This window comes from Zosterops lateralis (genome assembly GCF_965231275.1).
Source record: "Zosterops lateralis genome assembly, chromosome: 3".
NCBI lineage: Eukaryota > Metazoa > Chordata > Aves > Passeriformes > Zosteropidae > Zosterops > Zosterops lateralis.
Genome location: NC_139764.1, coordinates 15,961,618 through 16,187,849, shown reverse-complemented (window position 1 = coordinate 16,187,849; position 226,232 = coordinate 15,961,618). Strand labels below are relative to the sequence as shown.

The 226,232-nt window shown below is 40.5% G+C and overlaps 2 protein-coding genes across 3 annotated transcripts; both read right to left on the bottom strand.

Annotated features, from left to right (window-relative positions):
* Positions 1-870: 870 nt before the first annotated feature.
* Positions 871-146,831, bottom strand: HHAT (hedgehog acyltransferase). 2 transcript variants are annotated; one of them, XM_083856828.1, is made up of 11 exons: positions 146,706-146,831; positions 145,282-145,349; positions 143,977-144,090; positions 143,173-143,367; positions 141,687-141,899; positions 138,892-139,063; positions 128,926-129,076; positions 113,650-113,685; positions 74,088-74,289; positions 59,280-59,424; positions 871-3,126 (listed from the first exon to the last, which is right to left on the bottom strand). In XM_083856828.1, the coding sequence occupies exons 1-11, from the start codon at positions 146,797-146,799 to the stop codon at positions 3,029-3,031; spliced, it is 1,488 nt and encodes a 495-aa protein (XP_083712954.1). In that variant the 5' UTR covers positions 146,800-146,831; the 3' UTR covers positions 871-3,028. The 2 variants fall into 2 exon arrangements, with proteins under 2 accessions (XP_083712954.1, XP_083712955.1); XM_083856829.1 differs by lacking the exon at positions 146,706-146,831 and having other exon boundaries at positions 143,977-144,124; positions 145,282-145,338.
* A 49,259-nt stretch (positions 146,832-196,090) lies between these two features.
* SERTAD4 (SERTA domain containing 4) lies at positions 196,091-202,343 on the bottom strand (the record flags this gene model as incomplete). The annotated part of the gene is made up of 2 exons (XM_083856198.1): positions 196,091-198,996; positions 201,948-202,343. The coding sequence occupies 2 exons, from the start codon at positions 202,341-202,343 to the stop codon at positions 198,241-198,243; spliced, it is 1,152 nt and encodes a 383-aa protein (XP_083712324.1). The 3' UTR covers positions 196,091-198,240.
* Between the last annotated feature and the right edge of the window lie 23,889 nt (positions 202,344-226,232).

Below are 226,232 nucleotides of genomic sequence, written 5' to 3'. Positions count from 1 at the left end.
TGTAGCTCTCCAGCTCGCTTTCAGAGCCACCACCTTTGGGGTTTTTTTGTTCATTGCACTTTTGTGACTTTTTGGGTCTCACAGCAGTAGTAGTCAGTGTCTGCTGTTCCCTTCACCCTGGCTAGAAGTCCTCCCCTTTGGTGCAAAACGGCCAGCGTCTTACTTTGGCCATGTCTGTTCTTGTCACCTGTTTCCCACTAGTGAAGTGTTTTTCTCAGTGTTTGGAAGTCTTTTTCTCACACACCCCTCACCTATTTTTTTTCCTTTGGCAAATGGCTTGGCTACTCCAGTCTCTTCCAGGTCTGTGCAAACTCCCCCTCACCCAGAACTGTCACAGAAGCCTTTCTTGGAGGGTGGCACTTTGGGCTACCACACAATTACATCAGGTGTCACAGGAAGAGTCACTTCTCAGGCCATGCTGAGGAATGTGTCTCCAAGCTGATGGAGTAACTGAAGAGCAAGTTTGGAGTGCTTCAGGCATAGAGCTGTGTGTTGTCTGACTGAACATGCCCCATGCTGACAGCTGCTGCATAAGCAGGACTGAGAAGGAACTTTGTGAGTGGAAAGCATCATTTTATGTGCATGCTGCTCTTCTCAGAAACTTCACGTGCTGAAGTCTTTCCTTAACCCAGCTACCAAAGGCTGATTTACTTTTTACACTCACACCATTAGGGAAGGCCTGTTCCATGCAGTGCACAACAGGGATAAAAGTAACCAGTCTGCATTGCACCCATCCTGCAGGCTTCCAGTGCATAGTAGTGTTTCTCCACAACAGTGGAGCACTCATTTTTCTTTCATAAGGCCATAGTTTTCCAAGACACAGCTCTCAAGCCAACAGTCCATTTCAGCTTTATTTATAGAAACAGAAAAAGATACAAAATTATCAAGGATATATAAAGCACTGAAAAAAAAATAGAAAACAATTTTAGTTCAGAAATAAGCATGCTCTATATGACCTTCAGGGTCATTTCCATATTGGAGCCAGAAGTTCTGCATGCATACAAATTGGAATCCAATCATTCAGTAGCACTGCAGTTCACGTAATAATGGTAATCAATAAAACTGAAGAACAGATTCATGACTTTTTGCTCTAATGCTAATCCCACTTAATTACAAAGTTTGAGCAAAGTCTGAGAAAGTTCATGCCCTTAGCTCAGTGCTGCCACAATATGGAGGCCAATCTCAGATCCTTTTAGTAAATTCAGAGGCTTAGAGCTATATACTCTGTGGCTGAGACAATCCCTGCAATCATCACCAGTCAGTCAGGAGAGCCATGTCTTTGGCCAGGCAGCATTCAAGGTTAAGTTATTTTCAACAGGCCATGGTGCGACCTAGAAATGGCTTCCAGGAGAAATCATGGCATTCTCATGGCACGGGAGCTGGGGGAATCTTAACATAAAAGGCTGGAGCTTCTGCTTTGAAACAGCAAAAGATGGGCTTTTCTCTGGATGGATGGAGAGCTGAAGCCTCTGCCCTTATTTCTTCAGGAATAAATGGAGGGTAACAAGAAGGCTGCCATAGTTGTGAGCAGGAGAGACATCAGAAATGCAGGCAATAGGCAAGAAGCCTGTCTCAGGAACTGAATTTCTTATTGAAGGGATAAGTTATATCAGACTTGGCTGAAGCTCCAGGAATGATGGACAGTAGGATACTAATTCCCAACAGGCTGAAATGTCTGCCAGGGGCATGGAACAAGTTCTGACATGCTTTGGGTGGAGGAAGCTGCTTTTGGAAGAAGCCTACTCCAGAACTTGTGGCCTTTTGACCATGCCTAGGGGGAATGTCTAACTTAGAAAGGCTAAAGGCCTTCTGGCTGCTCTTCAGTATCAGTTTAAAAGAGAACAATGTAGGAGACACCCATAGTATCAGGCAGGGGAAGGGTGTCCCCTTAGAAAACAGCATGTGCCAAAGCATTCCTGCAACCTGGACACCTGCAAGTATGGCCTTCCCAGCTCTGGACAGCACAATATTTGGGTGAAGATGCTGCTGTAACAGGTCTGGCTGTGGCCAAAGGACATGGAGCTCCAGCTAATTTAGTGCCACTGTATTGGACCATTCTGTTTTTTCCTAAAGGTCTTAAAAAGTTCCTCCCAGGATGTCTGCAATATATTGCAGGAGCTGATTGCTTGGACACCAGAGAATGAAGCAGACTGAACAGATTTACCATTCACCCAGACTGGGGATATCTCCTTTTGTAACAGAACAATACAAGAGGCAGACTGAACAGTCTGAAGCTGGTATTAGCCCCAAAATAAAGGTAGTATTTTATGCTTTAGCTCTAAGACAAGGCAGAGAGCACTTAAAGCCCAAGGAGCTTTAAGAGCATATTTGATTAAAAAGGAAAGCTGTTCCTTAAGAAAAGACCTTCCTACCTACTCTCTCTTTTTAAAGAAACAGAACAATTTCTAAAGTTACCAAAAAGGTGTTATTTTAAAGGCAAAAATTTAAATGAAAACATTAAAAAGAAAAAGCAGGCTTTGCTACAGTAGGTGGAAAAGTAACTTAAGGCAGAACTACTCCAGTCAGTGAGAATACAAAATGTTCTAGCTTATATTGGAAAGCAATCAAGAAGAACTGATGAACATCATGCCCTTCATGGAGTAGCGTAAGTGCAGGGCACAACCCTACATGCCCCTGGACACCATCTGTGAGAGATTGGGCTTTTTGAATTCTCCAAGGTAGATTTTTTTTTTTCTTCAATATCTTAAAATAGGCAGCAAAACATGGAAAAAAAAACCCTGTCAACATATATAAAATAACTGTTTTGAGATGCACACTTCTAATGTACACAGAGTCAGAAAGATGCTGTTTTACAAAAATAACATAATTCAAAACCCTCCATAATTTCTCCCCAGTCACAGCCCATCAGTGTTTCTGCAGTTCAATTCCTGCATTTGCAATCCAGAATCAATTCAAGGAGCTTTTGGTTTTAATACAGGGACTGAAGACTTGGTCTGGCCCACCCTTGTGCAGATAGAATATCCAGTGTAGAAAAACCATCAACCTGCCTTAAGAATAATTGTTTGCATCATTCCTGATGTGCAGCATACTTCTGTTCCCATTCAATTCCAACATGAGAATAGCAGTACAGGAACCCGAGAACAGTCAGTGTCGCCCATGGCCAGCCTATAAATAGAAAAGACAGACAATCCTAGTCAGAATAATTAATGACTGCTTCAAGTAATAATACTCTTGGGATGACCAGCTTATGCTCCTAATTAATTTTATTAGCAATTCAGTCTCATAAGTAAGTAGAGTCAACCCACAAAATTTGAAAAGTAAAATTGTCTAAGCTCCAGGGTTCCCTGACCCCCTGGCAGTCCTTGTCTTTATCATTTTCAGGGAATTGGACCAGATTTATTCCTGTTGAATTACAAAGGTCTGTTTCTATCCTCTCCTTTGTAGTGGGTTTGTCTATCAAGCAGACTCCCCCAATGAAACCCAATGCTTTAAGCTGGCTATAGTGCTTCCTAGGCACAAAATATGCATAGCCACAATGAAGATTATTAAAAATCTGAACAAGTCCAGTTACCTGTTCTGCAAAAGGAGTCTGGGGTAATCTCTGACTAAGGTTGTTTTGGGTATTCTGCAGGTGGGTGTAATGCCTGATGTACCCCTCTACAGCCCACTAACAGCTAATGTGTGTCAGTGAAGGACAGACAGACCTCTCTGCCTAATTTGCCTGATGCTTAGGTTATTTTTTAAACTATAAAGACTCTTCCAATATATAAAACCTTTGCTGGGGAAATGATGTTAGAGCATTTTTTCAAATTCCTTTTAGCAAAAGCCACCACCTTTTCACTCAAACTTATCACAGCAAACAGCAGTAAGCAGGAGGTCACAAGCCAAAATATCTATTGCTTTCCAGTAGAGTTGTAAATCATTTGAGAAGTCTGTAATCAAGTACATAATTTTCCATTCCTTGATACCTTTCCTGACACCTCTGTTTCTTTTGTCCATTCTCCTCCTTTCTCTAGAATTTATGAGATTTAGATCTTACAGGTTGAAATCCTCAATGCTAGGCCCTGATGTTTTTAGTGTGTGGTGTCTGGGAAAGGGGGATAGAGAGGAAGATGCTTGAAGGTTTTTTTAATGTCTTTTTTGGTTGCCATTGTTGACATAAAAACTTTGGTCTTGTGCATTAATGGTTTCCTGCGTGATGTCCTTGAACTACTAACATCTGCTTCTGGAAGAAAAGCTTCCCCTCTTGAGAAAAACTCCTGTCCAAAGGAAGCTGCTGGCAGACATGAGATTCCCCTTTGGCCTGGAAGAAGGGATGGAGAGAGGCCGCAAGCTCTGCACAACATGATACTCTGGGAAGAGCTCTTTCTGAAGGTACATTTACAAGGAGCTTTGCAGTCTGGTTTTGTCCAGGCTCCCACCTAATTCCAGTCAGGGGACAGTTTAATTGTGCTCACATCCAGCTGAGCCTTAGCTCAATACCCTGCCCTCAGCAGAACTCACAGCCCCAGACTCAGTCCTGCACTTCTGGGGATGGATGTGCTGGGACTGTTCTTCTGTGCTCCAAGAGCTGGGCAGTGTCACTTTACTTTGGAACAGGTTCAGAAAAAGTTGCATCCCCCTGCTATGAATAGCTGTGTTTGTTTCATGAACCTCTAATTATTCTGGTCTTACTTTGTGGTGAAATACAGTCCTGTAACCTGACTGATTTTCATAGAGACATTTACAAATATTAGTCCCTTGTCTTCACAACACCCTGAAGCAAAATTATACTTTTGTTTAATAATTTGTTTCACAAAACAAATTTGCTGAGGTATCTCCAAAGGGATTTTTAACCATAAAAGTCTTGTTTTTACTTCAGTGAAATTAGCCTACTGCAGATTGGGTTTCACCTTCAATAGCAAGCTAAAGCCCAGCTGTGCTTTGTCTCTGCTAAAATTGCATGTGAAAGTATGTCAATAGATGTAATAAAAACATACCTCTTCTGGCAGCAATATTGTGGTGGCTGCTTTATACAGACAGAGCCAGAAAATTAAAAGGGGACTGAGTCTAGAATTGTTCTTCTTTTTTAGGGGTACTTTGGAAATTTGCTAGTTACACATTTTGCATTTTTAAATACTGTAAAGCTCTGGCACACAGAAAATGTGCCAACAGTAGCTGACTTGCTCACTCTCCCCAACCACCATATTAGAGATCTTGTCAGAATACATAGCTATGCACTGGAAATCTTCTCTACATGTCTCAGATTTCTGATGATATTCCTCCATAGTGCTCAGAACCTGGATTCAGAGGGGTTTTAGCCACTGTAATCAGGCTTGTGGTAATCCTCCTGGAAGGCAGGGAGTCAGTCCTGTACAGTGTCAGGGGTGGCATTCAGCACATCATCTCCTCCTGATCTAATGAAGGTGAGAAGGAAGGGAGAAGACAAAGTGACCCCAATACGGGCAAAGGAAAAGGGGATTTTTAAAAATTTAATCTTGCTACCAGTCTTCTAGGAGATGATGCACAAATCCCAAAGCATTTCTTGTTGCGCAAGTAGGAGGCAGCTCTAAGCAGGGGAGCCATACTCTTGCCCTTTCTTGCTGTACTGGACTCACGTGCAATGCTGCTGAGTGTGGGGAAATGCGTGTGAGTGAAGCAAAGGCATCATGTTCTGCCTCTTGGCAATCCCAGATTAGCTCCAGCCCACTCAAGGCAGATTTGCACAGGTGCATCCACACTTGAGAAGCAGCCCAAGGACAGCCTGAAGCAAGCAGGGGACCTTTAAACTGCTTTTACTCATCTTTTCCATTTTAGGACTGGATATACAATAAAGTTGCTGAAGAATCTGAAGAACTTGGTCTCCAGAAGGTGATGATGTAGGGAAGAACACATGGAGCTAATTCAGCAAGTGTGCAATTTCAAATTCTGCCCAGCATGTGTTTTCCTTGTAGGTGACCTCCATAATCAAACAGCAGCAGGAGCAGCTCTCTTGCAAGGTGAGGTCACAGAAGCCTTTTCTGGCTTCCAGTTTCTCCTTGTAAACCCAAGCAATCAAACAGTATCAATGGCCTTCAATCCATAGTTCCAAGGAAATTGCCTCCTTTTACCCTGGGCCAGCACCTTAAGACATATTCATACCTCAGGCCTTTTGCTGCCTCTCATTCTGCTCCTACTCTCAGACACCATTCAGGGGGCCCCTCTTTTTGGTAACTTCTCAGCTTTGCCTTATCCCCCTAAATCACTGCACCCTCACCTGTGCTGTACCAGTCTCCAAACTCTGCTTGGAAACATGCATGCCTGCATCCTAGAACAGTATCCTACTATAAAGTCATACATAGAATGTACTCTTCAAAACATTATTGGTTTCAGATCAAGCTGTTAGGAAATGACTGAGTTAAGTCTGTCTATTCAAAACCAGGTAACATACCACCTTTAATCTTACAGTTTCTTGACTGGTTTCAGTAATTTGATTTGGGGCTTGAAGGCCAAGTTCCATGGGACTACACAAATTGTCATAATTTTTTTCATGGAAAGATGAATTTGTGTTCATTAACATATACTGTTTGTAGATACAAGGACCAACTCATATGCTGTTTGAAAATCAAGCAGTATTTGTGAGCGTTACCTGCACAAATTTCTTTCAAGACAGCTGGATATCACTTTTAACACAGGAACACTGGGTGAGAATCACAACCAAATTCTCTGCTTATGGTGAGATATGCTGCTCCACAAAACATCAAACACAATCTCCTTTGTGAGGAGGAGTGCAAATTCTGTGAAGAGGTAGCAGCAGCACTTAATCCATTTATCAGACAACCTCCTTCCAGAGAAGTCTTCAATCCCAGCCACACCTGAGGCACTGCTCTGTCCAGCACAGCTCATGGACTTTCCTGGAGCCTTGATGGTTAAAACCACATTTTGGTATGCTGTGTACTCACCTTTCAGCCTAATGAGCAGAACACTTGTTTTCTTTACATGATTGAGACAGAATTGATACAAACTTGTTGGAACAGGAGCTTTTGGAGTTACTCTTGCCTTTCAACCTCCTATCTCTCATTCCAAGAGATAGGAAGTTGAAAATGCAAATGACTAGAAAAGGTCATGTTTCTAGCATGCTCTGGATTTTGATAGGCATGGGATAAAACCAAGCTTTCAGCTGAAAAGTAACAGCCTGGGTCACAGCTCTCAAAAGACTAGTTATATCTTTATTACCTCAGTTTAAATCATTTGAACCAACACTTACTCATGGGTCCAGAAGGAAGCTCTTTCAAATTTCCTCATCACCCACAGTAATGAAAAAGAATCACACTGGCAATGTTTTGGGCATACCCAGATTTCACATCATCATCAAAACACTAGGAAACAGTCCTTTGTTCCTTCCAGCCCGTGAGATATAAGAGAAAGGGGCCATAGTTATGTTTTGCATTTTCCAAAACTGCCTTAGTGGCTCTTGGACCTAAATGTTATTTTTAGATGTGCCTTGGCTGCACAGCCCTCAGAAGTCTTCAAGTGCAGAGTAGTTATTAAATCAATTGAAGTCAGAGGAACTAATCTCCCTGAAAAGCTTGGCTGCAGGAGCATACATTTACTCTGAGTTTGATTTGGAAGTACCTAAGTTGCTGTGAGGCTTAGCACTCAGGAAAATTTATTCTTAAACAAAAGTTCAAATGTGACAAAGACACTGAAGCAACTCCTGTGTAAAGTGGAATTAAAGAGACACAATGGTGGGAAGGAGGGGGAACAGGCACCAGTCTGTCAAGCATAATAAAAAGCCTATGCAAGCCAGCATTTGAGGCCAAGACATCTCTTACCTACAATTACTAACAGAGGATCAATAAAAATACCACTTTTTCAGAAAAAAATAACACATTCCAAATTACACATCTGTTGAAAGAAACCTATTATCTAGCCCAACATTTGAAGCATCTCCAAATGTTGGGCTAGATAAACTGCATTTTTTTAATTTCATGTCTTTTTGTCACTTCCAGGTGGACCTGTCTGACCATTACAGCAGGGGATGTGACACAGCATGTGTTACAAACATGGTGCAGTTTGATACCCAATTAGTCTTCAGATATTTGGAGAAGAGAACTTTGCATGTTTTCAGCTGTGTTGTAGCAAAGCCCTAACCTGATTCAGAGCAGGTTTTTTTGCTGCTACTTTCAGCCTCCACATTGCAGATGTGTCAAAGGACAGGCAATAAATTTTGCCCAGCAAACACACAGCCCTCCAAGCCCCTGTTGGGCATCTCCATGAAGAGCAGCACACAGTCACAGAGTCTGTAAATTCAAGATGTCACCTTGCCCTGTTATGAGCCCCCAGCTAACAGCTCCCACATATTTCCCCTCCAGCCGTTGTGCAGCTTGGGAGTAGAGCAGCTCAACCAATGGAAACAGCTTGGGAGATTAGGTAAGGCTGACCTGACCTATTCCTATAGATTTCCAGGCACTGAAGACACTTTAGCTGGTGGGTATGGAAAAGGCCCAAATATTAATAAAAAATACTACTGTACAATAGGTAGTTCTCAAAGGAAACCCAAGGAAATGCTGTAAGGATAACTCAGATCTGTCCCATGCAGCATCTGGAAACATGACTGAGAAGGACAAAATTCTAAGCTTCCAGGTCTAGACCTGAACCTCAGCCAGATACACTGGCAGTAACCACAAAAACTGCCTCTTCAGTAAACATGAAGCAGTTTCCAGCAAAAGGCACTAACAAATATGTAACATAGTAATCTACTTTTATGTAAATTGTAAATCATACCATCTGAAGAACGCTTAAATCTGTGGCTGAGTACTTATCACTGCTGTGAAAAACTGAAAATGGAGACATAACAGTACAAGACCATCAGCTGCAACACAGGATGACCATAAATCATTCAGATCAGCATTACTGAAAGCAAAAAGCCAAAATCTCTTATGGTTTTCATAATACAAATAGGTTGGATTTAGAAGACAGAGGTCATAAAAGTTGTGGCTTTCCTGTGTTCTTACTGTGCATGGAAACAGGGTTTACCATAGCTAAAATAATTTTACTTTTATGCTTGATGACACTGAAGAAAGTCGTGTGCTGACAAAGACTTTCTTAAGCAACAAGATATTGACTTAATCTGTCAGGGCTAAGGTTGCTGACCATGCTTTCCTGGTAATTAGGTAAGCTGCAAATAAACAAATTCACATGTAAAGCTCTAAAGATTAGGCTATCCTTTAGGTTTTACAAAGCACCTCCCAACACAATTCAGTGATGATGCCAAAACTGTTTTCATTGCACTAAGTATGTATATTAAAAAACCAACCAAACAAACAAAAAACCCCACAACCACAGTGCTGTGTTATTTGCTGGTAAATGCTCTGTGGATGCAAGTATCCATACAGGATATACCTGCCTGCATGGATTCTCTGTTTTGTATTTAGAGCTAGAATCTCATTTAATGCTAACTAACCATCACCACTACCAGCTCTCCAGATGCTGCACTATGTAGACTAGAAGGATTATTTCCCCAGTATGTATCACCTGATATGAGCAGGATAACTTTATATTTCTTAGCATGTTTTTGTGGTACTATTCTGCCTTAAGCATTTTTACTTCTAACCCTTGTATAAAGCACAAAAACATTCAGAGGAGTTATGTCTTCGGCTTTATGTTTTAAAATAAATTTTTACCCTCTACTAGTTTTCCCAGCAGAGCTAGCCAGTGGAAAAAAAGCCTGATATTTTAGGCAGTAATTGTGGTCTCATGCATATCAAGTTGACTCTGGAGTAATTCAACTAAAATCAAAAGAATCATATTCATGCTACTGCTGAATTTGAATTAACAGTAAGGAAGACTGATGAAAATGGCCTGTTGGAATCTTCCTGCCAAAATTGCTAATGGGAAAGGAAAAACATCCAACCAACCAGCTTTAGTTTTCAGCTTATGAAGGGGTGAATCTGTAAATCATAAGTAACTTTCCCTCTCTTCCCATGTCTTAAATTGAGAGCTACACACAGCTAATATGAAATCAAAGACCACAAAATATGAAATCTTAATGCTCATTTCTTTTTAGATCAGAGACAAAAGCTTCTAAAAGCATTATTGTAAAGAAAGACCCATCTTCACCCAGAAGTAAGGCAAGAGACCTGCCTCTACAAAGTGTTCTGCAAAGAAAATGCTTTACAGTATATCTGGCTTAGGACAGCACTGTGTTTATCATTAAAGGTCTACTCAGGTATTCCCAATAGAACTTCCTTAAATATGGTGTGAACAAGTACATAAAGATGAGATTCACAAAGATTTCATGGCATTTTTCAGTTGTAATTATCTGCTGAGTGTTATATATACCAATGCAAACATCAGAGCCAAGAGTCTCCTTTGGTTATAGCTTTAAGATGAAACAGGAGAAGGAAGAGTTAACTCCCCAGAAAAACATGAACATCCCAAAGGCAGAGCTGGTAACATTGCTGTTGCCTGGCAGGATCCTGAGGTGGGCATCTGTCTCTCACTGAGCAGAGAGATGCCCGTGTTATATATAGAAAGACATGCTGAGCAGAAAGGTGAATTAGCTTCCCCTCTACTAGAGCTTCAAATTTCAGGAAGATTTCTGTACCAGTCTAACTGGGGTTCTTGGATTTAGGTTTGTGTGTCAGGCTTTTCACATACAATGAAGCTCCTTCTCTTGCCTTTTAGTGCTAGGGAGCTCTTGAGAAATCAAGGCTATATACTCAAAAAAGAGGATTTAAACCAGGGATTCAGACACGTATTATCAATCACCAGCAAGCAAACATTTGGGTAAAAAGCTGAAGCACTATAATTTATTTCCTCAATGTGATTTCTGGCTAAGGTACCCTGAAATGGTCATGAATATAAGATGCTTAAATGACTGTAAAATAATTGATTTTTAAATATGAAGAATGATTTAAAGATTAATTATTCACAATCCCCTTCCTACCTGCAACCCATTTTTTAATCTGCCATTTTTCTTTTTCATTCTCAAAACCACTCCTATTCCAAGACCACTGCAGTTATTCCATGGTGCTGTCTTGTGTCTTCACAGCATTAAGAATTAGAAAAAAAGCAGACAGTGTGACAAATGTAACAAGTATTTACAACCAGCTACGCTAGCAACAAACAAACTATAACTCCTTATCGCAGAGCTCTCGTAGCTGAAATGCTCCATGGATAAAAATTATATTAACTACTAGAGCTTAATGCAGTAAGAGAAGGGCTGAGAGCACAGTGTTAATTTACATGAACACTGCATTTTGATAATTGCTATATCAGTGTAAAACTAGCACTACAAGTGAGGTCATTGAGCTGAGCTCTCATTTAACAGAAGTACAAATATCTTGAGGGATGGAAGTGCACAGATAAGGTAACCAGGCAATCTTGCAGTCATTTACTGAGCCATAGCAATCAATGCAGGACTAAGGCATTTTGAACTGCTGGTCTCAGACTGTATGAAGTTGCTCCCCTTCTGCTTGTGTCTTGTTTTCACAGTGTCACCAAAGGGCAAAGAAAAGGGCTGATGCAGATCTAGGGAGGCAGCCCTAGAAACACGGTGGTGCCTGAACATGGCCATGAGCCAACAGAGAACCTTGACAACAATCGATCTCTATCCCACTGGTGGCATATCCCATGAAATGGAATTGTTGCACACAAGTTATCTGGAACAAAATCACGTTTTGACAGAACAATTTCACTTCTCACCTGCACAAGCTAACCTGATCCTGCTGCAGCCCATAGAATCAGAGCAACTAAACAGAAGAATTATCACTAAAATAGTTCAATTAGAGATAGTTTGTGGATAAGAGTAAATTCCCTTTAATTTTGGGGGAGAAACAAATCTGTGTTAGTCCATCATCAAGACCACTTGAAACAAAGGAAAAAACTAATTTAAAATTCCTTGGATGATATCAATATTTAATTGACTTCAAGGACAAAATTAGACAATTTATTTGTATACTCTCAGAAAACATATTCCGGATTTCAAGGGTACATCTTGTGGCTGGTAACATTGCTGTTGCCTGGCAGGATCCATCAGTTTATTCCATGTAGTCTCAGGCTGCATCAAGGGAAATATAAGCTGGATATTAGGAAGAAGTTTTTCACTGAAAGAGTGATTAAATAGTGGAATAGTCTGCCGGGGAGGTGATGGAGTCACCATCCCTGGATGTGTTTAAAAAAAGCCTACATGTGGTACTTGATGCCATGATCTAGTTGAGGTGTTAGAGCTGGGTTGGACTCGATAATCTTGAAGGTCTCTTCCAACCTACACGTTCTGTGATTCTGTGATCTACTGAATTTGGGAATACCCTCTTCTCTGCTTTCTTTGTGAACTGGGCTGTATAAATTCACTCTCCTGCCCTCCTCCTGGGGGCTTTAGCTAGCTCAGTTATTAGGAGGATTTGGAGAGAATTATACCAAGGACGAGGTGTGATATCTCAGAAGAGGCCCTTTCCCCGGGACCTTTGTCCCAGGCGTTTATTCTTCGAATTTCCAGGGGGGAAAGAGCTAGAACAAAGGAAGGGGAGACAATTTATAGCCTCCCAGTCAGAGAAGAGATAGCTGGACCACAGCCAATGGGGTCAAAGAAGGAAGTAAGGGTCACTCTAAGTGGTAAGGGACTCCAGGGGATCAGGAGGGAGAGACCATTTCCCTAGAGAATTACAACACTGGGCAACACAGAGCCCAGAGAGTACCTGAAAACACACGCCTTCCTATGTGAGCTGTCTAAGCATAGAGGTCATCTAAAGCAAAAGCTGGTAAACCATTCATCACCTGTGTCAGAAAACACAGATTAGAAATACCCAGGCAGCTATATCAACATGCAAAATCTGCCACCACTTCCAAGGACAGGGATCTCATTTCCTAAGCCCTGCTCTACTTTTCTGGAACCTGGTATCAGGCTAGCAAGCAGCCTCCCAAGGGGAGGAAGTCTGATCAGCACAAACCTGAATGAGTAACCTACCAGTGTGGCCATGAAGATCAAAACCATTCTGATAACCCAAGCAGACACTGAGGGATACAACCCTTCTTTGCCTTGCAGCTGGCTTAGAGGAACGTAGATGGAAAGTTTTAAATCTTGTAACAGCCTAGCTGTCTCTTTGCTTCCCTGTTTTAAGCAAGCTTCCTGAACAGCTGCTAAAGAAGATCACTCACAATGTTCCTTTCAGGTAAGATGGCTGCACTGGCATAGGAAAGCATATAGGAAAGAAACAAGTCTGCAACTACCAAAAGATCTCATAAAACCCCATCTTTTTTAATTGTTAAATCTTTACCAGCATACTCCCATTTTCTAGAAGGAAAAAAACCCTCAGAACCTTTCCATTATATAAAACTATAACAAAGTTATAGAATTACTGTGTCTTGCTGGAAAGTTTTTGCCTATGTTTAAATTGCCTTATTTAATAGAGTGCAGTTTAGAGCAGTGAGATATAATCTTTCCATATGTTTCTCTGGCCCACTAAAACAAGCAAGGAGCATGATCTGATGCATGGCTGTTACACCCTCTGTCTCACCTGGGCTCTGCTATGCAGTGTAATAAAAGCAGTGCTGCAAATCTTTAACGTGACTGTTAGTAACACCAATATACAGATCTTGCTCAAAACCAGCGTATACCTACACCTCTCTGGAGGGATCCATTTGTATATATAAACTCTGTATTTTTCAACTAGTTTCCTCTTCTTCTTCTGTCCCTGGCCAAGACATGTTGGAGAGAGCAGGATCCTGCCAGCCTCACTGGCTCCCAGCTTCCCCCTCCTGGTGGAGCAGCCTTGATGGCAGAGACTGGGCTTCACTCCCAAGCACCCTGGGATTTCTCCTAGTGCTAATTTCACATCTCCTGGGAGAGAAATATAATGAGAACTGGCTACGAAGCAGTCATTTCCATTTGTAAATGGGATAGCACAAAGGAAGAAATGAGAACAAATTTCCATATGTACAGTCTCTGCTAAACAATCATCTCTGCAAATCTCTCCCCAGCGTGTGTGGTGCGCGCTGCCTTTATGGAATCAGCCGCACAATCAGAATAATTAATTAATCCAGGCATCGTCCCATCAGCTCAGAGGATCCACTAGAACAGAACTGGATCTGATCTGATTTCAGACCACAGTTCATGTGCAATGGTGTGGCTACATGGATTAGTCATTTTACAGCTAAATTGGGCTAATTACCGAATGCTGCATCTCAAGCAGGCCCAGACCGTGATCAAATATCTTTGCTTACAATCACTACATGTCAAAACAACACTTCCCCACATCCTCATTTTAAAACTAAAATACCAAGATGCCCATTCAAGAGAGCACAGTGGCTACAGAGGCTGGCTGGGCAGGGGCAAAGTCAGTGTTGAGGAAGGACAGAGTGCAAAGTGCACATAATTTACCCTAACTAGATGGAAAAGAACCAAAATACTGCCCTTTTTTTTTTGCCAGGGTGGGGGCAGGAGGACAGGGTATATGACTCACCCTGCTGAAATAGGCTGTTTTTCTTCTGAAGGCAGTATCACTCCTGATCTTGACAAGGAGAATAATGCCAATTTCTTTGGCAATAATTAGCATACATAACAGAGAGGACAGAGGGTTCATTTTCTTCCCTTCTCCTTTATTTTCAGTTGGCTCTTCTACTGATTCTACATGAATTATTACTAAAAATCAATGCTTCATGCTGAAGTAAATATTCTGGATGAAATGGAAAAGCTTCTCAAATTTTATGCATGGTCACTGAATGCAGCTGATTTTTGCACAGGAATTGGACATTTAAAAAGAAAAGTATCAGTTTGTTTTACTGGTTCTTTTCCCTATTTGCAGATCTTAAATGCACAATCTGGTTGTCCAGCCACCATATATCACCTTACTTATTCCTTTCAAAAGATCTTTTGAACAGATACTGGCACATCCAGGATGGATTTTGAAAGGTGTGGGTTTTGGATCAAATTTTCCAACACAAGTTTTAGCACTCTTCATATCTGTTCACATTGCATTCATCATATGGGTCAAAACTTCTCTTGATAAGTCGTTTCTCCCCTTTGAAGAATTACTTTAATTGAGATTTGCCTAAATGTTCACTTTTCTGCAGAACTGCAAGATAACTATGGATAAAAGACCTTCGTCTGTCCTTCAGTGAGTACTGGCCTCAAGTGAAGAGCTCAGCTGCAGTCAAAGTTTGTCCTAACAAAGAAGCCTGATTAAATAAGCAAAATTTACCATTTGGCAGAGTCCTTCAACAGTTCATAAAAGTTGAAGACAATACTAAATGTTTTGATCAGAAACTGTACTTCAGTCTTTGACTTGTATCCTTGATGACCTTTCAATCACATTTGAATACATTTCAATTACCAAGGCAGAAAAATTACCCTGGCAGATGGATCAAGGTCATTACCAATTTACTAACATCTCTGCTTTCCCTTTTGCTGAAGTCCCTGTACCTTCTATGGCTTATATAATAAATATAATAATAAACTAATCTTTTATTCTGCAAAGAGTGATGTAGCTTAAATTGCTTTACATCCTAACCTAAACTACAACAGATGCTCTAATTGTTGGGTAGAATACTTGAGAAGCTGTGGCATCATTTGTGTCTCCATTTTGATCTGCTACTGGGCCTTAAAACACAATAAAAGGAAGTACAAAGAAGGACAAGAGCAGAAGGGTGACTCAAATGCACTGGCATCACTCTAGACAAAAATTATGAAAAACTAAAGTTTTTAAGTGATCATGTCCATCTCCAGTAAAGAGGAAGAGATGTCACAGGTGGACTGAGAACCCAAGTAGGGAAACACCAACCGAAAAGATGGAAAGCAAGAATCAAACTCACAGATTTCAAAAAAAATTAACTCTTCATTAAAAAAGAAGACATAAGAGGCTTCCTCAGCTCATCAGTACTGATCTAACAGTCCACTTAGAATACAGGCAAAGAATGGGCACTATATGCTGCCTTTGATGACAAATTATCTTAATCAAGTACATTACGAGAGACTAAAACATTCAAGTGCTCTTGCAAAAAAACCCTTTTTTTAGAAAAGTAGACTGTAAGAAAGATTCAATAACAATATATTTTTTCAAATCTGAATTGGCTATTTTTAGTCATAAAAGTAAAGCAACTTCGTATGTCAACACAAGCACTTGAGTGTGCCTCAGCAGGGAAAACAGCCAGCTCAGCTTGCCTCGTGCCTTTGGTGCATACATGCATCCCATACATGCAGAATGGATACCAAAGGTCATGTGGCAAAAGAGACCCTCAGAAATGATCAATGTGTAATATCAAGTTAGGACTAACTAGGGTGGCCTTTACCATAAAAACAGGTCCAGCCTTTTGAGCCTTCTTTCAGAGCTAATGATGTCAGTTTTGTTTCAGTCTGAAGACTTAAGAGTCTACAGCAAAGAGTTGTAGGCTTGGCACAGGTTGACCAGCAGCCTAATTATAGCTGTCATCTCATTAATGCAGAAAAATTTTATTGCTTTCCTCTTGGAGATATAAGTGGACTTAATCTTGTATCTCAATCAGGCTTAACAGAACATTAAATACAAGTGCTGTCAGTAGCCAACTTCTTTGATGAAGGCAGCAGTACATAAAGCTGAATTGAATTCATAATTAAATTACTCCTGCAGAACTCGCATGATGGTAGAAAAAAATCTGTAAAAAGTCTTAAGTAAATGTTAACGTTTTCAACAAAATAACCACTGTCTTTGATTAATAGAGCTCTGATCAGACTATACATTAATTTGGAATAATCTGTGAACTGTCATGGAAGTAATTTCTGTCATCTCAAACCCAGTACAAATTTCTAAAAGTACTACATGTAATACAAGGTCTTGATGTAATTAACTTCAGTGATTAAAACTCATAAATGCGTGTCCTTGGCCAAGCACAGCACTGCCATGGTCTCAGTTTCAAGAGAGCTGATGGGTCAGCACTTACTCTTGTAACACAAGTACAGGAAGTTTACTGCAGGCAGACCTGTGCAGTTGGTTACACCACTGTGCCTGCACTACGATAAAATCATACATACTTCATGTAACATCACACAAATTGGGAAGATACAGAAAGTACAAAGTGCAAGCATGACAAAAAATCCTAAAACACTCCCTATTTTTTCAGAATCATGCTGAAGACTTAGCATTCTAAGATGTGGCATCTGAGTCCATGGTAGGTCTTTCTTACCTTTTTACTTTGTTAGTAGCCATGCTCATTGTAGCACCTGCACATTGTGTTGTAGCCACAATGCATATTGCCTTTGATGGGGTAGTAGTTATACTAGATTAGATTCCCAAAGGGAAGCACGCTTCTCCTGGGAAGCTTCAGCTGGAGGCTCCCTCTGGAGCTGCCTCCAGTGCTGGGCTCAGCTCTTTGCCTCCTTTGGAAGCTGCTCCATGGCTAGATTAGAGTCACTACATAAACACTTCAGCATTTTCTGTAAACTCACAGCTTGCACACTCTCCTGTGGCAAAATGGAAGAGTGAGGTCCTCTTCCTGCTCCACAGACTACATTTGGTTTCTATCCAGTAAATGCTTGAAGTAAATCAGACTTTCCATTATGGCCCACAACTCGCAGAAACTACATCCTTACAGATGCTTCCAGATTGTCTTTAGCATTCCCCAGGAGGCATCAAGAGCCCAGACCATGGGAAGAACATCTCACGATTTCACATTACCTGAGCACTGGGCAGTAAAAGTCAGGGCAGATTTTTAGAGGAAGAAAAAAACCACACAAATAAAAACAAAAGCATCATAAAGGACCCCTAACCTATGCACAACAGACACACTAAGACAGACAATCCTGGAGGGAATAAAAGGGCGATGGAACCAAAAGAGCTCTTTCATCTCACAAGATACATTTTGACATTTCTTCTAGACTGTCACAGCAAGTAAATGCTGACTCTATCTCCTAGCTGCTTCTGTCTCCATCTCACAACCTTTCGTCAGCAATACTGTTACTTAAAAAAGAAGTTTGAGACAAATCTTGTGTGTTTGACTGCATTGCAGGTGCCAGCTTCAGCGAGAGACAGCAGAAATGCTTATCCCAATGAAAAGGTGACACCTTCGCATTAGTGAGTGATCGGAACTTTTTTAACAAGGACTTGACCTTTCTAAACCTGGCATAGGTCAAACAAATTGAGACATGACTAGTACGTGGCAATCCCTTTTATATACAATATGGTGGATTTTTCATGTACTGTTGCCCCAGAAGACTACTGGCAGCTCAAGAAGCACAAAACCCGATGCACTGAAAGGATCGTCTAACACTACTGTGTTTCTGCTTCCTGAGCACCTCCTGCCCATCATTCTGTGCTTACTGAGCTCCATTCACAAACCCCAAAGAATTTAGTGTCAGAGTAGGGCTGTGGAAAAGTATATCATAAGGAGGAATGAATGTGAATTACTACTGACTGACATCAGGTGTGAGAGCCTGATCTACACCTAGATCTATCACCCCTACTGATTTGCTACTTCTCCCTATCCCTTTGTTTCCCTTTGCTATTTCTAAAAGCAAATGGAATCACAAAATTCTTCAAATGTTTAGGTCAAAAATACATTACTGAACAGCAAGAGGATACACACGTCTATTGCCATATTTTGCTGCTCAGAAACCTGGAAATCTATTGTAACCTTAAAGTGACCAAAGCAGATTCAAATGAAGTTAGGAGAAGAAACCATGCTTACTTGTTGTCTCCTAAGGAGTAAAAATTTTTGATAAACCAGGTTTATAAGGATAGGTGTTCTGGGACACTTTTGAGCAAATTTTGAGTCTAATGTTGCTAAGTGCAACCGTAGTTTTATGGAAATAAAGATACGTGCTATTTATTTTTTTTTCCCCAGAAAGAGCATCATGATGTAAAATTTGCATTATCAGGTTAATGCAAATTTAATGTTTAATGCATCATTAAACAGGTTAGCTCACACAGTGATGTGCACAGAGCTTCATGATAGTGTCACCATCAGGGTCATTGGAAAGAAACCATTAACTGTGGTTGTTATGACTGGGACAGCATTTATGTTCAGCATAAAGCAGAAAGATGGCATCAAATGCCCTAGCAAAGGTCTATGTCCCTTATGACTAAGCTGCACAGAGATAACAGTACAAAAAGCTTCAATCCCTGTTTCACATAGTTGTGCTGGTAAAATTTACAAGTGTATTCATGGCATTATATGCTGTTTCAACCCAAGGTAAAGTTTTACTGAAATGGTACAAGGCATGGATTTATGTGAGGTGTCCTGGTGGTACAGCCTGTGGGCATTGCTGTACTTGCAAAGATGCCCTCTGCACAGGTCTGGCCCCAACCATACAAAGGGAGAACACAGAACCAAGCATCAGCTAGGTTCTGGCAGAAATCCCTTCATGGTTTTATGTGACTCTCTTTGAAAAGTGGTCCTTCAAAGGAATCTCAGACCAACTCCAGACATTTGGATAACCTCTCCTAAATGCATGGACCAGAGCTTAATTACTTACATGATTAAATAGAATGGCTCTCCCTCTAACCAGGGCCTCTGTCCCTTACATTAATAATGTCCTCCAGGAAGGACTGCCATGCTGCTATCAAGTGAAAAAATAACTTTGGGCTCCTTTAGATTGTTTTCTTTGTTTGCTTTGTTTTGCAGCATGACCTAGAATAAAAGGTTGGCATTGAACTGTTTATGGGATAAAAGACAACTGCCACCACACAAGTTGATTCAGTTCAATAGCTGAAAACAGCAACTTCCCGCAGAGAGTTGATGTGACAAAACTTGGACTCATTTTTGGACTCAGGCGACAGATCTTGAGGCCAGACAGAGCAGCAAGTGTATTGAAAGCAGGCTGTGTAAAATTCAGCATGCAGATTACCCAATTTTGCTTTCTGTGAGACAGCCTCACAGCCTGGAGAAAGTTTCTTAAAAACAACACCTTGATGGTGCTTTTTAAGGCTATGAAAGTGTCTGTGAAAGAAACAAGGCTGACTGCAACAAATGGAAAGTTTAACATATCTGGGATAAGCTCCTACTAAAATTTTCATATGACATAATAAGGCTCAGATTTAAATCCTTTGGTCTTTGTAGAAAATGAGTTTACCTGACAAAAGAAGATTCAGACATTTAAATCTGGTACTGACAAAATAGAGGGGATTTTGCTATCAATTTTAAAGGAAATATATCTGGGTTGCCAGAGTAGGATGCTCTTTGTCGTACAGTGACAACCACACCCAGCAACTCAGCTGGGAGCTGAGCAGTCAATAATTGGAGGGACTTGGCTTGAAAGTAGGGGAAATATTGATGCCTACCTCATCTTGAAAATATTGATGCCTACCTCATCTTGAAAATTTGCTTGCAACTGTTATTTTGGGACTTCACATTCATGAATAGATGACAGGACCTTCTCTCACAATCCTCTCCTGCCCACCTTGCAAATTATCTCCCACACCATTCCACCTGACAAAAGGAGTGGTGTGGGACATAATTAATAATAAAAATTCAATATTTTAGTAAATAGTGACACTTGAGTATTAAAATTATGTATTTCTCTAGTAAAACAGTTGGAATAGAGGACAGGAAAATAAACAACTTTTTGTCTACTTCAGTGAAAAAAAGAAGACACAATTTTGCATAGATCAAAATACTTCTGTCAAATTAATTTGTTTAACAAATAACTACCAGACTTCTGGAAAGTGTTAGATCTCCTAACTTTCATGAAAAGCATTTAGAAAACAAAAGGTGACACTTGTGTCTGCTCTGAATCTGCAAATTTCACTTGAACCAATTTTCTGTAATTTCTCCATCTACTCGACTTTCTCACTGCAGCATTTGTTTACCTTTCAGCTACAAATTTCCCTATCTTCAGAATAATTCTGTGAATGGAAACCATCTCTCCCTTTCACTACCCCCTTGGTCTTCTCCAAAACCTGCCCAGCTCTGCTGCATGCTCTTTTGCCATTAATTCTCACTCTAATGAACAAAGTGTACCACCAAGCACAGGATGTGAGCAGACCAGTAATATGTGCCTCCCAGGCAAAGATTTCTTCTTCCCCAAAACAAGAGAGAGAACAGGACAAAGTCAGAGTCACCTTTACAGTTCAGTTCAGCTCTTGGGGAAGTGCAGTGGTGTCTGCTCCAGGCTGCATCTCTGCCTAGATGACCTGCAAGTACTAACAAGCAAGACAGAAGGATGCAAGGAAGTCACAGCATACATCAGCAGTAAAGCTTTGTCCTGCATCCTGACACAGTTTCAGATCAGACTCTATAAATAACTTAAATAACATTTCCATATCAAAAGAACACAACTGTCCTTGTTAAATTCAGCATGAATTTCTGGGTAAGAAAAGAGTGGTCAATTCCCACATGACAAAAAGCCAAATGCTGACAGAGGCAATTGTTCACCTCTGGCACACAAATCTGAAGTGCTCCCCATACTTCTCTTCCCCTTTTCCTCATCTCCAACTAAATGTCAAATCTTGCCTCTAGCCTTTCAAAGAAACCTGCCAACCTGGCCATATGTACTCCAGCCCCACACCTGGAGATACCTGAAGTGTTTTGTCTGAGTGGTTTCTTCTAGGAATTGGCCTGAGGGAAAGGAGAAATAAAAACTTTAAAAAACCCCCAAAAGCAAACAAACAATTAATGGTCTTGTAGTAAGAAATGTGAGGTGCTCCTAACCACACTAATATATCAATTCAATTTTTAAAGGATTATTATAAAACAGAAATGTTAATGTTATTTTTCAGTTTTCTAATATCACTGTTGGAAAAATCTGAGAGTATGCAGTTTTATTTCAGCACGAGTAAGTGCTTAGCGTTCAAATGTATAGAAATATTTAGGTTAAACATATTCTTTCAAAGTTATTCTGCCTCTCAGTTCTTGGTCACTACCTGTTTTTAACTGATAGGTGGGAAAACTGCTCATAGTTCTCCTTGAGCTCATCCTACTGAAGTAGATTTGAAAGACACCAGATTTCTAAAAGCTCTGGTAACTTTTCTTCATATCGCAAAAGGGAAGGCTGTCCCAGGATGTCTAAGCAGGACCCATTGCATCAGTGAGATGTGTTCAGAGTTTCACTCCTTGACTTTCCTTGCCATTTAGGCATCAACTCACCTGTATGCAGAGTTTTGCTTTAGTATGTTTCACGTGCTTGAAGTACTTCTGATTTGGAAAAAAAGTACCTGAAATAATTATCCAATAACCAAAATCTGCAACCACTTTGGAATTTTCTTTATTGCATGAATCAGTCACTGATTAGCAAATAGCAGTGGAGAAGACTGGAAAGCCTTGAAAATCCAACCTCACACAGTATTGTGAACCCAGCTTTCCCTTCATTCTGTATGCAAGACACACAGTCCAGCTAAAAACAAGAGAGCGCCTCAGATCTACTTCTCCAATGTGCTCTTAGAATTGCCATTAAAACCTAATTTTTACCCTCTGATCTTTCCAATGTTCTTCCCACTTTAAAAGATCTCTAGAGGTGGCAGGAGCAATCACAATCAGACTCTTTTAAATGAGCAGCTCCAGGCTTTTGAGGTTTTGCTGAACACAGAAATACATTGACACAACAGCCCTGGAAATGCAGAACTAAAAGATGGCTCATAGCAAAGGAAAAGTGTCTTTTCAGGAATTATCACAAAATTGTATCACAAAGCAACTTCTACCCAGGATTGTTTCCCATGAATTTACATGACAGTAATACGGCAACAGTCAAAATGGAATCTGTATTTTCTTTTTCTGAGAAAAAGAGGCACTTTCTGTTAGTTTTTTGAATTCAGGTATGCATTCCTGGGAGACAGAGTCCTCAGGCTGGCATGTGACATGCCAGAGCAGGGCAAGGAAGAGGAGTCCTTCCAGTTTCACATTAGGAAGATATTTTCCCCCATGTGATTTTACATGGTAAGTCCAGATCGTTCATCAGCCACCCACTGACCTTTCCAAAATCCTCTTTAATACTTAATTCTGCATTTTATAATTTTAAGCCAAGTCCATGCAGCAGGAGACCATGTGTGAAGACGATAAAACAGAAAGCTTAACAAAAACCAGCCTCCCCATATCCACAGCTCTTAACCCAAAAGATTCAAGACAATAAATGCCCAGCACTTAAATACAGCTCCAACATCAAAGCACTTTCCAGACTCCACATACACTGCAATAAAAGACTTGGGGAATATAAAATGCTCCTCTGTCAGGATGACCTGTCAGTAATTCTAGTGTAAGTACTCCCAGTCAGGAGACTTCCCTGAAGGCCAGCTCCTTATCTCAACAATATCCCTGTAAAAATCTTTCAGACTCTGTACCTAATTCAGCAATTGTTGTGTGTGAAACTAAGCATCACAAAGAGCACAAAGAGCATCCACAATGAACATGTATAATATGTGCATCCACTGGCAGAAAGCAGCCAGAGAATCTTACTGAAATTTTGCTTCCATGGTAGATATGAAGGATCATAGAAAGGAGAAAGAGGAGGTGCAGGCACAAGGGGTAATAGAGAGGAAGACTTATACAGAGCAGTGGAAGGAGACTCAGAGGAGGAAAAGTTCAAACTTAGGACCAGAGAGACCAATGGAGCAAAACCAGTGGACACCAGCACTTGCTGATGTAAATGTTGCAGCACAAGGAAGGGTTGGACTCGAGAGCTGGGGCACAGGTGGCCAGAGGAAAGATACAATCCATCATTCAAAGAACTCTCTGTTTTAACAGTTGCATCCGTGACTGCACAGAGACAAAGGAATTAATTCTGAATTAATTTTTACCATGTAAAATACATTTTAATGCATTTTGCTTTTAAAAAAATCTGTTTAAAATTTAATAAGAACCACTAATGAATTTATTGAATACCTGATTTTTTGGGTAAATTGTTGAAGTAATTTATGTAAGAAATACTGCATTAGCAAATCATGCTGTAAAGCTTAATAAGTTAAAAGGTGATGATTTTATATGAACGTAGGAATGGAATAAGAGCTGTAGCTGTGGATGTCAATTCAAGTTCTATAATAATGCAGTAAATAATGTGATAGAAGTATCTAAGTGAATTCATGCCCTGTGCAAAGTGTTTTTCTATCAAAAATCCAAGTATTTTTAATTTTGATAATGGAAATGAAGTTTTGTCCTAACCAATTTTCAGTTTCTATCTTCTCACAAAATATGCAGGAAGATGTTTTTTAAAAGTAGCTATAAGTTAGAAACACAATGTGAATCTAAAATAGGTGTTCTTCATCTTCCTCTTACCACTTGCAAAGTATCTACAATGTAGGTACTACAATGTAGCAGAGCACATCTCATACAAGGAAAAGCTGGGAGAATTGAGGGTGTTCAGCCTGGAGAAGAGAAGGCTTTGGGGTGACTTAAGTGTGGCCTTCCAGTAGCTGAAGGGAGCCTACAAGAAAGGAGACTATTTACAAGGGCAGATAGAGAGTGACAGGATAAGGGGAAATGGCTTTAAACTGAAAGAGGGCAGGTGCAGATTAGATAGTAGATAGAAATTCTTCCCTCTGAGGGTGGTGAGGCACTGGCACAGGTTGTCCAGAGAAGCTGGGGACGCCCCCATCCCTGGAGCTGTTCAAGGCCAGGCTGGATGGAGCTCTGAGCAGCCTGGTCTAGTAGGAGGAGTCCCTGCCCATGGTGCAGAGGTTGAAACTACATGGTTTTTTAAGGTCTCTTCCAACCCAAACCATTCAATGAGTCTTTGAAAGGAAAACTGGCAGAGTTGTAAGAGCTCAGCACTAAAGGACTCAGTATGGGCCAGACTTTCTGAAGGTCTTAGATATCCAAAGGTACTGTCAAGTTCTCCTGTGCTATTGGAAATCCCCTTAAGTCATCTTACAACAACAACAATAATCATCATCATCTTCTGCTTTTTTTTGTGTGTGTGTGATTGCTCAATTTTACTTACAGAAACAGCTGAAGCTCTTTCACAAAATCATTTCAGAGAAGTTCTTCTTCAGTGATGATGTGTAAATAGAACAAAATACAACCTGTTTATCCTATCCATCTTCTAGGAGGTGATACATGATATGCACTTATGCAGAGAAACATCCTGTTTAGCTTGTTTAAACCTCATGATTATATTTTTATTAAACAGCCCAAGAATTGAAACATAATGCTCAGACATCCATAACTTCTAAGAACACAGCTTCAACATATTTTTAATCAAACCTAGTTAAGACTATTTGCTTCAATAAAGAATAGATCTCTGCAATCAATGCTTACTGCATATGTTTCTTTGACCAAACTCATATATTTTAATGCAGTCTCTGCATGAAAACTGCCTTTTAAGAAAAGCTCTAAAAATCTGAAGCTCAGCATTTAATTTCCAAAATTGTGATTTACCATGTCAGACAAAGTCTGAAGCAAATCTAGAGAATTCTGTTTATAATAAATGAAACCAATCAATAAATAATACTCCAACCAGTCAATTCTGTGACTGGAATGTCAAGCTTCATAGAACACTGGTAGTTAAATTGCCTCACTGAAGAGAAATTACATGGATTTGAAAGGATTATAAAGGATGAAATATCCCAGCTGTTCTCATTCTCTTAAGGCACTTTTATTAAAATATTTGCTGGAGGCAGCTTTGTCCTGATGCTTAATTTTCACAGACACTTTAGAGCCACATATAAGGTAGAGCTTTTATAGAATGGAAATTGTTAAGTATGGCAGCAAATACAGAAAATCAGAATTAGATTTTTTTTTTCAGACATCAAATCAAAGGGTTACTTGTCTTGATGCTGATTTCTTAAAAACCTATTGTGTAAATAGAATAAAAGATTTTCTGTCTTGTTTGAGGAGCAAGGTACTGTACTGATCACTAGTTACTATGCACTTGCAATGTTAAGGATTTTATTAATTTAGTTCATCTGTTTAAACTGTGACTTTCATTAACACTATTAGAAATGTATTACTGAGAAAACAGTGGGAGCAAAAGTGAGAGAGGTGCATTCTCTAGACAAAAAAGTATTGTGAATTTCAATCAGATAAAGGAGCAGAAAAAAAAAAAAAAAAAGAAGCAGCTGGATCAGAACTTTTCTTCCTTTTTTTCTCATGAGCTTGTGTGAAAGCTTATTATCAACTTCCAGCTATTTTTTTTTAGGGAATAAGCCAGGGATGCTCTCCAGTTCTTAAAGGAAAAGTCTACCTAATACTAATCAGTATTACAGGAATGAGATCTCATCACAAACAGCAGCTGAAAGAATAAGACAGAGCTGCTTTCTCATTAGTGGACTCCAAATCAGATGCTGCATCTAATCTGCCATAATACCAGATTCACTCAAGTGTGTGCACGTGTACACACACACCTGCAATCAGAGATTTGCTTCTAAACCTGAACAGCTAAACACTCTCTGTTGTAAGAGAACACTTGACCATGTTTACGGATTTTAAAAGATGCCCAGCAAACCTGAGAAGTGAAATAGTCTTGCCCTCTTACTCTTTCTATTTTGAAGGAAGAACTGTAACAAATGCTCTGTGTCTTCATTACTAGATTAAGGGAAAAAATGTTTTCAAGCCTCAACAGCAGTGTGAAGTGGTAAGGTGAGAGACAGAATAAAAGAGATCTTTTTATTTTATTAACCACATGCATTTCATATTCAAGGGGATTTTAATAGATGCCAATCCAAGAGAAATAACATCAATTACTTTAATTACTTTTCCTTTAAAACTATGTGTGAAAATGACAAACAGGAATTATGAAACTGATTTCCACATACTTGCCTCTTAGTCCTCAATGAGTATGGATTCTTCTCTCTCTCTCCATTTTCTTTTTCCTTTCAGTTTTATATTTTCATAAAATCTGCAGCATGGAACATATTGCCCTGAAAAGGACTATAATTCTTCTATGTCACTGACAGGAATACTGTATTCTAGTAAAACCAACAGATTATACAGTTAACTGACAGCTCATTCTCCAACTATGGCTCTTGTTCACCTGCTGGCTAGTTAATGAATTACTGTATCTATACATTTTCTAGAGAATTCCTGCTTTTAACTAAGACATTTCTTAACATCAAAAAATCCAAGATCAAAGCAAGAAGACAGTGCTGAAGGAATTTTTCCCCTCATGGCTTTTCCTCTCTCCATCTTTATACTTTCAGTCTTTTCTGTGATAATTATACAAAACTTTTTCATATATAAATATACCAAGTTTTGATTATAAGTCAGGGAAATGGTTCTCATTATTAAAAAAATACGCCATGTGGGTTTTTTAAAAAAATATCCTACTTTTGAATATCCTGCCTGCATGCTTGTAGGATAAACAAGCTAAAGAAGCTGTTCAACAACCTTTATCAAGATGTTCTAACAAGAAAGGCAGCAGTCAGCATAGTGCTGTTGCCCTCACACACCAGAAGTGCTTCTGCTACATCCAAAGAAAAAAAAAAAAAATAGTGACAGTTTTCAGAGTGCTGCTCTCTGGTAAATGAAAACTGCACTTTGATGCCAGTTAGCACCACGATGCTGTTGAGTGTGATGACTCATCAATGGGGCCTGGAGGGCAGCTGAGGGCTGTAGCAGAACCATCAGACTGATTTTGTCCCCTGCATTCACTACTGAGTGATCACAGCTCCTCTGCTTTTAAAAGCCTGGCCAGCTTTGCAGCATCCCCAAGTTTTTTCTGACTGCCTGACTCCTCCATGAACATCCTGCTCTCCAGCAGGCTGGAGAGGCTGGTGCTGTGTGACCTGAGGCAGGCTGCAGCCAGCCACGCTGCCAAATGCAGTGATGGACAGACACTGCTCCTGGTCTTTCCTTGCACAGACACCAGATGCCAGAATGGACTCACTGACCAGGTCACTGCTTGGTTTTCGGCATTTTGAAGCTATTATTAAACTGACACAGCATTTGGAGATGGGGACAACAGCTGCCTCTGAGAAGCATTACCACTTCCTGTTTTAATTAAATATTTGTATGCAGACAGCAACAGAAGAACACATCTGTCTGCCAGAAAATTAGCAAAGTGAGGATAACAAGATGTAAGAATCAGAGAGAGTGTAGTGAGCTTCAGCCCTGCTGAAATCCTTCCTCCTCAGATAACTGTTTAATGCCTTAAGCAGGTAAGAATTCATCCAGCTATTTTAGTCAGAGCTGGAGGCACCGACTGGAAACACTCACCAGCCACATACATCATTTCCAAACGTGAGATAGTAAGAAACCCCAATTATAAAGACATATTTATATTACACCATATACCTATAACTGACCCATGTCTAATCTTATGTCTTCTACAGAGCTACTCAAAATTGGTTCATTTTGGTATAGACTGAATATAATCAGGAGTAAACCACTGAATTGGTTGCCAATGGTTAGAAAGGCAAAGATTGCTGAAGAACTGCAATTGGAGGAGAACTGCAGGTCACCTGCTGGTTTTGCAGTCTACTGTCTCCATCCAGGACTTCTAATTCTTTGCAATCCTGACTGAACTTCTCTCCCTTTGAAGAATCTGATGCTGAATGAACCTACAGGACAAAGCTTTCAAACTTAACATGTGCAAATATATTGCAGTACGAGAACACTGAAATGTCCTGGAATTCTACACAAGGTATTTAGTTACTAGCAATGAGCTGAGAACTCTCCTCACCCAAATACCCTCTCACATTGACGATGCAACTCTAGACAGGGAGAGCCAAATTTATACAAACCTTCTGTGTGTGGTCTCTCATTAAAATAAAATCCCAACAAAATAAAACCTTTTACCATTTCCTACATCAGGATAAAAGAGTAATCCCTGCCCACAAATGTTTGTTTTGAAATGCAAGCTAAGATTTTATTTTTCAATTTAAAAAAATCAAATCTAAATTAATTATAAATCCAAGGCAAACACACGTCCTTGGACCCTATCTGACAGGTCAGGAAAACTAACTGCTTTTTGACTGGTTTTAACCCATATTGTGACACAAAATTTTTCTGAGACTCTGTACCTCCCCGAGACAAGAAAAGTGACCCTGTCCTTCTCTGGTTTCCAAGAAAGAATTTGCTGGATTAGGACAAGTCCAACAGAGAACATTGGCCAATAATTTCCATTTGAAATGAAAGAGTGCCCACTGCCTCTCAGGAGGAAGGGAATTCCAGACTGTTTCCTCCAAACTGCTACAAACTTTGCTGTTTGCATCCAGGCTAAAGCATCTGCCATTGCTCTGAAGGTGCCTCCAAGAAGCCAAGCAGCTGGTGCTTGCCAAAGCAGAGAGAATGAAGTGTTGCAACTGTCCTATCTGATTGATCATGCAGCTCTTTCACTCCTGTTCCTACCAACTCCTCCTACACTGCAGCCCCAGTAAAGAAGCTTTTGCAGAGCTCAGTTCCATCAAGTAGATAAATAAATGTGACAAGCTTTTAGAAGCAACCTGTTAGCACTGTCCTTGCATTAGCAGACTGCCATGAAGAAATGTCCTCAAGCTTTTAAAGATGAACTAAAAAGTGCCTCTTCGAAGAACTGAACAGTTCAAATGCAAAAATTTCATTTCTGCTTAGTGATGCTCACAACACTGCACATTAAGTAAGCATGAACTAAGAAAGGCCTTCAATAGGCAGCTGTGCCCTTTCTACTCCATGCCCCAGCAGAAGCTTGGTAGTGAGTATTGCTCATAAAGGACTTAAAATTCTTAAAGTTCTTTTACACGTCTCTAGAAGCAAAAAGAAATTTTACAATAGGCATAGAGTGTTGTTTGTAGCTTTACCAGGTCTTTTGTATTTACACACCTTTAGGACTGTACTTTCAGTGAGGACAACACTTAGAATTTGCTCCCACAAGCTGCAGTGCAGTGACAAAAGCAGAGGAAAAAGGCAATGCCCCGACTCCCAGCTCTACTTCAGTTGCAGAACGCGAGGCAGCCCCATTGCACAGACTGTCAGCAATCACCTCTGTGCACCCTGAAGCGAGCTCTGATGAGCAGGTGGGTTCATCAACACCTTAGAGAATCACTGAAGCAGTCCATTGTTAAAGCAGGGGCCCAGTGCTGCCATCCACAAGCAGGAGGCGCGTGCGCCATCAATGCGCTCATCACCCCGAGCTTTTCTCGTTCCTGTCTTGGAGACGCACTTTGATCACCTTAACAGAAGAGCTGACCTTAAGAGAAAACAAGAACAGTAACTGCTAAGACAGCCACAGGCAGAGAAAAGCTTCCTGTGCAGCACTGTTACTCATAGCCAGCTGCTTATGATGAGCATCCGCACTCTCATCAGCTTGTAAGTCAGCAGCACCTGCTCCCCATCATCTTCCTGGAGGACACGTACACAGCAGCACCATGCTCAGCAGCCCTCCCCAGCACCCAGCTGTTTGTGGCAGGACCTCGCCCACAGGATATGCATTGCATGTCAGCCTCCTGTCCTGCTGAACACAAGCCTGCCTTGTACTGCTGCCTACACTCTGCATTTGGCATATGCAGCCTCCCTGGAGCGTCACGTCCAGACAGAAACAGATTTGAGCAGAATTAGTAAAGGAAACTTTGAGGATATTTTAGAAGCTTCTGGTTTTTAAGGATTTACAGGCAATATTTCAATCTCTGTGTAGTCCTGAATTCTTGTTTACCTTTAAGTGAATGTCAATGGAGATGCATCCACAGAAGCCACATATGACTGCTAGTTAACCTATATTTCTCTTTGTGATTTTAAGACCACACTAAACTACTGTACCTGGTGTTTAGCTGAAGAAAATGAGAATACCTTAAGAACCCCAGGTAGGATTTTCACACAGTAATAATTCATATGAGTATTACAGCTCTTAGGGAGTGCAGTACTCCATACATCACTGGCTGCAATTCCTACAGATGTGAAAAACCTTAATAGATAAGACATTGACTGTACTTTCTACCTCCAGTGGTTAACCATCCATCCAGCAAAGTTACAATAAACCTAATGTCCTGTTGCTTATTAATTATCAGCTCAACAAGCCATTTAAGCAGGGAAGAAATGCACAACAAGCTGTTTCCTGCCATCCTGCATATTTGCTGTAACAAATGGCACATTGAACAAACCAGTCAGGATTTCTGAATGAGCATTGTTTTAAATACACCCCTGCATCTCTAGGCATATTTATTCTGGCACTTTCACCATAGGAAGCAGGACTGTCTAAGGAGGTCATTTTAGGTGATTGAAAGAAACCCTCCCACACCTGTACAGCCATCCCTAAATTAACTGGGTTGAGCCCCCAGCAGCAAAGAAAAGTAACTTTGCCTTTTAATGGGAACTGACTCCAGTGGATGTTGCTGTATTTCATAGTGGAAATATTGATCTTGCAATTTTTTTTAACCAATTTAGTATTTGCCTATCTACTTTGGAGACCATTGTTTTAGGTGACACCACTGAAAACCATAAAGATTTCTCTCATTCCCATTACCCAACCATGTAATTTTAAGCACAGTAGCACAAACCAGGTATCTACCCATCCAACCTGTCAACAGAATCAGGCACTTGTGTATCTTGACCTAGACTACACCTGTTCAACTTTAAATTGCTCTCAAATACCTACTGCCCTCTTAGTTTTATTTCAAAGTTGCCCTACAGAATTCGAGTACCTCAAAGAAAAAAAACAGAACATGCGCTCCATGTCTTCTTTCTAGCTCTGCAGCAGTCAGACCAAGAAGCAGTTATCCTCCAATAACTCATTGTTTCTTCCTCTTGGAAATTAAAGATAAGTATTTTCCATTTCACTATATATTGGACATATTCTGCACCAGCTAGAAGTTTTGTGCCCTTGATGTAGAACTGATGGGGCTTTGAGCAACCTGGTCTAGTGAAAAGTGTCCTTGCCCATGGCAGAGAAGTTGGAACTAGATGGTTGTTATGTCCCTACCAACCCAAACCATTCTACGATTCTATGAAATGTAAGATATAAACATCACACTACAGTAAATCCCATATATGGTGTGGTCCCTACAGATTGCTCTTCCTGGAAGACTTCCAAATTTATCATCACTCCCATTCACTTTTGACAGCTCTAGTCTGATTTTTGGAGTCTCTCTCTAAAGGAAAGAATGGCAATGATCACAAAACACTGATAATGTGAACCATGAGCAGATGTGAAGAGCAAACTTCACCATCATTCTCATTTGTATGATGGCACATTGGAATTTTGATTTGTCTGTAGATCAGCACTGAAATTTCCTTTTCTATCCAAAAAGGCTGAATGTGTGCTATCAGGCATGCAACAGATCCCTCACTGCTCCAGAAGGGGCTTCCTAACATCTCATTTCTAAGGATTAGAGGATTTATATTCTGCAGCACAGAGAATTCCTTGTATACCAGTAGGAATTGGAGAAAATTAAAACCAGGCCTATTCTTTTCCTCTTCTTCATTAAGTGCAGTGGGAATTAAATACTGGGAACCACATGCTGAAGACAACACAACAGAGGTTTCTCTACTTTCACAGATGTTGTCTTTGCTTGGTGAGCTCTCTACTGAGCATGAGATCAAGCTAAGTAGATCAGAATAGACTTTTAATTAAACTCAACAGCTTTTCCTGATTCATGTAGGACTTCACTCCAAGAATAGACATCTGGCACAAGATTTGGATGCTGGGATGTCATGTTTACTTGTTTCTTTCCTTTGAATTCACATAGATACACACATATGGATGTGGCACGACAATTTTGTTACAACCCCATTTATTTATTTAGTGCAGTTACTTCCTATCATTCTTTATTGCTGCTTAAAGTACTTGATCTCAAGGAGAACCTTATTAGAACCCAAAAATATAACATATGGTCACACGTATACAGGCTGCACTGCATACAGGCTTCTTTGACAAAAGAGCAAAGCCATCACAAGATATAAGAAGCACAGGTTCAGAAGGCGAGTTTTGTTAAGCATGTTTGAGAATCTGTCTGGGGATTTTTTCTATACAGCCTTTCCAGAGTATTTTCTTCAGAACAATTGTGGCTTGTGCCATAACCATAAAAGGCATTTTCTTAGATATAACTGAAGCCAAGGGGTGAATACAGGTTAGTTTCCATTTTACATGTGGCAATAAGAGTTCCTGATGTTCTGTATGAGAACATTTTCTACCAGTTTTCTATACAGTTCCCTACAGTTAAGGGACCACAAGACAGGAGCTAGGGGAACAAAGCCCTTCCTTCCCACAGTAAGAGGAGATTAAGTTTGCTCTCACTAGAAGAACCTGAATATACATAATTCTATGGAACCTGACGAGATGTATCCCAGAGTTCTAGGGAAATGGCTGCAGTTGCCAAACCACTCTCCATGGTATCTGAGAAGTCATGGCAATCAGGTAAAGTCCTTGGTGACTGGAAAAAAGGAAACACCATATCTAGATTTAAAATGGGTAGAAAGGAGGAATGCAGGAACTAGTGACCTGCCAGCCTGACTTCTATGCCGGGGAAGATCCTGGAACAGATCCTCTCAGAAGCTCTGCTAAAGCACAAGGAGGACAGGGAGTGATTTGAGACAGCCAGCACAGCTTTACTAAGGGCAAATCCTGCCTGACCAGCCTAGTGCCTTCTGTGGTGGAGTGACCATGGCAGTGGTCAAGGGAAGAGTTATAAATGTCATTTATCTGGACATCGTGAAATGACCAGATAAAAAAAAAAAAAACCAAAACATTTTTGGAAAAACAAAATTTGCAGGCCATAATTGTCCTATAAAAAAGGCCCAGAACCAAATCCAAAACAAAGAAACCCCACTTCTCTCAAAATAGCACTAAGAATTAAAAAAATCAAACATGTACTTAGGAAAGTGAGAACTTAACACTGGCACATAGAAAGGAATACATTTCCCCTATGGCCTCTGTAAGTCCATTTAAGTGCTCCCAATATGATTACTTCTACCTTCAACTTTCTATTTTCCTTCTTGAGTTAAAAATCAGCTCAAACACAGAGACAAAAAGAAACTATAATGCTCAACTTCTGGCTGAAGTTACAGAAATCAAAATCTTGGACAAAGTAGATTTTTAAAAAGCCCCAAGTACTGGAGTTGCATAAAAGACTCAGCTTTTCACTGAAACTAGAGTTTGAATTCAGCCATCATATTTGTTGAAAGCTACCTGAAACACAACTGGAGTAAAGCCAATGGCCAAGAAATAAAAATTATGATAGAAAATGCGAATGAAACAAAGCTCTAAAATTATTTTCAAGACATTAACACACCTTGTCCAATAAGACTTCTGGTATTTTGATACTTATATTTGGCAAGGCTGAGGAGGAGATCTAAGTGAAACTAGTTTGCAGTTCACTGTAACATGAGATGTCTCAATCTGTGACCAAATTAGTTCTTTTGTGACATTTTCTCCTTTAACATTTATTATTATAATTTAACATTTAGTGCTCACTCACATAAGGGAGGGAAGATAGACAGGGACTGCCTCAGACATTTGAAATAATTCCTGAAATTTTAGCTTTTATTTTGAATCATAACTCTGAAAATACAAGGGAGCTACTTTGGAAAGTTAAAACAACAGAAAAAACGAGACGTTGTTCTTCAGGAAAACCAGACTAGTAGGAAAAACACTTAACAACAACAACAACAGAGGAAGAGGAATTATGTAATTCTGTTTTACATCACATCAGGTTTCCAAGTGAATTTATAATTAACTAAAGTTTATTCAAATTTGACTAGTACTGGATTTAATAAACTATAATGTTCCTTACTGCCCTTTAATAAAACTGCATGGCAACAAGAAGTAATAGAGTTAATGATGGACATCATGAAAATAGTACTAGACCAGCTGATAAGCTCCCCTGTACATCATGACACAGCTATTTTTTTCCCAAAGCCTGATTTTGCTCAAATAGAGAGATGCGCTGAATATTATTGGAAAGCCATTGTCAGATACTATAAAAAAAGATATGAAGTCTGGCTCACCAGTACAATTCACACACAAAAATCAGATGCTGGGGGAGCAAGGGTTTCAGCAGGGTCAGCTGCTACACCTGAGCTGGCAGAGAAGGGTTAGGCCAGCACTCACTGCTTCCTAAGCTCCAGTTCTGCTAAGTGGCATGGCCACCTGCCCACCACTGCCTGCCAAATGTGTGTCACTGCTAATTATAACTAGTTCAAACACGGCAGAGTACAGAAGCAGGGAGCCCATCATTACACAGAAATACTACAAAGCACGGCCTTATTTTACCTATATGAAAGACAGATTTTTGTCACTCAACGGCAGTGTGAGCAGAATCTCACTAATTTCCATGTACAAAATCCAGTGACTCTCAGTAACAAAACTCCTGTGGCTCCTGCTCTTTCTCTCAGAAGAGATTTATTAGTTTGGTGCTACAGTGGGGTCCTATTTTCCTTCTTTTTATCATCTGTATAAATTGGATTCAATATCCTGAATATAGTGTGGCCTTGTTCTTTTTAACCCAATAACTTGCTGAATTCTGTAATAAATGAGTAACTCTTTGAACTCTCCTGATCTGTAGTTTCTGCAGTCTGAGACTCATTTGAGGATGAAGATTCCTTGTCTAGGAAGACACTCAGTGTGCTGCATACACATTGTCAATACATTTTTTAGTTGCTTTTATACAAAGAAGGAACAATTTCTACAAGGCTCATCTCCTCTGTCAGGCACAGAACTATGGAACAACCGTTATGACCTTGAACTTGTGTCTCATGGGCAAGACAATCAAGACAGGGACAAAGGGCTTCTCAAAGAAATGTTTCCAGGGTGATGTCAATCACTGCAGTCCTGCAGTACAGTGAGCTTCCATTCTACTGATTCTAAGCATAGAAACACAGCATTCTCACCAGTTACTTACAACAATACAGACATAACAGTATTGAGACACTCAGCACCACTGCTTTCCCTCAGGTCCCTCCTTTATAGGACACAAGGGTCACCTGCTTCCCGTTGCCCTGCCTCCCTACCACCATTTCTCTCCTTGTCCTCAGCACCTGACTGGGTATGAACATTAGGAGTTGTCACTGCTGGTCATGAGAGACCTGCATTTAGCTCCTCCCTGTCTCACAACTTCTCACACTGCTTCAGCAAAGTCTTGCACAAGCCCAAGATGCAAACCCAAGATGCTCTGGGTGTACCTGTGTGTATTGGAGTTGCGTGGCCATGTTTTGGTAGCAGTGGGCTGCAGGGGTCTTCTGAAAGAAGTTTCCTCTGTGTCTACTGGAGTCAATGCCAGCCAGCTGCAAGACAGTGGCTGCACCTCTGGGACCACACAGTTAAGAAGGGGGAAAAAATCTGCACAATTGCAGCTGACAAAGAAGAGTGAGAATAAGGGAGAACAACAGCCCTGCAGACCCCAAGGTCAGTACAGAAGGAGGGGCAGGAGGTGCTCCAAACACTGGAGCAGTTTTCCCTTCAGGTCATGGTGAAGGCCCTTGCAGCCCAAGGAAATCCATGGGGGAACAGAGATCCACCTCTAGCGCATGGCAGATCCCATACCAGAGCAAGTGGATGCCCAAAGGAGGCAGTGACCCCATGGGAAAACCATGCTGGAACAGGGTCTATAGCATGATGGAGAGAGGAGCCCATGCTGGAGCACGTTTGCAGGTGACTTGTGACACCAAGGGGACACCATGGGGAATCCACAGGATCCACTGACTGGAGCAGCCCATTCCTGAAGGACTGCACCCCTTGTGGTGAGAGCTTCAATTTGGAGCAGTTTATGAGGAACTGTAGCCCATGGGAAGGACTGACATCAGAGAAGTTCACAGAGGATTGTCTCCCATGGGAGAGAACCCATGCTGGAGCAGAAGAAGGATGTGAGGAGTCCTCCTCGTGAGGAGGAAGGAGTGCAGAGACAACATGAGGAGCTGACCAGAACAGACAGATGGGGAGAAGGTATTTTTAAGCTTTATATTTCATTACCCTACTCTGATTTGTTTGGTAATAAGTTAAATTAATTTTTCCCCTAGTCGAGTGGCTTTTGCCCATGACAATAATTGCTGAGTGACCTCTCCCACTCCTTATCTTGACCCATGAGCCTTTTGTTACATTTTCTTCCCTGTCACCTGAGGAGGGGAAGCAACAGAGTGGCTTTGGTGGACACCAAGGTCGATCTGCCATAGCGTACAGCTTATTTCCTTCTCTATGACCTTTTCTGGGCAATAAGCCCCAGAAACCCATACCAATGCTGATCAATACCTATCAATGAAATGGGCCATTTCATTAGCAACAGAATTCTGCAGGCAGCCTCTCTCACTGAGTTGGCTGGATGCCACCATGAGCAGCTCTTAAATTCGTCCCCTGTAACTTGATGCATCATTGGCAGACAGCAGAGGAAAAATACAGGTAGATTGTGTTCAGTCCATCATTGATTTTACTGTAAAAAAGAAAGGCAACTTGGGAAATAAAACATTTCTTCAATTTCTCTTTTTAATATGTGAAATTCAAGTCAAAAGCTAGAAGGTTTTCTAACATACAAAGCCATATAACCGACAAAGAGGATGACAAGCACTGTTGACAATAGGATTCCAGCAGCTTTCAATATCACTGTATTGGCTCTGGACCTGACACTGACTCAGCCCACACCATGGCTGTAACACCAGCCAGAAAACCAGGAGCTGAACACATTCTGCCTCTCTGCTTCCATATTTCTAAGCACCAGGTTCAGGAGTCAAAGCCATAACTCACTTAAGGTCTACTGCTGATCTGTCATGTAGATAACTGCCCCAAGCCAAAAAGTATCAGATAATGAAAAATTGAGGGGGGCAGGGGAAGCAGTGATTTACAGAACTAAGTTAACATGCAAAAATGAAGCCAGGCAATGAAACTTTCAAGAGGCTGCCTTTGACCAGAATCAATCAGTGGCAGACAGAAGACTGAAAAATATCTTTTCATATCACACTAATTTGAGGTGACAAGAAAGAAAAATCTACTTTGGAATGGACCCCTGGAACAGGTCACCCTTAACAGGTACAAGAGAAAGCTTACAGAGGCATAAGCACAGCATTTTGCTGAGTGGCAAGGGCATGCTCAGGAAAGCCCAACAACACAAACTTCACAGTTTGCCCCAAAGACCCCTAAATCTGCACAGACCCCCAGGACCTGCACCTAGTTATGAGCCTGTTCCTGTTTCAGTGCCACCCTGAAGGTGGGAGGCCTGAGGTCTTTGTGATCATTACTGTTGGCAAAGAGCTACTTCAATGAACTGCTGGGGATTTTTCTGCAGAAGCAAAATCATGTCCTTCCATGCTTGAAAACAGAACAAAGAAGAGAATACACAATTGTACTACAATAACTAAAGGTAGGAATGAAAGTGGGATTGTGCATGACTAATGATGAGGATGGCAGAGAAGGTATCAGAAAATAGGTAAGGAAAAAAGAGATAAGGAAGGGAAGAGAGGAAAGACCTGCAGGGTAGGCAGGCAAGGACATAGCTGGGGACAGGGTGTAAAAAAATGGTATGTGCAAAGGAAAAAGGAAAATGAGAATGAAAAAAGCAAAGGAGACAAAGATGAAATTAAAAGTTTTAAAAGCAGATATTTGGGCCAGAATAAAGAAGAAAATTGAACTGTGTGTCAACATCCATAGGCTGCACGCACCTTAGAGGTACAAGTAAGAGTTTCAGCCTAGATGCCTTTACATATAATTTCTACTGTTTTGTTGCATTTGTTAAGACAAAGCTAATCCTCTCTGTATTGTTTCCATTTGAAATTAGAAGCAACTTCTAAAAATGTTGAACAATGCACTAGAAGAGAGATAAGCCTTTTATCTGCCATACTCAGCTGCAAGCCTTACCACACAACCACATTTCATTGTTCATTGTTCCAGCAGTTCAAGTAAATCTAAAAGCTAAACTCAAATCTCAGAAACCAAAAATCTATCACAGCACCAGAGACCATGAAAATATGAGTATAAGAAGCAAGTTGGAGCTTTTCCAATCTGCTCCAGACTGTTACACAGAGTAGTTCTGCAACAACAATTTTTCACCTGTGATTCATTTTAAACAATAGGTCTGAGCCTGTGTAAGTGTTACTTATCTAGTTCATGCTGGATGTTCCTGACAAAACACATAAGGGAGAGGGGGTTTTTTTTAAGTCCCTTTAAAAATGAAAAGATATGCTTTGGAAATGAATCCTCTGCCTGCCTCTGCTTACAGCATCACAGAGCAACACAATCTGCCTGCAGTGGATTTCTCTCTGCTGAAACTAAAACCTTACAGTGCTGACCAACAAATGCAGTCTGAAGTAACCTCCTCATGAAGCACACCATGCAAGTACTTGTGAAGGTAGTCTAGGACTGTAGACTACAATTTAGGTTAGAATGGCCTCTTGTATTCTCCTGGTGCCATCACCACCAGTTTAGGTCACTCAGGGCTTTGTCAGCAGACCTCCACAACCTCTCTGGCCAATCTGTTCTGAAACTTTTTTCCATGAAATTTAATTGCATATTCCCTTTTTCCAACTTGTGACTTCTGCCTTTTATTCTGTAATTATGCAACCCTAAGATGATTCTGTTCCTGTCTTATCCATACCCTCCCTTAGATATCTGAGATATTCAGCCTTCCCTCCTCAAGCCTGAAATTTTGAATGTGCACCTAAGATAGAGTACTTGCCTTCAGAGTGTTACACCACTTAACATTTTCAATTTTCTTGTCAAAAGCATTTTGTAATCAGCAGACCCTCGGCATCAACTGCTGCTTGTACAGCCTTGCTCGTGCTGCACAAAGCTGCTTGAGGATGCATCCCCAGCCCTGCCCTGCCATCTGTGTGCACGGAGAGCAAGGACAGCATGCCCAGGAGCACTGCAGAACACTTACACAGGTATGGGCTTGGCTCAGAGAGAAGCTTAATTACATTAGCCCAAATAAGTCATTCAGCAAAACCGTTCCAGCAGACAGCCAAGGAATACGCCCTTGAATACAAACTCATCCCTTCAGTACTGGTCCTGAATAGGAATTAAGGAGAATTAAAAATACTTCAGATCTTACAAACACCAGTCTGAAATGGCAGTTGTCTAGATGGCTGGTGGGATTTTGTCACTGCCACAATTTCATGGTCATCCTCAACGTCAACATTCATACAAAGCTAATGTGATACAGTTCTGACTCATCATTACTTTTTTATATATTTGAAATCTCAGTAGCTTCCAGCAGCAACTAATTGCTTATTAATTCCACCACAGAAGATGCTGTAAGGGATTTACAGTAATTAATAGAAGCTAATCTTCTTTCTGCCCTGAATTATCACTCCTACACATGAACTAATGAAGCAGTGACTGACCCCCAAGCTCCAGAACTCTGAATAAAAAGATGAATTCTGTGCTACCTTTTCCATGGTCCTCAGGAAAGACACTGGCTTTGTGCATGACAGTAATACAAAACAGTGCTCTTCTTTTTTTTTAAAGAAGGCAAGAGAGGACAGTTGCATCCATCAATTCTTCATCCATCACCTTTCTGTCACCTTTCAATTTATTTCTGCCACTGGGAGGAAAGGTGTGTAAATGCAACTCACAGTCATGAACCCTGGTGACTATTTATAACTGCAATACACTCTGCTGCTAATCTTTCACAAAACCTCTCCCAGATTTATTTACTTTTGCAATAAAGCTGAGATTTACAGAATTGGCTGCATTTGCTGGACATTCTTTACTCTGTACTGATAATGAGCAGACAGCTGTACAGGGGAGAAACCCCTTGTCAGTCAGCAAGTCTGAATCAGCTCAACTTTAGTTTTAGATAGGCAGACAACATACATCCCACCATCCACGAGATCCCACATTTCTTAGGTGCACTTATGATTAGCAGGACAGAGAGCAGTGGAAATACAGCCCTGCTTTGTCTGCTGGATCCAGCCTGTTATCTAAACACCCATATCCTTGCTAACACACCAAATGCTTCTCCACTGACACTCTGGAGTATCAAAAGAACTACATGACACATTTGCTAGGATGCCAAATGAGTTGAGTCCCCTCCCAAGTGACAAGCCATTTTTTCTTAAATGATGAAAAAGTAGCTGCAGAGCAGTTAGGCTCATTTTAATGGAGAGCAGCTGTAAATGCTGGCATGTATAATTACTAAAGGAATGCCACAAATATTTAGATAACAAAAACTACAAACAACCTCTGTGATGACAAAGGTAAGAGTGATAAGCAGCCATGATTTAAAACAAACTAATTATGTCCAATAAATCTATTCTCTTTCTGGATAAAGAACATAGGAAATTTACTAAATCTGGCCATGAGCAAAACATACTGGGATGGAGTGCAGCTGCAGAAATGTCAAACTATCCTCACAAGGTTATACTTGACATTCTGGGGGAAATGCAAACAACAAAACTTGGAAGAAGAATTCCTAAATGTCCTTAAAGAACTACAGTAAGTTGTTGCAGGTCAAAACTATACCAAATAGCAGGATGGTGGGAAGAGCAACAGGAAAGCTAATCGTGCCTCTTAAACTTTGTCATTAACTGAAGGAAATAAATGACAGGCACTCCAAAATTCAGAGGCTAATACAGCGTTCTGGAGCAATCTAACACGGTAATAATCACATTGTTACGCAAAACTGCATGGCTGATTCTTCTGTGCTGCTTCTTTTAAGTTATGGAATGAAACCTTGTCCTTCAATGCAAGTTCTATTTCAGCTTCAGTTCAGTTTCATCTATGCATTTTTATTTGAGTTGCCAGGGAAAAAACACCCAGATTTTTACAGGTTTTTAACACTGTTTAATCTAGGGGGAAAAAAACCTAAATCCAAACCAACCTACTGTATTAGCATGGGCATAGATTTGTGTAGCTACAGGACTTCTTCAGTATTTCACCAAAAGTCAGAATGTTGTTTCGCAAGAAAAATGCACTTGCCCTATAAGTGGCAAAGATGACTATTTCTAATGAAATATATTTTTAAATATACGGGTTTTAGTAGAACTCACTCAAGAGACCCCAGAAATTGTAACTTGCCCACCCCCCACTCATATTTAACATTGTTAAGCTATTTTTTCACTTGCTGAAGCATCTGGGCTATCTGTGACATAACAGTTCTGTGTCTCCTTTGGTGTTACAGAGTAAAAACTCTCTGTTGGGCTAAAAAGCTCTATGCCATGTCTCCAGCAAGCTACTTTCTCTTCCGTTTTCAAGGGAAAAATGCCATGCTTTTAGGACTAGATTAAAAGAAACCACAGCTCAGCTGCCAGACAAGCAGTGCACATTTATGATCTGGAGGCCAAAATGGAGAGGCTTTCTGCTCAGTAACACTGCCCAGGAATATGCTATTCTGTACTAACTCTGGCACTTTAAATTGAAGACTCCTTAATTTGGAATTTTGCCACTACTTTGCTACACAGATGAGCTGTAATAATCACTGGAATTAGAAGCATTGCAACAGAATGATTATTTTAAGAAACAGAAATTGGTAGCATGACAAATTAGGAGATAAATCCAGAAAACTAATCACTGTCATAAAGGAAAAAGATGAAATCCTGGAATATGTCCATAAACATTTCAGATAAGTTATCAGGAAACAGCAAGATGCCCAGTGAACTCACCTTTGGCCACTGCTCCCTGTGAGACACAGAGGGCATTACTAAGGCAGGAGGTTACAGCTACCAGAATTGAAAACCAACAAACACAAAACCAACAAAATTTAAAAAGCAACTCCAGCATACCAAATTCAAACAAAGTTATGTGTAGAAAGGTTTTCCCAGGGCATCTCATAAAACACTTTCAGCTTTTTAACACACTTTTCCTCTGTTTGAAAACTTGAGCACTAAGAAATTTTTTAGACAATATTCAAGAGAAACTTCTACCTGACTCAAGCACACAGGTAATTTCAGACATTTTATCAACCCTGAAAACCTGCTGTGTATAAATCAGTGTGTGGTGGCTACCTCATGAATTTCCCCTCATTTTATGGGGGAAAAATGGCAGAGCCATTTCAGTTAAAGGTTTTGTGTGTTTATAAACATATGCATCTATTTGGATCATGGTTATATCAGTGCTAATATTCAACGCCTATTAATGTTCCTTTTCCCAAACAAAACTGTAGATTAATATTGGTCTAATGAAAAGGTATGTTTGCAGTTCCTTTCAATTAAGCAAAAGCAGTAATGACCATGTGAGCACTCCTGCTCCAGCTCAGTAAAACTGATGCCAACAATGGCAACAAAACCTGTTCCTAAACTATTCAGTGTAAACCAATATATTCAATCAGCCACTCTTGACCAAAGCTCTGGAACTGTCACAAGAGCTTCTTCAAAACCAAGCACTGGACTACTCTCATAAAGTAAATCTGCTTTATCTTCTTCACCTGAAATTAGCCTATGGTAAAATGATATCAGGCAAGCATTTCCTAATCCTCCATTAGTCAACAGGAAGACAGTTGTATTCAAACCAATTCTGCATGGGTAGATATTTCAATTTTTTAAATGGTAACTTTGAATTCACCCCATTGCAACTAGGGCCATATCATATCACAGGGTTTTTAATGAAATATAAATAGTAAATTCTGCAGCACCACTGAACATGTGGGTATACTAGTTTGAAGATTTCATATCGGTGCTGTTCACTTCAATAGAACAATCTGGAAATTTGGTGAGGAATGAGATTTATAACTTCAAGTGCTGTAACATTATCAGCTTCTTCAAGCAGCCATCAAAGGACTCATGAAGTCTTGTTATTTCTCACACAGTGGGGAAACTTACTAACTTCCCAACAGAAACAGGGTGAATGATGACAGTAATGCAAATCACTAATGCCATCTTCAACAGATACTGCACCAATCCAGTGCTCAACAGAGTTAAAAATCTGAGTATGCTATTTGTGCTTCACACAAAAATCCTCCCTGTAATATCTATAGATATTTGGTACCACCTCTGTGAATGTAATTCATTGTACTGAAATCTCCTTTTGTGCTTCTTAAATCCCATTACTGATTAACTTTCTCCTGAATGCATTATCTAAAAAATAATGCCAGTAGTGCCAAATAAGTAATTTTGTTAATCATTGGTATGCTACTCAGTCTCTTCAGGCAGTTTGCTCCTTTATGTCCTCAAACTATTCTGATTCTTCTGTATCAAAGACATTTTAGGGTGATATTAGGACTGGGAGGGGATGACCCACAAAAAGTCATGATATCCTAAATGGATCTGCAACAGATACCGCAGAGCAATATTACCATCAGTCTGCCAGTCAACCAAGAGTGATGGACCACCCATCACACATCCTCTAGCCCAGAGTGAATCCTGATGTCTTTCAACAACCAAAAATAAAATCCAAAACTGTCAAAAGGGGCGATCCACCAAAGAATTTGCAAAAATAAAAGTAGTCACAAAGTAGCCAAGCCTTTAATTCTTCCGTGGGAATGACTTAGAAAAAGGATTTCAAAGGATTAGAACATGACCAAAAGAACAAATTAAGGACAATGTGCCTCTTTCATGCCTTGCAAAGTAGAGTGCCTGCTAAACACAAAGCTTCACTAATGCCTTGTGGTATTTCAGTAAAATGTAGGTGTTGATGAAGTCAAACTCATGTATGTTTTTCTTGAGTCAGCTCTGCTAATAATAACGATAATAAAGTCTCAACCCACTAGTTGGTTGGTTGGTTGGTTTATTTGTTCAGGGAATTAGGGAAGGAATATACGGGAAGGAACACTGTCAAGGACAATATATGTTTGTAAAAATTTAAGATGACTGAATATGGTTTAGATTTTATTCCAGATGGCACTGTTTGTAGGCAAGGACTTTTTGATTTCTTCTAAGGGTTTTGTATTTTTTTTAAGGTAAATGAAAGAGAAATGCATCTAAAAGGTTTTATACCTTCTGATGTTCCTCTTCAAAATGGTGGACTAGCAGAGAAAAAGTAATCCTGCATATGATAAATGAGTATTTTTTGGTTTAGAAATGAAGTAAAAAAACAAATGGTCAGAGGTAGCATAGCCAGAGTAAATGGACTTTACATCTTTCCTAGGCCTTAGCTGGACTTCATTAAATTATGGTAAATCTATTGCATTCTGCAGTCTTCAGCCTGCTGACAGCTGTTGCAATTTGTTCCAAATTTCAGAAGAAACTGAAAAAGCTTTACAGCTGTTCTAACCTCTATCACCAAGGAAAAAATTGTCTTCATTACTGGAGAGTCCAAAGAGCTGTTTCTCTCCTGTCCATCCAACTTCTTTTAAAAGAAACAACCTGGACAAAAAAACCCTGTTTCCAGCTGTAATGGGCATGTGAGCTTTGATTGCTAAGTTCCTTTAACAAAAAAACCCCAAGAAAAAAGCTGGTAATTCCAGTTGTGTGACCTGCCCTCCAGTGCCAAGATCAGGCACCTTGCTGGAGTTATCCTCAGCAGTTGTGTCAGTGACAGCCACACAAGCTAATTCAGCCACAGGCAGATGTGAATCTGAACTTCGCTTTTACAAGTTAAAAATGTTTGGTCTGCATTACATTTTTAAGTAGGCATAACTTATTCATTCAACACAATGTGCTTTTGATTCCTATTGGTATATTGCCCTGCACAATATGCCATCCATGCTCCTTGTGCTACTTCGCAATGGGACTTTCTGCTCCACAAACCAGCCCAGTAAGAAGAACTAAAAAACAGCTTTTCTCCAAGCAAAGATTGAGAGCCTATGCAAAAGCCACGGAGGAAATCTACAAAGATGAACAGGTTCAATGCAGGTCTCTCTTCAAGGTTTATTTTGCATAAATTTGCATTGTGGAAAAATTGGCTGGATCTGCCTTGTTTCCATTTCTCTTTTTTCAGTCCTCCCTCATAGTCATTGCCTTCTTTTAATCTCCATTGGAGCTGAAGAAGGAGAATACAGCTCCATTCCTTCAGAAAAGCAGTCAAAAGAATATTAATTAGTGTTTGTCTTTTGTTGTTCTCACACTTTAGTTGTAGTTAAGCCAAAATAGCTGAGACCTTTGTCAATAGCAGAAGAGTGCAGAGACCCAACACATATTTGTAAGATAAAGAAATAATTACTTCTTTTTCAGTTCCACAAGGGAAATTAAATCCTGCTGTTTCAGGGAGGTGTAACATTATACATCACCAAGTACTGCCCAGCATTTATGTCCTGCCCTGTGCATGAGGACATTCACTACAGCCACTGTCAGCAACACAATCACTGATCTCACTTTCAATGACTCTCACTGTAATGAAAGCTTTTGCTGTCCTGAACTCTCCAGACCTGGACCATTCTCTACGCATTTCTGCCTGGAGCATCTAGTTCTGGAAGCTACCATGATACCTGTTACCACAAGAATACTGATCTTCAAGTGTAACAATATACTAAAACTTGGTCTGACACAATGGTGAAAGAGTATTTGCACTTTTAAAAAGACCACCGAGTGTCTTTAGTGACAGCTTGCTTGTAAAATTTGAATGAGTCCCATCTAACTTAACAAATACTGCTTTCTCTGTTTCTCTGAATGCTCGTCCAAGAAAAATGAACACAGACTCTCTATGTTTAGCATGAAACTCCTCCTCTTGACTGGAAAGATTAGCTACTATCACTGTATCACATGGCTGGTCTGCTGCAAAATATTAATTACACAGCTCAAATTATACCCATTAAGTCTTCATGGAAGGAGGAATTAACAAATAGGACCCAGGACTCCTGATTTCTCCATCTACTTGTGTGACAAATTTAATATGCAACACTGGCCAAATCACATTGTGAAGATTGTGTTAAACTGGTCACAATAGTGTTTAAACACCTCAGTGAACACTATGAGGGCTTTAGGCATGTGGACACCGAAAAGGTACTAAAAACAGCAGTCTTCTCTCATGGAATTTTGAGTCAAATATTGTTGAGAGGCTTTCTGGAGAATACTGATGGCTTTCCATTTAGTGATGGTTTTACCCTGAGGGTCTTGGTGATCCTTGTTTTGGCTCTATGTGCTGACTTCCTATATTAGTCATGCAAATCTCCTGTTACTTCTGATGAAATGGTAACACTCTGGGTACGAAAATGATGGAAGAGAGAATCTCATTCTGCAAGGATATATTTAGTAAAGGTTGGAATACAATAAGCTAGAGTGACACTGCTTTTGCTACTCTAACTAATATACAAATCCCCATGCAAATTCTCCTCCTGGCACATCCAGAGAGCTCTGTTGGACATTTTCCATAGCTTTTATGAAAGCTGCTGTGGTCTCGAGTGATCAAACTATTGACAAGAGCACGAGTTCAGTCTCCAAGCTTATTCCACTGCTAGAGAAGTCTGCAGACCCACCATGATACTGCTGAGTTTGTGTTAACAACAGCAACTTTCTCCAATCCCTTCTCCCCAGTTGTATATCAGAGGTACAGAAAAAACTATCAGTTGGTACAAACCATCAGGTGCTTCTGACCTGGAAAAATACGAACTGAAGCTAAGGTGAAAGTCTGTACACACTATTAGCAATTCTCTAGAGTTTTCAGCATTACATTTTTGACATTGGTACAGGCTAGGTAGTGTTTAAAACATTTAAACATGCCATTTGACCAGAAATGTGCAAATTGTCACCTGTCTCAATGCTGGGTGAAAAATAAGATACTCACAAGTTGGACTTCAGCTGTGACGAATAGTACCCCATCTTAAAGATTATGTTGTTGCAGATAAATGATTTAATTCCATTTTTGCTGCAGAAAAAATGTAACTGAAGCAGTTTCTATACACCACAGTGAAGGGATATATATATGTACATATATATATATATATGCATGTAACATTCTAAGCTGTGTGCAACAGACCTACTAGAAAAAGGATCACTGTTTTAACCATTTTAAAACAAAGGCAATAGCAACTGGGACATAAAGATTCTCTGCAAACTACTTGTTAAATAGAAAATGCCTTCACTATAAATATAGACATGGGGACTGGCAGAGCATTATAGTCAGAAGATTCAAGTTTAGAACATTTTCAATTATTTGCAAACTATTCTTCACTGCAGGATACATACTAATCTGCAGGTAATGGAACAGTGTACCTACAGTTTTCTTTCAGTGTTAAGGACTACTAAAGAAGATGTTTTTCCTTCTGAACAATGCAACTACTTCAGTAACACTTAACTATTTTTGAAGAGAAAAAAAACCTCTTCAACAACAACACTCCACACAAGTACAAGGATTTGCGATTTTGTTCTATCGAGATGCAAGATAAATCTTTATGCAGACATAAAAGTCCCGCCACTGGCAGAATTTATGGATACTTTAGTATAATACAGAAGTCACTCTTCTCCAAGGATTGTTTTAAAGCCTAAGTCAGAATTTGCAGATGGATTATTATATTTGATAGAGGGCTTAGCTGTGGGTCTAATAAAAACCACATGAAAGAGGGCAGAAGGAATAAAAATCAATAGTCCAATGTTCTTACATGGGTAGGAGGATGGATACTAACAACATAAAAAACTTACCATGTTATTTACCAGTTTTTGATGCAAGCTGCAAAAATAAGGAAGTAGCTTTAAAAGAAAAATCAATTATGAATCAGTTATTAACAACAGAGCATATTTTCTGCTTAAGATGCCTACAGGCGTGCTGCTCTGTAGCTTCAAGTGACTCACACCGTTTATTGCTCACCCGCAGAATGGACAGGAATACACAGGTTTGGCAGCTTGACAGAGATTTGTGGAAAATCTCTGTCTGGTATCTCAACAACTGTCAGAAATAAAACCTATCTTGTTAAAGCATGGACAGCCAAGACATTTGTAGCAGGCTTTCAAGCTAACCTACCAACAGTGAAAATTCAACACCAACAAAGGCAGCCACAAGCCAACAGGTCACTACTGGGCTTCAGTGCATGCTCGCCTTAGATCGGGAAATTTAGAGGTAATAAGTGAGAAATGAGAAAGGTAAAATGGAAGACAGTGTATTAAATAAAAACTACTCTAGTATTTGAAATCCATTACTTTTTTGGAAGAAACACTCTTGAGCAATTTCTCTGCCCTGAAAATTATAATTATTTCACTACAGAATGAACTGCAAGCATCAGAAGTAATTTGTAACAATAACTGGGAATGCTTATGATGATCTCTGACTTTACAACTGGCTTTAAGGCATTAATATTTCTTGCATTTGTTTAGCCTAATATCTCAGGTACATTCTGTTACTCAAAGATGGCTGTAAATGCACTAACAGAAAATTGTAATATTTCTAGCATTATTAAGTGAATTCTGGGAACTGTCCCATTTAGTACTCCGATTCTATCTGATCCCACAGAGCTTAGGCAGACCCAAATCATGCACTTCATGTATTCAAATGGTCATCAAAAGCCGCCTCCATGATAACACTGGAGAGCATGATGTCCCAGGGGTGCTGTTTCTGCAGGAGACAGAACCAAGGTTTTAGGAGACAACAGGTATTTCTCCATTTTCTCAGGGGAAGACAGTGCCCAAACAAATAAAAAACATAGTAGAGCCACATGCTTCCCTGCTTATCCATCCTTTACAGGTACCACACTAAACATCAAGATTATCAGCGACTGATGTAGCAGTGAGGAAAAAAATGCAGCTGTTTAGAGAGGAGATGCACTTCTGCCTCATAGTGCTTCCTTAGGGACAGCAGAGCTGTTTGTTCCACCATATGGTGCTCTTTCTCACAGGGTTTGATAATGTCCACATAAAGTTTGCTACATTCCAAGTTGAGCATGAACTTAAATCTCAGCTCTTTGTTGGCTGGTGCAAAGTGCCTTAAGAAAACACGTCCTAGCATACGATTTAGTAGTAAATGGAATGACATGAGGTACAAGGCATTTTACAGAACTGTCAGCACTTACAAGGGTGTAAGTCTATAAATTTTATTAAACACATGTACAAGACTTTGCTCTCTACCTCTTAAAAAAACCCAAACAAACACTAAACAAACCCTCTCCCAAAACCCAACAGTCAAGACAAGGCCAAAACAACTTTTTTTTCTGGGTTCTTGTACTCTTAGCTACTCTTTTCTTTAGAGCAGCAGCTATTTAAAGATGGTCAAAATAAGTTCATTCAGAGATTAAAAAGAAAAGATGCTAAAGTAGTCTGAGACAACATTTTTTGCTTGTGAACCTAGAATGAAATTATAGGCAAAACAGCACTACTATAAAAATGCAGCAGAACTGTGCTATAGCATAGTAAAAATCCTCTCAGGCTTCCTCAGTGAGAAAAATAAGCCCTTAACTGCTTTTCATGCCTGTGCACAAGGAACACTAGCTTTTAAAAAGGATCAGCTTCCTCTGTGGCCTATGCATCTTTACAAGAAGATTGTTATCATTTCTGACTTCACTGGTAGAGGTGCAAGAACCAGAAAGAACACTGCTAGAATTCTCAATCTCAAGCTGATATGCAAGGCTGGCATTTGGGGCAAAAAAAGGTGTCTTTTTTTGCTATAAATTGAGAAAAATTTATCTAGCAGGCTCCAAGTGGCAGTAATTGTGGAATACCACAATGCTGTTTTAACATTACTTTTCAGGAAATAAACAACTTAGAAAGTTGTCATGAAAGTCTCAATGATTGCAAAGCTAAATACAGCTGGTGTTACAGTTCCTGCTGCGAGAAGGTTGCTTTCTGTGCACCAGAACTCTTCTCCCAAAAAATATTTGAAAAAAAAAGTGCGAGTCAGGGCTAGTTCAAATCTGAAGACAAATGAGAGAGGCTGACAGACAAAAGAAACAGGATTCAATTACAAGAAAGAAGTAGCACCTACAAGAACTCCTGGAAATTTCTGAATACAGGAAAAGAAAGATTACATCATTCCTTCAGAAAACTTTTCTTGATTGTTGCACATGTCAGTGAAATAACGTCTCTTACTAATCAGATACACACATGCCATCACAACCATGAGCTCATTTATATATAAATTTCCCAACAAGCACAGTGACCAATAAAACAACACTTCAAGTATTCTATACCCAGCTATGTTACTTTGGGCCACTGCAAAGCTTTTGCTGCTTATGGCAAAAATACAGAGGAATGAGAAGGCAAAGGTGAATTACCCACTGATGAGCAGCCATGAGATCATGGCAATTTTGTGTCAAGTTTTTTGACACAAAAATTACTTTTGTTCTTTTTATGGCCATGCTATGTTTAAGGCATAAAGGTCCACACATTCAAACTGCTTCAGCCTCTGAAAGACTATGGTAAAACACCACATGCTGACCTGCCACATCAGCAGAACAAAGTGTGTTTGGTGGCATCACTCATTCCAGCTGCCACACTAAGCATGTTGCTACCAGCAAGATTACATCTCTAAGATGGACTTGGCCAACCTACTACAACAACTGCTCATCATACTGTACTTCACTAGCAACCTCACAACAATTTAAACAAGGTTCTATGAACCTTGCCAAAGTAACTGAAAATCTGGGGGCATTTTGCCTGTGATCAGCAAAGCTCACGAAGTAGCAAACTTACATTTTTATGAAAGAGCTGCAAATTGACAAGAAGGCAGCATAGCATACGAACAACTCCCCATTTTCAGTGTGCAGAGTAGTTTATTTAGTTCTGTAAGTCAGATGCAGCACAACAGACAACAGTAAACTCTATGCGCAGTCACAGTGTAGACTACCCTGCATTTTTTTTTTCACTTGTACAAGTACTATGTTAAATAAAGGCTTCAATACGTTATGTGAAATAGAGGTTCTTTGTGACTGATTCTGACCTTGGAATCATATTGATCCCAGCAGATATGTCTGCACATGTTCTGGAACTTTCTAGACAGAAAGAAGATCTTTCTGCATTGATTTGGTTGCAGGATCAGGTCCTAAGATTCTAAAGACAAAGACAAATGGCAAACTATTGAGATTAAACAGCAAGAGTTGAATTTAAACATAGCAATGCTCCAACTATTTTCACATAGAAAAGAGGCTCAAACCAACATGATTCAACAGAACATGGCAGAACACACTTTACTGTTTCAACTCTGAAGAAAATGCCCCCCAAAAATACGTGAATATTTGCTTCTATACACCTGTCATCCTCTTGGAGGTGCAGGGAAAAAAAAACCCCAAATACTGCCTCCTTATTGCTGCAGAATAAAATTAATTTTTCTTGGTATTTTGCCAGTTCACATCCCAATGAACTGTACCCATTAAGCAAGGTCACATAAATGATTGTGAAAACAAGTTTCTTTTGTGCATGAAGAAAAATGAATCACTTATAAAAATGTGACATCTTCAGTAATATTTCTGCCACTGTGCAGTATTTCTCTAAATTATGCAATTCATCAATATAATGTTCATAAATGTATTTTTGGAAAAAATGACCCTAAGTAAGTTTCTGCACAACAGCAGCAAGTGGGATTTCTCAGTGAAAGTAAAAATCTGGAGGAACAAGAATGTTGGAAAACCATATGCCAGCTACTCTACAACAGTAATTTCCAAACCAAAATAAGGGGCATCTGAAACTCTAAGCTGCCATCATGGAAGCAGCCCTCCTTTTTCTTTCAGCTGCAAAGAAATTTGAGCAAAGACCTTGCAAGAGATACACAGAATAGACAGCAAAGTATCACACACTCACAGGGATGCCACAGCTGGCAGGTTTTGTGGATTCCATTGAGTTCCTTTGCTGCAGGATTTCATTCCCCCTGCACCTTTAACCCCTTTATAGATAGATAATTACATGTATCATTGCAACTCATTTATGTGCAATATGGCTCCCAAGACTTTGTTGTATATTATCTGGCAAGACCTCAGAGCTAAAATGTCCAACTAACCCCTGCTGAATAATGAGAACTACTTCACTCCACCTCTTCCCTCAGCCCTTAAAACGTGCTAAAGCTATGACCTAATCTAACTAGCAGTACTCAGTTTCTGAAGGATGAGGTTGTATGAACTGATTATCCTGATCATTAGCCTTCTAGCTACACTCCTTATTGCAGCAAATGAGGCAGAGAATCAACAACTTATCTGATAGGAAGACATGGTCTTGCATGAGCCAGACTAGAACATACAACTACCAATACAGGAATCTCTCATCTTTTTTTGTTATTGACATCTCACACAGCAGTGGAGCTGCACAGTAAGTAATTCATAGTTTTTAAATTATTTAGTTGTTGAACTTAGGCATCTCTACTAGTAATACATAAATGAGTTTTCATAAAGCAACAACCTAATTTCACTGTCTTCACAACCAAGGGCAAAACTTCTAAATCAACAATAGTTCAGGACAATGCCTTGAAAGATGCTGATACCACTGCAATTCTCAACTCATGCACTAAATGATTTGCATAAAATGAAAAAAATGTAGATTGTTAGAATAATCTTCAGTCCTATGATACAGTGTAATTATACAATTGGCATCATTTTATTTTAATATCAAAAGATAATGGTCTACTGTTTCTGCCAAAGTAAGCCAAAAAATCCACATTTAGGCATGTTGCATCAAATGTGTTACACCAAACTCTTTGTTTCACTCATACCTCTGAATCTTGTATGTCATGATTGTGGAAATTCCTATTTGCAAATCAGTGCCTAAGATGCCCTGTGAAACACAACATGAGACTGCTGTGCTGCACAGCTGGGAAGAAGTCCAAAGGCTTCCTGCCTTTATAAGGTAGGTAAGGTGCTAATGAGAATCTTTTCTTTTCCCTATAAATTAACCAATTATCTGAATTCTGATTAGCATAGAACCTGATTTTGCTTCAAAGCAAGCCAAAAGAGAAAACTGGAGGCAAAATAAAGGCATCACCATCTTCAATTAGTGAACAAATATTAGACATGGAGAAATAAATTTTAGTTTTGCTTTAAACATCTCTAATGGCTGATGAACTGCCTAATGAAAATAAGGCTTGGAATAGATCTGGAGGCCATTTAGAGATTACTCCTACATCATGACGAAGTCAGTATTTTCTACATTGCTTGACAGATTTTTGTCTATCTGGAGACTGTCCTTCGAAGTCAGCAATCCAACAGTTTACCCAGGTAATGTCATAGAATCACAGAATATCCAGAGCTGGAACTGGAAAGGACCCACAAGGACCATTGAAGTGCAACTCTTTGCTACATTTTACAGGGCTTTGTCCCTTCTCCTGACCCCACTGGTGATCAGAATATCTTGGTAAAATTTAATTTGCAGAAACTTATGTATTCATATCTCCCCTCAATACTCTTCTCTCAAAACATAACAATATCATTTATTCAGGATCATGGCTATAGACTTTCAATTGCATTGTTGTACTTCCTTCTCCTTAATTGTCAGTTAGTAAACTGTTTTTTTAAACTGCAGTAACCAAAAGTTATATGCACATATTTTAACTTTAGCCTTCAGAGCATCACGTAGGAGAAGAGGTTAACTTACGCATTTTGCACTGCTGTCAATGCATCTTTGCACAAGGCCTATTTTTGCTGTAGGTGGTACGACGCTGTTGATGCACAGAGTTCAGAATCCGGTAGAGCAGTCAGACATCCTTCATTGCAGGACTTCTGCCCAGCCAGCCGTCCTGTACCCCTGCAGTAAATCATTCCTAACTGAGGGTGAAATTCACTCTTTGCTAGATGTCTACTAAAGGACACCTTCTCAAAGGCTGGGTGTACAATCTAATCTAAACTAGGCTGTACAAAATGCACCTGAATGCAGTGAAGAGTGACAGTGCATCTCATCCCCATGATAAGACAGATGCACATGGGCTGAACTGCCCTCCAGAGAGACACTCCTCACAATTTGGCAAGGTAAATTGGATAGCTAAAGTACTGGTTTACAGTTGAGTTAAATCATGGCTGTCCAACTTTCAGACAGCTGTTCAAAGTAAAATACACCTGAAATGCACCGTGTGCTTTCCTCACTGATCTGGACTCGTTCGTTGCAAACTAAAAAAAATCAGGAAGAATTTTAGACTTTTATCACTCACTACACTTATGTCCCCTCCCAACCTAATACCTTTGTCCTTGCTTGATAAAATATTTCAGTCTCTTCACCAAAAGCACTGCACAGTGTTGGTTGCAGGAGTGAGCCCTTCCAAAGAGAACCCTTCTTGTTGGACCATTACATTTTGAAGGGGAGAATTAATTAATTACAGAGAATAGAGGATTAAAAATGGCTTGTTACATAGAAGATTCTTTCTTATTAGACATTTGTGACATTGTCCCTCATGAGAAAATTCTTACTAAAGAAAGATCAAAGTAAATGCTTGCTATAGGAACATTTTTCTCTGCAAATAACAGGGCCAAATTGCATTTTAGAAACAAGCACCAAGGCTGGTCTGAACAGAAAGAGCAGAGAGACTTTTGAGAGCAAAATTAAGAACAAATACTCATAAGACACACAGACCTCTGCTCTCATAATTTTGATAAAGTGATTTTAATAATGCACAAAATTATTTTTAAAGCCAGGTAAATTCAATCTATTTTTCACAAGAGGAAAGAAAATAAATACTAAAAAATACATGCTCAGATATCAACTCCCCTTGTTGGTGGTATGGGAACTGTGGAAAGCACTGCCAAAGCACTTCAAAACAGTTCAAGTATCAGTCAAATAAGAATCCCAGGAAACTTCATCTAAATCCCGTTCCTAAAATGCAATTCAAAAAGCTTTGATAACAAAGGTATCCCACTTGTATGGTTCTCCTTGAACTGACTGTGCTGGCCCTGACATTTAAGTGTCTTCATATCCATATCTTTTCTTCCCCACTGTCTGAAAACTGTAGAGATTTTTGACAATACTCAGTCTTTGCAAAAGAATAGAGTAGATCCTCTTCAGTAACCAAAGAGCAAATCTAGAATTGCATTTCATACATCTTAAGCTTCAGTAAAACTTTCTTTAAGAGCTTGTTGGTTTAAATTTGCATCACTGTCACACACATGCTAGCAGGAGGCTGCTCTTCAAACACTGTTTTTCAGTATTATAAAATAGAACTATGAATTTCTGACTATGAAGTGCTGTAGGTTGGACATTTAGGGCCTTACAATACTTGCCAGACCTGGAAATGCCACACACAACATCGTAGGTTGCACCTAAACCTGCAGATCTGATTTCTGTTCTGAGATGCATTTTATTGCTGGAGCTTAGCATATATGTTCTTGACTCATTTTTTTTTCAGTGATCTACAAATGCTAATTACATTTACAAACTGTGAAGCACATATCTGTTCTCCTATTTTTTTCCTACCTGTAGATGTACAGATCTTTGTAGACATAATTCTGTGGGATTTGAACAGAGGAAAGGAATTGACTACTCTTTGCAGTTGATAGTGCCCAGGTGGTTGTCAGTTTTGTTTCTGCATCTCTCTGTTCCTGACCTCAGAGGAATTTCATGCCACATTAGTGCTGCAGAACCTTTTGCCACCTCAGTCAATCAATTCCAAGTCCTGCTGGCTGGTTCCTGAGAATGTGGAGATGTCCTCCCAATGCAAATGTCTACTCTCTGGCTTTAGAGAGGTACAAAACCCTGCTTAGGTTTCCTAAACCAAGGCAAATTTCAGAGAGATCTAAAAGCTTTTAAATAGAGAATATTATTTCTAATATTTTAACCTGAAATTCACAGAATTTCTTCTTGACTCAAAGCTAAAAATTATTAACTTAAAGCAACTAGATACATACTGAGCAGATGTCAGCAACATACTGGACATTGTAAAATTGTTTTTTCTACCAAGTGAAAGGACACAGATTTGGGTATTATATACAAAAGAGCTCTGGGGGTCCTTTGCCAGGTTTCTAGGCTATTCTCCACAAGACAATGACAGAATGTCAGCATCTGTTTTTATCAAAGCTCTCCAGAATCATAATGCACAAAAGAAAATCTTCATTCTTGGGAACTTTATATTCCTTGCATCAGACTAGAAATGAAGTACAAAGATAAAACCCCAAACAAATGCCCTCCTGCTTCACAGAACACCCAGCCACTATCAGCACCACCCTTAGTTCTAACAAGTCAAGCATAACCCCAATGAATTTTTTATAAAGGTGAAGACAAAAGCTTCAAGAGATCAAGCCAAATAGCTCTATCCTTTCCTCTGTTCTTGGGCTGACAAAGGAATAATCAAAGAACATGTATTTGTAGTATTTAGTTTGGTCTGTAAATATTGACAAATTGGATTCATCAGAACAGTGCAGACTACAAACAAATTTATTTAACTTTAGCTTTTAGCATTGCACACTCCAAATTTTTGTTATCTTCCTTACAGAACAGCACTCAAATTAAGTTGAAACCAAAGACCAAGCTTTGTATAGTCCTTCTGGATTTGACTGGCCTTCAGTCATAGAATCATTGAACAGCTTGGGTTGGAAGGGACCATAAAGAACATCTAGTTCCTCCCCCTGCCATGGGCAGGGACTCCTCCCACTAGACCAGGTTCCTCAGAGCCTGACTTTGGATGCTTCCATGGATGGGGCATCCACAGCTTCTCTGGATGAGCTGTTCCAGTGTCTCCTCACCCTTACAGGGAAGAATTTCTTCCTAGTATCTAATCTAAACTTGCCCTCTTTCAGTTTGAAGCTGTTCCCCTTCGTCCTGTCACTACAGGCTCTTGTAAAAAGTCCCTTTCCATCTTTCTTGTAGGCTCCCTTCAGGTACTGGAAGGCCACAGTTAGGTCACCCCAAAGCCTTCTCTTCTCCAGGCTGAACAATCCCAACTCTCTCAGCCTTTCCTCATAGGAGAGGTGCTCCACCCTTCTGCTCATTTTTGTGGACCTCTTTCAACAAGTCTATGTCCTTCCTGTGCTGAGAACCCCAGAGCTGGACACAGCACTGCAGGAGGGGTCTCACCAGAGGGGAGCAGAGAGGCAGAATCCCCTTCCTTGGCCTGCAGCCCAGGCTGCTTTTGATGTAGCCCAGGACATGTTCGGCTTTTGGGGCTGCCAGTGCACGTGGCTGGGTCATGTCCACCAGCACACCCAAGTCTCTCACTGCAGAGCTGCTCTTGGTCTGTTCATCCCCTAACCTGGACTTTTACTGAGTTCACCACATTTGTTCCACAGTAATAAAACCACAATGGATCAGGTGTGTGGATGCAATAAAATTTTAGTGGATGTTTTAGTTAGTACACGGGAGTTGTCAGAACAATGATGCAGTTAAACAATACACTCATGGTCATTTGAGTGATCAAATAATAGAGGCATATAAAGCTTGCAAAGCTAAACACAGATTTGTACTAGTGGAATGTGATCTACACTAAGCAAAAGCTTTCATGTTCTAAAAATAAAGTTAATTTGATTAAAACATCATGGAAGCAAAGATGCATATGACAAAATTAATTTCCTATTCCTGTCTTAGATGACTGGTACCTAATCCTTAAGTAACTCTATGTATTCAAGTGCTGGAGGAACAGATTAAAAAACTAACCCCCTCACGCCAACAAAGAAAAAAAAATCAATAATTGATTCTGGTTTAATTAAATATTATTATACTTGATAAACCATTGCCCTTCATCAGTTGCAAACCCCAGCACAACTGCTAACCCTTCTAACAAGGAAGGCATTCTTTCTTGATATTTATTCTCATATATATATAGATTGCATTATGGAAATAATTCATATGGAGCTATAAGCTTGAGATAGAAAACTTCGCTTTCTTTTAATAAATAAAAAGAGATACCTAAATTTATTTTCAACCTCTTCTAGCTTATTTTCTACTATTAGCCAACTAACTGGAAAGAAACAATTTAAGAGAAAACAAAGCCTTTCAAAAAAACAGAAAACAAGTATTTTATGCTTTAAAGAGCAAAAACTAGTACACCCTCTTTCCTGCCCAGCAAAAAGCTTCACTATATTTCATGATAAAAAATGTTCCTTTCTTCAAGCTCTTTGAATGTGTTTTTTTCCCTTTAGTTCAGAAGATACATTGTTCCACTCATGTACATAACTTAGTCTTTAAGATTTTCACTATTTTGGAATGCTTAAGTAGGATCTTGGAACTCCAGAGCTGATTTCTAAGCCATTGAAAGGAACGAGAGGAGAAAACACTGCAATAGACAGTGGTGGTCTTTTTAAGACAGCACTTCTATGCACAGAAGCCTGTAAGTACTTCCCTCAAGAGGAAGAAATATTCCTCTACAAGATCTTCATTTGACTGGCAGCAGTAAGAACCTAAAAAGAAAACTGGTCCTACTTACACTGACCTCTGGCAAAATAATTAAAGCTCGACTTGTCTCTCCTGAGTCAGCTCAGAGCACAACATCCCATACTGTTTATTCAGCAGCACCACAGGCTGATACTGCCACCCAAGTTCCCCTCTCCCCACACTTGTCCTCAATAGTCAGTGGGTCCCCAACCTGAAAAACCCACCAAACATTAATTGCTCGATTATGCTGTATTATGCAGATCTTACCCACTAACTGTCCACAGAATCTGTGGGGTTGGCTTCAGTGCATCTATTCTTACTGATGTGTGTGAAATGCAGAGTGGGGAAAAAACTCAGCTTGGTAACTTGTCACACATTTATTACTTGCTCTTCAGTGATTTCACTTGACAGAGAAGCCTGACAGCCCTCCTTCTAGATCTGAATGGGAGAAAGGCAATGTTTCTTTGTAGTCATGCAGCCTGCAGACTTATTTAAATTTTCTCAGATTTTTGGTCATTTTGACCAGAAAAAAATTAACTCCCAGTTAATGCATTGAGAGAAAAACCTGGCTCAGCCCACCCAAGGTAGCATTTGGAACATTTTGTTATCTAGAAAGCATATAAAAATATACTTGCCTTCCATAAAGATCCTGTTCCAGTAGATTTTTCCAACTTGATTTCCTCCAAGAAATATTAGATTTGATAAAATCAGCATTGAAGTGCTAACAGATGCCAGGACAGCATGAAGTCGACGACGAAATCTTGGCGAGAAGAAACGTTCCTGAGGGGCAAAACAAAAGGTGCAGATGAAGTTAACAATCCCTGAAAATTTTTAAGCAGCATTAGGAAAAGACATTGCCATTACAATAAACAACTTTCATATTGAAGTTCAAATCCTTACGGAACAGATCCCAAAGATTTTTAAATATCTAAAAGAACCTCTCACCAATGCCATTCAAGTTGGAGTAAGGGTTCTCATTAAAAGCAGTCCTGAATCATAGTTATGGCTGGAAGGGACCCCTGGAGGTTACTTAGAAAGATCGAACTAAGATCAGTTAGAGAAGGCTACTCAGGGCCGTATCTGTTTGGGTTTTGAATACCCCCAGTGATGAAGGCTGTCCAACCTTGCTGGGCATTCCCACACAATAAAAAAGATTTTTTTTTTTTTGTTTTTAAATGTATTTTTAATGTTTAAATTGGATTTCAGTCTGTGCCCTCTGCTTTTTGTCCTGTCTCTGACTACCACTTAGAAAAGCCTGCAGTTGGGTATTCATATACATGGAAAAGATTCCCCTGAGCCTTCTGTCCTCCAGGCTGAACAGTCCCAGCTCTCTCAGCTTCTCCTCCTACAGCAGAGGTTTCAGCCCCTTTACTATCAGTCCCTTGGCTGGACTCACTCCAGCATGTCCACATCCCTGTAGTGGGGAGCCCAGAATGGGACACAGTTCTATATATTCAGTGGATTAATTCTTATTTCATAAAATATGCTCCTTGATTCATTTTTGCTGGCAGGTGTGAACAGTAGCAACATGCTTCTAGGGTGCCACCCTAGAAGTTCCATTAGGATCCAACAGAGAGCAAAGCACTTCAGTACACAGCAAAGAGCATCAAACAACTTCAGAAGTCATTAATACCCTGATTAATAAGACGTCACTGAAAGATTCTATAATCAGATTAGATCTGGTTAGAGCAATGACTCTTAACAAATAGATACCTCTAAAAAAAGCTCATATGTTCGTGCAATCTCAAATTCTCTTTTCAGTGCAAATGTTACTGCTCATGTTCAAGAATTGTAATTACCTATATTTTGGTACTGTTGCTCTAATGATAGAAATAAAGTAGGTGTCTCTCCACCATATATTAGTTTATATTTTTCTGAATCTGTATTTTGCATTATCCCTGAGGTATGAGTGCAGGTGGGGACTGCAAGAAGATGGTAAAAGAAGGATGAGGAAGTTTTAGCTTTCTCCATTATTCAGTTGCTAGAGGAAAATTTAAAGAACATTACAGCACTTCACCAAGAAATATTGTCTCATTACTACACAAGGAAAAATATCCTGTACATTGTGGCCCCAGGCTGAAAGCCTCTGTACATAGTGCTTGAATTTACAAAAGATTGAATGCTCTGAGTGAAGTGATGAGCATTTTCCAGGGCACAGAAAACAAGGGAAGTATCAGGGACTGCTCAGCCTTCACGTCATAAATGGTGGTATTGCAGAAAACAAAGTCTTATGACTGCAGCATAAGAAGAAAAGAAAAAAAAAAAAGAAAAAAAAAAAAAAAAAAAAAAAAAAAAAAAAAAAAAAAAAAAGAGTAATTAATCTTTAATAGCTCCAGGCAGACCAGAATTCATGCTCAGATACCTGAGACAACATAAGCACATGCTCAAAGCACACCTAAACATACATTTCCAGACAATTAAATTGGTCCTTCTGTAAGCATCAAAACAAATGTTTCAACTGCTAGATTATAAAGAGACAAATCTTCAAATAAATGACCCTTACAGGCATAGAAATACAATTTCAACATATTACTGCAAAGTAATCTCTGGGAAATTGAACGTTAGCCTTGGTCAGAACTATATCTAGTATATGAGTCAGTCTGAGTCAGCACAAAAATGAGGACAGACAAGGTTTGAGGACAAGTGCTCTGTATCAGTCAGTATGTACAATAGAGGAATAGCCAATCTTCCACACAATTCTATGAAAAATAGTCATGCATGAAGAGACAGATTTTCCTCTGAAAATTCTGGATGAAAACTAGGGCAATATAGGAAAGAGGTAAGAGAATATAACAATTATATAGTCATAGACACAGACAGTTGAGTTAGTGAAAGGACTTTTTCCCTTTCTAGTTTTTCACATCTCCAAAGCTATCCAAGGACTTCCAATACATATTCCTTCTGTTCCCATAAAAAGGGGACAGCTTAAGTTTGTCTCTTCCTGAAAGGCATAGTTTCAATGCATGGTCCCACACATGAAAAATGTATGCCTTTTCAGAATGTCTAAGTGTAGACACACAGAGAAAATATTTGGAACCTTGCTATGAAATCCATGTTAACAGCGAAGTTTAAATAAAGACAAGTTATGATCATGCTAGCTTGAATTAACTGGCAGCTCAGAGTGTGTTTTCTCTCATCAGGTCTACCTTTCACTCTCCCTTTGTCTATCAAACTTACTTGTCAACTCTGAGGAAAAACAGTTTTAATTAAGAAAGAGAAAAAAAATCCTCTGCTAAAGCAGTAGAAAGAGTTGGAGATGGATAACTCATCAGACAGCTGGTGCTTAACTGCATTTTCCATCAAGGTACTGATCAGACTTGGTAAGTTTCTAAAGTCTGCCTGTTTTACAACCCAAAGTAGCACAACTAAAACAACATAAATAGCTAAAAAAAGCTCTGCTACCTCTTTTTTTTTTTTTTTTTTTAACGAATACAGTTACTAAAAAAATAAATTAAACTGTCACATATAGTACATCACCTTTTACAGAGGTGCTGCATGTTAAAACAGGCAAGTTAAATGTAGTATAGACAATAAAAGCCCTTAGCCATTTATAAGGTATAAAGGAGCAGTTTATGACAGACACAGTTTAGACACTCACTGAATCTTCACTGGGTTTTGCTGTAGCTAATTTCCATTAGCTTTGCTAGGCATTGATCCAAAAAGCAGTACACATTTTCCTGACAGTCTTTGATGTCAATGCAGATTTTACTCAGCTGCTACGAAAGTAAAGAAGAAAACTTTCTTTAAATATCTCAAGCCATCTAGAATAAGTCAACTGGGAACGTACCCGAGCAGGTAGTGTGCCCAAATTAACTAGAAGCATTATTTAGCAATGAAAAAGAAATTAGGTTGGTCTAGATAACCCATAACAAGAATTTTATTTTTTAACAACAATATCTACAAGCTTGCAAATTTTGTGAATGCACAGCAAGTTGTTTACATCAAAACAAAATTTTGAAAACCCTCTACACCCACAACTCTTTGTTAAGCCATTTAATGCTTTTAACAATATGCTCCTTATAGCAATATAAACAACTGCTATGGATTTGTGGTGTTTCTCTGGATTTCACTGCTGTCTTTTTCTCTCTCCTCTTTCTTGTTGAAAATACAGCCAGAAGATAAAGTGGCAATCTTGTGTTAAAATGACAATAAAATCATGGCTGCCTGGCTGAAACCCTGACTTGCATGTCTCCTCACCGCCCTGTCTTATCATCTCACATCAATACTTTACCATACTTTACTTTTAGTAATCACCAGCATCCCCACCTCCCCCATATATTGTGAAATAAATGGACTGTAGCACTTAAACTACACAAAAAAATAGACATACTGGATGATACTCAGCCCAAATGCATGCAGCATGACATAGAAGGTGACTTGTAAAACACTGGCTCAGGCAACCTTTCCTGGAACTGAATGGAGTTTGGGTTATTATTCCAAACCCATTCCTGCTGTACACGAAGATTAGCCTCAGACATTTTTGCCTGATGCTGGGAAAAACTTCCCTCTGCACATTGTTTGGTCTAGCAAAATTGGCCACCATCAGAGCTCTCCTAGTTTTGTAGCCTTTGCAGTCATCTTACAAAAATAAATGATACTATCTTGTACTGGGGTACCTTGACAAGCAAATCTTATATGTTTCCGAGTGGAGGAGGAAGACAGGCGTGAACAATTCACAGTCCAAACATTTCCATTCCTAAATCTATTTCCACTTACAGATGCATTTCACATTTAGCCTCTAAGAGAAAACCGAGGCAGAAATGGGAAGCTTGTATAATGGTTTTCTCTTGAAAAAGCTGATGAAGGACAACACACACCAGAATAGATCATTTAGGGGAGAATTAAGAGTCAACGTACAGGACATGGTGGAATTTTGAGTCAGAGAGAAAATATTTTTTTATTTGCTATGCAAGTTAATTACACCATTATGAGCACAAAATACACAAACATGGCAGGAGAAGTGGCTTCAGGCAGCAGAGCAGAATTTAAAGAAACTTCTCTCCAGTGTCAGTTAGAGCTACCAACAGTAAATTTGCATTTTTACAGGACTGTTCACAATGATATCACTGAATGGCATGGAAAGATTAAATTGAGAGTCCAGGTAAATGTATTTATTTCTGTGAGCTAGCCAACAACAGAGAAAATTCTGTGGGGAAGACTGACAGGAATAAGTAATCCAACCTACCAGATGGAAGCTGGTAGTGACAGGACAAGTCACATGTAGTGACAGGACAAGAGAGAGTGCCTTCAAACAGAAAGAGTGTAGCTTTTTATTAGGTATTAGGAAAATTCTTTACTATAGGGGTGGTGAGGCATTGGTTGCCTAGAGAAGTTGTGGATGCCCCATCCCTGTAAGTGTTTGAGGCCAGGCTGGATGGATCTCTGACCAATCTGATCTACTAGTGTCCCTACCCATGGCAGGGGGTTGGAACTAGGTGATATTTAAGGTCCCTTCCAACTCAAACTATCAATTCTATGATTCTATGAATTTGAGGAGACACTTAAGACTGAGTTCTGTACAGCAGTCAAAACAAGGCAGTCCTATAAACAATATCACACTGAAGATTTTTACAGAAATAGATCCCTCAGTATTTTATCAGGGAACCAATCCTACATTTTCCTGCATCAACAAACCCTTAAACTTTTCTATCGAAAGTGGTGGCATCATGGTGATTTGTCATATCACAAGAGCTCGTTATTAGGAGGGCCACAGAATCCAACTGCAGTGGCTTGTCCTCAGAGCAGGTCCCAAGCTCACACTGGGTTAGGGAAGACTAAGGAACAGGGGCACATGTTTTCTACCATGCTGCAAACCCAGCTTGATGACAGAGTGACAAGTAGCAGGAAGTCTCCCCTGACAGACATTAGCTGGTAACTTCTCAGCAAACACTCATAAGACGGAAAACATCTACGTGTGCTGCATTTGCAAAGCATCTCATTTATAGAGCTGTTCTGGGACAGATTAAAGAAAACTTCCCCATAAAGTCAGTGACGTTATTGAGCTTGCTTATACTAAAAATACTTTAACAAGTCCCATGTAAAGGAATTAAATTTCCTGCAATTTAAGCAAGAGTCTATCTTCATGGAGTAAAACAGAGATTCACAACACTTATATCTTTATGAACTACCCACCCAGAGAACTGATGATCCAAGCACATGGCAAAACAAAAGGGTATGACAAAATTGGAGAAGCAGCTGAATTATTTCTTATGTGAACATATGCACTGTGGAAGAAGACTGTCAGATACTATGACCAGAGTGACATGAAACATACTTGATACTACAAACTGCAAAACTAGAGATCACATTATTCTATTTTCATCTGCCTTTGTTTTTTAAGGATCAAGATAATCTAGAACAAGTTTTAGAAGAGATTTCTTTTTTTAAAAGCATACAATATTTTATTACTATCTGTTCTAGAGACTTCATTCTCTCCCACTCAAACCTATCAGCCAAATAAGATATAGAAACTGCAGTATTTTTTGTGTTGAAGAAACAGAGGAAATTAACTACCATGAAAATAGCACCTAGTCCTGAATTATCTTTCATTGCCTCTCCTAGTGTATGAGAGGAGTATAAGAGTGCTTCCTACAATTCCATCCTTTCAATTTCCTCAAGGTTTTTATTAGACAAACAATGCTTAAAATCTGATTCAACGTTGACTCATCTTTACGTCACAAAAACTAAATTAAACGTTTTTTGCAATAGTCTGTTATTTAAGGTTTCCAAGGACTTTTGGGGGGAGGGGATGGATGGGTACAATGTTTTTGAGTAAAGCTGCCCAGTACAGGAGGGGTACAGGTGGTGTTGTTATGCATATCAGCAAAAAGCTTAGAAAAAGCCTCAAAGCTCCTTTTATTAGTGCAATTTTCTGAGCTTCCGTTTTCACCCTCCATTATGTCCCATCTAAAGGATAAGTCCCTCTCAAAACTTCCATACTTTTCTACAGAAGGGATACCACTCACTCAATCTTAAAGGTGCCAGCCCTCCTCAAGCACTTTCTTTTAGGAAATGTGCTCAGGCAAATGACAAGCCAAGTCTCCACTGCCCCTGAACCCCAGGAACCATTTCCGCAAGAGTGAACACCCCAATACATATCCCAAATCTGGGTCATCCGCAATGCAGCCATTTGCCAAAAATAATGGGACATCAAAAAAACAGGAGCATGGGTGAAAAGCTGAAAGAGAGCGAGGAGCAGATGGGACAGTGGGAAGGGAGGCGACACATCCTGACTAACAGTTACCGGCTATTTTATCTATCTGCAGCTCGGCACACTGAAAATGGAGGGCAGGGTGTGACTGAGCAGCTGGGGGAGCAGATGGGACGGAGGAAAGGCTGAAAATTGTGACAAAGCTCTGCCAAACAGAATGTCAATTTATTTAATTTTTAAAGTGAGCAGTAGAAATAAAGATGAGTTTGGTCCAAGCAATGGAGCATCTTATGTTTGCTAATACATGTTGTCAGTGGGCAATGGGTCACAGTGACAAAAGTGTGTTTGGGAGACTGCAGAAACAAAGGGAGGGACTACACGTGCTCAGTAATGATAGCAGATCATGCTTCAAGATCAACAGGGGCCAGGGAAGGGCAGCTCATGAGAAGCTGACATCTCAATATGGTACACATCCCCGCACTCTGAAGTTGAGGGACAGATGTTCAACAGAGTACGAGTAGAGACTATAGCATAGAACAAAAGAGCAACAAAAATAAAGAGTTTTGGTTGAACACATGTAGAAAATATTAATTAATGAAATAAAAGAAACTGTGGAATCCCCAGGGCTGCAACGTACCAAGACAAGAACAGGCCTGCAAGAAGAAAGTGAACAAGATGTGCTACCAGATCTTATCCATCAATAACTTCAACACTAAATAAACTTCCACACAACAAATTTACTTCCTCATCAACACACACTGTACCCCTCAGTAATGATGGCAATCATTCCTGTTTGTTCTGTTCTTCACCTAACTCTAACCCAGAAACATCCCCTTTACTTGTTTGCTTCATTTTTCTGGCATTTCATTTTGCTTGCAATTTTCCCCTCCTTTCTATCCAACCTGAACTGTGGTTTGAGGTCATATTCCATTTCTTTTCAAGGTATATACTTTCCTTCTAAAGCAAAGGCAAAAATTAGCTCCTGGAAGGTCTACACACGAAAGCAGGAACTGACAGCATTTTTCCAAGAGACAGGATGATCCAAACAACCTGTAATTCCCTACATAACTATAAAAAGAGGACCACACAATTAAAATCAAGCAGCTGTCAGTTAAGATCTATTTTCACAAATAGAACTTGATTCTGAATTTAGGAATAAATGCTATATATAGTATTTGAGAAGATAGTCATCTTCCCTATTGATGTCTTACTAAACATTCACTCAACAAAACGCTGTCTTGCACTAACACCATTTCATTTTTAGATTTTCCAAAAGATCTACATTTATAGCATCTCTCAGCAAACAGCCAACTCCCCCTTCTGTTTGAAGAAAGCCTCCTACCAGCTCATATGTATCCACTACACTTACAGATGCATGTGTGAAAGTTTGACATACACACAAGTAAATTTCTGTACTTCTACATTTAACTCTTCACTCTCAAAGAACTTGCCCATTTATTCTTCATTAAGTGGCAGCTTGTGAAAAGTGCAAAATGAACAGCACTGAAATGCACCATCCTCTTTTCTGTTTTAAAGCAAGGAATTTAGACAAGTAATGGCAGTGTGCATACTCCTGTAAATGTGTCTCAGCTCTCACTGATGAAGAGATTTGTGCATTCTTCTGTGTCCAGATCCTTGACATCCCTGGTTTTGTCCTTTTGAGTTCTCATTCTGCCCATGATGATTCTCTCAGTTCCCGCATCCACATTTTAACATTTTTACCTTTTAAATTGTAATTCAGATGGGAACGGATCTAGCTTCACCAATCATTAGTACTGAATTTTGATCTCACCCCTTATGACTATTAGCAAATAAATAATACATAGTAATGATCCTTATGGGGACATCTGATAAACATCCAGCAAATAAAGACCATGCTTTCCCTGCAGCAAGGTTCTGTAGCTCAAGGCAGAGCAGGAAGACCAGTCACTCCTCATGACTTTAACTCATATTTCTGTAATTGCTGATATCTATTGCCTGGACTAATTTTTGAGGCAAACCACAGAGGGAGACTGCATTCATGTAACAGTAACAAAGAAGCAGATAACCGCATCATTCTGCCTTGTTTTCACACTGTAGCGTGATTTACTTGCTTTTCAAACAGCATTACTGACTGAGCACCAAAAAACTGCCCAATGTCTCTTAAGTGGAAGAGGAAATAAATAATGCTGGTAGGTGGGAGAAATGCTGGGGGGTTTTTTAATGACAACCAAGCAGCTATGCCAGGGGCTTCCCAGCTGACATTGTCTGGAGGAGAGCAGTAATCATATCAGAAAAATCACAATGGTTTCTCCACTTCTGGCATCAAAAATAATATTTCTTGCAAGGATTACACAAAAAAAAAAAAAAAAAAAAAAAAAAAAAAAAAAAAGGTGTCAAAAGGTAGAAAACAATAGAATGTTATCTCTGAGATATTTCTGAAGTCATTTCTGTCATTCACCTCACAAAAGTCTATCACAGTGTGTATGCTTGTCCCTCTATTACATTTTCAGTCTTTGTTACTGAGTTTGAGATGAGAAGTTCCCTGAGGAAAGAAAACCAGCACCACAATGCAAATGTGTGACCACGTGAGCACTTTTTAGCAGGGCACTCAAAACGTTATGAGATCCACTTCCATTAGGACAAATGAAACCTTACCACAGGAGGGCGGAGAAGAGAGAAGGAAATAAAATCAAGCAAAAGCAGAAACATGGCAAGAATTACTTGACTCAGAACTATCGCTAGCAAAGCTAGAAGTCACTGGACTGACTGTCTAGGATCCATCAGGCAACCTATATTTACCTTTGATGGTCATTCAGCATCTCAGTACAGAACAGCACCTTGACTCAGCTTGCTGCTTCTAAGAACCAAAGTACCAAAGTCACAAATCTGCCCTGACTAATTTTCACATCTAGAAGAACAAGTTTCCACTGATTTTGAGTCAGAGTATGTCTACTTTGGATGGTAAAGATTTCTGGTTAGAGCAATGCTATGGCTGAACTCAAGGTCAGGGTAGGGAGTGTGTGGCAAGCCCCTTCCCCTAGTCTGATTTTGACATTATGGTTGGTTTCTAGCCTCAAAAACCAATTCTGCATTAGAGAGTAAGAGTCTGGTTAAGGGAATTTGTTCATTCTTAGAAAGTGAAGCAACAAACTCAACACAGTTGTACAGCAAGTACATAAAAATGTTATGAAGAAAGTGCTATTGGCAATGCTTGTCACTTAACCAAATCACCATACTGCAATAAAAATACGTAAGAATTATACAAAACTATTGGAGAAAAGAAAAGGACAGAGTGGCTTGACAATAGTAAACAAGTGCTATAAATACTTTTTTCACCAAATGAAGTAAGAGGAAGATCAAAGCCCAGTGCGTGCTGAAGAACAGCTGTTAGGGTCTTTATTTATTGCAGAGATCTTATTAAAGATTTAATCTTGCAAGGTGGTCAACAAACATGCCTCCCTTGAATGACTTCGTAATGTTTAGTCAGATCTTGTCTCGACTGAAGAAGGAAACTTTACTTGTCTCATGGTAGTTTAAAGTGAGTTATACTCGCAAAAAGAAATTCTGACACTTAAAGGGAATAATTACTCATTTTTCAATGTATATGGGACATATACATTGAATATATATTGTATATGTATATGGTTGTGAAACACACAGGCACTTCCATCTTGGTTAGGCCAAATATGTGCCCTAGCATAGCCTGAGTAATTAATGCAGCAGAACCCAGTTGGCTTTTTGTCTCATTGCTCTTAAATACGAAGGTTCAGTCTGCTACCCCACACTGTTTATGCACATTTACAAGCAGGAGGTTTCATGTAATCAAGCTCCTCCTCTTCCACTTCCTTTCCTTGGCTTTTGTCTCTTACACTGTATTTGCTTAGGGCGCCTTTCAGATTCCTCTCCATGAGTCAAAGCATCTAGGAATAAAATAACCCAAGGGAGAGCCTTCTGCTGGGTTAAAGAGCTAGATCAGCTGAGCAAAGATTACAGTAGGAAGGTGTGAGGAGGAGGAAGTGGTGAGACTGCAAGGAAGGGAAGAAAGAGAAATTAAACTTTTCCCCCTTCAACAGCCACAAGCTTTCAGTTCAGCTTAATTCCTCATAGAACCAGAGCCCAGAGGTCAAGCTAACCAGTCAGAACCTTTCCATGCTTCACACCAGCTGTCTGCAGGATCACTGTACAATGCATAACTTATTATGAATAACTGTAGAAACTTTAATGCATCTAGCAGAACAAATAGGGCAAACACAATTAAGCAGAGGGAAAAAAAAACCAGACAAAACCACCTCAACCCACCCAAACTATGAAAATCATCTAAAATTCCACTCTCTGGAAAGCTGAGGATACCAGTTGCCATTGACCTCATCTTTGGTGCACAAAATAATGTGCACCTCTTTTAACTACACAGACAAATGTATGTAGTTCATTCCTGTGAGGAAAAGAATAATGTAACACACTAATGAAGTCTAATCTAAACCACTAAAAAAAACCATGGACATAATATAAAATACTTCCCTTTTTGCAAAGGGGGGCTGGGTAGGAAATGACAGCATATTGAAATGGACTTAATTAGTGCATTGCAGGCATAAATGAAAATGTAGTAATCAAAATATTCTACGCTTTAAAAAACCAAAACACTTACAAGCATGGTAAAAATTTAAAATATGCCATACATAAAACTAGTTGGTTTCCCAAAATGACTTGTTTATGGCATGTTTAGTTTCTTACCAAATAAATCTAAAAAAAAAGATCTTAAACTAGAAATTCATCACAGTATGATTTTGAGAAGAGAGATCTTTATATCTCAATTAAAAATATCTTACTAGACTGAATGGCATGTTTTCACTTAACTAAAGAACTAAAAAGATAAATGTTGCTATTTCAATTTAGATTTAAACATTAATTTTATCAATCTGCCAGCTTCACTCCCTCTGCTACATCTTCCTTTTGGATGATTTCCAAATATTTCTTTTTCAAAAATCCATTGATTTAAAGGTGTTGCCAGCTATTTTAAGGTTTAACTAATTCTAAATCTATTTTTATACCAAGATCTAACTTTTTTTACAGATCTCTTTTTCTATATATCATTTTTATATATTTTTATATATTTTCCTTAAGGAAAGAGAAGGAAAAACTTAAAATCACTGGGAGAATGTTAGCCATTAACATTTAATTTCATAAATCAGACACATTATTTATTAAAAGTCAATACAAATTCTGCCACTGGTTTGAAATTAGCTACTACTCAAGCCTGTTCATCAGTAAGAAATTAATATAGAAACAGAGAAGCAAAGCACTACTTTGCTCAGTGCAGATCTAAATATCACCTGAAAAAGTAAGGAAAAAAAAAGAACTGACATAAATACAATGAGACTTCTCCCATTTAATATAAACTTCCTAGACCTGCCCTATCTTAGGAAGCCTAGCATTTGTTGTTGTTTTATACATAACATTTTGCTGAAAAGACAAAATTAATTAATTCAGCTCTAATTTACTGAGAACTAACAAGTAATCAACAGTTGGAAAAAAGATGCAAAGATAACTTCTTCTCACACAACTTACTGAAACACTGAGGTTCAGAAGAGTGTAAGCTGGAAAGGATGTAAGCAAGAGCATCAGCTCTTCTAGAGCTGAAGGCAGGAAGCTAGCCATTGGTTTGAAAGTAGTTCAAATTAAAAGCTCCAGAACCAATTTTTTTGGGTCAGTGAATTTACTGTTTTCAGTGCACATTTGTTTATATGTTGATTTTGCTTCCCGCAAATAATGACTGTGCTGTTTTGTTCATTCTAGCTCAATATGCCTGAGATAATATTTAAAACCTGTCAGACTGCTACAAAAGTGTTATTTCCCCATATTGCGCTGGTTTCAAGCGTAGGGACTGAAACTACCATAAAATCTGCATAAATATAGGCCATATATACATATATATATTTAGTCAGCACACGGATTCAGGGAAAGATGAGACCTGAATATGCTCTATTCTGATTTTCAATCTTCCCTTTGCAAGAGAATTGAGACAATATAGCATGAGGGGAAAAAAAAGGAGGCAGTTTTGATACCATTCTTGTTTCTCTTAGTGATCAGTCTTAAAAACAGAGTAGAATTAAAATTCAACTTATACCTCTAGATTTATTCTTTCTTTACTAATTAAACACCTCCTGTTCAACTGAATTTTGGATCTCAACTTCAAGAATAATACATGAGGAGGTTTGTGGGTTAAAAAAAGCATAAACCTGTGTTCTGTATTTTTAAATAAACTCATCTGCTATTCTAAAGACAAAAATAGACTTTCCTTTTCAAAAATAGCCCTCAAGAGCCAACACAGCAACTGAGTGAAGCGCAAAAATGCAAAGGATTTCAGCTCGTCAACGGATGAAATCTAAGTGAAACACCCATCCCCCAAAAGAGGGTCCTCAACACCACAGAGATTAGACTTGCAGCACATCCCTCACCGAGACAGGATTACAGGAATGTTTCCAAAAACCAGATTAAAAGGGGGAAGAGGAAATTCATACAGGGCACTGGGAAATTTTCAGTTTCTTTAAAATGTGGTGCATCTCAGAGAATGTCATACCACTCCACCCGTTGATAAGGAAAATGCAAAGTCCAACCACTCATCTGTCTCCCAGTATCAGTGTTCAAGAAGAAAATGGGAGGTAGTTAAAAGAGTAAGGAAAGAGCAATAACGAGTGGTTTGTGGCTCATGTTTCTGTAGAGAAACCTCCAAGACACAAGGCAAATCATGACTCAGCCATAACTGCAGTGAGATCTGCCTCATGCACTAATGTAGATGCCAAAACTATGCATATTAAAAATTCTGGCTTCAGAATTATTTCAGGAAAAGATATGAAAGAGTTTTCTAAAGGTCTACAACTGGATTTCCAAATAGAAAGGAGAAACAAAGGAGACATGGAAGACACTGGTCTTTAAAACCATTCGATGAAAACAAGGTGGAGGAAAGGGGTAAAATGCATTTGGTTAGGGATTTAATTTATACAAAAAAACAACCCTACTGCTAGCAGCAGTTAACTATAATTAGAACTACATGTTAGAAACTAACCCAACATATATAACCCCACATTTATAATGTCATTATCATTATAATTTCTATGATATTTAAGAACTTAATTCCCTACGAGTTTTATTAAAATTTCTAATGCAGTGACATCAGATAGAAAAAGCAAGCCCCTACACTTTTATTTTCTCCTATAGCTGGATGCTAAAAACAGTATGTTGTCTTCCAGTCCAGAGACAAACATATGCAGCTGGTCAGATGGTGAAGCTCAGTTTCACCCTAGAGGGAAGATTAATGGATCTGATAAATTCATTCTCTAGGAAGGTAAAAATCTTCTTCCAGACTATCACTGAAATTGCAGTGATGGACAATAGGGTGACATAAGGTAGCACTGGCTACTAAATTATTGAGCTGTATCAGCTGCCACACACAGGATGCCACAACAGTGAAAACTGAAATGGGTGGAATGGACAACAAGCACCATTCCTTGAGCATCAGGACTTCATCAGGCTGCAGAGTGAGTCCCTACCAAAACAACAGTATATCTGTTGATGGAGTATGGAGTATGATGTCTGTGCAATTATCACTAGTAAGAAAGCAAGACATATGAACGAATTACTTACTCTTACAAACAGTTATTAGAAGATTTGGGATTTAGTAGAGGGCAAACCTGCAGATTAAAATGGCCATCAAATTTAAAATAGTGAGGCTTGCACCTAACTGCACATCAAAGTCAATTTTGTCCTTTGGAAATTACAGCATGAAGGTCAAAACTATAAGTAAAATGAAAATATCAGAGGATTTCAAGGCAAAATAATGTTTTCTTTACTTGGCTCTTTAGTGGCATAAGATTTCCCACTGTAAGCTTGTTCCCAGATGCAAGCAGCTGCTACACACACATTTGTCCAGGAAACACATGGTTAGAAATATACACTCCTAATTTTAGTGAAGATGAATATTTTAAGACCATCCTGAGTGAAATCAGAATACAAATGTTAAAACTGGCTTCTGTTCATCCATATACAACGTGACAAGCATTTGCTTACTCTAGGACTGCAGAGGAAGCTTTTAAGACCATGCATATTTCACCATCTGCTTTGCTGCTACTTCGCAAAATTCTAGTGATATGAACTAGTTACTACCTCAGATACTGGAGGGTGGGCAAGAGAGTGCTAACTCTATCTGTTATCCTTGACTTTTAATCTTGGTTAGAAAAAACTACCAACCAGAAACTTCAGATGAGCATGGAGCCAGGAAGCAAGAATATGAAATGGAGAGAGTGATTCAACTTACAATTAAATCTTGAATAAGTGAAATTGAAAGTATCCTCTTCGTGCCACTTTCCACAATTACTCCAAGCCAATTAAGTGCGCCCCAGTACCACAAATAACTCTGTCCTCCATGCCAGTAGCTCACAAAGGCAAAAGTGAGGGCTGTAGATAATAGTGTTCCAAGCAAACTGGACTGAGATCCTCCCATTGGAACATAAATGTACCTGTAGGTGAAAAGACAAATAAGCAATGCCGTTAGAGATTCTGCAGAAATCTCAGAAAAACATCCACCACAGAACAAATGTGTCAATTTGTAGCACGAAAAAGAATGTGAAAAACTACCTTACATGCTCTATTTACAGAGCTTGCCCTATTTTCTGCAAAGCTGTAGACCACTTCATGGAATATGTGCAAGTACCATTTGGCAAAAAGGACAATTTTGTGGTCAGGCAAATACATAGCACAAACTATATCCCCAAAACTGCAAATAGCAAATATTCAGATTTTTTAAACTGGAATAGTTCTAAGCCAACTACAGAAATTACCAGTAACCTTCATGTGACTTTAAATTATAAGATTCTTAAAAAAAAAAAAAAAATTAAAACATTATATAAAGTCATGTACAGTCACACACCATAGACTGTTTCCCACAAGTCAGAAATGTAGATGCATGCAAACATACTTTATTACTAAAAGGTCGTAATTTCTTTCCTTTTAAATATTTCATTAAAAATTATGTGAACTGTAAATATCTCCTATCTGGTTCTCTATACTCTCAGGATCATGTCAGTCTGATGCCCTCTGGAGCACTCATACCAAAAAAAAAGCCTGGAAACCCATATGAAGCACTCTGCATGCAATTATATTCTGCATTTAAAGTGAACCCAGGAGTCATCACCTTAGTCATTAATTGATGCTTATAAGTGTCCAGAAAGCAGTGCTCCTTCAGGAAAAAAAATACCAGAAGCAATGGGATTCTGAAAGCTGACACTATTTCGTGGGTCATTTCACTTCCAGCCTGAAGAGCTACATTCACTCCCATCATTTTCTGATTAAGGCATGACCACTGGCCAGACATTGTCTGAGAGAGTTACATATTTCTGTCAACACTTTGAAGAAACCCATCAGGCAGAGGAGTCACCACCCAGCTCATGGGTACCAGCAAGGAGATGTGGTATCTGAGAACCACCAGTGACAGCTCTCGTCAGCTGTCATTCCTCTGGCATGACACTCTGTACTCATATTTGAGACTATTCCTACTTGCTAAGATAATTCAAGGATTTTTTTTCCACTGAAATTTTTATCTCTGGTTATCAGTTTTCATATTCAGAGATAAATCTTACCTTAAAAATTTCAAAGGGAAATTAACCTACTGCTTTATTCCTAATCTTAGGAAGTAAGAAAATAAATGGAGTAAAATACAGTAATGAACATAATTAAAGGGTAAACAAAAAATTCATTAAAAAAACAAGTGTCAAATGCTCCAAATTCTTTCTTAGCATAACATCAATACACATTTTTACTTCAATCTGCTACAGGGAACATCTGATTACATGTTTTTCAGTATAGGTGTGCTTTTTAACTTAGCATGTGAAAATAAATAGAAATTAAGATCGATAATTTCTATTCATGTTGTGCTTTTCTTCTTTCTCCCTTTCCTATGTTTGAACAGTGTGGCAATAACACACACTTGCAATTGCAATCAATTAATCTAATGGCAGAGAGGTTTATCTTAGCAGTCTGCAAGCAGTGATTTTCCTGCAGGGCTGTGGCACAGAGGGTGAAGAGAGCCGAGCCACAGACTCTGCTGCTTCAGTAAATTCCTTCTATACAAAGAGACTAAGCAGCTCAGTACTCTTACAACACCTTTCCTCTCCCTTTCTAAAGGCTGACTGTGTTTTTTTAAGCAGGGCCTATTCCATTACCAGCTCTCCTCACAGGCATGGCAGAGCCTTGTTTCACAGAGCTGCACCCAGAGGAGCCCACAGCACAATACTGCCAGACTCAGCAAAGCTCTCTGTTGTACATTTAGGGATTTAATTGCCACTTGATTCATGCCTGTCAATTCACAGAATCATCTGGGACCCACAATGACCATGAAGTCCAACTCTTGAGTGAATGGTCCATATGGGATCAAACCCACAACCCTGGCCCTTTTAGCACCATGCTCCAACCAACTGAGCTCATCTCTGAAACACAGCATTTCAAAGTAACCCAGACACTATCAAAATGACACATCTCTGTGACAGAGATCTGACTTCAATCCCCAAATAAACATTTCTGCTGACCCCATAGGGCCCTGAGTTAAATCCATGGCACCAAAGGTAGCTTTTACTGCAGAGGTATCTTCAGGTTTCTGTACAGTTCTGTACAGGCACTAACACTGTTGTGTAGGCTCCAGCCATCTTGTCAGCACAGGCAGCCTTCACTGGCAATGGCATTGCCAGGAAGAGCTCAGCAGCATCAACCCATTTGTTTCCAATTGCAGCTCAGTTTAGGTTGGCCTGAAGGGCTTTCAGCTTACTGTGCAGAGAAAAACAGGCTATTATCTGATTTTTAGTGTCTAACAACAGCAACTAGATAATTGAGCAGCAACAACTCATAATTCTGATTAATGTTAAAAGTTAGTTTTAGCTCCTAGTGAGGCTGATGGCAAATGTGCAACTGAAAATCCACTATGTGAAGACCTTTTTGAAGAAGGACAGAAGCCAAAAGGAATAACAAAATCTTTACTATCACTTTGACTTTCCCCTGCAGTACTGTGGAGAATCTGCCTCCTTGCCCAGAGGAGAAATTGAAAGCAGAAAGCAATGCCTCTCTCCTCCCCTGCTAGTGCCATAAGAAAATGGACAGGCAGCTGGCTGCCATTCCTTGTCACAAGGGCAGTAACCGCTCTCAGATCATATGGTCTTGCCTTCCCCTAGCAGGGCATTCCCAGTAGCAATTTTAAAATGGTTACAAAAGACTGATAAATGTTGAGTCATTTCTCTTGAACAGTGTGAAGAGCAATTCTGTAAGTTCCTGTATTTTTCACACAGAAAAAATTCGTGAAAACCTCATTACTTCATTACAGAACACATCGGGGAAAAAAGTATTTCCCACCTTACCATCCATGCACATCATATCTGTGTGATGTAGGTGTGCATACACTGCTGCACTTGGCAGACCTGCATACAAGCAATAGGCCACTCAGTGTGCAGTCAGGGGCAGAGCCTGGCTCTAGAGCAGGCACTTTGTGCTCTCTGATTACCAAAATACCCTGATAACCAAAACTGTCTTGCAAAAGAACCATGCCAGAACTCTGGTTGCTGCAAAGATGCATTTTGCTTATTTTAGAGCAACCTGGTAGTTTAGAATCTAATTTCTCTATATTTCCCCCATGTGTTTACACAGAAGAGTACTCATTTAATTACCAAAAGCTACACAAATACTTCAGTGTGAGGGAGAATAACACCATGAAAAGCATTATTAAGCCAGACGACAGAAGAAATGTATTAGTTCTGTATTATCATATAAAACACAACACACACTTTGTAACTAGCAATTAGTTGTGGTTTAACCTTGTCCAGCAGCTACACCCCACACAGCCCCTCATTCACCCTTCCCCATGGATTGGGGAAGAAAAGGAACCTCTTACAGTGTATTCTGTATTCAAAGTTGTGCTGCCCTCCAGTTTGCTAAGAAAATCTGTGAAGAGGGAAGGAAGGAGGCAGGGAAAGAGTTTAAGGAGTAATGGCTACAACAAATTGAAGTATTTTATATCTGCATGCTTCCTACCTTTTCTTCTTCTTACCGATACTTCTATCTACCAGCAATATATCCCTGCAGTCCCTTTGTACTGTAAACCCTGTACTGTACTCAGGGTTTACACAAATGGAGAGGCTGTTGTAGAACATGCTGACCTGCTGCACCATAAGTAGAATAGCATTATATAAATATCTCATTTTAAGCTTCCATGCAGCTTTTAAGATTATTCCCATTTCTAATCACAGAAAATCCACACAGAAGTTCAAAATCCCTGGTCTGGGGACTATCAGCACATAAAAGTAACCATGGGTACTCATGGCAGCCTAACACAACTCAAAGGAATACCCTTGTAGTAAAGTTTCTTAACAGCTCTTAAACAGATGTCACATTTATTCTACATGTGTAAAGAAGGCAGAAATGCTGAAAAACGTGGCACCAATATACAAAAAATTTATGTTAACTCACATACAAAAAAAGCAAAACTCAGCAGTTACTTGGTAGTCAATGAGCCAAAGGTAGACCAATAAAGGAAAGCAGCAAAGTATTTTGCAAAGAGAAAAGGATGTCAAGGTAAGTAGATTTGAGGGTAGTAACTGGTCATGTCCCTCCAGGCTGTGTTAGAGGGATGGCCAGCAATGCTCCCCCTTAAGATCCATAGAAAGGACAGACAAGAAGATTAGACCTGTGGAAAATGCTTAGTATCAAAAAATGCAGGCTATGTGAGTATTTAAAAATAAAACATTAACTTAAGGGGCCAAAAGTCAATCAGTGCCAAAACTTCAAAGGAGAAATCTGAAGGTGAAAGAGCAAAGATTTCTAGGCAGACTACCAGAGAGAAGCATGTGAACGCCTTAGGCCAGGCTTTGCCAACCATTCCTGGGCTGGGGCTGGCTAGACCTTCCTTAAGGACAACAAGGAAAGGTACTTCTTGCTGTCAGAAGAAAAAGTTATGTACGTAACATGGAGAGAAATCCATGCCATGAAAATCTCAAAACATCTGGGGTGTGTTCGAAGCGCATAAATACAAATACTGAGAGAATGTTATTGAGTAAACATTATTTGCATGCACACCCCCACATCTGACACAACTCAATATCCATTCCTAGTCTTCCCCTCCCAAGGCAAAGATGTCAGTCTTAACCATATTTCTGTGTTTTCTATTTATGTTTTGATTTCAAACTAAAACTTATATGTGATCAAACATGCTACTTTCACAAAAAAAAACATACTGTGTATGTGTCTTCCCCAGGTGCATTACTTTTAGTCCAGGTATAGCAGTTTAAATGACCTTATCCACAGCCAGCAAGCTGTCTCATTTACACAACTTATCTTAATTTTAACTCACAAAGTGAACATTAGAGAATTGGATAAAATATGCAAATGGTACCATTTAAATCCCCACAGTAATGCAAACACAACCATAATAGCTGAAGTATTCAGAAGTGACATTTACTTACAGAGAATACCTTTTAAATCCAATAACCATTTTGTTAGTTTTCTTGAAGTGGTAATCTCCAGAATAATCATAAGAGATCTGACAACCATTCCCTTGAAAAACACACAGTTTCTTTTCTTTTAATGACTCTACATGACAAAGTTTTTATTCTGGTAACTTCAGAAAACCTCTGTGAGGAGCATTTATAATCAGTGAAGAATCATTCAGGAGGCCTATTATTCTTGAGACCTCCACATACTGTTTTTACTTGCACATGCAGGTAATTTAAAACATATTTAAATCTTGAAGTAAGTGCAAGTAAAGCACCTGTTTAACTGCTGCTCTGTCCAGGACCTTTCTTCAACATGTGCCTGGATTTCTTCCTGAAGTAAGGTCGTACAGCAAGATGCATGCTATCCATGATTTTTTTCCCCCTCTCCTAGGCATTGATCTTGGAATGAGGTGAAATATCAAAAAAAGGGAAAAGTTAATTTGCTTGTAATGGCAAAGTAAATACAATTAATATATGATGATTTTGTGTTTTATTTCAGGGAACATTTGATGCTCAACATTCCAATGTCTCTGTAAGCTTCAAAGCATTCAAGGGTTAACTGTGTGACTATCATACTGTCTTGAATTGGGCGATTACATTGGGCAATTACAGAGACAACACAGCAAAATTATAAAAAGCAATAATGCAGTCTTTCATCTTGCATCCTGACAACAGAAATTGCTTGAGGTGCTGTACAGTGAGGGTGCTCATTTGTGGACAAGTGTGAAATATCTTGTCCAGGTAGCATTATGCTGGTCCTGGGCTCCTTAATTTTATTTTTTTTTTAATACTCTTCATGGCCTTAAACCACTGATTTTTTTTTCTGCTGCATAATAAAAAGATGTCAGGTGCAGCTCTGCAAATTCTTACTTCTGGGTGAGTTCTCATGACTCCTGTTTTGTCACTTCAAGCTGTCACTGACTTGAATGGAGCTATGCGAAATGCATAAACCAAGCACACCTGTAAGTCTTTGCAAAACTGAGTCCTACAGGAATAAATCTGTTTTAAATCACAGAAACATCTCCCATAAACATGACTTTGAAGGCTGAGCCACTCATATTCACACCTGAAACAAGTAAATAACCAGAGATATTTGGAATACCATTTTGCAAAGTTTACGTTAGGAGACTAAGCCTTGTTCTGTGAAACTCCATTTCTCACAGTCTAACAATTTTGCTGGCTGTTGGCAAAGCTTTTTAAGCACTATAAGACTCTCTCACCCCACAAGCTTAACCTGATGTTTAGAGACCTTGACAAATGCAGACTCTTTAAAATATTTAAGCTGATGTTGGCTGCAGGCAAGTCTTGTTGCATTACTACAAAAATGTTTAATGAGAAATTAAGTCCATTTGGTTTACAAAGCATTAATGAGAATATTCATATGCAAGAACACTCAGCTTTACAAATATGACCTGAATCCTCATTCACTTCACAATTGTTAGCATGTTTCCCAGCAAAGACTGAGTGTGAAGTTTCCTACTAAAAAAAATGAGAAGCGTTTAAAGTACCTTTCTTCCCTTGCATTCAACACAAAAAATGATGAGTTGAGTCCATATGTCAAAGGGCAGATAACTGCAGAATACTGAATAAATCATTTTCACTCTTCCAAGGAAGCTCATGTTTTCAAAGAGATTCATTTATTTCAAATGAAATTTTAAACTAAATCATAATATTTCCTTCTAATGGAAAAAGTTTCATTACTGATGGACTGCTGTGTTTAGTTTTCTTCCAGCTGTATCTAATGGAAATAAAGAAACCATGCCTACCACCACCTGTTTGCAGTCAAATGCAAAACTACCAGTCAGCTGCCTTTGATCAGAATGGAAATTGCAGAGCTTCCAGATGACCAAAGAGCCAAAATACTGGTTACAGCACTAAGTTCAAACCAGCACCCCAAACATTTTGCTGACAGTACAAGCCTAGATGTTATCACCAAAACAACCTAGAGTTAAGTGCCTACAGCTCAGCTACTGGGTGGGAGAGGGCTCTGTCCCTAGCTGACAGATGGAGCTGGAAAGGAGGCACTCCTGCCTCCCCCCGTAAGGAGCCTGCAGAGTTCCCTGAGGCTCTTCTGAACTTAACTCCCCTCAGGGGCCCAATTCACTCCTGATATTCACAATACACCTACCATGTGATGATGATATCTAGGCTCAGCAGCACAACAAGCAGCCTATATACTCCTTTGAAAACACAGCTAGAAGAGGGATATATTAATAGCACTGTCACTCTCTGCTTATAAAATGGTAGAGGTCAGGCTCTTTGCCAGGGAGACCAACATATTTTGCCTCTCAGAGGAGTGCTCCAGCTGTCTGTTACCAGGCTGCCACCAGGAAGAAAAGAAAATGAGATTCAAAGAGTGAATATGTAGGAAAAAACAAGTCTGTGGCTAGGGCATTACTCAAAGAGATGCAGGTATTTCAGTTCAGCTTTCTGCACCAGGAATTGGTCATTGTGCCCTAAACAATTATTAGACATAAAATGCATAAGCAACACCATGAACAAAAGAAAATTTTTTCCACCCACTTATTTTCTTTACTTCTCCCAGCTCTTACACTGGATGTGACAGACAACACAAAGAAAATTTCAGTTCCCTTGAAGTTGCAAAGTAGAGCTTAAAGACTAACTAGGAAATTAGAATAAAATGAAGGTACCATTATCCTTAAATCCACCTCTCTAGTTAATCCTGCTACGTTTCTGTCAGTCACTGAAGTAGAGAGTACTCTAGGCAAGATTATTGCCTACAAAAGATTGAAGTTTGTTCCATATGACCAGATTTAAAGGATATCCCAATATAGGATCCAGACTGAGAACTGTACTGGGACGGAAGTAGCTTTGTTTGCAACAGGAAACACAGGTCAGAATACATGGTAGCTACCTTGAGGTAATTGAATCTAAGGCTCTAAAGTAAGATGTTTCAGCACAGAAGGCTGGTTACTTTAAGGTATTCCAAGAGAACATCTGGATGGATTCTAAGTATGCTTTTGGTGTAGTGCATGCTCACAGGACAATTTGGAAGGAGAGGGGTTTGTTATCAGCACAAGGTACATCAATCAAACAAGGGACACAAACCTTACACTTATTGGAAGCAGTACAAAAAAACAGCTGAAGTTGCAACTAGGCACTGTAGAACACACCAGACAAATAAAATGTGAAAATGGGCCAAAGTGTGGAAATGGCTTGGCTGACAGGGAGGCTAAAGAGGCTGCAGAAAAGGCATCCACATTTTGGTTCTGCAACAAGAGATTAGTCTACCAGATATTAAGCCAGAATATAGTGCAAAAGATTGTCAGTTAATTGAAGCATTAGAATCTTGATTTTGCCCCAGTGGATGGGCAATCACCCCTCCTGGACAAGTAATAGTTCCCAAGACAATTATGAGAGAAACAGTAGACAGAGAGCACCAGTTTACACACTGAAGTGCAGAAAAGTCTTTGAAACACTTTAGAAAGATAGTGACTAGCTCCAAGATGACTGAAATTGTATATTCAAAGACTCAAGGCTGTACAGAACTGCATAGCCTTAGATTATCTGCTTGCTAGCCAGGGAGGAATGGGTGCTATTTAGGACAGGAATGTTACACTTACATCAGTAATGAGTTTGAAGCCCAACACACAGGACTCATCCCAATAGAAGTAGAAGACTAGCAGAAAGAGGAACATTCGTCTTGGCAGGATTGGCTTACTTCATGGCTACCAAATTGGAGACTGCTACAAAATGCACTCCTGGCAGTCACTGTAATCATTGTAGTAAGTGTACTTGCATGTATTGTGATTCAATGTTATAGACGCTGTAACACTTGGTGCTAGAAAATGAAATATTGAGACTTGTCTGAAAGAGACACAGTCTCAAGAAAAGGGGGGACTTGACAGACAACACAGAGAATAGAAACTTTCAGTTCCCTTGAAGCTGCAAAATGGAGCTTGAAGACTAGCTAGAAAATTAGAATAAAGAATGTAAAAGTAGACACACAGGATGTTAAATGTAGTTGGAAGCAGTGGATAAAGAGAATATGAGGAACCTAAGTGGGTTTTGTGGCAAAGTTATATAACAAGAAACAACAGTGCATCCCCTAAGTCCAAGACAAGGTCATTCACAAAACTGGGGGCTCTCAGTAAATATAACCACTTTAGACCCCTTTAGATGACCCTCTAGGACCATAAAAGGACTTCCAGCAAGAGGCAGAGGCATGTAAATTAGTTCTAGGAAAAGGGATGTTTATGTATTAGCTAGGAAGTACATAGTAATGAATGTGTATGATTACATGGATTTAATACTGTTGTAAAGTTTCACAACACACATTCGATCAGAGGAAAAATCCTCCTAAAGTGTCCAGCACTGTAATAAAGAATGCCTGTTTTCTAATACTTCAAATTGTGTTAGAAAGTTTATAATCTGGACTATGTCTATATCAGAGGGCCCAGCTCAAAATTCAGAACCCTGCATAACTCAGCTGGGGGGCTGTACAGTCATAATTTCCCCAAACAAATTCTTTGCAACGAATCTCTTCCCTTGCCATCTCCCCTCTATTCATAAGAGTACATTCACAACAGCACATTTTACAGTAGTTTCCAACTACAGCTGAAACAACAGAGACCTGTTCTTCCTCTGCATGTGACTGCACATATCAAACTGTTTGTGAACAGTTAATGAACAATTGTTAAGTATGTGTCATTTGTTGCTTTGACCATGCCGGGAATGGTATTTTCTCCTGTCTCGTAGAAAGCTGATTTAAATTCCATAGGTGTAAGCACAAGCTATTTAGCCATTCTGCTAATCTTAGTATGCCAGGTACGTCAGAAAAAATGTGGATTCATCCGCATGTGTGAATTCAGACGTTTAAAATACACTCATCACCATGCACTTAACAGCCACCTTTTCCAGCGTGCCTCTGTCAAGGGAGTGCACAAAATGCAGTCACTACAACAAAACCTATTTATTTTCCTTATTAAACCATTTTTGCTTGGAGACAAGGTGATAAAGTTGAATAGCCCTCTAAAATTTGCTAGGTAACAGAAAGACTGTTTAATCTTTGCAGACTCCTTTGTAGAGAGTTTGATGATTCTTTTGCATTTTTATATCCCTTTGTACACAGGCATGTCAAAGGGCATTGTTAGTATCCACAGACCTCACAGCAGTTTCACCAAACCATGAAATACCTTTGCTTCACTGGGCTGTATATTCTATAGACAAACAGAAATCAAGAAGTCAGAAGACTTTCACTTGGGTGCATCAAAAATACAAAGTTGTGTGTGACCAGAATAATGTTCAAAGCCCCAAAGTCAGTGAAGACTCAGTAAGCGTTACAATTTTCAAATTATAAACCAATCTCAACAAAATGCACTAAAATGGATCTCTGAAATAAAGGCATGTAATTATTGAAAAGTGGAAATGCAGAGGAGACATTGCATAAATATGGCAGGAAACTTAACGAGTATCAAAGTATCTGCTTAAGGAAAGCATAGTATTACATATTCCTCCAAACTGCATGTGCACTAAGTTTGAAGAGTTAGATTTTTGACATTATTCCAAACTGAGTAATTCACTCACCTCTCCTGAGCTCACATTTCTTAGAAAATGCATTTTGCAGTTCTGGGAAATGACTACTTATAAAGTACAGCCAAAGCACTGAGACATCTAGGCAAAGCTGGGATCACTTAAGATTATACAGCACCTTCCACAATAAAGAATCTCTCTACACTCTCCAGCTTGTGTCAAAAACCCTTCAAACACCAGCAGAGTTAAATCACCTCTGATGCAGAGCCCAAATCAACTTTGCCTAATTGCTATACAAATGAGAATGAACATAAATTTAATTAAGCAAAGTGAACCAAAATATCTATTTCTGTTGAAGTAGCATCTTTAAATAATAATGATATCCTTTTTTTCTCATTTGTAAAGAAAGAATAGACATACCCTGCTAACAACCCCCAGGAACAGGGTTCACTCAAAATTAAAACTTAAGTGGAAAGGCAGTTCCTGTGAAGTCAGTAGCAACAGGGGCTAAACAAACCAATAAGTTTTAAACATACAGCAAGAAATTATTACCATGCCAAGGTAGAACTTGAGAAAGAAATGCTGTAGTTACAGCCAGAAATTTAAATATAGGTAAGGATGGGGAAAAAACAGTTTAAAAATAAATAAATAAAAGGGACAAAAACCAGGTGCATACTCAAAGAAGAGGGAATGGCAGAAGTGCCAAGGAAAAATCATCAGTTAAGGTGTCATGGAAAGTTAAGTAGAAAATATACCATAAATCATCTTATCCTGCTACAATGCTGAGTTATCTCTCCAGTTGTCTAAAGGTAGTCTTTTTGTTAGAAAGACAGGACAAATAATGATTGATAAAATAATGATTTTGCATTGATCCTCATGAAAAGCCCCAAGAGGGTGAATCAACAAAACTAGTTCTAACTGTGAAGTACAAATGTAGGCCAGAAAAGAAAACAGGTTAAAGATCATTATGGATGTCAGTAGCATTCTACTCAGTGTGCCTTAATGAAATTCACTGAAAGGTATTCAAGGAAGCATCTGGTTTATACATTGGGTCACCAGGGCTTGTTTTTCATGTTTTCCACTTCTTGAGATTTCAACAGACTGTAAAAAACAAACAAACTCCTTTTCTTCCTTCAAAAATGGGGGTAACCAACAAAAGTAAAAAAATTTCATCCAGCTTGGGAACTACTTAGCAAATTCCTAGTGGTACTTGGGAACATACTATGAAATAGTAGCTTGTGCTCACCTTATCCTTAGGACTGAGAGCAAACTAGCTAAGAAGTAGCATTCAAAGAGGTAAGGGAGCTTCAAAGAGTTAAATAGAATCATCAATGCCAAACTGGCTTATTTTCCCAGAAAAACCTCAAGAAAAAAACAAATCTGTCAGTTAAAGTCTAACCAGCAACCTAAAGAATGTCACAGTAAGATAGCTAATTTTAAACTGAATTATTCACCAAATGTTGAACAAAGCATTTAAACTGCTTCAGTATTCAATAACTGCTACCTCTCAGCAACAGGATGCAAGTACCTCCCTGTGGTGAAAGCTCCACACGTGGGAGAGAATCAGACAGTACAAAATCCCCCCCATCCTACTGCACTTTTGCCATGAGGTAGTGAAGATGACAAAAAAAAAAAAAAAAAAAAAAAAAAAAAAAAAAAAAAAACAAGAGCACAGGCACAAACAAACAGACAACATCCCACCACACTAAAAGCAAACATGAGGCTCTGCACCCCAAACCATGGGTGATGCTGGATGGTGGTGGAACATTTGTCCTTGACACCGGCCTCAACTGGAAGGCAGTAGGCATCCACTGCTTTCAGCAGTTGATTTTCCACTGTCTTGCACAGAGTGGTCCTTCACTGGAAAATAGCTTTTCCCGGTCACAAGCCATCACCCACAAGGGTATCACTCAACTTGGAGAGCTGCAAGCTGAGTGCTATCCAACACTTTCTACCTTCACACTGCAGCAGGTCTCTGCCTCCAAGAGCACCTTCCCTTTCCACAAACAGGTTACTTCAGAAGGAATATGTGGGGGTACAGCATCCATCAGCTCCTGGCTGAGACCAAAAGCTAAGAAGCAATGGAAAGGTACCTGAATTTCAGGTGTACCCTCACCAGTGATTTGAATCTTTGCCCTGAAGCAGACTAGAAATGCTCAGCCAGTTTGAGGAGCAGTCTCCCATTCTCCCCTACCTCTTACCTAAACTTCACAATCCTTGGTTATGAGCTCAGACAGCGGCAGAGCAGATCCATATGCATAGGATTCATGAATACAAAAAAGCCAAATGTAATTATGTGGGGTCAAGCACGGTGACAAAATCATGGAACATTTTCTGTTTACAATGCAAATGTTTTGTTTGACAGCACTACTGCAGAGATTGATAATGATGATCCATCACTACAGTACTGTTTATTAATGTTCAGTGAGAATTAATGTGAAGTTGAGTGGGCATAAAATGATACTTTCTCATCATTACTTGCTTGCACATTTGACCAAGCTGCCTTCACTTGTTTCTCACCTTTTTCTACAAACTAAATATCCTCTAGTCCCACAACAGCAGTCCTCTCCATCCTCTTCTTGTGACCATCTGGCAATTCAATGATTATCTCAGTCTCCATTCTATCCTGTACAGTGAGAACTAAGATGAGTTTATTTGCTCCTAAAAGAAAAAGCCAGATTATATTTTCTTTTATTGTCAACAAGATTTTTTTCATCAGTTTCAGATGGATAAGGATCTGGATTAGGTACTTGTTTTCATTTCCAAGTACCTTTTGCTATACCCCTAAAATTAGCCAAATGAAATATTTTCAAAACGTGAGGACTGAAGAATCAGAAAGATTTCTTGACCTTTCACAGTTACAGAGATTATGCTACAATTAACTGCTATTTCAAGAGAAAAAAAAGCATTGAATAGTTGTATGTCTTTACTTCCTTTTCTATATGTATTCACACAAATGCTCTGCCTGGATCCTTGCATCTTTTGTGAGGTTTGTGGATGCAGGGGTAGGGTCCATCAAGAAGAGCACACATTTAGCAAAGCAGCAGGATAAAACTATATTAATTTACCACTAACTTAGCCTGGAGATTGAATCTAGCAGAGTGAACTTGCTTAACAGATATTTCTTTCCATTTGAATGCTAGTTCAATTTCCAGAGCACATGCATTAAAGGATTTCCATTTTATAGTTAAAACCAATGTTTCCTACATTAAAAACTCTTCACTATAAAAACCAAATACCACATACAAGATACAATTATTTTCTCATCTCATATACTGGGCAGAATAACTGCACATAATTATGACCTGGCTGAAGAGTTTTCATCTTCTAAGCCTTCCTGCATGTTTTCTCTTACTATGCTTCCACAATCTATTGCTATTTTTACTTGCATATTTATTGAGAAGTAATTATCTCCATAGGATAGAGAAACCATCAAGAAAATACAGTGCAAACTAAACCACAGTCCTTAACATTAAGGCTGCCAGTTAAATCCTCTTCTGAGCCCAGGCATGGTACTAACTTTGCAGCTAAGCTGTGAGGTATCAGTGTTAAGCTCCAATTTTCCTTAAGAACAAACATTCAGGTACTGTTCTCTGCATCTCAGACTCTCCTCTGCACCTTTATGGGACAAGCTGAGTTTATGACACAGCCTCCTGAGGTAATCCCTCTTGGACAGCTGTTGTTCTTTCTTGCACATCACCTCTCCTCCAAGCTGGAATGCACAAGCTGCTGGGGCTGCTCCTGAGATCTCAATAGGCAATGGCTTTTCTGCTCCTGACTGGCATGATGGGAAAGACTGGAAATCAAAGGATCTGAACACGGACTCACATAAGCAAGCTCCAAAATCCCTTTAAAGCTATAGGGGAGAGCATAAAGCCAGTAGCAGTTGGTGTTACAACCTCTAAAGCATCCAGTGCTGGCAGAAGTTGAGGATTTCCAGCAGGGCTGCTGCCATTCAGAACTAGAGGCGATTTTTAGCTCCTAGTGTAACAACCATAAAGAATGAACAAAAGTGAATGCAGGCAACATTTAAATTATAAATTGAGTTTTACATATAATTCTAGTTGTGTAATATGCATTTTCTCATAATGATAATGCCTGTGTTCAACAGGATCTTGCACAGGGCAGATATACAGCTTTGCTAGTTGTATCTGAGAAAGAAAACCTGTTCATAATAGCCATACAGCATTTTTTTAACCTTGCTAATAGAGTTCAATATTAAATCTGAGTACATTCTATGATGGTAGCCTAGCTGTGCTTCCTGAGACTCTTGTTTTGCTGAGTAGGTAAAGTTTAAATCAATAGCAAGGGCATTCTTCTCCATCTTCTACCCTCAGCTGCCTTTGCTATGCTTTTTCACTTTCTAAAGGAAAACAGCAATATGAAAAAGCACCACACATTTTAACTCAGAATTCTTGAAAGGTAAAATGATCAAGAAAACATATTTATTATCAACCTTTGGTGTTGTGAACCAAACATGTGGAAAATTAACATCCCAGCATTATTTCAGGATCACTTCTAGTCTAGTCATTGAGATTCAGTAATTAGGAAAGCATTCTCTTTCCACATTCCTTATAGCAAGAAATAAAGCAGCAAAGAACCTTTTGTTGAATACAAGTGTTTAATCTTCTCTGTACATAATCCAAGGATCAACAACACCACACAGCCATGTCACACTCTAGGTAGTATCCAAAATCAGGCAGCAGCCTGTACAGAGTGCTTGATATGTGAGACAAGCCTGCCCTGTCCATGTTTCAAAATTTTCTAGTTGATAATGCTATTTAGGTTTAACATTTTGCCAGTTCAGACAAAATCATTACAGTACAAACCCTGTTCTGCCATTACTGGCTCTGAAAGCCATTATGTGAAGGAACAAGACAAGTGATGTGAGTACAAACCAATGGGGTACTTAAAATCTACTAATCCCATGTTAGGCACAGACCTGTCTTGCTTAATCGGATAGCATGTATATGCTTAACAACAGACACATGTACTTCCATAATATGTAGAACCCAAACCTTTTCAAGTGATCCAAGGCACTTTCCACTCATATATTCACCCTCTTTTTAAACAAGTAATAACTGACAGCACTTTTTTCTGTTTCTCACAGGCTCCTGGACCGCACATACAGTACCTTTTTCCAACATACTCACAGCTGCAAGTTTGTCTCTTATTTGCCATGCCTGGAGGACTCTCTAAGAAACTGAACCCCTTTAGGAATACCACTCGCCAAATCTAAAGCACACAGACTGATCCAGCACTTAGTGCAAAGTATTCAACTATCCCATCCCTGACTCTGGAAAAGGTCACAAACTAGGACAGCATCGTGACTTGCACTGTGCAGTTCTACCATCCTCAAGACAATATGCAATGCCCCTGACCCAACATTCAGCGTATCTCACACTTCAGAAGTAAACCAGTAAGCCCAGGGCAGGGTTTTACGAGGCTACCTTGGTTTCATTTCTGAGGAAGTCTTAGTATCATTTTGCCAGGTCACGCTGTACTGGGCTCTAAGGAGCACAGCATGGCCTGTATCATTCCACTAACTCCATGTGAATTTCTCCATGTACATGTGAGAGAGAAAAGGAAAGAAAATGTCCCGGGGTTGATTTTATGATGCTGGTATCCCCATCATCTGTCTTTTTGCACAGAAATGGGTCTTGTAACTTTAAGCTAGGCCCAGAGAGACAGAGAGAGAGAGAAGGGGGAGAGCACTGGTATATTTTTGCGCTGTATTCAAAACATAGGGATAAGAGTTCAGCTTTTTCTGAGCTCAGGGCAGTGCTCTCTGAGTTCTCCACTGCAGAGAGAGAAGTGAGGAGTTTTTCTTGGTTTTTTGATGGTTTTCCTCATTAGCTACAGCAAGAAAGGTTTTTCCAGGGCTGTTTTTTTTTCTGGAATTGTTCAGCTTCTCTCTGGTCCAGAACACCAGGACAGTCACCGAGGGGCTCCTCCCCACAAGCTGCTCGGCAGCCTGAACACCGGGTCTGAGCCCCCGAGGAAGTGAAAGAGTCTGAGCAAGCTGAGCCACACCCCACAAAAGGACTCTCCTTCTCTGAACCACAGAAGGACTTTCTGAATTTGCCATCTCTTCAGAATAATGAGACGTTTCATTGTTTAATAGTATTCACTTTTTCATGCTTGTAAATGCTTGTTAAACAGTTTTTTCCACTTTTCTCTAAGGAGATTATCTCCTGAACCAGTTGGGGGAGAGGGTGCTGAATTCTGCCCTTTAGGGAAACATCCCTTTGGGAAGTTCCCTTCCAAATTTGTCCCAAACCAGGACAGAAGAGAATGTTTTACTGACAGCACTTGACTAGTTCACAGGTAGGCATGAAGTACTGCCTCTCATTTGTGTTTGCTGCTGGCAAGGGATGATCACATATGCAAAAAATCCAAGCTGTCAGACATTCTCTACTGATCTCTATTATAATAAGAAAATAATTGCTTGACTTGTCCACCTTCAAATCCTAGGCTTTCTGCAGTTATGATTCTGAAATTAATAACAGAAATACCATGGCTAAACAAACTCCCCAAACCACTTCATATAGACCCGAAGTTTTAACATCAGCTTCATCTAATAGCTAAGTGATTGAACTCACACTTCAAAGCAAACACAGATAAGGATCCTTCCAACTGTGCTGGCACCATTTGCAACATTTGCAAGCACCCCACTTCTGCTCATCTGAAGGTTTCCGAAATGGAGAGAAGATTGTGAAAAGAATTCAATGTGGAGATGAACTGCAGAAGGAGAAAAACCCAGCATACTCTTTTGTTTCTTTTCAGCACCATTTTCTTCTTATACAACTAAAATACGAGACTCAATTTATGAAAATTAAAGCAGAGTGAAGAAGGAATGAGAGACAGAAATTAAGTGTATCCTAGAAATATGACATTTGACCGATAATGATGGAAATGGATTTACTATCCATATGGTAATTATGTTTTTAAATTATATCATAATTATTCACATGCAACTGACCTTGCCATGTCTAACTCCAAAGAACTGCATGTACAGTAGAAAGAACAGATTTTAGACTGTTTGCAAGCTGAAAGTTGATTATGCTGAAACATTGCATACTGAAGAATAATGTGTTCTGACCCAGTGAGAATGGGCTGACTGGAAACAAGGCAAGACACTAATTAAAATCTGTGCAGCACCTGGAAATTAGAAAGTGATTTAAGTCCAAAGTGCCACTATTATCAATGTATGAACATATATCTCTTTGAGGGTGATAGAACATATAGGAAGAACACAACTAGTAGTTTTTTATTCTCTAGACCCTTCAGCTCATCTATGAATTCTCCACTGTCTCATGCTAAAGGTTTTTTCTAACAAATTTCTAGACTTTTCTAAAGAGATATTATTTTCTTCTGCATATTTGGGAACATTACTTTCAAGGCAGATAAATTACCATGTTGCAATCAGTCTTAAAATGCATAGGAAAATACCTTTTAAATATGCAATCTGATCTAATGGGGTTCAGTAAAGCTTCCTGTACACTGATGCATTAAATAGATACATGGAAAGCCATATTAAGTCAGATACCAAATTAAACAAGATTTGTCATAACTGTCGTGGTTAAAATGCAGATTCTGTTCTGTCACACAAGAAACTTATACTGAATGTCATCTTAACATAGTTTCTTCTCTGCAAACCATGTGTGATTATAGGATACTATATCTATTCAAAACAATACTCAAAAGGCCTCTGTTTGTTCCAAAGTCAATTTCAAGCACTGGTAAGTGTTCTCTATTTTATTTGAAACAGTCTGTGCTTGTTCAAACATTGTTGCTGTTCTACAAAACCTCTTATCCTAGACTGATCACTACAGTATCTGAATGCAATCTGGTTGTGTCTTTAAAAATCAAAGTATCTATGAACAAACAAACAAACAAACAAACAAACCCACAAAAAACCAAAACCGAATCCACCATACTCTGTGGCTTGCTCACTCATCAGGAAGAGAAAAACGTGTGTGCAATACAGCACAGCAGTATGGCACAAAGGGAGACTGCATACATTTTCCAAAATGGTGATATCATTGCCCTTAATTTGGGTAGATGCTCACTATCAAGATGTGACTTTATTACAAAATGAATTAAACTCCTGGAAAGATCCATCTTCAACCTGCATGTAGAAAGATTCATTATCTTTGAGGGTTAGGGTTGCTGACTCTGGTTGGCCTCCTACATCTTCACAATGAAATCTTTTGTGTGTCTCAGCCCCACAGGGCCCAGAATTTGAACTTGATTAGTACTGAGTGGGGTAGAAATATACAGAATGTTAGTGGCCCATGGTAGTGAAAAGAATTCAGTATTCAATACCAACTGGACCGTTCCATGAACATCATCACACAGTGGCACTCTATCCAGGAACAGAGGTTCTCAGCAACAGAAGTTTAAAAAGGACAAAGCATTCTGTGAATGTCACAAGGTTTCAAGGACATACTACATTGTGCTGATGAAGACAGCTTAAGCTAGAGACTATCAAGATTGTCTGCATGGTATAAAAAGCAATCAGTGAAAAAATTCAAAACACTAAACAAAAATAAGAAATGTTGCCCCAGAATTTAGTTCCAAATCCTGTCCTGTCCTCCCCTGACATTTGAGTCATATAAGCCAGTACTTGCTTGCACCACGGGAGGAAATTGCCTATTATATTTCCCATTATACTTTTGTAACTATGTATGAAAATAGGGATGCCATCTATAGATATGAAACATTGCATAATGACAGCCTACAAACATAATATGTCACCAGAGGAGAAAACAAAGATGACAAGGAGGTTGTAAACAACCTAAATCAATCCATTGCAAGGATAATAAGAACCATCCTCAAAGTCACCCTTCCAGGGGTAAAGCCAATTGTTCATAATTTGTTACTGCATCTAAACACCCTGGGAGGCAGAGAAACATGCATCACCTTTGGCTGCCAAAATGAGCAGAGCTTGCCCCCACTATCCCACTCAAACAAGCCACAGCACTGAGTAACAGTGGACAACTTGCATGAACCACAGAGTTTTACATTTTCAGTACTTCCATGTGTGTTTGATGTGTCCCCATAGCTCAATACCGATATTTTTAGAGAAACCTTGAACTGCCCATCAAAGCACAGGAACACTTCCTATAGGATGCCATGGAATGCAGGGCAGGATGCAGGGATGTAAGAAGTGCTTTCAGGTCAATCACAATGCCATGTATGCTGTCCATCCACCATCCATGTATGTTCCAGCCACCTACATGGAGATTAACAAGGGGAACTTTTGGGATGTGAGAAAGCAGAGAAAGCAGGGGAAAATGGCAGGTAGGGCTGACTGATATGGAGCAGATACTGTAATTAGTTGGAATTAATGGTCATCCTTGCTATTGCTGTATTTTATCATCACCATCAAGAACTAGTCCAAGACAATGGCTAGAGAAAGACATCACAGCACTAAGCAGGTGAACTGAATGGGCAAACTCAAAAGTCAGGAGTGGCAGGAATTATAAAAGTTAGGAAAAAACCTATCTGACTTAGAATGAGGAAAAAGAAAGGCAGATCTAACTAACTGCTTTTCACAGGTTTCAGTAATTTTCCTAAGAAGTTTTCATTTTTTAGACAAAGAGCCTCAAAATGTGCGAAAAATCTAAGGCAAAATTTGATATTGACAGCAAAGAGGTATAAGATGGTAATGTTGGCTGCCTGAAATTGTCTATCACATATTAAGGAAACATGGTGCAATGCTCTTTTTTTCCCCCCACAATCAAATCTTACTACATTTAATTTTTTACAATACTATTCATGAGATGTACACTGCAAATCACATTAGAAAAGTTTGGTATCATACTACAAAAGGTACAAAGAAGTACTGGAGGACTTCCCATGCAGTTTAACACAGAGAGCTCTAAAGGAGCTGAAAGACTATGAAAGTTTCAACCTCAGTTATGTATAGAGTCCATAGTAAAAGCAATGAGTGTGAATACTGAATTAAACTAACTTGAGCTGATGTAATAATTGCTTAAAAGCTCCCTTCTTTAGGATATGTTGGGAGGTTTTAAATGACCAATGTAACTGTAACTAATAGATTGAGATCCGCATACTAAAAATAATGAAGTAACATAAGACCAGCCGGAGAAAAAATCCTAAATTAACTTATGAATCCTACACAATTCTTTTGAAGCATCCACAGTAGCTGGGGATGCAGGGATAGGGAGATTGTCTTCTTTGTCCAGAACATAGTCCCACAGGCCAGTGCACAGGCCTCACCATACAGGAACTCTGTCTCAAAACAAGGATTTAGCAAGCAGATACACAGGATGGCCTAAAGAGCCATCATAATATGTAGGATGAATTGAGCCCCAGCAATTTAGATGTACAGCATTTTTTTTACAACCAGACTACTGAAAAGTGGACACCACAGCTCAGTGCTCCTGAAAAAAAAAAAAACCTATCCCATTGCACCTATTTGAGAGGCGCTTACAGCCAAAAACCTGGTTTAAGTTCAGACACAAAGCCATAGCCTTCAATGTGTTGTGTTAAGAAAAAAATAACATCTATAGGCAACATATTATAGAGTATTTTTACCTTCACACATAGACACCTATTACTGCAATGTTGAGTAGGGACATCAGTTTAGGTAAGATGAAAAAATACATGGTCCTGCTTTAACAGCAAATGATGAACATCGGCTGAGGAACAATACTCTTATCTAAATCATCAACTATTTCAGAATAGCTCTTGAATAACATGAAAAGAGATTTTCTGAAGATCTTTCCCAAGCAAAGGTTTTCTTTTCCCAGATCATAAAGGTAGGATTGGAAGATCCATTCATTTTTGCCTTTATTTAAATAATTGAGTCTGTCAACTGAAGTGGTTGTGGCAGTCTCCTGCCAGGGATGAAAGACAGGGTGATAAGCTTCACATAGCTAATTACAGCAGCAACCATCCTAAATCCTCTCAGAATCTGTTTCATAGAAATATCACTTTTCTGTGGAATAATTACCTCTTACATGCCCAATCCTATTCCTGACATGCTTATTTTAATGCTCTGACATTTTAATGCCATCTGCCTCCAAGAAGGCCAGCCTGACACGCTGTCAGAATTCAATCCACGCACCATCTTCCTACTCCCCATCATTTCACTCTTCCCCTAAATACAGAAGAATTGCTTCTCCAATGCCCAGTGTTATGATTTACCATTTGGCAGCATGAGTTAGGAGGTGCTTGTATAAGCAAAACACAGCAATTCTCAGCCTACTTGTACATGTTATGACTATGGTTTCTGTAAAGTGAAGAGGAATCAAAGCCCATTGCTCTTGGATGCACCAAATCCCTCTAGATCATGTTTTCTGAGTCATTTGTGTATGCAACAGAAATAATGCACAGTCTTGTTTTCTCCTCTTCCTAACCCCATGGCAATGGAGGAAAAAAACTCCTCTAGTCTTGTTTACCTCCAATCAGCAAAGGGGCATGACAAAATAATGAAGTGCCTTCTGTCAGACAGGACTAGCTAATGCTTTTATCTTCCCTTTCTAATACCTTGCTTACAGAAACAGCGAAGAGGAAAAAGCACAAACACCACAAAGATGAAGAATTGTCTCAGACAACTTGTATAGTAGGAACAGATTTTATTTCCCTCCTGCCCTCCGTTTGTTCTGCCTTATTGTTCTCCCATTTTGTATTCCCTGATTCCTTTCCTAGGTCTAGTAATTGGCAACTTGTATTGTCCATTTCTATCAGGTCTGCAAGATCACTGCTGCATCAGTGCCTCCCTCCCTACAGGCTGTCACCAACAACTTTTGTGAGCTGACATTTCTCACAAAGTCGGCAGAACTGTACACTGCACAACTGGTTGCCAGGTGCTCATATATAAATATTTAATTGATACCTTTTTGTTTAGTAGTGACAACTCAAAAAAAACCACAGATGGAATGATATCAAACCCAGAATAAATTAATAAGACAGATAATGACTACTTTATTACATATAAAAGAATAAATCAGCTTTTTAGAGATCGCTTTCATTTCTTTGTATTAAAACATTGATTAAGCATCTTTCCACAAACACCACAGAGATTTCCAAAAATCCCAACCAAGCGAAACCAACAAAAAGAAAAAGGATGCCACGTTTAGCATCCAATGTGCTTCTAAACAGAGTAATTTGAGAATTTTCATCACTAGCAATTTTGTAAGGGTTAGTACTAAACTGATTGCATAGAAAGGCAATCCCATACCTCCTTAATGCTGATCATAAATTAAAATGCAGGAAAAAAGAGACATGCTCAAAAAAAGAATATCGACTTAAAACACTTCTGTCATTTGTTTCAGGATTACTGCCATACATTTCTGTATAATCTACAGCATATTTTTTTCAAAAGACAGCAATAAATGGGGAATGGTCTTTTGGTGAAAGTTCACAAGCCTGCTCTGGGGACTCAGCATGGCAGAGTGGGTCTCTGAACCACCTCTGCTCTGATGCAGGCAGTGTGGGGAACAAACAGGAGGAGCCAAAAGTCTCTGCAGTTATATGACTGGGGTGCTGTGAGAGATGGATACAGGCTCTTCAGGAAGGACACCATGGGAAGGCCTGGACAGGGACTTGCTCCCAGTGAAAGAGCAGCTGGAGTTCATGGAGCTGTGCCTGGGGATGGGCATCCCTGTTACAGACCTCCTGATCCCACAGCAGCACTTGGGCAATGCAGCATTGGATTGTATTAATGACAACTTCCCTACATGGGCAACCAACAAGGAAAGATGTTCTGCTGGACCTCGTACTTACAAACAACAAAGAACTGGTCAGAGATGGTGAATTTAGAGGCAGTCTGGGCTGCAGTAGCCATGTGATGATGATCTTCAGGATCTCAAGAGAAGGGACCAAAGTAGTAACCAGAACCACAACCTTGGATTTCAGGAGAGCAAACACCATCCTTTTGAGAGATTTTTTATAAGAACTTCATGGGATACAGCCCTGGAGAGAAGAGGGGTCCAGGAAAGCTGATTGATATTCCAGGGTCACTTCCTCCAAGCTCTAGAAAAGTTCATCCTGACAAACAAGAAATTAAGCAAAAGCAGCAAGGAGCTCCTTACTGAACTCAGACATACAAAGGAGGTGCAAGTACTAATTTCATTGTTAGTTTTCAGAGGACTTATGAGCCTGAACAATGGGATATTTTGATCGCTGGTTTATTTTTGATCATTCTAACAAAACTAGGCCCACTGCATGCATTTCTGGCCAGTCTTTTGTATCAGCAGTTCTTGGGGGCAGCATTAGGAGCTAAAATCACAGTTTTTTTCATAAAGAAGCAAAACCTTTCTTTCTCTAAAACAGAACAAAATCTGTTGATCTCAACATAAACATGATGTTGGAGGAGATACAATTTCAGGGTCTGAAGCTATATGTTATGAGGACAAAAAAAACCAAACAAAACCAAAGCACAAAATGCTGACCCAACATAATGGCATTAATAACTTTGCTATTAGGAGAAAATAACTTTGTTATGAGGGGAAAAAAATCACTTTACTCCAATAAAGTGATTTCAGGGGATGTTCAGGTGGGAATCATGGAGAATTTCTTCACAGAATGGGTTGTCAAGCATTGGAATGGGCTGCCCAGGGCAGTGGTGAAGTCAACATGCCTAGAAGTCTTTAAGAAATGACTGGACCTGGCCCTTAGTGCTGTGGTCCAGTTGACAACGTAGTGAGTAATCAAGGGTCAGACTCAATAATCTTGGGGGTCAGTCTTTGCCTAAATGATTATGTGATTCATGAGAAAGTGAACTAAAATTTACTCTCACATATGCAGTTATTCATGTTACTACGCTTTTAAAAAGTTATTTTATCTCTATCAACTTGAATCAAAATGTCAAATGATCAATTCTGTGAACTGATGATGAAATATTTAATAACTACAAAGTAAGTCATAACAGTGTTTCCTACTCTGCCCTCAAGTGTCTCTATAGGACACAGGAGAGGAGTGAGAATGCTGTAACCACCCTGCACAGGTTCTGGAAGGTCTGTACTACCTTCAGTGAAATGATAATGATCCCATCAGGATGGAGCTGCATCCAGGACACTGAGCGTAACGAGCACAAAGATATGTCAACTTTCTGTGATTAAATAATTTGTCAGTTTGATCCTCAGAATGATCTGTGCTCCTCCAGATTTATCAAAAGCCTGTGACTCCTACACATTCACTTCTCTGCTGAAACACCTTAATGAAAGCTGTCATTATTTTTGTAATTTACTTCTAAACTCTTCAGAGACACTTCTGCTTGAATATTGCTTTCTGAGCCTTTTGTTAAGGTGGAAGAAATTAGAGAATATTTTCAGGTCTTCCCCACTGATTTGTTCTATGCACATGATAGCTCTTAACAAAACCTTGTGTCACTGCTCCTAGTTTGAGGTGGACGAAGTTTTTGTCTTTCTCCACTTTGATACAAGAGGAGGAAAAAAGCCCACACTGAAAACAGCAATGTTAGGCACAAAAATAATTTTGAGAGGGACAAAGGGTATGTATGGTATTAGACTCACTTTCTGACACTCCCTTTTGAACTCCATGTCTTTGACCTTCACGCCCTTCTCTAAGTATTGTCCAAAACCAACAACGTTAATATTATATAATACAGGTAACTTCCCTCCTAGCACCAAAATATCTTTTAACTTGGTGACATAAATAAGATCACATCTTCTTTGAGCAATCGCTCTATAACTGTGTTACATCTGTAGTTTTGTGGCATACACCATAAATCTTCTACACAGATTACAATCAGAAATACAGAGAATCACAGAACCACAAGGTTGGACAAGACTGACAAGATCCATCAAGTCCTTTTAGCTGAATACCACCTTGACAACTAAACCACATTGTGAAGTGCCATGTCTACCTGTTTTGTGAACAATTCCAGGAATGCTAACTCAACCAGTTCCCTGGGGAGCCTGTTCCAATGCTTAACCACACTTTCAGTGAAAAAGATTTTTCCTAATATCCAACTTGAGCCTCCCCAGTACAACCTGAGGCCATTTCCCCTTCTCCTGTCACTTGTTGCCTGGAAGACACTAGCCCTCACCTTGCCACAACCTCCTTTCAGATAGTTGTGGAAGGCAATAATGTCTCTCCTGAGCCCTCTTTTCTTCAGATTGAACAACCCCTGTGCTCTCAGCTGCTCCTCAGAGAACTTATGTTTCAGACTCTTCAATCAGAGACAATTCAATCACAACTTTTCACTTAGTTATAGCTGTGCTAACTTGTCACTATTAATTTTTGAGAATCAAAAACCAAAAGAAGGAGCTTGCATATCACATCTACAGGAAAGTACAAATAACAGAAGATTGGCCTGCAGGAGCAATTTCTGCCTGCTTACAAAACACTTTGTCACTATCAAGTTTGATCTTTCATACAGAAGTGAAATACAGATGGTTTCTATAAAGTTTCTTGACTTGGAGTCAGGGCTTAAATACTACCTGTTATAGCAAGTCCTGCAGGTAGTGGAAAATCTGCATAAGATAATGCCCTGTACTACCATAAAATAAAAAGGCAAAAATATTAATAAGAAATTGCAAAATTATTCATTATAACAATTGCTCTTGAGTCATGCAAAGCTCTGATCAAACAGTTCAAAACATCAACAAGCCTTCAGTTCTGGAATCTGGAACAAGAGAAGGCAGGGAAAATCTTACAGAGGTGAGTCCCCACCTCTGATGAACCAGGATTGCTACTCATAAAACCAGAGACATAAAGTGATGGAAAACCTGGCAACAGTTATTCTTAAAACCAGACTGAATCCAGGACAAGCAGCACTGTAATAAACAACAGACCACTAGAGGACTACTAGAAGTTATTCTCCAACTTCAGTGAAGTCAAGCTGCAATAAAAGCATTCAGATAATAGATGTCATGTTGTATCTGATCACTGAAACAAAGTTAATCCAAAAAAGTAATTTGTTTTTAAATTACTGAAACAGTTTGTTCATTTAGTAAAAACTAAAGAGCACTAACCATTCCAGCTGAGATTAAGCCTAATTACTGCGATGCTAACAGAGAACCATCTCGAAATTGTCGTCCAGAATTAAAATACAAATGTGAAGCATTATCACCAAGTTTTATCATACTTACATGTTTCTTAAAATTGTCTCAGATTATATAAAATATACATTTTCTATTTGCAATTGTTATTTGGGAAGAATTATTTAGAAAGGCAAATTAACCCTTACACTGGTCTTCATATAAAACACTATTTCCTTTCACATTCCTTCTTGTTAGTTCTGTAGATTCAGAGATGCTTGTTCTGCGAAGGCTGCCTGTATTTTGACAATAGGCTATATCATCCAAAAAGTATGAAATACTTCATTCCCAATTAAAACACTACTAGGTGTTTAAACAAGTTGGAAGATCCCATTTTTCAGAAACACAGGAGTGTATTTTGCCCAGCCATGGCTTGCTACTAGTGTTATAGACAGTTATTTGGAGGCACGTACTTCATTCTTGCAGTGAGAATAAATGCAAAATCTCTCTTTATGCTGATCATACAAATACTGGCCTATTGGTTGTCACTAGAAAACCAATAATTTAAAATACAATTTTTGAGTTATTTTGTTAGTCCAGATCAAATCATAGTGAGGCGAAGAAATCATAACTATTGTTGAAACGTGTCTCCACAGAGAGAGGGAGAAAGAAGATAAAACAGGTTTCCATGGTTACTTTGTTAACCATCCCCATTTTTCTGTTTACATAGTTTATAAACAAGACACTATAAACAAGAAGAAATGAAATATTTATTAAGCTCTACATTACAGAATACTCCTGTCATATGTCATGTCTGTTTCAACGGCTGACTGTCCAGTGGAGCCCTAAGACACACCGACATCTCCTCACTGCTGGTGCTAGCCGGTACCTTATACCCCTACAAACATTACAAACCCCTGCTGAATGTGCACAGAGGAAGCCCTTGACCCAAGTAATTTATTTTCAGTAGAAGATGATGCCTTGCCTTGAAACCAACAATAAAACTGCAGGTTTCTCTCATGTAAGTAAAAGCTTTTGCTTGGCTATCAACTAAAACTTACTGATCATCAAAGGCTGCTCTCAGCTCAATCCATTTCAACAGTTGCAGTTTTAATCATTTACTTAAAATGCAAAAGAAGTTTTTCTTATCTTGAGTCATCACCATAAATGAAAGGTTAATTCTGTATAACAGCACTTTGAAGCAAAAATGTCAACTAAATCAGGTCATTTTTATCCCTTATACACTTTTATTTTAACTAGGCTTCTTATTGCTTGGGGGAGAAATGACAAGTAACTTTGTAGTACCACTAGTACAGGGAAGATTCCAGACATGCCATCAAAAGCTGAGAAGTTCTGTATGGAGAACCCAGCATGGAAAATTCTGGAGGTATTTTGGAGTTCTTGGTATCTGGACACCAAACTCATTTAGTTAAGAGGCAGCACTTGGCCTCAGGTCCTGTATGCACAGCCATCACACAGCAGCACAGCTCACTTCAAGAGTGACAGGTGACAAGAGTCCTGCAGTACTCAGGATCTCAACAAAATGTGTTAATTAGAATCATTGACTTGTTTAGTTTGTGAAAGACTCTTAGGATAATCAGGTCCAACCACTGATCCAACACTGCTGAGTCCACCATCAAACCTAGTCCCTAAGAACCATGACTACATGTCTTTTAAATACCTCCAGGGATGCTGACTCAAGCAGTACAGTACAGACCACTTACATAACATTGAGAGACAGATTTTTTTTTCTAAGAAGCAACATTTTTCCTGCTGTGTTGTACCCAAAGAGTGTCCTGGAAACTTGTGTAGATTAAACACTATCAGCCTGTCTACCATCCTACAGGCAAGCTTCTATATTTCACTTTGTGTTTGCAAAAATTTCTGTCCGTGAACACACTTACTTCTGTTAGACAATCTGTGAATTTTGCAGATCAGCTAATCTCTTCTCCATAGCAGGATCAACTTAGGTTACTCCTGAACAATGTTTGTCCTGAGTTATTCCCACACTGAGGGCATTCAGATGGGAAAATTTACCTGAGCAAGACATGACCTGCTTTGACTCTCCATTTCCATCCATCTACGTAATGTAATTTACATACATACGTATACTTCTAATATATATATAGATGCGCACATATACACAGACACATACGTTTACATGAGTAACTCAAAGAAAACCACCACTGTTCGTTACATTCTAATGTCAGTTGCTTATCACTGGTCAAAAAACTGAAGACAGTATTTAAAACTACTGCACTTCACTGGCAAATGTCCAATATTTAATACTTTCAGAGCAATAGTGTAATCCAGATTTGCAAAGCAATTCAATGTACCAAAATGCTAAATACATTTTAAATAATCTCTAAATCTACCACAACTGTCTCTGAAAGCCCTAGCATAAGGAATACTCTATATATTTTATCTCTATAGCTAGGAGATAATGTTCATTACATAGCATTAGTATTCACAAAAAAATTGTAGAGCAATACTTATTACTTATACATCCTGATTCGCTTTACATCAGTCAAGGCAGGATTCTTCTTTAGTTAATGTTTTTTTTCAAGTTTGGTGTTACATTACATAATTCAGGCGAGCAAACGGCATTTTGGTGTTCACACAGAACAGAGCAGCAGAGGCTGGTTGGAAAGTGGAGTCAACTATTGAAGTATCCAGCTATGTTGCTTGCAAGAAAGTGATAAATCTTCTCCAGGACAAAGGAAGCAAGAACCGTATGACAGCTGACAGTAATAATTATCCTTTGGTTGCCATGACCTTAGCTCGTTCTTCAGCACTCCATGGAAGTACTGCAATTACATTTGGGGGTTAGAATAGGAAGCCTACAGCATGCTATTTTACTCACTTATTTCAGACAGTAAGATAAATAGAAGCCTCAAGCTTTTGACCCTTCATTCCTCCAAAAGCATGAAACCTAGGCAATTATTTATTTGTCACCTCTAAGATGGAAGCCTTCATGAAATTTTGATTCACATAGCCTAGTTTCCTTAGGAGCTAGGAAAGGAGTGTTCCCCCTTCAACAGCAGCCCATAAACAACACATATTTGTAAAGATGTTAACTTGCAAGTTTTATATGTGCTTTCTTGATTTTACCTGAGCTGCTCAAAAGATCACTTTTTACTACATTTTCTATCTACATATATAACCCACCTAAATATATGCAATTAAGAGCACACACAGACTGAAATCACTGTATTTCCTTTTTTAGCTCTAAATTCATATCTGTGATGGGACAAGTCTAAATCCAACAGTTACTTCCTGCCCTGTTTTATCATCTGTTCTTGATGTTACATAAAGTGCTTATACTAAACATCACTGAGCTCTTATATAGCATTCTTAATCCATAAATCTCAAAGTACTTTACAAAGGATGACCATTATCCTGCTTCATCTATGAAAAGAAAAAATGCAGACATCTTCAGAGTGAAATTCGGATCTCAATAAACTCCCATAGTCCACAGTGAAGCTGGAATTGCACCTCCCATCACAGTACCACTGGTTAACCAGAACAGCATTCATCTCTGCAGAGCCTTCCATAACACTGGTGGCCTGTAAGCTGCACTCAGCAATTCCATACACCACTCAGGCATCAATCCAGAGAGAATACGGCTTTCAATATGGTATCTTATTCAGCTTGACAATCACTAAAACGCCTCCCCATCCCCCACAGGCAGCACTTTTAAACAGTGTACTTTACCCTTCTCCTGCTTACAGCTCTAACACACAAACATTACCATCAGTAGTGGAAATAACTGAGTCAAGTGCTGTGCTTGAGCTTTTCTACTGAAATCAATATTCCTTCAGACAGATACATTGGTGCCAAGGTCTGAAGGTTCCACTCAGGTGTCTCAAAGTATTTTCACCTTCACACAAACTCTAAAACTATCTGATCTAGGGGTAACTAGGTATGAGTTATCTAACCTCCTGCTTCATCCTTTCCTCTCTACTTTTTGATTTGTTTCCCATGTTTACTCTTTGCACCTTGCTCTAAGTTAGATGTTTAAACTCATAGACTGCCTTAACTCTATAAACTCTCCTACACTATTCAGAACACCTAGAACCAAGTAGAGATAAGGACCAAAAGCAGACTGTAAACTAACAACCACATGGTATACCAGAGTATTAATCTGATTGAAACTGACACACACTGCTGCATGGCCATAAAAGAAGGATGCTCTCTCTACTCCACTAATGCATCTGATGATGTTCTATCCAAATATCATGATGTGAGAAACTTTTCCAGTTTACAACTTTGGATTAAATTTAAGAGGTTATTGCTTTGATATGTGGTATCACGACCACTTCAAATCTACTTCTAGACCCAGGCAAGGCAAAGCAAGCTGACCCTGTGCACAAAGATGAGCCAAAGAGCCATGATCTTCATGAAAGGATTCAGAACACTTCAGTCTCCATAACACTACACACAATAAAGTAGCCAAGGAAGATAAAGGGATGCCCACAGCGATAAAGGGAATCATTCTGTATTCTCTGGTGCTAAGCCAGATAGATTATTCTGAGCAGCTCTTCCTAGAATCTTGTACATTATATGAACCACCTCCTGTCTGATCTGGTGCTTTCGGAAGAAAAGGCACAAAAGTAGAGGAAATTGTATAATAGACTGCATCTTCTGGAATGCACGTTTCCTAAAACGGGACTATCTTCAAAAAAACAGGCGGGCAGCCTGCTGGATTCCCATGCCATTCCCCAAGAGGTTCTAGAGGAAGCAAAGCCGGATCCCCTCGCAGGCGCAGCGGGACAAGGCGCGCAGCCCGGGGGTGGCGGCGGCAGCAGCAGCAGCAGCTGCGGGCAGCGGGCGGGGCAGGAGCGCCCCCCGGCGGCGGCGGCGGCGCGGCGCAGGCAGGGCCCCGCGGGAGCCGCTCCTGGCCGGGACCGCGGCTCCCCAGCCTTCCCCCGGGAGCGGAGCAGCCGCCAGGCAGAAAGGGGAAAGCCTTCGGCACTGAGGGATTTATCTTCTCCCGCAGGCGGCGGGGAACACAGGGCGGAAGGTTCGTCACACAGTCCTTTCTCATCAAGCCCTGAGCAGCAGCAGGGCCGGCGACAATAAATGGTTCAGTTCGAGGTGTGTGTTGGCTGCGATGTCATTTACCGAGCTGCATACAATTAATTTACCAGAAGCTGGAGTAGAAAAGAGTACTCTTTTCATCCCATTTTTTTTTTTCTGGCTCTGGTCTACATCTTAATTCCACTTTGAAGAGCATGTGGGTTTCTGCAACACATCTAAAACACACAACAACTTTGAGACTGAAGTTTATACCAGGCCTATCCTCCTATTTAGAAGCTGTAATCATATATTTTAGCATGCTAAAGTACAAATATAGACCACAAGAAGAAGAAAGACCACACTAAAAGGGTAAAAGACAAAAGAATTCCAAAAAAGCAAATAAAATTCAGCATATTCTGCAAACTTATACTCTAAGTCATATGAAAATTTACACATGCTTAGCTTTAACTAGAAGTGTTTGGTGGAAGTTGATGCAATACATAAAAATATTGCTTATGTATGATTTTTTTATATATTGACTTCTGTGACTCTGAAAATACTGATTGCTTAATCTATAAAAGATGCAAAGTCCCTCAGACTGAAATTATGTGTAAAATCCATCCAAATTCTGGCACTTAGAATTAGGGACAAAAGGTTCCTGTGACAAAACTTCCCGTGACAAAACTTCCCGGACTACAAAAAGAATAAAGTCAGAATCCTTAAAGTCACAGGTGGTTCAAGACTGCTGGGCACACACTTTCTTCCAATACACTGAAATGTAACCTGTGATGCAGCACTGTTAAAATACTCAGTAAAATTATTTAAAAGTAGCATGAACTGAATCTCTAAATACTTCATGTTTCAGAGTGTATTTCTTACTCATAGATAGTAACTCAAACACCCTGCAACAAAAATAACAAACTGTTTTAATTCACAGTTGCAACACATAAACATGATGAGATCTGTACATTGTTAATCCCAACTTCCCCACTTCAACAGTTTAAGTTAAATGTCACATTTACATAACATTTACATAAAGATTCAGTTTTGTTTATACAAACCCCAGCCTTATTTTTGCAACATGCTTGATGCTAATTCATTATATAACAACAGATTGTTTGCTGTTTTGAACAAATAAAAGGTTTCATTCTGAGAAGGTGTTTGAGAGACTGCAATTCCTCTGAAGCAATTTAGCACCCAGTCTTTATTACTGTTTCATCAAGTTTTTACGGTTGGCTTGTTTTAAAACAAACAAGGTATTTTAGACACTGTTCCCACTCTAAGACACCTCAACTGATTTTACACATCACGGTCACTTGTAGAGTTCACACTTGAGCTCAACACACAAACAGGAGAACAGTCACAGAGCCTTCCAATGCAATCCACAGGAGTTCCATTATAGACTTTTAGCATGGTCATGTTGGTCGAAAATTGGAACATTTTAGAAGATTCCAAGCACTATCCAGCTTGTTGGTTTTTACTGAGGTTTTTTGTTTTCTTTTTATTAATATCACTTTGCTCTTATCACTGCTTTCAACAGGAACACATTTTAGACCAGTGCTGACCCAGTCAAAAATTACAAACAACAGCACACATTGCAAAACTTCCAGTGCATCTGAAAGCAGAGCTCACAGGAGTCTGCAATGCAGCTGGATGCAACTGCAGTATTTTATAAAAAGAGCTATATTTTTCAACTTCTCCGTGCAGAGGTCTCTATGGATGGATTAGCTGCTATTCTCTTCTGCTTTAAAACTTTAAAATTATTTTTGCAGAAACCCTAAGGCCCCATATTGAAAGTAAGAAAGAATTCTCTAAGCTAATATCACTACTTCTTCACAGCAATGAAATAAATGCTTTAACCTTAAAATGACGTATAAATTAGACATGAAGCCAATTCAGTCATATCTACTGATTATTACAGTTCTGTTCATTACCAACAAGACTACATATTTAGGTTTAATATATGCTAACAATCAGAAAATTTCAAGTAAGTCTTGACAAAAGCTCTCTCCAGCACATCACACCACATCTACATCACAATATTTGCAAAGATGGGAAGAATCACATTTTGTTCCTATTAGGGCCTTGGCTAAGGAGGCATTATTTCAGTGGTCTTTCTTTTCCAAGGGGATGTTTTTGTAACACAACCTGGAAACGGCCCATTTCTGTCTTGGTCTGCTCCAGAATCTTGTATCACAGCTTGACACTCTTGACTGAAAATACTGCTTCTGCTATCTCCACTGGTTTTATCTGCACTGTTCCAGAGGCATACAAAGATCCAGGATTTTAAGACTAGGGAATACTTACTAGAGTCTCATAGCCTGCAAGTCTCCTTGCTTTGCTTAAAGGCTAGGTAGGGATTAACCCAAAAGAGAATTCAAGTACAGCAGTTACACACATTCTACACCCAGTGGTCCTAGCTGCACATGACAAACAAATCATCAGCATTCCTGGATCCTTCCCCAGGAAACCTATCAGTAGATTTAAGTGGAATGATGCAGTGCATCACTTTCATCATTGGCAGGTTTTACTGTCTACAGGACTTTGATGATTACAGATAGATATAAATTGTTTCCCTTCATCCAGACATATTTCTGCTTACTCAATACTATTGTGCAAACACTGATCCAAATGAGAAAACTGAGACAGATACACAAAATTTTCAGAGACATACCACAGGTTATAGTCAAAAAAAAAAAAAAAAAAAAAAAGGAGTATTTTTTTTATTCAGTACATCTCCCATTGACACAGGTACACAAAAAAGTCAAATATATCTGCTCCAGCTAGTCATCCAGGACTTCCAAGGAAAGCAGAACAAAGATTTAGCAAAATTGGTTAGGATCAACCTTATTTGGAATAGACCAGCCAAATCCATACAAGCAGAAACTGTTCTACAGGGCACCACGTTGTCTTCAAGGTGTCTGAAGGAAGGTAAGTGCAGCACTGTGGCCATATTTTAAGACAAAAGGCCAACTAAAATGTCATCCTTAAAAGAGGAGTTCCAAGAGTAAATACTAAGGAACTACGAGGTGGTGGCACAGGAAGACAAAGTTGATGTACTTGTAATCCACACTACCTATCAGAAACAAGTGGCCTATTGGTGTGAAGGACCCCCAGCACCACACACAGGTTTTTGTTCTTGGGAAAACATTGTGGTTTGCTTCAGAAGACAGCTTGGGCACGCACTGTTGTGAGAATTGGGACTCTTCAGCTTAGAGAAGGCTCTAGAAAGACCTTACTGCAACCCTTCAAGATTTAAAGGGGGCTTACAAGAAAGTTGGGAACAGATTGTTGAATAGAACCTACTAGAACTGGACAATGGCTTCAAGCTAAAGGAGGGTAGATTCAAACAGATGGAAAGAAGAAATTTTTTATCACAATGAGGATGATGAAACACTGGAACAAGTTGCTGAGAGGCAGTAGATGCCTCATGCCTGGAAATATTTGAGGTCAAGTTGGACAGGGCCCTGAGCAACTTGACCTAGTGGAGGCTGTACCTACTCACTCCAGGGTAGGATGCGCTAGGCAATCCTTAACGGCCCCTTAGAACAAAAACTATTGTATGATTCAATGGCTGCTGTGTATGCTTTGAGGCTTACTAGGTATTCAGGACACAGAGTGAACCAAAAAGTCAAATTTCTTGACAAAACAAAGAAGGGAGAATGCATCCCTGGGATAACTAGCATTTTCAAAGGTAGAGCTGTCTACCCACATACTTTATCAACACTGCTGGAGAAAAGCAGAATCTCATTAGACTGTGCTGTCTATCCCAGCTAGAACATGTTAGATGATCAATGATATTTTATGGGCAGCTACATTCAAAAGAGCAGCAGGGACAGAATAGCATTAGCAGCAGTATTTGGTTCCCAAGAGAAGGCCACATGTTACACTGAACCTCACAGAGAATCTGTGTCCAGCTGTTGGAGCCAAGGATCACCACTGAGCTTACCCAGCAATGGAGTTAGAGAACTGCTGCAGTGTATGTTGACTTTCCAAGACCAGTGTGCATTAAAGGGAAAGGGGAAACTCAGAAGTTTGGGACTTGTTATTGTAGAAATTTTGGGGTGTGTTGGGGTTTTTTGGTCAGTTGTTTTCATGTTTGGGTTGGTTTCTTTTTGGGTTTTTTTTTTTTTTTTTTTCAATACAGTGATAAAAAGATCTGCTTGGGTTTCTTTTTAAGCAGGAGAATTGACTTCTTTGGCTTGGGACAGCTTGAAGATGTGGAATCCCATGGGATCCTACAGCAAACTCACACAGGAGTTGAGCCAGATGACAAACAGATTTTTCCATTTTTTTCTTTCATAATCATACCTTAGAACAATAGTCCCCTCTTTAACCACAGGATCATCCTGCCCTTACACAGAAGTGTTCTTTTCCTAACTAAAAAACATTAGAAGTCACCACACAGTAGATTTTGATCCTAAAGGTAAACTATGCCATGCTTTACCTGAGAAAACTAAAAAAGTGGGTGATTTCCAAGTTTTATATCCAGACTACTTTTGCACTCAGGACTAAGCTAACCTAAATAACCTGCAACTCTACACAAGCTAAAGTAATTGCAAACCATGGGGTGAGCTGAGAGCACTGCTAACAGATGGATGGCTTTTGGAGACACTGGGGGTGCATGGTCCTGCAGCTCTCTTCAAAGCCAGATCTGTACTGAAATGAGTATGATTCACACTTTTTCAAAGGCACAACAGAAGTGAAAGCATAGTGATTTTTCAAAAGAATCATGCCTGCAGGAACTGTCATTCTTCCCCACTGTCCTCATCAGTGCTGTCCTAAAGGAAGCACTGTTTGGCATCAGGACTGTAAATACTCCCACAAATTCACAATTTTATGTCATCCAATGCCCTGTTCTCAGCACTGGATGAAATGCCTAGATAAAATAGCTTCAGTGAGCAAAAAGCAACAGCCTCTCTTTCTCCTCTGAACTGCTAGGCTAAAGGCTATTTCTATATATTTTAACTCTTAAAATACACCTATTGCTCCATTCTGAGAATGCTCTGATTTAGGAGAAAAAGGGTTGTTTTTCCTGCAGTCACATTGGGAAAATATTACTACATTTGTTTATGTGACTTAAATACATGATTGATAATTTTAGTAATCCTAAAATAGTAGCAAATAGGTTCTTTCATATCATTGTGTGAAAACATGAGGAAAATAACCTGCCAAATATAGTAGTATATTTTGCATTACTACTACCAAACCCAAGCTATCACATAAGTACTAATCCTTCCCTGGTGAGTTTTCAGGATGCCTGCTTCAAATATAACAGTATAGCTAACAAATGTTCAAAACCCAGATCCCCACATACTCAATTGCACTTTACTTTCAAAAATACATATTCCAAGACACCACTTGATTTCAGCTGGCAAGCAGTAACTAAAAATCTAGTCCCAGAATCCAGCTCAGTCTAAGTCAGTAAACAACACATTATTAGCCATTACAGTATAATAGGTACCTATCCATAGTTCATTTGAAAATATGAGATTTTTAAACTTTTCCAAGCTATCCTCATCTGTGCTTCTGATAACATCTTTAAGACATAGATAGGTAGACAGAAATTATTTTCTAATATTTTTTTACTAAGAACACAGAAAAAACCCTGTGTAGTTGTAATTCCCTGTAATACTTTGTGTCATGCTTCACTTGGGGAAGCCACTGACTGTGTACACCAGGCTAGTACATACAGTCCTAGTTCCTTTATCAGCACTTAATTAGACAGATCGTCCTTTTAGCAGAGACTATTTTTAGTTTTGTTGTCCTTATACTTAGTATTTGCAAGTGTCATACTGGGTTCCCTGTTCCATGGCAGGGTTGAGTCATACTTAAAACAATATCATCTCTTTTGCATTTCAAATACTACCTCATAGACTTTCAATGCTTCTTGCAACTCAGGTTTGTTTGGGTTGATGTTTTGTCTTTCTACTGGTTTATTTCAAATGTAAATGAAAACTGTGAAGAGGAGAATATAATATTTATGACGGGGTTGTATGAACACAGGAGATGAACTGCAAGTTCTCATCAGAGACTGTCTAGGCAAAAAAAGGCAGTAGCTTTCTAAAATTCCCAAGACAGACCAACAGAAGATATTAACACTAAGTCTGTTTCCTACTCCAAAGTCACCTATTAAAAGGAATTTTTAAAATTTTTTTTTAAAGTTAAAGAAACACCAAGCAAAACTCATTCTGGTACAATAGAAGAAAAAAATTCTCCTCATCAGTACATCTACAGAGAAAGCAGATGATGTAGTTAACACAGGTAGGTAACAGGCTGAAAATGACTAAGCTGAAGTTAGAAGAGGAATTGCACAGGACACAGCTGGCTTTGGAAAAATCATACATTAGTCAAAGATGACATTCACCTCATGCCAATTCCATAGCTATTTGCAGTCCAGCATCACACAAACATGCAACTCAAATACTGCACCTCCTCTTGGGATGTAAAGCAATGCTGTATGAGAGAACAATATCTTATTACAGTCCTTGTATGAAGCAAATTAAAATACTTCATGGCAGAAGCATTACGACAAGCTCAAACTTAGTACATCAATGCTTACTATGATTCTACTCTTGGTTAAGTAGTTGTACACATTTCCAGACCACCTTCTTGGACACAGTATTTCTTTTATAAAGTAGCATCTTTAAAATCATGTCTCAGTATGATTTCAATTTCTTACACAATTATTTACAAACAAAATCTGCTCATCAAAATATAGATGTAATCAATTTTGTAGAACTGATACCAGAACTATATATTGAGTTGTCCAAGAACTCTAAAACCCAAGTGCATTCAGTAATATTGACACTATGCCTTTAATGAAGGGAGCCATCTGTTAAACATTGTGATGTTACACAGAAAGAGATTAAAAAAATGGCCCTAACTTTACAAAGTCTACAGCTCAAAGGTTATAAGAAGTGAGCTAGCCTGTGCAACCTTAAAACAAACCCAATGTTCCTTGTGACCTAGGCTTGTATGATCTCATATCTGGTGCCAAAAACCACTGCATCAAAGCTACAGGGACTCCTGTGTGAAGCTTTAGATAGTCTTTATCCAGGAAATATGACAAAGTAGCCTAAAATAAAGAGTTCAGCAGCAAAGCCAACTCAAGGAAAGGCTGACACCACCCAATCCTTATGGTGGGACCCAAATATACTCTGGCTCATACATACTGGATTCATTCTTCCAAGGTAGAGTTCTTCACCAATAAACATCTCAGTAGATAAAATAACTGACAGAATTCATTCTCTAAGTGCCCAAATACCACAGAAAAATTAATCTTTCAGGGTACACACTACACTTCTTTGTAAAGATCAGTAGATGGTAATAGGTATTTTATTAAAAATGAAGGCAAACACATTCTTGGTGAACATCCATGACTGCCCACACAAAAAACTCTAAACAGCAAAAACAGTTTCTCAGCATAGAATTCAAATGCATTAACCTCCCTTTTCTTGCTCAAGTGCCCTGCTTTAATTGCTTCATCCCTCTAAATACCATCAACCAAAGCACTCAAACAATTATTCCACTTTCTTTATTCATCTTCAGAACATAGTCCATTGCACGCATTGAATAAATTGGTTTTTCTGTTGAGAATATAAGACTCCCCTCCACACTCCAAATTTTCTATAAAATTCAAGCCCTTTTTACAAAATATGAAGGTACTAGAGTTATCAATAAAAAAAGAGTTTTTAAAAGCTGTTCTTCAATACAAGAAAAAGATTTTCACAGCCACTGAAATTTCCTGAATCATGTTTTCCTGAAGAAGTTCATTAGAAAGTGACATTAGGTAGATAGCCAAGACAAATAGTTAAAATTTTTCATACTAAAAAATCAGCAGAAGACAAAAGCTTACCTGACCAGAAAGCGATGCAGCCCAACATCAAAACTTCTGTAAGAAAAAAAAAAAATTAAAAATTACTACTCTGTTGAGTATTGTACAAACACTATGTCTCAAAACAATAATACTAAATATAAAGATAAAGAACTGATAAAGCAAAGAGCAAAAGTGTAACACACAATTTCCTTTCTGTGATGACACATGAAATTTAAGATGATCATCATATGAAAAGATTTAGGTGCATGTTATAAAGCTCACAAATCTCTTATTGGAGTATTTATTCAACAAAGTATTAACATTCAGAGTATTATAACACACATAAAACATAAAACATGTATATACTGTTACTGGAAATAATGTAAGCATCCTGGTCACCAGCACATTCTCTGTCATATGCAAGTAGATCCTCTGTGCAAAGCTCCTGTGTAATCTCCCCTTTTCTGCTCTGTACTGCACTAAAATGCAAAGGACTGCTGTGAATTCTCTCCATGATAAAGAATAATCAAAAAATCCCCTTATTTTCCCTTCAAATGCAGAATTTCCAAGAAGCAGACCTTACAATTGTGTTCCACTCACATAAGTAAGCAAACTCACTTTGAGGACTTCTGACAGTAAGTACAAGTTGGATCACATTAAATTACAAGAACCATGTTGGAAATCTTCAGCCCTTACAACATACATTGACAGTAGCTGTCAGCATTTCTTCCCCTTTTCTGGTTCCTCCATTCCTAAGATAACTCAGGAGAACCAAGGTCATGAACAATGTACTAGCAAATCCTTGACACTACAGGAAGGTATCTGCTGATTTGAGACATTTACCTTGTATCTGAAGTATGTGCCAGCCTTATGGGACTATCCATATAACCCCAGATTAACTGTGTGCAGTGGCACAGGTGGAAACTGCAAGTGTCTTATTCCCAGTACTGGACTTGCTCTGGATTGGGCTTATATTTCACATACAGAAAAAACATTTTGGCATATACTAAGCTCTTGAGCATTCTGTTCCAAAAAAACTAATTGGTCTTTTTGAGTACAACACAGTTTTATTTGAACAGTACTGCTTTCTGTGTGCTGCTTTCTAACTGAAAGAACATGAGAAATCATGAGATAGTTAATGGCATCCTCATAACAGCAGACAGATAAAGAGCTGCAGAAATCCCAGGAATTAAGAATTAACAGGAAAAGGAAGTCCACTTGTTCAGCAGGGTAGAGAGGAGAGCAACAAAGTTCTCACTGAAAAGCTGCCTTGTAACAGAAAAACATCCTGCCAGAAACACATACCTGGTCATCATTAAATCTGTATTCTTCACAACTCTTTCCTGAAATCATTCCACCTTTGATATTATTGTCACATTTCTGTGCAATTAAACTGCATGAAGTGCATCCAGTTATCTTTCTGCATTTCTCCTACTTGGATATGTATTGCATTTTGTCTCCCTCTCTTCATTAAAATATTCTGTGTTGTACAGACAGTTTTCTGTATTGGAGCTGGACACAGTTTGTACTTTTAACTCTGCAAACCTTTTCTTCCTAGGACCAAACACTCAATGTTTGTGCTGGGACAGGGAGACAAAGAAACTTGCAGAGTTTCAGGAGAGAGCTGTATGTGAAACAGCCACCTTGCACATCTTCAGCCAGGCTGACCTTTTCAAGTTCTCCCAGCTGTTCTCCATGGCAATCACCAAATCTGCTACAGTCTCTGATGGGACACACACACACAGCCTCTTGTGGACAGGGATGTGGAACATAAAAATATCACTACTTTTGACACTGAGCCAAAAGCCAAAGGACTTGGCTTACCAAAAGCATGAAAAGAGAATGGTCCTGCTAACTTGAGATATCAGAGCTGAAGGAGATTAGGGTGGACAAAGCTGAGGCAGAGTGGGTTCAGACCGGAAGGGAAAACAAGGTAGTTTGCTGTAGATGCCATGACATGCCATCTTTGCCTCATTTTTCACTCTCTCCAAAACATTATTTTTAAAGCATCTATATTTATATAAAACATATATCTAAAGCACTTACTATTAGAAAAGTTTTGTAAGTTTACTTCATAGAGGCTTTAGCTATTGGATATTTTGTGGAAGTATTTTTTGTAAGTATTAAAAATAAACATGCATAAAACCAATTTATTAGAATTAAAAAAAAAACAAGAAGGAAAAATTATCAGAGCCTCACTAGATATAATTCAGCATACATAGACAGAGCCCATTGTTCCTAGGTTTGATTATGTGTTGATACATTTCAACAGTCTACTCAAGATCCTGAATTCTAAACAATGTAAGCAGTCCTTTAAGATACAACTACACTATGACCAACAGAATTTTGATATTATACAGCATTATCTGAGTGTGCAGATAGATCTTAAAGACACTTCAAGACAGTATCATTGATTAGTTCCAAAAGCAAGACTATCAAGGCTGAACAAGTTCAAATTGTAAATGGGAGAAATGGTTGCATTACCTAAGGCTATGGATATTGCCTACATACACCTGGCATAATGAATAGAAATATTGTGCAAAGCACAAACACTGAAAGAAAGCATTATGGAAGGCTGGTTTTGACAAAACACTACCACATAGACTTTTGACTATTCTTGTTCATGTTTAAGTACATACTGCAAGTAAGTCGACAAGTAAAGTAAAAATACAGTGAAGCAGCAATGGAAGCAGATCTAGCAGATGCAAGGAATACCTCCATTCTCATATGGAAATGTTAAAAAGGGGTAAAAGACTTCACACAGCTTGTTAAATCCAGAAGTTCCCTGCAAAATACAGGATTTAGCTGGTGGTTCTTGCAATTTAGAGTGCCTCAGTTATGTAAGTTTCAGAAATCCTATAATGAGCGTAATTTTTCAAAATAAACATTTAAATTAAAATCTAAAATAACAAGAGAAAGGATATTCTCAGCAATTTACATGAGTAAAAAAATATCTATCAGTTAAATTCTCTACACTGCTCAAATGTCAATAGCTATATAGTGTTTCAAATTTTGGAGAAATGCATAAAATCTAGTTTATCAAAAAAGCAATGGTCTTAGAACAAAGTAAAATCTTAACTAGTCAAAGGAACAATAAAGGGGAGATATGTCTAACCTCAATTTCATAATCATTAGAGACAGTACAGACAATTTAACAGGTATTTTCTTCATAAAAACATTCCTAATTCTGCTCCTCTGAAGGGCAGTTTTGGATCACAGTTCTTAAACAACTTTCATGCTTTTCTTAAGCATGGAAGCTCTAGTTTAATACAATTCAACAAAACATTACACACACAATCCTTCATAATCAAACTTACGTTTTCCCAGTATATCAACTGCAGAGTGGTGACCAATAATATACAAACACTAAACCAACAAAGACCCTTTCCAAAATACAATCGTTGAAAATGTACCTGCAGGAGAAAGGTGTACAATTGCAGGCAGAGGTTTCAAAATTATTTCAGACATGCAATTTCTGCTCTGAAAGCTAAATGCATTACGCAACAACCTGTCTTCAAATTTTTATTCAGAACAAAGATGATGGAGGAAAAATTTTAAAATTGTAAGCACATAGCATCCAGAGGATTGTTTTCAATCCCAGTTCCCACAAAGCTGTGCCTTAACTGAAGTCTAAATGCTGGTTCCTCAAAAGAGAAATTGCATGAGCCTCTAGTACAGAGTTTTATATTCAATCCAGTTATGCCAGCATGTGGTATTTAAGGACTTGACCCCTCAGATTGCCTAGATGAAAACTGTTACTTATTGGCTGTGTTAGAGACTACAATTCACAATTCCAGTATGGTGACTAAAGGACCCTGATCTCACAAGGTCTGATTGTTCCCAAGGATTTACGATGATATAAAAAAAATGTAAATACTGAGTACATGCCAAGATTACAAGAACCAACATAAAATTAAGCCAGCTACTAGAGCCATATTTTATGAAACCAATTGCAATAATTTCAGTTGCCCAACTCTGATTTTGTACATCTATATTTTTAAGCCATGTGCTGAAGAGAAACCAGTACAGCTTTATTTTCTGTCAGTTCCCCCCAGGACTGCTGAGCTGCACACTATTCCAGAAAACAAAGTACAGCAAATCAGGCAATGTGCAGCATAATCTGGGAAGTATTTAGCTAACCATGGATTTCAGAAAGATGTACATGGAGACAGGCAAATGTGACACTGTGTACCCAGAGACTGCATTGCATTGTAGACAGAAATATCCCAGACACCTTAAAAACAGTCATGTTGCCACTGAACATAAACAGTTCTGAATGCAGAAAGGAATGGTGTAATTTCTATAAGCAGGACGGGACTTTGGTGGAGCAAACAATGTAACTGCACTTAAATCTCTTCAAATCAGCCTGGTTGCCATCTATGGCAGTGATGAAATCCAAGAAGTGGGTTATATTATACCTTTGGTACCCTGGGTATTCAACATCTCTTTAAAAAAGCATTTTAGGTGCTGCAATGTTTCAACAACAGTTCTTCACCCTTTCTTTTAAAATGTGGCTAAACTTGACACTAGAAAATCAAACTCATTCCCTTATCCTCAGAGTAGGGCATTTAACTGCAGAAGTGTTTGCAAGACCAGAACTTCCATTAGCTGTCTTTGCAAATAAATGTGGCATTTAGCCAGTGAGCTGCTGACCAAGAGTCTCTCCCACACCAGAATATTTTGCACTGGAGACTAGGGAGTCTAAATGTCAGCTGCCTTCACTGACACAGCACTCAAGTTGCTTCATTGTCCCTCTTTCTCAAGGAATCCCTTACATCAGGGATGCCCAAAAGACTCCGTAAAAGGAATTCACTTTTTTTCCCCAGAATTACTTTTCTGGGTTCTCCTGTATCTGCTCATGTTTTTTTTTTCCAATGCTGCCTGTGGCAACCTCCCCAGCACACAATGCCTTAAAGATGAGTGCTTCCAAATTTCAAATAATTACAACTGTGCAATGTGAATCTGAAAGCATTTTTGTGTCTTGTCTGAAGAGTCAGATTACTACCAGGAAAGTAGATACTAAAGTCTATAGGCAGGTTTTGTAAGTGCTATTATTTAATGTCTCAATGAGCTATAAAACTCTGCTAAAGCAAATCCCCTGGAGGGGGTACAGCCTACCAAACAGATTAAGTATTTTTCAAGCAGTGACTGCTACCAATTGATTCACCATCATCTTCATTATTAAATAAACATCTGGAAAAGTCATCTATATTTCTAAGAGAGACTTTTGCCTGTCCATGGCTTGTATTCATTCAGTTTTCTGCAAGTTTGCTATGAAGGTGCTTTACCTAAAACTTGTTTCTCCAGTGACAAGCAGCACAATTCTTCCTTTAAATAACATAACTGCCTTTGTACTTGAATACACTATTTAGAAAGCTGATGCACAACTTCAAATAGAAAAACAACAATTAAATTGTCACAGAAGATTTTGCAGGAGAGATAAACACAGTAACCAAACTGAAAATATTCACTTAAACTGTGAACATTGTGTAGCAGAATTAGTTTTTAAAATGAAGACAGAGATGCCTGATGAAAAATATAACCTAGATCAATACAAAAGTCTGTTTGGATTTATTGATTACCTAAACTATAGAATAGACTTCTGGACACTGAGCGTTTAAAGTCACATTTTAACACTTTTCTGGGGACTCTTTTGCCATATACAAGGATGTTTTTGGAGCTCTCATTTTTGAGATTAGCCTTTCAATTTGTGCAAGACACTTGGTGAATTCCACCCACATACAGATTTTAGTCTGCCCACTGATATGGTAGTGAAATTGGGAACAAATGCATACATGGAGCTCTTCTGGCATTCCTACCATTCCAGCAAATCCTATCATTTCCTATACATCTCCATTCTTACCAGGCAACATAGAAAAAAACCCAAATCATATCTCAATCCCATGATAAAATTCCTGTTTAAGTGAATTCAGTGTTCTTGTAAACATGAAGATCTTAAGAACTCGCTAAGCCTAGATCTCAAGCTTCAATGGACTCTTCTGTTTGCAAGCTTTGACTTTAACCATCTGCAATGCAGTAAACTAGCAGCAGTTTGCTTTTATTTCAATGTAAAAATGCACCTTAGAGTAAAAATAAAAATCTATGCTATTTGAAAGAGAAAATAAGAAGACTGTCAAATGCTTTTATATCATATCTTTGACAAATAATTTCTTGTTACAGCAATAATAAGCAGAACTTGTGTATACATGAAGATATCATTCTCTGACACTTGCTTAAGGACACTGGAATTTTAACACTTCATGCTTAGATAAAACACTTTGAATCTCTGTGGTGTTTCCTCCTGGAATGACTCACCAGTATACCAACTTGCCTTTTGGTTTTCCTTCATTATTAGAATAACCAAAGCTGCCACTGTGTTGTGCCTGTGCTGGATGCCATCACACAGAGGTTCCTGCTCAGTGCTCTATGTGCTCTGTGACACCAATATGGCAAATGCACCGACATTCACTTTACTTCACAGAAACAGTCCTCTGTAAATGTGTGATGACTTTAAGGTAAAGCCCTAAACATTTTATTTGGGAAGTATTTACTGCATAGCATCACAGGGAGAAGCTAGGGCATCCTGTACCCATGAGAATGGTGGAAATCCATAGTGAAATCCTGACACCAACAAAATCAGCACAAAACCCTCACTGATTTCAAGGGAAGCGGAAATATACCTGGACTAACTCCAGACAGTCTCTATAATGCAGGATACAGTCCAACCTCAGTGTGCATTTTGTTAGACACACTCTCACATCCAAGTAGAAACTATTAGTAAGTCTCAAAGTTTCATCTGCACAGTTTCAGTTACTAGCTGGGAACTCAGGCTGGAGATCTGCATAGTAAAAATAAACTACAATAAGACACCAACAACAAGGAGAAAGCTCTTTTGAGGACCACAGAAAAACACTTCACAATGCCAGTGGCCTCCAGCCTACAAACTGAACTCATGACATAATATGTTTTGTTGTCTTACTTCAGTTTAAATGCAGAACTTGTATTATATCAGAAAGCCTGAGGAAAGATTTAATGATTTTAGGCAGTGACTCCTCTTTACCCCTGTAATCTCCTGGACAGAAAGAGAAGCAGAACATGCAGCAGGCATCAGCCATTGTCAGTGTTTATGTGAATTACACACAAGTCTGCCTACTTGGGAGGCTTTAAAATAATAAATTGGTTCTGTTTCTCAGATATCTAATCACCGGATCTTGGTGATTCAGCTCAGCAAACACTTTTTTTAAAACGAGAAGTCTCATTTGTATTCCATTAATCTCTCCTGCAACACTTCAGAAGAAATATTACTTTAATTTTATACCTTCCACAATTCTTCAAAAGCTTATGGTAGCTCATGGAGAGTGGATGAAACCTAATGCCCATTAGTGGCAAACTCCCACAGGGAAAGTTCTCCCTCAGCCTTTGTCATGTAAGGCTCCTGCACTGCAGCGTGATTGTCCAATTACTGTGAGATCTCTCTCCTTACTGCAAACAGAGCAAACAAGTTTATTAACAGCCATTACTCATTTTCTACAGTAGTTGTGAGCAAGCAGAGCACTGCCTGCCAAATGTGAGCAGCAGTAATAGTTTGTATCTACACAGAGCTCATATCAAATACAGTGAGCAATGGGTTTCACAGGTGAAGAGCAGTAGGTGGGCTTAGCTTGATTGCTAAAAATCCCAGCAATTTCAAATTACAGTGACAATGCAGTCATTACACAAACAAATTCCCAATAATTATGTAATTTAGACCCAAGAAGGATTAGGGTGCCTTATTACTGCACTTTGTACACTCCAGAGTACACTCCAGATCTTTTTTCTCTATTGAAGAGATTTAAGGAGCCTTTCAAAGCTTTGATATTACCAGAAAATTGAATTGTACAGTACAGTAGGTAACTGCAACATGCACCAATTTAGCTGGCATCAAAAGCAGTTAAATCTTTTGTCTCCATCAGTGAGAGAGAGAACGGCTAACCAGGCCAGAACTTTCATATATTGAGGTGACATCTTAGATGGAAATATCACAGATCAATACTCAGCTTCAAGCATCACCCCAGTTAACAAAAATTACAGTAAATCAGGGAGACTTATTTATAAACTTTTAAACAAGTTATTCCACAATTAAAGATATGCACTAATCCTGCAATGAAACAGCCAAGGTTTTGGCAAGAAATAGAAGCATTCAGATATTGGCAAGCAGATGCAGTATTTTGAGGTTACTTCTAACTTCACTGCCTAGGGAGAGCTTTCCTCAACTCCAGCTCTCAGTCCACACTGTGACTGTGTATTTAACACCAAATCATTCTGCTTTGGAATACCACAGGAGTTGTAGAGGGCAAGGACATACAGGGAGACCTGCCTTACATTCAACTTTATGTATGAACAGAAGGAAGAAGAGCACTTTTCAAGATTCATACTCAGCATCCTCAAAGACCATGTTAAAATCTTCTCAAGAGTGAAAGCTTAATATTCCTTAAGTGTTTTAAAGCACACCACCTACCTCTCTAGGCACACAAGCTTTCTGTGACACAACTGGTCTTATACATGGTATTTTTACTGTTTTGGGATCTGATCCAGTGCACTTGTACAGATAGGAAGATAGGAAACCTAATCCTATGACTTCAAAGTGTTTAAGTCTGCAGACATGGGCTTCTTTGGCAATTATCTTAACTTGCAATAAAATTCTCCTTTACTCACAAACACTAGGCTGTTTCAACACTGTGGGCATAACTGTATTTAGTCCAAACATGCTTTTAAATAATCCTTTTTCATATTTAAAATATCACCTCCAGAACAGCAGGGAAAAGATGCCTTTTGATTTTGGAATAGAAACATTGCAGCATTAACATTTAAGTCTAAAACCAGTGAGAAGCTAGGTAATTAAAAGATATTTATTCAGCCTGATACACTGTGTACAACATACTGGACAACTTCCTTCTTTGAAAATATCAAAGGGTAAAAATATACCAGAAGAGACAATCCTAAACTCTAGAGGAAAGGAAAATATGCATAACCATGTCCTTCCTTTTCTTGCCTCTCAGTTCCAGCTGCTCAGTACTTCCCATCACAAATATGGAGTAGAGTGCTTTCAAAAATGCAGCTGCCTAGAACTGTAGGACAGATACAAAACAAATCACCTGGAAAATACCTGATCCTCTTGAAGCTCACTGGTAGGCCATTCATAGCACTGAAAATGAGATTCTCTGGTCATAGTACAAGTAGTCTTGTCTAGCACCCCTGGCTCTAATCCTCAGACAGACCCTCTCCTCAGGCATAGACCCTCACAGGAGGTCCTACAGCTTTGGAAAGCAGCTGCTGCAACCCCTTCTACAGAAGGGTAGGAGGCAGGTGTGAGCCACGGATCTGGATACACCATTCAAATTTCTACCAGGCCTTGGGTGGTTCATGCTGAATCCTTCCATCTGCCATGGAGATGTGGAGTTTCTTTTCACTGCCTGCCTCTCCTTCCCTCATGCAAATTTTTCAAGACCTGGTAACTTAACTATTCCTGAGGATATCTGCCATGTAAAGAAATTTAAACTATCATCCTTCCTTTTTGCCCTGCAATTACCTCCAAATGATAGGTTGCACAACAGCACTCTGCTGTTACTGCAAACATGTAATCAGAGAACTAAACTCATAGGAAGGAGAAATTTAGGGAGAAAATCTGCTATCTCCTATTTCAGACCATCCATCAGCCTATCCAGAAACGCCAAAACAAAAGAGCACTACAAGACCCAAACAGAAAGAGTGAACCTTTCACTATTTCACAAAGGTACATTACTCTGAGCCCAGAGGCAGGAATGTCATCCTGACTACACAGATCTACAGTTGCCATTGTTACACACGATTACGTTTGTGTTAACTTGTGCCAAACTTGGGCTATTGGGGAATTTAAGGAGGCAAGCTTTCCAAGTCAAGCACTGACAGAAACTGCACTTCTTGTCTTATTTAAGTGTTCTTAATAGTGTTTTACAAAGCCTTCCAGCATCTTTCTTGTCTTGATATGCTTAACAAGCTAATTTCCAAGATTATTTATTCCACTACTAAAAATCAGAAGCCCAAAGAACAAAAGGTACGTGTCAAACTGTTTGAGACTATAAAGATGAAAATGCACTCAAGTAATTACCTCTAGAGGTCAGGAAGTCCATTTTCTTTCCTTAAATATCTATTTCAGTCCTCACCATAAACTAATAGGCAATTGAACAATACTATCAAGAGTTTAAGCCAGAAATAAAAGACAGTAAGTTTTTGCAGGCTATTCATCATTCCAGAATTATTGCATGTGGTCACAGTGATCTCTTGTGCTCACACTCACACATAACATGAGTGCCACACTTGTCTTTTCCCAGTAAAGTCCAAACCAAATGGAAAAAAGAAAGCTGGCAATGTCCTTTTTGACAGACATATAAGGATTTGTTTCCAGAAGGAGGAAAGTTTCATGATCAACAGTAAAAGTAGGCAAAAAGAATGGAGAAGAAACAAATGCAAATAAACTTATATTTTTATCTGTAGAGCCAAGAATGTGATAAGCTCAAAGCAAACTGTAATCCATAATTTGAAGAGAACTTGCACAAAGACCACTTTTTTTCATGTCAGGCAAATAATCTTTAGCAGTAACAAGGCCAGTAAACTAAACTAAATGGCAGGCAATTTCTTGCAAATCATAACCGAGATGCCATTTTTGGATGTCACTAAAACATCACTGGCATAAATTTAACTTGTTCATATAGAAATGTGTGTGTCTGTACATGCAAAATACAGCCCTCCTAGTTCATCCCTTAAGCATGCAAGAAAATCGGGGGCTGCCTTATGTCAGACTCTTGTCTGTCAAGAATCAGGGTGTTAATACAGAGTAGAATCCAGAACTTAAAGCATGGTAGGTGGAAACTATCTGACCTTTATCACTGCATTTTTTTATTTTCCTCTGGCAGCATTCTTCAACTTCATTTTCTTTATTCTAGATAAAAGAAAAATTTATTTTTTATTCCAGATAAATTCTACTGTTTACACTGAAATCTACATTTCATATGCTACTTCTGCCTGCCTTCTTGAAAAGCCTCTTGCTGAGACTAACCTACATTAAACATGCATTAAGTTTTAGCACAATTCATCCCCAACACACTTGTCTCCAAACTATTTTGGGATACTTGAGAATGACAAGATTTCAAGGTGGAAAGACACAGAAGAAGTCATGGAATCACAGAATTGTTTGGGTTGTAAGGGACCTTTAAAGATAATCTAGTTTCAATGCCCCTGACATGTAGGGACACCTCTCACTAGACCAGGTTGATCAGGACTCCATCCAGTCTGGCCTTGAACACTTCCAGGGATAGGGCATCCACAACTTCTCTGGAAAACATATTCCACTGCCTCACCACCATCTAACTAAAGAATTGATTTTTCGAATCTAATCTAAACCTCTCCTTTTTCACTTTAAGAACATTTGCCCCTGTCTATTACTATTTGCCTGCATAAAAAGGTCTCTCTCCCTCTTTCGTATAAGCCCCCTTTAGGAACTGGAAGGCTGCAATGAGGTTTCCCTGGAGCCTTCACTCCTCCAGGCTGAACCCAACTCTCTCAAACCATCTGCATAAGCAAAGTGCTCCAGGCCCCCGGAACATCATCAAGGTATTGTGCTTCTACACATGTCAAATCAGTCTATGACCAGAAGTAACTGTGGGGTTTATGTCATGCTGTTCCCACATGCTGTTCCATGGCAAAATATACCTAACTAATGTGTCAAACATTTTTGTTGCAGAGTCACACTCTGTAACAGTATTTAAAAAAATAAAAAAAAAAAAAAAAAAAATGGAAGCATGATTGTTTTTCCATGAACCTCAGCTGAGCTAACTGTTGTTCTAATTTACAAACTCACAAGTTCCTCTGTGGAACACATTGCCAAGATAATTTACCAATATGTCAAACCTGACATAGGATTTAGTTATGTACTATCTTTTGTTTCTGTAGTTTCCAAACCATTACTCATTCACTAGGATATTTTTTCCATATTGAAGTTTCAATTTGCAAGTTTCAGCAGTAGCACAACTTCTAGTTGCACTCCACAATTCACCCTCTCCACCTGGGAAATTGTGTGACAATCAACAGCCTTGACTAATTCTTTAAAAGCACAAGTGTCAGACAACATTGGTTCTCTCCCACAATTCATTACCTTGATTTTAACCTTGGTAACAAAACCTAAGTTTTAATTCATCATGGCTTAAGGTAAAGCAGACATTAAAAACTAAGATTGCGTGCCACTGAACTGCCATCCTCTCAGGAAATCAGGACTCTTTTTCACAGCTATAATAAAGCTTTTGAATAGCAGTGTATTTATCATGCATTTATTAGCTATGCAGCTGCATATTTAGCAAGCTAATGATATCCTGGTAAAATGAAACCAGGGTAACACATTCAACACCTGTATTTGTCTTGAGACAGAAAACAAGATTGATAATTTTTTAACTCTAGAGATTGTTCTGATTAAATGCGAATTAGGGAGAACCTGTCATAGGCTTGATAACTTTTTTAATTAAAGTCTTTTATTTTTAAGTTTGAATGGACACAATTTGGTTTATTGTTTAGTACCATAGAGAGGCAGACTACTTGATTTGTTTTTTTAACACCTGCTTTGCTTTTCAGCTCTAGAGAAACTTAAGGCAACTTTAGAGACACTGTGGTATCTTTCTTACCTTCCTGTCTGAAAGCTCTTCCACATGCTGAACCACAGTGAATTATGTCAGCGTGTACTGACTAGAAATGACACTGGTCTGGAGAGATTGGATCAAAAGTTTTGCTGTTATGCTCAAAGGACACCAGGTGGTGGTGTAAGGCTCCTTAGAAGCATATTTGCATTCCTTACATTGTGACATTCATGTTGTCTTTCTTTCCAGGCTACCTTCTCTCCTTCAAAATGTGCACTGCTAAAAGCTTTGAGTCAAAAACAGTAACACTGGGCCTTGGAAAATCCAGCCAACATGTTTCTGGCAGTATTCTCAAGTGGGTACCAGCAAGAAGAGGAAGAGTAAGCCAAACATACACAAGCACTTTTTTTCTGACCAGTGTCCCTGATGCCAAACAGAAGGTAAGAGTGGCGTCATCTGGATCATTCCAATCCACTCCATTTCCCAACCTGGCCCTAAGAAGTCTTTAATAAGCTTTACCAGACTACCACTCAATGAAAACAGTCTGGTACAAATCTCACTCTACCAGCTTAAAACTAAACATGGCATTATTAATATTTAAACTTATTAATAATGATAAAGTTGATAAAGTTGTCAGGATCATTCCTGTTAAAGTCTTGTATTCACAAACTGCAAATCAAAATGCATTTAGAATAACAGTGTCGTGGTTAATAAGGCTTCACAACATGAGCCTTACTTTCTCCTTTCTTCATTTGTTTTATGCTAAACTCATAATTTGCAAACCTTCTGTCCTGTTCAGTCACACAGTCAGAAACAAAGGCCATTCCTATTTCTAACACAACATTCCTATACAACATACCAATGCACCACATTAGACTGAAAGCTTCTGGGTAGAGTGTTTGAAGAGGTTAACTGTATAAGGACATCATAATTCAGGGCATTCACAAAGCTCCTTAGATAGTTGAGAATGACCCATAATACAGCAGCTACAGAAAAATCTACTACTAAAGAGCTTTGAGAGCATGAAATCAAGTCAGGTATATATTAACTGACTTTTTTTCAACATTCAAATCAAACAAATTCCATCTGTGAAACAATTTCATTACTTCTGGCAATGAATGCTTGATATAAATTAAATTATTGGGCAAAAGATAAATATCAGTACCTGACACCTTTTCCTTCTATAAAGAAAAGTTTTCTACTTAGATACTAGTTTCAATTTTCGTACAACAGTTATGAATTTTCAAGGAATGCCCAATTTTTTTTACTGTGATACACCACACACATTTGCAGGTGCAGAGTGCTTTTCATGGCCTGTTACAACTACTTGGCACAGCAGTGTCATTAGGGTTTGTGCTGAAGTTCACTTTCACTTGGCACCTCCAGTGCAATACACAGATTCCCTGGAATAAGAACTGACAAAGGGGAAAAACTGCTGCTGTTTGCAGCTCTGCCTACAAGGGCCAGCAGGCCAAGAGGTGCTGTTCTCATGAGAGTGCCTGGTAAAAATGACAGATTTCTATATTAACTCTGGAGGTCATAAGTTCAGCACAAACTCTGAAAGAGCATTTAAACCAAAGCAGTTGTTAGTAGCTCAAATAGTTCTTAATAATTCATGTGATCTCTGCACTCTTTTCCTGCTGCATTTCTTTGAATACTTCAGATCTACACTTGCCAGCTACTATAAGCTATAAAGCCTTCTTGTTACAACTAGCTGCAAGCTGAAAACAAAATTAAAATCTCATCCAATAAAACTCTGATAACAGCAGGCCCAATGTTTTTATGACTAAAATTAAAAGCTTTGTTCATATTACAAAGCAGTCAGAGACAAGATGGAGTAAGCACTGTTCTGACAGGCTCAGCACAACAGGAGAGAAGCCTCTGCACTAAAAGACTGACAAGTCTAAATCATTAGGGGAGTGTTTTTAGAAGTCTGGGGCACAGAATCCCACAAGCCTGAAGGAATATTGGATAGTGCAGAGGCTAACAAGGGAGGAGAGAAGTCAAGTGAATCCACCCTTACACAGAAGGTAAACATTAAGCAGAATCCACCTGGGAGACAGTTTTCAGCAAAAAAAAATTTCAGTGAACACTGATTTAAAGAACATAAGATACAAAATTAATAGGTTTTTGAAGAAATATTGTGCTGAAACTCCCTTAAAAGAAAAGCAGATCCAAAAATTCATCCTACTTTGTAAACAAGTACCATTTTGATAGTACTTTTAACACATTCAAGACTTCCTCTACCATATGACTCTACGTGTTAAAATATTTCAACTACTGCTTTCCTCATGTGATTAATCAAGCATTTATTGTCAATCTCTGGAAGAATTTCAAGCTGAAATGTGGGATTTAGACCCAGACTGAAAAAAAAATCATTTAATAGATAACTGGAAAAAATAATTGCTGTATTAACTAGGTAGGCTGAGTCTAACTCTAGTAATTAAAAGGATGAAAATGCTTAAATGGGTACTGGCCCTTATCCCTCCACAGTGGGAAAAAGTAACCATCAAGTTGGAGTCCATTTCAAAAGCACTAAAGATGAATAATGGGGGTGAGAGAAAAAGCACAAGGATGGGAAAGCAAATGTGTATGTGAGCACGAACACACATGCGTGCTCTTACTGACTGCCATGTATCAGCAATAAACTGCCTGAAAAGCAACAAGGACTAACCTCCACATTTTAGTGAAACTGTGCATCAGGCTCACACAGCAAGGCAGAGCTGGAGGTTTGAGTCCATCCATTTGAAGGAGGAGGCCAGGAACACCATACAGAACCAGATATTTCACATAAAAGAAAAGTACTTGAGCTAAAGCCAGGCCACCTAAAAGAAAAAAAGCAACAAAACATACCTTAAACAAGTCCTGAAACATTTTAAAAACCTGTTAATACTGATTACCTCCAAACACCAATTATTCCAAGAACTAAGGCAAGCACCATTGCTTGATGGGACACACATCATTTGTCTCTTTGCAGAGACACAGCACACAAGCCCATACACCTATGATACCAGGCACACATACAAAATGGTACCATCATTCCAGCATGAAGGCACAAATATGCATCTGTAGTTCCACTCTCAAAAATCTCTGGACTATGGGTGTTGATCGCTATGAAAAATACGCCACCTGACTTACGTTGGCTAAAAATCAAAATAAACCAATATAAACAATGAACATTTATCACAGGGACAGTAAATTTATCCTTGCAAAAAAACCCCAACCAACCACTCTACACCTGTTGCTCCAGAATAGCCATAAACAATGGTCATAGCTGCACCTTATCCTGACTTCCCTACAAACATTCCATGTCCTGTCAGATTATTTGAGTGCCCAGAAAATACCCTCTGCTGCATCCAAGGCATAGAAAACTGAAACTCCACTTGGCATAATGCTTAAAGCATATTTCAGTTTTTAAACCCACAAAGGTCTCCCTAAGGTGCTGTAGCTGCCTTATTTCCAAAGGAGAATTTTTGTCAATGTGCTTGCTCACAGCCTCAGGTCATGACACAAACTCCAGCATCTTACACAGATCTGAGATGAAAATCATACATATTCTCATTATTACTATTATTAATGCAAGTAACAACCTTAGAATGCATTACAGGAAGGAAGAATCATCAGTAGGAAGATGATTCCTACTAATAGCCTACATGTTTTCTGTTGAACAAAGCAGTATTGACCAGTAAGTAAAAATACAGTAATAAGCAGAGGCCAATACTTTTACAGAAACTGGTGAAGTCACTCCTGAAGGACCCAATGACTTTGGTGAACCTCTCCATCTGACAGTTGACATATGGAAAACCTTACCACAAAGAAAAAGAAGGGAAACTAAAATTATACTTCAATAGAGAAAAAAATTATAAAATAAAATTGATATATCTCCTTCTATTCTAGTGCTCTGCTTTTGCTCAATTATATTACCTAACTTAACTGAAGGACTTTAGAAATTCAACACAATTTTAAAGCCTTCCAGCAGACTTTCCTTGGAGACAGTTTTTAATCTGACTGCAGAAGTACAACTCTGAACATTTAAGTAACCTTTTTTTTTTTAGGAGGAAAGGAACATCCCTACTGCATTCTGCTGACTAATGAGTATAATATGGATGACAACCAAAAGGTAAGCATTAAAAATTCATCTACTGATGACTAGGTTGGAAGAGACCTTCAGATCATTGAGTCCAACCCAGTCCTAACACATCAACTAAACCATGGCACTGAGTGTCATATCCAGTCATGTTTTAAACACATCCAGGGATGTGACTCCACCACCTCCCTGGGCAGGTCATTCCAGTACTTTATCACTCCTTCCATAAAAAACTTTTTCCTAATATCCAATACATATTTCCCTTGATGCAGCCTGAGGCTGTGTCCTCTCATTCTGTCAGTTGCTGCCTGGAGAAAGAGACAAACCCTCACCTGACTAAAACTGCCTTTCAGGAAGTTGTAGAGAGTGATAAGGTCAACTCTGAGTCTCCTTTTCTCCAGGCTAAACAACCCCAGCTCCCTCAGTCATTCCTCATATGGCTTGTTTTCCAAGCCCTTCATCAGCCTTGTTGCCTCCTCTGGACACGTTCAAGTGTCTCAAAGTCCTCCCCAAACTGAGGGCCCAGAACTGGACACAGCACTCGAGGTGTGGCCTCACCAGTGCCCAGTACAGGGGAAGAATGACCTTCCTGCTCTTGCTGGCCACACCATTCCTGATCCAGGCCAGGATGCCATCAGCCTTCTTGGCCACCTGGGCACTCTGCTGGCTCATGTTCAGCTGCTGTCACCAGAACCCCCAGGTCCCTTTCTGCTGGGCACTGTCCAGCCACACCATCCCTAGCCTGTAACGGGGGTTATTGTGGCCAAAATGCAGGACTCAGCACTTGGACTTTTAAACTTCATCCTATAGGACTTTGCCCATCCATCCAACCATTCCAAGTCTCTCTGCAGAGCCCTTCTCCCTCCTAATAGATTGACACACACTCCCAGCTTAGTGTCATCTGCAAATTTACTAATGAAAGACTCAATACCCTCATCCATGTAATCAATAAAGATATTGAGCAGAACTGGCCCCAGCACAGATCCCTGATTATTGTATAACAGCCTAGAGTGAAATTCTGACACTAATAACATAAAATGCAAACTCCTGCTGACCAACACACAGCCAGTATTTTGCTACAAGAATCCAACATTTTTAGTTTTGATATCATAATCCACACATACAATAAGAAACAGTTGTGCCATCCAAGATAAAAATTGATGTTAGGACAAAATACTGAGACATGAAGCTTATGTTGTTTTACTTCAGGGAAGCAGGCATTGAGTATTCAATAACACTTTTCCCCAGAGGAAAACAAACAATCAGAAGCACAATTTGGATACTAGCCAATTAGCTCCACATTAGATTACTGCTAAATCATCTGTACAGCCAAATTTCTGCTTTAATTCCCTTCTCATTCAGTGTCTCATTTCTTTTCTGACAAATTTCATTGGAGAGCTGAACACTGACACCCACACAAACCAATTATGAAGATCACAGCTGTCTGTGCAGTAGTAAAATTCAAAATCCTTTGGCTGTGTATGATGGAAAGGTATTTAGAAACAGGCTTTCACTCTGAGACCCAAAAAATCAATACATTCGATTTTAAATGAATGAATGAAATTTTAAATGATGAAAGATTGAGTTCACGGATACAAAGTCATAATATGCAAGTTGTGGAAAAAGGGCATTTTCACCATCTCCAATAACACACATCTCTGTTGCCTTTACTGTAAATAACAGGCAGATCAGTAGCACTGGCATTTTAAACACAGACATCACATCACAGGCACACCTGTGAGTGGAGCCACTCTGTGAGTGGCAATTCTAGAACTCACCAAAATAGCAATACAAAGGCACCTACCAAAAAACACAGTGCAAGTTCTCATTGGTCTTAAACTCACAACAAGCAGTAGGAGAGTTCTGGCCACACAGGGAAAACTAAGGGCAAGATTCACAGCCCCACAATAGCTGGGCTGCACTGGCAACAGGCTTTAAAACTTCTTGCATACCTGAGACATTGCAGCTGCTTTGCATTTGTTCCATTCTAGCACAAAGCAGCCAGAAGCACACTGCTTCGCCTGATTTAGAAGCATGAAATTAACAATCAAATTCATTAACAATATCATACAATTTCTTCTCTAATGTTTGATATGATAATTCCTCCACACACATGAGCATTATTTTAAATTGGAAACAAGCCATATCAAATGTATACCATAACACATCTAAGAGGAAAAAGTACTGCAAAGATTCTATCTTTTCTCCAGAATAAATTAATTCAAAGGATACAAAGTTGAGGTTATTTTTTTTAAACAGAATATGTTAAGTGATAAAATATCAAGTTAAAGTATCCAATCTTAATCCCATGCATTTCAACAGTCAAGCTGTTTCAAGTCCCAGACTAAAGCAATTTACTTTTATAGAAGCTGGTATTTTCAACTTATCATCTTCCAATCCTTAAAAAATTCTAAGCTTCCCTATGCTTTAAAAATGTATTTACAGACCTTCAAATATTTTTCTTAACCTTAAGTTTACTGCAAAACTGCATTTCCTAAGTTTCATAGAGCTTTGAAATAAAGATCATAACAAATTAGAATATTCACAAGACTTAATTTTAGTCTACATATTCTCAAAATTCTGACTGGCATTTTTTGACAGAAGTTAACAAATAGAATATTTTCATAAGCAAGCAACAAAACATTTGCATCCAGGTATCACAAATCACAGTTGACATTTTTCTGTCCTTAAGCAATCATCAAAAGTCATGGTCAACTGTAACTTAGAAGGCAATTTTATTATGAGCACAACATCACAACTTTACCCTTTTTGGCAGCTACATTGACCCTATGGCATTAGTGATTGTAGGTGCTTGTTTCTGTCAAGTATCAGGACAGGTTCCACTAGAAAACAGAAATAAATATTCAGTCACATTTCAAATGGATTACTGACACATGGCGAAGTCTAATAGGAAGCAGACAATTATAACAGCTCAGAATTTGGGGCCATATCAAGTTCAAAATATCCCAGCCTTCCAGCAGTACACAGGAAGGAAGAAACATCATTCTGTGGATGGAGGAATGGCAGGAAAGTACCACAGTGTTTGTCCCGGAGGCAAAGTGCTTCTTTTTGGAGAAAGCTGAATAGACATAAAGGTCCCAAAGTAAAATTACTTACAAGACTAAACAGAGCTGCCAAGGGAATCTCAGTCAAGGCATAGTCAGGTCTTCCAAGTTACAGTAAACCAGAGGGCTTTCCAAGCACACAAATGCTTTAAAGACACCTACCATGAATACTCCCAAGGACTTTGAGAAACTTGGTCTAGTGGAAGGAATGCCCATGGCAAAGGGGTTGGAATTAGATGATCTTTAAGTTCCCTTCCAACCCAAATCATTATATGAAAACATCTACTGCAAGCATTATGTTCAATAGTAAATACTTGCAGGAAAAGGCTCTCTAAATAAACCAAGAGTTATCACATTGCACTGGTTTTTACTGGGATAGTTAGTTTTCTTCACAGTGGCCAGCGTGGGGCTGTGTTTTGGATTTGTGCTGAAAACAGTGTTGATGAAAGCACAGAGGTGTTTTCGTTACTACAGAGTTTAGATAGTCAAGGTCTTTTCTGCTTCTCACCCCCCACCAGTGAGAAGGCTGAGGGTGCACAAGGAGCTTGGAGGAGACACAGCCAGGACAACTGACCCCAACTGACCCAAGGGGTATCCCACACCATATGCTCATGCTTAGCATATAAAGCTGGAGGAATAAGAAACGGAGGATGTTCAGGTATTTGTCTTCCTAAGTAACCATTGTATATGAAGGAGCCCAGCTTTCCTCAGGCAGACCCAACACCTGCCTGCCCAGAGAAGTGGGGCATTAATCCCTTGTTTTCCTTTGCATGCAGCTTTTTCTTTATCTATTAAGCTTCATCTCAGTCCATAAGTTCTCAGTTTTATTCTTCCAATTCTCTTCCCACCCCTTCAAGAAAAGAAAAGAAGTGGGCAGCTGTGTGGTGTTCAGTTTCTAACTGGGATTAAACCACAACATGAGTAAAAAGAAAAGCACTCATAGAAGTAGGTTAATTGGCAACATGATCTTGAAGTTTAGCCTACAGGAAAGATTAGAAAAAGAAAAATTACACATACGAACACTTCTTTTTACAAACAGAAAACAACTTAATATTTTAGAAAAAAAAAATCTAAGTTTTCTGATTCATGTTTATATTTCCAGTTTTCAAAACAGATCTCAAGATGCCAAATATTTCACCAATTTCTCTTTATCATCATCTTCCAGGATGAAAAAAATCTCAGACTCCTCTTAGTATTTCATTACTACTTAGATGAACAGATACCCTGATTTCAATAGCAAAGTGCTGCATGCTTCTGAAAATGAACTCAGAAATCTATTTCCTATCTGTGAGTTTACCAGAAAAAACTGCAAATACATCAAAATCAGCACTCTACATCAAATTTACACAGACTACTCTGGAGGTCTCACTGTCAAAGAAGAACATATATAACATCTCCTCTTCCAACAAATTAAAACATGGGATCAGCAACTACAGATTAAACCACGTGGCTCCACCTCTGAACAGATCATATTCTAGACTAACTTACATGCCAGTCATTTGAAAACACCCTTTTGAAGTAGTAGAAAGCCTAGTTAATAATTAAAGCAGTAATAGCTAATTGACACTACCTTGGGCATGCTTCACTAGAACAAAAGGACCGCACATGGTTAGGATCAATACGTTAAACCCACAGAGAATTCACAACAGTCTATCTATCATGTGTGTACATCTCAGATGTGTATCTATATACCACACACTTCTGACAAAGCACAGACAGATTCTTAGTAAAATATATTTTCACAACTACAGCATCTATTAAGATCTAGATTAATCCAGTGCAACAATTATATTCAACAACATATTTTCATACACACTTATCTTCCATCATTCCCTGTACCTTGCCAGATGGATGTGAAACTCTGCTCAGATGAGCAGAGATAAGTAGATGGTGCTGAATCACCAGGATAAATGTGAAACCTCATCAGGGAAATTTAGGCAGTGCTTCTTTCAACATCTGCATTTTCAGAATCAGATTTAACATACAAATGACCTAGCAACACACATTTCAGTTTCTATACTATAGAATGTACCTCAGCAGAGGGAATTTTACCACTGATAAGCTACATTGTCATAGTAAAGAAAAAAAAATCACTTGTTTCAATTTAAGCTCTTTGAAGCAATGCTATTAAGCTCCCCATTACCACATGTCAGTGAGTTTGTCATTCAGCTGCAGAAGCTTGAAGAACAGACATTAAAAAGGATCACCAATCTACCTGTCTTTTACTCATTTCTTTTCTCTTGCTTCATTACATACCATATCCAAAAATTACCCTGTAGGACAGATGAACCTCTGATCTTGCAGAGTGTAGCTATTTTTCTGGTATACTGCAATTCATCAGGATACTGGATTACTGGAATTCATAGTGGTTTTTATTCTTGGTGTCTGCAAATCTACATTTTACAGTGTAAAATGTAAAGGCAGAAAATTATTCCCAATTAATGTTAAAACTATCATGTCTTCCACTGACATGGAATATGGGTCTTCCTGCTGTTTCATTAATTCTGAAAGCACCCAATTCTTTCAGCCAATCTGACTGATGCTACCAGAATGAGATGCAGCACTAACACAAAACCATGGAATTGCTATAAACACTGCATTTGATAGTCGTCATTAAAAAAAGCACAAATGCTCTGCTATTGCTCCACATGTCAATAGCTAACTATCCACAGACACAAACATTTGTGAACAGAGACACAATGATTTGTGAATTATGGAAAATGCTCACATTCTCCAAACAATGGCTTCCTGGGACCAATAAATAACAGTTCTGTGATTGCACAGCTGACATCTTTAATTCTGTGTTCAGACATTAACATGCCTTCCACAAATGGAAGGGCCACACATATATAGCAAACAGGCACAGAGTTGGGTACAGCCCCATCATATTCCTCATTCTGTTCTGGATGTGGGACCTAATATTTGGTTACTGAAAAGCTACATTGCAGCACTTGGTATGTTGCTGCTTCTAGAAGCTGATTTACCTCTGATTCCACCCACACAAGACAAAATACTTCTCTTACTGCTGGGTAACATTCTCCCAGGTATTATTTTTTAAATTTATACCTGTGTGCCCTTAGCAATGTTAGTTTAGGTCACTTTAGCATTTCTGCTTTACATGGCCATAAATGGCACTGTTATACACTAGGATTTTTTAACAAGCATTGTAACTCAGTCAAGGTTTTAGTTTTGTGGGGGTTTTTTATTTCATTGTTGTCCCACCTTACAGGAACACCACACAGTGATGCAGAACACACTGTAGCTTCACAGTTGTGAGGAGTAGACTGACATTGCCCTTAGGTGCTGAAGGCAGAATTTCATAGCAGTGTTGTCTTGCCTGCACTGCTGGAATTTACTGCCCATTGTTCAAAGTTATCCCAGAAAAAAAAACGCAGTAGCAGATACAAGCTCCCTAATTAGAGGTGACTGCAGAAGAGCCTCACAGCCTTCCCCTCAAGTTTACCAGGCTATTAGGGCAGCCAGGCATCACACTGTAAATAGATGTCCCCTGCTGTTTTGAAGCTCCTGTAGTCAAACAGGAAACCCAGAATGAACAAACCCCACCAGTGTAGAAAGGCTTACATACCATGGATAATCTTCCTGAGTCAACAGCAACTTACTTCTTTGGTCTTAAGGCTCAGTTATCTGATGAAATTAGTTCCAATAACACAGCAAAGTAACAGAGGGGAGTGTTTGGCTCTGTACAGAAAGTGGTGTAGAAACATGGTAAGATCCATAAGGGCCCAGCAAGACTTAATAGTAAATTATTACCAGTACTCATATATTGGTAGCTCCCTAAAACAAGTCACAACAGTGGCCTGTCACTGATTTGAGTCTAAGGAAACCTATACCATCTCTGTGATAAAACCTGCAGAGAAAACATTAAGAGACCAACTTCTAGCTCAAAATCTCACTTACAGTAAATTTTAAACACCTGCCTACATTACTACAAAAATAATGCTTAATGAGAGTAGGGTTACATTTTGAATACACCTTTCCTAAAGGCAGGAAAGCTTGTCTACAGGCAGCTTGTTAAAATAAAATCGCTTAATTTGAAATAAGGATCTTTACAGTCCAAACTTGCTCTAACGGTGGTTTTCATGTCCTGTTGTTCTGAGGCATTTTCACCTTTTCTAACCCTCTGTTCAAAATGCATTTTAATTCTTAGGATAACACACTTTATTTCATCAAATGAAATAAAGACAGACAACTTAGCTGTTGTCTACAAAGTAACTTTTTCCCCACCCTATAAAATCAAAAGTGGTAGTCTTGAAGGGAGGGGAGATCAGTAGCATCATAGCTGGAATATTTCATCACTTATTCTGGAGCCTTCCCTGCAATATCAAGTGGCCAGCCTTTTGTAACAGGCACAAGCACTAGGAGCTAACAGATTTAACTCTATGAATTGACATTTAGAAAAGAAAATGAAAACTCAGAATCCCCTTCCTAAACAGTCACTGAGTGAGGAGTAGAACAAACAACAAACCACTGAGGCAAACCTCTGCCTTTCTTGCTCTCCATCTGCCCTTGCCCTTTTTAGATATAAAAATTATGTACTAAAACATGCATTAAGCGTGTATGTAGTCACACAGGGGTACACAGAGAGTGCACACATTGCCCTCTGCTGACCAGAGTCCAATGCAGTCCAACAGTGTTCTCCAACACACACACATGTGGTGACACAGGTGAGCTTCAGTGAGTGCTGGGCAGGGCTGTACCAGTGTGTGTTTTGATCCCTGGTGTAAGAGACACTCCTGCAAGTCAGGAATCACCAAGGATTTTTCAAACCAAGTTTTAAGGTCTGGGGTTTCTTTGCTTTTTTTCCTTCTTACCTGGTGTTACAGCTGGGAAGTGGGGGCAGGAATCAAATCAACCACATATGTCAGTTGCTTACATACCATCACCTAAAGCTTTTGCTGATTTACTCTGCATTTGCCAGCACTCTTTTTCCTCACAGTTGGGCATTTTAATGAAATACCAGGGAGCTGCAGACAGGGTAGAAGTGGGGGAAGTCAAGCAGGAAAACAGAACTGAGAGGTACTGACTACTACTTTCAGGTTACCTTGTTTGCAAGTCCTTCCCTCTACTATTTTCACAAGTTCTGTCCTTTTCAATGTGAATGCAAACTAGAAACATCAATCAGGAGATAAAAATAATTCTCAACATCTCTCCTCCTCCATCTCCACACTAAAACTCCTTCTAAATGTCCACTTCCATGACTTGAGGGAGAGAATTACTTTATACCAAAGTTTAGAGACATACTCTAGACTGGAAAAAGTACAGAGTATTTTTTTAATTTAGGAAACAGCTCAGTAAGCTTAAGGAGAATCTACATGTTATATTAAGAGTCTGTAGACCACCCTTTCTGACAGTGGCTGGCTATAAAGTGCTACATTTAAGTACCTACAAATGGACATAAAAGAGATGTAGACTGGGGTTCTTCAAGTGGGGGAAGAAGAAAGATTTCTGCTATTGTTTCTATACTCACCCAAGGCCCAGTAAGATGCAGATTCCAAAGGCAGAGCACTACTGTAGAGAGCATGGATATACATGAAGTGAATCATCAGCTCAGCCAGGCACCACCAAAAGAAAATACGAATTATGCCCACAATTAAGATCCTGAGATTGGTCTTCACACTGAAAGCTTCTTGTCTCCTCATCTAAAGAAGAAATCCAAAGAGGTTACCTGGCACAAAACTGACCATTTTACTCAAAATACTCATCCCAGGAACTTTTGACTACACCATTTGGAAATCCCTGACACACTCTGGAGGGAGACTGGTCTCTCCATTCTCAATCTCAGTAAGCAGTAGAAACCAACAAGAAGCCAAATGTGAATGCACATTGCACCGAACTACTGTAAAAATGGCCAACTGTTGTTAACCTGAACACAATCCAGACGTGAGACTAATTCCTGCAACTTGACCTCTGGAGATAATATAAAAAGATTCAAGAAACTACAGCTATGAAGAAGGTTTTCCAAGCAGCAGCCCTTCCAAACACAGGAACAATGACTGTTTACTCTTAAAATACCCCCAACTTCTAACAACTGCAGAGAATCAATTACTTGAGGACAGTTCTTAATTTTTTTTCTCATAGCATTGTCAAAGTCAGCAAGACCTACAGAATGTGCTAAGAAAATGGAAGTGCGAGTTAAATATCCGATAAGGCAAAGTCTGCAGCTGACAGGCTTCTCAAGAGGCTCCAAACTTTTACACTGCTAACTACAGTAAACACATTGGCATGTTATTATTGCATCACCTTTCCACAATAAAATAGAACAAAAAACCAAACATAGATTGTAGAAACAATATATAGAAACATAGGATTGCTAAAAATTCAGTCATGCATTATCCATCTATTATTGTGTGTGATGTTTCCTTCTCCGGTCTCTAACTGGACACCAAAAATGCACATACAAGAGAAGTAACCAACTCATCTACAGGCCCTCAGTCCCAAGCACAGTGCACTAAGCAAGCATGCTCGTTTGGAGGATTCCTTTGTAATCAGCTATATGAAGGCTTGGAGACTACCACTTTATCACAGGGATTTGCACAACAGGCCTTCAAACCCATGTCTAGAACTGCTATGCCTTGTTTCAACCCGGAAATTCAACAAGGCCAGTGACAAAGTGTCAGTGTCTCATTTTTGCCTGGCAGTGGATGCCAATTGCCAGAACTGGTGTTACACTCTTTGGGCCATACAGAAGTTCACTGTCTCCAGCTCCAGAATTTCTGCTTCCCAGTGTGCTCAGCAGGAACCCTAATCCCAGTCTCAGGTTCAGTTAAGGGGTTCTGAGAGTGGTCTCTTCCAACAGCATCAATAAAGACTCTCCTTGTATTGTGCATTTTGAGTCAACTGCTGGGCACTGCATCCTTTGAAACCCTTTTCTGACCTCATCTGCCAAGGTAATACCCTCTGCTCAGGTAGGAGCTCTGACAATACCTTTCAGCAAACACCAACAAGAAGCACATTAAGGTTATTCAGCTTGTTCCATCTTCTTCATGGCTTTAACCACACATGTCTGTACATATTTAAGGAGAACCTGCTACAAATACAGGCACCTCACTCTCAATCTTCCTTTTTCTTCTTACACCAAGAATACGTGCTCTTTGCATAGTTCTTTGCTGAGCCATATCAGGTGAGCTAAGTTTCAAAGTAAGGCCCTCCCCAATTTTTCCTATCAGTTATACCCAAGCTGTTTTCAGCTTGGAGTGTCGTAAGTCTTCTGAAACAGTCCTTGGAAAGAAAGTACAACTGTCCCTCTCCTGGGGTACAAGGATTTAGGTGGAATTTAACAGACTTCAGAAGCTACAAAACAATAATTAGTAAAAAATATTACCTCAGTTTCTAGGCAAGTCTATGCAGACTTTTCCCACAATATCCAGCCCAAGACAACAACATTCAACTTTGCATCTTCCAAAGCAAATGAAAACAAATGAGCATAGGACTTTTCACTCAAGGATCCACCAGAATGTTGTTTCACTTTCATAAAGCCTAGTATATGCTTTGGCTTCAACAGAAAATTCCCAAATATAAACAGAAGCCAGCAATCCCTAGGCTTCTATGCATAAACTGAAAAAGCAGTTTTATGGTTTGAAATGTTCACTAAACCCCTTTGACACAATTTTAACTACAGATATAACAGGTTGTGATACTCCTTCTTACTCAAGTGTGTAAGAAAATATGGAAAGCGATAAAGGATGAAAACATGGACTTTTCCCATCATGTAAAAAGCAGGCTTGAAAAGAAGCCTGTAAGGGATAAGAAAACATTCTTATTAGATCTTATTAGTAGATCTTATTTTAAACAAGCTTCTCAGCTGAAGCAAAGTGCTCCTAGTAAGTCAGCAGCTGTTTTCACATCAACGTGAGGAGAAACTGGAGTTTTCAGGAATTCTCAATACTATCTATCAGCTTTCTGTGACTCTGAAATCTGTTTCAGAGTTAATAGCCAGCTTATGCTGAAAACATTAGCTTTATTTCACCTGATGAAGAAAACAAAAACCAGTCCAGCAGCTGCATGCTAAAATTATGAACACTTTCCAAACATAACAAAGCATGTGACTGGCTCCCTAGTTGAAGGGATGAATCTGATGTCAGACAAGAATATCCTGTGAAGCAGAAGGACTTGAGGAGACAGGTTTGCCTTAAAAGTCGATATCTAGAACATTAGAAAATTCTCTATGATACACTCAAAATGTCACATTACTATAGCATTATTTGTTGATTTTATAATAATGTGGAAGACAGATTGAGGCATCCAAACAAAAACCACTGTTACCTGCTTACTGAAGTCATCAAAATTCAGGAGGGGCCCATTGTGGAATGTAGGATAGTAAAACACATATGCCAGCATCCAGGGGAATGAGTGGGATGATCTCTGGGCAGGTGCATGCCAGCAGTATTCCAGGCTGAAGCTAGTGCAGAAGAGGCAGCGGACAGACACAGTGAAGAGCAGCAGATAATACTCATTTTCAGTGTCATACCACTTTCTCTGCAAGACAAAACAAAGCCAGAGCATGAGGGTACAATGCTGTGTTTTCTCTATGGCAAGACAGCAATGTCTACTGAGATCTCACCTTTTGGGGTTGGCAGCAACAGCAAGAAACTAAAGAATAAAGAATAGCAGCAGGAATGAGAACCTAAAGTGAACAGCACTAAACATATGAACAACAAGCACTGGCTTTTGATGGAGAAAGGTCCTCCAGAGCTACTACAGCCAGCATAAAAAGACAACACCTTGATTTCAGAAATATGTTGGGCTGTGAAGAACGAGGACAGCAGGAGAGCTCTTCTTACAGAAATGAAACATTATCTACTCCAGATTTAGTCCAGTACTACAATATTTAAAACCAGCTGGCAACACAATAGCCAAAGGACTACTAGGGCTGAAGCTAGATGTAAAGAGAATCAGTCACTCCTGAGAAAACTTAAGGCTGGAAAAAAATGTTACTGAGCATTTATTGATTCTTTGACACTTGGTATCATACTTATTGCCAACAACAAAAACCTATCCTGACAAAGAATTTGGAAACATCAGCAAATGTAGCTTGGCTGACTTACAACTTGTATTGCAGTGCGCCCTCTCCTCATCAGAGCAAATCACAAAACTGACCACACCACATGAAGAGATTCTACACACTCATTCCCTCTCCTCCTGAACATCAGGGCAACAACCCTTTTAACAAATGTCCAGTTTTTCCCATTGGTCCAGTAAAATACAACAGGACATTTCCTCATAACTAGTCAACAGTTTTTCCATATCTGTACCAGGAAAGGCCACTAGGCAAAAACCAAAACTGAGCTTGCTTACAGCTAATTGATGCAAGTAACTCATTTGGTACAAATCAAACTGTTGGAGAAAGTCTCCCTCCCTGCAGAAGTCACAGTCACCAAAGAGTACAGGCAGGCTTAACTGAGTAATTTCCAAAACCCAGCATCTTAAATTGGCATGATTAAAGTTCCAGTGAAATGTGTTTAATAGAGCACTAGTGAAATATCATCATACTCCAACCCTACTGAATACCACTTACACATTAAGGGACATACTTTTATCCCAGTCCACTGGCCACTATGGTAGAGAAATGTGACTTTTGTAACTGGAGAAGTTCCAGCATGAGTCAATGCAGCACTACTGCTTAAGATTTCTCAAACCAACCCCCGCTTAAATCAACTGAAGGAACAGTATGCTGCCATAGAGATAGATGCCATTACAGACAATCACCACCACAATTAATTTGATGCTTAATTAGTTCTTCTCACATTACCTTGGCTTCTTCCACGGCTGGGATGCGTAAAGTGGACAGAAGGATAAGGGAGCACAACCACGTCAGGAGTGACAGCTGAAACTGAGCCACAGCAAAGGAAATAGCTGCATGTAACAAAATGACAGCAAAGCCCTTGATTCCCAGTAACAACCAGCAGGCAGCCATTCCATAAACCATCAAGCACCATGGTTTATACTGTCAGAAAAAGAAAAGTTAACAACCTTTAGTTTAATTATTTCTAAAGAAAAATGGCACTCAATACCTGTGCTGCCTACAAAGGTTTTGCAGAAGAGACAAATATAGTTCCTCAACAAGGTGAGGAACACACATGAAAAAACAGAAACCCAACCGTATCCCTAAAAGTGAAAGGGAAGGTGTTTCTGTAGTAGCATCATGTGAAAACCTGAGCCTCCCTAATCTGAGAGAGAGCATAACTCTTCCTATCCTTCCCCAAACTAGGAGGGGTGACACCACACACAGATCATTTCCCACAATCATGCAATCCTTTAGCAATCATGCCAAAACCCAAGCAGCCATCACTTTACATACTTTCCTCATAAAGGAACAACTGCACCCTTCTTATGTGTACAAGTCAAACAAGGCTGTTTAATGGCTTCCAGCAAGGCAGAGGCTTTTAGAGGTTGGAGGCTGAAGTCTCCAAATATTAAGACAACCAACCCCCACCCCCAAAATTCACACCACAGAATGAGATTTACTCCTCTCAGTGGCCTCACTGCAAAGCTTCCCATGTCCACAGTAACCAACCCATAGAAACTCCCTATTGTGAAGAAAATCCCTACATACCTTCTCCACCAAGAGCCTGGACATTTGTGATACCAGCAGGTGACCAGCCAGAAGCCACAGTATGCGTTCCCTTCCCCATTCAATCCAGTAGCTCCACTCGAAGTCCATGGGGTCCTGTGGCATGAAGGCAACTGGTCACTATGTGTATCTGGCCATAAGGGACAAAGGAATACCTCTGTGATATGCCAGCTGTGTGGTACCCAACTGAACTCCCACATCTCAGGAACACCATCTCAACAATCCAGTTGGATCACTTACAGCAGTGAACTCAGACAGCACCATTTTCACTTCCAGTGGGACAAAGTTTAGCTCTGTTTTCACAGAGCTTTAGATGGTTTTGTGCCTCCTAAGCCTCAGACAGGTGCTGAAGCTGAGCAACTTTAGCTCACCTGAGGGATTCAGAGAGCAACTCCACTCTGCCTTGGAAAACCGTGGAAAGCTGCTTTGCTGGAAGAAAAGTTTAACTCCTCATTTCAGCAAAGCCTAGTTGCAACCAGATGGAGTTAGGTCAGCTGGAGTTACCGGTGGCATGAAATTTTTATCCAAATTAGGTAAGAGGGATCAGCCAGTAGCCTAGTGTCCAACAGAAGTTCACTAGAAGTTCATCTCAACTGCCTTAAAGCTTTCCAGAAAGCACATATCAAAGGTCCATTACCAGTAGTGATGGCAGACCTAAACACTGAAACATTTCCACAGATATGCATTCCTGCTTTTGTGTAAGCAATCCTCAAGATTAGTTGCATTATTTGCTTTTGACCTCACAACCTTTGGAAGAAATGCAAGCAAGTTGGGATAGAGATGTGTTTTTTGGTTTGGGGTAGAGGACTGCCAGTTTCCTTAATGGTTTGGCATTTTTTTGAATACCAACTATGTTTCTTTAAGACCTTACACCTCAAAATCTGTTCTCCTCTATGTTGTACTACAGACCACCCAAAAGAAAAACATGTCCATTGACATTAAGCATTATCCAAATCACCCATTAACAAGAAAAAGGGGGGAAATGCTGCAGGAAGTGTCAAGGTGTAAGGCCAAACAGTAAAACAGACGGTTATCAAGAGATGTAGCAAAGGATAAACACTTAAGCCAATGATCAAGAAAAGAAACAAAACTTTAGTTATGATTCTTAGATCCAGACACACCCAGCTACTCTCTCCTCCTCATCAGAAACATCAGACTAAAATTAACTATAAATATCCAAATCTGCACATTACTATAAACTCCCAAAGCTAAATCAGAAGCTTGGATGCCCAAAGGACATGAAGGCACAACTATTACCACAAAACGAGATGCTGTGACCCCTCCTACCTTTTTTAGCCCACGAAAGAGAGTCCCTGGGTCCAGCCCAAACCTTCTGTCCATTGCAGCTTCATACTCTGCAGGGAAGAGCAAACCTTTGATTAGGACACAGCAGCCAGAACAGGAAGAGTCAGGGGTGGGTTCTCTGCTGCTCAAGAGCAACACATTCCTACGTGGTCTCCACCAGTGAGGATACCCATATCCAGGGAAGGGCAAGTAATCACATCATTGCTCACTATGGGGGGCCCAGCTGTGCCACAGCTCTGCCTCACCAGTAATGGCAAAGAAATTTCCCAGAACCAGTGTTTGATTCCTGCTGGCAATGGGGACAGTAGCAGCAACCCACCTTTCACCATGCAAGACCTGCACTAATCCTCACTCACCATTTCTCACAGCTGCCTGGTTTCTGCCACCAGAGCAGAAGGGGGACACAGGCACGAGAGTGGCCAGTGCAGCCAAAACAGGGACAAGCTGCCTCTAGGGCCCACTGCCACCACATTTTGCCACTTCTGCAGAAGACTTGCTGTATGCCTGGGTGCACAGCTCTGTACCCAGCTACAGAGCACTCCTTCCACTGCTCTGCAAGTGCCTTTCTGGCACTTCTGTTTTTCCCTTGAGCGCCTTCAGGAGCCAGGTAGAGTCATTAATGTAGGACCCTGCTGATTAAAGCCTAATAAGATGCAATATATATTCCCCACAAAGCATCTCTAGTTTGTTATACTTTCATAATACAACCCTTATTTCCACTTAAATACCAATGTGGTATAACACAGTTTCTTTTCATCTACAAATTGTACTTAATTTGTTTAAAATCCCACCCTTGCTCCGCAATACACAGCTCCACAGCTCCACACCAAGCTACCACAGCAGCTACCAAGAGGTTACACAAGGCAGAGGTAGATGTTTGGAAACAAACTGACCACAAACTCTACAGACAACCCAACCTCTGCTCTTGAGTCTGGACTTCAGCACCGGAGCCCCAGGCAGGGAACACCAACTTGCCCCAGGGCCTCTCCAGGTTCAGAGCCTGGCATGTACCACCCGAAGGCACAGCTGCTTCTGAACCACCCACCTGCAAGCAGCTGCTGGTGACTAGCCAGGAAAAACAAGACACTTCAAAACACAACTTTCCTGAATTCTCCCTATCTGAGCAGCTGAGCTTCAGAGCTCTCCCTCATCTTGTCCCTGACAGCCAAGCCCAAGGACAGCGTTGCCATGGGCCTTCCTAGCACTCCAAGGCAAAAAAGCCCTGGGACACAGCATTCTGCCCAGGTGGCGTCTGCCTGCTGCCTCCTCGCGTAGAGCAGCTGGGAAGAACACAGGGGCTCCTCACGCAGGAACAAAGTAGAACTCAGCCAGAGAGAACTCACACCGAACAGCCCCGGCAGCCAGGGGCGGGAAGCGCAGCGAGCCCGCCCACGTCGCACACTTACTTCGGGACACTTGGTGCGCTTGGTAGAAAGCGTAGAGGTGGGAGCCCACGGTCAGGAGCCCGTAGAGGCACAGCTCCCAGGCCGGCAGCAGCATCGGCACGGGAGCTGCTCCCGCCGGCCGCCTCCCTGCGGGGAAAGAGAGCGCGGGAGCGTTTCCTGGCGGAGGATGGGCGGGCGGGCACCGAGCAGCGGGACACGGGCACGGCACCGCCGCTCCAGGAGCCCGCCTAGCCGGGCCGGGCTGGGGCTGGGAGGCGGCCCCGCTCCGCCCGCAGCTCCCGGGAGGGCGGGCGAGCCGTGCCCGGCCGCAGAGGCCGCGAGTCCAAGGGCTGGGCACGGCCCACGGCCGGCGGGACCCTCAGGACAGAACCAGGGCCGGATCCCGGCTGCTCCCGCCGGCCCGGGACTGACGGGAGGGGAGACGCCGCCGCCCCCTTACCTAGGGAAGGCTGTGCCGCCGGGAGAGGAGGGAGCGACAGCCACGGCCCCGGGCGGGCCAACCGGAGGCTCCGCACCCGCAGGCGAACGGGCAGCCCCGCTCCCGCCGCCCCGGCACACGGCGGCCCCGCGCCCGGTCCCGCCCGGCCCCTCACGGGCGGTGGCCGCCCCGCTCCCGCTCCCGCCCACCTTCCCTCCGCGGGGCGGAGCCGCCGGCCCTGCGCGCCCGGGGCCTAACGCTGGGCGGCGCTGCAGCCCGCTGGACCACGGGGTGCGCAGCGACAGGGTGTGCATACACCTGCAGGGCGTGCATACACAGCTACAGGGTGTGCATACATAGCTACAGGGTGTGTATATACAGATACAGGTGTGCATATACAGGGTGTGCATACACCTGCAGGGCGTGCATACACAGCTACAGGGTGTGCATACATAGCTACAGGGTGTGTATATACAGATACAGGTGTGCATATACAGGGTGTGCATACACCTGCAGGGCGTGCATACACAGCTACAGGGTGTGCATACATAGCTACAGGGTGTGTATATACAGATACAGGTGTGCATATACAGGGTGTGCATACACCTGCAGGGCGTGCATATACAGATACAGAGTCTGCATTCACCTGCAGGGTGTGCATATACAGATACAGAGTGTGCATACACCTGCAGGATGTGCATATACAGATACAGGGTGTGCATATACAGATACAGAGTGTGCATACACCTACAGGGTGTGGATATACAGTGTGCATACACAGATATAGGGTGTGTATACACCTGCAGATACAGGGTGTACATACACCTACAAGGTGTGCATATACATCTACAGGGTGTGCATACACCTGCAGGGTGTGCATATACAGATACAGGGCATGCATACACTGATACAGGATGTGCATACACCTACAGGGCATGCATACACTGATACAGGATGTGCATATACAGATACAGAGTGTGCATACACAGATACAGGGTGCACATATACAGATACAGGGTGTGCATACACCTGAAGGGTGTGCATACACCTCTACAGGGTGTCCATACACAGATATAGGGTGTGCACACATCTACAGGGTGTGCATACACAGATACAGGGTGTGCATACACAGATACAGGGTGTGCATACACCTGAAGGGTGTGCATACACCTCTACAGGGTGTCCATACACAGATATAGGGTGTGCACACACCTACAGGGTATGCATACACAGATACAGGGTGTGCATACACAGATACAGGGTGTGCATATACCTGCGGGGCATGCACACACCTACAGGGTGTGCATACACAGATACAGAGCGTATATATACAGATACAGGGTGTGCATACTCCTGCAGGGTGTGCATACACCAATATAGGGTGTGCACACACCTACAGGGTGTGTATACACAGATACAGGGCGTGCTTACACAGCTACAGGGCCTGCATACACCTACAGGGTGTAAATGCACTGATACGGCGTGCATACATAGCCACAGGATATGCACAGCTACAGGGTGTGCATACATACGCAGCCACAGGGTGTGTATACACCTACAGAGTTTTCACACATACACAGCCACAGGGTGTGTATGCACCTACAGGGTGCACACACACAGGGTTCACACACACCTACAGCCTGTACATACAGCTACAGGGTGTCCATAACAGCCTTTCACAGCCTTCTCTCCCACTCCCACCAGAGGACTAGGCACACTTATGCTGGGACACTGTTTTTTGCATTATCATGGCACAATCTGATAAATTAGCAGGTCTGAGCAGCATCACCAAAGCAGGAGCATGAGGCTGGAAGTGCCGGTGGTGATAATTCCCTCCTGGATCAATCTGCATTTTAGCAAGGGCTTCCTCCTCCTGGCACTGCAGACATGACTAATGAACCTCACTGTCCCTAGAGTTAAAAGCACCTGACTTTCCAATCCCAAAGGTTTGAGCAATCTATGCTCATCTGATTTTGTGCCACATAACTTTTAACCCTATCTGTTGCCAAGATCAGTGATGTCCTATTTTAATGGGGGGAAATATTTCATATCCTATTGGATATTTTCTTGCTAGATCTTTAAGTTTCTCTTATAAAATATTTTTTTTTTCCCTGATCACCTGGCTGCATCCTCAAATGCCTGTTTCCAAATCTTTGAAAGCCAGGCTTCTGATACTCCAGGTGAAGGCATTGAATCAAGGAATCATTAAGGTTGGAAAAAATCTCCAAGATCATTGAGTCCACCATGCCAACTAAACCATAGTCCTAAGTGCCACATCAGTCATTTCTTCAACACTTCCAGGAAGGGTGGCTCCATCACCTCCCTGGGCAGCCAGTTCTAATGCTTACCTACCCTTTTCATGAAGAAATTCTTCCCAATGTCCAACCTGAACCTCCCCTGGTGGAGCTTGAGGCTACGTCCTCTTGTCCTGTCAAGAGTTGCCTGGGAGAAGAGACTGACCTCTACATGGCTACACCCCCCTTTCAGGCAGTTGAAGAGGGTGATACAGTCACCCTTGAGCAGCATCTTTCCAGGGTAGACACCCCCAGCTCCCTCTGCTGCTCCTCACAGGACTCATTTCCAGACTTTTCACAAGCTCCATTGCCCTTCTCTAAACATGTTCCAGTGCCTCAACGTCTTACCTGCAGTGAGGGGCTATGAACTGGACACAGCACTCAAGGTGTGGCCTCACCATTGCCCAGTACAGGACAGTCACTACCCTGGTCCTGCTGGCCACACTATTGCTGGTACAAGCCAGGATGCCACTGGCCCACTTGACCACCTGGACACATGCTGGCTCATGTTCAGCTGGCTGTCAACCAGCACCCCTCATTCCTTTTCCGCTGGCTCATTTTCCAGCCACTCTGCTCCAGTCAGTTATCAGTCTCATCAGTACAAGAAGCTGACTTCCCTATCTGAACCAGACATGCACCTCCTAATATCTCCAATAATTGTATTTGTCCATCAGAGCCTATGATAGTCTTGAATGATTTTTGCCTTTTCCTCCATTTTTTCTTTCTGTCTCTTTTTGCCAGAGAATGACTCACCTTCAGTTTACAGTGTCAATTGTGATAGCCTCTAGGTGTATGAATTGCATTTGCTCTGTGGAACTGCTGTAAAATCTGAGTTAGGGACATTCTCCTCTATGATTCCCAGATGCTATTCTCTGCTGACAGGATTCTCCTAATTTTTCACCCCCATCAGGTTAGTTAGTACCTTTCCCCCTGCCAAAATCAATTGACAACAGACTGTTAAACAGCACCAGAACAGCAGTTCTGAACTTGTAAAAACAAAGCACTGCAGCTGAGTTACAGCCACTAAGGGTCACCAGAGTTTGTTTTCCTGCAGTTTTGTGGTTTCTGGTCACCTGTCTGAAGCCGGCAGAGACACCAGGCCCTCTAGATGGCTGCATAAGACCAGCAATACGCCAGCTGCAGAAAGGGAATAGGTGCAACAAGGTACAGATTTTACATCAGGTTACTCTGAAAAAGGCATCTTTATCACTGGTTCCACAGTGACATTCAAAAGCCCGGCATGGATGAGGTGATCAGTTATGCTTTCATAAGGGTCACTGCCAAGCCCAGTGAACAGGAACACTGACAAACCTGACAACAGCCCCAGCTGGAAGATCTCGCTGTCTGGAATTCTACATTAGATGATTATTTTTTTCCCCACCCTTAGTCAAGCTATTTTATATAATACAACATGACAATTCTCAGTGAATGAGTTTGCAAGGGTAGCTGTAAACTGAGCTGCTGAACATCACTAGCACAAATATCTATGCATTGACACAGCCCTCATTATTTTAGATGGCATGAATGAAAAGCAAGTTCTACTACTCCTATAGTCACTGACAGGCAGGAGTGGAATCTGGGAGAAAAAACTCCAGAAAAATGGCAGCAGAAAGTTCTATTTGCCATTTGATCAGCAAGGAAGTAACGGGTATTATGTGTCTTTTGCCCTGTGTCTCAGCAGCTACACAGGACTGGCAGCCTCTTCAAAGCATATTCCCTTTGAGAAGAAAGCAGTGTTACTTTGTGTACACGTGGCAGGTTTCTCTGAGGCCAAAATTAACAATCAGTCTTGGACAGAATGATGATTTATGATGGTAGAGATGTTTTCTTGGTACAAATTAGGAACATCACTTCTGTTTAAAGGTTTGCACTGTGCTTACTCATTTCCAGGGTGGCTGCTGAGCATCCTCCCCCACTGCCTCCATGAACAGAGGGTCAGACATCTTGTAGATTAGGTCAGACATCACTAGCAGAGATGTCCCTAGTACATGTTCATGTATCCTTTTTTAACTTCCATTATTTCTGAAGCTGGCATAGCATCTGAGTTGAAAGTGTTGAATTTTGACTGTAAAGTTCAAATACCATTTGGTCAAAGTCTCAATTCTTATGTGGTAAGCTGAGATGTGGTTACCAGGAACTTAAGCAAAAAAATCCATACTGAAAGAGGACAGAAGTAACGGGAGGCCTTTTAAGGAGGCTCTTACTATTGCCTTTCTATGCAAGGTGAGCTTTTACAAAATTCTTTATTACATAATCACAGAATGGGTAAGGTTGGAACACACCACAGTGGGTCATCTGGTCCAACCTCCTTGCTCAAGTAGGATCATCCCAGAGCACAATACACAGGATTGCATGAAGACAGTTCTTGTATATCTCTGGTGAGGAAGACTCCACAACCTGTTCCAGTGCTTTGTCACCTGCACAGTAAAGAAATTCTTCCTCATATTTAAGTGGAAAATCCTGTGCATCAGTTTCTGCACACTGTCTTTGTCCTATTGCCTGGCACCACTGAGCAGTGCCTGCTCCATCTTCTTGACACTCTCACTTCAGACACTGACAGACATTGATGAGGTCCCGTCTCACTCATCTCATCTCAAGTCTAACAGGCCCAGTTCCCTCAGCCTTCCTTCATAAGCAATGCACCTGGTCCCTTAGTCATCTTTGTTGCCCTCCTCTAGACCCACGGCCAGTAGCTCCTTGTCTCCCCTGTACTGAAGCACCAGGAACTGGACACAGCACTCCAGAAGAGGCTTCACCAGGGCTGAGTAGAGCCTAGGTATTTCTAGGGCCTCATCATGGCCACGGGGAAAAGGCAAGGTGGGGGTTGTAAAAAGGAATGAATTGGGAAAATAAGGTGTTTTGCAGCTGGGAAAATAAAGCAAAGATCATGTTTTTAAAGAAACCATTTTTTAAAATTGTCATTGGTTTCACATCAGTTAAGAAATCAAAATGAGTATATATTAACCCAGCACTGGATTTCTAAAGCAGGCTAAAGCATAAGGCTTCTCACTAGTTTGTTTTTTTTAATATAAAGTTCCCATGGGGATTACATGACCTAGAGCTTTCTCTCCCAGGCTGAGATCTCACAGCATTGTCTCAAGACTCTTGTTTTCATTCACAGTCTGGAAATCACGTAGTAACGCCTCCTGCATGCAACATCTGAATGATGGGACACAATCAGCACCCACTGAGAGTTTGCAGGTGAGAAGATCAGCAGCAGATAGGAGGCTAAGCTATGTATATGTCAGAGAAATCACCAATATGACAAGAAATCTCCACTTAGCAAACCAGCAGTATTTAAACAAGAAGATTTAAACACGTGAAAGGTATGGTATGTACAAAGAGAGCCAAGTGTGTCTTCCAATAGCCAAGTTAAATATGACACCACTGAGGTTAACGTGAATCCTCTGTCTGGAGATCTCAAGCACAGAGTTATGGACTCTAGGGAGACAACGTGGCATTTTGTCCTGTTTGGCTTGGCTTACTGAAAAGTGGACATTACTACTAAGTTGGCAGCATTACAGAGTCCCATCTTTACAGGCTCCTCTCTCCTCTGATTCCCAGGCCTGAAATGGGCTTGTTGCAAAGTGCCAACGATTTTTTTTCCTCGTCACCTTTAGCCATATTTATGTAGATATTGTTTATATAGAGGGCCTTGCAATTCACAAAGTTACTGTTTCTGTGCATGCTTAATGAATCCCTTATAACTTTGAGAACTTGGCTCAAGCTCTGAGGCTGGAAAATGACCTTAACTCTTTTGATTGGGAATTCATAAAATTGCTTTTGGAAAAAGTACAGTAAATTATTACACTATTGTAACTAAGCAACTCAATGTTGGATTCATTCTCTGAATGTCTCAGAGGCATCCTCATCAATACACTACCAGCTTTTCTTAACTAAAGCCCTGAAAACCACAGCTCCTGCTCACAGCCTTTTTAAGGGATTTCTTCATTGATAACATATTTTCCCCTTCCACAAAATGACTGTTGTAAGAGAGGTTTCACATCCTTGCTCTCACCATGGATGCAGAGGCCACTTGTGTATGGGGGCCATACCTGGTGTGAAAGTAACAGTGCTACTTTAAGTGTGTCTGAATGACAGATCATCATGTTTGAGTCTAAGTTTCTAAGTACTTGGCTATTAAACACAAAGGTGGGTTGTTTTCCTCACAATACACCTGAGAACTTGTCAAACATAACACGTGAATTCAAGAGAGTTAATAATATGAGAAAAGGACCAAAACTTGCCAAAATTATACTCACTGGAATCTTGAAATCAAGGAACAAAGTCCACCGAAAGGACAGGAAAATAGCTGACATGAAATGCTTAAAAAAAAATCTGCACCAAAATGAAAACAATAACAAGGCAATAGGAAGACATGAAGTGCAGGGAAACTGACCAAACCTTGCCCAATTGATCCTCATTGAATTCCCAATATTTCATTTCCTTGAAATGAAGACTTTCATGCAAGGAAATGAAATCTTGAAATCACAAAAGATAGTGGAACAAATCCCTGGGAAGGAGATATGATCAATTAAAAAAAAAAAAAAAAAAGAAAATTTGCAAATGGAAGGACTGCAACCAAAAGGGATTTGGATGGAAGGAGGTTAAGTTAAATAAACTACGACTTACCCAAATTATACTCATTGAAATCTTGAAACGCCAGAACAAAGTCCTCTGAAACAAAGAGAAAACATACAGATGCATGGAAATGCTTAAAAAAATAATAAAAATTCTGCACTGAAGTGGAAACAATAAAAGAGCAATGAGATGACATGAAATGCAGGGAAAGGAATCAAACCTTCCCCGATTTATCTTCACTGATTTCACAAGATTTCAAATCTTTTAATGAAATTAAGAATGGTTTGGAATGAAATGAAGTGCAGAAAAGAAACTGAAACAATTTTTTAAAGTTATATTAAATATTATATATTTAAAATTGAAATCTCATTGTATAATTTCCTTTCATGAAATGCAAATGCTTCATTTTATGAAGGGGACTGAAATCTCAAGATTTTAAGTATCATTGCATTTAGTTTCAGCTCATCTTCACTTAATTCTATTGCATTTCAATAATTTTCTCCTTCATACATAATTTTATATTTTTCAACTTTATTTCTTTATATTTCTGTCCCTTTTTTTTCCTTTCCATTTCATTCAATGATTTCTCATTTCATTTTCTTTCATGAATTGAAATCTCAACATTTCATGAAACAAAATGAAATCTGCAGATTACAATCAGTGTCATTTCTTTAAGTTTTAGTTTATTTTACTGCTCTTTACTTCATTCCATTTCATTTGTTTTCACTTCATTTCAGAATTTTTGGGTTTTTTCACCCTAACTGGTAAACAACCTTGGGCCTATGGCTTATGTGCCCATCCACTTGCATGGGCTTAATCTTAGAGATCTACAATGGGCAGCAACGTTGTGACCCTGCCATGATTCTGTTGGCATGAGTTTGCCAGCCCCAGTTTCCCTGGAGCTCTAGGCTCTTTTCCTCTCTCAATCCTGTCTCTAAGCCTGATGGCCTCTTGTTACTGGGACTGTGGTCCACATCACCATGGGTGGTTCAGATTAGAATGATGTAGGAGCAGCAAAACTGGGGCTCTGCCTGGATTATCTTGGCATGCCATTTCCAGCCGCAGCATGCCTGGAGCTGTAGGCTCTTTTATCTCTCAGTCCTAACCCCAGTAACAGCTTGGCACTGTGGCAGAGGTCCTTGTCTCCATAGATGACCCAGATTAAGAAGTGTGGAGACAGCAGTGTTGGCACCCTGCTGTGATGCCCTTGCAATGTGTTTTGTGAGGGACAGTGTCCCTGGAGCTGTAGGCTCTGCAGCTCTCTGACCCCTAACTCTAATGGCAGCTTGTCTCTGCTGTCAAGATCCCCATCACCAGGACTGGATGGACTCAAAAAGTGGAGAGTGAGCAATCGTGGTACCCCTGCCATGATGCCCCTGCAATAACTTTTCAAACCTTAGTGGTATCTTTCCAACACCATGTAGTAGCTGTATTAGAAAAATACATGAAAAGTAAGTCAGCCTGAAAAAGGATGTAGATGAAAAAGAAAAGCAATGGTTCCTGTTTTGAGGGATAAGACCAGCTGTAATGTAGAACTCACACAGGACACAGCAACAGCCTGTGGATCCAGACCTGGTATCCACAAAGACAAACTGCAAGGCTGGGAGTAGAATGAGCTACAGGGAAATGCTACAGCAATGGGAGAGCACATAGCAAGAGCTGTAGCACAGGGTGGGGAAGCTTATTTTAAACATGGACATGTTGCTCAGGGGACTTCAGTCAAACTGGTACAATCACCTTTTAGTCTTACAGTTATCTTCATATAAGTCTATAACCACACTACCATCAAAATGGCACATGAACCTCTCTGGAACATTTTCTGCCCCTCAGTAACACTTCAGCAGGCAAGCAGGCCTGGAGAAGAACATAACTATTCCCTATTTCAAACTAGACTTCTCCAGATTAATTATTTCCCAGGTAAGACAAGTTCTTTCTAGTTATGAGACGGAAGTTTTTTCCATGTGTTCAGGTAGGAACATCATACAGCTCTAAATACAGTGTTTCATACATATAGATAGATCTGCTAAGTATAGATCTGCTTTTCTTCATCTGGACAGACAGTCCTTAACTAAGGAGAAGTTATTTCTTCACCTGACAGCCAAGAAGCACATTTTATCAGGAAAACTTATACGATGGGGCTGCAGGAATGATGAAATTACTCTTGGAGAGAAAAAGTCCAGGTTCATAATGGTCCACATGAGTCTCATTTGGCATGGCTACCTTCTAAGGGAGTTCATGTTTGAATTGGCATGGTACCAGAGCAATTTGATTTTGAAGGTGTTAGACTTTGCTCTGTCCTGTATAAGAGGTATATCCATATATATATATATATCATATATCCACTCATCATATATATCACTCATATATCCAAGCAGTCCATTCTCTGGCTATCAACACACACTGCTCCCACAGGGAAACCAGAACTGTGTGTACACAGCTACTAAGGGGAGGATTCCCATCCAGTTTCACCCTGACACATAGGCACTGTGCCCAAAACATCTGGTCGTACTGCAAAAAAATTAGAGCAAAGGTATGTGTAGCTACTAGGGACCCTTTAGTCTCCAGGCTAGAAAATAACTTGAATTAATGGAACTTGAGAGCATGTTCAAGTTTTTTTCTTATTTCATTGCTATATAGAATTGATTTGCTCAACTGAGACTTCTGTCTTTGAGGAAAGTCAATGCTACCAGCCTAGCTCTCCCAGGCAGTGTTACAATAACAAAACGCAGAGTGTGTTCATTAAGAAAGAACATGAAAATACCACCAGGTGAGCAAGCAGGTTGCAGTTTCAATAGTGTTTTCATCACAAACATTGTGTATTTTTTTTTCAGTTATTATGAAAAGCTCTTTGACAGTGTAATTTTAAATAAATCGTTCTGTACAAAGCTTTTTTTTTTATTTATTCTTTACAATTTCCATCATTGGATATTAGCCTCTTCAAAGGAAGAGGAGCTTGTCAGAAAAAATGCCTGTTTCAGAATTTAATGAGAACACTTCTTTCTTTTCTCGTAAGAGGATTATAACGTGATGGGTGAAATATAAAGAATAATTAGCCCCATTGGAGAGTAAGTTCCAAGCAATATTTTGTTTTTACACAATCTGAACTGGATGAGCAGGACTTGGTTTTAGTTCATCAACCAAGGAAATTATTAAGAACTCTACTGGCAAAATCTTTATCCCAGTAGATGTCCCAACCTTAAAACACTCAGCTGGGCTTTCAGACCCTCCAATCTGCTTCTAAAAAATAGGTTATAAAATATCATTGTTATTTTTATAGCCAAAATATTCAGGGCTCAAACCAGCTGTATAGCTGGAGTGGCAGGTTATTCCCTCCAATGTGAACTGTCACTTGATTACACCATAAAAGGGTTTTTAGCACAATCAAATTCAGATGCTCTGTAGTGTAAGCTTGCAAAGCACTGCAGATATGAACTAGTTAAGATTTTTGTCCTTTTAATCTCAGACTCCCTAAATTAGGTATAACACACCCAAGGGATCACACCAGACCAAGGATGGATAAAGATGAAGCTCAATAATTAAAAGGGCAGAAAAGAGGCTTTGCAAACTGATTGTTTGTCTTAAGTTACAATGTAAGGTGTAACCAAAAGTATGTGTTTTTTCACCATTTTCACAAGCAGTTAAAGACATGTGGGGTAGTGTTCTTTATCTCTTCCATGACTCATCCCTGATAACTCCTGCTAGGGGCTACCTTCTGCTAATGGGCCATCGAATCTCACTGCATAACTCATAAAATTACATCTACCCATTGTGAAATGCTCTGCCCAGGGGGCGGAACCAAGCATTCCTACCTGTCTATAATCTGAGGCTTACAACACCACAAGCAGCCTTTCCTACTGGGTTCCACGAGGACAAGAGCTACATAACCACCACTGGACCTTCAGAGGAAGACAGACCCTCCTACAGGATCACTGCTTCAACAGAACCACATCTATAATTCCAACAGGACTGCAACCACCATTTAATTGGACTGCTACCACCACCCTGACCAACAGGGGGGCAGGTTGTATCCTGACTCTGTCAGCTTAAGCTAGTGTTTTTGTATTATTGCATTTATCTTAATCTTTCTATTAAACTGTAGTTCTGACTTGGGATGTTCCACTGGTTTGCTTTAAAACTAGTACTGTTTTAGTATGTTTTCATTTTTCACTAAGAACAATTCCTTTAAAGTGCTGGGGGGATTTTTTTCTTGGCATGGTTTGTGGAAATGGTTAGAGCTGTTTAGAAGGAACAGAGAAAAGACCAAGGCTAAGGCAGTCAAGCACCACTGGCACCACAAGCATGAGAAAAAGACAACTGGTTTGGTGTTAGCAAAAAATTAATTGGATAAGTGAGAGGAACTAATCTCATTTTTATTTATGCCTCAACATATGTTACACATGAGGTGAAGGATTCCTATAAGATCTACACACATGCTGGCAGCCCTGCCTACAGGAAAACCTCACCTGGCAGCCAATCAAGGCAGAGAGAGCTTCTATGATCAGGCTGTGACACCATCCTCCTCCACCACTTGAAAGTAGGGCAAATACCAGGATGCCCAGGAAGAATGCCCTTGAAGTCGGGCTGTAGGAGGAGCCTTAGCAAAAAAAAAAAAAAAAAAAAAAAAAAAAAAAAAAAAAAAAAAAAAGCTAACTCCGACACAACTGGAACCATTTTTTCTTTTGGTTTCTTGGAGGTATCGGGGGCTCGCTTGGAGAGTAATTTTGGCCCTTCTCCTCTCCTCTTCTTCTCCTTTTCCTCCCTGTGGTCCTGCTTCCCTGCCTGTACTTGCTTTGCCCTGCTTCACCTTTTCTGCAAACCAGCTCACCACCAGGACAACCCTGTGCTCTGTTTCTTCCCCAACAGAGTGGGTGCTGCCCAGCCAGCTGTTCCCACTGCGTCACCCACCGGGTGTGGCCGCCTGTGCCCAGCCATGACCACTGCTGCCACTGGGACTCCCATGTTACAGCTGCAGCTGCCACCGCCTGCACCCAGCAGGAGCCTGTAGTCGCAGCCCTGTCTTGGGGTTATGTAACCAAAAAAAAATGGTTATTTTATCCCATCTGTTGAAATTGGCTGGGGAGGTGTAACTCCAGGGGAAGTATCTCTTCTTATCTCTTGTAACTTCAGTGGAAAGTGGGGCAGCTGCCTTCTTATAATGGGCCAGCTCTTAAAACTGGGGAGGGCACTGTTCCTTATCCCTTTCCATCCTCCGGGGGATATCTTTTGGTAATGGGGCCATTAAGGCTCACCAAGGACATGACACTTTACATCATCCCATTGTGAGATGCTCCACCCAGTGGTGGGAACCAAACCATTCCTACCCAGATAAACACTGAGATGTAGGGACACCAGACACTGGTTTTCCACTGGATTCCCAAAGGAAGACTGGACCCATCTCACCTTTACTGGACCCTTTTTTCTACAAGGACCATATCTACTCCAACAGAACTACATCTGCCACTCCAGGAGGGCTTACTTTGGACTGCTTCCAACACCCTGACCAACAGGGCATGAGGTTGTATTTCTGACTCTGTCAGGGTTTCTAGGATTTTGTTTTGTTTGATTATTTTTTGTACTATTACATTTGTATTCGTAGTATTTCTAGTAAAGAACTGTTATTCCTATTCCCAAATCTTTGCTGGAAAAGCCTTTAATTGCAAAATTATAATAATTTGGAAGGGGGAGGGTTTACATTCTCCATTCCAAGGGAAACTCCAGCTTTCCCTGGCACATACCTGTCTTGCCAAACCTAGAGAAGCCCACAGCATGAGTCTGCAGTCGCAGCCATCACCACTGCTCACAAGAGTCGTGCAAGGCCCTCCACGGTGTGCAGGTGATGCCAGAGGCATATTGCCACTGCTGCTTGAAGATTGCACCCAACCACTTACAAAAGCTGTGGGGGCTCACCGTGGCTTGCAGCTTGCATGTTTCACCTGCTGAGCTGATGCTGACAGGATGCTGGGGTTCTTGTGGTGACACTGCCTCTGTCTTCTGTTCCTTTCTCCATCTTTCTTTTTCCTTCTCTGCTCTCTTTTCTATCGCCCTTTAGTAGGAACACTTACCCTCTATCAATAAACAGTTCTCAGATATAATATTGCTGCTTTTGTTCTTTATTTTTGCCTGAGAAATCTATCAGAAAGAATCCTTCCTGGCTCCCCTTTAGTGGGAAGGGACATGAGGGTTGGAAAACCAGCTGACAAGCTGTAGAAGAGAACTGATCTCCATGCCAGAGCTCTTGGGTTATCTCAGCTTACAGCAACACATTTGGCTGTAGTTTATGCTGGTCTGTGAGCACTCTGGGAAGCCATCTAACATAACCAAGTGGGATTTCAGGTATGCTCTCCCACTGTGGCACATATTAAAAAGACTAACGTGACAGGAGCAGCACACACTGACAGATACCTGTGACACCATCCAGAACCTTTCCACGTAGGCCTTTGGGAAAGGGCTAGGGAAACTACATAAGAATTTGAATCATCATCTCCTGATTCACAATCCAGGATGTGGTGCCAGACTTCCAGGCTTGACTGGCTCTCAGAGAAGTCTCAGCCATTCTTGGTACATGTTGAAGCAATCTATAAGGAAATGCAGTAAAATGCAGTAATGCATATTTTTTAGAATGGGTATTAATGTGGAAAAATCTCTGTATAGGGCATTATCATTATATAATATCATTGTTTCCTGGGAAATCATATTCTGGACATTATATTCCTGAGATGATCCCATTTCGTTAGCAGGTTTTGTGCCCTTTGCCTTAAGCCTGTGGAGGCTGGTAACAACATGAGAAAAGATGACATGTGTCACCAGCACCACCCCAAAAATCAGACAACAAAAAACTTTCTACACCCAGTTCTAAATGACAGGGGGCTGGGAAACAGAGGGAGTTTCAAGATAGCTGCTCATTTCCCTCTGTGACTGGAAACTAATTGCTGCAACCACAGAATACAAAATGAAAGGGAAGCAAGACATAAAAATGCAGGCAGTAACAGTCTAGTAACAGAAAAATTAACAGAATTGTATTATCTGTCTGCAATACTATGCTGAAAACTTGCAGTATTCCAAGTCATACTCTTTTTTATGATGGGTTGAGGCAGCATCTTGCTTTAGTTTTTTATTGCAAATGTCAAAAAAAAATTATTTGAACCAGACATATTACATGTGTGCACATTTTAGGGCAGCTCCGACTTAGCAGATGCCTTGTATTAATAATATACAGTTGTGACAGGAAATGTGGCTTAGGTTCCTGGAAAAACATAAAAGCTAATTCCATTACTCCATTTCATGGTGCTTTTCCTCAAATGCTAAACTGGTTTTGATTATACTGAAACCTTATAGTGAGAAAACTTTGTCAAAAGTATTATCGCTGCTTATCCTCTTTCTTATACATCTTCCCCTGCTGACCTACATTCTGGGCTACCTGTGAACAAGCCTAAAACACACAGACAAAATTGTCCTACAAGACCTGGCAATGTTGTAGAGTCCTCTTACCATTTAAATTATATTTTTTCCTTGGAAGTTCTGTGTTCTGCTTCCCATTCTCTTTTTATTCTGCCTGAATAAAAGCATTCAAGACTGTTTCACTTAAACAAAACATTTCAACAATAACCCCCCAAAATCTCTTATCCACAGTAACTAGACAAACCACGGTAATTGATCTCTAGAGGGAGTTTATTAAAAGCCTAAGCACAAACAGTTTCCAGAACACTGCTGTAATAAGCATGAACTCAAACAAATGCCCAGTTTACCATCTGCAGTTCATCACTTCAAACATTTCAAGCAATTGACTTGAAAAGAGTTTTACTCTAGCAAAAGGGAAGCATGTTCTGGTGGATTAAGAAATAATACTGAAATGAATTTGCTTCAACTTTGTCTTCGGTGCCAGAAGATTTATACAGCTTATGGATCATTGTATATAAACAAAAGTTAGAATAAGAACACATTACTTCCAATGTATCTAAATACATGTATTTTTCACTAATAAACTTCAATTAAATCCTGAATTCAAGAACATTATTGTGATGATTAGCAAGTTATTTTATAACCAAAGAAGGAAAAAATATTTAATTGATACCTGACAGTAGAAAAGGATAACCAAACAACAACAAACAATGAAACAACCCACACCACAAAAACAGACAAACAACTACAGCTAATATTGTGTTTGGAGCAAAAGCAAATGTCTGGAGGTGAATTACAAAATTAGAAAAAGCTGAGTTTAATAAGAGCTTAACTGAGCTGCCCACAATGGAAAGAAAGCGCTTTGAGGTTTCACAGGGCTCAACCCTCCCCTGCAGAAAGCTCTCCATCAGGGTATCAAATGACAGTACATTTAACCAATGAAAAAACGAATCATTGAGCTTTCATTTTTCCATCATGATACAGCAACACAACACTGAACACTGGTGTGTAATTCCCACCCCCCTGCCAGAGGTATCACATCCATGTCTGGATTTGTCCTTACTCCTCCCCAGCATTACAGTATTTATCACAGCACAGCTGATTCCTGTCAGTCTAAGTGTTTGTTTTGGTTTGTGGGATCTTGAAAGGCTCCAGTAATGCAGCCTTGGGTTTGACCCACACTGTAGATTAAATGTTAGGTAAACCAAAGTATGAGATGATATCCTCAACAATATGGCCACAGTAGTCCTCAAAATGGTAATGTTTGGCAATATCATTGGAATCACACCAGGAATTATGTTTACACATATTTTGATCCAGGCAGACTAGGAAAGGCCACAAATAGATTCCCATCTTGAGTGGGTTGAGAAAACATGGAATGAAAAATCTGGTTTTAATTCTGGAATGCTTTCTCTCCTGTTTTTTTACTAATCTATAACAATCAACAATTGGTCTGAGATTAGCTCGGTTGTTTGGTGCATGGTGCTAACAATGTCAGGGTCATGGCTTTGATCCTTGTATGGACCATTCACTTAAGAGCTGAGCTCGATCCTTCTGGGTCCCTTCCAACTCAGACTATTCTGTGATACTGTAATTGTTTTCAGAATTTTTTTCTCTGCCAACTGCACCTCTTATCTATCTGATAGCACCTGAAGGAGCAGTAAGTGATTTCATAAGGAAACAAGAATCATGTTCTCTGCTATGAAGAGATTTTTAGTCTAAAAGGGGGATTTCAATAGATGAGGAGTACAATTTAATCTTGCTCAATGTGAGGAGAAGAAAATAAACTGATGATCTTTTTCCAAAGAATGTACCCTAAAGTCCCCTCTGAGGCCACAGCTACTTAAAATACATATGTATTTAAATACTTTTTCAAGAGTTCTGCTTGACTGCTTCATACCTTCTGCGGACTTGTATCACACAAATCAAAACCGAGTTCTGGATCTCGTATCCTCCTTAAAGTCGTACAGAAAATAAAGGAGATTCCTATAAAAAGGAATTAATGGAATTAAATGTATTAAACAATGTCTTAACTTGGATTGTAAATATTGCAAAGGAAGATTTTATCAGCTACTAGAGAAACCAATGCATAAAAGTTGAAAAACTTTGGTGACAAACTTCAGATTAGCAGCTGTCAACATAATTCTCTGCTGGGTCAACCCTCCACACTACTAGGATATGCACTACCACCCACTATTCTTAAAGAAAGACTGAATTTCTTCATTACAGTGCACACAGCCAGTTGACTACAAAACAGCTTTCAGCAGGAAATCCTGGTAAAATTTTGTAGTCTGTGTAATGCAGATGGTTAGATTAAATTTTTACTCTGATCAAGTCTGGTCATGAAATACCAAAAATTATTGTATATATGCATCAAGAGAAAGCAGAGTATTTTGCATAGAAAAATAGAAAACAGCAGTGGAAAGAAAAGCCGTATTTCAGTGGAGCCAAGACTTGGCCAAGCCTTGAAAAGTTTCAAGTGAGCAGATTTCAGCACCTCTCTGGGTAACCTAATTCAGAAATATAATACCCTTCTAATGGAGTTTTGTCTAATATCCCTTCTGAAAAATGATACTCCCAATACCAACAGATTTTATTAATTCACTAATCAAAGCCTCCAAGAAAGAAGCTAGGAAAATCTGAATTAGTGTTTCATAGTGTTTGAAGAAAATCCAGGGAGGCTGAATGGCTCACAGGGATCTACACTGTATATACAACGTTCACACAGTTGACTTGCCACAAATTGTGGTGAGAAACTTCTGAAGATTTTTGAACTTACATCCTAGAATTTTTAAGAGTATGGTCTTCTGGGGAACAAGATGTCAATTATGACTTCTTTGTTACCATTTTCAGCACTATATACATCAGTCAGTACCTTTGTATTGATTTATACAGCCTCTCCAACATGGGCACTCAAAGATTTTCAGCAGCGAGAAAACGTCTGTCAAAGCACTGGAGTTGGACAAAAGAAATAGTTGAACAAAAGCATTTTATTTGAAGTAATTTATCAATTTTGGTAGCCCTTAACACATTTCATGTTTTTATCTTGAGAATTAAATAAACCTCTGTGGAAATATTAATTTGTAGGTATTAGGGTGCGTAGGTGTATGGCTCCAGCCAATATTTTTAAGTATGGAAAGATATTCTTACAGCTTCAGACAGTGTTACTAAGGGAAAAAAAACATCCTGGAAAGATACCATAAGCAATTTCATAGGTAAGTGCTCATAATAAATATGTCAATGCAACTAAGGATTTGAATACCTCAGTTTGGTGTAACATCCCAGATATTTTTCCATCATTGCAACTCCACACTCCCCTTTACATGGAAAGATAAAAATCCACCATAAGACTGAAGGCAGCAAGACTTCCTAAATGTTGTACTCATGTTTCCAAAGCTGCACTGCTCTAATAATATAGCAGGAGAAAACTACAGCTGCTTGTGGCATGACACTGAAAGCATGGAAGAAAGCAGAAGAGTACACAGGGAAAACTCCTGTTTTCTTTGGTGCAAGGTGCTCCCTCAGTAGGTTGATTGGATGAGCACATAAGCAAAGGACCAAGCACCACCAAACTGCTGCATTCGTTGCATGTCTGCACTACAGCTGTAGGGCAGTGTAGAGATGACTGAGCTGGCTTTATGTGAGTTTGCTCAGGTGCTGGGCAGGGCCAAGCTGCAGACCAGCCTGCCAACAAGGCTGTAAGCTCATCTCCAGACTGCTACACATAAACTGATCCCAGTATCTGAGTGGGCATTTCCATGGCACACTGCAGACAGAAGTGCAAACATGTCCTTTACAGTGAACAACCACTCAAGCCTAAAAGGAGCTGGGAATCTCCTCCACACAAACATAGTAAAGAGCTGACTTGACTAATCTAGACACAGTTGTATTAATGAATGTCTAATTAAATCTAGCACTTTGGAAAGGTCAATAAGCACTGTTGCTGTTGGTGAATTTCCACCCATGACTACTGAGATTTATTAAGAAGCTTACTTTTTCCAAGAAAGGATTACCAAAGAGAGAATACTGCCAATTTTTTATTTATTTATTAAAATAGTGAGTCTAAATCATTAGCTCCGATCACAGCATTGCATTTCTTAAAAAAATTCTGCTTTTCTACACAGGACCAAATAATATTTCAAACCTGAACAGAATTTATGGTAATACAGAGGCTGAGGATTTTTACTGCAATCTAATCATGCAATCTGATTTGAAAGGAAATCTCTGGGAATGGGGCAAGGGTACAAGCACAATATGTTCATGTGCCATAATAATGACAGCATACAAGTAGTCCTCTCAGAGTCACCTGAAGAGTCAACTGGAAAAGACCAATATGGGGGTGGGGATGAGGGATGGGGTGGGGGAGAGGAAAGGTCTTGGGGGCATTATCTGATTTTTTTTTCTTTCCAGGTACACACATAATTATGTATAACATGAAGCCAAAATGAAAGTTTGCATAATTAAGGAATATAAAATGAATTTAGTTCATTTTGGTTAGTGTCCCTCCCTTTAGGAAGGGTAAATGAACTAAGAAAATCTGCTTCTGGTAAGAAGTCTTGCATATCCAGTACTATGGTTACTCACATAAACAGTCATTTCCTTTGCAGATTTTTGCTTCCATTGAATCCTTGGTCAGGAAAAGAACCTGAAGTACCAGAAGCTGCCATTTAGGTAGTGGTGTAAAGTGCACTTCATTCTCATTTCATACCAATTACAGACTGCATTGGCAATCTTCGGGAGCTCTTAATTTTAAATTAGTTTCTGAGAAAATTTTATTGTTAACAGGTGGAGGTTAATAGCTTCTGACTATAAAACCACATAGGCTAAATCTAAAGGTTTTGCTGTGTGTGCAGGCATTGCCTGTTAAACAATATACTAAAATGGCTCAGTTTTCTTACATCTGTAGGAAAATGAGTAACTCGGAAGAAGTGAGAATCGTGAGTAACACCAAAAAGTTAAACTCATTTCCACAACCCAGAATTGGTAAGTACCAGCTCATGGTGAACTGGTCATTTTGTATTTCTACAGCCTTTCTGTGTCCCATCCTCAAGAGCAAAGACAGCTCTTTGAATGAAGTGACTTTAAGCCCTGAAAAACTCCATAAAAAATATTCAGCATGGAGATGAGGACATAATCTCTAGCTGAAAAAAAAAAAAAAAAAAAAAATCCCCAGCTGTATACTGCCAGAAACTGGAAGAGTATACTGAGAGAAATAAGATTGTATGCTTCTCTAGTATTTAAACATTTTACCCAGGGCTCTGCTATTAACCCACAAATGAGACACTGGAATAGACAAATCTCTGCTCTGAGTCCCTAAGCCGTTCTTCGGTTCAAAGGGGAGAGAATGCGGCCTGTCTTTTACTCAGTCAGATTTGCAGCATGAGTAAATATGCAAAATGTGTTGCCTTTCATTCTGGTTTCATTCACCAATTCATTCACCCTTCACTTTTCTGCCTGTGTGAAGCCTAATTAATTCTCTTACAGAGGCAAAGTGAATGTGACATCAATACCATTGACCTTTAGCTCCTTGCTCCCCTGGACTCATACCCACTATTTAGCCTCCTAAATCTAAGTTGTTGGACAAAAGTGCAGTCACAATCTGCCACAGCATGCAACTCTGAAATTAAAGGCACAGCTTAGTAATAATGTCATTTTGTCTTTTGATTTTGTATTGTCCATTTAATTTAACTTTCCAGAGTTAAGCAGTGGGATATAAAGGACTATTCTCTCCTGGGAACCAAATAACAGAAAAGTGCAGGGAGCTCCTTTTGAGGACTTGATGAAGATCTTTCCATAAATTCTAGTCAGCATGGGTACTCTCAAGCCCCATTTACCTTATGGATGATGGTGGATGACTGCCTCAGCACTGTGCCACACCAGTATAAACAGCCAGAGCTTTAATATGAGGCCTTACGGTATAGGTACATCCCCAAACACAACAGTACGAAGCTAGGAGCAGGATGCTGTCTATGTGTGCTGTGCCTCTCCCAACAGATCCCTTCCTTACTCCACCGTACAAAAAGAGTGTGCATGTGGCCCCCTTCCTTTAGCCCTCAGCCTTGGGGTCACTGTCACTTCACAAGCTTTGGCAAGCAAAGTCCTACACCAACTTCCAACCTCTCATTTGAAACAGAACATGCAATCACTCAACCAGCAGGCAATGGGGAGAAAAAGCTTTGATCCACCAACTTAGTAAAACTCAATGTCCTGGTTGTAAATCTACTATAATCCCATCTTCTCAGAAGGAATTCCCACTTGTTTGAGAATGAGGGAAGCTTTCTGCTCTACTCTTATCCTCCCCAACATACACACTTCCCCTGCTACTTTGCTTTCCTTGTACAGCACTGCAGCACAGGGAAAATTGTGAAACTGAATTGCTGATAACATCACACCTTTAACAAACTTGCTGACTGGTGGATTCCTACCAGAGTCTGTGCTCACTGACCAAGCTTTAAGTTTAGAAAGCCAAGCATGTAACTTGACTGAAGGGAATGTCTTCCAATAACTGATTATATTATTAGATAAGTGCCTGAAAGGACCAAATGAGGTAAAGAATAAAGTCATCATCTTTACTAAGGGAGTGCTGCTCTAAGAAAGAAAGGAGAGGAAAAAAAAAAAGTGGCTTTAATATTCCAGTCTATTACTGGAACATGCTGTCATACCACATCATCAGGATGTTCATGAAGAGAGAAAGGAAAAGCATATGCATGACCACATCGACTTGATATAGGAAAAAGTACTTCTAGGATTTCAAATATCCATTAAGTACCATCTGATATTTGAATAAAACTCTGCTGGAGTGAAACTCTACAACTGCCATAGATCACAAACCCTAAATAGTGCCCAAAACAATGGAAACTGTAACCCCACTGGGAAAAAGACAAATTAAACAAACACACACTACCATCAATGTTTTTAGTGGTTTCTCTCCCTGCAAATACTGTAAAGTCTCCTGATCCCCAGAAAAATGGAAATGGCTCTTTATTTACTCAAAGCTCTTTGGTGCTTAGGTCTGCAGAGAAAACAGACCAGATCTCTGAGGAGGATCAAATATTGCCAGACAAGCCTCTGGTTTGGATTTAGTCTCTTTCATCACATCCTTGTCCCAGCTGCTTGTTCAGTAAAAGTGACTCCCTCCTCTCTCATTACATTACCCATTTTCACAGGAGACAGTCCCTTTGACTAGATTCTCTTCATTTTGTACCAAATGTCTCTTTTTTCCAAGCAATCCAGTGTGCCCCCTCATGCTCTGCCACAGCCTGGAAGTGCTGCAAGTGTAGAAAATGCAGATACACATCTCTGTGAGCCACCCCTCGCATCAAGCTGCAATAGCTGTGACCAAAAGCCCCCTCAAAGCCCCACCTTTGTGGCACAGGGGGTGACTCTGCTGTGTGCCATGGGGCACCCTCACCCTGGGCCATCCCTTCTCAGGGGCTGGAGTGCCAAGAGAGGCCATGCACTGCCCACCAACTACACTGCTCTCTCTTCAGTTTGTCTGGGAGATGACTGGAAGTGTATTTGCACTGCGGGATATTCCTGCTTTGATAAAAGACCTGCAGTTTTATCTTGCTTATTCTAAGAGGAATTAACACCAAATTCCCAAGCCCATAGTATTTCCCTTAGCCCATGATGACAGTCCCCAAGAAACCTTATTGGAAGCACTTGTTTTGTCTATTACTTATTTAACTGCCATTGACAGAGAGAACTCTCCAGGGAAAATGGTATTTTGCAGGAACTTGAATTTTACTTAAGCCAGTTGTGACAATATCTAAGTGAATTTTAGCCTATTGAGAGTTTTGGGTCTCGCTTTCATATATATAAAAAAAAAGTAAGCTCACTAAAATAAAATCATTGTAAAGCACAGCCACATAACAATCCATGTATAAAGACTATATAAAAATCCCAGACAACCTTCAGTTGTGGTGGTTTAATTTCTAGAAAAGTTTTTGAGTTGTTCTTTCAGGGGTTTTGATTTTTTTTTTTTTTTTTTTTTTTTTTTTTTTTTTTTTTTTTTTAGTTTCCAGTTTCAAGCCAGAAACCCACATTTCCACAGTCAGGGTACAACAAAGGCCTCTGAAACTGAAACAGAGGGACAAAAGTGACTTTTTTAAAGATCTGGTAGTTGACAGGGAGCTACTATGGGAAACAGATGAGAAACGCAGGCTCCAACCAAGCTGTGTGAAACAGGCAGCCTCTGTTTGCTGCCAGACAAAACGGCAGGCATGTAGAAGGGCTCCTCTTTATTTCTGTTATGCTCTATTTTATGTTTCTGTTAAGAATTGTACGGATATATATATTTTTTTTTTGCCTGGGAGCATTATCCTGACCATACCTATCCAAGGTTTGCAGACCCTTAGGAGAGCACAGCTGGCCCCACAGCTGGGCAGAGTTCATGGGCTCTGAGTCCAGGCACAAGAGAGCGACAAAGCAGCTTGGCTGCAACCTATATGCAAGATAGCACAAGCACACAAGGGCGGATAGCTGCAGGGATGTGAAAGAAAAAAGCTGGCCCATGGATAACTTACAGTCATTGACAACCAGCTGGGTTGCAAGCTGGGTGGGACCAGTTCCCACAGAATTCCTAAACAGTTGTTTTTTTTAACAGGAAAGCAAAGCTAATACCTATTTTTGCCAAACAATTTAATCAAAAAAGGGAAGAAACATCCGTTTTACAGATTGTTCATCCAACTATGTTCTTCCCTGAAAAGCACATATTATCTGCATGCTTTAAGATGAGTCACCAGTGTCCTGCTATGTCTGCAAAGCAAACAAATTGAAGAGCCAAATCTGTTTCAGGGCATCAGGGAGCAGGTAGTTGCTAAAGGGATAGTTCAGCACTGGCACGGGTTACCAAAGAAATCTGTGCAGTTCCAATCCTAATTGGTTTTTAGGCAGACAAATACCTGCTAGAAGTGTAAGCAGGTGTATGGGCTAAACTACCACAATCAGGAAGTCCCATATCTCACAATCTCTTATGATTCTCTACAGCTATGAAAAGATCTTTCAGGAAGACATTTTACACTTCATAATCAACCACAAGTGAAAGGAGAAAAAAAAGTCAAACCCTCACTTTTTATTAATTTACTATCACTCAGAGCACACAGCAATAATTCTGACTTTGAGTAATTATTTTTGCTGCTACACAGAAATTAGGTTCATGGAACAAGTGCTCATCCAGGATTTGCCTACATTAGACAACGTTGCTACCTGCCTGTGTAGTAGCTCACTGTGGTGGAGGAATATTACACATGTTAGCAGACCTGGCCTCAATCGAGTCTTGAGTTGAGCATTTGAGGACTGAGAAGCTTCAGCAATTTAAAAAAAAAAAAAAAAATTATCCTTTAGAGCCTAATTGACAAGGAAGATTTATTGCCAGGTATGACTATGTATGAAGATTTCTGTACAGAAAATGCCATTGGTTTTTTAATTGGGTAACAATGCAGCAAAGCTGCTGGACCTTGATGTATTTACACAGCAGCTGGACAAAACAACATCAAAGATTTTGATTAACTTTTTGCAGGATCACTTGACTCTACAGATGCTGGCAATATTCAGATCTGCGAACTGAAATGGAATCACACTGCCCCTGTGTATGCAGAATATATGGCCATATACGATTTACAATAACTACAGAGTAGCTTGAGTTATAAACAGCTTGTTTAAGGAATTATTCTTTGGAACTTAATCCTAAATTTATTTTTTCTTTGTCTTTCTTAGTCACCTGATTCTGCCAGCATAAGGATATTATGGGGAAAAAATCCTGTGATCAGCTGCTAGAAAGATGTCGCTTTGCATAAAGATTTCAGCAATAAAAGACTATTGATATTGCACCCTGACTTCTGCAGAAATAAACCTGTGGAGTCTTTCACCATGACTTCTGTAATTACTTAAATGTGAGTAGCAAGAGAGGGAACTAGCAAAAAGTCACAAGTATTATTTGGGTTTTATCTGGTCAGTCTAATCTGAAAGTCTTCATGCTGGGTGAATCAATGGCTTTTGACAGAGACCAACACTCTGTCATGAAAGAGTCATAAACTCAAGTGATATTCTGTTATAATTCAGAATTGGGTGGCAGATATGCCTGGAAAACATGGTTGGAGAAACCTTCATATAAGCTTGGCTTGCTCTATTGCCCTATTAATCAGCTTACTGTGGACATCTTCAGAATTTGTACAATGCTTATTTCATAAATGCACATTTTGTAATACATGGCAAGCCCACATGGTGGGATACAGTGTATAGGAGGTAACTGATTAAATTCACGATGTCTACAGGAAGACCTGCAAGCCACATGGGAAGAAATAGAGACATCCATGAATACAGTCAGATTGTTGTGATAGCTTTGTGGCACAAGAAGCAACCTTAGTTTGTTTTTTCTCCCGTCTCCCTGAGTCTTCACATCTGCTTGGCTTTCAGAAATCCTCATTCCCAGTCTTTGAACCTGTTCAAAGTATATGGCATGTGTTTTTTTTAATGCAGAGGTAAATAATTTCTGTTATGTAATGCTCTAAGTTCCTTGTCACAGGAGGAGTAGCAAGCTAGTGATGCAGGGGACCCCACTTCCCCAGGGCAAAGAAAAAAGCCAAAAGAACCCACGCACCCTGGAGCTCCTGCCCTAGGAAATATCCTTTTAAGGGAGAGTTGTGGAGCTGAAATGGTCCAACTACACAAGAAATGGTATCGTGAGTAAAAGCTGAAAGAGTGGGTGTGTTTGCCAGCCATCGCTGAACTAAAGATAGAAAGCTTTGCTTACGCGTTGACCCAGAAGATCTGAATACATGAAAAGAAGGCATTTTCCACTGCCTGCAAAAGGAGAAATTCTGGGAGAAGGGCTTGATGCCAAATATTTTTCTAAGCTTGGTGTGTCAGAAGGGCTCTGGCAAGTGCCTTTAGAAAAACAGCTCATGTTTGCACATATTCACCAACCTTTTTGGGAGACAGTTTCTTCAGACTGCCAGTTGGGTTGTGCTTGGCACCTGAGACATTTTACTGGAAAATACAACATGTTTTTGTTGCTGTAGAAGGTGGTAAGGTTTACAAAGCTTATGTTTTGGTCTGAGGAAAAACAGTGGAAGTGCATGACTGGGGACTTCAAATAGAAAGAGCTGACACTTCTGGCTAAAGCTAAATACATAAAAGTATAAACTTGAATAAAAATAACATACTTGTGAGAAAAATTAACACAGTGAGGAATACAAGCAGATTATACTACAGCTGAGGGCATCACAAACTTGCCTGGGTCGACTAACAAGGAAATGAAGTGAAGTTTTAATGGCATCGTAAACTATATAAGGACATTTGTGCATAATTTAGCTTAAAAATAATGTTTCTGATTCACTTGGGAGCGCATCTTTTGCAGTTTTGATATCAGGTAGCTATTCAAGACTGGGCCACAGCCTATCACAAACACAGCCCTTTTTGAAAAGATAAGGATGTTTGCCTATGCCTACGAGAATATTTCTATACCAGGCTGCAGCTTTGCACGAGGAAAGATGAGGGTTTTTTTTAAAAAATGAGAAGTTGCAAAGCAATATAAACACAAATCTGCCTTCACTGGAAGCAATGGTCTCAAGTATATCTTTCAGTAGTATGACAGCATGAAGGTCCTCATACAACTTCATTCCTAACACTATCAGAGTGCCCAGTCACCTCTCATATCTGCAGGGTGGAACATGCCCTTGAGCTGTGACTTTGTGTCAGCTGTGCCAGCAGACAAATTCAAAGGGTTTCCCTGTTGCTGTAATTTAATGGTGGGCTACTTTAGGGATAACACTAGCCTTGTTATGAATACAGGGCCTTGTATGAATTGAGGTCTGAGATCTGCTTGGATTTGGATAGTAAGAAGGCTCAGGGCTATTGCAGTATGAAGACCAGGAGAAGTAGGAAAAGGCAGTAGAAGGGAAAGTTCTCTTCTATTAAGATCACTACGTGGACCTACTGTCATGTGAAACTCAAGTTGCAGATTTTTATGCATAATGCAGCATCTGTCTTCACTGATCTCCTCATTTCCAATTTCACTTAAAAACACATGTCTAATCTGTTTGAATTCTCAGTTACACAATCACGGGGATACGTCTGGCAGACTGCTTTTAAGAAAGCCAAAAACCCAAGTATCGCCTGTATGGCGCCTGCGTGTTCTTCACGCAGTGCCCAAGGGCAGTGCCACGGATAATGCCAAAGCAAACAGCTGTGGAAGGGCTTTAACATTCTTTGTATAGATCAGCAACACATCTCCCGGCATCATTTGCTGTGGTCGCAATTGCAACATTCTTTTCTTTTATGCAATGGTAACACAGTTGACCTTTTGAATTTGTGGCTGTTGAGGAGGGATCCCCTCAGAAGTATTGGGGAAGAGAGCTGTGCAAACATTGAATTGCAAAGGAATGAGTCAGGGGTAATTTTTCACATACACTAAGTAATAGTGAAAACTTGAACCGGACATATCCTGATATCTATGTTTTCTAAAATGAGTTCCTTCCCCTAAGGGGAAAAAACCTTAAATGGCAGGACCAGCTCTTTCACAGACACATGTTTAACAGCAGGAACCTAATTTACATACATAAGTACATGCATTATGCACCAATGATGCTTATAGCCTAATTCCCCAAGTTGAGCACACAAAACAATACCCAGTCATCAGATATCTCATAGATTACAAGTGTGCACTGTTAAATACAAGAGTTGTACGTATCTCATAGACAAAAAGTTCTGAGTAAGAGTATGAAACAGGATGGGAACTGGAATAGGCTGGGTATCCAGGTCCAGCAGCTGAAGGCTACAGCTGGCTTCTCTAAGACTTACTCTCTAGCAGTACTCACTCATCCACAACGACTGAGAAGCACCAAACCTTTTCAGACTTGCTCCAGAATGTGATTTTTCTACACCATAAGTCAATCATCACAGATACTGCATTAACATCAAGTTCTTAATGGGGAAATCAGATAGCTTAGAGCAACCAAACCCTAAGGGCTTTGCACCCCCTCAACTCTCCACCTGAGCTGTGGAAAGTCTTGGTTTCACTTCCCAGCCTGCCTGACCACCGCCATCCGCAGCTGACATGAGCAATCTGACAACAGGTGCATGAACCAGTCCTCACCATGCAACAGACTGCAAAAAAACACACCACCAAAGGTAGGATTTCTGGCCTTCAGCTCACATCTGAGAATAAAACTGTACTAACAGGATTCTCCTCAAGTTTTCCTTGCCAAAGCTGAGGTCAGCCCACAAGACCTGCCTTGACACCTGTTTCAACAAGTGCACCCGTGAGACTAGCTAGCACCACAAAAATTGGCTCTTCAGTGGGAGGAACGCCTGTTTGCCCAACACAAATACTCCCAGAGCTTTCCTCCAAGCCTTCAAAATGTAACACACCACTCATATTGAAGTGCTACATTTTCTACTTCCTTGCATTTGGTTATCCCTGTATATCTTTTTTCAAACATGGCCTTTGTTTGCTGTACCTCAATATTGAAAATTTTTGAAGTGTTGCTAAAACGTAACAGGATACCCAAAAATAGTACGTTTCTTCTTGTTCTCACATTTTTCCTGTGTCCCATAAACTTAGTCTTAATCACAATTTTTCATCTAATTTTTGGTCTATATAACAATATTTGGACAGTAATAGATACTGCATGTTTTACCCATGAGTAATTTTGTAAGGGGGTTTTGAAAATCTTGGGAGAAGCTATTTTTAGTTAGCAGATGTTACTATGGCATATTCTTTATAACAGGTACTACGGCACGTTCTTTCATAATAGGTACATTTCCACTGCCATGTCTTAGGAGGTTGTCAGACTCTGTTTAAGGAATTATTGTGAAGAAAAGGTGTATGTAGCACAGTCCTGCAGCTTTCCACTAAAATGGTAGGTAAACTGTATCACCAGAGATAGTAAATGGATAGTTTACTTTTTCATAATGTTTTCTCTTATAAGAGCAAAAACTTTACATCACCTAAGTCAGCATTTCCCATAGGGCCAAAACACAATCCTGAAAATTCTGTGAATTGCTGAGAATATTAAACAGTCAAGATAAGATTACAAAGAAACAATGCAGCCATTTTGAGCCGAGCTTTCCCACAGTGAAAGGTTCAGTGAGGCCCAGCTGGTTGTTTTGACTTCAGACACTGACTCAGGGATTGGAAAGTTGGACACCAAGGGTGGAGCAGAGAAATTATTTGGCAGGCTAAAGGAAAATTTAACCTTTTTTAGTCCACATGCTGTGTACTGCAACTACCAGTCACTGCAGGGTCTAAAACCAGTTAGCTTCTGTATAAATCTGGACTTAATAGCATGCAAGGGATTATAATTCTGTAATTTTTTTCTCCTCCTTTGTTTGTGTTCTGTCTTAAACTGGGGGTCTGGAAGCAGCTTACATACAGTGTGCATTTTTAGGGGCCCAATCCTGTTGAAATGTCTCAGTATATTGGTAGAAGAACTGTTATTTTGTTTTCTTCCTTACACGGTACAGGATTTGCTCACTTCTGCTGCTTCCTGCACACGAAACACGCTGGATAACACAGAGATCCACTCGGAAAAGCAGACACACCGCTTGCAGACAATTCGACTGCTGCTCCTGGCTGGCTCTGGAGTGAGAGATGAGGGCACAAGGGGAAGTGCCGCCGCCGGGGAGGGCTGCGATGGCAGCGGGGCTGGCGTGCGGCCGGGAGCCCTGGCAGCCCTCGGGAGAGCGGGGCAGCTGCCGGAGCCCGGCTGGAGCTGCCGGGGGGAGGCTGGAGCGGGGGCCAACTCCGCCGTGCCCTCTCGCTGGCTGCAGAGCATCTGGGTGTCACAGCTGCCAGCGGGGCTGCCGCTGTATCCCCGGCACACACCAGCGAGCAGGAGGCCGGCGGACACCTTGCCGCTGATTTATAGGCACCGCTTTGTTGTGCGTTCCCGGTGCCTGCGGGATTCTGCTGACTTTACGCTTGCTTAACTCCCGCTAAAATCAGCAGCAACTTTGCCTTCATTGAGATCATAATCCCGGAGCCTCCAAGAGGGAATATCAGCAGACAGTGCCAAACCACTTGGTATTCTGTGTTTAGAAGGCTGCACAGGCTGGTGTATACAGCAGAGGGGAGTAATTCAGGGTGTATTTATTGCTGTAGCGTGACTCTCACAGGGCCATCTGACCTCCCAGTGGGTTGGCTCGCCCAGCTGGGGAACACGGGCTACGATGGGGGTGAATTCCCATTTGGAAAGCGTGTTGAGATACTTCAGAGAGGCAAACTAATGTTTCTACAGAGTAATTGTTCTCTAAAGAGAATTACTACTTTTACAACTGAGAACTATCAACTTTAAACAGAGATTTCTGTCTTAGCCTCTCTCTTCTTGCAAGTGAACTATGTTTTTGTTATACTGAGGAAGCCTCAAAGGCATTATTAGGAACATGTTTTCTTTTCTCTTTCTAAAAATCCCACTTTTCAGTTTTCTTTCACTATCCCATGTCAGGTTAGTGACTACTGACAAATACTATCAACACATCTTGACAAAGAATAAAGTTCTGTCTAGAGCCATTTCACTCCCTCCAACATGTTGAACTAAGAAAGCTAAAGCAGAAGCGGGGGTGGGGGAAGAAAGAGAGAAATGAGAAACATTTCCAAACATAACATAAAAGGTCTTGCCTTAAGACCATGGATTTCCTTTTTGGTACTTTCAAAGAATGTGTCTTTAGTTCTCTTTGGCTGTGTGACCAACAGTTGTGGGGTGTGTCTGTGGTTTTCTTCTCTTCACAGTAACTCTATTGTTCAGAAACTGCAGCCAATTTATGGAAAGAGGTGGAATGTTTATGTAACTTACTTTGCTTTAGACAAGAAATAAAAAAAAAATTAAAAAAAGAAAAAAAGACTGGTGGAGGAAGGCCAGTCAAAACAGGATTTTTCTTCCTTTCTGGACACAGATGTTGGGAGGAAAAAAAAGCTAGCACTGTCTTCACATTAAGCTAAACAGCATTTCCATTTTTAGATGCTTTTTAAAATTAAGTAGGTCAGAAAAACAAAATCAAGCATTAGATTAGTGCTATAATTTACTTATTTCAAAATGTGCCATGCTTGAGAGTTACTCTGTTGACATGCTTACAACACCATAAACTGAGAAATAGATATATTAGGGTCAGATGATACCACTGTTGCCTAGACTGCTGTGTCCTAAACATATAGTTGGCAAGTACTGCTAGACTGCAGATGGCAAGTGTCTCTTTGTAACTAGACTGGAGTTTCCTGCCATTTCCAAATTAACTGAGCTACAAATACAATTTGCAAATTGCAAACCAAAACAAGGTAGGCAAAAGATCAAATCTTCTTATTATGTGTGCCCACTGCTTGTATTGCAAAAGTGATCAAGTTAGCATCACTGTCTTTCTGCCTTATCTATCCAGTACCCTAATGCCTTGCTTGAATTCTTCTTTAACTGCAGTACCTATCTAAAAACTTTAGGTGAAATTTATCTTTTCTAAATGGACAAAACTTTGATTTACTGAAAAGTTTTTGATATCTAAAGCTCAGGGTATCGGTATCCTCAGGATATTCAGGTGAATTTGTTAGGTTGGGCCTGACCCTAACCAGGCAGGTGCAACTCACCTGAAGCAAGCAAATTTACATCAAAAGTACCTCAAAATGGGGATTGGAATGTAAGAAAATTTCCAGCCATCACTCAGCATCATCACAAAACATATCTTCCTCAAATCTTAATGCCACCAGCATGAAACCAAGTGGGCGTGGAGCCAGACTGTGCAGACACCAGTACTGCCAGTACTGGCAAGACTGGGTTGCAGAGTCTAAAATCAAATGTTGGTCTTCATTTCAGACATACACACAGAAGTCTCACCAAAAAAATAAAAATAAAACAACATGGAAAATATTATAAATAGAAAACAGAATGGAATTAGGTGGCTCAAAAGTCTGAGTGAATGCAGTATTCTCTTAAGCCACAAAAAATACAGAGTTTGAGAAACACTGAGGAAGCTGCCCCTGCCAAAATATTTCAGCTTTGACAGGGAGAACAGTTTCTGGAGGAAGACTTTGTTTCTATAATTGTCTGGTTCTTTGCCTCACTAAGGCCACCAGTTTATTGCACTGGGCCAATAAAGGCTTCTCCTGTGCCAGGAACATCCAAGAGTTTCCACCCTCGCCCAGCACTCAGGTGGCAGAAAACCCTTAACCTATTCCCAAACCCATAAGCCTTTCAATTGCTGTGGAAGGCAGGGCTGCACCAGCATGAGCGAGGGATGGAAATTATTCCAGCAACATTATTCAACTTGAAACCCCCACTCAAGTATGCAGAGAGTTTATTTGACCCAATGGGCCAGATTGAGCTGTGATTGCGTTACCTCCTCGCCAACTGCAACAGAATTGCACAAGCATGAGCAGGGTCTGGTCCAATAACAAGTAATTTGCCATATGGAAGCTACTGAGCAGACATCTGCAGGACACTGGAAGTGCTTTTCTATATACAGTGCTGAGTGCTACAGTTGTGCATTCCACAGAGACTCAGTTTGCAGAGGGATAGAAATGAAACATTATTTAGGGTTCTGGTTTCTTGGCCTTGAAAACTGAAATCTGAAAACAATTAAAGCCCAGTGCCATACCAAATCAGTTATGCAGTCATTCCTGGATTTTCCCATGGAATTTTTACATAAGAATTAGAGTGTATTTGCTGCAAACTTACACAGACACACAAAGAATTGTGCTGGTCAGAGGCAGACCAGCTTATAGATGAGTTTCAGGAGTTTTTGCAAATGCATATAAAAATCAAAGGCATACGGAAATGCACTGCTAAAGATTACTAGACATTTGATGACAGCTCACTCATTAAAAGCTCTATCGTGCCTCACAGCTCGTCCCTGAGACAGTTTTCCACACCCTCCCCTTCAGGCATTGCTTATCTTCCATGTCACTGCAGACTTCCCTTTCCAGCCCACCTTGAAAACACTTTCTAGCCCACAAACTGGGGCACTGGAAATACTCTTTCCAACTCCCTTGGAACACCTTTCAGCCATGGCATTGCTGGGGGATGGAGCGAGCCCTGTGCTTTTTCAAGGAATGAGCAACCTTTGATGGTAGGTTGGCCGCTGTCCAGGAACACACAAGGAAGAGGCTCCCTGCAGCTTTCTCAGCTCATTGTGCCCGTGTAGCAGCTGGGCAAAATCTGGTCTCACAATGGTGTGTCTGTATTGACACCACCAAATCCAGTCCTAGCGGGACGAGGGAAACACCATCCAACTGAAGGTCAAGCTTTGAATTATAATGGTGCCCTCCAGTCTCTAGATATCTGAATCAGCTGCTTCCCCCTTCACTCAGGGCACTGTAGCTAATGTTTCTTTATCCCATTTAAAGTCTAATTGCCTTTAGAGACGGGAATTTCTGTGATTCTTTCAGAAAAGTGAAACTTTTGCCTGTGCAAGAATGAAAAAGCATCCACCAGGCAAAAAAAGTCAGGCAATCAAGTCTCTTCAGTTTGCCTTCATTGCAGGAGACCTGATGAAAACTTCTTGTGAACACAGCTGTGCAAGTGAAGGTCTCTGATTATTTCCTGGTACTCTGTTAATGCATTTTATTATCTTCTCTAGCCCATTCATGAGTACCAAACCCATGGTAACACCAGATTTAATGACAGATGTTACAACTGACCTATAGAAGAGTGTTGGAGCCTTACCCAGACCTGAGATGTGGACACAAAGATGGGAAGCAGAGAGTCACCATGGTGGTCTGGGGGGAAAAAAACCCTTTTCCATATTGAGCCTTTTATGGTTAACTCAAAGCCTTTCTTTCATTGAACTAAGTGTTGTCACAATTTTCACTGCATTTAATCTCTAGAGTTCAAAATCCCTTTTTTAACATGCCACTTTGGATATGACATGACAAGTGTTAATATTCATTATTCTACAAAGCTATAAATAACCTGAGGTGTAGCAACTCACTGCAAAGGACAAGACCAAAATTATTTCCTCAGCCCTGTGCCTACATTCAGATCTGCATCACAGATACTGCTTTTCACATACTGAAATGCTTCTCTTGCACTTATTTTGGCACTAAAATTCACTCACGTACTTTTAATGGATACTTGTAAAGTTAAATTAAAATATTCAGTCAAACTTTCCAGTTCACAGTCGGCAACTTGCACACACACACATTGACATTCAGCCTATACATCATTATCCTGTTGCAGTGCATGAAGAAAAGCAGTCATTTCAGAAGCTGCTGGAGTTTCCCTACTGAATTTTTCCTACAGATGTTTTTTTTCTAGCAAGATCTTACTTGCAAAGTGTTTTCCCATCAGAGGCTTGCCAGGTTTTTGGGGCAATGCTGAACAAAGGTCTTACCACCTTTGTAACACTAAACAGTATTTAGTCTCTTTCATAAACTTGATAGCCTGTAAATCTGAGATGGTCCACACCCTCTGCATTCCTATGTCGCATACTAACAGCCTCTTCTTTAATTACAAGGTGTGGCATTTCTGGACAAGAGACAGCTAATCCTCCAGACGTGTGTTATTTACATTTATCCTAGAATTTCTCCTTTATGCAAAGCTTTGGCTCTGAAACTGCCAAGGTTAAACCACTCCGACAAAACCTCTAGCTCATGGCCACACTTTGATGCCGTTTTTAATATTCTAGTTCACCAGTGATTAAGTAGAAGTGTTCTGAACATAAAGGATGCAGATCTAAAAGCTGGGAGGTATTTGGATCCAAGTTTGGTTCATGTTGGTATCTGTTACAAAACGCAACCATCTGCAAAACTTCAACAGCAGCCCAAGTTCCTTTAAACCTCGCTCAACTGCAGCTGTCTTGATGAATCGTTAATTAGGGAGGAAAAACACTAAATCTCTGCGTTTCTTACGTAGCGCACAGCCAGAAGACAGGCTGGTGAACAGGTATTCGGTGCTTTGGGCCGCTGCAGGTGGGACGAGAGCGCTGCCCAGGTGTGGACATGGCTCTGGCAGGAGTCCTCGGGAGCCAGAGCGGGCCCAGCCGTGCGGGAATGGAACGGCGGGCCCAGCCGTGCGGGAATGGAACGGCGGGCCCAGCCGTGCGGGAACGGAACGGCGGGCCCAGCCGTGCGGGAATGGAACGGCGGGCCCAGCCGTGCGGGAATGGAACGGCGGGCCCAGCCGTGCGGGAATGGAACGGCGGGCCCAGCCGTGCGGGAATGGAACGGCGGGCCCAGCCCTGCACAGCCAGCAGGGCTCGCTGCCAGCCTCGCCGCCTCTGGGAGCCGCGACACACCTTGCCCGTGGCTGCCCAGGGCCGGGGAGGGCCCCTTCCCACAGCGGGGCCGCCGCTCCTCCTGGGCCCGGGCCTACCCCGTGCCGGGCCGTTTCCTCATCGCCGTCCAAGTCTGTCACCCACAGGGCTTCCCACATCCCGCAGCCTCAGGAAATCCAAAATGCCGCGGTCCCAGCCTTCCTCCAGCCACACATGCCTCCTCCCTGCCTCCCCCTGAAATACTTCTCCTGTTCAAGAGCTTCTCTCTTGCAGCCATTTTTTTCACCTCAGGCAAAAATCACCCTTCCTTGTCCCCAGCTCTGAGAAATCCCCAGTGATTTTTGGGGTACCATGGGGTACAACAGCAAAGGCAACAACTGACCAGGAGAAGCCAGAGAGGGACTGACCAGGTGGCAAGTTGTAGTCTCTGAAAGACAAAGATTCCTGACCCTGGGCATGCACACAATTGACAGAAGTCCCCCTCAAACATCCCTCTCCTGCCAGTGCACCCATCCCACCCATCCCAGCTGAACTCCACACACGAGATGGTGGCACCTGAGGGAAAGTGTGTGAGGGAAATTATAAGGTGCCCTGCAGACATCAGCCCAGGTGTGAGAAGGAGATGACACAGGCAGAGATTCCTTCGTGGAGACACCCATTAGCACTGCAGGTCATGGAGAGGACCCACACCAGAGCAAGGGAACAAACAACATGAGGAAGAATGTGTGTCTGAGAGGAACTGTTCCAGACTGGCCACAACTCTCATTTCCCATCCCCTGCACCACCTTTTGAGGAAAGAGGCAGAGAAGTTGGAAGTGTAGTTGTGCCTGTGAAAAATGAGGGGGAGGAGGTGCTGGTTTGTCTTATTTTTTTCCCCTCACTATCCAATCTATTTTAATAGATTATCAATTAATGTTGAGTCTGCTATGCCTATAACAGTAGCTGGTAAGTGATACTCTTGTTTTGATCTTGACACATGAGCTTTTCCTAATCTTATTTCCTCCCTGTTGAGGAGGAGAGCAAGGGGATGGCTGGATGGCCATGGTCAACCCACTGCAATCATGCACTGGACCAACAGCAGGAGAGACAGGAGAGAGTAAGGACACAAAGGGAACGGAGTTACCCTGACACTGCAGCCTGGACCTGGTGCTCATGCTGCTTCCTGATGAATTGGGCCATTATCAGTGGATTGCCCTGGACACAGAGCCCCACTTCAACATGCATTCATCATGAGGTTGAATTTGTGGCTTTCAACAAATTCAGGGAAGTTTGGCAAGGAAAGGCTTTCCCTGCCTCCTACCCAGAGACAACCCTCTTAAATAAGACAGGATGTTTCCTGCAGCATTCCAGGAAATATCCACTGAAGAGAAGCATCATGAAAGAAATCAGGAATGGCACAGACCAGTAAGTCACAGTATAATTGAAAAGACTGTATAAAGGAATCCCTTCCTGGGCTGAAAATAGTACAAAATATTGTGATGCAGTTTAGGTCACAACTTTTTCTAACCATGGCATTTGTTGGCAGATGCAGCCCCACTGCACTAATGCATTCCTCTGCCCTTTCTACCTAGGCCTCCTTTAGCCTTGACTTCCAATTCCACTGCTTAAGAATGCCAGACAAGCACACAAACTGCCTTTGCTCCATGGCTGAATGCAGCAGAAAATGTATTAATGGAAAAAGAAGAAACACCAAAGGAAGATCATCTCTGGACACAGCCCGTGCAAAATGTGACTTGACATAACACGGCCCCAAAAGGCACTACTGGCAAAACACCTTGGCATGTTACAGCAGCCTCCCAACTTGTATAAAAGCTGTTTTACTGCTGATCTCAGTTTACTCTATTCCCAGGCATAACTGAATTGTAGGGTTTTTTATGGGTCATCTGACCTCTCCACTAAGTGTTCTGGGCTATGATTAAGGCTCGGTAAGGCAGAGTTCTTCCTTTTTTTTTTTTTCCTTTTTTTTTTTTTTTTTTTTTCTTTCTTTTATTTTTGCAGAGTTGCTTTCTAGCCTTTTATCGGATGATCTGCAGAAGCTGCAGAATGATATGCAATACATCTCCTGAAGCAGTCCATGGATAACTGCTTATTCTTCCTCCTGGAGCCACCAACAATGAGTCAGGGGCTGGGGAACATGGGCAGTTATTACCAGCATTGCACTGTGTCTCAAAACACAGCTGCCTCAGCTCCCCCTGGCCTCCCCTTTGCACCCAAAAAGCAATATTGGCAAGAAAATGAGCCCACGTGCAAAACCCACTTGAAAACTTCAGTTCATTAAGTTTCTGGGTGAAAACAAAACCATCTGAACTCAAAATTACAGTCTTTACCAGCAAAACTGCTTCCTTCCTGTTCCTCCAGCTTCTCCTGCTTCCCATGCTTGACATAGTGAAAAACCCCATGAGAAGCTCATCTGTTCATACCCAGGAACTGCTCATGTTACTAATGTGCATAATGTGGATGCAAAAAATCATCAAGACATTAGTACATTGTTAAACCATATCCTGTCATATCCACTGTGGGGAGCACAAAGTATCAACTTCTACGGAAAAACCTGGCTTCTTTTATCTGTCCTGCATGGAGTGAGCATGGAATGCTATGTTTGCAAGGGAAGTCAGAGTTACCCAATGTGTTTGTCAGGACCCTCTGGTAATGTTTCAAAGAAAAGGGAATTATTAATAAAAATGTTCAGAAAGTTTTGGTTAAGAGCAGGGCAGGGCTCTTTGCTACTGTGGCTGGATAAGGGCTAGTCCATGCATATGGAAAAGCACTATCAAGGAGAAGATCAGGCTAAAGAAGACCAAAGGAAGAGTGATGTGAAGCTGGTGGTGAAATAAAGGAGTGAAAGGGAAACACTAATGAGAAGTTACTTGTCTATGACTGAAGTCAGAGAAAGGAAGGCAGCAAATTTCAGAGAAATATGTTTCAGTTCATGACCCAGTTCATTACTCTTCTCCCTCCATGTCCTTCCAGACCATTGTTGGCAGACCTTTTGCCATCACCATTCTCCAATTTACAGGCAACATCCAGCAATAAGCCTTTGATTAGGAGGAATACCAGTGCTACTTGCTTTCCTTTGCACCTGCTCCACAGCTGAGGAAGGGCACAGCACATCTGACAGTTCATTGCTTGGGAACCCATCAGCCCAAAACTCACTCTTATTTCTGGGATATTCTAAAAGTTTACAACCAGCAGGATGATGTAGAAGTAATTCCAGAAGTAATTGCTGTGCAAGCCTACATAGCACCATGGGGTTGCTTACAGATCCATAATCATCTTTCAGAGTGACAAAACCAAATTCCTGGATCACAGCTGCCCCTGCCTCCTCAATGCTTTGCAGGTCACAAATCAGAGGCAGTATTTCCTGTAGCTTCAAATAGTCTGAACTCTCTTCTGGCCACCTCTGTTTCCATTGCACCCGAGGCCCAACCTCTACATTGGAAATGGTGGGGAAAACATGTAAGGGAAAAACAGCATAAGAAAAAACAGTCTCTGTTCAAACCCTTACATTCAAAAGTCCAAAGCTCTTTGCAACTTCTAGTTGCTGTCACTGCTCTGGGAAAATCATCCATCTTTGATTTACTGTCTATATTTCTTGGCAGCAGCTACTACAGTGGCACAAGACAGAAACAAAGAGGCTGTGTTTCAGATCTGCCCATTGTAGAGACAAAATTTGGACCTAGATCCAAACTTCTGCCTGCAAAATTATGGCTCCAAGCCCACTAGCTGGTGTAATTTTGGATGAAAACTCCTATATTTGTCCTCTTCTAGAGAGTATAAAATTTTCACTAGTTACACAGAGGCTTAACAAATGGTCTGAGCAGAGATTTCACAATGAATATGTGATGATTAACTGTAGGATCACAGAGATTAAAGATGGAAAAGAACTATTAGATCATTGCAGCCCTATGGCAGTTGCAGAATTGTTTGCTGTAGTGTCTCTTCCAGCACCTTGTTCAGGCTAGTTGAGTGGCTCAAGTAAAGGCTCTCCCAGTTTTTTTCCTGGAGGCTGTTCCACATATTAGCAGATCTTGCTGATATTTACTTAATTTCATCTTGCTCCATTCTATAGCCAGGAGCCATCTTAAATAGTCCTCTTTCCCACTGTGTCTTTGTGTTACTGTTTTCCACCCTTATGTCACTTCATAAATTCACATCTGTTTTTCTGTTTGCATTTCCCAAGACCAAAATCAGCAGAGACTGAATAACACACTTCCATGTATGCTATGCCCTCTCCAACCTTTGTTAAACCAATCCAATCTTTCTTTGAGAGATGACATTGAATTTCTGCTGTTTGACTCATCATGTCATTTCCTGCTCCAGAGGTGCCAGCATGACAGAGAGCAGGACCCACCAATTAATGCCATATAAAGATACAAGAAAGACTTTCTTGAGATAATCGTCTTTGACAGCTCAGTACAACAGAAGATAGATGCAGACTCGACCTGAGGCTGCATGATGAGTTCAGGTCAGTTCCTGCTCTGACTTGGATCCCTGAGTATTTTACTCTGCATCCTGGGCTTAGGGGTAAAGCACAGCAGCTGGTGCTGATGAAAGGAAATTTGATTCGGTCGTAATGTCGAATCACCATTAACTCCAACAGACCAAGGCCGGGAAAAATACGTTCCTCTCTTGAAGTCACGTTAATGGAAGATTTTCTGCTGGATCGGGATCAAACACTACAAGGTAGACATTGTCTAATACAGAGAAGGATGTGGCTGAACAAATGCCAGAGTGAACAGTCCTAATGACCCTTGCTTTAAGGAGCCCAGAGACAAGACAGAACAAGGCCAGGGCTCCAGGAAACAGTCCAGCACAGAATGTGTACACACATGTGCATGTCCTCCAACAAGCTACGCCCAGCCTCCCTCCGGCACATCAAACAGAGCCTCCCGCTGCCTGCGGGCAGGCGGCTTTGCAGAGGTTTCAGGTTCCCACTCAGAGCAAATGACAGTGTAGCAGCTACACATACAGCTTTAACTCCAAAAACCATCACAGATGTGAGTGCCTGGTGTTGTTCCCAGCACTTCTAAATTTTCTGAATTCCCTGCTTACTGAAGGGTGAAATTAGACTCAGGCTCACAACTTCCAGCTTGCGGAAAGCAGCTCGGAGCAGGTAGCGGAGGGTATGGTGCACAGAGAATAAAAGACAATGGTTGTGGGTGCACAGAAATATATTCCAGCAACACAGACTTTGTTGTAGTAAAGTTCAGACTGGGAATTTGCATATGGAAATTCTTTATGAAGGTACTCTCATTAACAACCTCAATTGCACTCTTAAGAGATTACAGCAGTTAGGGAGAGGTAAATGAGCTCTGTCAAAACAGGAACAGCTCTAAGTGATTCCCCTAAAGCAGGATCAGGGCATGCACTGTGGCAGATTTCCTCCATATTCTGGCACTGGCTAAGCAAATTATGGAGGTGTTTCTCTTCTGCTTCAAAGCAGAAAGTCTGGCAGCAGTTCTTGTCCAACGATGTGGAGTCTGAAAGAATTTGAGTCAAGGCAGTGTTGATGCAAAGCAAAAAAAAAAAAAAAAAAAAAAGAAAAAGTGTTCAGGGCTTAGTTCAGACATCACAAATCACCTCTGTTCCCTAGGTTCCAAGGCACAGGCGATGCCCCTTAACTGAGCACCTAAATTCAGAGAGAATTTAGAATGAATAGAACCAGAGGCAGGAGGGATGATGCATGGGGTATCATCACTAGCAGCAGAGGGCTGTGCCAAAGATGCATCTTCTGTCAGAGCAGTCAGCTATGGATGATGCTGTGTAGCTGCACTTCTGGGAGCCTTAGCAAGCCTGCAGCTCTTCTCCACACAACCATATGAGAGCTATGAGGCAGCTTTTTCTTTCCCAATAAGTCTCATTCAAACATGAGCAGAACTTTCAAGCAGAACCTTCATGTCTCAGACAAGTCATATCCCAGGACAAATGTACAGTCAGAGAAGACCACTTAGCCACACATGGGGCTGGACACAGAAGTCCTTCATAATGTACAGGCTTGGCAATCACCAAACAGTTCCAAGTATTTGCCAAGCCTTGGAGGTGCAAGAAGACGCATACAGATATACCTACCAAAAGGTCCACACACAAAACTCTGTTTTTTCTATTCTCCCATTTCTCAAGGAAGGTTTTTCATGCCTTATAGACCTCTGCAGTATTGGCCTGAAGGAAGTACAGTGGGTCTGGCAAGCATCAAGGGTTTATAGCACTGCAGCCAACTGCTCTCACTGACCTCAAAAACTTTTCAATCCTGCTCAGTTTCTGTTTCTTCAGTTAATCTCTGTGAAGAGGAGGAAATAACTACATGGGTGTCCCAGAATGGTATGTGGCCTAGCAGATATCCTCTGACAAGCCTTGCCCAAAGGGTCTGCCCCTGTGCCAGGTTGCTGATATCACTAGAGGTATACATGCCTTTTTCTGCTCTGACATGCTTTGCTTAAATTGACCACACTTCTTATGAAAGAATGAAGTTAGGATAAGAGAAGTCATAGAGCCTGTTTTTCCATCTAAGTAGTGTGAGCTGCAGGAAATGGGCACTGTAGATGAATGTGACTGATGAAGCTACATGGCTGTTATAGAAAGGAACAACAGAGTTTCTGAAGTGTTTAACAGGGTGAGAGAAAACAGACCTGGTGGTGCCTCTACAAGACTCAGACTAACTACCATTGCAGAGCCTAGGAAAGAGATTTTTCACATGTAGGACACACTGTATTTTTCACATGTGGGACACAGATGGACAAAGAGAACTGTCCCAGGGTCTGTGGCTGTACACTGTAAGGACAGGACTAAAGCCCTCTGGGCTCCCACACCGGCTAGGAGCTTAGTTGAGATCCTTGCTTTTTTAACTCTTGCTTTTTAAAATTTCATCAGTGCTTGTGTGTGGTGTTTTATGCTCTCAGGCTGCAAAGAGCCAGTCTCTGCTTTAAAAAAACCCAAAAACCCAACAAAACAATTCCAAAAAACTCACAACCTCGCCCCAAAACCCCAAACCCAGCAGTCTGCTGAATGTTTTTCCCCTGAAATGGATGAATGCAAAGTATCACCCAATGACACTCCCTACTACTGAATCCATCAGCACCCTTTGTGTTTCCGTGGACATATTTTCCTTATAAGAACCTGTTCTGTCTTTGCTGCTATGTAATGGCTCAAACAAATGTCAGAAAGCTGACTGACAGACTGTACAGGCAAAGCAGAGAACCTGACTGTGTTCAGGGCTGTCAAGTGCACAAAGTAAACAAAAGAATAATAGATCTATGTAATTTTTTCTCACTAATCTCTTTCAACTACAACTCTTATTTTAGACATTACTTGTGAAGGAAAGCACAACACAATGTCAGTGTGTTTTAAACATAAAAAGTCTCATTAGTTTTGACAAATTTTTTTCTCTGATAATTTTTATTATCACTATCAGAAGCATAAAGGCTGATCAACATTGCGCCCTTACTAACTGTTTGAAAGTTTTTGCTTCCTAGAATACCACAACCATTTAAGAACCATCAAGTGTTATTGCAATGCTCTGGTCTTACCCTTCCTTAAAGCCTGCCTCTGGCTCTTCCCTCAAGTTACCTCCATTAGAGGCACAGCAACCTCTGTGTCTCATGCACAACCAGGACAGAACACTGGGATCTTCCAGGGTCTTTTCTCAATTTGCATCTCCTTGCTTAATGAGTCATTCCAAATACATATATCTGGATAAAGTACAGACACAAATATCTGGGTACAGTACATTCAGGTTTTACAAAAATCACTACCACTACAGATGGAGCTTTCAGCTCCCTGTTGCAATACAGCCTGCCTGCAGGGTTGACAGAGCTGCCCTCCTAAACTGGGATTTACTCTCCTGCCCTGCCAGGGATTCTCAATCCAAGGGAGCAAGAGAAAGAGTTGCATATGTGGGTTAGATTTTAAATCCCTCTTTCTGACAGCATGATGCAGCTGCGTTCTGCAAGCACGTCTGACAGATATTGGACCCAGGGGAGGATCAGCTCTAAAAAACCTTCCCTGGGAAATTTTTCTCCTTTTACTCCATTCTCTGCATTTCTTCTAACTCCCAGGATGGGTAATTTTCCTCAGCGAAAAACCAGTCAAAATGGAGGGAAAAAATGAAGGAGAAAAATATGCTGCAGTGAGTGGGCAGCTGGGCAGGCATGGTGTGTGTAAGTTTATTTCACAATGAGCCAGGGAAGGAACCATGGGTTTTGAAATGCCACAGCCCATCCAGCCTCTGCCGCGGGGCAGTAATAGTCACCTGGGACAGATTTGCTGTGAGAAAGACAGAAGGAGAGGGCACAGAGCCTGGGAGCTCCTAAGGGAGGCACCTGGACAGGTAAAGGAGCTTTCTGCAGGGTTTGTAGCCTCTTGTGCAACTAAATCCGTACAGATCGCCAACGCTCCCACAGCACAGCGTTGCTGTTTGCCAACAATGAAAACAGAGCAATACACGAGGCACTTGCACCCCCGGCCTTCTCCTTGGCAATCCACCACCTCTGGGCTGCCCAGGTCATCGCCACCTCAGTCCATCAGCTCCTGTATGCCAGGAAGAACTCGCCCTGGGTTCCCCCGAGAACCTTCCTCCCCCACCAGCTGGGGAGAGCGACTCTCCTTGGCCACGCATTCTAAGCAGCCACTTGCACTTGCAGTACGGCTATGCCCAAAACACTGAAGGGTTCTACGTTTGCAATAAGAGTATTGAAGGTATGTTCACTTTAAAGTCGAGTTCCTTTTCAGTTTGTGTTTTGCCATTTCTACACGGAATTCAGATTTATGTAGCATGTAACCGAACGTGTGAAGGTATGTGAAAGCTCCAAATGCACAATGCAATACTATAATATAGCTCTTTGTTATGCTAATTATTTCTTCCCAGCTGCTCCTGCAAAGAGAGCCAGCCCGACCTATCAAAGGGGAACAAAACCTCCAGGCAAGCTTTCAATTGCAAGGTCCCCTTACCTCTGTACTCGAGGGGCTGCAGCTATTCTGGCACCAGTAAACCAAGCCGAGAGGTAAAACAAAACAATTTAATACTGCAGCTCCGCTGTTGCTGGGAACATGAGCTAGGAAATAAAAAGTGATACCCTCTTGACAGTCAGGTTGCTATGATTTACATTTTTCTCTCAGATACCATCCCCCTCCACATGCATCTTCTCAGCACTTCTGTGCAAAGGGGAAAAATGAGGCAGTGTGGGAAAACATCCAGTGAAAGCTCAGAGGCTCTGCCGAGGTCCTGATTTTGGCACCCACCAAGGCAGGGCTGTGTGATTATGAAGGATTTTTAGTGCATGACAACCAGAAAATTCTGGGGTTGCGTTATATGAATTAAAATTAAGTTCCCAAATAATAGTATTTTTTTAAAAAAAATATTTTCTATATTCACAATTAAAAGAATAAAATTATCAGCCTGGTTGCCTTTCCATTATTTATGATGATATTCAGTTAAAAGACTGTTTGTCATGTCTCTGTGTTTCTAGGGCATATAAAATCTATCTTCCTGATAGCATATGGAAATATTCAAAGGGGAAAAAGGAGCTTTGCAGCTGGAAGGACACTGCTGGGGTCCACCAGCAGCTTGAGAGGCTCAGAGGATCACTGGCAATGGAGGGCAGGCTTGTTAGCTGAATGCCTTATTTATAATGGTCACCGGTGAAATACCTCAAAAGCTGACATTACGCTGTCATCTTTAAGCCTCAGTATTAGGAAACAGGCTCTTCCAATGTGTGGATAAATTCATACAATGAAAATCCTTGTCTCAGCCTGCATGCAGAGTAAGGAAAGTGATCTGACAGTAGCTTATGCCCTACTTGTATTTTAAGATTTTCTTCATTCCTGTGATGCCTATACAGGTTCTTTTAAAGTTCCAGTATTGGAGCAATCTTTCAATGGAGATACAGGATTGCGTTAACACTATGTGCCTCACTTCTTATAGCAAAGACAAAATGAGATTTGTCATCATGCCAGTTAGTCTTCTGGTAAACCAGAAATCAGTCTGTTACACAGAGGAAGGGGTCAGAGAAGGAATAATACAGGTTCAGCCTCCACAGGTAAAATGTAGGCTGCTCAAGGTTTAACCATTAGTCTAATTTTATTTTCAGGGTAATGCTAATTACAATATTAACAGAAATTGGGAAATGCAGGTGGCTTTAGCCTCCCAGAAGATAAGTTTGAAGAAAACAATGCTGAAAGTACATTATACTTGGAATGGAGCAACACTTAGATTTATGTTCACTGTCTGATGGTTTGTAAGAAAGATAAAGGACAAGTGCATTTTGAGCCAAACCCACACTACTGTACTCAAAGAAATAAATGGCCCCGTGGCAGCCATATCACTAAGAGGATGATGAATCTGGTTAGTGGGAGCTACTCATAGACCAAAGTACAGAGGATTTTGCCCTGAAAAAGCAATTGATGGAGTGGGAAAAAATAATTACAAGGGCTTTTGGCATTTATGAAGGAATAGAGCACAGATTTTACACATATACCGAGACACATTTTGGAGTTTGAGAATAAAACTGGATTTGAAAACAATCTGCTGCACAACTTCAGCTCCCACCAGCAGAAGTTTTTCCTGACAGAGGTAAACACAGACTAGCCAGTCCCACAAAATGTGGAGTGGAAGAGAGGGACTGTTGTTCAAAACTTATTCTGATTAAGAAAATGAGGAAGGGGGAGAAGACAAAACCAACAATAACCAAAGGTGTGAGTGGTCAGCTTAGAGGACCAGGCACAATTTCTCCAAAAATTAATAGCACAGCATCATCACATGCCAGCTAAGGGTCTCATTACCCATCATCTCCTGCCAGCTAAGGGTCTCATTGCCCATCACCCTGCTGCAAAAATCTCTGAAATACCAGCCAGCAAACTGCTAGAGCCCATTGACACCAGTCATAGTTCACAAGGGAAAACACTGTATTGGAAATATAAAGCAGTGAGGGGATGGTAGAAGGATATTGTGGGGTCCCTATGAGATTGCTGAGTGCAACTCTGGCAGCTACAGGCCAGTATCATGGAGGAGAGAAGATCACCAACCACAGATGGTCCATCATCCTCCTCTGCAAGGACCTGAGCCTCTAGTTGTTTCAGGAGGCAGACACAGACCACAGAAGGATGAGCCTAGTGGGGTGTTCCACAGGGAAAGCACCACTGCAGGAGGTAGCTGTAAATGGACTGACCTTGAGCAGACAGACCATCCTGCTGCAATCCCAGCATGACAAAATAAATGCTCTCCACAGTAAACTGGAGAATGATGCTAGATTAATTGAGAAGCATTACTAGCCATAGAAGATGAGTTAGTTTTCAGGTTCAGTATCTCTTTACTTTGGGGTTTTTGTTGGTGTTTAGGATTCTCTGCCCAGGCATACTTCTGAGTGTACACAGACCACCCATGTGTGCCTCCTCCTCACACTCCCTGCATTCTTCAGCAAGGGAAACCTGAGCAATAAAAGAAGTTAAAACATTTGCCTACCTGGTCTTTCAGCTGGAGCTGGTGAAAAAGCTTTGCATACTCAGCACCACTTTTTCAAAGCCAAGGAACTGAAATTCCACTTTCCCCAAGGTGTATTCCCTTCCTGATTCAAAGACTAAGGAGAGCAACAATAGGCCAACTACAGCCCCAAAGGCAAGTGCTTTCACATGATTACTGCCGTGGAGTTTTATCTAACCTTCCACACCTGATCCAAGGCCCCTTGGAAAGCCTCTGACCCGACACAGTAAATTTGGTCTGGTTTTAGAGCCACAGCTGCTTTGCTTCATGCTGTTTAAAGCCCAGAGAGTGAAGGTCTCCCCCTCACAGCCCTCAGCCCCAGGGCTGGTTCATGTTCAGCCCCTGGAGTGGACTGGCTGGCTGGGTGCTCCTCGTCTTAGCAGCCTTAAGCTGAGCAGGATTAGCTGCTGCAAAGGCACTCGGCACCCAGCCACGGCTGTGTTTACATTAGAGAAAATGGACCTCACAGAGACAGTTTGCAAACACCACAAGACGAACTTTTGTAAACTCCCTTGGTTTAGTCATCTTTCCCCATCTGTCAGAGAAGTTTAAGTGAGATTGAAAAAACACAGGAAATTACTGTGTATTCCAAGTAGTCGTGACTGAGCGGCTTGGCTGTTATATGGGATGCCTTGTGGAAGATTCGCATCTCCTAACATTTCCAGCAGGATCCTTTGAAACACTTCCCTGGCTACGACATTTTAGCAAGCTCTGCACACCCTGCCAGGAAAAGCCTCTGGGGTTCTTCGTGCAGCTGTGGAAAAGCTCATACCAGTACTGAGGAGCCCAAATGGTGACCTCCAGAAAGCAAGGGCAGCCCCTGTCTTAGAGGTTGCAAAGCAAGAGGTGGACAATGTAAAAGGTCAGGTCCCTTTGGGAGGCCTCCATGTGAGAGTTACATTCACTGAATATAATAACACCAGATGAAATCCTTTCCCTAGCAGCAGTTTAAACCTTTCCCTGATGTGACTGACTGGTTTGGTTTTGGAGGGGGTTTTTTTGTGATAAGACTTAAGAAACTTCTTTTGTCAAGGTTCCTGGCACGAGTAAGCAGCCATTGCACTTGCTACACCTCTCATCTCACTACGCCTTTAGCTCAAGAAGGCAATGAAAGGACACAAATCAAACGCAGGCTAGAAATCACCTTCACCTCTTTGCTTCAGCCAAAACTCTCTAATCACCAGATCACTCTGTAGTGGCAATCTGAGCTACAGGCAGCTGGGAAAATCATTTAGGTGTGGGGGGGTCACAACTGGCACAAGGTTCCAGAGGGACCACAGAGCAGCCACCAGCTTCCTTTGTTTAAATACCACGTTAGCTCATGCCGTGGCTCTGAACCAGCTCACTGCTTCCCCTGCACAAATCCAAAGGGTGGTGGCACACACCGTAGCACCCTGGCAGCATGTCATGGTCATCATGATGGTTGGACATAAAAGGACAGATGGTAGATGAGGGGTGTAAAAGGAGGATGGAGGGCATGCAGGAAGATGAAATGTGAAAAAAGTCTCTGCCACAACTTTGCTTAGGGGCGTAACACCTTCAGGACTGAAAGAAGCATTTCATTTCGATGGCTCAGGCTGTGTCTGTTTTCCCTGCAGAACCAGCTGCTCTGCTGGCACTGCACATCACTGCCAGCTGAGGCTGTCTGAGTGCTGAGGATGCTTGAGTACCCATGTTAAGCTGTTTCAACAGATTAGCTAACACAGTAAAAATAGTAAAATTTTACCAAAAGTTGTGAGTATATATGAAGCACAATGCTATTATGCCACGTGCTTTGAAAAAGAAATAATGTTTTTAAAATTCAAATGAACAGTGCATTTCCAAGGGAAATGTATTACCTGGATCCTGAAGATAAAATGACACTTCTGTTCTTAGTGACAGCAAAATTGATGTGACAACAGAAGTATCTTTTTCTGTTGCTGTTTGGCATGTGCTGAAAGGCACGGTACTTTACAGTTTTACACTCTAGGAGCAAAGGGTCTTATGATAGAGAGAAAAACAATCTTCCTAGAGAAAAGCCAGTTCTTCCAGGCAGGTAGGCCAGGATCAGGTACAAGAGCATTCATTTAGCAGTCATGTGGGGAACCTATGGATGAAAGGCATTCATATAATCTTGTAAAATAATTATTTTTTAAAAAGTTTTGATACTAGCAAAATGTCCTTAGCACTGGAGTGTGCAGTGGGGAAAAGGTCTATCAGGCTTGCAGTCTTCACATGCTGTAAATCAAATTGAATTTAAACTTCATTCAGTCTAGCCCAGGCTGGAAATCCTGTCAAGGTCTATTGCATTTCTGGGAATGGGACAAGAGTGTTTCCCCCTCCCTTTTCTAACGTGGAATACCTCTGTCTCTTGTGAGGCCAGCAGGATAACTCCTGAGTCCAATACATCTACTTTCAGTATTTGCTATTATTTTGTGAGGCAAGTCCCAGAGAAAGGCATAAAACCCCACTTACCCACTGGCCAACTTAGATGGCATCTCCTCCCTTACAGACCCTGATGACAATGACTGTCCAGAGCTGTAATGGGGTAATTTCCAGATGTCTCTGGAACTAAAGAAACCATTAGAGAGGCCAGGGTAGACAAAGATCTGCTGATCCATCACTTCAGCTTGTGCAGATTCAACTGAGAAGCCTCTGCAATAGGTTATGTGTGCAGGCTTGTTCTGGAAGACCAAGGAGCCCTTTAGGGTCAAAAAGCTTTCAGCCCCCCCAAAAGTGTTAGCTGATTTGTGGTTTGGGCAGCATCTGGCCAGGTGTTTTCCTTGGCTGTATGTGCAAGTCTATAGAGAATCTGTTGCTTCTCATTGCACCTTCAGACTGTCCTAAATGCTCCTGAAACCCTGGCAAGGCTGAGCTCTCTCACAGACCCAGCCTGAAGTGCACAGTCAACTGCTGTGTAACCTCCTGAGCAGGGAGCAGTTTGATTAAATGGCGTTTTCTTTGGTGAGGGAGTGGAACATGGGGAAAGGATCCAGTAGCCATTGGAGATGTAAAATTAAAATGAATTTTGGTCATTTTAATAAATATATATCAAGGAAATTTCACTTTACTACAACAACACATTAGTATACAAGCATCTAATATTTAAGCTTAAAACATCAAGCGTTTATCAAATATTGGAAAAGAGCAGACACTACTAGACTATCTGGATATAACACAAGAAAAATTGGGTTTTTTAAAAAATTGGTCCTTGTGGACAAATGTCTAAATGATGATCCTACTCATACACTGTATGAATGAGATCTATATTTAATATTATTATTATTAATAAAAAAGCTTCTGTCTTGGAGAAATCAGGTGGGACTTGTACTTTCATTATTTGTCATTTTTCACAATGATAACCCTTACAAACTTATCAGTTTAAACTCAACTGACTTCATAAAGGTTATCATTGATTTATATCCTGCTGTGTTTGTGGTCACCTTGGCTGAGGGGGGGACCTTTTTCCTGTGACTACTGGGCTTTCTGAGAAAGACCATACAGTTTGCAAATGTATTTTGCTACCCAAAATAACTATGGCCCAGGACTCCTCCAGCTGAACCCAAGAAACCTAAAGCAGGAGGTCTCAGACCCAGAGACCTGTCTGACTCCAGTGCCAAGCCTGGGGCTGTGTTCCCTTGGGGACACTCATGCCCTGCACTGTGCTGGCTGTTACCCCAGCACAGAGGTGCTTTTCACCCTTTGGGCAAGAAGCAAGTGGAGATGTCACTTGAGTGCAAGATGCTGTGGGAACAGTTAGCTATTTATGAGTCAGCTGTGGCCTGGATGTGGCTATTGCGCTGAGCACATTCTGCCAGTTGTTATGGGGACTGTGGGAACTAATTAATTTGGTGGATCTAAGACTCACTCTTGGTCCAACCCAAACTAATGTCTTCTGGGCATTTTACACAGCACACTTCTGCAATCAATCTACCTAGGGATGACTAAATGTTGTCCTCAGCCACTGAAATCTCCAAAATGTTCTTTTTTAACATTAAACCCCTTACATTCATTCAGATAAAACTGTGTTTATCGCCACATTATTAATTAACATTGTGCTTTTTGCCTTCTTGTCTTTTTTTAAATCAACGGCAAAAGTCATAGAAAACTCCCGCATGCTTTTGCAATCTAAAAGAGAGAAATTATGTGAAACAGAATAAAGTATAAAACATGCCACTGGGTCATGAACTTCATTATACGAAGAAGAAAAAAAAGAGCCCCAGCAACAGACAGTTGCCATAGAAACACTCAAGCATCGAATGCTTGTTTACAAGAGACATCTCTCTATTGTTTCTTAAATCCCTTCCTAAGGATGGCAAATCAAAAAGCAATTGAGCATCAAAAAGAAGGAACAGAGATGTTTGAATAGGAAGTTGAACTCAGTACTTCAAAGGTTAAAGGTTTCTAATAATATTGATCCACCCTGTGGGTTTCTTTTTTAATCTCTGTTTAGGTTAAATCCCTGCTGTATCAGATTCATACTTAATTTTCACACTGGCAAAAATTAAGACAAAAAGTAAGGCACCAAAAAAAAACCTGCCCTGTGTAACAACAAACCTCATTAGTTATTACAGCCGAGGTGAAAACATGCAAGTACTTGAGCTGCATGTTTGATTCTGATTAAGATTCCATAAACAGGTTATTTCTTTATGCTATGTCCTATTTTGTCAGTTGAACAAGACGCTGAATACAGGAATTCAAGAGTATCACTACAAAACGTAAGGATGGTTTATTCCCAATCCATGAAGACGGTCCTTTGTCAGAACGAATACTGAGTTACAAGGAGCACATCGTCCTTGCTGGTAGCATCAATTTGTTTACCAGACTTCTAATTCCTTGGTAAACATAATGGAGGTTCTTCTTAATTAATGGCAGACTTCTTGGGGGCGGGGATATGTAAAACGATATGTTTTCCCCATCTGGCTGATTGGCATTTTCAGCAACGAAAGCTCCACCATAGCTGCACAGACTACAGTGCTCAGCAGTAATGCAACTGTGTTCTTTCTGAAGTCTCCTCATTTATAAATAGCCGCTGATGCGGATGGCAGAGACACTTTACGCAATCTGCTCTCCACTCTACACGTCATGTTTGTGGCATGATTGTACCATTCGTAGAAAACTATTAAAAAATCCATTCAAAATAAAAATTTGATAGAGAGGAACATGCTGTGCATGCTTCAATAGAGCAAGAAAGATGCCTCAAATTTTACTTCCTTTGTTGCAGCAGATTTTATTACTTGGTAAAGATTCCTTTTTCCTTAAGGATTTTTTCCAAGATTCACTTATGTTGCTCTTGTCATTACATCCAGTCTCAAAATAGTCATAAAATTTGCCTTTACATTCAAGAGCATGGGTGCCTCTTACAGGTTCACAGTTTAGGGTGATGCTCTCTCTCTCAGGTTCATTACCTCCTTTCTCATCATTAAATTTTGCTTTTTCCTGATTACTGTGAGACCTGCCATTAGTGATGAATATTTCATTAGCAGGTATCTGGTCATCGCTTCTGTAAGAAGGTGCACTGCCAACTTCATAATCCACCTGCTGGGAACAGCTTGGCAAAGAAATGGGAGGGGAGGAGGAGGAGGAAGAGGAGGAGGAAGAAGAGGAATTACTTTCTGTACTGGCATTAACAGAGTAGGGTAGATTTAAATAGTGGCTGCCACATTCTTGATAGAAGCAGCACATGTGGAGCTTCTCATACTCCTCCTTTGCCATCCGAAGGCGTTTTCTGTATGGACAGTCCTGAGGCACAAACCACTCTTGCGGGGAGGTGCCACTGAAGGAGCAGGTGGAGAAGCACCAGTTGTTCTGCATAATGATCTCTCCATGGATTCTCTTCATGAGATTGTTGATGAGGACGGATCTCCGCAGGTAGACTTCAGGATCATCAATGAATTTCAGCTTTTCCAAAGACATGTAAAGAATATGGGCACGCTCCTCAAACACGGAGATTGTCTGAAAATGCAAAAAACGCAAGATATGGAACCGAAGGCAACCAGGTTTTTTCCAGACAAGGAGAAAGGAAATGAAGCACAGTATTCCCTCTCTGTCACTACTTTTATGTTCTTTTTCAGAGGCATCTAAAACTGACTTTTTTTAATTTTGCACATCTATGTAGCTGGGGACCTGCTTTTTCTTGACCACAGCGTTCCCCCATGTTTAAGGAGTAAGCAGCTGAGCTTAGGAGGTAAGTAGCTGAGCATTACACCACAGAGGCAATTGCAGGGCATAAATCCAAGGTGGGAGAGTGAAATCCAGATGCACACATCTGGCTCTTTAATTACATTTGGGATTAGAACATAAAATTGTTGTGCAGTTTTGCTCCAGCGATGGCTAGAGGAGGTGTTTTGTTGCAAAAGGACCCAATTCCATCATCCCCTGTGGGGCTTCTGCAAAGCTCTGAAGCCAAGCGAGGGTCCTTCCTGCAGTGCCAAGGTTTGCAAGAGGCAGCCAGCAGCCATCGCCTCACACAGCAAGTGTTGGAGCATTTCATCTGCTGCCAGTGGAAGAGGCCCTCCAGTGAGGAGGTCTCCATGTGCCAGGCTCTTACACTGCTCTTGTGCACAGAAATGCATGCAGGGAGGGAGGCAGGGAGAAACCCATCTCAAAGCATCCCAGCATCTGGAGAGCAGCTGTTGGCCTGCATACTACGCCCTGTGCTCTACAGGGCCGGTGGGAACACAGATAGGCAGGGATAAGGTCAGGAAACGAAGAGAGGATGGGGATTTGCAGAAATTCTGGCTCTACGCCCACAGATTTGTTCTCCCTTCCCTGGTCCTTCCAGGACTCCCTTTCTCAGCACTGGCAGCATGAGCAGGTTACTGCCCCTGGGAGGCCCCAGATTCTGCACTGTAATCACTACCCTGGGAATCAAAATAAGAGAGGGGGCAATGCATGCTACTACTGTAAGCACTATTAACTAATTTTCATTTTTAGTAAGAATTTGGTTTGCGTAGGAGGAGAGCAGCACAGCACAAAGAGAGACTGCTCTAAATCCCCCCATCTGTGGCTTGATCATTCTTCCCTTTCCCACATGGTTACAGCATTTTTGCAGAGTGGAAGTCGTAGCTATGAAGACAGAAAGAGCTTAAAGCACAGCTGCTTTTCACATCCATTCAGCTCTCCTCAGCCCTCTAGCTCTTTCCACAGCCTGGTCATGTCTGCAAGGCTTAGAAGCAGCACACACAGTGCCTCATAAAAACAAAAATTGGCCATAATTTCATAGGAGTTCACAGCTGAAACTCTTTGTTAGAGAGAGTAATTTTCTATAATAAATGACTCATTTTAAATTATATTAAGCCTATAGGTTCATTTGCATCCTTTGTACCTGCTGCAGCAACAGTCAGTGAAGCCATAAAAGCCTGGAGTAAACCTGTAAGCCTTGAACTGGGATTCTCCTGGAGGTATGTACCGGAGGGACACCAGTAGGAACAAGTTGTCAAAGGCTTTTTTCTACATGTTTGCCAGCAGCCCTCTGGAGAGAGGCTCCAAGCCCTACCATCACACCCTCTATGGGATAAGTCATTTCAGAACATAACCCTTTACTGGGTGGCAGAGGTATAAACATGTAAGAAATTCAAGGAAACCTGGTGAGCATCCTCCCTCTGCCAGAGCTCAGTGCTGCAAAGTAGAAAATGTATTTGGGCTCAACAGAAGAAATTGGTGACCCAGGGTTTCTGATATATCACACCTCTACAAACAACAGAACAAAACAGTGGCTGGGTCTAGCTTACCAATACCTCTACAAATGCTTTTTATTGCTGTTAGAAAAGACTAAATAACTCTACCTCCTCTCCCTCTTTGTGAGGAAATTAATCACCCATACAAAAATCCAACAATCTAGTAAAAAAACCCAACAAACTGGCTGAAAATTGGGAGAGCGCTGTGACACGTGTGAGACACTCACTAACCAGAGCACATTTTTCAACACCCTTGGTGCTGTTTATTCACTGCTCTGGCAGCAGACTGGACATCTGAAATTAACAGCGGGACAATTTTTCACCTTCCTGGTCCAGGTACTTATTTCCAGACAACTCTGTCTGTGGCTGAAAATTCCTTCAGCTGCTCTAAGGTCCTTGGGAACTGAGCTTGGCATTAATGCTCCACAGAAATCCCTCCCTCATTGCCAAGAGAACATGGGTAGCATTGGAGCTCCATGGGCCAGGCAGGACCTTCAACAAGGTAAGGATGGTGTCTCAAGGCATGAACTATCCTCATGCACTTCACCCCAGGCATTCAGTTCCATACAGAACTGAGCCCTTAATGAAGAGGAGCATAAAATCTTGCAAAAAAAAGAGTCAGATTTCAATATATGTATTCACTGGCCTGGGAAACGTTTGCTCTAATCTCTCCCCTGACAACTTTCATTAAAAAAAATCTTTCCTTTACTAATCTGTTCTTTGGGAGTCATTAGCTTTTCAATAAACACGATTAAATACTGAAGGAACTTGTACTCGCTTTTCAATTCATTCTGGTTTTTTAGAGGCTCTGTAACCAGTGTGGGGTATATGGAACCTCTTACTATTTTCCCCTCTGGTAAAAAAGTTTCATATGAGTGGGAAATCTTTTAGTTATGTTCTTCCTTTCTGTTGTTCAAATGCTGTTACGGAGCTGTTTCTGTAAGCATGACATGAACCAGCTAAGAACAAAATAATCTGAAAAAAAAAAAGTTATTCTCAGCATTTCCATTAGCTGTTGTTATAAATGCAGAAATGCCTTTGCTTCTTTTGCAATTGATGACAACACAACAATAAATGTGAAGAAGTGACAACTGTTTGTTTCTGAGCAAACAGCTGGATCATTCTCCTAATTTCAGCAGGGTATTTCAGCCTTCTGGAAATGGGTCAATCGAGTGTTACTAAGCATCTGAAACTCAGAGTAAAAATAATGACTATTAGAAAACATACTTTATGTGTACAGCTGCTGAGTGGCGGATGAAAATCCTCTTCTTCCACATATTTCCTTTTAAAGTATGTGATCTTGGATGTTGTTACAGGATTTGAAATTCCCCTGTAATGCGATCCTGCGGGTAATAAATCAGATATGACAAATGACATGCGGTTTGCCGGAGGTTCTCCAAACAAAATACTTTTCATTTCCCTTCGCGCTACAGGAGAACGCCGCCGCATATTTTCGCATCTATTGGCGGCGATCAGGAATGAACCCTCTCTCTCTCCTGACCAGCGCAGGACCCGGGGGCCGGGGCGAGCGGCGGCGGGGGGAGCCGGGGCCGCCTCAGGGCGCTGGGCTGCCGGACAACTTCTCCCCTCCGCCCATCCCATCCCAATCTGATCCCATCCCATCCGATGCGATCCGAGCGCGGCGGCGGCGCCCGGCGGGCCCCGCGCACCTGCGGCCCCGCTGGCCCGGGAGCCGCCCGCCCCCCGCCCTCCGCGGGCTGCCCCGCTCCCCCCCGGTTCCCCGCGGCCCGGAGCGGCGCGGAGCGGTGCCTACCTGCGGCGGGGGGCCCGGGGGCCGGCGGGGTCGGGGCCGGGGCCGGGGCCGGCGGGGCGGCGGGGCCGGGGCGGCCGCAGCAGGGCGGCTCCCAGAGGGCGCGGTAGGCGGCGAGGTCGGCGGCTCCCTCGGCGGCGATGGGGCGGCCCAGCCGCTGCATGGGCAGCACCAGGGTCATCGCGGGCGCCGGCACCTGGAAGCGAAGCAGCGCGGTGAGCGCCCGCCGCCCTCACCTGCCCCCGCCCCGCCGCCCCCGCCGCCCCCGCGGCCAGACCTCTGCGCACACGGGGATTAGAAACACACGCATATCGATCTCGCACAGACACACCTTGGGGGTCCCCCCCGCTCCCGCCTTCCTACGGCAGGAGAAAGAGCGGAGCCCTCTCCCACAAAGGGCGCGGGGTCCCCGCTCCGGGAGTTGGAGCGCTGCCCCCAGGCCGCCCCCGGCCCCGCTCCCGCTGTCCCCCGGCCCCGCTCCCGCTGTCCCCGCCGCCCCTTCCCGGCCCCGGGGCGCTCACACACCGGCACGGATCCGCTCACTGCCTTCCCATCTCCTCCCGGCGGCGGCGGCACGGCGCGCTCGGCACCGGCGGGGTGCGAGTCTGCCTGTCTGGGTGCGTGTGTCTGCCGTGCGTGTGTGTGTGTGTGTGTGAGAGAGAGAGAGCGCGCCCAGCAGTCCGGGATCGCCTTCCTTTCTTCTTTCTTCCCTCCCAAACGACACAGACAGCGAAGACTTAGGTAGTTGTTTCCACTAGCCCCGATCGGACTGAACTGGATCTGCCTCCAGTCAAAACACTGCGAGACTAAGACAGAAAATTGGCTCCGGTTTCACGCCGTGAGTTGCGGTCCCACCGGAGCCAAGCACAACATCGGCGGAGCGGGCGGAATATTAAGCAGGAGCGGGGACTCCGGGGCCAGCGCCGGGCTGCGAGCTGCCTCCTGCCGCGCCGGCGGGCGGGAGGGGAGGGGAGCAGGGGGGGAAGGCGGCAAACTTTCTGCGAGGGGCGAGGGATGAGTTCATAGTCACCTACTTCTTGGCAGAGGAGCGCGGAACAATGCGCCCAGACACGGCCCGGCCCCTCCCTCTCCTTCCTCCTCCTCTCTCTAAGAAAGCGGGATGTAGTTTCCCCTCGGCGCAGCCCTCCCGGAGGAAGGCGACGGCCCGAGCGGGCGGCGGGGAAGGAGGGGCTGCAGGTGGGCAGGTGGAATTTCAGCAATTGTTTGTGTTAGCAGCCGAGCGCTCTCGAACAAGAGGAAAAAATAAACCGCAGCAGAAGAGGGAGGAAAAATAAATCGTTCACATCTGCCAGTTGTTTTCTTAAATCCTAACACAAGGCTGCTACTTTATTAAGGAGCGGCTTCCAGCGTGCGCTGTTTGTGTCTTGGATGCCTGCGTGCACGGATCTGCCTTGCCTGCTCACCGGGGCAAAAAACGGGAGCTGGAGGCACAGGCAGCTGAGCTCCCCGAACAGTTCACCTCAGGAAAGGCCACCAGCCTCACTGACAGGTGCCTAAACCCCTTCCTCAGAGCCACTTTACTGCTAATACACTGCATATAGCCCTCAGTCATTTTTCTTGCCACCTTGCTTTTCTTGGACCAAGAAACAGCACAGGGAATGGCAAGCCACTGGACTGGTCTGTTGAAAGTTTTCCCTGACATGGACAATGCATATTATTTATTCCTCACACATTTTCTTACCAGCTGGGTACCAGCACATGGAAGGAGTGGTCAAAATCAGTCCCCTGACCTAACAGCAGGGCCAAGAAGTGACCCAAGAACCAGCTAAAAAGTCATATACTTTATGTCTGAAAAAAATTACACCATCATTAGAAAGCAGCAATGGACTGTTCTCATTAATCCAGATGGAGGAATCATTCACAGGGGCACATCAATCTTCTCACATTGCCAAGATGTTAACACTCAGTGTTTGTCCTGAGAGACTAAAGGTTGGAAGAAACTCACTGCTGCTTCTGGAAGTCAGGATTCCTTTGCTCATAATGAATTCAGCATCTCTTTGTGATTTTTTTTTTATTTTTTTAAATGAGAATCAGAGATTTCAAGTCTGCATCTTTTTCTTACCATATTTCATCACAAATAGGTCTTTCTAAGCTCAAGCAGAAACATGCAGGAAGGAAGGAAGGAAGCATTGGGATGCCTTCTGCACAGTGCTGCTAATTTATCTTGAAAAACTGAGTTCTCTGGACAGCCACGAAAGTAAATGAACTGCTTCTGCTATTTACAACATACAAAATTAATAGAGGCAGGCCAGTTCATTTCCATAAACAGCTACATGTGCCCATGCACATTCTCCAAGTTTCCAAACTGTATAAAAACAAGGCATAAATAGTATAGCTTCCCTAGAAGGAAAAAAACCCAATCACCAGAAAACCAAAGCCCCAAACAAAGCTTGTAGGTGTTACAAAGATTTAGAGGTGGCTCTCAGCTACAAAATAAGTCCTATTTTGTGGCAGAGGAATTGCTTCAGCATAGAGAACCAGGCTTTTGAAAGGGCTCGTGACTCTGGGTGTGCTATTTGCTCCCCTTGGATGTTCAGAAGCACTGATTTCCAGCTGCTGCAAATGAGTGGGAAGAGCTGCAAGCACCCAGCACATGGGAAAATCACCCTCCTTGAAGGTGGAGTTGGACACAGCAGAACTGTAAGCCAGTGTTTACTGAGGAAGCACTACCGGACCCAGCTCTGCAAACAGGACCTCTGGCACTGCTCCTGAAGAGCCAGCCTACTGTTTTTCCCCACTAAGGGTGGCAAAATCCATTCCTGAGTATCTTGCCAGAAGTCACACAGCAAATCAGTGTCAGCGCCAGAAATAGAACCAGATCTCATCGTCCTCCCGCCGTAAGCCCAACCCATTTATATTACATTATCTTATGCAATGGAGGGATTTCATCCAAAATCCCGTTGGTTTCAATGAGACTTTGCAGAACAGCACACACATTGTTACATTTCCATTAGCGCCTCTGGAAAGAAAGGATGAAAGATGTACATTTGAGCATACAATACATTTACTATACAAAATTACAGCAAAAGGTTGACACTTAGGGCTGGATTCAATTTTGAAAAATCCATTTGGGAGCCTTGTGTGGGCTTCAGTGGCATGGAAGCCAGGCTGAGTTTTTTATTGAACCCAGCCCTCCATCCTTAGGCTACCACAATTTTTCCATTTTGTCAGCCAAATGCATTCAGTGTGAGGACACCCCGAGGCATCTACAGCAGCCTGAAGGTTAAAATGTCAAACTTTTTCCGTGTTCAGTTTCACACAGTAAGACTACTATACATTGCCACGCTACTCCATTTGCTGGGGTTTTCACTCCCTATTCCTCCAGAGCCATTATGATGTTAATGAGAGAACTGTAATGATGCCATTCACATTACAAAAAGCCTGATGCGATGTCAGAGAAAGGGGCTTTTTATACAGTTCCAGAATGCCTCTAAAAACCCAAACTTAAATATAAAATGCCCATGACTGTAAAGCTGCAAGTCTCACTGAGACCAATAAAAACAAGGGAACAGACTTAAGATGGCTATTCCTTGTTCAGCCCTGGGTTTGTACCCAAGTACTGCAGCAGGTTCAGTCTTTATCACATAGTGCGGAGCGTTTCCATTGCATAACAACATGGCTTGAGGAGAGAATAGCGTTTCTTAGCTGTGCTATACCATTGTTAACATCTGGACTGCAGTGCTTGGAGAACAAAATTGCCATCGTTTTGGTAGCTGTTGCCTTTCTGGCGTTTCGGAAAATTTACAATGCAGAAGCAATAAGGAATCCCACTGCACACAGGCAGTGTAGAGCCAATGTCTAAGGAGGCAATGACAGCTGGCGAGAGGAAGGGGAAAGGCATAAACACATATCCAGACTGATGTACCTCCCCTAAAAAAAAAAACAACCCATGACTGTATTACCTGTAAACTAGTCCAGGCTAACCTCAATGTAAACTATCTACTCCTTATGGTTGATGCAATGAAGTTCGGTGTCGCCAACTTAGCTGAGGGAGGTAGAGTATTCTGTAGACAAGAGCGTCATGGAAAAGGGCATAAAGGCTCCCCTGGGAGCAGCAGATAAAGGCATGAGGATGCCAGCATCACGGGCAAAGAGAGCAGAGCCATGCTGTAGAGACAATGGTGGAGTGATGACAGCTATGGCAGAGCTGCGACAACCTCGCATGGGAAAATAAAAGACTAGATGGAGACAAATGAGGAGGGCAGGGAGGAGGTGGCTGGGCTCTGACCACATCAGCGGACAAGGAAGAGGATATTGGGAGCTTGTGTTTAAATAGATCAAACTGGCTGATATGTCACAGGTTCAAGGAGGAGGAAGTTACAAACAGAGAAGGGAGATAATGAGGGCCTTGATTAAAATGTTTATTGTTTGGATAGATATGTATGGAGTTGTAGTAATGTTATGAATGAAGCAGTGGAAATGCAGGGGACACCTAATTGCAGCACACTGGGACAGTCCAGTCACAGGAAATGAAAGCAAAGGATCAAAGACAATCCGAGCACTCACGGCTTTGGAGGCAAGCTGAGCAGCAAGGCTGCAAGTGGAAAAGCCTCTAGAATTGGCCATGATGGATTTAAATTGAAACCTGGACTTCCAAGAGACAGCCCCATGGTTGGGAGCAGACAGGGAGATTTCTTCCTTCTCTTACTGATATAAGATAGCTGAGGAGAACTGCATCATGCCAGCGCAGAGCAGTCCCTGGTCTGTGGTGAGGGAGAGTCACCAAGCCAGGGTCATCAGGGAAGCAGCAGGGGAAAGAGGGGAATGAGGACAGGTGCAGCGAGATGGTCTGGGCCCGAGGCAATGATGACTTTCTGTTTCTTCAGCTGTACCTCTACCAGAAATGTGTATAACACCATCTAACAGAAGCAGGATCCAAGGGCGAAATGGAAGGGTTAAAGCTGGCTGAAACAACTAGACTGGTAGAACAACAGGTCTGTGTGCCAACAGGGTCAATTCATCTTTTCACCCTTCAGAGGTATAGATAAACTACAGACCTGCCAAGTCTAGTGTTTTCCCCTGTATTTCTTGGCCCTTACTTCAGGGTATTTCAAGGAATCCACTGGGGTTTTTTCTTTTGCCTTTTTTTTTTTTCCCCTCCCCTCCTCTTCTTTTTCTAGAGCTGGACTTACTGTTTGGTGGAAAAGGAATTAACCTGAAACCAGAACTTGATTTTAGTGTCAAGATACAGTCCTTTCATGGAAGTTTTTCAAAGGTATCTTCACTTAACTTCTACCCTAATTTAGATTATACAACTCCAGATGCTCAAGTGTCTCTTTCTCCAGACAGCATTCAAAGCAAATATTTCTCTAAGTTCACTAATTCCCACATGGTAATTTTTTTTTCTTTACATGCTTTTCAGTTGAATTGTTCCCAGAAAGAATTTAAGGAGTTGCTCTGGACCAGTATGCCAGAGTCCCCTGGGTTTCAGAAAAAAAAAAAAAAAAAAAAAAAAAAAAAAAAAAAAAAAAGTCCTTTTGGATTCTTGACACTTGTGCTTTTTCCTGCTTTTATTTTCTATTATGCAGAACAAGATAAAGTTTCTGTTCTGACAGAAAAGATGTTTTCTCTCTTATTTTTTTGTAGGTATATGTCACCTATCAGAACTCTTGGCAGTCAATATGAAATGAATCTTAAATGCTGGTTCTAACAGTTAAAGTTTTCCCCAGAATTTATGCAAATATATGAAAATGAAAGCAAAATTGCAATTTATTTTGCCACAGGGCTCTGGCAGATATGAGAAAAGGTGCCATCACATTTACTGCAGCCATCTCCCTAAGGCTGCTTTGCCTGCCTGGCCTGGGAGAACAATAAAGCCCCATGGTATTCATTTCAGCAAGCATAAATATTTTTTCCAGTGTTCTTAGCCAATATGTCTCATATGCTCTCTGCCTCCACCCCGCTGGTGGCTGCGTGGCCTCGCTCAACATAAAAAACTGTCCAGGATCCACTTAGCTCAGCGGGGGTTTGGTTTTCAAAACGCTTCAGTATCCTGAGGGCAAGAGGTGCTCCTCTTGCTGCAAACTGTAACCGAGAGCATTTCTGATTAGTTAACCTTTGTGAGGGGTTTTAACACTGAATAGGTGCTCCCAGTGTTATTATTGGGACTGAAGTCAGAGAGAAAAAGGAGTCCCGGTAGTCAGCCGGGGCTGAGAAAAAGCAAAGCCCTGCTGTTACATAAGGAGATTTCCCAAATCACCAGGCAGTTCTCATCACTTGCTCTGGAAGAGAGGTACCAATTAAAACCGCTTCCCCACTTAACTTTCACTCCGGTGCGCAGCACATGGATGTCACTGGCACCGTAAATGAGATGGTTTATGGAGTTAATTATATTGCATTCTTCACTTTTTGTCTGCTGAAGAAAGTAAACAAAACAAACACAGAAGTGTTTTGGAACAAAGAGCGAGTTGTCTCCCACTTTGCTATGTGCTACTTTCCACGAAGAATGAGAGCTATTGTTATTCTTTTACAAGTTTCCTTCTAAGGGAAATAAACACCAAAGGTAGGATTCCAAGGAAATGACTCACAAATATTGGCAACAGGCTCTGAAAATTGGATCCAGTCTTCGCAAAAGCCTTTAGCAGAATACTAAACCCTCTTATTGCAAAATAAACTTTTCCCAGATGAGCTCCACATCAGCTCTGCGGGTGTGTGAGTGTGTGTGAGTGTGTGTGTGTGGTGTGTGTGTGTGTTAGTACTCAGAGACAGGAGCAGAACCCATTTCTCGCGTCTCCCCTTCTTCCCTCTGGGGCACCGCTGCTGATGCCATTTTTAGCTGGAAGCTGGAAATCTTTAATAACCGACTGAGTCATCCTCGGGAGAGGGAGGGAAAGGGATGTGCCTCACCTTGCCGAGCAGCAGGCTGCCCGCCGGCCGTCCCCACCCAGAGACCCCCGGCAGAGAGGGCCGGGCAGGCGATCTCCTACAAGCCCATCTACAAGAACTGGCAGGAACATTTATCCTACAGCTGTAAAAATGAAGGGCAGAGCAGAGAAGGGATTTTTATTTTTTTTCCCCAATCCCCTGACATTGAACCGAATTCAGCAAGGCAAGATCAGCCTCTAATAATTTGTTTTCAGTCACTGAGTTAGCCTTTCAGATGTGCAGAAGGTAACCATGCACCGTGACTCATATTTTATTTCTTAATCAGGAATCCCAGGAACCAGGGATGCAGACACTGAAAAATCAGACAGCTGAGCAAAATCAGTGCGGCAGGATTACCATCTGCAAACAGAACAATCTACTTTGCATATTTATTTCTCAGCTGTTTAAAATTTTGAATCATAAATGCATATTCTGTATCGCTTGTAATGCATGCAGTCTAAATCGCTCACACTCACTCATGTTGGTTTGGGGGGTTTGTTTGTTTGTTTTGTTTTTGACGATTTAAATCTGGTTAGACAAGAGCAACAGAAATTGCAAACCTTACACAGAATTCCTTTGTTGCTTGGTTCTACTTAGACAAGCCTATTAAATGAAAGAAGCTGGTCTCCCCATTCATTTCTTTTGCAAATTTCTATTTAACCACTCCAAATCGAGATGAAACAAACTGTGATGCTGGTCCAGAGTCAGATTTTTTTTCTCTTTTTTTTCAGAAAGTCCCTTTACAGCGTGCCTGAAAGCAACTGGCAGCCAAGTACCTACTTAAAACTCTAAAGGTTGCATTAGTGGAAGTTTTGCGTCTGGTTCAAGGCATTGCCAGGTAGTTTCTAAAGCCTGTAATTCACTAAGTGTCCAACAGAAACAGCTTCCAACAGGACCTCTAAGTAAGGAACGATGTTTATATAGACTGTCTGAGACATTTGAATTGTGCTGAACTCCAGCCATCGCTCAACCAGTTATAACCAGCTGTCAGGGTTGGGAAGGAAACCAGGATAAACCAGTGTGGTGTTGCCTTCCCGAATCTGCTGGCAGGGTGGCACAGCAGGCTGGGAGGTAGGAGCTGCTTGGACCCCACCTCACTGCAGTGTTAGTGGGTGAATTTTAATATTCATCATTGCAAGACTGCTCATTTTAGTGACAGAAAGGAGGGATCAGCTGGGAAGTGGCGGCTGCTGCAGGGAAGGCAATGCAGAGGGAAAAAGCCAAGCACATGATAGAAAACATTTAGAGATCCGCAAGTCAAAAATCACTGTAATCACTTTGGCTAACCCCTTTCTCAGCCTTTTGTTGCGCTCAGCTTTTTCCACTTTCCAGAATCCTCCTGAAGCAGCCAGAGCAGTCACAGTCACAGGAGGCCGGCCAGGATCCAATCCTGCTCAGGCACCACTGCTTCTACCCCTCTATGTTCTATTTTCCTCTGGACAAGGGAAAATAGCCCTGATTTTCTGCCTGCGTTGAGGCATCTGCAGGGAGCACCTTCCAGGAATGACTCTCACACATTTTGTAAAGATTAGGCACAGTAAGTTTAGTTACAGGATAAAAACCTCCCAGCCACAATAATGTGGCACAACTGCAGTAAGGAGCTGGAAAGGAAAGAGAGAACCCACCTTGCCATGGGACATAGGGGGCTGATTTAAAAGCATATTTTAAAATGTTTTTATTCTATAATAAATACTTGCAATGCCCATAAAACACCTTAGAAAAAGAGAAATGTCTAAGTAGTGAAAAGATTATAAAATTATGATACCAGTGCTGCTGGGTATCCATTTTTTATGCAGTGTGGCTCATGAGGCAACCAGGCAGCACACATGACCTGCAATCAGCAGGAGATGCTTTTGGCAGGGATGGATTAGTCATTTATCCCTGTGCTCTGGTGACATCTCCTCAGAGAAAGGTTTTCTGGGGTAGCCTCACAAGCTACAGTGCTAAGAGAACATATAAAATTTTGATGCAGAACTTCATATTTGACTGAATTTATTTTTTTTAGAATTTCAGCATTTAGGTCGATTCTTACTTACATGACTTTGCCTATTCATTTCTCAATCTCCTTGCCAGTGTCTCTGTTTTCAGACTTCAACTTTTACGACCTATAAGAGCAAGCAAAAAAATATCAATTTAATCAAAACATAACAGGCTTTTTTAAATGTTTCAATTTACACTGCAGACCCAAAAATACTAAGCTTTTTAAAAAATCAAGCATTTTAAATTCAGTTTTGTTTTTAAGTCTAATCTATTGATTTAATTGCTAAGGGAAAAGTAATCTCTAAATATTTCTATCATATGAAATAATTATGCAACCACTGTCCTTGGACGGATAATATTCTGCTAAGATCTGCATTCAATTATTTAGCTGGTGCTACAGAAAGTGATTATTCCTTTTACTTGAGCAGTAGCTTAAAAAAACTTGAAGTTGTTCTGAGAATTAATTTTCAATCAGAAAACTGTTTTGAGGCATGTGTCCTCATGGAAGCTGGGAATCACAGCTCTCTGATCCACACCAGTGGTTCTTCCTCCAGCACTCGCAGTTGGATTTTGTTACCATTTCATTTTTTAGGAGTACTTTTACTGCCATGAGCAGGGTCTGTTTATAAGGACAGTGCAGTCCAATGTGGATGATGCTCCCAGGGATCAGGAAGGACCAGGTGTCCTGGCAGAGTCTACAGTGCATGCTCTGGGCAGGAAGTGCAGATCCAGGTGTGTGTGTGTGTGTGGAGAAGGAGAACACATGGGTGTGCTCCAGCTGGAGCAACCCAGCTCCCTACAGGATATTCCCTTGGCTCTACACGGGTGAAAGGGGCGCAGGAAACCAAGTGCTGGGCCCCGCACTGATGATGAGAATTTACTTTCCTCTGTCCCAGGCCTGGGTAGTCTCCAATGTCCAGAAAGGAAGACAGTGTTATGTGTGGGAGGGACAGCATTTTCAGAGCAGGATCTGGTGCAATGGCAATTACCCAAAGCTGTTCCTGTTTGCCTGCTCCAAAACCTCCTCAGAGCTCCTGCACAGCTGTGTCAACCCTCTTGTATATCCATATGGTGTGTCCTGGATTTTATCTAAGCTCCAGGGACTGGGAGATGCCTGAGCTAAGCCCTGTGAAGTTTTCTCACTGCTATGAGTAATGGCTAGGGACAGGCAATTGCTCTGGTTTAAGCAAACCTGTGAGACAGTACTCATGGTTTCAGCAAAATGCACTACTCCCCAGATTTAACAAAAAAACTAAAAAGCAGAAAAAAGAAGATATGGAGAAGCAGTTGTGTATTCCTTTATATTTTCAAGGTTTGTACAGTATATTGATACTCACTCCAGTGTCCATACCCATCTGCAACAGCACAGACACTGTATATCCAGTCCCCAAGCATGCACTCTGGAGCAGAACAGTGACTCTTTTTTTTGCTAAAAGGAGAGAGATTTTTAAACTTCAATATCAGTTCATCCATCAAACCACCAAGAAAAACTGAATAATGATCAGCTTCAGTTCAATTATTCAGTTGAATCATTTTTGTCGTTGCAATGAAATTGCAGTATGAACTCTAAAATAAAATTTAGATCTCATGTTAAATCTCTCAAGTATTTTTTTGGCTCCATCTTAGCTGCTCTTCTGTGATAATGAATCAAAGATTCATTTCCTTCCCATGTCTACTTCTTCTTGACACATTTCTGCTCACCATCCCTCTCAGTTACACATGCTCTCTGCTTTTCACAAAAGGAGGAAAAGACTTTCCTCTCTCTGCTTCCAAGGGCCAGACGGTGCCAGCCCGGCTCCCATTGAGCAGTTCCTCAGGCTCACCTCGCTCCATGAATAGTTTCCCTGAGCACAGTGGGCCCGCTCAGCCTGAATAAAGCTGGCACAACCTGGCCTCCAGAAGAAAGATCCCATCAGTCCAAAGACAAAAACAAGCTCGCAGCAACAGTGCAGGGCACAGCTCCGAGAGGCACCAGCCCAACTTGGGGACAGCCAGAGGAAGGTGCCAAGTTTCTGTTACATCTCAGAAGAAGTTTGCACAAGGTTACTGGAGGATTATTCTAAGGGAGGATTACGCAAAACTCTAAGGGAGATTCTCTGGCAATTCTGTGCTTGGGTAACTTACTATTATGAGCTTGGGAAATACATCCTAGCTGTCTTCAATAGGATTGCATTGCAACCTCTGAAGAATTTATCATCTTAAAAGAGAAATCCCAACAGCTAAAAATCTGGATGCCGAGAAACGTACCATTCAATTACAAAGCAAATTATATGGGTCTCCTGTGTGTGGTTCTGCTCTCAAGAAGCATCAGCAGCTTCCTACTACTTCACAACCACGAGAGTAATTCCTTTACTTGGAGAAGCACACAGTAAATCAGAAATAAAAGGTCCTCAAGAAAAATATCTTAGCAGGAATTCCACATCTGAGGGACACAAAAGGAGTTAAAAACCATCAGAGCATAGCCAACAGTTGAGAAATAGGTTGGTAGAAGTTATTCTGGGAGCCAGTGGGTCGCCATAAGTTAAACTGTGTACTATGTTTGTTGCCTGAAATTATTCCAAAAGCAAAATTATTCCAAGAGAGAAGGATAAATATCCTGGAATAATCCAAACCAAAATCAAATATAAAAGGAAGAATAACATCTAATTGGATTCCAAGTCCAAGTCATTTTGAAGGAATTAACCACTTGCCCAGGTTTTGCTGCCTATTTGTTTCTAATGACTGAGACTGGAGAGGAAAGCATTAGGGGAATGCAGGGAATCTAAGACAGGGCACTGAAATTGAGTTACTTACTCAGTTTACATACTGTGCATGTTTTTAAATGAAGTTGATTTTACTTTCCAAAATCTAATCCCAGTAATACAGATTACATACTGTGTTTCAAAGTATGCTTATACAAGGGAAGTACTCTTTTTAATAGAAACCTAAAATCAAATATATATATATTTTTAATGTAGATTTTGGGATTGAGGTCCACTTTCAGTGCCCTCTGTAGCAGGGCACTGGTTGGCCTAAGTGTGATTCACTCAGTACCACTGCAGCTATTACACACACAGAGGTGTAAATATTACAGCATGTAATAATTCCAGAGTTCCTGGAGACACTTGGTATGTCAGGTCCTTCTCTGTCAGTGTGCTGGGAACTACACACCCACTATGAGCTTTAAATGAAAAGTAAATGCATACTTAAAGAAGGTACAAATAAACCATTATCTCTGCTAGTTTAGCAAGAATTTACCTTTGAGAGGTAGCATTACAAAATCACTGCAGCTCTGGGGGGCTGTCCTGATGCAAGGCAGCATAATGCATCTGGCATTTCAAGTCCCATACTGAAAAATTTTAGCACCCATATAAAATTTGACTCGCATATTTTTTTTATCTCTGAAGTAAATGCCTTCATAGGCATTTTAAAGACTGTTGTTTTTAAAGGGACTTCTCTGATTCAGCTGATAAAGTATCCCGGACTAAATGTGGTTTAAAATAACAAAATGCAACCCCCTCTGTGCACACAGTAACTTACATTTGGGCTTCAGCTGGCTGACACAATTCTTTTCTCCCAGGGATCTTCAAAGGCAAACAATTCTAGTATCTGTAAGGCATCAATTTTCCCTCATGTTTAGGCTGCCAAGGACTTTTCCAGTCATGTCTCTTTTACCACCATTAGCTATATTTAGAAATAAATATGTGTAAGAAATCCAGAAGAACTTATGGATATGGATATGCCTATCTATAGAAAACAGCAAGTCTAGAGACCTTCTTCATGTCCAGCCTAGCTGAAGGGCTTAATAAATTTGTTTGAATTTGAATTTGAATTTGAATAATAATAATAATATTTCGAATAATAAATTGTTCTGCTAACCAGCAGATTTTTTGAGACTAAAAAAAAAAAGAAGGAATCCCCAACTTAGTTGAATCTAATGTAAGTCAATTCAAGTTAGTTAAGGATTTCTTTACTTGCTTAGTGATTATTTCCCAGTACTGATGTGAGGGTTATTACTAAAATACATGGGCCAGCTACTCCTCCTACAGGTCACCACACTGAGATCTTCATTGGTAAGAAAATGGTTCTGCTGTTTCAGAAGGTGGCATATTTTTTTTTTCAATGCCCCAGACTGATTACAGGCACCAAATTATTTCTGGAGGCAAACTAGCATTTTCTGCTGTCCCTTGCAGAAGAGAAGAAACCGTGATCTCAATTGTTTGCATTCATTAAAGATCCTCTAACACATTTTATAACAGTAGGTTCTTTAACCCCAAGGCTTTGGCCGAATTCCAACTCAATTACTGCCTACCTGAAAATTCTCCCATTAAATTAGGATTGATGGATTTGTCTCCTCCCTTAAACTGGTGAGCAGCTGTGGCTTGAACTGGAAAGAGCTCTCTAGGCTTTATCTTCAAACTGGCTGATTTCAGGGTTAGGTTAGGAACATCAATACACTCACCTGACCCATGACTATATACCATAATTAGTACTTGTTAATGTTTCAAAATGACATTATTAATTAACTAATTAATGTGAAAAGTACAACTCCACACTGTATCAAGAAAACAAACCAGAAAAGATCACATCAATAAACTTGCAAGGAAATTCACGTGGCAAATGGAGTTACTGGATACAAGTGAAGACTGAAAATCTAACTGCAGGACCACCAGGACGTGTTAACATTGTTTCAGATCCACCCCTGGCATAAACAATAACATTCCTAATTTGATACAAGGCAGAAGTGTTTGTCATCCAGTAGTTATATGGACTATAAATTCATTGAATCACTTTACAGCTTTTGTTCTTTGATGGCAGCGTTTGCTGGGGATGCTTAATTTGGTTTGTCCAGAATGACAATGAACAGTTGAAGTGCATTCTGTATTTCTGGCTCTTAATGCAGTCGATCTTACGCTGTGTGTCTGCCTACTGAGAAAGCTTTCAGTGAAATGTTCTGCATAATTAGAGAGGGTGGGATATGCACTCAGAGAACAATTCCTTGAAGTATTTCTGGCAATAAAAGGTTTGCCTAAGGGTGGATCACCCCATTCCATGGAAAAGCCAAGAAGGGAGCATAGCAGCAGGTCGGTGAGATGTGCAGTGGTTTGGGTACCAGCATCCTTGAATCGTTACTGGTTGTCTGGAAACACCTGCTTCTGATTTACCTTCAGTAATTGCTCTCTCTCAGCTTCCTGGTGGTGCTGATGCTCCCACGTGTTCACACACAGCCACCCTTCCTCCCAAAAGGCTCCCTGGTGATGCCTAGAGAGGCTACCTGGAGCAGAGGCTGGACAGAATTAAAGGAATAAAGTAGGTATTCATTAAAAGGCCTTCAAAGGATACACCTTGGGCAGTACAAGAGCCTGGCCAGGGCTACACTCGAGATGGAACCAAGGTGGACTCAAGAGGGACAACGGGTCACACGTTTTCACACTTTTATAAGTTTTGGTCCCTTTACATGTTGGGGTTAATTGTCCAGTTACAGCTTCAGGTTATGAAATCCCATCCTCCCAGATTGCTCTCCTCAATTCACTGTTGTTTATACTTTTTTTGGGCCTGAAGCTGCAACGGTGTCCTTGGTTCTCGGGCTGGAAAAGGATTGTTTTGTCTAATTACCCTGCAAAGAGAACTTGCTAACACTTTATACGAAGTTCAGTCACACACAAAGGCAGTACAGAATCTGGAAAATATGAACGTTAAAGTTTAAGGCATCACCAGGGCCCAAGCACAGCAGCAGCAATCCTTCTACTGCTGCTGTGTCAGATGGCAAGGGCAGCCTATGACCTTGAAGGAGGTCCTGCTGTAGGACAAGTATTCTGGGGGTGGAAGATGAGGAAAAAAAAAAGGGAATGTTGTTGGAGGCTCAGGAGAATCCCCAAAATAACATCAACTGTATTAAAAGGACAGAATTTTAAAATATTACATTGCAATACATTTTCTAATTGATTTTTTAAAGGATGAATTATTATACTAGAAAAAAGTAGCGATTTCTGTCCCATCAAAATTACTCTCTGATGTTCCAGAAGTATTTAGATCCTTTTCTGCCTGCACCTATGGATTTAACTTTTAAGAACTTTTATAAGATTTTTTTTCAAAATAAGAAGTGTTTGTTTATACTCCAACAGGCAATAGTCAGCAGTGTAAAATGCTCAGAACAGCTTCCTCAGGTAGTGATTTCCATGTCATATTTAGCTGAGATAAGCACGGATTGCTGGGGAAGGACAGCTCAGCTCCAGCTGTGCACTTCCACCCCCCTCCCTGTGCTGGCACTCATTTAGGTTCCAATTCAGTCACATTGGGGAACTGATCTCACTGAAAACTAAAAACGGCTTTTTAGGTTTTATCCTGATCCTTCAGTGACTCTTGCTGATAGTAAGCATAACTGAAAGACTGCAGAACTGAGGTATTCAGCAAACTTATTTGGCAAATTTGAGCATAAGCAGAAAAGCATTCTTCTGGGTATAATACCATGGGCTGCAATTTCTATACACTAATGCTTTACAAAGTATTTCATACTATATTTCAAAGATGTGCATCAGTTTCACTGATTAATTTAATAGTATGACAGGTCATTTACTCCCTGGAAAGAACAATTACATGGAAGAAAATGGGAATTTTAGCGATGAGAAGAAGGGTGTTGTGGGTGACAGTGCTTTGTATTCGCTGGCAAGACCCATGTGAAGAAGTTCAGTTAAAAACCCAGATGAGGAGACACAGAACGACTCCATCAGAAGTGTCTGCTTGGCTGCACGGTGACAGATGGCGAAGGCTGAATGGTTAATGTCATTTCTCAGCCTACTGGCCTGGCTTGTGCTCCCAAGTGTTTTATACAGTCTCAGGAAACTGTAGCAAGCGCGTGTGATGATTTGCCACTGAGGCTTACTAAGATCTAGCTACATATTCATGACCTTTAGCCTAGCTGACTGATTTGGAGCTTTATCAAACAGCTGATTATGTGGCTTTTCCTTTTCCTGCCTACTTTTTTTTAAATATAAATATAAATGAATTCTGCAATCTGTATCTCTCTGATTTCCTAAGAATGCCAGACATTTTCCAGTGAAGGCATTAATTAGCAAAGGCTTGTGTGACTGATGTTTTAGTCTATTGGTACTTTAGGTCTCTGCAGATGGAAATGCCATGGTATCATGGGAAACGTGTACTTCACTCTAACAGCAAATGGAGTACAACTCTGGTCTCCTTTGGCATGTTTAAGCCTGTTCCTTTTCTGAACTGTTGAACCACTGCAACAAGAACTGATATAATTTTATCAGGATATAACTTTATAAAGGATATAACTTTAGATTTGATTACTATTGTCTCTTATACCCACACTCATTACATTTGTAAGGCTCAGTTGGCCTGGTATTTTGAATTTCTGTTTGCAGTTAACTTCTAATTGCAAACAGTGGGCCACAGTGACTGGACTCTCTTCATCACAGTTCCTGAAACCAGGACTTTCAGCAATGGAAGATGAAATTTTCTTACTTCACACTAGCAAAATTAAAAGCAGAATATAATTTTTGCATAATGCAATCAAATAGTATGAAAAACTACAAGGGGAAATTTTATTCTGCCTCTAAAATATACATATTAGTTCAACATGATCTTACACAATTTGACAAGAGGATTTTCATTATTAATAAGATGAAATGTAAAGCTTCTAATTAAGCTGAAAACAAACCAGTGTAAACTACACTCAGAACACACAAATCTATTAGGTTTTAAATTTAATAATAAATCATTTATCTAAAGCCCAGTTGATTTGTTGCATGATGTTACTTGATGAGGGTTTATTTCATTTCTGCAATTTTTTTTTCCTTCTATCCTTACTATTCTTATGCCAAAACAACAGTAAGTTTGGTTTTTGAATCCCTATGCTGAAATGCAGCTACTCAATACAATTATCAGGTAACAAAATGCCTTAGCAAGAGTCTCATTCATTTGGGAGAGCTAATTTATGAGTAAAATGAAATGTCTAATATGAATAAACTCTAAATCAGAACTGCACTGTTGGACTGCAAAAACAAAAACACTAGAGAAAAAACCCCCAAGTTTCATCTGGAAAAATGGTAAATAGCCCTTGCCCACAGGAACCTTCAGGACCAAGTAAGTAGTGACTTCCAAAGGATTTTAAATACTAATGTTGGATTTGCCACATGAAGACAATTACTCAGAGAAAACCTTTGACAGGTAAAGTAGTATATGCCTAAAAGTGATGTAACTTGGCTTTACCTGTCTGAAGGAACTGCTGTTTCATAACAAACTAATTACCAACTATGAGCATTACACATAATTCTGCTCAATAACTTGTATGAAACATGTGTGACTGCAAGGTACCACATATGCAGCTGAAGCTGTGTAGTAACTCTTTTTTCTGTGATCTTTCAGTAGGAAATGGCTGTTCATAATTGGTGACTAACTATCAATCAACAGATTCTATTTCACTTACTCTGCCATGTTTTCATAGCTTCACAAATCCTCATTTTAAAATGAATATTTTTCATATTATCACCTGTTAACAGATCTTATATAATCTAGAGGAAGACAATCCTGGGCTGCTATTTTTTTCTGACAGACAAGAATACCAAAGGCCTTGAGACATCTTCTAGAGGATATGGCCACAAGGGCTCTGTTCAAAGTTTCTCCAACACCAAATATGTAGCTGTCTGCATATGGAATGCCACATCATTTTTAGCTGCACAACTTTTGGAAAATGTTAGCCTTAACAGCAGCAAGTACCATTTTATCTTATTTGCAGGAGTTCTGAGATTTGCACAGATGGTGATGGTCCAGATAGTCAGGATCATATGGCAAAGAAATGCACCCCTCTCTCCATTTTCATCTGGTAAAAGTCACTGGGCTATGCTCCTTTCATCTGTAAAAATGGGAAGAAGCAATAAAAGCTTTTTATACTAAGTGTTCCCACATTTAGGATAGGAAAAAAATGCTTTAGTTGTTCTAACAATTCTTTCTCATGCATGCTAGTAGGTATTAAAATGTACATATATTCAGACATCTCCTAAAGCTGAGCTGCCACGAAAGCCCAAAAAGCCTTTTTTTTTTTTTTTTCCAATAGGTATCACAAAAATCATCAGAGGATAGTACAGAAGAAATAAGTTGGGTCACAGTAAAATTATCATTGTTACTTATGCTGAGTGTTCTTTCACGTTTAAATCAAACCTCAATTATTTCATCCTACCTATTCTTTAGAAAGCAGAAGTTAAGCCTAAATATGTTAGACGAGACCTTTTCTGAGAAATGCACATGGGACAAAGAAGCAAAGAACCACAGATGACCCCAGAAGGAGACTGTATAGAGTCAAACAGAATGATCACCTGAGTGTGTCTTTATTTGCCAGTATACACATCATATTTGTTAGAACATTGTCACACTGGTTAATTTAAAGTTCTCTAAGCAGAAGGTTCATGACATCAACAAAGACTTATGCCAAAGTGGGGAACAGAAAGGGAATCAGGGAAACTTAGGAGATTTGTAAACAGACAAAATGTGTGTAAGGGTTAGGATTACCTTGCCAAAAAAAAAAAAAAAAAAAAAAAAAAAAAAAAAAAAATTTCTTTAATGCATACAGCAGTTCCAATGGTTGACCAAGCATTACTATCTTCTGAACAGTGAAGTCTGTTTTTGTTTACAAGGTAACGAATTCCAAAGGAAAGTGACAACAGGTTTTTAAAGTGATTTTTCCTTTTTTTTTTTAAATACTTTCCAGCAATTAAATTCACATGCAAAAAGCTGATTTCACATACAGAAAATACTTTGAAATATCCAAAGTCCTCAAACTGACAAAAATACATTTCACAGAGATAGAGTAAACAAAATACAAATTCACAGCTGCAAAGTTTCAGATATGGAAAATGACTATTTTAATGTTGTGACAGATCCAAGGTTTGAAAATATACTATAACGTGTTTCAATCAAACTGACACGATATTGGAGTTACCTGTGCTGTACAGGTAAATATAACTAAAACCAGCTGGTGGCATTCTGACTCTCCCCAGAATAAGAATGGGATGTGTATGTTGAAAGTCCAGGGGTTTTTTACAGAAAGAGAACTGACAACATGAAACTGATCTTGCACGCTGGAAACCCTCAAGATTAATATACAGTAGTATACAAAAATGATAAAAGTATTTTTTGCTAGGTAATAAGAAAGAAAACAAAACAAGTATCTGACAACACATAACTGGAGATACTGTAGATACAATGTGACACTTAATTATAAATCCCTCTGGGGATTCAGAGTCTGACATGCTATGTGCTGATCTGCACATTCATCGCCAGAGCTCCTGCTTTCACCTGATGTGGACTGAAATGCCATGAAACGTATGTCTTCATCTGGATTATAATGACAGTTTCAAACAAAGTTCTCAGGCTTTAATAAGCTGCATAAACAGCTGCAAACAGTCATTTGCTCTAATTATGTTACTGTCAAAATGAAAAAAAAAGAAGATTTTTTTTTTAGGGGAATTTTAATTACTGCTTATTCAATTAAAAAAAAAAAAAAGAACAAAAAAGAAAAGCAGCTCAAGGAATACTGAAAATCTGTGTGAATTCAGTCACAGATATAAGTTAAGGGCACCAAGGTTCTGTACTGAAATGAAAGTATGAAAACGAAAACAAACTCAAGAGAGGAAATGAGCACTGATACTTCACCTCTAAAACATTTAGCAATTTTTTTTTCTTTTGTGTATATAATTATGAGCATGGTTGATAACACAACTGCCATGTAGTCAATCTTCAACTGATATATAAAAATAATTCTATGACTTCTGAGACAAACAGGACTTGCAAATATAACCTATTCCCATTGAAACTGTGCTTGGTGTCTTAGATGTTTAAGGCTATACATGCATTGAAATTTAAGGAATATCAGGTTGAAACAGTAGTTGAAAACTGTGTTATATTACAGAAGTTGTACAATGAAGGGACACTGGTAGGAAACATACACATGATGCAGCATCAGTCTGTTCCTGTGAGACCAGCATACACCAGATAATTATTGTACAACATCAGGACTTCAGACACAGGAAAGCCAAATCTGTTCTCAAAGTAGCACACTTCAAATATAGGTATAACATGGTAAACCAAGCTAATCCGACAGCACTTACTGACTGATATTTTTGTTTGTGATAGGATTTAGATTAAAATGCACCAAGAAACACAACCCAAACACTTTGCTACTGACACAACAATGCACATCCATTCAGAAAAGAGGTATTTGGAATTCTCAGCTGGGAGTCATATTTACAGAAGCCTATTTTATATTTGTTAACAGAGATCCATCATATCATTTTTGTCTTTAAGTAATTGCAAGTCCAAACATTATTTTTCCAAATAATTAGAAACAGGCTTGGTTCTTTGGTTAACACCATGTGACTTACATCAGACACAGGAATCAATTAAGAACAAACAGCCATGTGGGGAAGTTTTTTTGGATGGGGAGTGGGGTAGGGGTGAGGAAGGAAAAGGGAAAACTTCAAATTCAAAGAAATGCATTGTGTTAAACTGAGCTGCCCTTTCAAACCTCCTGGACTAGGAATAATCAGTTTAAGACATCTCTTCGGTTGCAGTGACATTGTTTACACACCATAACTTCAGTTTCTCTACATATTAAGTTTTATACAAAAGAAGGAAGGCACCGAGTGCATCGGTGACGTACAGGCAGTATAAAAGTATGCAAGAAAATGCTACATACTATATATTTCATACTTTTTAGAAATGTGGCAAATGTGTGCTATCTCTATGCAGTATAATGCTTCACAAATCCAACTCCTTATATCCCAATGAAAGAATGAATTAAAATGTGAAACACACTCTAATAATCTTGCTGGTAACAGCACAATTCAGTATTTGTATTCACTAAGATCAGTTATTAGCTTATAGTCACCAGAAAAACAAGTTCAAAATCACTGAAGATCAAGGGAACTATAATCTAAAACTATACTTTGGGACAGAGCCAGCAGCCTTTACTCATGACAGATGTCCCACTAAGAATGGAGAGGAGGCTCAGTTTTACCACTGTTATTCATGTTAATAGTGCCTTTCTCTGAGACATCCCCAGGAATAGATGGAAGTGTTTACAGGGAAAGGTCCTACACAGCATGAAAGACATCTGGTTAAACCAGGACCTGAGTAAAAGGCAGAAGGTTCAGGCCCTTAGTCATTATATTAGCACTTTTGATTGCATTAACAGTGATATAGCTTGCTCATAGAGCATTTAATTTTACATTGTTAAATCATCTTATATAAAAATAGGTAAGAAAGCTCTGTAAGAAAGTATATATACTATATAAGGAGAAATCTCTCCTTAAAAAAAGCAAATAAAGGGAAAAATTGAATAAAAGGTTTCACTAATTACACTTTGTCATGAAAATCACATTAAAAACATTTATCGTAAACGAAACAGTACTGAGCACTAATGAACCTTGTGGTTTACTGGAAAGGACAGCAAACTAGCTGTATAGTAAAAAATGATCATTGCTCTATCTCCTTTTTTGTAAATATTCCCTAATACATTCAGCTGCTTAGAAATTTTCTTAAAATGTCATAATAAGCCATTTGCAAAATTGACAATCAAAACTGGTTTCAAAGCTCTGCTCCTTGCTTGTACTATGGCCCAGAGATTTCATCTCAAAGCTATGATAATGCTTCTAGTTAATTCTGTAAATTCATCCAAATTCACACTTTGGAAATGAACCAAAAGTTAAAAAGCAATCCACTTTAGACCCTCAGCATGCAGTCAGTGTCCATGGGGTTTGCAAAACACAGAAAAAAAATTATATTGATACAATGGGCAAGACTCTTGTCCTCAGATACAAGAGAGAAAAGGATGACATTAATTACATCCCTGAATGTCCATGAGGTATTCCTTCAGTGGTATGGTATTACTGCTCCTGCTCTCCTGAGTAGGGCCTTTATGCCAGCTCAACCAGTAGATGTTCCCAAGGAAATGAATTAATCCTTCTTGCTATAAGACAGCTTTGCCCTTTTTTTGGGCAGAGCTGTCTCCTAGTCTTCATTCCTAGAGGAGCAGTACCACCCACTTTCCTGACTCCTGGCACATTCCTCTGCATAAGGACCACGTTTCTATATTGATCCAGTATAAGCCTGAACAGCAAAACTTGATCCAGTAAAACCTGATCCAGCATGTACCAGGCCCATTACTTCAGTCACACCACATAAGAACTAAGCTTGCCAGCACTTATAATTGTGCCATATTCAGGTAGACATAATATAAACAGATACTGGTGCATAAGATTTCTGCATAGTCTGCAGAAAGGAAGAAACCCTGCTTGAATTTAAGGAGGGGCAGTGATAAGTTCTTAAGGCTAAACTAATCCATGTGACTGTAGGCCAGTTGGCACTTGCCCTACTCACCCAAGGCAAATAAAAAACCATCTACCTGCTGTAAAATACACTGCTTTAGAAGTCACACGTTGTCCACAGGGACCAGCACTGTTCTGAGTGCATGAACTCCACAACTCACATGTCACAGTTTGTCTGAGCAGGGCCCTCCGAGGGCCACAAGGTTCCAAGAGAGGAATATGAGTCACTGTTGCTGCTACTGTAAGAAGCCATCTCTTATTTTAATGCTCTTGCTCTCAGATGACATCTCTTCAATGGGTGTTGGTGATTCACTGACAAGGAAATGCTCCTGTGACTTTTCTCTCAAGAACCACCATCAAAACAAAGTAGTCTGAAGTCCAGCTGTGATGTACTACAAAATCTTGCAGTTGACTTAGAGACCAAAAAACCAGAACATTCTTGATGACTCCTTCTAACAATAAACATTGCTGAATGTTCCACTTAAAACAAGCAAGATGTTTAGGGACTGCTTTAGCATTTTTAATAATAAGTTTTAAAAACATTTCAAAAGCTGAGGGAAAGAAGAAACAAAAGGTAATGATTAAATAACAAGTTTGTGACAGTATCTGGAAGTTTGGTTTTTTACCTCCATTCATAACTGAAATCATATTTGACGGTGTTGCAGGTGCCAGGCTATACCACCCCTCCAACCTACCAATCCTATTGCTCTTCACACCTTCAGGGTGAATTCTGCTCTCCTCTTGAAGACCGTGGGCTCCTCTCACTAACATTAATGGCAGGCAAGAATGCACATCAGTGGGAACATTAAAAGGATGTTTAACTGTTATTGAGAATTCAGCTTCAGAAGGAAGTCAGTCTGCCTTACAAACAAGTGACAAGCTAGGATTTTAAAAACTGCTATAAAGAGGATAGCTTTTTTCCCTCCAGAAAAATGTCATAACTAGAGGGCTCAATACAACTCTGAGTTCAATGAAAGGGCATTCTGTTGTTAGTTCAGGCTGGAACAGCTCAGGCCAAAAGGCCTTCAAACCTCATTCCCTGATCTTACCCCAGACTTTTTGTTAGAATTGGGATGTGTAAGAGTGATTGTACTCAATTCTGATCTGAAAATGTCTCCCTCAAAGAAGTTTTCTTCTTCTGGTTCGCTATATTAAAACTGATGGCTTGCATTTCGGAAATCTTTGGGAGTTGGAGAGGTAACAGAAATTTTGCACCACTACCTTAAAGGACAGAGTGTCCCTGACCTCTAAGGTCCAGTGACTGCCACAGGCAGCTCTTTGGGGCTATGGGGAGTTTGCAGGAGTGAGCCATTGGGGAGAAAAGAGAACGGAACAAGAACACAAAGACAAATTTTAGACAACAAGAGAATTGCTCCAAATATGTGAAAATGGGAGGGTATTGATGCTGACAATGCATCTGCCATCAAAAGTAATTGTAAAAATTTACAGGTAAAAATATTTCCAACAGTAAATGCCATAAAATCTTGTTTTCACCTCAAGTATTTTCTAAATTGAGAACAATGTTTAGCTCTCACAAAAGCACATACATTCATT

Bases quoted from the DNA above. Each gene is read 5' to 3' on its own strand.
- HHAT (XM_083856828.1), bottom strand. From the start codon at position 146,799: ATGCTGCTGCCGGCCTGGGAGCTGTGCCTCTACGGGCTCCTGACCGTG. The intron at 129,077-138,891 runs GTGAGTATAGAA...TTTTTCTTTTAG, and splicing joins TGCATCTTACTGGGCCTTGG to GTGGCCTGGCTTTAGCTCAA. The intron at 113,686-128,925 runs GTTAGTCCTTGT...TTTTTCTTACAG, and splicing joins AGTTTCACTAAAATGTGGAG to AAGTTTTGATGTTGGGCTGC.